The 241358-nt window shown below is 52.0% G+C and overlaps 3 protein-coding genes across 21 annotated transcripts; all 3 read right to left on the minus strand.

The window, feature by feature from the left end:
- Positions 1 to 20639: 20639 nt before the first annotated feature.
- On the minus strand, positions 20640 to 46330 carry AIRE (autoimmune regulator). Its single transcript, XM_067536365.1, has 17 exons — positions 46085 to 46330; positions 45515 to 45887; positions 36715 to 36755; positions 33795 to 33956; positions 32905 to 33079; positions 32373 to 32525; positions 31145 to 31216; positions 30073 to 30186; positions 28719 to 28852; positions 28159 to 28236; positions 27011 to 27126; positions 26440 to 26536; positions 24538 to 24750; positions 24039 to 24160; positions 23471 to 23567; positions 21298 to 21366; positions 20640 to 20720 (listed from the first exon to the last, which is right to left on the minus strand). Exons 1-17 carry the CDS (start codon positions 46328 to 46330, stop codon positions 20640 to 20642), a joined length of 2343 nt encoding a protein of 780 aa, XP_067392466.1.
- A 26098-nt stretch (positions 46331 to 72428) lies between these two features.
- On the minus strand, positions 72429 to 113661 carry PRKAB2 (protein kinase AMP-activated non-catalytic subunit beta 2). Of its 5 annotated transcripts, none has more exons than XM_067536382.1 (8): positions 113254 to 113661; positions 109352 to 109530; positions 107650 to 107816; positions 106677 to 106770; positions 104206 to 104326; positions 77098 to 77231; positions 76527 to 76595; positions 72429 to 75516 (listed from the first exon to the last, which is right to left on the minus strand). In XM_067536382.1, exons 2-8 carry the CDS (start codon positions 109511 to 109513, stop codon positions 75439 to 75441), a joined length of 825 nt encoding a protein of 274 aa, XP_067392483.1. In that variant the 5' UTR covers positions 109514 to 109530; positions 113254 to 113661; the 3' UTR covers positions 72429 to 75438. The 5 variants fall into 5 exon arrangements, with proteins under 5 accessions (XP_067392483.1, XP_067392482.1, XP_067392486.1 ...); XM_067536381.1 differs by lacking the exon at positions 113254 to 113661 and adding an exon at positions 112992 to 113214; XM_067536385.1 differs by lacking the exon at positions 113254 to 113661 and adding an exon at positions 112992 to 113214 and having other exon boundaries at positions 107650 to 107848.
- A 576-nt stretch (positions 113662 to 114237) lies between these two features.
- On the minus strand, positions 114238 to 231930 carry PDE4DIP (phosphodiesterase 4D interacting protein). Of its 15 annotated transcripts, none has more exons than XM_067536373.1 (47): positions 231795 to 231930; positions 216557 to 216777; positions 209713 to 209823; positions 195585 to 195661; positions 188448 to 188571; positions 186798 to 186967; positions 185733 to 185850; positions 173364 to 173483; positions 171341 to 171460; positions 170951 to 171043; positions 170589 to 170801; positions 169134 to 169292; positions 168649 to 168762; positions 168220 to 168357; positions 167133 to 167312; positions 166312 to 166506; positions 165002 to 165148; positions 163190 to 163274; positions 162431 to 162522; positions 161384 to 161500; positions 160534 to 160671; positions 160052 to 160164; positions 159063 to 159190; positions 140708 to 140781; positions 140106 to 140314; positions 137084 to 137471; positions 135961 to 136138; positions 135340 to 135456; positions 134420 to 134852; positions 133642 to 133877; positions 132389 to 132440; positions 131584 to 131813; positions 128621 to 128764; positions 127503 to 127697; positions 125369 to 125599; positions 124903 to 125034; positions 124384 to 124503; positions 123785 to 123932; positions 123420 to 123544; positions 121667 to 121864; positions 121440 to 121523; positions 120406 to 120632; positions 118745 to 118888; positions 117980 to 118118; positions 116467 to 116513; positions 116021 to 116072; positions 114238 to 115034 (listed from the first exon to the last, which is right to left on the minus strand). In XM_067536373.1, the coding sequence occupies exons 2-47, from the start codon at positions 216686 to 216688 to the stop codon at positions 114889 to 114891; spliced, it is 6933 nt and encodes a 2310-aa protein (XP_067392474.1). In that variant the 5' UTR covers positions 216689 to 216777; positions 231795 to 231930; the 3' UTR covers positions 114238 to 114888. The 15 variants fall into 15 exon arrangements, 14 of the variants coding, with proteins under 14 accessions (XP_067392474.1, XP_067392473.1, XP_067392477.1 ...); XM_067536372.1 differs by lacking the exon at positions 231795 to 231930 and adding an exon at positions 222411 to 222472; XM_067536376.1 differs by lacking the exons at positions 188448 to 188571; positions 216557 to 216777; positions 231795 to 231930 and having other exon boundaries at positions 209713 to 209729.
- Positions 231931 to 241358: the final 9428 nt, after the last annotated feature.

Raw genomic sequence — 241358 nt, forward strand, 5'->3', positions numbered from 1 at the left:
CACCACATGCACTGTGCTATCAGCAAACAGCTCTCACGCTAGTTAATATAGAATTAGTTTGTCCGTACAGGTGATCAGAAATGTCTTCTGGACTAAATCCTCCCTCTGACTCAGGATAGTAAGGACTCTCGCTAAAAAATCAGATTTTATTTCACTCTTTATGTGCTATGGTGAGAAAAATTGGGAATCTGTATTCACACATTTGCAGGGGAATCTCCCCATCCAGGAGCACTTCAGCAGCTTATGATAACTTTAGCACAATAAATAACTAAGATCTGAAAAGGAACCTGGCAGGAGGGAGGGAGGGTGGCTGTAAACTCGCAACTAGACCTTAAGGGCAGCCCACTATTAACAGTCTCCCACTTCTCCCTCTTCCCCCTCCTGACCTCCACCTTTTTATCCAGAAGGTGACTGCAGCACTTGCAATAGTCTGATACTTTTGAGTCCTAAAAACATCTATGACCCTGCAAAAGGCAGAAAGAAATAGGGAGTGCTCCAAAAAGAAGGACAAGCCTTTCTGTGGCTAAATAATAAATTGGGCTCATTATGTTACTAGAGGAACAAAGAACATGTAATTTTTCTTTTTTTTTTTAATTAAAAAAAGCTAAGATAATGGCTGTTTACTGCAAGCGATCTCATCTAGGACTACTGCAGAGCAAAATCCTCCAGAAAGTGGAGATGCATTATGTTAGCAGCGTGAGAGTAGACTAAGAAAGAAGGGAAATTGGGTGATCATTAAGTAGTTAAACACCTTAAATTCTCAGGCGACCTTCTATATAATTGGCCACTCTTTCCAGCAGCAAGTGAAGCATCAACAGCATCTTAGATGGAAGGAGGTCTAGCTGGGATCTTATTGACTTTCTATGTCTCTTGAATACAGAGCACCCCCCCAGAGACACTTGGCACCACATGTGGCCCCTGGCTCACTCACATGAGCTCCCCGAAAGTAAAACCAATGGAAACTGACTCCTCCAGCAGTAACTGCACTAAGAGAAGGGAAGAGAAGAGGTCCAGCCAAAATCCCCTGTCCCCTCCACCTGGACCTGATCACACGGCACCCTCAGTAGTACCAAGCTCCATGTGACCCTGTCCCCAGCCATGTGAACTCAAGGGAATGCAAAGCAGAAACCCATAGAGAAGAATCAGCCTGAGAGGTAAGAGAGAGTCCTCTAGCAGCAACCAGAGCAACAGTAGCAAGCCACCTAGGCATGGGGAATATCACCTGACTGACTTTTTGCAGTTCAGAGCCTGAATATTATTTTTAGTGTTCTAATTCACTGTTTGCTCTTGATCTCCTCCCGCAGCCTTCTCATTGCCCCTGTGCTCCCAGCCGCATTCTCCCTTTCCTCCATTCATCACCATCCTATCTTCCTCTCTCTTTTCATCTCCACTTCATTGTCCCTCTTCTCCTTTGACTTTCTCACCCCCTAGATGCTGTTAATGCTCCCCTGCTCCCTTTTCCACACATCCAAATCTATTCTGTTCTACATTACAAAAATCACCACAAAAACAGACAAACATTTAAAAATAAAGGGAAATTAAAATGGCATTTTCCAAACATCCCCTTGATTACTCTCCTTGTATGCGGCATCCCTTTCTCCCATTCTTTGTCAGTCTTGACTATTTAGGCCCAATCCTGCAAATATTTAGACATATGCTTAACTTTATACACTGAGAGTAATCCCACTGAAAACGATGAGGCAATTAAAAATAAGTATGTACATAAGTCTTTCCAGGATCAGACCCTTAGATTGGAAGTTCTTTGGGGCAGGGATTGTCACTTATTATGTATTGTGCCTAATGCAATGGGGCCCTGTATTCAGTTGGACCTTGGCATTATCATAATACAAATAATATGAAAAGTCCCTAAAACAGAAAATATATGGGGCTAATTATTGGACATAATTGATATTAGAAGATTTAATAAATCAGATTTAAAGGTTTCTCATTGTTTTTCTCCTTTACCCCCTTTAAAGACATTTTGCTTTGAGATTAATGAGAATCAAATTCCACTCTGAGGATTTTTTTTTCTTTTTGACTTTAATGTCTTCCACAAGCTAAACATATTTCTAAATAAGGCTGAGTTTTTGCAAGGCCAGAGGAAGCCTTGTGCATCAACACCCTGCAAGTTGGAGTGGCATGAAGCAATATAAAATCATAAAGACTACAGTAAAAACAGTACCCTTGAGAAGTGACTATCCACGGAGAAAAGAACTGCACTTAGACTAAGAAAATGCTCAAGGTTTGAGACCAGGCAGCAGCCCAGCTCAACTAAGCATATAAGAACCAATTATATCAGTGGACATTATTATTTCCTTGTAATTTTACCCAAGATAAGGCAAAGATGCTAAATCAAAAAAATTATACTGCAAAATCTTGTCAGTTGCAAAATATCCTGCATTTGTCAGTTGGTTTAGTTGACTGGGGTCCAAGTGTGTAATGTGAATGTGTACAACCTATTAACTCTCCATATATAGTAGTAATTAGCCTTTTAGAATGATTATTTTGAATCCAATGTTCAATATTTTTGTCCATTTCAGCCCTGAGGGCAAAATATTCCATTTTTCTTGACATTAACAGCCAGTGAAATGTTGGTGCAGTTTTAATTACATATAAAAATTGACTGCCAGTTTCTGGACTGCAAAACCTCAAGCAAAGGGGTTTTCTTGTGTTTTTTATGGTATGTGGCCAGCTGGAATGAAAACAGGGACCAGTTCTTTACAAATGGTCAGTTTCAGGCCCCCCTGTAGAGGGCTAATTCCCAACTCCCTGTAAATTACCTATTACCAGTAGGCGTTATTGTGGCCACTGGCTCATCCTATAGAGAAAATGCTGAGTGACACAAATTGACAAGGGGGGTAACAATAAAAGCCCTTTAAAGAAAACAGTAGAGAAGTTTCATTAACAATAATAATATCTAGTTCTTTTATACCACTTTTTACCTGATCTCAAAGTAGATCTCAAAGTGCATTACAAAAGAGATAAGAAACATTATCCCCAGCTGGCATGAGGCAGTGAAGTGACTTGCTCAAGTTCCCAGAGGAAAATAACTTTTTTGCTAAATGACTGGGAAATTTAGTAGTGACATATGTGTTGCAGTTAACTGTATCTCAATTTGTCAGTGGCCAAATGTGGGGCAGGATACCAAATGAATGGACTCAAGAAAAGTTGTAATTTAGGAGATTAAAATGATGCAAGATTAATTAGGTTACCATGTATAACATTCTCTAAACTATCATGATACAGTGTGTCTCATCTCAGTAATATACAGGAATAAAATTTAGTTCATATCTGTTTCATGAAGGACCCTAGTTACACACAGGATGGAATTCACATCAGATTTGTGAGTGATGAACATAACAATAGGTTTGTGAGGCATGAGGTACATGTGGGCCCAGAATGAAGAATAAAGGGATAGTCGAAAATTGCATATTTCCTACTCAATTTCAGCTGAGACATCCCTTTTTCTCCATTTTTCGAATCTGATGAGCACGTAGAATGATGCTGAGGTTCTTCTTGCTGACTTTATCAAAAGTCCATGGGAGTCAATGAAAATATTTCCACCGACTTGACTGGGCTTTGGCATGAGCAGTTCACACCATTAGTAAAAAGCCAGACCGCAACCCTAAGGAGCCAGACCGAAACCCTATAGAGCCGATACGCAATCCTAAAGAGCCAGGACACAACCTTAAGGAGCCGGTCCACAACCCTAACGAGCTGGGCCCGAACACTAAGTTGGACCCAAACCATAAAGAGATAGGCCATGATCCTAAAGAGCCAGGTGGCAACTCTAAATAGCCGGCCCGAAACCCTAAATAGCAAGGTGGCAACCCTAAAGAGCCATAACCAAAACCTAAAGAACCAACCCGCAACCATAAAGAGCCAGGCTGTAACCCTAAAATTCCGAGCCGCAACAGTAAAAAGCCGGCCCGAAACCCTAAAGCAGGGGTGTCAAACATACGGCCCGTGGGCCGCATTTGGCCCGCGAAGCCTTTTTATGTGGCCCGCGAACTTCTTTGATCCCGGCCGCCAAAAGTTAGGATTGTAGCCGCCGAAAGTGTGCATTGCTACTTTAAGAGAGTTGTGGGGCCAGCATCTTAAAGAAGCAATACCTTTCGCTCCAGCACTCTGCCGCCGAAAAGGCGAACTCGTCCTCATTTTTTTCGGCGGCGGGTATCACTCCCAGAAATTTGTTAAAGTGGCAATGTCAGTGTCCCCTTAGTGAAAGGGCAGCACTGAAATCTACTGATGTTGCGCCGCCAAAAAGGGGAAGAGTGGTTGAAATATTCGGCGGAGAGCATTGTATGGCCCCTTCAAAGTAGAGGTTCTGTGATTTCGGCCCCTCACTTTGAGCGAGTTTGACAACCCTGCCCTAAAGAGTTGGTGCGCAACCCTAAAAAGCCGACCCGCAACCCTACAGAGCCATGGTGCAACACTAAAGAGCCAGGCCTAAACCCTAAAGAGCTGGGCCGCAACCCTAAGTTGGACCCAAACCCTAAAGAGCTAGGCAACAACCCTAAAGAGCCGGACCCAAAACCTAAAGAACCAAACTGCAACCCTAAAGAGCCGGTCCACAACGCTAAAGATTCAAGCCACAATAGTAAAAAGCCAGGCCGCAATCCTAAAGAGCCGATCTGCAACCCTAAAGAGATGCCCTGCAACCTTATAGAGCCGGGTCGCAACTCTAAAGAGCCAGGCCCAAACCCTGAACCGGACACAAACCCTAAAGCGCTGGACTGAAACCGTAAATAGCCATACCAAAGTCCTAAAGAGCCGACTGCAACCCTAAAGAGCCGACCCACAACCATACAGAGCTGGGCCGAAACTCTAAATAGGCGGAATGAAACTCTGAAGAGCAGGGCTGTAACCCTAAAGAGCTGGGCCATAACCCTAAAGAGCTGGACTGCAACCCTAAGGCTCTGGACCAAAAGCCTATAAAGCCGATACGCAACCCTAAAGATCCAGGCCACAACCCTAAAGAGCTGGTCTAAAACCCTAAAGAGCTGGTCCTAAACCCTAAAGAGTTGAGCAGCAACACTAAAGAGCCGGGCTGCAACCCTGAAGAGCCATACCCAAAACCTAAAGAACCAATCCGCAACCATAAAGAGACGGGCTGCAACCCTAAAGTTCTGAGCCGCAACAGTGAAAAGCTGGCCCGCAACCCTAAAGAGATGACCCGAAACCCTAAAGAGCCGTGGCGCAACTCTAAAGAGCCAGGCCTAAACCCTAAAGAGCCGAGCCGCTAACAGTAAAGAGTCTGGCCAAAAGCTTAAAGAGATGACCAGAAACCCTAAAGAGCAGACTCCCAACCCTAAAGAGCCTAGGCCACAACCCTAAGGAGCCGGATGAAACCCTAAAGAGTCGAGCAGTAACCCTAAACAGCCAGGCCGCAACTCTAAAGAGCTGAGCCCGAACCTTAAGTCAGACCCAAACCCTAAAGAGCCAGGCCACGACCCTTAAAGAGTCGGACCCAAAACCTAAAGAACCAAATCGCAACCCTAAAGAGCCGGGTCGCAACCCTAAAGAGCCGGGTCGCAACGTTAAATAGGCAGACCCAAACTCTGAAGAGTTGGGCTGTAACCCTAAAGATCCGAGCCAGAACCCTGAAGATCCAAGCCGCAACCCTAAAGAGCCAGGCCGCAATGCTTAAGAGTCAGACCAAATCCCTAAAGAGCCAGGCCACAACCCCAAAGAGCCAACCTGCAATCCTATAGAGCTGTGGCGCAACACTAGAGTTTAGGCCCAGCTCTCTAAAGAGCCAGACTCAAATGCTAAAGAGCCGGGCTGCAACAGTAATTTGCCAGGCCGCAATCCTAAAGAACAGACCCGCAACCCTAAAGAGGCGGATCAAAACGCTAAAGAACTGAACCACAACCCTAAAGATCCAGGCCGTCACCCTAAAGAGCTGACCTGCAACTCTATAAAGCCGGGCCGTAACCCTAAAGAGCAGACATGCAACCTTAAAGAGCCGGGCCGCAACCCTAAAGATCTGAGCCAGAGCCCTAAAGACTCTGACCCAAACCCTAAAGAGCTGGGCCACAGCCTTTAGAGTCGAGCTGCAACCCTAAAGAGCTGGGCCAGAACCCAAATGAGGCGGCCCGAAACCCTAAAGAGCTGGGCCTCAACCCGGAGGGATTTAACAGAGGGCGTGGCTGAGGGAGAGGCTGTGGGCGATCGATCCCCTGCACTGGGTACTGTGGAATCAAGCTCTCCAATATGCCCCTTAAAGCTCTAATGATGGCAAATCAAATAATCAGCTGGCTGAGCTGATTTGTCAGAAAGAAAGGGAGTCTCACACTCAGGAGAAATGTGTTGATGAGGGTCAATGGCTGACCCCACCTCCTGAGGGGAAGCCTTCGGAGGCATAGGGGGGCCGAGTGTGCCTGAATCCCCTGATACATGCGGCACCTTTAACATCTGATAAATGGGGATGACTCACTATCTGGGTCGATTTTGAACAAGGGTCATTAGGACAGCATATGTTTGTAGATACTGGTGCCACTATTTCATTGATTCATGACCACTTAGTTCCTGCAACGGTCAAGTTGAAGGGAAATCACCAGCAGAGGTTAGAGGGGTTTGAAGGTTCCAGCATAGATATGGCCCTCTCATAGCCAGGGATTTTTGGTTTGGCACATACTGGAGAAGCAGCTATTTTGGGCATCAATTGTATGCTTAAAATGCAGGCTGTTGTTGATTTAGCTAATTGGGTGTTGTGGATTGGATTGAGAATTCCTAGAGTTGTTGCAGCTGCACACAGGGTGGCAACTCTTAAAGCACCAGAGCCACTCTCAGTTACAGCAGAGCAGTATTCCCTGGATGTTGCTAACATAGTACAGGCACACCCACATGCATGGGCCAAGGATTGTGGCTGGGTGGATGCCGGGTGGATGCCTGTGTTCTTATTGTAGGACTTGATCTACCACCCCAGAAGCAATAGAAATACCCAAAGGAGGCTGAGGAAGGATTGTTACCTGTGATTATTGCTCTCTTGCAGCAAGGAGTGCTAGTGGAAATTAACAGCATAAACAACTCCCCCATATGACCAGTCTGTAAAGTGGACGGGAAAACCTGGTGAGTTACAGTAGATTACAGGGCTTTGAATACATGTAAACCCAAGACAGTCCCTGTGGTGGCCAAGTTACCAGAAATGATGGCTGCAATAGGTATGGGAGCAAAATGGTTTTCAGTATTGGATTTATCAAATGCATTCTTTGCAATTCCTCTGCATCCTGACTGCTGGTATAAATTTCCTTTTACCTACAGGGACCGTCAACTCATTTTCACGCATGTTCCGCAAGGGCTGCACTGCTCCCCCATGATTTGTCACATCCATGTTATTAAATTATGGGATAGGTGCACAGCACCGATGAATATTCTCTCTTATGTGGATGACACTCTCATTTGGACTGTAACCCGAGAAGCCCAGCTGCTTTGCTCAATGAAGTAATCTTCCTGATAGAGCAAGCAGGCTTCTGAATTAATTTGGAAAGAGCCCAATTGTGTCAGCAAGAGGTCCAATAGCTGGGTTCAGTGTTGGGACAAGAAGGAATTACTCCTGATCAGCAGAGAGTGGAATTAATTTGTAAACTGCCAGCACCCACTGATGTCTCTGCACGGTGTCCTTAGGTCTTACAGGCTGGCTCCACAACCATGTGGAGAATTTTTCCTTAAAGGCACAGCCACTGTATCAACTACTGAGGAAGGGAGTACCCTGGAAGTGGGGTGCAGAACAGGATCAGGCCCTATTAGAATTGAAGCAAGTGGTAATCTCCACCCCTGCACTAGCATACCCAGTGTGACGGGGCCGACCCTGACGGCTATAGGAAAGTGCAACTGATGTCCCCTGTGGGGTCAGGGTGGAGTACAGACTGGGCCACCGGGGGTCCTCACCCTCTACAGGTGGCAACAGGTACTGCCATTTGGTGTCGGGGGGACACGAGGACAAGGAAATTAAGGGTGTGGAGCACGAGCGTGTAAAGATGGGCCCTTGGCGCAGTTCGAAAGAGGACCAGCTGCAGGTCGTGCAGCCGGCTCGGCGTGTGGGGAAGGGGGGGCTCACGGGGCTGGGACCCAATGGAGAGTGGGGGGGCGGGCAGGGAGCGCTCTCTCGCAGGACCCGCTCGAGGTAAGCCTGAGCAGCGGGGAGCAAGGCTGCCTTCACCTCCTGGAGTACGCACCAGGGAGTTCGGGGGGTGGAGAGCCCCATGCGCTGATCCAGCGCCTGAGGGTCCACCCAGTCCCCCCAGTCATAGTCCAGGAGGTCTCTGATCTTGATGACTCCCGCCAGGACCAGCCTCCGTCGCACCAAGAGGGTCTCCACCACCTGCACACCGAGTTGGGGGTTGTATAGCAGGGGCTCCGCAAGGAGATCCGTCCCCTCGGGGACCAAAGGGGGCCTGGAGGCTGAGACTAGCCTCCAAGTCCAGAGGAGGTCCTCGTAGAAGACCAGCAGCTCGGAGAGGTCTCACAGAAGACCCCTCGGGTGGAGATAAAAGAGCTGCCGATCGTATCGGAGCCCTCGGAGGCGGCAGAGAAAGGCGTGCGCCAAGTGGCTCCACGCCGGACTACTTGCACTGTAAAGGAGTTTCTGCAGGGCCTGGAGGCAGAAGGTGTGGACCTGGCTGCGGATGCAGCACAGGCCCTGCCCTCCCTCCTCCCAGGGGAGACTCAGGATCCCTGCAGAGACCTAGTGCAGTCCTGGCCAAAAGAACTCCAGAACCGTCTTCTGGAGGTAGGCCAGGAAGCTTGGGGTCAGGACCAGGGTGTCCAGAGCATGGACAGGACCAGCTGATTGATCACTAGCGCCCTCCCCCGAAGGGAGAGGCACCGGAGCAGTCCCGTCCATCTCCGCAGCCGTCCAGACACCCTGTCCTCCAAATCCTGCCAGTTCTCTGCCGGGGAAGGATGGGTGGCAGAAAGATAAATGCCCAGATAGAGCAGCGGACCCGCGCTCCACCGGATGGCTTGAAGTGTGGGTGGGAAGGAGCTCGCCCGCCACCCGGCCCCTACCATCAGGCCAGAGCTCTTGGCCCAGTTGACCCGGGCGGAGGAGATAGACAGGTAGATAGACAGGTAGGCCTCCAGCTGCGCCAGGTTCACCCGGGACTTGGACCACAAGGAGCACGTTGTGGGTGTACGCTGACAGGACCAGCCTCAGCTCTGGCTCATCAAGCACCAACCCTGTCAGCCTCCAGCGGAGGAGACAGAGAAAGGGCTCGATGGCCAGGGCGTACAGCTGGCCCGACAGCAGATAGCTTTGACGCAAGCCGTGCTCGAAGCTGATCGGTTTGGTCAGGGTCCAGTTGAGCTTGACCAGGCACTCCGCGGAGGTGTACAGCACCCAGAGAAAACCCACAAAGTGGGGCCCAAAGATGAACGCCCGCAGGGTGCCCACGAGATACCCATGGTCCATCTTGTCGAACACCTTCTCCTGATCCAGGGACAGGAGGTCGAACAACAGACCGTACCTACACCCGAGCTCCAGGAGGTCCCGGACCAGATGGCGGTTGTCAAAGATGGTGCAGCCCGGGACGGTGTAGGTCTGGTCGGGATGGACCACGTCCTGCAGCACGGACCCTAGCCTCAGCGAGATGACTTTGGCCACGATTTTGTAGTCCAGGCGGAGAAGCAAGATGGGATGCCAGTTCCGGAGGTCGCGAAGGTCCCCCTTTTTGGGCAGCAGGGTGAGCACAGCTCACCTGCACAAGAGGGGGAGCACTCCACTGTCCTTGGACTCGGCTCAGACGGTGGCGAGGTCCGGGCCGAGGACGTCCCAGAACACGCGGTAGAATTCCACGGTCAGCCCATCCATGCCCGGGGATTTGTTCGTGGGCATGAAGCGGAGAGCCTCTGAGAACTCAGCCAGAGTGAGACGTAGCTCCAGCCAGTCCCGGTCGCCTGCGCCAACCGTGGGAAGTTCGGTCCAGAGCATCCTGCAGGTGGCAGTGTCAGTTGGATCCGGGGAGAAGAGGCTAGCATAGAAGGCCTGGCCCCTTCCGTGCATCTCCGCTGGATCCGTGAGGGGGGCGCCGTCCTCCGCCAGGAGACAGGTGACGTGCTTCCGGGCCTCCTGTGTTTTCTCCAGGGTGTAGAAGAAGCGGGAACCGTGATCCATTTCCTGAAGGAGATGGATGCGGGATCGAACGAAGGCGCCCCAAGCCTGAAGGTCTTCGAGGGCCCGGAGCTCCTCCTGCTTTTCCCAGCACACTCCGCAGAGGGATGGATCCTCGGGGATGGCAGCAAGACGCCTCTCCAGCGCTAAGACCTCCTGCTCCAGCTGCTCTATCCCTGCATCCCTCCGCTGGCTGGCCCCCCGAGTGTAGTCAAGGCAGAAGAGCTGGGCACGTACCTTCCCCACGTCCCGCCAGCGCCATGCCGAGGGAAAGGTGGGCCTCTGCTCCTGCCAGGCCAGCCAGAACTCCCGGAAGGATGCCACGAAGCCCGTGTCCTTCAGCAGGCTGTTGTTAAAATGCCAGTAGGCCGGCCCTGGCCTCTCTCCAGTGAGAGAGGCCGTCACAGTCACCAGGTGGTGATCCGAGAGATGGTGACGGGAGAGGTAAATGCTGTCCAACTGGGAGTGGCTTGACTGATCTTCCCCCACCCAGACAAAGGTGAAGATGATGACGTCGTCCGGGTGGTGGTCGTGCCAGATGTTCACCAGGGGGTGATGGTCTACGATCTCCCAGAGGACGTCGACGGCTGCCTGGCACTGCTCGGTCCCTATGTGGTCCCCTTCCTCAAGGGTGGTGTTAAAGTCGCCGCCCAGGACCAGGCACTCGCAAGGATTCAGGGTGCCGAGGAAGGCAGACACCTGCTGGAGAAACCGCACCCGCTCTGGGCCCGCAGTCGGGGCATAGACGTTGACGAGGTTCAACGCCAGCCCCTCCATGCGGGTCTGGAGGTGCAGCAGGTGGCCCGGCACGACCTCGGTCACCCCCAGCACCTTGGGCTGCAGGTTGGGGGGAACAGGGTGGCCACTCCGCCCATGCAAGCGGAGAGGTGGCTGAGGAACACCCTGTCCCCAAACTCCAGCCGCCAGCTGGCCTCGGCGGCTGGGTCCGTATGGGTCTCCTGCAGGAACGCCACAGAGTACCCCCCTTCCAAAGGAAACAGAGCATCTGGCTCCTGCGGAGACCCGTCCTACAGCCCCTGGTGTTTAGTGTGCAAACTTAATAGGCATTATGAGGAGGGCTGGGGAGGATCCTCGCGGGCAGGAAAGCTGGCGGTTCCCGTTGGGCCCCGCAGCAGCCCATGGTCAGTCCCGAAGGCCAGCAGGGCATCACGGAAGGCACGGACTCGCTGGTAAGCCGCGGTGTCCTGCTGCCTGGTCCCTTTCCCCTCCTTCATTGTGGCCCTCACGGCCTGGAGGACATGGTGGAAGTCCCCCCAGAGCTGCAGGGCGAGTTGCACCCGGTTCCGGGGCACCATGTGTGTCCTGGAGGAAAGTGCTCATCTCATCACGCAGCACCTCAAGGGGGTCGTCCACAGGCTTGGTGATGTGGCGGTCCCGCGGCTGGGTGGGACAGGCACTGGGGGCGGCTGCAGAGGGAAGACAGCAGCCCCGAGCGAGCTGGGAGAGGTGAAAACAAAGGCCGCTCTCTGGGAACCCTCAAGGGGAAAGGAGATGACTCCAGGGGTGGCAGAGGTACAGGTGGCAGGGGGAAGAGGGGAAGGGTTGGGGTTGGGAGCTGGAAGGGGGTTGGGAGCAGGGAGGGGGGCAGGAGTTGGAGCAAGGGAAGGGTCAGTGCAGTAAGTGGGGAAAGGGTCAGGGCCGGGATCGGGTATGGGGTCTGCAGCCTGGGTGACCGGGCCAGTGGGGCGCAGTACCACCTGATCGGGGCCAGGAGCTAGAGAGGTGGGCAGGGTGGGGGTGACCTCCATGGCGGCAGGCTCAGGAGTCTCAGTGCCCGTGACTCCGGGGCCCTGTGAGGGGGCAGCTGGTCTGGCACCCGCAGGAGGAAGGGAGGGTGGCTGTCCCACGGCAGGGGGCGGGATGTCTGGTGGCCCGAGGCCAGACCGCTTGGCCCCAGCCGTTGCCTCGAGGGCTGCGGCGGCATCAGTGGGGGTGCCGCCACTGGCCGGCTGGGCAGAGGGGCCTGGTGGGGGGTGTGATGCGACCCGTGCCCAGGGTAGCCAACTGATAATGCCAAGGTCAGGGCAGGCTGCAAAAGGAGAGCAGATTCTCTCCACGCTGGTGGGTGACACTGAAGCCCGGATTCCCAACCAGCCACAAACTCCTTCTGATTACCCCACACTGGATATCACGAAGCCAGTCCACAAATGCCCTCAGCCCCCTTCACTGCATTTTAGCTCCAGGCTCCCAAATCAGCACCAGGCCCAGCAAAGAGACCAGTTACTTAAACTCTCTGCTCTTTGCTAAAAAGGTTCCCTCTGACCCCAAGGGGTCAGCCACAGCACCACATCAATATAAGCTTGGATCTTACCTAAAATACCACGCTGTCAGCCAATCCTTTAGTGTCTAAACTAAAGGTTTATTGTAAAAGGAAAGAAATAAACCAAGAGAGAAATGTTAAAGGGTTAAAGTAAATCACAGATATACAAATGATTAAAAGTCCATATACTTCAGGTTTCTGGAAGAAATGTGGATTTGCAGGCTTGTGTAGTTCTCTCTGGTTCACATCCAGTACCTGGATGGGTCCAAGTCCTTCGGTTCAGTTGCAAGATGAATTGGTCCAGAGATAGGTGTAGGTCTGCAGACTGGACAGGAACAAAGACAAAGATGGATCCTGTGGTTTGATCTTATAAACCCCCTCCCCCGGCCATGCGGCCTGTGGGCAGTCACAAGACCCAAAATGGAGTCCATAGTTACATGGGCCAATCCTGATGACTCCTCTGGTGTGCCTGGGGTCCATAGTCACATGGGACAGTCCTGATGTTTCATCAGGTAGGCTGCCTGCAATGGAGTCCAGAGTCACGTAAGCAGGTTCTGGTGACTCAGTGGTGATGCTGGCTTCTCCCCCTGGGCCCCTTGCACCTGGGAATGCCTTAATGGGCCATTATGCAGGCCATTGTTCCGCAGCCTTCCTAACAGTACCTGACATGGCATATCCCACATGGATTATTATGATTCTGCCATACTGATGTCACCCAATATACTAAATGCTCCCCCACTCAAGCCAGCCCGCATGACAGGGGGACCCAGGGAATGGGAGTGGGGCTAGCCGGCTGGGAAGGGAGGGAGGAGAGTTGGCCGAGGGCTGTCCCCAGCAAGGCCCTCCATGCGGGTAGGGTCGTCCGCCCCCGGGCAGGCTGGGGTCAGACCCAGGGCGTTGATCTCCATCAAGGAGGAGAAGTCCTCCCTCCCCCGCCACCATGAGATCCTCCTCAGTGGGAGCCGAGGAGGCATCAGCCTTGGCACCAGCGTGGGGTTGAGAAGGCAAGGGGATGGGGGGGCTGCCAGCAGGGGACCCCTTGAGGAGGGACTCCAGGAGGGAGATGGTGCAGCTCATGTCTGCCGCCATGGCTTCCTCAGCTGGTGCCGCCCGCTGGGCTCTGGCAGGGGGCGTGGCGGAAGGCCTGGCTTCAGCAGCCCCCTTCCTGGTCTTACATGGGCTCCCACCCCCTTCGGTGATGAGGGGAAGGGGGTGCTGGGCGCTGGCCTTACGCTTGCCATGCTTGCCCTGCACGAGCACCCAGCCGTCCGAGGCGGAGGGCTGGGCAGCGGGGGCAGGACCATGGGGCAAGAGCGCAGTGGACAGGGCTTTGGAAAGCAGGGGTGGGACAGTGGGGGAAGGAGAGGCATCCTCCTGGGGTGAGCCCCCTCCAATGCCCGACGGTGGCGGCCCTGGCTCCTTCTCCTCCGCAGGCCCCGCCGGACTGTGCTGGGTGTCAACAGGACCCGCCCACTCATCTGGGCGAGCTGGGGAGGGCACCCCTGGGGCCCGAGCGGAGGTGGCAGCCTATGACGGAGCAGGAAGCGTGGCCACAGGGACCAAACTGCTGGGTGCACCGCTGCTGGCCTGGCTGGCGCCCCCCTGGATCCCGGGGGTCCCAGGCCTCCCACCTAGTCGGGTCAGGGGGCAGTCCCTCCAGACGTGCCCCGTCGCCCGGCAGAGGAAGCACCAGGCCTCCCCCGTGGAATAATGGACCCGGTACTGGGCTTCTTGATGGGGCACCAGAAATGACCCCTCGAGCACCTCCCTGCCATGCGCTGCCAGCGGCAGCTGCAGCTGCCCCTGCTGGCGGAACAAGAGGATGTGACAGAGGGCGGGGTCCTTGCAGCTGAGGGGAAGCGGGCTGATGGTGGAGAGGGGCTTCCCCAGTGTGGAGAGGAAAGCAGAAGGGCGGCATTGGGGAGGAAGGCCGGGATGGAGGTGAGGACTACCCGTACGCTGAGGTCCTCCAGGGGCTCCACGGGGACGTGGACGTCCCCTACCACCAGGCCCGTCTCCACCGCCTCCTGGGCGGCAGCCTCGGATGCCAGGAAGAACACCGCCTTCCCGTACATCTTTGAGGCCGCCACCACTGCCGTGGGCATCATCACCCGCGCCATCATCTTCATGTAGGTTTCCACGTGGGGTGAGGCAGGCACCAGGAGGCACCGGACCCCGTGCTTCCTGGTGAGGGTGGGAAAGGGGCCCTGGCCCCCAGGGATGGTGCTGGAGGCAGTGGTCGGGGCAGGTGACACGGCGGCGAGTGGAGGGCGTATGCCCTGGGCGTGAGGCCACCACCAGAGCTGGTGGAGGGGACAGGGGGGAGGGGATAAAGAGAGGGGAAGAGGGCCCCGCCGTGGGCGGCATCACCATCCGGGCGGAGCTCTTGCTTTTTTTCTCCCCCCCCCGGCCCTTCTTCCCGGCCGAGGGTGCGCCCCCCAGAGCAGGGGGGCAGTATCCGTGGTGGCGACAGAATCCCTGGAGTCCCCCCTCGAGGTGGCCACCGCCGGGGCCATGGGATCGACGCCTGTTGGCCCAGTAGGGGCAGCGAGGCCAGTCGCCACGGACGCGGACGGAGTGTGGGGGTGAGAGGGAGGGGATCCCGGCCCCAGGCACGCCTGCCATCTTGGGAAGGGAAAGGGTGAGGTTGGAGCGGTGGGGGTAAAGGGGCGGAGGATGAAGGGGAGGGGGAGTTGAGAGGGGAGGGGGAAGGGGGGACAATCACTCCTCCCTGCAAGGCTGAAAGCAGGGGAGGAGGGCACTAGCACAAGGGAAAACAGGGGGGCCTAAGCCAAGTGGGGGTACAGGGGTGATGCACTCACCAGCCCGAAGATGGGAATCCAGCCCCTCCGGCTGCATGGGGGGGGGGAGCCAGAGGCTAAACCAATAGAGGGGAGTGCAGTATGCAGGGGGGTCAACTAAAAAGGGGGGGGTCAATTAAAGGGAAGCTATGAGCACTGGGGGGTCAGGAGCATGGGGGCCAGAGGGGAAAAGGTAACAGGGGAGCTGCTGCAGGTAGCGGAAAGGGGAGGGGTGTGGGGCAGGGCTGGGAGGCTCGGGGGCAGACCTCTGAAGCCGGGTGGGGCAGGGAACAAACAAACTCAGGGGCTGGGGTGGAACAAACAAACAAACCAGAAGGGGACCAAAGCAAGAAGTGCAAGGTAAACTAACACAGCAGCAGCAGCAGGAGGAGGAGGAGGAAGCGGCTGGACAAGAGAAAGGTGCCCTTCTGCAGCTGGTGGTGGTGGTAGGGAGGCCTGTCACACACCCGCTCCTTCCCGGCTGGCCAGGGGAGGCAGGAAAGCTAGTGGGGCCCCCAAGAAGCAAAGGCAGCAGCAGTAGAGGCTCCCCAGGTCAGCAGACTCCCCAACAGCAATAGAGGGGTGCTACTATTTGAGTCCAGGGTGGGTGGGTGCCGCTAAAGGCCCCTCCCCCAGCCTAAGGGGAGGCGCCACCGGATCCAGGACTCAACTGATTCCATGGGTCAACAAATGAGAAAACAGGAAGGGGCATGATGGTCAAAGGGTCAAACAGAGGGAACCAGAAGGGGGCACCGAGCAGAGAGCCCCGGACAGCACCCACTGCTTAACAAATCCCTGTTCCCTGGGTAACACAGCCAGGGTTAATTGGGTCACCTGAAGCCAATTAAGGAGCTTGCCACAGCAGGTAAAAGCCTCTGTTTCAAGCAGGTAGGAGTAGTTGAGAGGGAGTTGGGTGAAGGAGCTGCTCTGCTACAAGGTTTGGAGCTAGTATTGTTGCTACCACAGCATCAAGCCACGGGAGTTAGGAGAAGTCCATCCAGGCAGGGCTGGGGGGGACGCAGGCCCCAAAGGAGGACCAGCGCAGCTCAAACAACCAGATGGAGAGACTCAAGCGAGGAAGGGGGAAACCTGCCTACCTGAATCCAGGAAATGGACCATAAGCAGGGGGCTACAGACAAGCGACCCAGGGAAGGTAGTAGCTCATGAACTAAGCCATTTGAAGCTACTCCTCGCAGGGTCCCTGGGTCAGGTCCCAGGGTAGAGGGCAGGACTGGCCCCCCGCTCCCACCTGGCCACACCACTGGCGTAGCCGAAGGAAGTACAGACCCACAGGGCCGAATAGGCCTCCCTCACCACACTGGATAACACTAAACCATTTGTGTTGCAGTTAGCTCATTCCCCAAAGGGAATAGGAGCTATTTTAAGCCAGGAGGGGACTTCTGGTCAAAAGCCAGTGGCATTTGCCTCTCGAGTACTGGAAGGGCCAGAGATCACCTTTACCCCTTGTGAAAAAGAAATGTTGGCATTGGTATGGGCCTTGGGGCACTGGCAATACCTTACTGGTTCTACCCCAATTATTTTGCAAACAGCCCACACTGCTCTTAAGTACATAGTGTCTGGGAAAATTAAAGAAGGGCATGTAACCAGCCTTAGATTCGAAATGTAGAAGTCCAACCATCTAAAGCTTCCAACCAGGCCGCATATGCCCTGATAATTGAGGGTTCTGAGCATAATTGCCCTTTCTCTTTGATAAAGCTGGCCCTTCCTAATGCAAGACCAATAGCATTTACAGGCAAAAGGGAATTATAGAACACCACAATACAATTCCTCTATTATGCCATATGTTTTTGCAGGCCACTGGATAACAGAGACTGAATAACCTTATAGATGTCTCAGTTTCTGCACACTAGAAGATGTCATGTGTGGCAAACAGCCAGCTTCTCCCTAGTGGGTCTCACACTTCAACCCCTTGTAGTGGGCCAGGGAGTCCCCAGTAACCCTGTCTCCCCTTGGAGGTATCTTGCTCCAGCTTCCTTCTGCTGGCTGGGGCCAGGAGTTTTCTCCTTCTGTAGCTGCAGAGAAGCACTGTCTCCTGGCCGGGGGTGGGTTTCTCCTCCAGCTGCTACAAGCCTTCTGGCAGCTTCGTCCTCCTGTGCTTCTCCCCCTCCCTTTAGGGAAGGCAGGGTATAAGTACACCTGGACTAGCCCTTCATTGGTGTCCAGGTGTCTCTAATTGCCCTGCAATCATCTCTCCCCTGCTTGCAGGAACCAGGGTTTTAGGCATTCTTGGGCTCACACTCTGGCCCTGGTATGTCTTTTTGCAGCCCTCTGGCCTGACTTTATCATACATGCTACAGGGGTAAGAATAGCCAAGCAAGCAACTGAAGCTATGCTAGGCCTGTAGGACAGTGGTCAAGCAAGTCAGATAGTACTGAGCCTGCAACATTCCTCTCCTTGGTGGCTATCATAACTTAATAGGCCACCACAACGACTCCTTGATACACACCTCCGACTATGGTTCAAGGCACTCCAGTCGGGGTCCGAATGATTAGTGACTTCTCGTCGGCAGGGTATATTGCAGAGCTCCGCCTCACTCGTATGTGGGGGTCTTTTAGGCCCTAGAGTCGCTTTAGGATCTTCTAGTCCACCAAAGGAGTCCCATTTGCAACCATCATAGAAACGATCTGCAATACATACACGAGCACAATGGGATGCAGGGCTAGATTTAAAATCCCAGTGGCAGTGGGGGACCACCCCAATAGGGTTTCCCACCAACTGTGCTTTGTGGCAGCTTTTGCAGCATCTAGGACTTTGATTCCTTTAGTCCCATCATGTTTGACTATCAAATTTAGTCTTCAATTGTTCCTGAATGTGTGTAAGCAGGGTTATCATGTTTGAATGTATTGGTGGTGTTGTACCAAATCAGTATTGACTCCCAATATCACAGGTTGAACTTATTCTACAAGATTAATATCTACTATTAATAACTGAAACATATTATTTGATACGTCATAAACTACATCACACAATTCCAATACGGCAACATTGCAATAACATTTGTATTGGACAGGATTAACATCTTTTGTATGTAAATTGTATCAGTGGTTCTTCACAAATATATCCCAATTCTGATCCCAACATGTCTTCACGTGTGCAACTTTGTAAACTAACCAATCGAGTTTCATTTCCTTCTTTCAACTAGGACTTGTAGTTTGAGACTGAGAGACAGAGAGATTTGTGCTCCTCTATGTAACATAGTCTATCATATCAAGAACTACCAGTCCCAGAGAAATTGACTTTGGGGGGCTAATTCATGATTTTGCAATGAAAAAGGACAGAAAAATAAAGCTTTAATTGGCCTACTTATAAAATGTTTGCAGTCATATTGGTCCATTAGAATAAAAAAAATCAAGACATTGACAGGATATAATACCTTTATAATGATAAACCAAAAAGTTACAAAATCAAGTGGCGTAGCACTGTGTCAACAGGAATGTGGTTCCTGTCAGCGTAGTGCAGTGAAGACACCACACAGAAGGGAAGTACAGCAGTCGACAGGAGTTACGCAAGCTACTCTGCGTAGCTTGCATAACTCCCGTCAACTGCTGCCAAATCACCCGGTAAATGTAGACCAGGGCTAATTTCATTGTTACAATTAGCATATAAATTGAAAATGTCCTAATGGCATGTTCGTCTGTGTTTCAAGCAAAGATAGTAAAGAAAGAAACTGAGGCTGTAGGAAACCAAATTCCTGAGATTGATATTCTACAGATAAATGTGCTTAAATATGAACATCTGTATTTTAGGGAGTCTGCAAAAATATGAAGACAGATAACAAAAACAATTAAATGTTCAAAACTCAGTGCAGCTGGTTCTATTAAGAAAATCATAGCAGAATGGAATTAAGATGAGGCAGCAGGAAAGGCAGTTATTTCTTATTTCTTCAAATGTAGTCAAAGCTTAAGCTGTCAGTAAGTTTTGGAAGGAAAAACATATCTTCCAATAATTAGGAATATGAGACAGTAACATCCTTGGGTTTCTTGTTTGCTTTTAAAGTATGAAATTTTTATTAAAAACAGGAATTCCCAGACACATATGTTAAGGTTGAGTGTATTTATTAATAATTCAGACTAAAACATATGGTATGGATGGTGTAGTTATCACAAAAACAAGGAATATAAATGCAGGAAACTGAGAGCTGCAGTTAAATTTGAGAATTGCAAAGATGTGAAGGTACACCTGATCTACCTTCATGCTGCCCTAAAGTGATGCCATAAAAAAAATAAAAATCTGTCTTTAAAAATCAGTTTAATCTAATCTGAGACTAAAAGCAAATGCCTTAATCAGATTGATACTTGCATGGTGTCGCTCCAGAAGGAAGCTATGGCTATTAGGGTGCCCTAAAACGACACCATTTTTCCAATACTCTTGTCAATTAGGAGCATTAGGTTGCAAATACACATGGACATGAACTTGTTGGTGAATAGTGTTGCTATGTTCTCCAGGTAGCCCAGCTTCCTGTCCTTGGATCGCTCAGGATTCCCCATGAGACCTCTTTCAGAACCTCCTTCCTCAGCATATTTCCACAGATACAGGGGGCCTTGCAGCAAGTTTCAGCAGCTCAGCTCTCAGGGTCATAATGTTAGGTGTGTGATGACTCCAGGAAAACACTGACTTCTTTGGTGGAAATGCACCATCTCACTACCTTAATCAGTGCCCTCAGCCAGGAGGCCCATCTCAGTGCTGCCCCCTGCTGCGGCCCTGCCTAGCAGGGAGGAGGGAGAAAATTCCCTCTCATCAGCAGTGGGAATTCCCTTCCCTATGTGAGGCCACAGTGAATTTAGGTTTGCATGGGGGTTCAATGGAGTGAGGCCTGGGCAAATGAGTAAATGATGGAAGTGTCCAAAGATACCGAGAGAAGAGACCACTAAAGAAGCACCAAGAGGAGACACACTGAAATAAATTTCCCTTTTGCTTGTGTGTTATTTTCCCAATCATAAAGGGCCAAAAATGAATGTCCCAGTCTAGATGCCTTATATTTCAGATTAAGGGGAGCATACAGATTTATTTTTAATGGAAAATGAGAACAAATCTACATGCTGTACTCAGGAATAAACCAAACTGAAAAAATCCTGCTAGCTCTTAAATGATTTTCGTGTAAGATAAACCCTGATGACATATTAGCAGATAGACTGTGAATGCAGCAGGGAAAGAGAGGGTCCCTGGGAACCAAAAAATCCCAAGGGATGGCATACAATCCTTTTAAAGCCTTAGTGAAGGATTCAGCATCCATGTCCATTTGAGCCCAGCCCAGCATTGTAATAAAGAAGTGGAAGTGGAAGTAAATTAATAGGGTTTCAACATGTGAAAATCCTAGATATATCCCAAGATGTCTGCACCAGGTTTTTACAGATGATTAGTGTCAAGTCCACAGAATGGAGGGCAGCAAATTTGAATGACATGTTCACAAGTACAACTGATACTAGGAGAAAAATCCTTGAGTATCTGACAGTGGACGTGACATATTCTGGAATGCCCACTGCAGGATCCCATCAAAGGAACTCTGGAAGACAAAACAGAGGCAACACAGAGGTAGTATGTATTTAGTGTGCCTTAGGAAAGCAAAGGAAGGGCTGCATGAGGGCAGCAAAAAGATTTTCTCCAAGTGACAGAAGATTAGGAGAAGTGGTTGGCCAGCTATAGGAGACACTTGCTTTCAGTGACCCACTTTCATGGGCACCAATTTCAAATGTATACAAATATAAGGTATCATCAGCCTTGTAAATGAGCGTATTCAGACTCTGACCCTGCCTCAGACTTTACCCTGGTTCCACAGGAGCACTGGCCCCCCCTTTTACAAGCAGGGGTTTCTGATGGCACAGCAAGACTTACAGGAAATACACATTGACACAGATTGCCCAGTCCATGCAGTTACACCAGGACTGTTGAAGGTGTTTCAATATCTCTGCACTTGGACCCAGCTGCCTTTAGGCGTGGATTGGGAAGGGAGATTTGGCTAACAGATGTGAGTGGCGTTCTGGTGAATTCCAGAACCTGTAGGAACTGCTTTGTTCAGACTGTGGACTATTTTCTTTCATAAAATAAAATCAGAGAGTGGAGAAGATGAAATACTGTGTTACCTCCCCCAGGAGAGAGTCCAACTCCTCTTTATTCAGGATTGGTTCATTCCCAGCAGACTCTTCTACCACCTGGAATCCAGAACATGGCCAGACTGCTCAGTTTCCCAGCATGACAGTGAAGTGTTAAACACAATGGGTTTGAGTCTCTGTCACCCTGGCTAGATGGGGATGGGGGGCATTTATTATATTATTTAACATCAATATGTCAAAATCATAATAATTCATATGAAATATGTCATGTCAGGTACTGTTAGAAAGACTATAATGTGCTAAATAAGATGATGATGTTTATGTTCATGTGTTATATGTGTAATGGAAGTTATGGATATGTTTGATATATCTGTATTTCAAGTTGTGCTGTGTCTGGGCGACACCCCAGACAGGATGGCTGCAGCACTTGCCTGCTTAATGGCCCATTAAAAATTCACAGGTACAGGAGGCCCAGGGGAGAAGCCAAGGATATACCTGATGAGTCATCAGGACTTGCTCATGTGACTCTGGATTCCATCTTGTTCCTGTAAAATTTCACAAGCAGCATGGCAAGGGCCAGAGTACATAAAAGGCAGCTGCAGGACATCCATTTTGTCTTTCAGTCTCTATCTTTAGTCTACTGTCTCTCTGGATCAACTCATCTACAACTGAACTGAACTGAAGCTGTGAAACAAAGGACTGAGACCCATCCAGGTACTGGATGTACACCAGAGGGACTATACAAGCCTGCAAACTCCACAATCCTACTAGAAATCTGATATATATGGACTTTCAAATCATTTGTATGTATGTGATTGATTTAATCCTTTATCATTTCTCTTATAGTTTGTTTCTTTCTTTTTATAATAAACCTTTAGTTTTAGTTATTAAGGATTGGCTGGCAGCGTAGTATTTTGGGTAAGATCTAAGCTTATATTGATCTGGTACTGTGGCTGACCCTTTGCGGGTCAGGAGAAACCTTTTTGGTAAAGAGCATAGAGTTTTAAATAACTGATCTCTTTACTGGACCTAGTGGCTGATTGGGAACGAGAGACTAACATGCAGTAAAGGGGGCTATGTATATTTTATTTTGGCTTCTTGATAACCAGTGTGGGGAATCAGAAGCACTGTTTGTGGCTGGTTGGGAGGCCTGACTTCAGTGTCACCCCCCACTGTAGGGAGAATCTGATCTCCTTTTGCAGCCTGCCCTGACCTTGGCATTTTCAGGTGGCTATCCTAGGCACGGACAGGTCACAGTTTTTACCCAGTTACACTGGTTTAGGGTTGAGTAATACCATTGTCATCAATAGAGTTATACCAAAAAAAGCCTGCAGTAACTAAGAGGAGAATCGATTCCAGTCAAGCTTATCTGTTACTGGGATTAAAAAGAAACTGGTTGCTACATGGAGCTAGTTTGGCACCCAGTGAGCAACCGGGAACAAGGTGGTGCTAGCCTCACAAGAACCTAAGCTGGAGCAAAGTTGTGACACTGATGATTGTGCTTTCATAGCTTGGATTAACATGATGAGCCCTTCTGCTCCAGACCGACTGAGGTTCTGGGAGTGAATTCTGGCTAGGTGGCTAGCTATGTCTTCTCTGCAGTCATTGAAATGGTTAGTAAGTGTGGTGGTGGCCATAAAGTGATATACGGAGATGTGTGCTTCTCAGGTAATGGTCTCAAAAGGGCTTTTGAAAATTTGACCTCTAGTCTGTACCAGACTGTACAGGGATATCCCTTAACCAGATGGACTTGGAGCTATGTACTCAGTGCAGTGGAATGCTGACTCTCGTTACTGTTATAATCAGCATGTTATACTGTAGCCCTAGGCATGCGTATAGTGCTTTGCAGAAGATGTGGATCGGCTACAAAGATTAACCTTGTGGTTAAAACATAGGACTGTGAGTCATGTGACCTGGATTCTGTTCCCCCACAGATCTGGTGACACTTGGGTAGAACACAACTTCTCTCTGCATCCATTTCATCATTTGTAAAAGGTGGGGAAACTTACCTACCTCCCAGGGGTATTATGAGTATATTTGTGTTTGTAAAGTGCTTTGAGAGTCTTTGATGGAAGATGAAACAGAAGGGCAGAGTATCTGCTGGAAGAGGTTACTCCCACTGACACTCACATTGCTGAATATCCCTAAAAAAGTCACCTAGGACTTCCCCACTCACCGTGGAAAAGCCTGTGACTGTACTGACCTTCACTGCTCTTAGTGCAGGGTTATCTGAGGTCACTGCTCCTTCCAGGGCACTGGTTCCAGAGCTGCCAGAACAGGACTTGCATAGCAAGATTTCCCTGGAATACAAGATAAAGATTATGGAGCCTAGTCAAAGCATCATCCTGCAGACCGGAAAAATCAAGGAGAGCCTTTGTATGTGTTGATATTTGGGATCAGACAAGCTAAGTGAGGCAGAGGACCCAGCTTTATACATGTGAAGGATTTAAGACAATATAAAGAATTTCGGTGCCATCTTTGACAGCAAGTCAGTAGCCCTCAGCTTCTAAAGACTGGCCAGACCCCATGGTGGAATATAGTGCGCATGTGGGAGGTCGGAACACAAAGTACGAGTGCAAAAGTACCCGAGAACTGAGGAGGAACCAGGGATTTAGAGAGTCAAATGTACTATTGATCTTGCAGAACTGGAAAACAGCCGTGTCCAGGGAACTTAACTACCATCTCAGGTAAAGTAATAGAACAAATATCTGGATGAAATCGGGGTACAGCCGAGTGGGAGATGGCAGTGCCTTTACACTGGGGATTCTCACCTGAGCCGGTCGACTTGGGCAGGGAAGTGGCAGTGTGAGTGGAAGGCCTTGAAGCACTGGGCACAGTAAATCATGTCTCCTCCTCCCCTGCAGACTCCACACCTCTCATCAATTGTCAGTTTCTGTGCAAAGGAGACGGAGGGTTCAGATTTTATTCTCGGTCCCACTTGCTGGCTCAGCCACAGGGTGTGTCTTTTGGGTACATGTGCACTGACTGTTCCTCCCAGTTCCCCCTTATTTAGATGCCATGCCTCCTTTGTCACTATCCCCGCCCCCCACCCCACTCTGCCTTACCGGACACATAAACTGATCCCACTCCTCCCGCTCTGAGCACTGTGCTTGGAGCTCCCTGGAGAATTTTAGGGTACATTTATGCTACCAGGGATAGGCTGAACATGCCTACAGCCAGCTCAGATGTGCTTAAAGTACTCTCTGAATCCGACCTCTGTACACACCAGGGTTTTAAAAAGCCCTCTAGAGTAAGGTGGTTTAAAATCACATGGAAAGCAGAGTAACAAACCAACGGTCTCTCTGGGCCCAGACTCTGCAGCGGCTGGAAGATTGAGGTTGGCATTGCCACTGGCACGAGTGAGGGGGAAGGCGCAGGGGGCAGAGGTTGTTTGAAGTTGAATGAGGCATCGAACCCTGGTGTAGGTTCTTTGATAAGAATCTTCTCCCTGTCTTCAGCTGCCTTCTGTCCATACAGACGCATCTGGGCACAAACAGAAGTGTCATTAGTTAGTCCCTGTGGAGCAGGCACCTCAGGCCCCTGCAGGTAGATCTGTGATGTCAGTTCTGTATAGATGTACCTTGGTCTCCTGAATGTCTATCTTGGGTCAGACCAGTGGTCCCTCTAGCCCAGTATGCTGTCTCTGAGAGTGGCCAGTGAGGGAGTGCACAGCACAGGGTATTTGGAGTGATCCACCCCTGTCTTCTCCCCCCAGCTTCTGGCAGTCATTGGTTTAGGGTTGTCCCAAGCATGGGGTTGCATCCCTGACCACCTTTTGCATCCACCAAATAGCCGTTGATGGACTTACCTTCCATGAACTGATCTCATTCTTTTTTTGAACGCCGTTATACTTTTGACCTTCACAATATCCCCTGGCAACAAGTTCCACAGATTAATTGTATGTTGTATGAAAAAGTACTTCCTCTTGTTTGTATTAAACCTATTAAGGCTATTAATTTCCTCAGGTGACCCCTGTTTTTTGTATTGTGGGAAAGGGTAAATAAACACTTCTCTTCTCATTGTTTCCACACCATTCCTGATTGCAGTATAGACCTCTGTCATCCACCCCTTAATTATCTCTTTTCTAAATTGAACCGTCCTAATCTTTAGTGTCTTCTTATAGGGAAGTCATTCCACACCCTTGATCACCTTGGTGCCCATCTCTGAACCTTTTCCAATTGCACTATAACCTTTTTGAGATGGGGCAGCCAGAACTGGACGCAGTATTCAAGGTGGAGTAACATGGATTTATGTAGTGGCATTATGATATTTTTCTGTTTTATTTTTTCTCTCTTTCCTGGTATTTCCTAGCATTCTGTTAATCTTTTTGAACACTACATTGAGCTGAGATTTTCAGACATCTATCAACAATGACTTTAAGATCTTTCTTGAGTGGTAACAGCTAATGTAGACCCATCACTTTATATGTGTAGTTGGGATTATGTTTTCCAATGTGCATTACTTTGCACTTATCAATGTTGAATTTAATTTGCCATTTTGTTGCCCAGTCATCCAGTTTTGTGAGAGCCCTTTGTAATTCTTCGCAGTCTGCTTTGGAGTTAACTATCTTGAATAATTTTGTGTCATCTGCAAACTTTGCCACCTCACTGCTCACTCCCTTTTCCAAATCGTTTATGAATATGTTGAGCAGCACAGGTCCCAGTACAGATCCATCGGGGACACTGCTGTTTACCTCTCTCCATTGTGAAAACTGATAATTTATTCCTACCCTTTGCTTCCTATCTTTTAACCAGTTACTGATCCAGGAAAGGATCTTCCCTCTTATTCCATGACTACTTAGCTTCCTTAAGAGCCTTTGAGCAGGGACCTGTCAAAGGCTTTCTGAAAATCCCAAGTACCTTGTATTGATTGGATCACCTTTGTCCATGTGCTTGTCAATACCCTCTGAGAATTCTAACATATCCTTACTGGGAAGAGAACCACTCCGACCAACTATGAGCACAGTCTTGCCCACCCTTTCTTGTGTAGGTCTGAGGGGCAGAGGAGGAGGGACATAGGGGGTTCACACATCACATTACATACAAGGCAGGGAAATTCCCACAGCACCTGGAACAGAAGCCTCTCATAGGAGAAGAGCAGCGTGGGGATAATGATGTGGGGAAGGGGGGTTAGAAGTGGCCAAGTTTGGTTTATCAAGGCTCCTAGCTATACCTGTGTCTCAGATGGTGGCTCTGTGGCCCGTTCCTCTTCTATGTGATGGTCCTGCTTCACTTTCCCAGCTGAGCAAGAGATGCACCTCCATGTCCCGCTTCCCAGAGTCAGACAGCAGAGAAATAGAAATGCAAATGTTTAAGGGGAACAAGACAAACCAGAAGGCAAAGCCAACCTCTATTTCCCAGAATGGTGCTTTTGTTTAGAGCCGAATGATCTTTTTTGGAGATGCAAGTCATCGATCACAGTTGTGTAAATGAAAAATGCTGGCTAATGAACAACAATGAACGTTAGTGACACTACACTGACCTACATCAGCTAAGGACCTTCCTCAGGTGTACTCAAGGTCCCTGCCTCTCTAGGAAGATGGAAGCCTTCCTAGATTTAGGACACTATGGTTTTGTTTGTATTTTAAATCTGGTGAAGAAAATCAGGCAAAATAATTTCATCATTTTTTTAGCCTAGCGCTGAGCACTTTGAAAATCCTGCACCTTCCTCCCTGCCCCCAGAGCAACGTGAGCTGGTGAGGTGGTCGCGAAGTAAGAGGTGCATGTGGGAATGCTGTTCTTACCTTGGAATTTCTGTCAGAGGAGGTACGAGGCAGGCCAGGTGGAAAGCTCTGGGGCAGCCGTCACAGCAGATCAGCTCCCCGCCATCCCGGCACACTGCACATTCATCATCGTTCTTCTGACCCAGTGAGACAAATAGCACAAGATGTAACAGAAGGCCAGAACACACAGAAGAGACTCAATAACAACTTCTCCCCCACTGGTGCCCCCATTACAATAGCTCATGGCATCCCAGTGCACTGCAGGACAAACTGGACTTGGTCAGTTACAAAGCATCACGTTCTAGGTCAGTTACAAAGGGTCACCAATAGGTGAATCCTTGCTGTCAGATGTCACAAAACTAATAGCTGGAGCAAAACATTAGCATCCTGGACTTCCAGCAATACCTCTCCCTTATCCCTAGAAGATGACTCTAGACTGCACAGAGCTGAGCACCCAAAGGAGCTGAGTGCTCTAGGGACAGCATGTGTTACAGCTGGCTGGCAGCTGTACAAGCCTGAATGACTTGTGTGTTCCCAGGTACCATCTATGGCACTGCGGAGACATTGTGCCTGGCAGGTTCTCCCTTGCTGGGGGTGTGGCAAGGAGTTGAAGTACAGCCCTGCAGGTAAGCAGTGCTGGGGGAGGGGTGGGGGAAGGACAACAGGCCTCTGGAAAACCTTTCCGACTGCACACTTTCAAAGCGATGGGCTGGAGACCACATGCAAACTGCAGCTCAGCAGCAAGTTCTGGGGCTGGGCAGTGTGGCTGGAAATGGTGGGTGGCTGTTGCACTTTGGAAACTTCTGGGGAATTCCAGCTTGCCAGGGGCAGGAGGCTTTTCTCAAGTGAACGTTTGCCAAGGCAGGCACCAGCCTGAGGAAAGCAGAGACTCCCAGGAGTAATGCGGCATCCCAAGCAAAGGGAGAGGTTCACTCTCATTGGAGCTAGATGGTGTACGCAACAAAGAGGTACGTTGAGGGCAATTCCCTATGCCTCCCTCAGGGCTGACCGCCACAAGAGAACAATGAACACAGGGTGGGGTGAGTGTGGGCCCTGCACAGCGTATGGAGAGCTGGCCCTGGCAGAGGAGGAAATGACACTGGACAGAAACGCTCTATCTGCCTCTGAAAGAGGGGAGGAGAAGCTGGATCCCTCACTAGAGTCTTTACCTGGTGGAGGGTTTGATCCACGGTGTGAACAGGGATGACCTGGGGCTGGCTCTGCGAGTTTATTTTCAGCTCTCCATTCTGCAGAGTGAGCGGGACACAGCAGGATAAAGAGATTAGGCTGAAAATCCTGGGGTGATCAGACTGGCTGTACAGACGCACATCCCAGAAACACATGTCCTGACTCAGAAGGGTGCTAGGTCTAGACTTTAGCGCATCCTGTGTCCTCCTGCAATGGAGTCTGGCTGGAGAAGGTGGGTGCTGACAGCAGAACACTGCTCTGAGAGCACTTTATGGCAGAGCTGGGTCAGAGATTAGGGAAACGTTAGAAAAATCCTTACACCTTTCAAGTTCAGAACAAGTAAAACCTGTGTCCGACAGAGCCCCCAGAGCTGAGCCTAGCAGTGACCCACAAGGCACAAACCAACTCGATATGAAGGAACAGGACAAGACTGAGCTGAGCTGCTTAAGTGGAACCAGTACAGAGTGTGAAACCCCTCACTGCAAAGGGGACTGAAACAGTACAAAGGAGGTTAAAAACAACGTGTTTGCGGAGAGCTTACATATTGGGTGCCTTGGGATCCCTTGGCTCGCACACCGGGCTTCAGGTTTCGGCTTTTATTCTTTCCCCCAAGTTCCTCAAACTTGCTTGGTGCATAAAACTTGCCTCCAACTTTGACACATTTTTTGGTGCCCCCTGGAAGAGAGGATGCCCTGGGTTTATGTAAGTGGTGTGCAGGGTGCACATGCACGTGCAGTTCCTCTATGGCTCAGGGTCAGGGGAAGTGTTCGTTGTTAACCCGTTCAAGCTGAACCGTAAAAGAATTACAGTTTAGAACATGTTTGAAAACCATCTTCTCTGTTTCCCTCCCAGATGCCAAGTTCAGGAGTCAGCACATCCTGTGAAGCAGCAGATGACTCCACAGGCCCAGAAATGCAGAAGGAGTTCAGGTCTCTCTTTAGCTGCTGGCAATGGGATGGACTCTTACCCGGGAAATGAATCCTGAGCCTGAGGCTTGGGAGGTAAATGGCGGATCCAAACTACATGGGCTTTGTTATGAATTATCCACACTGGACGCTTACGTTTTAAGGACCAAATCCTAGCGATAGGTCAGAGAGAAGCACAGTGGGGCAGTGGCAGGTAGCTAAGCACCCTACCAGGTGCAGCCAGTTAATGAGCAGAACAGCAGTCATCAAGCTGGCCCAGCAAGGCGGGGTGCAGGCTACTGTTGCCACTTGCTACTTCACTAGAAGTGCAGTGCTGCAAAAACCTGCCCCCTCTTACCTCCCCACACACAGAGGCAGGGGATAGCGGGAAGGCTGTGTTTATGTTTATATTCTGCGAGTGACTTTTAAAATATTAAAGACCATCTCTACTAGGAGTAGGGGTCTCCCCAGTCAAGGGTTACAGTACCTCTATACTCTCCACCTGAAATGGGACTCTCTCATGGCCATCGACATCCCCCAACATCCAAGCTGCTCCCCAAAGGCTGACCCAATCAGTGCCAGGGTGGGTTACTCTGTTCTTCATCCTCACAGCCACCCATCTTTCTTATTTTCCACCAGTGTTTGCTACTTCCAAGGCCATCTGGTAATCTGGTAATCTCCCCTTCTGCAGGCCCTGCCATCCCCCTACTAGCCCCTCTGCCGGCAAGCAATGAAATCTTGCCCTAGCAACAGTTGCTGGGTGACTTCTAGCTTGACTACAGAGGGGTTCTTTCACTCTGATTAACCTGAACTAAATCTGATCCCTGGAAAGGATTCTGGGGCTGTCCTCTGGATGGGAGAAAACCTGGAATAGAGTTGTCCCACATCATTGTCATGAACACTGTTCTTGAATGCCCTAGATCCTCAGCTTTGTAGTCTCTACCATCCCAAGTTTATAATGTTCTGGCCCGAGAAGATTTGCATATCTACCTGACTCAAACACCTGTTTGATGAGTATTCCTTCTACATCCCCGCAGGTCATGGGTATTTCACTGGATGACACAGTGACAGCCCTCTGGACTGAGGTGGCCATAGTCTGAATGCCTATGGTTTTAAAAAAAAACATGATCAATGAAAAGCGAGGCCTTTGTGCATATGTGCGTCCCAGGGAAAAGGGAGGGCTATGGTTTGAAGTGTGTTAAAAACTGGCAAGGCATTGACTACAACCTGATGACTCCCAGTCAGGAGCTTCCCCAACCCCAATGACTGACATCTCCCTGCAAGGCCCGGCCCAATCTCTGCTAGATCACCAGCCCCTCTCTGGCCCTTTGATCTGGTCCCTTGCCTGGCAGTGCAGTAGAATGCAGACCTCTCTTCCACACTTGCTGAGATCAGCATCTGGGGATGTGGGTTTAAATAGGGATTTGATTTCAAGTGAAAGGAGCCCAGTGGTCTCTGTCTAGTCCCTAGTAAATCAGTGACTGTAATCACAAAACCATCCGACTTCACAAGGGGCAACTGGGAGCCAATGTACTCCAGCTCTCGGGGGTGTGCCAAAGGCTGTGAGGGGGTGCCTGGGCAGAGCTGTGGAAGGAAGGTAAGACAGTTGATGGATGCACTGTTTTGTTTTAAACCATTGTGACTCGTCTTTTAGCATCACAAACACCAAGAATCCTCCCTTCATCTGTTGAATCCCGAAACTCCCCATCTCCTTCCAACAGCATGCTGCCATCTAATCTTCTGAGGCGGCTGTGTGTTTCCAAACTTGTCACCTGCCTCTGGGAGCTGCTGCTTCTGAGACATTGTATTTAAGCTAATGTTGTGGATTGGAGAAGTCAAGCCAGCAGCACTCACAGGGGCCATTGTTCTGCATGGCAATGGATTCTCTTCCAGCCACCTGGCAGATGCCTTCTTGCCCATGCTGATAGGAGGCCCATTGACACCCAGTTCAGGAATGGTTTTAGCCTGTTCATTGCTGCATGGTGCTAACAACAAAGATCTCTCCAAACAGGGCTGGAAAAATGAGGGGAATCTCACTGACGTGATCAGACACATCACTCACCATTTCCTAGAGGGAAACGCTGGATCTCCATGCCTTCTGGTTTCTTTACAGCTTTTGCCTTTGGCAGGATCACTGTGGGGTTACAATATGGGTTAGGGACCAGGATACACATTGGATGTTATTGGAGAGAAGCCTTAATTTGCCCCCTGGGGAGATAATGGAGACCTTCAGAGAAACTGAACCAGTAGGCAGACATCATATGCTGCGGCTGGATGAAATATCTGAAGTGGGCAGCCAGATCGAGCTATTTATGTGCTTAGATTGCACCGACTGGGCTATAAGTTAAACTATTTCAGCAGTAAGGAATCCTTCCTGAAAGTGGCTACATTCCTTCTCTCACATGCAGTCGTGGTGCGCACCTTTGGTGCAAACTGGGCAGCTTTAGAAACTCTGCTGACAGCCAAAGACCATAAATAAACACATTATATTTTATGAATGTATGTAAACTTTAAAGAGGTTCCTAGATTCCCAGGCCAGCAAGGCCCACTGTGATCATCTAATGTGACCACCTGCATAGCACAGGCCAGAGACCTGCCCCACATCATTCCTGGAGCTGAATTTTTAGAAACCATCCCATGTGATTTTTCTTATGTTTTCTTTAACTCTTTATTCTCTTTCCTCTCCTTCCATCTACCACTTTTCCTGCCTGTCTCTCTCTCTCTCCTTTCTATTAGGTTCTCTCCTCTCCTCTGTCTCCATTCTTAAAATTCTGCATCTTCATTCTTTCCTCCTTTCTTTTTCCTCTCCTTCCATCCCTCCTTCTAGTCACCCTTTTTCTCCTCCATTCTTTCCATTTCCTTCTCCGTTTCTGCATTTTCCATCTCAACCTTCTCCTCTCCCCCTACTCCCACCCCCAAAGACTGGCATCACCTTGCAAGGCCCAACCCAGTCTCTGTCTCATCACAAGCCCTGGGCTGAGACTTGGAAGTGCCCCATGACTGGCTGGGCAGCACAGTGCCGACATCTCTTCCACACTCTGCTTAGATAGCTGGTGAGGGGATGGGGACCCACCAGAGGCCAGCAAGAAGCCAGGACAGGAGCTGTTGGAACCAATGAGCTGCTTGAAAGTATAAAACAACACAGCTGGTCTTCCTGGACCTAGAGCCCGGGGCCATTGTGAGTGTAAGAAGAGCCTGGGTCAGGGTGAGCTGTATGGTTGATGGGCTTGGAAGGGCTCCAGCATAGCACAGGACCCAGCATGGGCCAGGTGGGGAGTGAGGAGCTGTACCAGGGTTCGAGTTGCATTTCAGCAGAGGCTGAGTTGGGTGGAGAGATTCCCTTTCCTCTGGAGCTTTCCTCTTCAGCTGCTGTTTGTGCTGTACCAGCATCTTGGGGCTGGAGGGCAGTTTCCTCCCCCGGCGCTGCCTGCTGAGATCCATGTCTGGAAAGGATGACAGCAGAGATTGGGCATCAGGGTAAGGGGTACTCAAACTGCCTGGTGCTTTGTGGTGGCTCTAGATTTCTTTAGTTCCCCAGTTATCTGGTGCAAGTTCAGCCCTTGGTGCTGATCGTTGTTGAGACAATCACTGCTTGCTCTCTTTCCTTCCCACCCCGCACCCGCCGTTCCCTGCACAGTTAATTCCCTGGGCCGATGGCTACCGTTCTGCACTCTTCCTGGGGCTGCAAAGGGAGGATGGAGAGACTCAGAAGCTCTGGGCTCCTAAAGAGGAGCAGGGCGTGCTCTCTGAGGGAACTTCATGGAGCAAAGGCCTGCGGGGTAGAAAGTCATTCTCTTCACAGCCCCTCTGAGTACCTCCTACCTTTGGGAAAGTTGTTGCGAATAGACTGGAGCTTGGCGTATCGCTCCAGGTTGTAATCCTTGAAGAGGACCCTCCAGAAGTCCTGAATGGAGGCTGAATCCCGGCTCAGTAGCCAGGTCAGCATGGCATAGAAGGCCTTGTGAGAGCCCTCCTGCTCCTTCAAACTCAGCGTTTCCTTCAAGAATAAAAAGAGTAGCTTAGTAAAATCTGCAATTCCCAATGGCATCCCTCCCGTTCCCACGGCTGTGTCCCCCACCATCTCCCTGCCAGCTGTGCTGCACACATGCTGTGTAATGTAGCGTCTCGGCAAAGAGGGAGCCATGGTTACAGCAATTGGCACCACCACCCCTGTGCTGCCTGGCTGTGCATGAATGGATGCCTTAGTCACCCACTGAATGACAGCAAAAAGATCACAACCCTGCAACAGTGAGCGGGGGCAGGCCTGATTTCCAGATGGGTACACAGCACTTTCTGAAACTCCTGTCCCTTTAAGGTAACTCTCATTGGGCCCCCAAAATCACTAATTACTTGGCCTATGTGCGTACTCATGTATACGTACATGTGCACATATAGAGCGGTGCAAAATCATTGCACATTCCCAAAGGAACATAGCCATAACCCCGATAATTTCCAAAGACATCTTAAAATGCAACACTCTTCTCCACCCCATACACCACCCAAAAGACATTGACAATCCCTTTTACAGCTACCAACACCTCTGAGCTATCCCTCTTCCAGATTTACAGATCTCCACACTCAAACTGCATCTAGGGCTAGAGGCCTCACTAGAAAATACACTTCCTGTGCCAGAAGCATGTGTGAACACACCTGGAGGCGCTAACATTGGACATGGGCAGGTCATTTAGTATGAGTGCCCACGTTCTTCTCACCTTGAACATCTCCTCTGTGACAACATCATGATCGGCAAGTCCATGAAGCAATGGGAAAACGTCGTCCACTGCCATGGAGATCTCTGTGCGGTATAGCTTCAGCAGTTGCCACAGGTCACTTTCTCCCAAGGGCCTGTCAGTGCTGGACATCCTGCAATGAAGCTGTATTTGCGGGGGTTTCAGCTGGAGTTGGAGGATCTCCCTTACGCAGCAACAATGCTGGGAGAAACTGAACTGCAGTAACCAAGGCACCCCTGCTGCCTGTGCTCTGAGATCAGTCCCTAGGGAAGCCTGGTTCTGGGAATGGTTGAAACAGGGAGAAGAATGTGCACCTTACTCAGGACAGAACTTGCTGTTTCAAGACACTTGCCAAAACTTCCCCTTTAATAGAAACCTGGGTGCTTTGTCAATAATAGGCAGCTCAGCTGCCAATCTCTGGCTAGTGAGTTGAACCCAGGAATCTCATTAAGTTCAGTTATCACACGTTTCTATACTCATGCTAATGTCACTGTGTATGAATTTCTTCTATCTCTGTCATCTCTCTGTCAGCGCCTCGCCTGTCCTTGGGTCAAGACAGCAGAGACTGGATGTGCTATGCCTGACGTGCTGACTTTTTCCCCGCACTGTCCAATAAGGATGTATGGTGGGTATTCCCTTCTGTGTGTGTGTGTGTGCGCGCATGCACATAGACAGGAGACGGGTGGTTGGTAGGGAATCCACCAGACACACTGAAACATATTGGTAGCTAAGTATGGTGTCTGTGAATTCCAGCCTTTGCCCTTTAGCATGAAACACTTCTCTTTATGCAGCACAACTCTTTATATGGTTTGAAATGTGGAGGGAGGAAAAACAAAATACTATTATTGAGGAACCAATTGGGTCCCAAGTATGAGCTTCTGAAGTTTGATTGGAGCTGGGAAGGTGTGTCTAATTAAGCTCATTTGCCCTACATAAGAGTTTGTTGGGGTTTTCCCCCACTGGCTTCACTTAAGCCCTGCAAATTACTTTAAATTGGTGCAAAATAAAATTGCTTAGTTAATTTTAGCCATATATAAAACTCCCGTAGGTGCCTTGGCAGATCTGTAATGCTAGGATGAAATGGTCAATACACATTTTGCCAATTCTCTAACATATAGTGGTCACAGGGGATTCTTTAGTAGTCACAGATAGTGTGTGCAGATTGCTGTATGATTTACTATTTGTGCCAAGTTTGTTTTTTTAACCAGTGTACACTATATAGGAATATTTCTGGCTTATTCAGCTATGGTCACATCTGATTTCTGAGATCTTTAAGGTCCGGCTGCTGCTTATATTAGTTGGGTTGTATTTACAAAACAAAGACAGCTGGATGCTATGTAGTTGCAGGCCTGCGTGCTCAGACTACATATCGACGTTAGCATAATTTTCTTGATTTTCAGTGGCACTAAACTGTTTGGCAGCATCTGAAATTCTGACCTGCTCATAGAGTCAAAATGGATAGGATAGTTTCCTGCTCCTTTTCGATGCAGAACTTGCAAAACCGTAAGCGTGTGCCTGACTTTCCAACCAATTTGCAATCCATGGGACTGCTTGTGGGGGTAAAGTTAGGCACAGTTGTGTTTGCAGGATCATGCTCTTCATTGTGATATTATTATTTTCTACACTTCTGCTGTTTGCAACCAACCTTCAGGTTTGGTTTTTGTCAGTGACCCTATCTAATAATGGAGGAGCTAAACTTAAAATGCATTTGTGTTTCATCCCATGAGCAGGTAGAGTGTGTTTTGTGGCTTGGCTCTGACACAATTGCTTTCTGGACAGACTGCACTCTAACTATTACGTGTGTATTCTTTCATCTTCTCTAACTGGAGTCGGTATCTTTTCTCAAAGTAAAACCCTGAATGCCACTGTCTCCTGCACAAGGGAGCCCCACACCAGCATGTGGTAGGGAGCCTCACCCATGGAGCAGCAGGGCATGGTTTCACATTTAACATATGACAGGCACCAGTCTGCATAGGGGTTCTGTATAATAAGCCATATATTCACACTGGAAAATGAAACTTTTATGCAACTGCTGCCTCAGGGATGCTGTGTACTATGGGAAGCAAACTTTCTACTCCACCACTTAGCAGGAAGGGACCCTTTATTTCAGAATAAATGGAAGATACTGTTCACCATGTACAGTAGGTGAAGGTGGGCTTTCCAGAACAGGCAAAGATTTGGTTAACTATTAAATGAAGGGTGCCTGGTGAAACTTGCAAGCTACAGAATCATTCAGATTTCCAAATCGAATAGTTCTGCTCCTTCACCATTCAGAGATCAAAACTGCTTTCCCTATGAAATATAATCTCTTCCTACAGTGGTCATTAGTGTCAGCTTGCTGTAGCTAATTTTGGTTTTAATATATTAACCTTGATGAGCAAATTCAGAGATTATGGCTCACGCAAGGTAAAAGTAATCCAACTCTCAGTATATTGATGATACTCACACTGGCATCTCTTTATTCTTGTAATTAACTAAGAGTCACCTCAGAATTTATGGACTTTCCAGGGTGCCTGCTTTTTTCATTCAGAAACTTTCCTATGTAATTGTATCACTGGTGTCTTGTCTCTTACTGCTTGCTCCAGCTCTCAGTGAAGTCATTGGAGTCTTGCCATTGACTTCAGTGAAAGTTGGATCAGGCCTGTATTGCACACAGCCAGTTCTCTGACACTAGAAGATGACGGCACAGAAATTCAGTTCTGAGTTGAAAATCTAAGCACTAAACTGACAACCAACATGTAGACCCACAATCTAGCAAGAAAAAGCAACTGTTGCTTACTTAAGGGCTCCAGACTATCACCCTTCTGGGTTGTAGAAACCAGTGTAATTCAGGGCTGAATATACTCAATTGTTTATGACCTCTCTTGCCCCTTTTACAGTTAAAATCTGTTTCTTTGTCAACATTTTTGTTCTTCTCCCATACCCAGCTCTTCCTCACACTGCCTTGTTACTGTAAGGCTGCTCATTATGTCTGTGATGAGTTGCTGGCCTCTTCTGAGGAGTAGAAGATATTGCAGGGTGCAATTCAGTAACCTAAATCTATAAGGTAAATGGTTTTTTGACAAAGTTTGTAGTCCTAAAACATGAACTTTTTGTCTCCCCACCTCACACCTGCTCCACAATCCCTCTAAGCCAGTGGTTCTCAACCTGTAGGCCAATCAGCACACAGTTGTGGTCCATGTGACACTCTCAGGGCCATACAGGCAGTATATATATGTTGAGGAAAGAATCACTCTGCTATACTTTAGAGTTGGATCCAGTGCAGCTTTAATTGTGACACACACACACACATACAAAGTACTTTAGCTAAAGGGAAGCCCATGCAACATGTCTAGATGCTGTTCATTGGTACTTCACCTGGCTACCAGAAACAAAAGGCTTATATAGGGGTTGCTTAGGTTCATTTACATGTGATCATATAGTGGAATTTGATTAACAGTTTATACTTGACAGGAAAGACAATTATATGTATAATGGGGTACACCAGATGTTTTCACAGGAAAGACCAAAGAGTTACTTGATTATATAATGTGGTTATCAGGTACCCTGGCTATCACCCGAAGATGGGTGACTACACAATACATGTTAAAATGCTAATTTGTATGGAGTAACTTCCTGTGGGGCCAGGAAGACAGGGGGGCACGTACCAATACTTATCAGAACAGGAGATGTCGGTTTACAGACATCAAAAGGGCTAGATTTTCCCAAAAGGAGTTTGCATTTAAATGGTGGTCCTGAGACATCATGTGGGATTTTAGCGTCTTTATCTCAGTCTCAGTTTGGGGCATCCTGTCAATGATTTAACCTGAGGGCTTCCATCACAGTTCAGGCTACCCAGTTTCAGGCCAAGCCGTCTATAATCAATTTCAGACCAGGCATTCTATAATCAATTCTATGTAATACCATACACAGTATTTCCTATGTCAGGTAGCCAGGAGGTCAATTTAGACCAAATTTCTTCAAAGCCCCAATTAGTGTTTTCTGAGGCTACCTGGTGCACTATTTTAAGCTGAGACTGAATTTTGTGAATATCCGTCTCAATCTTTTTAATCTTGGTTTACATACATACAACAACTTGAGTTTACTAGGGCACATACTCTGCCTTGGGAGGCTAAAAGAAAATCTAAGGCCATGCGATTTTGGGTAACAACTTGAGACAGTTGGGTGACTTCTTGTAAAGTTAGGACAGCATCCATAGTAACATTTCCCATAGCCTCTATGGTGGAGGAAAGGTTGACTACAGCCTGTTCCAATTCAGCCACTCCTAATGAAGGAAAAAGGGCTCTCACAAACTGGTGAAAGCCAGAGTGGCGAGCTACCCGGGGATTTTCTGACCGTTTATTGCGAGGGGCTAAATTTCGGATCTGTATGTTAGGTAACTCATTGTGGATTTCGAACCCTGGGATGACTTGCCCTATGGTGCACGTTCCTACCCACTTCCAAGGCAAAAGTTTGAAAGCCCATTTCGCGCATAGCCAGAACATTTCTGGGGCCTCTATGGTGGGATATGCATAATGGGTGCTGTTATTGAATCTACATCTTTCGGCTAAATACATAACTAAAGATGGAGTGGACTGTGGGATCTTGGGAGTGTTTTCACAGTGAGAATTACTGGATTGAAGGAATACACCGGTATCCCATATTGTGTAATTAGAACTGCCTTGGATGATGGTATATTCCGTTTGATTAGGGCGACTACAGTGGCTAGGGATTGCATTTCCCAATAAGATTCCATGGTTAGTTCCGGGTTTATAATCTAGAATACTTTGGCAAGACGGGTAATGTCCAATAAAGGTACCGTTGCCATGGGTGTTATTTCGGCGATAGCAAAAGGTTGCTTCGACCCGGGGGGCTGTTTTCCATCTAAGAATATGAATAGGGGCTCTTCCTAATTCTGACAGGTTTTTAGATTGTAACAGGAGGAGGGTGCTATTTTCCTCTAAGGCCCATATGTTTTGTGGTGCAGGTATGGCCATCAGTGGAATATCTTGTTTTGGATGAGCTGGTCCATAAGTACAGATCCAGCAATTACTGTGGTTATTTTGATCAGCAATAGATTGGGATAATTTCACAAGGAGGTTAGAGTCCCAGTCTGACAAGGCAAATTGAAAAGGTTAGTGACCAAATAACTACCACCGATTTCATGTTACCGTCCCAGAGTCTTTTATGGCTTTTCGAGGTCTTAGGTTGTAATTGACGCTTGGGGTGGTCCGATATGGGGCTCTCTTCACGTTTCTCCGAGTTGAGGGTTGCTGACAGGGCTCACTGAGTTGAGGGTTGCTGACAGGGACCGGAATTTGGTTGCCTTTGGGTGGTGGAGTTTTCTTGCAATGCGAAGCGTGAACCCAGTTAGGGTATCCTTGACACCATACAGCAGTGTTAGTGGTTAGTAACACGGGTAAGGGCCCTTCCACCGTGGCTGCAACGCGTTCTGTCGCTGGTGGATTTTTATGTAAACCCAATCTCCTGGTAGGAGGGAATGGCACGGTTCTGTTGCAGGTACTGGAAGGGCTTCTCGGACCTGTGAGTAGATAGACGACGCATTTCATTAATGATTTACAATAGTTCAGAATCGCATCATCAGATAAGTGCAGATCCAATTTTTCCGGATCTGGTGGTCGGGTATGTGGTAATCTCATGGATCTGGCCATGACGATCTCATGTGGGGATAGTCCATGCTTCTGGTTGACAGTGTTTCTAATATACATAAGCGCTATGGGTAGGGCATCTGGCCACTTCAGGCTAGTTTCTGCACATATTTTAGCTAATCTAATTTTCAGATCTGACTTTTTTTCTTTCTACAGCTCCACTAGACTGGGGGTGGTATGCACAGGGCAGGTGTTGTTGAATTCCTAAGGCTTTACATAAGTTCTGAATGACCTGTCCTGTGAAGTGGGTTCCTCTATCGCTGTCCAAAATGAGGGGCAGCCCAAACCTAGGTATGAATTCTCTCAACAGTTTCTTGGCGATGGTTACTGCATCCGCTTGCTTACAAGGATATGTTTCTACCCGTCCTGAAAACATATCAATGATGACTAACACATATTCAAAGTTACAACATTTAGGTATTTGAGTGAAATCCATTTGTAGGTTCACAAAGGGTCCCCATGGAGGGGAATGTGCCAAAGTTTTAGTCTTTTCCCTTTGGCCTATGTTGTGGGCTAGGCAGACAGGGCAGGTACTGCAGTGCTGTTGTGCTATAGAAGGAAAATTTGGGGCAAACCAATCGCGCTTAATTGTTGCAATCATCCCCCCTTTGCCCGTGTGAGCCACAGAGTGAGTCACATGGGCAAGGTAGGGCACAAGAGTTCTAGGCGCTACCAGACGGCCGTCCGGGGAACGCCACAAGGTGTGTGGGTGCAGTTTGCACCCATTTTGTTGCCAGTCCTTTTTTTCCTCTTCTGGGGCCTGGTCTTGAAACATGGTCAAGGCATCGAGGCTAGCTAGGGGTGAGTGATCCAAGGATAGGAAAAGGTTAACAGAGTCAGGTGCTAGGGAGCCGATAAGGGCCGCTTCTCTAGCTGCATGATCTGCCAGGGTGATTCCACGTGTGACATTGTCTCAAGGAGTAAAGTGAGCTTGGCATTTGACTACAGCTAGGGAAGAGGGCAATTGCAGAGCTTGTAATAAAGCATCTACATATTGTCCATTCTGAATAGGACTTCCGGTGGAGGTAAGGAATCCTCGCTGTTTCCAGAGTTGCCCAAAATCATGGACGACCCTAAAGGCATATAGAGAATCGGTGTAAATGGTTACTGACTGTTTATCAGCTAATACACATGCACGAGTGAGGGCTACTAGCTCAGCAACCTGAGCGGACAAAACATGTTGTAGATGGTATGCCTCTAAGACTTGATGCTGAGTACACACTGCATATCCTGCCACTAGGTTACCCAGACTGTTTCTAAGACAAGACCCATCCACAAACAAAATTAGGTTGGGACTAATCCTAGGTTGGGACTAATCAAAGGGACATCCTGGGGATCTAGCCGGGAGGTAAGAAGGTGTTCGGTAACTGCCAGACAATCGTGGGGTTCCCCATCCGAAAGGGTGGGGAGAAGTGAGGCAGGGTTTAGCACGGAACACTGGGTTAAGGTGATGTTAGGAGCTGACAGGAGGAGTCTTTCATATTTAGTGAGTCTAGCGTTAGATAGATGTTGGGTTTTACCCTTTAGAAGTAAAGCAGCCACGGCATGAGGGATGGCTATAGTTAGAGGGCTTCCCAGAACTAGAGTGTCAGCCTTTTCAACCAAAAGGGCCACTGCTGAAACTGAGCGCAGACAGGGGGGTAAGCTGCTGTGACTGGGTCTAACGCGGTGCTGTAATATGCAAGAGGGCGGTTCTTGTCCCCATGGAGCTGAGTTAAGACTCCTTGGGCAAATCCTTCCTTTTCATGGCAATAGAGGGTGAAGGGTTTTTGGTATTCTGGAATCCCAAGGGCGGGGGCCCGAGTTACAGCTTGTTTGAGGGAGACCAGGGCTTGTTCCGCCTCGGTGGACCAGACCAATGGCTCTGTAGCTGTATCTATGGTTAACTCTTGCAAGGGTTTTACAAGTGAGGCATAACCTAGAATCCATTGCCTGCAGTATCCTGTCATTCCCAGAAGGCTTCTCATTTGTCTGCGAGTGGTAGGTTTAGATATTTGTAAGATAGCATTAATTCGGGAGGAAGATAAGTGTCTGTTTCCTGCAGAGATATCATGGCCCAGATAGTGTACTCGAAGGAGACAAAGCTGCAACTTGGATTTAGATGCTTTGTGTTCCTTAAGGGCAAAGGCTGTTAGCAGGGTGATAGAATCCTGTTTGCAGGCATCTAGGGAAGGGGAGGCCAACATGATATCATCTATGTACTGAATTAAGGTGGAACCCCCATCAAAGGTTATGGGGTCCAGATCCCTTTTTAGAATTTGTGAGAAAATAGTAGGGGCCTCTGTGTACCACATAGGGAGCCGATGCCAGCTGTACTGGAGTCCCTGGTAAGTAAAGGCAAACAGAAATCTGCTGTCTGGGTGGATACGGATAGAGAAAAAAGCAGAACAGAGATCAACAAGAGTAAAATAGGTGGCAGTCGCAGGAATGCATGACAGGATGGTAGCAGGGTTGGGGACAATGGGAACTGAGGGTAATACTGCACAAATCGATGTGTCTTTTCCAGGTTTTTTTATTGGAAAGATGGGGGTGTTACAGGGGCTACGAGTGAGAAAAATAATGTTTTGTTCTAAGAGGGAGGTTATTACTGGCTTGATACCCTCTTCTGCTTCCTTAGAAATAGGATACTGCGGGATGCAAGGGAGAGGTTTTGTAGCGTCTAAAGTGACCCGAACGGGTTCAGCACTTAACATGTAACCTACTTCGTTTGGATGGGTTGACCACAATTATGGAGGCACCTGATCCAGCAGTTCCTGTTGCAACAAGGAAGTATTGGATTCGGTGTTTTCCTGGTTAGAATTTTATAGTAATGCTACAAGAGTCTCTTCCCTAGCATCCAGTACATCAAGATAAACACCCTCTGGTGTGCAATAGATTACACAACCTAGTTTACACAACAAATCTTTACCCAACAGGTTAACTGGAACAGAAGGACTAAGCAAAAAAGCGTGTTGCTCTGATATAGGTCCGATAGTGACAGTGAGAGGTCGAGACACTGGGTGGGGAATAGGCTGTCCGCTGATGCCTACGGCGTTTACAGTTTCAGTGGAGACAGGGGCATGAGGGAATTCTGAAGCTTTTAAGGTGGAGCGATGCAAGAAACTAATTGCCCATTGACAAGGCACGTCAGGCTAGGCCCAGACTGCTCCAAGGGAATTAGGGGAGCAATAATGTCACTACCCCTCGCGTTGTCCTATGCGTATTTACCGAGTCTGGGCATATCCTGCGCCCGGACAGGTAGTGCGGGGGGAAAACTTGCTGGATTTCTGGGGCCAAAATGGCCTCTATGGCCTCCGTCTCCTGGCTGGGTTTTTCGGTTAGGACAGTTTGACTTCCAGTGGCCGGACTGCCTGCAATAGTGGCACCGAGTATCGTGGGGCGCTTGCCTTGGCCGCGCATTAGGCTGCCCTTCCCTCTTGTTCCATCCCCTTTCCCAGTTTCTAGTTTTTGGACTCTCTGGTTGTTTCTGCAATTGGTGGATATGACAAGCCATAAGCTTTGTTTCAGTATCTTCCTTTTGTTTTTCTAATCTTTTATGGAAGTGTTGGATTGCTGCTAAAAGTTCCAGTAGGGGTTTTCCCTCCCAGCCTATAATGACACGCTGTATTTCAGTAGAGATTTTAAGTAAAAGACCTTGTACAAAGGTAGCAGAGACCGCTTGTGGCGCGTCCTGTTCAGGATTAGTCATATCCGAGTGTCGTTCAAACACTTGTTTTAACCTTTGAAGGTAATTGGCTGGTTCTTCCCCTTTGTTTTGTTTGCACATATTAATTTTTACCCAGTCTATCTTTTTAGGACAGATTGTAAGTACTGCTCTTACTAGCTGCTCACGGGCGGAGTTTAAAGCGACGTCTCCAACAACATCCTGATTTGGCCACTGAGCTTCCTTTTTAAGTCTTAGGAGGGTTTCTTGGGGCATAATGGTTCACAAGAGTTGATTTACATCAGCCCAGTTAGGATTATAACAATTCATAACAGTGTGTAGTTCTTCCTGAAATTTTACTGGATCCTCCCTGATGTTAGGAAAAGCTCGGGCTAGATTAAGTAGGTCGGTTGGGGACCACGGGGCATGCACGGTTACTAGGCTCGTTCCTTGTCCTGGGAGCTGCTGGAGTGGACATAATTGGGCAGAGGAAGTTTCTTCTGGCATTCTAAAATCGCTTTTTCGTAGATCATATGAATGGGAGTCCGAGGCAGTTTGGGTCTGGTCAGTTTCTGGGGTAGCAGGTTGAGCAGATCTGCTAGTAGCATCAACCCAGGCTGACTGTACTGCTGGGGGTAAGGGTCCCCTTCCCTGATTTGATGGACCTGGCTGGGCTGGTGGAGGCAGCTGAGCCGGGGGGGGGGGGGGGGGGGGCAGAAGGGACTGGAGATCAGAACTCTAATAGCTCTTCAGTAGTTTCCTGGGGATAGGGCGCCTTTTCCATCACAGGATATAAATGACTAGGGCCCGAATAATTTGGGGGAGCACCCAATTTCTCCCGTACTTCTTTCAATTGTAGTTTTAATTGCTCCTGAGAGTCTTTCAAACTTCGAGTTTGAGACTCATACCACCTTTTTGAGGCTTCATCATACCAGTTAAAAAATGCATCCCATTGTGCCTGGGATACTTTGGAACCCTCAGACTCTAAAGTTTTTCTCAAGTGCATTATTTTATCCAGATCAAAGGTTCCCACATCAGGGAATTGCCTGGCCAGGTCATTTTTAGTATAAGAATGCCACTTTGCCAAAAACTTGCAAGTCTGTGGAGAGTAATGCGTATACAGATAATACGCTGGAGTTCCCTTTGTGGGACCTGATGTCTTTCTAGACTGACTTGTTCCCATTATCACTTACACATACGTACACACACAGGAATGGCTTATTAAGGGATTCGCACCGTTTCAGTTCAGCCCACAATACAGCTGAGCAGAAATGAACTCGATGACGATACGCTTATTTAGCGGGACGGGGTAGGGAGAGGAGACAAGACACAGAAGGGGTCCTTCCAAAAGTCACAGGAGTCCACTTGGGACAACGGATCTATTGAAGGCTCATGATTTTGGAAGGGCGATGGGACAGACACTCCACCTGTCCGTTGGGTCACTGGGTTCAGGCAAGTCCCCCTTGCTATTAACTCTCACCAATCACAGCCAACAAGGCTAGCGGTGGAATCAGGGCAGCTAGAACTTTGCCTTAGTCCGAGACCTGATCAACAGCTCATTTAGCTAAGTACAATCATTTGGGTTTCACACATTACATCACCCTTCCCCTTGCTGTGTCTTAGGTGTAATGCTTAAAACTTGCCACAGGGAGGAACCAGTCCTCTACTTATAAACTAAATCCTGCCAAGGGTAGATCCAGCTTTCAACTTGCAGTAACCCTGACAATATCGGGTTGGGAATTTGATTCGCAGCCCGTAGTTAAAACTGGTACTGTCGGGGTGTAGACTCTGTCTATAGCCCGCAGTAAAATCAGGTGGGGAGCGTCCTCCGTCCACAAAAAAACTCACAGGTGAGGTGAGGACCTAATGTCCACAGCCCACAATAAACCAGGTGATCACAGTAAACCAGGTGGGGAAGACCTAATGTCCGCAGCCCACAATAAACCAGGTGATCACAATAAACCAGGTGGGGAAGACCTAATGTCTGCAACCCACAATAAACCAGGTGATATCACTTTCTATTACGTACAGACAAGACAGATAGACACAGACAATTCAAAGCTTACCCTGATCCTTAACAAAGTTTGGATCTCGCTTGGCTGTTCTCGAATAGGAAGCCTACGGACAGCCCTCCTTCAAAAAACCCCAAATAGAGATTTAAAAGGTCTCTTACCTTTGAATGGCGCCAAGAGGTTGAAGGGGAGCGATCCGCGGTCCTTCCTGGGCGAGGCCAGCACTTGGAAATCCGAGTCACAGCACCAAATTGTCGAGGAAAGTATCACTCTGCTATACTGAGGAAGGCCACAGTGCCTTGCTACACCCCTTCTCCAAGTCCAGCTCCCGGTCTCCAGAGCTGGCCTGTGCCCCTTCCCCTAAGCAGGATAACATGTCTGCATTCATGTGGTCCTTACCGGCCCGATATTGGACAGTAAAGGCGAAGGGTTGTAGGGCGAGGTATCGGCGCATGATCCGTTTGTTCATCTCCTTCATTTGATGGATCCAGCGGAGGGGGGCGTGGTCTGTGATTACCACGAATGGCCTGCTGAGGAGGTAATCCTGAAGCGCCTCCAGGGCCCATTTTACCACCAGTGCCTCCTTTTCAATGGTCGCATACTTCCGCTCCCGGGGGAACAGCTTGCCACTGATGTAGAGAATGGGGTGTTCCTCCCCATCAAAGTCTTGTGTGAGGATGGCCCCCAGTCCTACGGCCAAAGCATCGGACTGAACCAGGAAGGGGTGGGTAAAATTGGGGCTGTACAGGACGGGCTTATGGCACAGCGCATTCTACAAGATGTTGAAGGCTCGGTCACATTCCGGGGTCCACTGGAAGCGAAGCGGCTGGTCCTTCCAGAGCAGGTCTGTTAGTGACGCGGCGAGGGTGACATAGGCTGGTACAAATCACCAATAGTAACCGGCCAACCCCAGGAACTGCCTCACTTGTTTCTTGGTGGTAGGCTGGGGTAGTACTGGAGCGCCTGTACCTTCCCGATCAAGGGGCGTAAGGTTCCCCAATGCCACCCGATATGGCATTTTCGGGGGTTCGTGGTTATCCCGGCCTCCCGCAGCGTACTTAGGACCCTGGCCACCTCATTCAGGTGGTCCTCCCAGTGCCGGCTGTATACCACCACGTTGTCGAGGTAGGCCACAGCATAGTGTACATGGGGTCCAAGGAGCCCATCCATCAAGCGCTGGAAGGTCGCGGGGGGCCAGTGGAGCCCGAAGGGCATCCTCACGAATTGGTACAACCTGCTTGGGATCGCAAATGCGGTCTTCTCTCAGGACCGGGCATACAGGGGGATTTACCAATACCCCTTGGTGAGGTCGAGTGTGGTGAAGTATTGTGCCTCCCTGAGTCGGTTGAGTAACTCATTGATCTGCAGCATGGGGTAGGCGTCGAACTTTGAGATGGAGTTGACTAGCCTAAAGTCTATACAAAACCGCCTTGACCCATCTGGTTTTGGTACCAGTACGATGGGGCTACGCCATTCACTGGTCGAGGGTTCAATTACCCCGAGCCTCAACATGGCCTGGACCTCTTCCTCTACAGTGGCCTGTAGATGGCGAGGGGTGATCTAGCGCCAGTACGTACCACCTCGCCGGGGCGTATTTCAATGGTGTGGTAGACCCGGGTGGTCTTCCCCAGGGTTGTGGTAAACGTCGTGGCGAAGGCCTCCAGTAGGTGCTTCACTTGCCGCTTTTGGGTCTTTGAGAGATCGGGCCCCAACTGGGGTTTGCCGTGGTCCTCCCTTTGGGGATCTGTGGGCCCAGGTCTGGATCAGGGGGTAAGGGTCGATCATCAGGCCCTCCAGTGCATGCCACAGTTTCAAGGGATTGATGTGGTAGATCTGCCTCTGCTTTCGCCTGTCTGGTTGCCGGATCTCGAAGTTCACAGGGCCGACCTGACGGATGACCTCGTAGAGCCCCTGCTATTGGGCCAGTAGTTTAGACTCCGCAGATGGTGACAGTACCAGGACCTGGTCACCAGGTTCAAAGGAGTGGGTCCGCGTGTTCCAATTGTAGGTCTGGGCCTGACTGGCTTGTGTGTGCTGCAGCTTCTCATGGGTCAGGACCCCGGCCTGTTGAAGGCGTTCCCGTAGGTCTAAGACGTACTGTAGCAACCCCCGGGTTGGTGAAGGGGCTTGCTCCCACTGTTCCCACATAAGGTCCAGGATCCCACGGGGTTGTCGCCTGTACAATAGCTCAAAGGGGGAGAACTGGGTGGAAGCCTGGGGTACCTCCCTTATGGCCATGAGTAGGGGTGGAATCAACTGGTCCCACTTTTACAGGTCCTCCGGGGGGAACTTCTGCAGCATGCGTTTTAGGGTGCGGTTGAACTGTTCCACCAACCCATCGGTCTGGGAGTGCTAAATTGAGATCTGGAGCTTCTGGATCCTGAGGATGTCGCAGACCTCCCGGAACAGTTGGGAGGTGATATTGGTCCCCTGGTCCGTGAGGAGCAATTTGGGGAACCCCACCCAAGCGAAGACCTTCACGAGCTCCTCCGCCACGATCCGGGCGGTCGCATTCTTCAGAGGGATCGCCTCTGGAAAATGAGTGCCGCAGTCCATTAAGACGAGGAGGTAGCAGTACCCTGCTACACTCTGCTCCAGAGGTCCCACGACGTCGATTGCCACCCTCTTGAAGGGGATGCCAACCAGTGGGAGCGGGATGAGGGGGACCTGCAGCACCCCAGCTGGAGCTGCCCGCTGGCATTCTGGGCAGGAGGCACAGTAGTCCCGGACTTCTTGGTGGACTCTGGGCCAAGAAAATCGGGCCAGCACTCGGACCAAGGTCTTATTGATGCCTAGGTGGCCCGCAGCCGGAATATCGTGGGCAAGTCTTAGTACAGCCCTGCGATGGGGCTGGGGCACCAGCAACTGGGCACGGGGCTTCTGGGTCTAAGCGTCCCGCTCCATTCAGTACAGTCGGTCATGGCGTAGCTCGAAGTGCGGCCATTGGGTTGCTCTTTGGGAGTTGGTGGCCACCCCGTCCACCGCGGCCAGTTGCTCATAGGCGTGGCTGAGGGTGGTGTCTTCCCTCTGGTCCCGACAGAAGTCTTCCCCCAGCCTACACAGGTCAGTCAGGTCCATTCCAGCCAGGGGACCCTCTTCTTCAGGGGGGGTCCCCGTCTCTCTGGGGGGTTCCGGGGCAGGGCCCAAAGGGTCGTCTTCGGGTGGCAGCTCTCCGGGGTCTCCTCAGCTGGGACGCCTTGGCTGCCTGCCCTTTGTAGGACCCTCACGAAGTCTGGCCAGTCCCGGCCCAAGATCACAGGGTAGGGGAGGCGAGGTGCCAGCCCCTCCGGAAGCACCTGGGTGACCTGCCCTATAGTTAGGGGGACCGAAAGTGTGGGATAGAATTTCAGGTCCCCATGGATGCCTCGCAGGCCAACCTGCCCAAGGGCTCGCCCATCCTCTGGGACCAGCCCCCTCAGAATGAAGGTTTGGCCACACCCTGAGTCGACCAGGGCCTCCAGGTGTTGCCCCGCGATGCCGACAGTGACTGTCACTTTTGGGGTCGTCGGCCCCCGGGCTCGCTCCTCTCTGGCGTAGACCAGGCCATAGGGACAGTCCCTTGTCAGACCCTTGTGTTGCAGGCCTCCTTTCTGGCCACATGGAACACAGGGGTTCGTGCTCTTGGGGGGTCTCTTGGGGGTTGTCCAGCCCTGATGATTCAGACAGCAAGGCGCCAAGCTGCTGCTTACACTGCCGTTGCAGCTCCTGCTGCTGGGCCCCCAGGTAGTAGATCAATTGTTCCTGTTGCCTGCCCAATGCTTGCAGTAGCTGCTGCTGTTGCTGAATCTAGGCCACTTGCTGCTGCTGTTGGAGTTCGGTCCACCAATTCAGGAACCTGTCTAGGTCCATGGTCCGGTCCGCCCCTGGCGTTTGGTTACAGATGGATGGTCTTGGTGGGCAGCCCCCTTGTCTCAAGGGGTTAGCTATCTGCATTCTCCAACACATGTAGGTGGGCGGCACGGTTCAGCTGGGGCGTCGCGACCCTTCCTCAGGCCCAGGCTCTGAGGAAGGCCACAGCGCCTCTGCTGTGGGGAATTAGCAGCTGGTTTAGGAGTCTATATCCCTGGCCTGTTCACGCAGTCTGTCGCCCCGGCCCTCAGGCAGGACAGGCAAGCAAGCAGGCTATTGCCCCGGCCCTTAGACAGGGCGGACAAGCAGCAGTGTCCTTGGGTCTGTAGAACCTGGGACGGTAAGCACTCCCTGGGTAGCAAGGGAATGGGGGAGGGGGACACAGGCCCACCCAATTCCACTGCATCCCAGCCCAGGGCCCTGTCAGTGTCAAAGGCGTTTGCCACTTAGTCAGCCGGGCTCCTGCCGCAGAACGCTGACAGTGGGGTTTCGCCCCTGACTCAGCCACTCTCTGACTGTCCCTGGGCCACTTCCTCCTACACAACCCGGGGTACCTGCATCCACATATCTTCCTCTGGGTCACTGGGGGAGGTGGTGAGAGGGTGTCCAGCGAGTCGCTCACTATCGATTGGTGGCAGGTCTGAAAAAACCTGAGGGTCATCGGCAAGCGGTAGCTCCTCCAGTTCGCAAGGCTCCAAGGGTTCCTCCAGTCTGCTAGGGGTGGGCCACGTCATTGGGTCCTCCATGCCAGGCAGCTCCTCCAGGTCACGGCCAGCCTCAGGGGGTTTCTCGCATCCAGCGGGCGGGGGTAGCTTTTCCCAGCTACAAGGGTCCAGCAGCCCTTCTCCTAGTCAACAGGGTCCAGTGACCCCACCCAGTCAACAGGTTTGGGCAGCCCCTTCCAGTCACTCAGGCTTGTCAGGTCCGCCAGGGTTGGAGGCTCTGGTCGGCGGGGCATCTCTGCCGAACAGCCGCGGTGTCTGAGTCAAGCCTAGGCAGCAGCCTCCAGGCAGACACATCTGCCTCCCGCGGTAGCTTCCTCCCAACTGAACTGCTGGCCCTGACTTTTATACTGCCTGCCCTGGTCCTAGCTCCACCCCCCTGCTTCCAGGTGTCTGGGCCTGCAGGGCCTGGTTCTGTCCAGTGGGGGCAGAGTGACCCTTCCTCGGGCCCAGGCTCTGAGGAAGGCCACAGCGCCTTGCTACACCATCGTTAATTGAAAATAGAGGAAAACCTGAAATAAAATTAATTAATTTGGTAAGAAATAGGGTGGCTGCAGTAGACCATAACATTAAGGTGCAAAAGTTAACAAATAAGCATATATTAAAGAAATAAGCTGATGGTTTATAGTTTTAAAATCTGACAATTTTAAATGTGCAATCGATGTTGGCAAATAGCCAAAGACAGCGAGATGGTAGTTTAAGTAGGTTTACCTATGACCGATGTCTTGTTTGTCTAAACTGAGGTTACGTAAATGTCACTCCAAACTGCTGGGAGAGGTCAGTCAGGAGTACTTAGTTCAAAAACATCTGCAGGTCACCATAGATTTAGAAGTTATGATTGGTCTATAAGTATGGACCAATCAGAGAGGGTCTGAAGGTGATTGGAGGATGGGTATGTTAATGCTAGGATTGGAAAATAAGCCAGTCAGAACAGGCCAAAAACTGTATATAAGGCAGAGTGTAGGCAGGCAAAAGTCAGTCAGGTCAGGAGCAGAAGAAGATCAGAGAAACCTAAAATAGCAACTAAAGGCAAGGAAGTAGCAAATGCAGGGTGGCGGCAGCAGCAGTGGTGTTGCTGGGCCGAGCCGAAGGACCCTGACGGAACAGAGGGAGAGAGAAGCCCGTGGAGAGAAGCAAGCCGGCCACAGTACAGGACCTCAGGTAGGAGTAGGGTTAATGAATGTGTGTGCTTGGAGTAACAACGGTGTGTGCTTGTGCTGTGAATGTTACATTTTTCTCTAGGGTTAAAGTTTAACTTATTGAGATTGCTGCAGTGTCCTGCATGTGACTGATCACCCTGTGCAGAACATAATCACCTGCGCCATTCCAATGGTATGACATCCCGGTCCGGGTACTCCAGCTGGTACACCTGTGCTCAGGGATTTGTGGAACCCGGACGTAAGCAATAGGAGGGCTATTCTGGGATCCCTGAGTCTGTTCTTGGGGTAACAGGGCAACATTGCAGATGTTTCTCTCTCCCTGTTTAATGGCCAGCCTTCCTCTGTTCTTTCCTCTCCTTCCCCGCACAAGCACATCCATGTGCTAACACACATTCCCTTTTCCCATCCACAGCCCTTGGGACTAAACTGATCTGGTGAGGCGAGAAAGCGGCAAGCTGTTTCTTGGCCCTTGCAGGCAGGTGGCCTCACTCAGTAGTTTCATACTGAGCTCCAGATGAGCTGCAGTGCTCCTGCTGACAATGCGCCTTTACAAGTGAGATAGTCATGAGCTGAGACTTACCACAGTTGGCTTGCGATGCAGGTGCATCAGGACTTGTTGAAAAGGGTCCCCTACAACTTGGGCCTCAAAATGGAGGAGCTGGATGAGCCAGTCAACAAGCTCTTTGGAATTTTGGCCTTGGTAAACCCTAGCAGAGTGCCTTCCCGGTCCATGGAGGCAAAGAGAAAATATTATGTACCGGCTAAAGGGTTTGAATATCTTTATACCCACCCCATGCTGGGATCCCTGGTTGTCAGAGCTGCCAATGAAAGGGACAGAGAGGGAAAAGTTAGCTCGACCCCTAAACACAGAGATGCCAAGAGACTTGACTTCTTTCATCAAAAATTTTATTTCATGGCCAGTCTCCAGCTACGGATAGTCACTGGACAAGTTCGCAGACTCATCATCCCCTTCCTCAAAGCAAGAGTTTGAGGCCATCTTAGAAGACGGGAGATCGTTGGCAAGGGCATCCCTGCAAGCAGCCTCCCATGCAGCGGACTCAGCAGCCAGGACGATGGCCTTTGCAATATCGATGAGATAAGCGTCCTATTATGGACCTATATGGTTGTGGCCCACTCTTTAAGGTTCCTTTCCGGCTCTTTAGGGTTGCGACCCGTCTCTTTAGGGTTGCGGATCGGCTCTTTATAGATCTGGATCGGCTCTTTAGGATTGCAACTGGGCTCTTTAGTGTTGCAGCTCACCTCCTTATAATTTGTGTGTGGCTCTTTTTATCTTTGTGACCCGGCTCTTTAGTCTTTCGGTCCGTGAATTTATGTACGCAGACCAGCTCTTTAGGGTTGCGGCCTGGCCTTTTAGGGTTGCGGCCTAGCCTTTTAGGGTTGCGGCCTGGCCTTTTAGGCTCGTGGCCCGGCCTTTTAGAGTTTGGGTCTGTCTCTTTGGTGCTGCAGCTCAGATCTTTAGGGTTGCAGCCCGTTTCTTTAGGGTTGCTGTCCGGCTCTTTATGGTTGTGGGCCGCTCTTTAGGATTTGGGTGCAGCTTTTTAGTGTTGCGGCTCGACTCTTTATGGTTGCGGCCCGGCCTTTTAGGGTCGTGGCCCAACTCTTTAGGGTTTGAGTCTGTCTCTTTGGCGTTGCAGCTCGGCTCTTTAGGGTTGTGGCTCATTTTTTAGCATTGCAGGTCGTCTCCTTACTGTTGTGGCCCGCTCTTTAGGGTTGTTTTCCGGCTCTTTAGGGTTGCGACTCGTTTCTTTAGCCTTGCGGACCCGTGTTTGACAAAATGAGCAGTTGACCAGGTCTTGGACTAAGGCAAGTTCCAGCCGCCCTGATTCCACTGCAAGCCTTGTTGGCGATGACCTGTGTGAGTCAATTTGCAAGGGGGGGGGGGCTTGCCTGAACCCAGTGACCCAACGGACAGGCGGAGTGTTTGCAGCCACAAGGCTACCCCCTCCCCTTCTCTGGAGTATGAGCCTCCTTAGATCCGTTGTCCAAAGACACCTTAGCCTCGGTCAGTGGATGGGCCTAGGGTTTGGACTCCTGTGACTTTGAAGGACCCCTTTTGTGTCTTGTCTCATTCCCAAACCCCCTCCCGCTAAATAAGCGTTCCAATATCGAGTTCGTCCTCACCTCGACAGTGGAGATTGCGGGCTGAGAACGAAGCAGTATGGCTCCCTCAATAAGCCATTCCTGCATCTTGTGTGAGTGAAAATGGGAACAGGACAGTCTAAGCAAGCGCCAGTTCCCTCTAAAGGAACCGCAGGCTGTTATATGTCTACACATTATTCTCCCAAAACTTGCAAGTTTCTGGGTAAATGGCATTTTTTCACTAGAGATGATCCCAGCAAACAATTCCCTGAGGCAGGAACCTTTGATCTAGACAAAATAATGTATTTGAGAGGGGCATTGGAGTCACTGGGATCCAAAGTATCCCAGACATTATGGGATGCATTTTTGACTGGTATGATGAAGCTTCAAAAAGGCGTAATAGGTCACAAACTCAGAGTCTTAAAGACCCCCAGGAAAAATTAAACAGCAATTGAAAGAGGTATGGGAGAAATTGGCCTCTCCCCCAAATTCGGGCCCTGGACATCTGTATCCAGCATTAGAAGGGGTACCCCCATCTTCAAGAAACAACTAAGGACCTGCTAGACCGTGGTCCCCGACAGAGCTATCTATTTCAGCAGCGCAGGAGTGTGCCTGCCTGTTGAAGAGCTTGGGACTGGGCTTAGTAGCTGTCTCAAATCAAAGCACATTAGAAATCCACTGTGCATTCACAAAGTATTTTTGTAGTCCCCTGGGAAAAGAAACTGATTGCTAGCAACCAGAGGACTGACGAAAAATCCAAAAATATGTGTAAGGGGGGGCAGGAAAAAAAACAAAAAAACAAAGCCCATCCACAGGGGAGGAATTTAAAATCCTGACCTCTCAGCCATCTATACAAGAGGAGACTCCCTTCTCCTCTGCTTTGCAAAAATTTGGTCCCAATCCGTGGACAAGACAAGCATTAGCAGACAGCCACACAATTTCTAGTTTAGAGGATAAATTGGCCCAGTACCTGGTGGTATATAACCCGTCCAGCCCAAGCAAAAGGGAAACTGAGGTACACCATCTTGTGAAAAAATTCAACCTAAAACCTTAAAGACAGAAGCCATAACAAACCTGACTTGCCTGTAGAACAAACAAACAAACAAAAAAAAAAAACCACAGAAAAATATAGGGGTAATTTGTCTGTTTTGCCTGCAATCAGAAAGGAGATATGTAAAAGAAAGGGGTATTCTAAGCAATAATCTGCTGCCCCCCAAAAGGGGTAGAAAAGTGTTCTTTTTATCTTTCAGAACTGCAGGAAAAGCTGGTACCAGTGAAACAGCTAAAGAATAAAACCATGGATCTACTGTTGCAACAAAGATTTTGTTTTATATTTTGTGTTGTTTGTCTTGTTACTAACATTGTTGTGTATGGTATTGGGTTTTTAAAAAAATAATAATAATCAGGGGAGGCACTGCATAAAGCAGAAAAGAATCAAGAAGCACTGTAACTGTATTTACAAAAACATCGTCTATCAGGTAGCAAAGAGGCGAAATAAAGGGCAATCAAGCTCAATGAATTTGGAAGGAAAAGGGGTCCTGAAAATAGATGTTTTTGTAGTATTACAGCGATTAGGGGATGTAATTTTGAATTTCAAGTGCCTAAACTTAAATATAATCTGTTAAAAGTAAAGTATACTCTTTATTTTGCTGTACTACTTGGAATGAATTTGACTGTTTTACAAAAGTGCTTGTACATCCTAATTTGGAGAACCAGCTGCATTGCCAAACAGGAAGGGCGCAGAGTCATGGTGATTGTGCCTCTGAATGTCAAAATAGGTATTTGCAAGAATTGCCCACCAGCAATCTATGGAGGTAAAATTATGGAAGGGAAGCCCCTTACCAAAATTGGCCACAGGATCCTTTTGGTTATCCTGGATTATGAGTCAGTGAACCTGGAGAGAGGGAAAACCATTGAATACCAGGGGGTGTAGTGCCTGGAACCCCCAACAATGGGTCTGCCTATCCATACCTCCCTCCGTAGAACCATGCAGCAGAACTACCATAGTGGGAACGTGTATTTGGGATGAATTAGAAAATACCACCAGAGTTCTATACAATGGACAATGTGTTTATATATCATCGTGGGAGAAGGTATTCTGGGAGGATGGGAGTATTAGCAAACCCCCTGTAGATAAATGCAAATGCAATGTAAGTGTTCTGTATACCACAAACCTGTCGTGGAAAAAAATCACACTGCTGCATTTTAGAGTTGGAGCGGGTGCAGCTTTAATTATGACACACACACAATCACATAACCATAGCTATGGGGACTACTATAGCCATATTGAAAACTCAGGTGGCTATAGGGAAGTTGTTGGAAAAAGATTCCAATTGAGGTTCGTTTACCCTGCACCGAAAAGAGATCCACGCAATTAGTTGGGCAGTCTCCAAACTTTATTTCTGCAGAGGTCAAACACTTCCCAGCAAGTGGTCAGTGTGAGACCCCCGAAGGCATGCTCTTTTGCATATTTATACAAACATAGACAAAGGAATTACATATGCATAAATTCTTAATGCTTATAGGTACATTCAAAATTATTACTACCATTGCTATTGGCTTACACTTTTCTACTTCTTCTAATTATGAAGGTATGCATAATAGAAAACAAGTTGACAGAAGATTTCAGCTTATCTATCAGGATTGCCTGGTCTATCTCTCAAGGCTATATAACTAGCAGGAACCAGTTGGGGCTATCTCCTTGCTTCTTCTGGGAAACCTTTCTCTGACCCTGGCGCAAGATAAGCACCGTAAGAGCAGAAAAGGAGGGAGTGGGCGATTTCTGCAGAGAGCAGAACACTAAAGAAAACTAAAATGGAGTAACTGTGGTCAAGCAGACAAATATTTTCCTTCAATGTCAAGCAGCATGTCTGGATGCTGGGCAAATGTACTTCACCTGGCTACCAGATACAAAAGACTTATATAGGGGCTGCTTAGGTTCATTTACATGTTGATCATATAGTGGAATTTGATTAACAGTTTATACTTAACAGGAAAGACAATCACAATGCACAGTGGGGCACACCAGACGCCCTCACAGGAATGCCCAATAAGTCACTTGAGTATGCAATGTAGTTTTCAGGGACCCTGGCTAACACACGAAGATGGGTGGTTACACAATACCTGTTCAAATGCTAATTTGTATGGAGTGAGTTTCTATGGGGCCGGTAAGACAAAGGGGGGCAGGTACTGGTACTTATCAAAATAGGTGAAGTCTGTTCACAGACTTCAATAAGGCTTAAGGCTCATAACAGAGAACTTGCCCCTCGGGTGTGGTTCAGAGCCCTCTTGTGGGATTTTAACATCTTTATCCTAATTTCAGTTGAGGCATTCTGTTAATAGTTTGGCCTGGGGCTTCTATTTCAGTTTCAGGCTACAACTTCAGGCCAGGCCTTCTATTAATCAATTTTATGATTAATTATTTGATTCCAAGGGTACAGTACAACTCTCACTGCCAGTCTAACAGAATTTTCAGTGAGCCTTGGGTTAAGTTGGTCTAAAATAGATGATTGCTTGTTACAGGGAGCAAAAGTAACCCAGTTTCTGCAGCAAACAAAGCAAGATTCTGGCAACAGAACTATTCAAATTTCACATTCTAATGAGGAAATGATTAGAATTGCTAAGGCAGAAAAAGAACTTACTGCATATCATTGTTATGAAGTTTTTACTGGATGGTCCCCCACCTCTACAGAGATAATGTCTATTATACTACACCCATTGTTAATTGTTTTAGTGTTAAGTTTTATTTGTTTAATTAGTATGTGTGCAATGTGTTGTTGAATAAAAATAGTGTTGGCCCAATCCTGTTTTCATGAAATAGTAAAAGAACAGAACCACAAACACACCCCCTACGCACCAAGAGGCACTTCAGCCTGATACAAGAAAAAGAGGACTGGCTACGACAAGGGTGCCAATTGCACCCGGACACCTTGTGGTGCTTCCAGGATGGCCGCCTGGTAGCACCCAAGGCCCTTTTATCCTGTCTTGCCCGTATGACCCACTCGGTGGCTCACACGACCAAAGGGGGGATGATCGCAGCAGTTCAACGTGATTGGTCAGAGTGATTGGTTTGCCCCACATTTTTCTTCCATAGCACAACAGCTGTCTTTAGCGGTGTGACCCGTTTCTTTAGCCTTGCGGACTGGCTCTTTAGGATTACGGTCTGTCTCTTTGGCGTTGCAGCTGAGCTCTTTAGGGTTGCGGTCCGTTTCTTTAACGTTGCAGGTTGGCTGGGCTGGAGAGGGGCCGGAGCTGAGCTGGAGCTGAGGCTGGAATTGGGGTTGTGGCTGGGCTGGGGCTGGGCTGGAGCTGGGCTGAGCTGGAGGGGGGCAGGAGCTGAGCTGGAGCAGGGGCTGGGGCTGGAGCTGGGCTGGAGCTGGTATCGTCTGCTCCTGCACTGGAGCTGGGCTGGAGCGGGGCTCTTGTGGGGCTCGGTTGGCGCTGGGCTGGAGCTGGGCTGGTCTGGAGCGGGGCAGGATCTGAGCTGGAGCTTGGGCTGGAACTGGGGTTGTGGCTGACCTGGAGCTGGGCTGGTGCTGGGCTGGGACTGGGCTGGAGCTGGACTGGGGCTGCGCTGGAGCTAGACTGGAGCTGGGGCTGGGTATATGCTGGGGCTGGGCTGGAGCTGGGCCGGGGTTCCAGCTTGGCTGGAGGTGTGCTGTTGCTGGTCTCGACTACAGCTGGGTTTGGGATGGGCTGGTGCTGGGCTTGAGCTGGGATAAGGCTGGGCTGGAGCTACGCTGGAGCTGGGCTTGAGCAGGGCTGGATCTGGGGCTGGAACTGAGCCTTGGCTGGTGCTGGGCTGGAGCTGCGTTGGAGCTGGGCTGGAGCTAGGGCTGGAACTAGGATTGTGGCTGGATGGAAATGGGCTGGAACGGGGTTTGAGCTGGAATAGGATGGAGCTGTCCTGGTGCTGGAACTGAGGCTGGGGCAGCACAAGAGGTGGGCTGGAGCTGGGGCTGGGCTCTAGCTGGGGCTGGGCTGGAGCTCAGCTGGAGCTAGGGCTGGTAATGGGGTTGTGGCTGAGCTGGAGCTGGGCTGGAGCTGGACTGGGGATGGGCTGCGCTGGGGCTGGCTGGAGCTGGGCTGACTGGGGCTGGAGCTGGGGCTGGAACTGAGGCTGGGGCTGGGGCTGGGCTGGGCTGGGGATGGGATGGAGCTGGGGCTGGAGCTGGGCTGGAGCTGGGCTGGGCTGGTCTGGACTGGGGCTGGGCTGGGCTGGGCTGGAGCTGGGGCTCAGCTGGGCTGGGGCTGGAACTGGGGTTGGGGCTGGGCTGGGGCTGAGCTGTGGCTGGGCTGGGGCTGTGCTGGGGCTGGGCTGGGTTGGAGCTGGGCTGGGGTTTGGGCTGGGATGAGCTGAGGCTGGGGCTCAGCTGGAGCTGGGCTGGAGCTGGGGCTGGGCTCGAGCTGGGCTGGAGCTGGGGCTGGGCTGGGGATGGGCTGGAGCTCAGCTTGAGCTGGGGCTGGAACTGTGTTTGTAGCTGGGATGGAGCAGGGCAGGAGCTCAGCTGGAACTTGTGCTGGAACTGTGGTTGTGGCTGACCTGGAGCTGGAGTTGGAGCTGGGGCTGGAACTGGGCTGGGGCTGGGCTGGAGCTGGGGCTGGGCTGTAGGTGAGCTGGGGCTGGGCTGGAGCTGGGTTGGAGCTGTTAGAGCTGGGCTGGGGCTGGGCTGGGGATGGAGCTTGTTTGGATCTTGGCTGGAGCTGGTGTTGGAACTGAGGCTGGGGCTGGCTGGAGCGGCGGTAGTTGTGGCTGATCTGGATCTGGGTTGGAGCTGGGAGCTGGGGTTGGAACTGGGGCTGTGGCTGGGCTGGAGCTGGGGCTGGAGCTGGGGCTGGGGCTGGGCTGGGTCTGGGCTGGTGCTGAGCTGGGAATGGGCTGGGCTGGAGCTGGGTCTGGGCTGGGGCTGGGCTGGAGCTGGGGCTGGGGGTTTGTGGCTGGGATGGAGCGTGGGGGCTCAGCTGGAGCTGGGGCTGAAACTGGGGTTGTTGCTGACCTGGAGCTGGGTTGGAGCTGGTTTGGAGATGGGCTGGAGCTGGGGCTGGGGCTGGGCTGGGGCTGGGCTCGAGCTGGGGCTGGAGCTGGGTTTGTGGCTGGGGCAGGGCTGGAGCTCAGCTGGAGCTGGGCTGGAACTGGGGTTGTGGCTGATCTGGATCTGGTTTGTAGCTGGGCTGGAGCTGGGCTGGAACTCAGGCTGGAGCTGGGCTGGGCTGGGCTGGGGCTGAGCTGGGGCTGGAACTGGCTGGAGCTGGGCTGGAGCTGGGCTAGGGCTGGGAGCTGGAGCTGGGGCAGGAGCTGGGGTTGGGCTGACCTGGGCTGGATGGAGCTGGGGCTGGGCTGGGGCTTGGCTGGAGCTGGGGTTGGAACTGAGGCTGGGGCTGGCTGGAGCTGGGCTGGCTGGGGCTGGGGCTGGAGCTCTGGAGGGCTGGAGCTGGGGCTGGAACTGTGTTGGAGCTGGGCTGGAGCTGGGCTGGGTGGCTGGGCTGGAACTGGGCTGGAACTGGGCTGGGGTTGAGCTGGGTTGGGCTGGAGCTGGGGCTGAACCTGGGGTTGTAGCGGACCCTGAGCTGGGATGGAGCTGAGCTGGAATAGGGCTGGAGCTGGGGTTGGAACTGAGGCTGGGGCTGCGCTGGAGCTGAGCTGGGGTTGGGCTGGAGCTGGGGCTGGGCTGGAGCTGGGGCTGGAGCTGGGGCTGGGGATGGGATGGGGCTGGTGCTGGGGCTGGAGCTGGGGGTGGGCTGGGCTGGGTTGGAGCTGGGCTGGAGCTGGTTTTGTTATTGAGGCTGGGGTTGCGCTGGAGCTGGTGCTGGGCTCGGCTGGAGCTGGTGCTGGTCTCGAGCTGGGGCTGGAGCAGGGGCTGGGGATGGGTTGTGCCTTGGCTGGAGCTCAGCTGGAGCTGGGGCTGGAACTGGGTTTGTGGCTGGGATGGAGCATGGCAGGAGCTCAGCTGGAGCTGGGGCTGGATCTGGGGTTGTGGCTGATCTGGATCTGGGTTTGAGCTGGGCTGGAGCTGGGGCTGGGTATGGGCTGGGGCTGGGCTGGAGCTGGGGACTGGAATTGGGCTGTGGCTGGAACTGGAGCTGGGATGGGGCAGGGCAGGAGCTCAGCTGGACTTGTGCTGGAACTGGGCTGGGCTGGACCTGGAGCTGAGCTGGAGCTGGGGTAGGAACTGAGGCAGGGGCTGCGCTGGAGTCTGGGCTGGATATGAGCTGGGGCTCGGCTAGAGCTGGGGCCGGTCTCCATCTGGGGCTGGAGCAGGGGCTGCGGATTGGCTGGGGCTGGGCTGGAGCTCAGCTGGAGCAGGGGCTGGAACTGGGTTGGGGCTGGGCTGGGGCTGAGCTGGGGATGGGCTGGAGCTGGGGCTGGTACTGGGTTTGTGGCTGGGATGTAGCGAGGCAGGAGCTCAGCTGGAGCTTGGGCTGGAGCTGGGGCAGGGCTCGAGCTGTGGCTGGAGCTGGGGCTGGGCTGGGGCTGGGCTGGAGCTCAGCTTGAGCTGGGGCTGGAACTGTGTTTGTAGCTGGGATGGAGCAGGGCAGGAGCTCAGCTGGAACTTGTGCTGGAACTGTGGTTGTGGCTGACCTGGAGCTGAGTTGGAGCTGGGGTTGGAACTGAGGCTGGGGCTGCGCTGGGGCTGGGCTGTAGGTGAGCTGGGGCTGGTCTAGAGCTGGGTTGGAGCTGGGTTAGAGCTGGGCTGGAGCTGGGCTGGAATAGGTCTGGAGCTTGTTTGGATCTTGGCTGGAGCTGGTGTTGGAACTGAGGCTGGGGCTGCGCTGGAGCGGCGGTAGTTGTGGCTGATCTGGATCTGGGTTTGAGCTGGGCTGGAGCTGGGGTTGGAACTGAGGCTGTGGCTGCGCTGGAGCTGGGGTTGGAACTGAGGCTGGGGCTGCGCTGGAATCTGGGCTGGTGCTGAGCTGGGAATGGGCTAGAGCTGGGTCTGGGCTCGAGCTCGGGCTGGAGCTGGGGCTGGAACTCGGTTTGTGGCTGGGATGGAGCGTGGCAGGAGCTCAGCTGGAGCTGGGGCGCAACTGGGATTGTTTCTGACCTGGAGCTGGGTTGGTACTGGTTTGGAGATGGGCTGGAGCTGGGGCTGGGGATGGGCTGGGGCTGGGCTCGAGCTGGGGCTGGAACTGGGTTTGTGGCTGGGATATAGCAGGGCAGGAGCTCAGCTGGAGCTGGGCCTGGAACTGGGGTTGTGCCTGATCTGGATCTGGTTTGTAGCTGGGATGGAGCTGGGTTTGGAACTCAGGCTGGAGCTGCGCTGGAGCTCGGCTGGGGCTGAGCTGGGGCTGGGCTGGAGCTGGGGCTGGAACTGGGTTTGTGGCTCGGATGTAGCGGGGCTGGCGCTCAGCTGGAGCTGTGGCTGGAACTGGGGTTGTGGCTGACCAGGAGCTGGGTTGCAGCTGGGCTGGAGATGGGCTGCGGGTGGGCTGGAACTGGGTTGGAGCTGGGCTGGGGCTGAGCTGGGGATGGGCTGGAGCTGGGGCTGGGCTCGAGCTTGGGCTGGCGCTGGGGCTGGGGATGTGCTGGGGCTGGGCTGGAGCTAAGCTGGAGCTAGGGCTGGTACTGGGTTTGTGGCTGGGATGTAGCTGGGCAGGAGCTCAGCTGGAGCTTGGGCTGGAACTGGGGTTGTGGCTGACCTGGAACTGGGTTGGAGCTGGGCTGGGGCTGAGCTGGGGATGGGCTTGAGCTGGGGCTGGGCTCGAGCTGGGGCTGGAGCTGGAGCTGGGGATGGGCTGGGGCTGGGGTTGTGGCTGACCTGGAGCTGGGTTGGAGCTGGGCTGGAGAAGCTGGGCTGGACTGGGGCTGGGCTGGAGCTGCTGGAGCTGGGGCTGGAGCTGGGGCTGGGAGCTGGGCTGGGGAGCTGGGCTGGAGCTGCAGCTGGGCTGGGCTGGAACTGGGCTGGGCTGGGCTGGAGCTGGGCTGGAGCTGGGTTGGAGCTGGGCTAGAGCTGGGGTTGGAACTGAGGCTGGGGCTGCGCTGGAGCTGGAGCTGGGCTGGAGATGGGATGGGGCTGGGCTGGGGCTGGAGCTGGGGTAGAGCTGGGGTTGGTGATGCTGGGGCTGAGCTGGGAGCTGTAAAGAGGGCTGAACTGGGGACTGGGCTGGAGCTGGGTCGGATCTGGGCTGGAGCTGGGGTTGGAACTGGGGCTGACCTGGAGCTGGGCTGGAGCTGGAGCTGGAGGGGCTGGCTCGGTTGGGGCTGGAACTGGATGGAGCTGGGCTGGGGCTGAGCTGGGGATGGGCTGGAGTTGGGGCTGGGCTCGAGCTGTGGCTGGAGCTGGGGCTGGGCTGGGGCTGGGCTGGAGCTCAGCTTGAGCTGGGGCTGGAACTGGGGTTGTTGGAGACCTGGAGCTGGGTTGGAGCTAGGGCAGAGCTGGGGTTGGAACTGGGCTGGGGCTGGGCTGGAGCTGTGGTTGTGGCTGGGGTGGAGCTGGGTGAGCTGGAGCTGGGGTTGACCTGGAGCTGGGTTGGAGCTGGGCTGGAGCTGGGCTGGAGCTGTGCTGGAGCTGGGGCTGGAACTGAGGCTGGGGCTGCGCTGACCTGGGCTGGTTGGGCTGGAGCTGGGTGGCTGTGGCTGGGCTGGAGCTGGGGCTGGAACAGGGGCTGGGGCTGGGCTGGAGCTCAGCTGGAGCTGGGGCTGGAACTGGGGTTCTGGCTGACCTGGAGCTGGGTTGCAGCTCGGCTGGGGCTGAGCTGGGGATGGGCTGGAGCTGGGGCTGGGCTCTAGCTGGGGCTGGGCTGGAGCTCAGCTGGAGCTAGGGCTGGTAATGGGTTAGTGGCTGGGATATAGCGGGGCAGGAGCTCAGTTGGAGCTTGGGCTGGAGCTGGGTTGGATCTTGGCTGGAGCTGGGGTTGCAACTGAGGCTGGGGCTGCGCTGGAGCTTGGCTGGAGCTGAGCTGGGGCTGGGCTGGAGATGGGGCTGGGCTGGAGCTGGGTTTGAGCTGGGCTGGAGCGGGTCTTTAGCGGGGCAGGAGCTGGGCTGAAGCGGGGCAGAAGCAGGGCTGGAACGGGTTTCTAGCTTGGATGTGCTGGAGTGGGGCTGGGCTCGAGCTATAGCTGGAGGTAGGCTGGTGTTGGGCTGGAGAGTGTTAGGAGCTCTGCTGTTGCTGGGTCTGGGGCTGCACTGGAGGTGGGCTGGAGCTGGGGCTGGAGCTGGGGTTGGGCTGGAGCTGGGTTGGATCTGGCCTGGAGCTGGGGCTGGAACTGATGCTGGGGCTGAGCTGGAGCTGGGCTGGAGCTGGGTCTGGGGCTGGGCTGGGCTGGAGCTGGGGCTAGAATTGATGCTGGGGCTGGGCTGGAGGTGGGTTTGGAGCTGGGGCTAGAATTGATGCTGGGGCTGGGCTGGAGGTGGGCTGGAGCTGAAATTGGGGCTTGGATCGGCTGGGGCTGGGCTGGAGCGGGGAGAAGCTGGGGTGGGCGGGGCTAGGGCTGGGAAGTACCTGGACTGGGGCTTGTTTGGAGCTGGGCTGGAGCTGTGCTGTTGCTGGGCTCGGCTGCAGATGGGTTTGGGCTGGGGCTGGGTTTGAGCTGGGCTAAGGCTGAGCTGGGGCTGGACTGGAGCAGGGCTGAATCTGGGTAGGAGCTGTGGCTGGAACTGAGGCTGGGCTGCGCTGGAGCTGGGCTGAAGCTAGGGCTGGAACTAAGGATGGGGATGCGCTGGAGCTGAGCTGGAGCTGGAGTTGGAGCTGGTGCTTGGCTCGGGATTGGATCGGCTGGTGCTGGACTGGAGCTGGGCTGGGCTGGAGCGGGGCAGGAGCTCAGCTGGACCTGGAGCTGGACTCGGGCTGCGCTGGAGCTGGACTGGGGCTGGGCTGGGGCTGGGCTGGAGCTGGGGCTGGAGCTGGGCTGGGGATGGGATCGGCTGGAGCTGGACTGGAGCTGGGCTGGAGGTGGACTGGGGCAGGGCTAGATCTGTGCTGGAGCTGGGGCTGCAAATGAGGCTGGGGCTGCGCTGGAGGTGGGGCTCGATCTGTGTCAGGGGTGGGGCTGTGCTGGGGCTGGAGCGGGGTTGGAGCTGGGCTGGAGCTTTGCTGGGCTGGAAAGGGGTAGGAGATCAGCTGGAGCTGGAGCTGGAGCTGGGGCTGGTGCCTGGGCTGGAGCTGGGCTGTGCTGGATCGGGGCAGGAGCTGAGCTGGAGCTGGGGCTGGAACTGAGACTGGGGCTGCGCTGGAGCTGGGCTCGAGCTGGGGCTGGAGCTGAGGCTAGGGCTGGGCTGGAGCTGGAGCTGGAGCTGGAGCTGGAGCTTGAGCTGGAGCTGGAGCTGGAGTTGGGCTGGAGCTCGGCTGTAGCTAGGGCAGGGCTGGGGCTGGGCTGGAGCTGGGTCTGGAGCAGGGGCTGGGGCTCGGCTGGATCTGGGATTGGCTGTAGCTGGGCTGTAGCTTGGCTGGGCTGGAAAGGGGCAGGAGATCAGCTGAAGCTGGGGTAGGAACTGGGATTGTGGCTGGGCAGGAGCTGGGATGGAGCTGGGGCTGGAGCTGGGGCTGGCCTGGGTCTGGACTGGAGCGGGGCTGTAGTTGGGCTGGGGCTTTTCTAGATTTGGGGCTGGGCTGAGCTGGGCTGGGGTTGTGGTGGATAGCTTGCTCCCAAGAGTCAACAGTGATGCTAGGGTATATCTCTTCCATGCAAGCAGCTTCAATCCAGGTTCCTATGCTGTTCGCGTGTGCGCTGCTTTATATTGACAATTGGCGCAGGAAAGTGTTATACAACAGGGGAAGAACCAGAGCTGCTCTGCCAAGGAATCTGAGGCAGAGGATTGGTGAGTACCACCAGAAAAATTTCCTAGAGTCTCACCGGAGGATGCCCGTGAAATCTCAATGTGCATTAACATGCTCCTCGGCCATGCTGCCTAGCTGCATAAGGGAATGTGAAGCACATGGAAATACATGTGCATTTCTATCTCTTGAACTACGTCTAGCATTTACCAAGGCAAAGGACTTCCATGCCTCCCGTTAACAAGCAGCATCAGTCCTGAAAAAAACTTACCAGTGCTCCCCTCTCCTGCATCCTGCATGGCAGAGCTGCAGGGCTGGGACTGGCTGGAACCTTTCGGGGTCGCAAAGAGATCCTGACTCCCCATGTCATCAAATAACCCAGTCCCCAGCTTCGGTTCCTCATCCAACTCCTCATCAATGACTTCTTCATCCGGGTTGACTCTAGTGGCCATTGCTCCCTGGCAAGCACAGCTATCCATGGGTGTCTTGGGGATGGAGGTGGGGGTTACCGCTGAGGAAGGCTTTCAGCTGCTTATAGAAGTGGCAGCTCTTTGGCGCTGCACCAGAGTGACTGTTTGCGTCCCTGGCCTTCTGGTAGCCCTGCAGCAATTCCTTGATTTTTCACTTGGCCCTGCAGCATGTCCTGTTCATAGCCCTTCATGAGAAATCTGGTCATAGGTATAAATGTTCTTTTGGCTAGAGCGGAACTGTGATTGCACCGCCAACTCTCCCCAAAAGCCAATGAGATCCAGAAGCTCCGGTGTGCTCCAAGCAGGATAGCATTTGATGCGTGGAACCACCATGGTCAGCTGGGAAGATGAGATGTGAGCTCTCCACACCAACCAAGCAGGAAGAGAGGCAGGCGGCTGCAGAGCAGCAGAGTTCAAACTGGTGGCCAGAGCAGTCAGGATAGGCATTGTGGGACATGTGCAGAGGCCATTTAGCGTGACATAACCAACTGTGATGTCTAGACTGAGGTTTTGTCGATTTAAACTGGGCAAAAAAACTGCTACACTGTGTGTCGAGGTGGTTTTATTTTGTCAAACAGGGCAGTTTTGTTAGTGGGGTGTGTGAATGCAGTGTGTACATCAGCACTATTTTATCAACCAAAGCAGACTTTGGTCGACAAAACTCTTCAGTATAGACCAGGCCTTAGATATAAGTGGTTGAATAATTTGGGGAAGCTGCTGCAGTTAAAGCTCTGAAGTAGAAGACCGAGTAAGGTCTGAGGCCAAAGCTGCTTTGGAGAATGTATCCAGTGCTTTTAAGGAGCATGAAGTGAAACACACGCCACGCGCACACACAAAACTCATGCCCACCCCACACACAAGATCAATGTGCCCCTTATGGCCCAATTACAGCCAATGGGATCTCTGTTTAGGGGGTGACTCTCTCACAGTCCATAAACAGAAAGCCGCTCTAATCTTGGTAGTGAGTGGGAGTCATCCAGCTGGCAAAGGTGTGTGAGTACATCAGCATCTCGTCACATTTCAGAGAGGGCTAGCAGTTCCTTATCCCTCAGGACTGTTGTTTCCTGTTCAGTACAGTCTCCATTTGACCACACTCCAGGGACACCTGTGCTTCTCTTATTTCAGGTACATGACAAGCCAGCGCTACTCCATCCAGGCAGATTACATGGATGAAGTGGCCTGCCTGGTAGGGGTCAAGCCCAGCCTGCTGTCTCTCTTCTTCATGGATCCAAAGCTTGCCGTGGTGGTTTTCTTCGGCCCCTGCACGCCGTACCAGTTCCACCTGCGAAGGCCAGGGAAGCAGGCCAGAGTCAGGAAAGCCATCCTGACCCAGAGAGAGCGAATTATCAAGTCTCTGAAAACTAGAGTCCTAGGTGATTATACAAAGCCCACTACTTTAAGATTTTTCTCATTGTTGCTTTAGTTGCTGTAACTTTTGCTTATTTTCCTTGGTCCCTTTTTCCCTTCTGACAGGTATCATTTTCAAGCTGTGAATCCAATTAATGGTTTCCCTTTCCTTTATGATCACACTGGACCTCTGTTGTCAGATATCTCAGCAAGGCAAGCCGTGCTCTGTGTAGGGTGAACTTGCTCTAAAGTAGATGCAAAGTCTGCACTAAGGGAACACAAGGCCTGTTAAGCCCATTTCAAGCCGTGTTTTGGAACCCCACAACAAGGGATATAAGAAGGGAGCTCCCCAAGCATTCCCAGTCTCCACACAGCTAGGTCACACAGTGTGGCTGAAGATCAAGAGCCAGGCTCGTGTCACTACGGGCACCTTCACAGTTAGTTGGTGTCCCAAGCAACTGCTGCTCCACATCCTCTACTGCAAGGGGGGGGGGGGGGCCCTGTGGGCTCTCTTGACTTCTAGCTTAGTGTAACCACAGCTTCTGGTTGCTGAGGCTTCCTGTAACAGAGTGGAGGCTCCAAGTCAGCTTCAGGCCTCTGCCGGGGAGAATCAGAAAATGGTTCCCTCTCCATGTAGCTGAGAAAAACAACCACCCACCCCCTCAGCTGCTCTTTTTGGGCCTATGGTTCCCTCTTCCGAGCCACCCAGGCCGGCCAGCTATCCTGCTTCAGTGTGTACTCTTCACGTCACTTCGGGGTGGAACTAGTGCCATGGGTGTCCTGGAGGCAGCAGCGCCATGGCCCTGAAGGAGCAGGAGGACGCTCTTGCAGTCTGGCCTGAGTTAGAGCTATGTAAGGACTCAGAGCCTCTCATATAGAAGAAACAGAGCAAAAGGGAGGGGAAGGGTCTGACTCTACAGATCAAAGAATCTCTGACTAGGAAGGACTTTGGCTCAGGGTAAGTTTGTCCTAGCAGCACACAGCAATTCAACCAAGCTAAAGCAAGCGTCTCACTGTTATTAATTGGTATCAGGCTCTGTTAATTCGTGGTTGTCAGCTTTATTTAATGGGGGCTGTCGGCTTTTCTGAATGCACACCCATTATTCCAGACTGAATGCATAAACTACTCTGTTTCCTTGTGATCCTTGCACGTGAGTGTCGTTCCCAGGGAAGCTTAGCACATGCCAGCTACCCACATGGCTACTAGTTGGCATGCCTACAATGTGTGTCATGTGATGGTCAAGGCTATTAGTTCTAGCTTTTGTGTGCAGTGGCTCATGCAAGCCCTGGTTCATGGCTAGCTGGGACAATGGAGGGATGGTGAGCTTTTTTTGAGCAAACCAAGTGGCTCATCACCATCATCAAACATGCATAGACTACTAAGGACTGTTGCACCAGCCAAAGTGATCTCAGTTGATGGTATCACACCAGATGTTGTGCAGTGCAGGGCTCAATCCTGCCAATCCGCTATGTTCTGTGGCTGCCCCATGGGAGGCAGCAGGTGGGGCAGGCATGCAGCCCTTTGCACAGTGATGGCAAGTTTGAGAGCAAAGGGTGTCTTTGTTTCTCCTGGTACTATGGTTGAAGAACATGCAATGTTGCTTTTGAATATAAAGACAAGCCAGATCATTGTGAGATTTCACCCGAAGTCAAACCACTTGATGCACAGGCTGAGGGTCAAATAAGAACATCTGTGTTTTGTGACCTTTTTGCTTAAAGGAGCTTCCCAGAGAAACATTGACACCTAACTTTGTGGCATTTCTGGTTTCATTCCTCTTCAACTAGCTCTCTTGTCCCAGATTGACACCATCATTCCCACACTTGTACTTTGTACGATTCTTAGGAACATGAGATTTGATGCAATTTAGCCACTCACTTTGCATTGCTACCCACTGCGTATGTGGTGTGGTAAATTTTCCCTAATGACAGAGGAGTGATGCATGGCTGCAGATCACATGCCTGGCTAGAACTGATTGGAATCAACACAGGTGAATGGAGGGCCCTGGAGAGTCCATGGAAGCCCCAACAACTGAACATTAATGTTTAATGACTTGGCCAGGACCATGGGGCCAGGTGTTAACAGCCTGTGTCTGATGTCTACTGCTGTCTGGGGCAAACACATGACAGAACGAAGCTGAGACAGACTCCAGGAGCCTCTGGAACAGTAGGGCAATTGCTTTGGCCAGTACAGATGTTGCCTTAATCGTTGCTTTAGCATCCTAATTGGACTCTTGTGCTGCATTTGACTAATAACTTGCTTGTTTTGGTAAAAGGCTGCCCAGCCAATAGAGACTGGTGCCTCAAGGGGTAACATCTCTAACAGAAGTCTGAACTCATTTGGCTTCACCAGCGAGCCAGGGTGAGGAAACAGGAATGTTGTAGCCTTAAGTCTCAGGGTAATGGGGGCGGGGGGGTTGGAGCTCATCCTTGTAAAAAATGTGACTAGGGCCTAGCGCAGCGCTTCTCAACCGATGGTACACGTACCACCGGTGTTACTTCGAAGAAGGCTGGGTGGTACGCAATCCGTACCGCGCCGCCAAATCCGCCGCCGAAAGTTCCCCCCCCACCCCCCCGCGAAACCCCCCCACCCCACAAAACCCTGCCGCCGAAAAGGGGCAAACAGCGGCAAGGTTTCGGCAGAGGGCATTGTTCCCCCCATGTAACCCTGCCACCGCCGAAAGTCCCCCCCCCCCACCGCCGCAAAACCCCGCCGCCGCCGAAAGCCCCCCCCCCTTTTTTTCCCTGAGTGGTACTCGGGAATAAAAGGTTGAGAACCGCTGGCCTAGTGAATACTAGGGCTACTCCCACAGAGACTGCATAATGGCTGGGGCATCAAATCCCCTGTAAACCCATGACTATATGCTATGTCCCGCTTCAAGGGAGTGGCACCCTCCGTATCAGGGACCTGGGGGAAAAGACTCTGTTAGGAAGAGTCTTAGGCCACCTCTACAGTAAAATGCTTACAAAGCTACACCCGAGCAACATAACCATGCTAACTCAAGCCCCAATGTGGACAGCACCTAGCAGGGAGGTGGACTAATCCCCAGTGATGGAAGAATGCCCCTCCCCCCAGTGCTGTAGTGAGTGGCTACAGTGAAGCATGACAGCAGCACAGCTGTAGCAGGTAAGGTCACCAGCCTGAGTCAGAAAAGAAGTCGGCGTCATTTGACAGAAAGTGTGCGGATATGTCACAGTGGGGAGCGTGTCTGTAAGCTGCCAACCTGAACCAGCTCTTGTTGACGTCTGTCCCCTTGTCACCAGCTCTGTATCCCCTTTTCATCAGCCTTGGAGGGGCAGTTAAGCAGCTTTGCTAGTGCCCCTCTGGTGTAAGCACCAGCTAGCTGGCAGCGGCTTGAGCCACATCCAGTGGAGTTTCATGTGGGTAGGCTTTAGGGAACCGACAAGAGGGGATGCCAGAGGATATCAGCGTGCGTGATTTTTGCCTGTCTTGTTGCTCAGGCTGAGGGGCTTTCTAGGTCTTCAGCGCCATCTGGACACACACAGCAGCAGGGGCCAGGAGCACGTGTTCATCTGTGACTGGCCTGCAAGTTCAGCCCATAAGCCTGATGGCATGCAAACCTTGCCCCACAGAATGGCTCACTGCCATGAACGTTACTTGGGGCATGCACGTGAAGCCCACTCATCTTCACCTCTTCCAGATGAGGCCTGATAGTGGAACATCTACAGGCTGCATATTGCCATTTATTGCCAAGTGCACATCAGGGCATTCACAGCTCAAGACAAAGCTCCTCTTTTGGTGGCTAGCTGCCTGGGGCGAGTTGGAGGCACTGGCGCTGATAGGGCTCACGTCTCACCCCTTTAGAGCGCACTACACCTCTCGGGCATGGCAGAGCATGACTGCTGCCTTGCAGGGCATGCTGCCAAACATATTTTCTCAAGCTCGTCCCAGCAGGATTAGACGAGGGAGGAAGCCTCAGCTATGGGGACAGATTACCTGAGAGCTCAGCATTGCTTGACCTGCACCAGCCCATGCTCAGCCGGGGCTGCTTCCTACCTGCATCTGATGGGCAGCTCCCCCGATCATAAGAATGGCCAGACCCATGGCCCATCTAACCCAGTGTCCTGTCTTCCCACAGTGGCCAATGCCAGGTGCTTCAGTCATGCTCCTAAAGTCAGGCTCCTTTAGAATTTGATCATCCAGTGGCCCCACTGATTGTTTAGCAGGCTTCTTGGTTCTGATGTACTTTAAAAACATTTTGCGGTTAGTTTTTGAGTCTTTGGATAGTTACTCTTCAAATTCTTTTTTTGGCCTTCTTAATTATATTTTTAAACTTGACTTGCCACAGTTTGTGCTCTTTTCTGTTTTCCTCAATAGAATTTCACTTCCATTTCTTAAAGGATGCCTCTAACCACTTCTCTTACTTTGTTGTTTAGCTAGAGTGGCACTTTTTTGGTCCTCATACTCTTTTTTAATTTGAGATATACATTTAATTTGAGCCTCTATTATGGTTTTTAAAAGCTTCCATGCAGTTTGCAAACATTTCACTTTTGGTACTTTACTATATGTTTAGCTAGCTTCCTAATTTTTGTGTAGTTCCCCTTTCTGAAATTAAATGCTACTGAGTGGGCTGTTTTGGTGTCCTATCTCCCCAGGATGTTAAATGTAATTGTATTATGGTCACTATTAGCAAGCAGTTCAGCTGTATTCACCTCTTGAACCAGATCTTGTGCTCCATTTAGGATTAAATGAAGAATTGCCTCTCCTTTTGTGGGTTCCTAGACTAGCTGCTCTAAGAAACAATCATTTATTGTGTCAAGAAACTTCTCTCTGCATCCTGTCCTGAAGTGACATATACCCCAGTCATCATGGGGATAGTTGAAATTCTCCATTATTGTTTTTATAGCCTCTCTAATCGCCTTGAGCATCTCACAGTCACCAGTCACAGTCATCCTGCTCAGGGATCAGTAATATATCCCTACTGTTATATACTTATTATTCAAGCATAGAATTACTATCCAGAGATTCTATGGTACAGTTCAGTTCATTTAAGATTACTACATATATTGCTACTCCACCAGCAAGACCTAGTCTGCCATTCTTACGTATCAGACATGGGCCAAACCACGGCTTGTGAGCTGCAGCTTTTAAAGTTAAAGTGCAGCTAATGGGGCCCCCTATGCCTCCCTCCCACCATTCTCCACCTACCAGACTGGGATAAAGAGCTCAGAGCTTCTGCCCTGCAGCACGGTAGTGGGGCTAGAGGATTCTGCCCAGCAGGGAGTGAGTGCCAGAGAGTCAGTAAGTTTGGCCACCCCTGCTGTATAGCTTGTACCCTGGTATTACCACGTCCCATTGATTATCATTTCACCAAGTTTCTATGATGCCTATTATATCAGTAGCCTCATGGAATACCAGGCACTCAAGGTCACCCATCTTAGTATTGAGAGTTCTAGCATTTGTATATAACCACTTGTAAAAATTGTCACTTTCTAGCTGTCTGCCTTCATGTAAACTTATTGAATGGGACTCCTTTTCATTTGACTGTTTCTCCTCAGATCCTATCTGTACTTTATCATCTTCTGCCTTCTTCTCCTTACTAGGATATAGACTCCCCATTAATAACTCCTTGCCTAAGGACTGTCTCAGAGATCTGTGTGCGCTTCTGCCCTGTCCGCTTTCCCCCAGCCCTTAATTTAAAAACTCCTCTATGACCTGTTTACTTTTACACACCAGCAATGTGGTTCTGTTTTAGTTTAGGTGGAGCCCATCCATCCTGTCTGGACTGCTTTCCCAAAAGGTTTGCAGCAGACTCCGATAGCCCCAGTGTCCAGACTGCCTGGCAGCTTTGGCATGGCCCTCCCACTTTTACAAAGGTTTGGGCACCCCAGGCTGCCCCATTCCAATAGCACAAATAGCCAAGCTGGGTATACCGCTAGGGCCTACATAGAATCTCTCTTCCTTGGTGGACAGCCACAAATGGACATGGACAAGCCCTGCCAACCACCTTTATTAGTCTCAGTTCTCAGGCCAAAGCCTTAGCATGGCTGTACAAGCTACATCAAATCAGAGAGGGATGCTTGCTCCTGCTGTGCCCCATCTACCCTGCTCCAGCAACCCCACAACCAGGTTGGTCCCCCCCCTTCCCAGGGGCAGCAACAAGGAGCTGCCTTTGCTGCAATGCCAACTGCCTGAGTGATAGATCAACTGCAGGCCTGAAGAGCCTCCTGGAGCCAGCTGGAGTTAGAAGCAGCCAGCAGCGAACATAGTTGTGCAGGCAGAGGGCAGCCTATAGCACCTACTAACAGAAGGGGCTGACTGAGGCAGCTGCAGCTAACCTAGCCCTTACACGGCCACTGGCCCTGTGCGCCTGCTGTGGCTGCCCAGGGGAGAACAGAGCCAAGCTGCAGCACAGGCAGGGACAGCAGAACCAGCAGGGCCTCCTGGGGCTTCAGCACCTGCTGCTTCCTGTAGGGCAAGGACTTGCATGTGCCCTCAGCTCCAGGCTGGGTCTTCAGAGCAGGGTCCACCATCCATGGGCAGCATTCAGGGGACAAGACGACCCCCGGCCACGCAGCACAGTGGGATCCACTCACTGCATTCCTTGGCTGCACTCCATCCTGGCTGCCCCGGGCAAGGAAAAAGGGGTCAGTTGCTGCCCCTGCAGGGAGGCTGAGCTCTCCTTTCCCAAGCCAGACAAGCACTGTGCAGCACCAGGAACCCTGGCCCTCCCCACACCACTACCAGCTAGAATGGGGAATGACTCACCAGCCAGCTGAGGGGGGGCTGGAAACATGAGCCTGAGGCCAGCATGTCCTAGTGCACGCCATTTCCTTTAGCCAAGCCCCACAGCCATGCAAACAGGGTGGGCAGCAAAGCGGGGAGGGGACACAGGGCCCAGGGCCCGGGCTTTCCACTGTGAACTCGGCATCACTGTAGTGCTCAGCAGCACTCCCACACTACCCCCTCCTGCTGACAGGCACTCACAGGGGTTACACCAGGGAGCAAATTGCCCCTCTGGCTCTTGGTTTGGACTGAGGCAGCTGGCATCTCTACTGCACATGCTAGCACCAGCCCCAGCTATGCCAGCTGAAGCAGTGTCACTTGCAGGAGTCTCTGCTGTGGACAGCTAATACCTCCTGCCTGGCCTGGTATAGAGGGTAATAAATACTCCCACCAACAATAAATAGAGCCAGTGCCAGCACACCCTGGGGCAGAGGCCCCACGCACCCTTGAAAGGGGAAGGAGATGATGGGGAAGAGACAGGCATCCAGCAGGATTGGCTCAGCCCTGCCTCCTTGCTACCTATAAACAAATATTTCCCACTCTGGTCAGTGAACCCTCGGCCGGACTGCAGCAAGCTGCTGGACCAGCGTCGCCTCCCACACAGGCAGCCAGCTACTCACCTCCAGGCATCTTCCGCCCTTTCCGGCTCAGCAGAGCTGCTGCAAGGGTCTATACCCAGCACGCTGATCTCCCCATCACACAAACCAACACAAAGCAACCCGCCCCCAGGCACTCCAGCAGGGCAGGAGCCAGTGCTCTCCTCGGGACAGGTAAAGTGCAACTAATACAATGGCCACACCCCCTCCCTCCAGGCACCCAAGGAGCTCCCATTTAAACCCGGCAGAGGCTTAGCCCAAAGGGCTTCTGACAGTGCCACTTGCTAAATGTTCCTGGGCCAAGTGAACTGGGGAGGCGGAGATCAGGCATTAGTGCTAACCCCCTCCAGAAAGGAGGGCAGCAAAGCCAGTGAGCCCCCCACCCCTCTCTGCTGCGACCAGCCTGAGGCAAGGGCAGCACCTTGCACTGAGAGCCATGAATGCAGGAGCAAGAGAAGGGACTCAGCGGGGGTCAGGCTGTCCTGGGGTGGAACTAGCCACTACAGTGCAATGGGGCAGGAGATGCCTCCATCCCAACAACAGTGAGATCAGCCCCCAGGCCAAGAACCTGTGTGAGAGAGAGCCCTGGGGGGGACCCAGGAGGACCAGGCCCTAGCACAGCAGCTCCTCCCAGAAAAGCCCCGCCTGGCATTTGGAAAACACGTGAGAGCTGGTCTAAAGGCCATCAGTGATCAAATTCCACTGATGCAGCAGGAGCCTTTCCCTTGCCTTGCACAAGCGATGGAGCAGGCCTGAAGCAGCAGATGGCACCCAGCTCCATGTGGCACTGACATCCCAGGGGGGGTGGGGCTAGTTCTAGGGCTCTCTATCACACCAGCAGTTCCTATCCTGCAGGCCCTGCACTGGCCAGGGAAAGCAGCACTGAGCCATTCTGCTCTAGCCTGAGCCTTGGAAATCCTCACCCGCTGGCCTCACAGAAGTCAAGACCCTCGGCAATCAGGGGCCTGGGCCCACAGCTGGGAGCTGGCTCCTGAGGTGGCCATGCCTGGGTGCCCACTTCTAGGCCCTGCAGAGCACTGGGGGTGGGGGGAGGTTGGGACTAACCCTGGCCTCTGTCGGGGAGAGCCACATCCACCTTCAGCCATGGTCTGCTGAGTTGAGGGGTGGAGGAAGCTATCTGAGCCCTCGCCAGGCCTGCAGAGCTCAGGTGCAGAAACGCCCCTGCACACTGCCAGGAGGGAGGCCTTGGCACAGGGCAGGAAGGGAAAGCGACATGGCTCTACCCCACTGCAACCCTGAGCAACAGCCGGAGGAACTGGACAAAACCCTTCCAGTCAGAGGGGCTGGGGAAGAGCTCCTGGCAGCTCCTCCTCTGCCGTGACTCCCCAGCACAGAGCCAGGCTGGAAGGCAGTCAGGCCATGCCCTGGAATGCAGCGAAGCCAGAGGACCCCATGGGGGAGGCTACGAAAGGGTCAAATCAAATCCCACCAACAGAACACAAAGGGAATAACTCCGACACCCAGCAGCGCCAGCTTGTCCCCTTCCACCCTGCCAGGTTCAAGGCTAGAGCCAAGTGCCAGTTCTCCATACGCCTGTGGTCAGTGTGTGCAGACAGCATGGCATTCCTCGTGTCCTATGTGGCGAGGGACGAGGTCCCCGATCAGATGGGCTTGTACAGGAGAGTGGTGACATACTTCTTCTTGTAACGGTGAGTGGCACTCAGCACCATCACGCCGTCCTGCGAGAGAACACAGCCACATGCTAGCTTGTGCAGTAGACTGCAGACACACCCCAGCCCCAGGATACATCACAGTGCTGTGATACTTCCATGGATGAGTAAGGAGAAGGGAGGGGGAGATAGCTCCCAGCCAAGATCTGAGATGAGGACAGTCACTCAAGGAGAGAACACGGAGCTGTTCCTAGCGCCAGCAGTTGCAGAGACTGCCCTTGTGCTGGCTAGACTGTGGGAAGGCAGAGAAAGGTCACTGCTAGAGGAGCAGAGGAATCAGGAAGCAGCACAGAAAGACAAGCAGACAAGTCCCTGGCAGTAAATTCCAAGCTAGATCATGACTGCCATGCAATGAGGCTATGGACAAGAGGATCTGGGAACAGTGCACTGGGCAAGATGGAAAGCAGCAGCATCTGGCACTAGAGCTGGTCGGAAATTTTCCAACAAAACCTATGGTGATTCAGCACAGTGAGGGTAGCTGAATCCATCACATATTTAACTAAACTTGTCGAAACACAGGCGGGTCTCTCTCCTGCCACCCAGGGGATGCAAAGGCAGAGCACCAGGTTGCTCTGCCTCCCCCAAGCTCCCAAGGATGGGACTGATGAGAACCTGCCCAAAAATTCTGTGTCAGTTCTCCCTAATGGAGTTTATTGGGGAGGAGAATACAGGGTATCAATGGAAGTGACAGAAAAGCAGGGCACCTGCAGGGTGTACTGAGCAGGGAGCATCAGGCAACTGGGCAGTCCCAAAAAAAAGCGGGAGAGGCTGGGGAGGTCAGGAGACAGAGGAGCCCAGGGGAGACTGAGTTGGGCAGGCAGACAGCATGGTTTGAAGCTGCTGCTCTCGCCCCGGAGACATTAGCTGAAAATATTCCACAAGGTGAGCTGGGAGCAGGCAGGGCCTTCCAGCCACGCATCACAACATCCTGCAGCAGCAGGGAGAAGATCATGAAAGCAGCAGCCTCTCCTAGGCCCTTACTGGTGAAGCATGTAGCCAGCGGTGAGACCATCTCTTACCTTAATGGAGAGAGCATAGAGGTGGTTGAGCATGACGTGGTTGGGTTCAGGTAGAAGAGCAGGGTCACACTGGAACAAGAAGGGTCAGTGTATAGAGGCAAATGGAGACTAGGAGCAGCAGTCGGACAGGCTCAGCATGCGGAAACAACTCTCAAACTCCTCCCCCACCCAGGCCATGTTAGGGTGAGCAGGGATCAGTCATTTGAGTGGACATTAGACTACTCTCTGCATTACAGCAATGTTCCACTGACTCTAGAGCAAGGATGTGGCCCAGGCTTGGTACCAGAGGGCAAGGAACCAACATGAAGCAGATTATCCAGAGGTATGGCCTGCCTCAGCCAGCCTGCAGTGAGGGCTGCCTACCTGGATGGAGACAGAGCGATGCATGCAGAGATCCGCCACACCCCGGGGTTGTACAGCTCAGAGGACTGCAGTGGCACATGTTGTTGAACTCTGGGGGCCTCCCCGGCCACCTTCGCTCCTACTGCAGAGCCTCTAAGAGCTCGGCCCAAACTCCCCTGCTCGGCCCACATCCAGCCATGTGCCCCCACAGAAAGAGGCTGTTACTCACAGAGATGTTGGTGTCCTTGTTGAGAATGACTTGGAGGAGGTGGGGAGGAAGGATGGGTGGGGATTTGAAGCGCTCCTCTGGTCGATACACATACATTTCCTGGCCATAGAGTCCTGGCGGGGAGCTAGACAGATCTACAAGAAACCAACGAGATGTGAAGGGAAGTAGCAGGAGCTTCATCCCTTGAGACAAGTTTCAGTTAGTTTGGACAAAGCGCTAGTGAACATCCCAGGGTGCACTAGAGGGACCCAGCAGAGTCTTTCTAGCACTGTCTTCTTTGATTAACCTGGGATTAGCACTGATCTGCAAGCCCAAGAGAGCAGATCTGTGCACTACAATAGCTCAGCTCCGTGGCCTCGGCAACACCTTCTGCAAGCTGTGGATTCCAGGGAGAATGTGTTGGCCAAAATCTTGATTTTGAAAAATACATGAAAGAACAGAGCCACAAACACCGTCCCCGCCCCTTCCTACCAAAAGGAACTTCAGCCTGACACACTGTAACTTTAATCAAGAGCTAAAACCTCAACTCTTATTGTTTTACTCTTTTAAATGTTCACTTACTTTCTATAAGTCTACTTGTTTTAAAACCATTTTATCTGTTATTTTTTATTCACTTTCAATATATTTGTAAGTATAAAAAGCCACACTGTGAAATGTAATATATCTACTTTCAATTGTAAAAGACACTGTCAAAAATGAAATAAGGTTTGCTTTAAAAATAATATGTAAGTTCTTCAGCTAGGAGTTGGCCCTGAGTGATTGAAGTGTGAATGGCTGAGCAATTGAGTTGGGTGTAGACAGGAAGAGTAATTGAACAATTGGTCTGAGTGAGGGATATCCAAACAGACATGAAGAAAACACCAGCCTCACCTAAAACGCTTGAGGAAAGAAGAAAGGAGCAAAGATGATCAAATGGCCAAAGAGGAACCCACCCTGATGACTTTGGAGCCAGCCCATTTCAAAGGACAAAATCTGATCAGGCTTGCAACAATGTGGGTGATTAAGGATCACACCAAAAATGTAGTTGCAGCATGACAATGCAAAACCCATAGACTTACATGGGGTCCTTTCCCTATAAAATGGGACAAGACAATGAAGGCTGGAGGTTCGGGTCTACAACATCACATCAGCCAGGAGTACCGATGCCCATCGGCAGAACCTTGCTCCTCATCCTCATGCTCTAGTCACCTGGCCAGTGACTATCATGAGCACCAAGAGGCTGGTAACTATAACATCTGGAAGATCCCTATGTATGTTTGTCTATCTTGCTGTCTGTGTATGCCTGTCAGTGTGTGTGAGTGTGAATGAAAGCCTCAATTGAAATATGTCTCTGTAATTGTAGTATTGATATAATGTTAGTACTGTTTTCCTAGTGTTTACATTATTATTAATGCTATTTCACTAGGTAAAGCACAATATTAATATTATTACAGTGTTGATACTTTTCTTTTCTTTAATACTATTTACCAAGTTTCTGTGTTCACAATAAATGTGGCTTGTTGCCTTATCCCCTAAAAAGATCCTGTGATATTTGTTATTTGGGTAACAAATGCATCTAGGTGCCATGACCACGGTCAGGGCTTGGCACTTCCTGCCACTGAAGGGGTTATCTGAGAGTCACTGAGAGTCTTATTTCCCACTCCAGCACAAGCCTTTGTGTAAGATGTATCAGCAGCAGGAGGTGGGCTTCTCAAATGACCTACATGATTCGCTGTTGCAGGACTCCCTGATGCATGACTGAACTCCCCAGTCAGCAATTCCAGGTCAACCCAGCACAGTTAGCATCTGGAGAGGTAACCTAGTGATCTTGGCTGAAATGTGAGCAGAAGAAAAGTGGGAGGTTTTCTACACAGATTACCAGTACTATTAGGACAATAAACCCTGATATTCATCCAGACAGCAGCTGATGCGCAATGGCAGCCTCTCTTCCCAGCAGGCTGTAAAATGTATAGATGCCAATTATGCCTTGAATATCTATTGATGATAGATTACAAGCTTCTCTCTGCTTACCTACCCAAGAAGCAATCACTCTATTCTCCTTCCTCTCTAGATCAGGGTTGCCACCAGTCAGCCCCATGCACATTCCAAAAACTGTAGCTTCCTCTTGGAGCAATAGACTTTGGGAATCAGTATGCACATGGCCGAAGGGGGCATCTTGTCAGGGAGATTCAATTAAACTAAAAGTTGAATCACACAATTCCCAGGAAAGGAGAACCCCAATACTTAAAGTCTTCAAGCTACTGTGAACCCCCTAGACAGCAACCACTCATGATTTGCATGTAGAGAGAATTCTCATCTCACTGGAAATTAAGAACCAGAGATGAATGGAGAACACAAATTTAAATCAGCTAGCTATAGCTTGTTACCAAAAAAGTTGATAGCAACTACCCAAGGTGTAACTTGGAATATTAAAAGAAACTAAACATAAGAATGGCCAGCCCAACGGTCCATCCAGCTCTGTCTTCCAACAGTGGCTAAAGGCAAGTGACTCAGAGAGAATAAAAAGAACAGGTAATCACCAAGTGATCCATCCCGTCGGCCATTCCCAGTGTAAGGCTTGAGGTTGTTTTCATCTAACAAGTTGTAGGTCAAAACTCATTTAAATGGCTAACAAAAATACTTGAGCCTCAAGGACAATGGCTAGTGTAAACATCCGATGGCTCAGGAAGCCAGATGCCCTCTTAGTGATTCTAATTCCAATGAGAACAGCACATTTGCTTTTAGAACTTCTGTCTCACCTGCCACCTATCTGTAAGGAGCCCCCCATTCTTCCTCCACCCTACTCCAAGCGTAGCCCTAGGATCCTTGATGTAAGTAGAGTGATAAAGCATCTCTGCATGTATGTAACGACCATTATCACTGTTGTTCTCTCTGGATGGGACAGTGTCTGTATTTGTAAGTGAATAGATAAAGAATTTAAAACGTACTATGTAATCGATAAGAAAGCATTGTGGTAGACGGCTGGCTTCCCTCTAGTGGGTCTCGCGCTTCATCTCTTGTAGTGGGCCAGGGAGTCGCCCATCACCCCGGGGAGGGCGGTAGGGACCTGGGCCCGCCCACTCCTCCGGATCCCAGCCCAGGGGCCCTATGACTAGCAGCTATGAGCTGCTGGCACTGTATTTGCAGCTGCAGTCTTTTTCTCTGGTCTACTTTCCCCCCCTCAGTCCTTCTGGCCTCTCAGCCCTGTTTCCTTGCGCCCAAACTGGGCCTCCTGACCCAGGCCCCTGTGCCTGGGGGAGTGTTTCAGTCCAGCCAGGGGCAGGTTTCCCTCCTCCTGGGCTCAGTACCTCTCTTGGGACTTCTCCGCTCTTCCACACCTCCACTGCACTCCTGTCTGCTCCTTAGCTCCGAATAGCACAGCACACCTACTCCTCCAGCTTGTGCACTATTTCTCTGGACCAGTGGGCTTTTATCCGGCACCTGGCTGGGCCTTAATTGGCCTCAGCTGCTCCTAATTGCCCTCTACTGACTTTGACTAGTCTGCAGGGAATAAAGCCCTGATCATTCTGGGGCTTACATACCTCCCTTCGTGGACTCTCCTACTGCCCTCTGCCCTTGCTAGATCACACATCTCCCCCCCCCCCCTTAACACCACAGGGTTGGGCTACTTGGGACGTGAGGCAGTGCTGGCATGACAGGGCATCAACATTGCCATGTTGGCTTCCGGCCCTATGCTGCACCCGGAAGTTGAAAGGCTGCAGGAAGAGGAACCATCAGGTCACTCGTGTGTTCTTCTCCTTGCTGGTATGCATCCACCGGAGCGGGACATGGTCTGTCACCAGGGTGAATCTTCCCCCCAGTAGATAATATCTGAGGGTTTCTACAGCCCACTTAACTGCCAGACACTCTTTTTCTGACCACCATGTACCTCTGTTCTCTGGGGAGGAGTTTCCTGCTGAGATACAGGATCGGGTGCTCCTCACCATCTATTAGTTGTGTGAGTACAGCCCCTAGCCCTGTCTCCGAGGCATCCGTTTGAAGCATGAACTCCCTCTCAAAATCTGGGGCTATAAGCACTGGGTGGCTACAAAGAGTTGTCCTTAAGTCTATGAATGCTTTTTCAGCCGCCTCGGTCCACTTCACTATATCCAGGTCCCGAGCTTTTATCAGGTCAGTCAAGGGCCCTGCTCTAGTGGCAAAGTGGGGAATAAATCTCCTATAATGCCCCACGATCCCTAAGAATGCCCGGACCTGTTTCTTGCAGACCGGTCAGGGCCAGGCCCAGATGGCCTCCATCTTGTCCCACTAGGGCTTTACCAGGCCTCTCCCTACCACATAGTCCAGGTATTTGGCCTCGGCCAACCCTATTGCACACTTGAGGGGGTTTGCAGTGAGGCCAGCTTTCCAGAGGGAGTCGAGCACCACCTCTACTTTCCCCAGGTGCGTTTCCCAGTCGGGGCTATGGATGACCACATCATCCAGCTAGGCAGCCGCATACTTGGTGTGGAGTCTCAGTAGGTGGTCCATCAACCTCTGGAAGGTTGCGGAGGCCCCGTGGAGTCCGAAGAGGAGGACGGTATATTGAAACAGGCCATCGGGCGTGGGGAAGGCGGTCTTCTCTCTGGTGTCTTTGGCTAAGGGGATCTGCCAATAGCCCTTGGTCAAGTCCAGGGTGGTCAGGTAGCGGGCCTTGCCCAACTGGTCCACTAACTCATCGATACATGGGATTGGGTAGGCATCAAATTTAGATATCTTGTTCAGCTTCCTGAAGTCATAGAAGCGCAGGGTGCTGTCAGGCTTGGGGACTAGGACAATCGGGCTGGACCACTGGCTGTGGGACTCTTCAATCACCCCGAGTTCCAACATCCTTCTTACTTCTGTCCTAATTTCTTCCCTCTTGGCCTCTGGGATCCGATATGGTTTTATCGTCATCTGCACCCCAGGGGTGGTGATGATGTGATAGTGGACCGCCGTCATCCAACCAGGCTGCTTGGAGAATACGTCCTGGTTTCACTGGACCATGTCGATGACTTCCGTCCACTGTTCGGGGGTTAGTTCAGGGGATATTCTCACCTCCCCCTGTGGGCGCCTGCCTGGGGGGGGGTCGCTTCTTGGGCGATCAGGCATGCTTCCCGGTCCCGCCAGGGCTTCAGCAGGTTAACATGGTACAGCTGTACTGGCTTCCGGCAGTCTGGTTGCCTCACCTAGTAGTTCAGGTCTCCGACTGCTTCTACGACTTCATACGGACCTTGCCAACTGGCCAGGAGCTTGCTCTCTGCTGTTGGCACCAGCACCCGGTCTCCTGGCTGAAACCTCCGTGCCTTGGCCTGTCGGTTATATAGGTCCGCTGGGTCTCCTGGGCCTTCTCCAGGTGGTCCCGCACTATGGGAGTCACCTGGGCTATCCGCTTCCGCATCTGCGCCACGAGGTCGATGACGTTCTTCCCTGAGTTGAGTTGCTCCTCCCAGTCCTCTTTGGCTATATCTAATATACCTTGTGGATGGCAACCGTATAATAGCTCGAAGGGAGAGAACCCAGTGGATGCCTGAGGGACCTCCCATATTGCAAACATCAGGTATGGTAACAGGGCATCCCAATCCTTCCCGTCCTGTGCCACTACCTTTCGTATCATGCTCTTGAGGGTGCGATTAAGCCTCTTGACCAGGCAGTCTGTTTGCGGATGATATACTGAGGTCCGCAGGGCCTGGATGCGGAGCAGGGTACAAAGGTCTTTCATTAACCTGGGCATAAAGGGGGTCCCTTGGTCTGTCAAGATTTCCTTGGGGATGCCCACCCTAGCAAAGACCTGGAGTAGTTCCTTCACAATCGCTTTGGAGGTGGGGTTTCTTAATGGAATGGCCTCAGGGTACCATGTGGCATAGTCCAGAATGACAAGCACATTTCGATGGCCCCGCGCCGATTGTTCTAGTGGCCCCACCAGGTCCATAGCCATTCTCTCAAAAGGAACTTCGATGATGGGTAGGGGCACTAATGGGGCTCACAAGTGAGGCCGGGGGCTGTGTAATCGGCACTCTGGGCAGGAGAGGCAGTATCTTTGGACCTCCGCCCATATTCCTGGCCAGTAAAACCTTCTCAAAATTTGGTCCAGGGTCATATCTACTCCTAAGTGCCCCCTGAACAAATGAGTATGGGCCAGCTCCAATGGCACCAAGAGCTGCTCCACCTCCTCCCCCTGTATCTGCACCACACGGTACAGCAGGTCACATCTCAGGATATAGTACGGTCCAGGGCCCTTGGTCCGGCCCTCCACGGGCACGCCATCTATCTCCACTACCTCCTCCCTCACATTTACATATAGTGGGTCATTGGTCTGGTCTTGCCCAAAATTTCCCCGTAGGGGACCTAACTGGCCCTCCTCTAGGGCCTAACCTCACCTTTGTCTCCGGGGCTGCTCCTGCTGGTACTGGGACCTGCCTCTGGGTCCTCATTAGTTTGAGCAGTCTCCTGGCCTGCCGAACGGGTTCACCTACTAGCCAGGGCAGCTTTCTGGGTCCCAGCCAGTATTCGTGTCTCTAGTTTTTTATCCACTCTTCTCTCCCGCCGGGATTTCCGGGGTCTTCCAGGGGGTGAAAATAATTCTGGAGCAAATTCGGCAAAAGCGGGGGCAGGGCTGGCTGCCCGTGCCTTGGTCTCCACCAGGGGTTTGCCATCCACCCCGGGCTCTACTGGGGGGAGTAGGTTCTCGAACCCAGGAAAATCTCTCCCCATCAAGACCGGGTAGAATCATAGAATATTAGAGTTGGAAGGGACCTCAGGAGGTCATCTAGTCCAACCCCCTTCTCAAAGCAGGACTAACATCAGCTATATCATCCCAAGGGACCACCCCTGCTGTCACCCGGGTGATATTCCCCTGGATCTCAATCCACAAGATCAGCTCCCAGACTACTGTACTGGGTGGCACAGAATGGGAAGGAGGCGAACATCCCGCAGTGTTGAAGAAACAGGTCCAAGACTATTTAGCAGGATTAGACATACACAAGTCCATGGGGCCGGATGCAATGCACCCAAGGGTGCTGAGGGAATTGGCTGAGGTGATTTCAGAGCCATTGGCTATTATCTTTGAAAGCTCGTAGCAACAGGGGGAGGTCCCTGAGGACTGGAAAAAAGCAAATATAGTGCCCATCTTCAAAAAAGGGAGGAAAGAGGATCCAGGGAACTACAGAACAGTCAGCCTCACTTCAATCCCTGGAAAAATCATGGAGCAGGTCCTTAAGGAATCCATTTTAAGGCACTTGGAAGAGAGGAAGGTGATCAGGAACAGTCAACACGGATTCACCAAGGGAAAGTTATGCCTGACCAACCTGATTGCTTTCTATGATGAGGTGACTGGCTCTGTGGATGTAGGGAAGGCGGTGGATGTGATATACCTTGACTTTAGCAAAGCTTTTGATACTGTCTCTCACAGTATTCTTATCAGCAAGTTAAAGAAGTATGGGTTGGATGAATGGACTATAAAATGGATAGAGAACTGGCTAGAGCATAGGGCTCAACGAGTAGTGATCAATGGCTCCATGTCTAGCTGGCAACCGGTCACAAGTGGAGTCCCCCAGGGGTCGGTCCTGGGGCCGGTTTTGTTCAACATCTTTATTAATGATCTGGAGGATGGGGTAGATTGCACCCTCAGCAAGTTTGCGGATGACACGAAGATGGGGTGAGTGGTAGATACCCTGCAAGGTAGAGATAGGATACAGAGTGACCTAAACAAACTGGAGGATTGGGCCAAAAGAAATCTAATGAGGTTCAACAAAGAAAAGTGCAGAGTCCTCCACTTAGGAAGGAAGAATCCCATGCACAGCTATAGACTGGGGACCGACGAGCTAGGCAGCAGTTCTGCAGAAAAGGACCTGGGGGGAACAGTGGATAAAAAGCTGGATATGAGTCAGCAGTGTGCCCTGGTTGTTAAGAAGGCTAATAGCATATTGGGCTGCATTAGGAGGAGCATTGCCAGCAGGTCACGGGAAGTGATTATTCCCCTCTATTCGGCATTGATGAGGCCGCATTTAGAATATTGTGTCCAGTTCTGGGCCCCCCACTACAAAAAGGATGTGGACAAGTTGGAGAGAGTCCAGCGGAGGGCAACAAAAATGATTAGGAGGCTGGAGCACAGGACTTATGAGGAGAGGCTGAGGGATTGGGCTTGTTTAGTCTGCAAAAGAGAAGAATGAGGGGGGATTTGATAGCAGCCTTTAACTACCTGAAAAGGGTTTCCAGGGAGGATGGGGGTAGGCTGTTCTCGGTGGTGGCAGATGACAGAACAAGGAGCAACGGTCTCAACTTGCAGGGGTGGGAGGTCTAGGTTGGACATTAGGAAAAAGTTTTTCACTAGGAGGGTGGTGAAGCACTGGAATGGGTTACCTAGAGAGGTGGTGGAATCTCCATCTTTAGAGGTTTTTAAGCTGAGGCTTGACAAAGCCGTGGCTGGGATGAGATAGCTGAGGTTAGTCCTGCTTTGAGCAGGGGGTTGGACTAGATGACCTCCTGAGGTCCCTTCCAACTCTAATATTCTATGATTCATACTGGGACCAAAAGGTAGAAATTCACAGTCCCATGCACACAGGTTATCCCTGTGGGCTTGGCCCGGATCATCTGGTCTCACCCCACCAACTTCCCGGAGACCAGCGTGACCGCACTCCCAGAATCTACCAGGGCCATGGTTTTGATGCCATTCATCCTTCCCTGCCTGGTATACCCATGGGGGGCCACTACAACCCCCACCAGGCCGATCAAACTGCAGCACCCCCTGTGACCTCCCAGACTGCACTGCATGGGTTCATCCCCATTAGGGCATTGGGCTGCTATGTGGCATTGGGCTGCTATGTGGCCCAGTTCCCCGCATCCATAACACCAGTATGACCGGCTAGCTGCCCCCCTCCGTCCTGGGCTATTTGTTCGGCCCTCCCCGTCCTCGCCCCCTGTGTTCGCCGGTCCCCTTCGATCCTCGGGCCGTTCCTCAATGACCCGGCACTCGGGTCCCGTCCTCTTGGGTCTCCCGATAGTCCTGGAACTGGGGTTGGGGGCCAATCTCCAGGCCTGCCATGTCTTTTCCTGGGGGGTCAGGGATAATTCACGGGCCGCCAACTGTCTCTCGACCAGGGTGACCAGCTCGTCATAGGTAGAGAGGTCATTCTGACCCACCCAGGCTTGGAGGCCTGATGGTAACCCCCTCATGTATCAGTCCATCACTAGGACCTCCAACATCTTCTCAGTGCTGAGGGCCTCAGGGCGCAGACACCTCCGAGTTAGGTGGATTAGATCCAACAGCTGGGACTGGTGCGCTTTGTCCTCCTTGTACCGCCATTCATGGAACCTCTTGGCTCACACCACTACCGTCACCCCAGATCGAGCCAAGATTTCAGCTTTCAGCTGGGGGTAGTCCGCAGCAGCTTTCACTGCCATGTCATAATAGGCCTTCTGGGCCTCTCCCCCTAGGAAAGGGGCAAGGACACTGGCCCACTGATCTCGGGGCCAGGCCTCCCGCAGGGCTGTTCTCTCAAAGGCCAGAAGATATGCCTCTATGTCATCTTCCCGCATCATTTTCTGCAGGTAGTTGCTGGCCCGTATAGACCGCACCCCATCTTGGCTGCCACCTCACTCCTCCAGGACTTTCAACTGGCCTACCACCTCCCGGAGTAGGGCCCGGTCCTGGGCAGCCTGGCTCATCAGCAGGTGGTTGGTTTCCTGCTGTAATCATACAGCCTCCTGCTGGGCTGCCGCCTGGACCCGGGTAGCTTCCTGCTGGGCAGCTGTGGCTTCTACTAAGGCTTTCACCGCATCCTCCATCTTGGTAGTGGGATGGGTTGGAACCACACTGGTTTAAACCCAGTGTTTGATAGTATCCCACTACTCACACCATGTGTGGCAGACGGCCGGCTTCCCTCTAGTGAGTCTCGTGCTTCACCTCTCGTAGTGGGCCAGGGAGTCGCCCGTCACCCCAGGGAGGGGGGTAGGGACCTGGGCCTGCCCGCTCCTCCAGATGCCAGCCCAGGGGCCCTATGAGTAGCAGCTATGAGCTGCTGGCATTGTATTCGCAGCTGCAATCTTTTTCCCCTGGTCTACTTTTCCCCACTCAGTCCTTCTGGCCTCTCAACCCTGTTTCCTTGCTGCCCAAACTGGGCCTCCTGACCCAGGCCCCTGTGCCTGGGGGAGTGTTTCAGTCCGGCCAGGGGCAGGTTTTCCCTCCTCCTGGGCTCAGTACCTCTCTTGGGACTCCTCCGCTCTTCCACACCTCCACTGCACTCCTGTCTGCTCCTTAGCTCTGTTCCGGACAGCGCAGCACCTCTTCCAGCTTGTGCACTGTTTCTCTGGAGCAGTGGGCTTTTATCCGGCACCTGGCTGGGCCTTAATTGGCCTCAGCTGCTCCTAATTGCCCTCTAGGGACTTTGACTAGTCTGCAGGGAATAAAGCCCTGATCATTCTGGGGCTTACATACCTCCCTTCGTGGACTCTCCTACTGCCCTCGCTATATCACAGCGTATATAATTGACCACTGTAACACCATGAAGTTGAAGCTGATTTATCAGACTTCCCAGCATCGTGAAAAAACCTCTTCAGTATTGTCTGTGCTGCCTGATTCTTGGAGAAAGAATCCTTCATGCTTTACAATTTGGCGCAGCGAGCAGGGTGCGACTGGGATCCTCTGAGTGCTTCCCACAACCAAGGACAGAGGTGAGTACCTTTTATACTTACCACCTCTGACGTGCACCTTGATCTGGGACTCCCTGAGATACCCCTTTGCATGCTTTTTTTTTTTTTTAAATTAAATGAACCATGCATAAGGCACATAGACAAGAGAACTGAAAGGGATTATGTTTTGGGATTGTAGTTTTGGCCATGTTTTTGGGGTGCAGAGATCGCTTTGGCGAAGGCTGCACTGCCAGGGTTTTCGGGGTGCAGGGATCGCTCTGGCGAAGGCTGCAACGCCAAGTACTGAGCATCAGAGTGTACTTCAGTAGTGTGGAGTACAAGGATGTGGTCAGCTGATTCCCCTGAAACACCATTTAAGTGGGTTTTAGGAAGCTGGGTGACAATGTCATATGAATTGCCCCAGGGTGAGTCAATGATGCCCTCAATGAATTGAAAAAATCATTGAATTTCTAAAAGAAAAGCGTACAAAGGTTCAGAAGGCTATGGTAAAAGATGGATAGACTGGTGTAAGTTTAAAAGACAGCTTACTGTAGTGGTTTGGTCACATGAAAGGAAAGTTCAAAGGATTTGTCTGGTGAAAACAGCAGTTTATCTGCTGGGAGAGAGTTGGTCTCCAGTGTTCGTTCTGTCTGTGGAGCAGGCAGAAAGTACCTCTCAGCTTATGCAGATGGTACATTGTACCAGAGATGGTTCTGGATTCAACTAAAACCCAGGAAGGAAACGTACCTAAGCCTGTGGCTGTTGGGGGAAATAACTTGCCCATGGAAGAAGCTACCCCAATCTCCAAAAGTTTGTCTGGGAACAGCCATGTGGGCTGGGACAAAGGGGAGAAAAAAAAACAGGGTTACTTACCAGTAACTGTTGTTCTTCGAGATGTGTTGCTCATATCCATTCCATTATAGCTGTGCGCACGCTCCGTGCACAGATTCCCGGAACTTTTTTCCCTTAGCATGCCCCGCAGGGTCGGCTCAAGCGCCCCCTGGAGTGCCGCGCTCATGCTGCGGTACATAGGGCGCTGCCGACCCCACAGGCCCTCAGTCCCTTCTTTCTGCCGACTCTGACAGTGGGGACAGAGGGTGGGTGTGGAATGGATATGAGCAACACATTTCGAAGAACAACAGTTACTGGTAAATAACCCTGTTTACTCTCTTCAAGTGATTGCTCATATCCATTCCATTATAGGTGATTAAATAGCCATACCTTGGAGGTGGGTAGGAGTCAGCGTTGAGCCGCCCTTGCCAGCATGGCTCTGCCAAAGCCTGCGTCCTCTTTCGCCTGCTGTACGATGGCATAGTGGGACATGAAGGTGTGGATCGACAACCAGGTCGCTGCTCTGCAGATGTCCTGCAGGGGCACTCTTCCCAGGAAGGCTGCGGATGAGGCCTGGGCCCTGGTTGAGTGTGCTGTCACAGCTCCTGGAAGTGGCACCTTCGCCCGCTCGTAACAGGTCCTGATGCAGGCGGTGATCCAGGTGCAGATGCGCTGGGTGGAGACAGTTGAGCCCTTCATCCGGTCCGCCACTGCCACAAACCGCTGTGTTGATTTCTGGAATGGCCTGGTTCGCTCGATGTAGTAGGCTAGGGCTCGTCTGACATCCAGGGAGTGCCATCTCCGCTCCTCCTCTGAACCGTGCGGTTTAGGAAAAAACACGGGAAGGAAGATATCCTGGTTATAATGAAACTGAGACACCACCTTAGGCAGGAAAGTGGGGTAGGGTCTCAGTCGGACCTTATCTTTATAGAAGACTGTGTAGGGGGGCTCCGAGGTCAATTCTCTTATCTCGGAGACCCTCCTAGCCGATGTAATGGCCACCAGGAAGGCTACCTTCCAAGAGAGGACGAGCAGCGGGCACGTAGCCATGGGCTCGAAGGGGGGTCCTGTCAACATGGTGAGGACGAGGTTCAAATCCTAGGGAGGCACCAGGTCACGGACCTGTGGGTATAGCCTCTCCACCCCCTTGAGGAACCTGACTCCCGCCACCTGACGGCATGGAGACTACGTGGCTGACGGAGGGAGAGAGAGCCTGCTCCATACAGGTCCAGCAGGTCCTGCTGGGCAGCAGAAAACCTTCCACTCAGGTGGTGTACTGGGCCAAGTGGAAGCGTTTTACCTGTTGGGCGGAGTCCTGGGGTATCCCACCGAGCTGTTCACCCATACAGGCGATTTTGGAGTACCTGCTCCATCTAAAGCTCCAGGGGCTAGCACTGGCCTCCCTGAAGGTGCACAGAACAGGGATCATCCTTCCATTGGCTGGTGGAAGGCTGAGATAGCCCCCAGGTGCACCTTCAGGGAGGCCAGTGCTAGCCCTTGGAGCTTTAGAGGTGATGGTTTCCCACTCGGCATAGTAGGGCCGGAGCCTGTGGGCAAAGGGCCGGGAGAGATCCAGGGGCAATGAAGGAGTGTCACTCTCGTGCGCACCATCAAAACCGTTTATTTCCGTTGTTGCCCTTGCTTGGGCCTTGCTGGGGCCCCACCAAGGACCCCTGGCAGTCACGGCGATTGGGTGCCCTAAAACAATCCTGACCCCTCCTGGGTTGAGCAGGTCTGGGGGCTGGCCTGGGAGGAGGCGGTGGTTGTGTCTGGGCCTGAGGCCAAGATTGGTGTCTCGCGGCCTGCGGGGTGTAGAGCCCTAGGAACCTAAGGGTGGCCCGCAAGTCTTTCTGGGCATGGAGCTTCTCATCTGTCTTTATCTTTAGGGGTGCTGCCCTGGCCACCCTGTCGGTCGCGTTGGTTGACAGCATCAACAACAAGTGTTCCCAGGGCAGGGTGGGTACACAGGAAGTCAAAACCCTCTTTGGGGACATAGTATTTCCTTTCCACGGCCCTGGAGGTAGGGGCCATGGAAAAGGTGGTCTGCCAGAGGGCCTTGGCGAGTTTCATGACCCTCTCATGCACCGGGAGGGTGACACGTAATGGCCCTGCGAAGCCAGATGACCCAAAGAGAGGATCTTCCTCCTCAGACATCTCTTTGAGGTCCATGTTGAGGTTATCCGTCACCCCTTTTAGCAGGTCCTGGTAGGCCCTGAAGTCAAAGAGGGGGGCCTTACAGTCCCTAGCTGCCGCCTCATCTGGGGAGGAGGAGGAAGACTGTGGGAGGGGCCCCATGGAGGGACCCTCCTCAGGGTCTGAGCCTTCATCAGAGGGATCACCCTGGTCCAGTTGGGCCAGAGGCGGGGGTGCTCGCTGGGCCATCGAAGAGTGGATGGACGCAGTGCCTTGGCCCATCTGGGTACCCCATGGCCCCCAGTACGGCCAATGCCAGGGGCCTTGGGGCCACGCCGTTGCCTGCATCGGTGCTTGCAGAGGCTGACATGCTTGGGATCCGGAGCCGCTAGACCGGCGTTTGTGGCCCCGGGTTGGTGAGCGGCCCCTAGATGACGATGAGGAGCGCCGGTACCAACATCTCCAATGTCGTCAGGGGGACGAGCTGCTGGAGGAGTTGGATGTATAACTCCCCCTGCGCCTCGATCTTTTGCGGTGATGTTTCCCACCTCGGGAGTGGGAGCGGTGCCGCGTATGTCTCCTCGAAACGGAGCGAGAGCGTAGCCGACTCCGCGGTGCCGGGGCAGGCGGTGCCGGGGCACCCAGTGCAGCGACCTTCACCCATGTCGGAGATGGTGACCGCTCCAGGCTACGCACCAGAGTTGGGAATCGGTGCCGAGCGAGGCTCTGTACCGAGGTACCCAAGCCAGAGCTGCGACCCCTGCGCAAGGCAGAACTGGAGCGGCGGCGCCTTGCGCATTTCCCTCTCGACTGCCCTTCGTGCCGCGGTGTCAAGGAGCTCGACGACTCAGAGTCGGAGCTAGAAGAGAAGCCCACACTCTCGACCCTCCTTGACCGTCTGGGGGGAGACCTCGACTCCTGTCTCCTCCACCCACCGGGGCAACCCATCGCAGGTTTACTCCGAGATGCCGGTCCCAGAACCCTCGGCTGAGGGGGGCACGGAGGCATGGGTAGGCCCATAAGGGCGCGTGCCACCACAAAAGCCTGTCGCGTCGACGGCCCTTGCAGAGGCGCTCCCCCACCCCAAGGAGTCGGGGGAGGCTCCCTGCGAGGAGATGCCAGTGCCGGAGTAACCTCCACAGCATGTGGCTGGGGCATCTCCTGAGTCACTCCCTGCTGTACCGGTCACAGGGAGGAGTCCATGTGTGCGGCCTCGGGCCGCGTCTTCTTCTTTGGCACCGTTGGCTTCGATGCCGGTATCGGTGCCGTCGGGGCGCTCCGCACCGAGGAGACACTCGGTGCCGCCGGCAATCGCGATGGATCCAAGTCCAGCCGGAGCGCGGACTTCATCAGGATAGCCTTCAGCCGGGCATCCCATTCTTTTTGGGTGCATGGCTTGAAGGGCCTGCAGATTTTACATTTCTCTCGTCTGTGCTGCTCTCCGAGGCATCGGAGCAGCAGTCATGAGAATCACTCACGGAGAAAACTTTAGCACACATGGTGCAGGCTTTAAAGCCGGTGGAGCCAGGCATGGCTCTAACGTAGCCCCGAAGGGCACTTTTTTGCTATTTATCTACTAAGGAGTTGTAAATTATCACAATCAACTAACAAAGAAAAGCACTAGAATGCTAAGGGAGGCTACTTGCAATATGCAAGAGACAGACGTTCCAGCAACCGTCACAGGCGGAAAGGAACTGAGGACCCGCAGGGTCGGCAGCGCCCTATATACCACAGCATGAGCACCGCACTCCAGGGGGCGCCTGAGCCAACCCTGCGGGGCTTGATAAGGGAAAAAAGTTCCGGGAATCTGTGCACAGGGCGCGCACACACCTATAATGGAATGGATATGAGCAATCACTCAGAGAGAATTTCAAAGTATTCATCTGGTAAGAATAGCAGTTTATTTGCTGGGGGAGAGCTTGTCTCCAATCTTCTGTCTAAAAAGCAGACAGAGTATGCCTCTCAGCTTATGCTGACTGAGGATGTGCCAATTGTCTCAGTGTTGGTTGTGGACTTAACTGAAACCCAGAAAGAATCTGTTAGGGCTCAGAAAGATGTTTCTTTAGAACAGGCCCTGGATGAAAAGGGTACAGGCAGAATTTCTGTAAAAAAATGGTTTGTTACTTAATGCTCCTGAAGGAATAAAACCTCCTAGAAGCTTTTGTAAGCAGTTTTCTGCAACTGAAGAGTGTGGAAGTGAATTAATTAAGTTAGCACAGGATGAATCCCTGACTGTAGCAAAAAGCAACAATTTATATGTTGAGAGACTTGGTTAAGTTTCTAACTGCCAAAGTTTTTCGCATATGAATGGGTTCACTGACTTTATTTTAGAAAAATCCGGGATGGATATCTTGGAAAAGGCTCCAGATGGAGTGGAAATTGTTAGGAAGCTTAAACAGCCTTGTAACCAAGTGGCTGTGCTTGGTCCATATATTGGGAAGACAATGATGTTGAAACATCATTGTTTCCACGCTAACTCTGTAAGTGACCAGATAATGTCTCAGATTCAGAGGAAAGACTGGACAGCTAGAACTACACAGCAGGACAGATGTAAAGTTGATCTATTGGGAATGCAGGGGGTGGCAGACAAACTCTCACCTCTGAATGCTTTGGGTATACTGTGCGGTCTCTTAGTGGACTCAGGTACATCTGATGCTATGTGGAGTCAAACATGGATAACAGTTAAAAATTTAAAAACTAGTGAACTGGCTAGTGTGTGTGGTAGTGCAAGTTACCTGACTGACAAGTGAGAAAAAAAAATCTACCCATAGCTGTTAGCACAGAGGACACACCTGGCAAGATCACATAAGAGGAACAGAGATTATGCACCAAGAGCAGATCCAACCCACTGTTAAGCTAACTGAACCCTTACAAATGTTTGTAAAAAACTGGATAACATTGTTACCTCCATAGTGAACCTTACAAAGAAAAAGCCTGTTTTAACTAAACAATTTTGCTATTAATATTAAGGCCAATGTTAAGTCTTGTAATTAATTTGTTGCTAATGCCAGAAGCTGTAGAAATGTACCATGTGCCTAATATTTTGTAAAACCCTTAAAACATGTTAAAAACTGTATTAATACAAAAGCAAAAATGAAAAGTTCCTGTGATGCATTCAGCAGTGTCTAGGGACACCTCTTTCTGCATCAATTTTGCGTGGGGGGTGTCACACTGGATGGATTAGGGGGGCCCTTGCGGTGTATTCAGGAGCTCTGATTACTCCTTCCTATACCAATCTCGCATTGGGGTTGTGATGCTGGCTGGATTGGGAGGGGCATTCATTATATTATTTAACATCAATATGTCAAAATCATAATAATTCATATGAGCCCACTGACAAGTACTGTGAGCAAAAATGGGAAGTGTATTCAAAGTAATGCAGGCATCTCTGACCCCAAAAAGACCGATCAGACATTCTTAAAAATGTTGAAGAAAGGTTTCAGCTCCCATCTGCAAACCACCCTTAATTTGGGAGCAAACCCAGGCTCTGAATATGAATCTATCTGCCTGTGGGCTTCTGAATGTGAAGCTAGACAAGCCAAAGATAAGAAAGAAAAACCTGCCCGGATTTCTGTGGTAACAGCAAAAAGTAAAATAACTTGTCAAAACTGTGGGGTGGTAGGCATACCCAGAAAACCTATAGGTGTAAAGCCCAACCCTAGTCAGGGATGGGACCTGGCCAATTGAACCCCCGCAGTACTTTGCCTTTTCAATCCAGTCCTGGCCCCACTCCTACCACACTCTCTTCCCTCTCCCCCCGCTTTGCCATGTTTTATCTGCAGGGGGACTGGACATTGGGCAGCTGGATGGCGCCGGGTAACCAACCTCACCCAGCAGCTCAGCCCACTGCCAACCCCTACTCACACCTGAGCAGGGAAGAAATGGCTAGACTTTTGAACTCCATGACCCATTAGGATTCAGCGGCCCCTTTATCCGTCAGTGCTATGGAGGTGGATATAAATCTTTCGAGACCACATTTGCAAGCATGGATAAGAGGCCAGCCATGCACAATTCTTGTGGACATGGAAGCGTCCATTTCCCTTACTGACCTTCCCCTCCCCATTACTAAACAATACATTACTATTTCAGGGGTAGGAGGCACATGCATCACTGCCTACAGGAGCCACCCCCTTCTTATAGAATTCAATCTATTTTTCTGGACTCAATCTTTTTATGTAGCTCCAAATGCTGAGGAAACTATTTTGGGTATGAATGCCCTCCGCGATCTTGCGGCTACCCTTAATCTTGCTCAGAGCACAGTTACATTTACTGATAAACTCATGCGCACTCACACCATTCCTCTTTGCAGCAACAAGTCTCTTTCTTCTATTGCCACTGCTAAATCTGTGACTCTCACCTGGAATACCTCTAACCCTTTTCAAGAATTATGTTCCAGGTTTCCTTCCGTCTGGGCTGAGGACAAGTTATCTTGCGGCTTGGTGCCTGCTCATCTCTGCCCACCCATCCAGGTTACCAGTCAACTTCCCCCACCTACCAAACAATATCCTCTCAAGCCTGAGGCCTTAAACACGGTAGGTGACGTTATTCATTCTTTACACCGAGGCATACTTGTTCCCTGTTCCTCCCCCACCAACTCTCCTATCTGGCCAGTTAAAAAACCGGATGGCTCCTGGCGCCTTACCATCAATTACCGCAGTGTTAATCAATATGCAAATAAACGTGCCCCCATTGTAGCTGACCCATCAGTCGCCCTTTCGGGCCTTGATCATTCTTACTGCATCTTCACTGTGTTAGACATTGCAAATGGCTTTTGGAGCCTCCCCGTGTATCCAGAGTCACAACACTAGTTTGCATTTACCTTTGTGCCCACCCAGTTCAGCTGGACTCATTTGCCCCAAGGACATCATAATTCTCCCACTCTTTCACCAGGTTATGGCAAAGGCCCTCTCTTCGGTAGACTGGGCTTCTGCCAATTCTACGTGTTTGCAATATGTTGATAATTTATTTCTTGCTTCCTCCACTGTCTTTGACCACTTACATGCCCTTCAAATGCTACTCCAGGCCTCAGCCAATGCAGGCTTAAAGGCCAACTCTCAGAAAGCTCAGATACTGAACCGTAGGTAGAGCGATCTGGGTTACACGGTTTCCCAGGACTCCAAAGGCCTCACTTCAGACCGCCGGATCGCAATTGCTGCAGCCCCACGGCCGACAACAGTTCAGGAATTACGTAAGTTAATGGGCCTCCTTAACTTTTGTACACAATATATCCCATCTTTTTCCACCTTAGCACATCCCCTCAATGACCTTCTTAAATGGGCCCAAGCCTCCTCGGACCCCATTTCTTGGTCACCAGAGCATGACCACTGCTTAACACATCTTAAAACAGCCCTCCTTTCGGCTCCAGCACTCGGGTGCCCCTGCCCGTCAGTACCATTCGAGCTCTGGATCTACGTACAGGATGGCCATGCTACTGCTGTACTCACTCAGAACCACGGCAACAGGCGCCACCCTGTGGCCTACTATTCCACCCGCCTTGATCCAGTAACTCTGGCTTTTAACCACTACCTTCAAGCCAGAGAGGCAGCCTCCTGGGCCGTTACTATTTCCTCACCTTTGGTTTCTGGAGCCCCCCCCATTACAATTTTCATGCCTCATGCAGTTCACAAAATCTTGGACGGGGGCCGCTTCTCAAAGGTCACTTCAGCACAATGGTCCAACTGGGAATGCACCCTTCTAAGCCCCACATTACAATTGCACATTCTAACCTTCTTAATCCTGCTACCTTAATGCCAACAACAGGAGAACCTTATCAGTCTCCTCTGTCTGAAGACACCATTATACAGGACCAACTTGCATCTGAACAACCACTCCCCTCTTCTGATCTTGTTTTGTTTATTGACGGATCCCATGTCACTGGTCAACCTTGTTCCGGCTGGGCAGTTCGCGACCTGTCAGGTACATGCCTTCGTTCGGGTTCCTTGCCACTTTCCTGCTCTGCTCAAGTAGCCGAATTAGTGGCACTAACACAGGCCTGCCTCCTGGCTGAAGGCCAGGCTGTTACCATTTACACAGACAGCTGCTATGCATTTGGGATAGTTCATGACTATCTTGATTCTTGGACTAATAGGGGTTACCTGACTTCATTCGGTACCCCTCTTAATAAGGGGGATACATTAAAGGCTTATTACAAGCAGTTCAAAAACCTTCTAAGCTGGTTGTGGTTAAGATCAAGGCACATACCAGAAACAATGACCCCCTTTCTCTTGCAAATGCAGCTGTAGATGAGGCTGCTAAAAAGGCTGCAACAATTCCACAGGAAAATCTCCAAGTGGCAGCCACCCAAACTCCTGACCTGCCTGACCTGACCATTTCACTACCTTAAATACAAGAACAATGGACTAGAGAGGAAAAATGGACATGGATTGAAAATGCTTGTAAAATTGATAATGCCAACATTTGGGTCACAAAGGATCAGCAATTTGTAGCCCCTAAATCAATTGTGGCTCAACTTTGTGATCTCCATCACCTACCAACCCACCCAAACCCAAAAACTATGCTGTACCACATCAAGGGAAAGTGGTGGTGGCCCAACATGACAGCAGACATACATGACTACTGTCGGCGGTGTCATGTATGTGCTAAATGTAATGAAGGCAAAAAGCTTAAAGTGGCAATGAGACACCAGCCTCGACACCCGGGTCCTATGCAAAAGATTCAAATCAACTTCATAGGCCCCCTACCATGTGTAAGAGGAAAAAAATATTGCCTGGTCATAATTGATCATTTCACCCGATGGATTGAAGCTTTTCCCACCTCTAAAAATGATGCCAGCACAGTGGCCTGCTTACTGGCCAATGAATTCTGCCCTCGATGGGGCTTACCATGTTCAGTGGACTCAGATCAGGGAACCCAATTTACAGGACGAATCCTGAAGGAAGTCTGATCTGCTCTAGGCATTAGACAAAAATTTCACAGTCCATACCACCCTCTGGGCTAATGGAACGAGCCAATCGAATACTGAAAAAGAAAATCACAAAAGCCTTACTTTCACAAGGAACTACCCATGGCTCTCCTCTCGATGAGGGCAACTCCTAATGCCACTACAGGAGTCTCACCCTTTGAACTCATTACTGGAGTGATCATGTCTTTGGGGGAAGGATGTGTAATTCTAGCTCCCCTCCCTCTGGTTTCTGATACTGCATGAGAATACATGAAACATTTAAATGAAGTTTTGCAGCCTTTGAGACTGACTGTCAAAGACAGACAGGAAACCCAGGACTCCCCAGAATCCCCCTCCTGGGTGGACATACAGGAGGGAGATCAGGTCATTGTAAGAACATACAATCCTGGCGTACTCCAACCAAAATATTCGGGTCCGCATATGGTATTGGCCCATACAGATACATCTGTGAAGGTACAAGGAATCCTAACATGGGTTCACAAAACCAGAATTAAGCTGTATAAATAAGTTTATCTAATATGCGTTCTGTGCACTAATTTGGTCTTTTCAGGTGAAAATGTGGTTCCCTCCAATGATCCTTCACCTGGGCCTCAATGCCACATACTCCTGGGACCCACCCGTAGTCCAAATCACCTGCCCGAAGGCTGGCCAATACATGCAACTTCCCAAAGGGGGACACAGTGAGTGGGTAAGAAAACCCGGTGTGTGGCTCACTACCTCACCTTCTGGGAAGGGACCCATCGTAATTCCTGGGCCCATCCACCCCTCAGATTATAACATAGTCTCACCCCTTCTACCCACCCCCGGGAGCAGAATACAACTACCTGCGTGTAAATATGCCGGATACAACTGTACCTGGAACTTCAACCCTAAGGACTGCCCGCCCATCCACACTATAGGGTATCCACCAGGCCCAGCCGAATATGTTCCATTTTCAGAACGTAATACAAGGAAACAACCCTTCAAGGCCCTCCCCCTTGAGAGGACCCACCTCACTTTCTCTATAGCCTTCGACAAGACCATTGATGTCCAGAATATTTACAGTAACTCTACCAGTCTGGGAAACTATACCTGTATTTGTAGATACAGGTTTGAAAACGGTATACAACTTGTTTTTGGAAAAAGAATAATTCTAGGAGCAGGATGGACAGAACTTTCACCTTTGCTATGGGAACCTAGAATGGAGGGACAGTATTGCCAAGAACACTGTTCAAACCCAGTCAGACACCTGGGATGTTCAGATGTAAGATGCTATAACTTGACTACCTGTGGTTATATCCCCTCTACCACCTGCCCTGTGCTCCACTCCACCCCTCCTGATGGTATTATCCATTTGGGATCTAATGAGACACTTCTACATGATGTAATTATGGTTTCTGTTAAAGTTAAATATGATTTGTCTAAGTTTGCTGTACCATTACAAAATGTATATTTCGACCACCCTAATTCTTTACAATGGCTACAAGAACAGAAAGTTACTAGTGCACCAATATACTGTCCGCACCCAGGCAGTAAAAAGACAAAAGCGAGGCATCCTAGGTGACATTGGAGGAATATTTGGAAGCTCAAATTCCATGATAAACTCACTTAATGCCAATGCGGATAGATCTTACAATACCTGGGTTAAAAGCCAGACTACCCAGGCCCTAAAATACACCAGCGCTGGCTTATTATAGTCTTTCGCTGCTATTGAAGCAGCCATGGATAGATTCTATAAAGCAATTAAAAAATCCTCCGATATCATAATTAATGACTATATCCCAATCTAAGGGACGTGCTTGTGATATGTTAGCTTGTGATTTGTTCCATATGTTAAGAGATATGTTAGATATATGCCTTGGTTTTCCCCCACTTCCACACCCTCTCTTCCTCTGCCCTTACAAACTTGGTAAATATATCTGCTCAGTTAATTGTTGCCTCCCCCTTACTCCCTGAAACCTCTTCCACCCCCTTTTGATTTTCTTCTTACATACCTTTTGTTATCCCCACCCATGTTTTTCCTTCCTCTCTCCATTTTAAATCTATCATGTGTGGTCTAACAACACCGCCTATCGGATAGGACTTTCTGGCTTTATGTCTCCCTTCCCCAGTGGTGGCGTGCTCATAACAACTTCGAACTGTTGTACAGAAACTGCTGACTATATCATTTGCTCTTGTTCTACCCTTCGCCCTTGAATACTACTACTTCTGTGGTTGTTACTATCCTTCCTCTCCTAGATGCTGAGACTGCTGTTCAAGTGTCTGCCACGCAGTGGTGTTTTATCACCACTGCATCATATTACAACTACAGTCCACTACAGTGTCCAGCCAACTCCTCCATGCATCTACAGATTACAGACTCCTTCACTCTGGGTGACATTCATTTGCCTGGCCGCATCTTCACTGGAATGACAACACTTCCTTGGTAGTATGGCAATCTATATCCAGACAACATCCCTGTCCAAATAGCAAAGGAGCTGCTGGCTAAAGTGATCCTTGCTGCCTCTGTGTCTGCCACTGTTCATAAGAATACTGCTAAAGGCCGTGTGAAGGTCCAACTCTCCACCCAGATTGTAACCCACTTGGAAGATTCAACTTCTGGCCCGTCGTACAGTCTCATCACCTGGTGGACTATCCTGCAAATATCTGCTGCTGCTGCTTCTCTTCTTGTCCTGTTTTGATCTGTGTGTATGTGCTACTATTTTAAGCACACACTTAACAACTTTACTATGCTCTCTACTCTTGCCTCCACCCCCGTTTTCCTCCCCCCACTCCATAACACCTCCCCCATATACTCCTAAAATAGATCATGAATATCAAAGTATCTAGATAATTGATCATATATTACTTATGGGTTTGATTTGTTAAACAGGAGGGAACTGTAAGGCTTGAGGTTGTTTTCATCTAATAAGTTGTAGTCGAAACTCATTTAAATGGCTAACAAAAATACCTGAACTTCAAGGACAATGGCTAGTGTAAACATCTGGTGGCTCAGGAAGCCAGATGTCCTCTTAGTGATTCTAATTCCAATGAGAACAGTACATTTGCTTTTAGAATTTCTGTCTCACCTGCCACCTAGCTGTAATGACCCACTTCTTCCTCCAGCCTATCCCCAACCCAAGTGGATCCTTGATGTAAGTAGAGTGATTAAAGTGTCTCTGCATGTATGTAACAACCATTATCACTGTTGTTCTCTCCAGATGGGACAGTGTCTGTATTTGTAAGTGAATAAAGAATTTAAAACGTACTATGTAATCAATAAGAAAGCGTATATAATTGACCACTGTAACACCATGAAGTTGAAGCTGATTTATCAGACTTCCCGGCATCATGAATAAACCTCTTCAGTATTGTCTGTGCTGCCTGATTCTTGGAGAAAGAATCCTTCGTGCTTTACACCAGCCTCTGGCAAACAGCAATCCCTGCCCATCTGGCTAATAGTCATTGATGGACCTATCCTCCAGGAACTTATCTAGTTCTTTTTTTTAAAACCCAGATTTGAAGCTTTCACAACATCCTCTGTCAAGGAGTTCCACAGGTTGACTGTGTGTTGTGTGAAGAAATACTTCCTTTTGTTCGTTTTAAACCTGCTGCCTATTCATTTAATTTGGTGACCCCCTAGTTCTCGTGTTATGAGGAGTAAATAATATTTACTTAATTAGTTTCTCCTTACCAGTCATGATTTTATAGACCTCTACCATATCCCCCTATAATTGTCTCTTTTCCAAGCTGAAAAGTCCCAGTCTTATTAATCTCTCCTCATACGGAAGCTGTTCCATATTCAGTTATTTTTGTTGCCCTTTTCTTTACCTTTTCCAATTCTGTTCTTTACTATAGTTTCAACCAATGTGCCTGGTACTAAAGTTAGGCTTACCGGCCTGTAATTGCCAGGATCTCCCCAGAAGCCTTTCTAAAAAATTGGCATCATACTATCTATCCTCCAGTCATGTGGTACAGAAGCCGATTTAAATGATAGGTTACATACCACAGTAGTTCTGCAATTTCACATTTGAGTTCCTTTAGTTCTTCTGGTGACTCATTACCGATTAATTTATCAATTTGTTCCAAACCTCCTCAAATATCACCTCCATCTGGGACTTTTCCTCAGATTTGTCACCTAAATAGAATGGCTCAGGTTGGGGAATGTCTCTCATATCCTCAGCCATGAAGACCAATGCAAAGAATTAATTTAGTTTCTTCGCACTGACCTTATCTTCCTTGAGTGCTCCTTTAGTATCTCGATCATCCAGTGGCTCCACTGGTTGTTTAACTCTCTTCCTGCTTCTGATGTACTCAAAACAAATTTTTGCTGTTACTTTGAGTCTCTGACTAGCTGTCTTCTTTGGCCTTCATAATTATATTTTCACACTTCATTTGCCAAAGTTTACACTCCTTTCTATTTTCCTCAATAGGATTTAACTTCTACTTTTTAAAGGATCCCTTTTTGCCTCCAACTGCTTCTTTTACTTTGTTGTTCAGTCATGGTGGCACTTTTTTGGTCCTCTTACTATGTTTTTTAATTTAGTGTATACATTTAAATTGAACCTCTATTATGGTGTCTTTAAAAAGTTTGGTGCTTAAAGAGGGGAAAATTTCAGTTAATACTCTGGATTAGTACAGAAACATAGTACTTGAAATGACTCAAACAAAGGAGCTTCTGATAAGAAAAAGATTAAGATATTTGCTATACACTGACACTATCTACTGGATACCGACAGAAGCAGAGAAACCAAGAGCTAAAATTGAAACACCACGGCTAGCCAATGTCCAAAAGAAAATAAGAGTTCTGCCCTTGAAAGAAAATAATTGTTTGCTTGACCACAGTTACTCCATTTTGTTGTTTTTTTAGTGTTCTGCTTTCTGTAGAAATCACCCACCCACTCTTCTCCAATATGTCTATGGTGCTTATCTCTGCCAAGGTCAGAGAGAAGGATTAACAGGAGAAATGAGGAGTCAGCTATAAGTAGTTTTTGCTTTCTCTTCAGTCTTGAGAAATAGACTAGACAATGTTGATAGATAAGTTGAAATCTTTTGCCCTTATCTTTTATGTTATGCATATGTTTATAGTTAGAAGAGGTAGAAAGTGTAATGTTAATAGTAATAATAATAATAATCTGAGTGTACCAATAAGCATTAAGAATTTATGCATATGTAATTTCTTTGTTTGTGTTTGTATAAATATGCAAGAGAGCATGCCTTCGGGGTCTCACACTGACCACTTGTTGGGAAGTGTCCGACCTCTGCAGAAATAAAACTTGGAGACTGCCCAAATACCTGCTTAGATCTCTTTTTAATCTGGTGCAGGGTAAACGAACCTCATTTGGAATATTTTTCCAACACCCTCCTGCAATGGACCCCAAAACAGGGCATATAAACCTGAGGCTACTGTGTGAACCCGAAAGCTAGCTGTACACCATAGATAGTCTCTCCCTCCCCCCTCTCCTCGGTTACAGGACAAACCAGTCGACCAAACCCACAAAGAAGCTGTAGAATCCAGAACTGCTACTGATATTTGGATCAGCGGCATGGAAAAGACCCTCCCCCCAATCAACCAAGGTTACCGGACTAAGGACTGGTGAGACTGCATTTCAGGGATTGTATTTCTTTCTGTTCATTAACCAGAGTTACCTTGTTGAGTCCACATTCTTTTTGGTGAGACCTCAAAGTATCTATATTTTGGCTTTTAACTAATGCTAGATGTATATTCTCCTTTATAAACCCCAGCAAACTGGCCTAAGAGACTTAAAACAACTTTAAGCAACTGCTCCTGATATTTTAAACTAGTATCCCTCGTATCAAACAATTCCAATAGCAGAGACCAGTGCATCCTTACTCTTTGGAGAAGTACCAGAAGTGTGATCCTGTACTACAGGGACTATAGAATTGATAACTGAGGATTACCAGTAAATTAAAGAAGAAATCTTGGTGATTTGTGTTGTTTGTTGCTATGGCTGCAGGGGCCCCACACTGGTCTGTGTTACTTGCTTACATTACTGCATGCGTATTTTGTGTTCAGTATATGCCTAAAACATTGCTTGTGTCTACACTTGATTGATAAACTGTTGATTGTATATTTATGTGGTTCTGGGTAAATTAATAAACTGCTGATTGGTTAAAAGCACCAAGTGTCCTGATTAGAGAAACCCTGTCCAAGATCAAATTAGTAAGCAAACGCTCCCTGAACTCAATAAAAAAGGGTTATCCTAATTAAATTCCATTCCAACACTTGCTGTAATGTTTAAATTGGCAAATCTAGTGTATTAGGTTTCAACTTTAAATTTTTTTTAAAAAACTAACTGACATCCCAGCACCATCACACAACTGACACCCCATCCACACTTACAAGGCATAGATCACACAACTAGAGCACTCGTGAGAAGACACACAGACTGCAAGCTCTTCAGAGTGGGGACATTTGTGTGTGCATTACACAGCACTCAAACCCTGCTTTGGATCCTTGGGCAATGGTGCAGTACAACAGTAACCATCACTCATCACAGCTGTGTGCCAGGCACCCAGCTATCAGCTGGAGTTCCAACTCAAGGGGCTCATTCCCCTTCAGTGCAATCAGTGTCATAGGAGCTTTGAGCAAGCCTTGGAGGAAAGGAGCATGTGTCTCAGTCAATGTCAGCACACACTGAGTGCCATGAGAAATTTACCTCGACATGAAGTCTCTGAGCTCTCCAGAGAATCCACCTTTAGAGCATCAAATACCTCGAAGTCAGACTTCTTGACGTGAATCAGATTGTTAATGGTGCCCATTTGGCTGGTGACCACAGGCTGAAATAAAAAGACGACAATCATCTACATCCCCTTCCCAATCACACAGACACACACTCTTCCCAGCCCCCTCCCATCCCCCAACTTCTCTCTCCCACGTGCACAGCCAATCACACATCTCCATTTATCCATTCCCCTGCTACAGTAGCACATATATAATCCATCCGTGTGTCAAGCCAGTGGCAGAGGTAGAGCAGATAAGACAAGAGCCATCCAAGGCTCAAGAGACACCCTGTTGAAGAATGCCCCATTAGACTCCTGTATACAGAAATTTCAAACTCTTACCTGAAAATAGGGGCTAACGGGTATGTCTCAATAGCATTTCCAAGTTGTTCACACCCTTTGGCTTTCCCATTACTCTCAGTCTTGGGCAATCTATCCAACCCTACCCGCACACTTGGCTTTAATAATCCTCTTCTATAGGCTCATCCTCCTACCAGCAGATACCTAGATTGCTATGCTTGTCACACTGTCCCTTTATCAGCTGCAGGCAGCATCTCTGAGTGAGGAGATTAAGGGAATCAGATGCTCTAGTCTGGCTGGTTATACTGAAACTGGCTCAAAGGAATTCTGATCCCCAGCTGCCCCTTTTAACACTGCTGAGGATCCCCAGAAGTTCTAGGTAGGCTTACATGGTCTGAGCATAGAGTTAGGCCACAGAAGGAGTAAACAGGTGGAACTGGTATCTTATTTCCAACCCTTCCTCACCCCACAGTGCCCCCAAAACCCCTTTCTGCTCTCTGCACCTCTGCCCAGGCCATGTTAAAAAAGGTGCCTTAAGTTTAGTTTCAAACCCTAGACCCCTGCATGAGGAAGTCAAGGACACAGGGAGGAATATGTTGTAATGTTAGTCCCAGGAAGCAAGGGGCTGGGACATGGAATCAAGCATGAGTGCAGAGAAGCTCACAACGCTATTCCATTAGCTCCATGCACAGAAACGCTGATGGGGTGTGTCACGCTGTCTGGATAAGGGGGGCCCCTGAGGTGTACTCAGGAGCTCCGATTGCTCCTTTCTACACCAGTCTTGCGTTGGGGGTGTCACGCAGGCTGGCTTGAGTGGGGGGGCATTTAGTATATTGTGTGATATCAGTATGTCAGAATCATAATGCGTGTGAGATACATCATGTCAGGTACCGTTAGAAAGAATATATCGTGCTGAGTAAGATACTAATACTTATGTTCATGTATTATATGCAAAAAGGAAAGTTATGGGTGTATTGCTATTTCTGTGTGTCAATTTGGGCTGGCTGGGACACACCCCAGACAGAGAGGCGGCAAGACTATAGCCTGCTTAATGGCCCATTGAGATACTCACAGATGGGAGGGGGCCCAAGCACACCTGAAGAGTCATCAGGATTGGCCCATGTGACTCCGGACTCCAGTTTGGATCTTGTGACTGTCCACAAGCCGCATGGCCGGGGTAGGGGGTTTAGAAGATCAAACCACAGGATCCATTTTGTCTTTGCTCCTGTCCAGTCTGCAGACACACACCTACCTCTGGATCAATTCATCTTGCAACTGAACTGAAGGACCTAGACCCATCCAGGCACTGGATGTGAACCAGATGGAACTATACAAGCCTACAACTCCACATTTCTTCCAGAAACCTGATGTGTATGGTCTTTTAATCATTTGTGTACATCTGATTGCTCTAATCTTTTAGCATTTCTCTCATGGTTTATTTCTGTCTTTTTACAATAAACCTTTAGTTTTGGTTACTAAAGGATTGGCTGGCAGCGTGGTATTTTAGGTAAGATCCAAACTTATATTGAACTGGTACTGCGGCTGACCCCTTGGGGTCAGAGGGAACCTTTTTAGTAAAGAGCATAGAGTTTTGGTAACTGGTCTCTTTACTGGACCTAGTGCTGATTTGGGAGCCTGGAGCTGAAATGCAGTAAAGGGGGCTGTGGGCATTTGTGAACTGGTTTCTTGATATCCAGTGTGGGGAAATCAGAAGCAGTTCGTGGCTGGTTGGGAGGCCGGGCTTCAGTGTTACCCACCAGCGCTGGAAGAATCTGCTCTCCTTTTGCAGCCTGCCCTGATCTTGGCATTATCAGTTGGCTACCCTGGGCATGGACAGGTCACAGGGTGAAACAGCCTCAACATGTTATCAGGGTACATAGAGGGGCAATCAGTGCTGCACCAACCAAAGCAGAGTGAGGGTCACTGGTGCTGTACAGTCCTAGCCCAGGAAAGGAAATGTGACCGTGGAAGCAGGGAGGAGAGGCTGAACCGGTCTAGGACAGGGTGCGCACATTGCACTGCACTTCTGCAGTGCTAAGGCAGTATACTGAGGCTAAGAAGAGCACTCACTGAGTCCCTGGGGAGAGAAAACAGCTTTGAGAGTTACCTCTGAAGGGTCATGAACCCATTGGCCATCCACAAAAAACTTGTACTGGTGCTCGCCCTCGGGCAGATCCAGAATAGCGACAAAGTCATTGTGGCTGAAAGGAGAGAGAGAACAGGACCCCGTGTGATTACAGAAATGGCCCAGAGGCTGCTCCTCCAGAGGCTCACAGGATACAGCAGCAATCCCAGATAGTTCTGGACCCCGGTGCTGAGTTCAGCTCATATGGTACTGCTTTGGAGAGCACAGAGAGAATTCCTGCAGTGCTGAGAGACTCTCTACATCAAGAGACACATCTCACAACACATTACAGACCAGCCCTATTCCACTCTCACATATGCATCCACTGCACTTGTACAACACCCATCCACATCTGCCCCACACTATCCCTGTACATTCACACACAGCCTGAACCAACACCACCCACATACAAACGTATGCATGGGATGAGGGCTAGTTTGGGGCATAGCTTGGATAATTAAGTAACGTGCCGAAATTTCTAAATTTGACTTTAGAAGTGTTTTGGTTGGACTGGCATGAGCAGTCCCTAATTCCACTGGCAAATATGCTTGGAAGGGTCTATATTTAAGGGCCTGTAGTTCCACGTTGATACTCAAATCACCCGCCCAGACTAGTACAGAACTAGGGAAGTTAGCCTTGGTAACAAAACCATTCTAAGACCTTGAATTAACTGAACCGATTTATTATTTCTTGAACATCTCGAGTCAAGTTCAGGTTTTGACACTGTAGTAGTTCACCATCTTTACTTCACTTTCTGTAATTTTGTTGGCTTTCAAAGCTATTTTGGTTTCACCAGTCCGTACTTCAGTTAAGAAACGCAGACCCAAACAACAGTGAGAAATCTAGTAGAGATAACTCATTAAATAAATTATTTAACCAATGTGTTTTATATAACCCATCTTTCTCAAGTTATTGTGAATTGAACATGCAAAGGCTTCCCAGAGAGAGGAGATACCTTTTGATGAGTGGGATCTTGGCACTCCAGTTATTGAAGGATCCGGAGATGAAGACCTCCTTGCCGCCATCAGCCCAGCGGATGACAGTGGGACGAGCCTGCTGGGCTGGCTTTCCTGATTCCTCCAGATCATGCTGCCACGACACAAACTCCTTTTCCCCGGCAAGCTGCATGAAGGAAACAAGAGCCATCCCCCAGCCTAGGCAAGGTGCAGATACAGCAGGGATCAGGGCTAGCTCTCCAGTCACATTCTTCCCCCACCCCCTAGCCCCTCAGCACACTTCAGACAGGAACATCACAGGTTTTCCAAATTCCACAGTGCACCATAGATTGCACAATTTGTCAACCCACTACCCCACATGCACCTACTCCTGTGCTTTGACTTCCTCTCTGCTTTGCCATCCTCTCCACCGCCCTCACCAAAGTCACCAACAACCTGTGTGTCCAAGTCACAAGACCTCTTTGCCACCGGATGGAGCTAGGCACTTACACTAGGGATGTAAAATATTAGTTTTACAGTTGACAAACGGCGTTAACTGTTTACTGCACGGGGGGAGGCAGCTGTGCACTTGGGGCATGAGTGGGGACGTGGTATTGCAGGGAGGGATGAGGGGGGTGGGCTGGGACACACGATCGCGCATATGCAAAGGAAAGAGCCCTGGTGGCTTAGGGGTTTGGCGTTAACACCAGCTTGATCAGCAGAGAGCCAGGCGGAAGCAGCTGTGGTGCACCCAAGTGAAGGGTCTGGGGGTGGGAGGTTGGTCGAGCATAGGGGGTATCCATGGTCCTGGGGCAGGGCCAGGAGCGCAGCAGGGGGAGGATGGACTTGGGGGGATGGGCAGGGCACAGAGGTGCCTTTTGCCCCCTCCTGCGGGTTGCGGGGTGGCAGACCCCGGATCTGAAGGGCCCGCTCCAGGATGATCAGCAGGCCCCGGGGGCAGCGGCAGCACCCCGGCTCTGGAGTGCCCGCTCCAGGGCAATCGGAAGGGCCAGGGCCCCGCGCAATGTAGGGGCTGAGATGCATTAGGCTACTCCCATCCAGCTCCCAGGCACCCCCCCCCCCCCCCCACAAACCCCTAGGGATGTAAAATATCCTATTAGTTAACCGTTTAAATGATATAATTGTCATAGTTTAAACAGTTGTTTTGTTAAAAGGTATTTTACATCCATAACCTTACAGACCCCTCCCTGCTGTAGTATCCAAATGCCTCCATCCTCAGATTCTTGGGTCTATCACCCCCTTCTCCCTTAGGCTCTGGAGTCCGATATGCAGAATTGCAGCTGCATTACAATGTCATTGCTCCACTTCAGACAATGGAAGAAAGACAATTGACACCAGCTGAGGATGTGACAGAGTCATTTCCTGGTTCTCTGTCCAGGCCAAATGACACAGCCTTTACATTCTCTGGGTCTTCTTCTAAATGAGCTTCTCCTTCTACTCCCCTAGGGACTGGATCTTTCACTACACAGGCTTTGATTAGAGGTGTTCTGTACACACCGCAGCACCTAGGCATTGCTGTAGTAAGGCGTATTGTACACACCGCAGTGTAATTAGGCACTTACCAATCAAAATATAAAAGACAAATGTCATTGACTCAGATCTGCTAGAAAATGAGCTCAGCAGAACTGCCAATATGGTGACCTGCATCATTGGTTGTGATCCTGTAGGGATGGAAAATGGGAAAGAAAGACTAGCCCATACCTTGGAGTCAAGGGTGCTGAAAACATTGGGGTCATCAGTGCTGCCCACCATGATCTTGTGGGGATGCTCCTTGGTGGGATGGGTGCTACTGGCTCCCTCAGAGCGGTGAGATTTGGAGCCATGGCGTTCCCCAGACAACCGATCGCTGGCGGTGTTTCCCATGACAGCTCTGCAGCTGACTGAAGGAGAGAGGAGAAAACACAATGCCCCAGTATCCACTACACACCCATAGATGGGAAGGGAGAAGATCTTTTGGTTTTCCAAACCCTCCCACCCCCACCGTGTCAGAGTAGATTGAAAGCAACCATTTAAATTTTTCAAGCAACAAGACACCTCTGAGTTAATGAATTAGTTGCATGCTAGTTAGTGGGATATCCAGCCAGCATGCTAAAATGGTTTTGCATTAACTAAAAATAATTATGTACCAAAGCCAACAGAGATGTATTTTTAGAGCATCTTTCACTCTGAAGGCTTCCAAAAGGCTTTGCAGACTGCATACAGAAACCCTAGACCCAGAAAGAAAACACAGCCACCTGTGGAGTGAAGGTGGCAGCTGTTTAACAGTCCCCAGCAACACTTCTCCTTATAAATTGTTGCGTAAGGAAGAAGAATCCTGCGCCTAATTGAAATGACAGGGAAAATGTAAGGAGAATGGAATTACTCAAGCTGGAATTTGGCCAGGACACTAGAGCTAACACCTTGGGCATCTGGGAGAAGTTGTACTATTAAAGGATATGGAGGCTGCTACAGCTTGGGCATTTACTAAACATTTTCCAGTCACACCACCACCATCGGTTTCAGGACCAGAGCTGAACCACAGTAAAAGGCTAGGTTTGCTGTGGTAATAATAAATGTAGCTGAAGCACTGAATGGTCACAAGTCTCTATCTCTAGCCAGCTATCTAGATGCAATTTGTTAAGTGGGAAACCTGATTCTGGCCGCAACAACCTCTTCTGCAGGTGGACGTTGGCGGTGTTATTCATTGAGATTAGTTAATTCAAATGACACACACCTACTTGGAAAAAATAACGTAGGAAGACCAGCTATATTGTTCCAAGCAATGAACAAAAACAAAAAAAAGAGAGAGAACACATCTTGTAAGGAACACAGCAGATTCAGCAAGTTACACAGACCTCTTCGGTTCTCCCAGTCATCACACAGATTCCCAGCAGCCAAATACTATAGAATTTTTGTTTGACCTCGTTTTAATTTTACAGTGCCATTCACATGCCTTGAATTCTACTATACTGACAATCACAGACCTGCAAGCAAGTCATGGGGACAGCAAGCAAGGAATATTACTATTGATGTTACTGTAGTGAACAGTTGCCTTTTCCCACAGACTTAAAATCTGCACTATTTGGAGACAGCTTTGCATAAAAGACAAAGTTACACATTGACACTGGAGTTTGAACAGAGTTAAAGAAAATATTTTCCCTTCACTTTTTAAAAACCTTGATTTTTTTTTTTTTTTTTTTTTTTTTTGGGGGGGGGGGGGAGAGGGTGATGAAAACAGCCAACCTACCATGTAGTGTTATAGAAAGTGACAAAGTACAGACCACCTCTGAGGTTATTAGTTTCCTCTTTAAGAGACTTAGCTTAGTCACCATCCTGGGAAAATGAATTTTATTACTTACATGGTTGATAAACAACATTTACATGACTTGGGGTAACAACCAATAACCTATAAACAAGCAGCAGCAAGAGAACAAAGGCCTGTAGTCAAACACAGGTCAAGACAATTCAGGGACGTGCAGTTGTAATAAGATATTGTATACAGAAACAATATGCACTGGCGATGTTCCAACATCCTAACAGCATACTGTTTGGACATTAACTCTCACTCACTTGGGTATTATGAAGCTTTTAAAACCCCAAAAGCCAATCAATTAATTGCAATTTATGGAGAAATTCTAGTCTCTCCAGAATGACTGAAGCAAGACCTCCACCCCAAATTAGATTTTTATTCCAACTTTGCCAAATCTATCTAATCCTATTGGAAATTTCACAGGAATTAATTTATAGCAAGGGAGAATTTTTCAGGAGATATAAGGTCCATGATGGAAATGTTTTATTTTTTTTGACTCAGCAGAGCTCCAAAACAGTTCCGAATAGAAAAGCCATATTTATTCTAACAGTCCATCCCTCTTTTGTCATTAATAGTTTATACATACAACTGCCTCCAGGCTGTTTTGGTAAGGGCTATTTAGTTCTTGAGTGCTATTTTCAGGTATGTATAGTGTAAGGATATTTCTTGGTGTTTTAAACACACACCAGTTTCGGGGATCTAAGAATCACATGTAGCCCTGAGGTGGACATTATAAAGCTCACGCAGAGGACTAGAGCTCTGCACAGGCCTTAGGAGCTCACAGTATGTCCTGAATTCTATTTCCATCTCTTCCTGACTAGTCCTAATACTATTTTACCCTTATATACCACTTTACAAACATTATTTACTTAAATCTCACAACAGTGCCCTGAGGTAGATAAATGAATCTATCTTTTACAGAGCACCAGTTGCTCTATTGGATATAAAGTTTCACTACCATGATTCACAACTGCCAGACAGGGATGACTCAGAAAGCTTAAGGCCAACATTTTCATACCTATCAATTGTGGCCTTGTCTACAGTAGAAAGGGTTTGCTGGTATAACTCTACAGGTACAATTATACTGGCAAGCACTCGCAGTGTAAATAGCTTACCCCAGCAAAAGAGTTCTTTTGCTGCTATAGCTTAGTGGTTCCTCAAATAAAACATGCTAGAACTGCATCTCCCCAAGGCTTTTGGAGGCATAATTATGTCAGCAAAACAAAACAAACCCACCACACCCCTGACTGACATAGCTATGCCAATAAAATTTAAAAGTGTAGACCAGGCCTAACTTTGGGTTCCTAATTTGAAACATGCCTGGATTCTCAGATGCTGAGCCCCTGCAGCTCCCAGAGGCACCTGTGCAGTGCAACACTTCTGAAAGTTAGGCTCAAAGTATTTCAGTTTGAGCCTTCAAAAGTGGTGGAAGGTGGCTGCAGCATTGTCCCATCCCATGCACACAGAGAGAGTGGCAGGGACTCCCGTTACCTAACCCTTTCCCCTCTATAGGCGGGTCGGTGGAGGCTCCACTTGTCCCTTTTATCATGCAGAGGAGCATGTGTTCCCCTTACACACAGAAAGGGTGTTCCCCTGTGTTCCCCTTACACACAGAAAGGGTGGCTGGAACTTCCTTCTGTTTATCTGCTTATCAGGCCCCCATCACACTGTATCTGAGCAGCACAATCATTCAGGAGGCCTGCTGGGTGACCTTGGGCAAGTCACTTCCCCGCTCTCTGCCTCAGTTTACCTATCTGTAAAAGCTACTGACATCTTTCATAAAGTGCTTCAAGGTGATGAAGAGTACTAGGTAAGAGCAAGGAATTATTACTAATGAGCTTCTCCCCCTGCAAGGTGAGGAAAGAGCAACTGAAAGAAGGGCCCCAGATCACACACCCGCTCTGTAGTAGAGCATGGAACTGAACCCGGATCTTATCTCCCAGGTTGGTACTTTATCCACTAGGCCGGCCAACCTCCCTCCCCCAGGCCTGGCAAACAAGTAAGGGGCAGCTCCCCCCGCAGGCTCCATATGCCCCTAAAGAAATAACACACCTGTCTGCAATGTGACACGGGGGGAGGGATCCTCTGTCTCCCCCCAACGCACAGGGGGTGTTCTCCCCCCCCCACACAGGGGGGCTAGCCGGGGGGGGGGCCAAGCCGGGGGGGGGCTGTTCCCTCGCCCACACACACGCGCGGGGGGCCAGACGGGGTCTCGTCTCCTCCGGCACATCAGCTCTCCTCAGCCGCCCACCACCGCCATGAGGGCGTCCAGCCCCAGACTCCGTCCCGTGGATTGCCCCCCCCCCCCCAGTACCTGGCCTCGCCTCCGCCTCCCTCCTCTACAATGGTGGCGGCGAGGCGACTTTGGATGGACGCGGCCCCGTCGTCGTGAGCCGGCCCGGCGCCGACACTCTACGGCCGAGCTGGGAGGGAGACGCTCTGTCCGGCGGTGGGCTCCTCTATGGCCAGGGCTACCACAGGAAACGCTTCTTGGACCGATATCACGGTGTCCACTGGACCCCCTGCCCGCGCTCTCTGGGAACGGACCCTCTATCTACTGCCGGGGGCGTCTCTATGGTAAGGGAGGACAAGGCGCGAGGTACACCCCACCCCACTCCGGGGAGGTCTGGACGTAGCCTTTCGTAGTCGGCGCCGCCATCTTCTTTGAGGGCGATCGGGCTTCAGTCACGTCGCAACAAACCATGGCAGGTGACAGCCATCTTCACTAGGGGGAGGGAAACGCGGGCAGGGGCGGCCATCTTAACCGAGGGCAGCTTGGCTTCGCTCCCATTGAAAAGAACGAGGGCCATTGCGGTTAGGGGAAGATTCAGCGCCCAGCCCCCCCCTGCCCGGCGCGGCCCCGCGCTCAGCTCCCGCTCGGGGTCGGACAGCCTCGGCCCAGGGGGAACCAGCTGGGCCCAGCGTCTGCCACAGGCCGGGCCTAGCAGCGGGAAGGATCCTGCCCAGCCCCGGGTTACTCGAGGGGCTGCCCCCAGGCCTGTCCCCTCGTCCAGCATCGCCCGGGCTCCCCTCCCGCAGGGCCCAGACCCGACCAAGGGCCAAGGAGGCCAGAGATGACAGCAGCCAGTGGGAAAAACACATTTATTGGGGTCTCCCTGGTGTGACACCCCGTGAGAGGAAACCCTGTGTGTCTGCCCCACGCACGGGCTGAGCCGGGCCCGCCTTAGCGCTGTCCTCAGCCCAGGGCCACCTGCCGGCCCACCTCACACTCCTACACCATAGACATCACACATCTCCTCCTCCTCCTCCACGCCCAGCCAGCGTGGACCCAGACATACCCAGCGCACCGGCGGCCCTTCCAGCACTGCTTTACAAAGGGCTCTAGGTCCGGCACCAGCTGCCGCATCCCCACACTGCAAAGCAAGCCCAAAGCTGGGCATCTCTCCCTCCCTGCCGTGCCCCTGGGGCGGGGGGCAGCAGCATTTCAGCTGGGGGTTAGCGGGTCTTGACACTTAGTTTGTGAGTGATTTCAGAGGAATCGGATGTTGCAAACTGCACAAACGAATGGCTGGAGCCTAGCGGGGAAGGGTGGAAGGGCCCTGAGCTCCCTGCTACAGGTTGGTTCTGTGCACAAAGGACCAGCAGGCAAAGCCACGTTGTATCTCCAACAGTCAGAATCAAGGGTTGCAGAACAGAGGGTGCCCTGTGACAGGACAATGGGCCATCTTGGGGCCTGGTGAGAGTGCTGGGACAGTAGCTTTAGATACGTTTAATCGCCTTTAAACTGCTAGGAATCAAAATAGCACATCCCTCTGGCAGTGCGGTGCCAGACAGGGCTTGTGATAGCCCAGGGGCCAAGCCTAATACAGTCTACGGCTAGCTTACATGCAAGTTGGCTCCCGAGCTGCAGGCCAAGGCTGGGCACGGTATTGGGGGCAGCAGTTCTCTCTCAACCTTGCCAGGGAGCCATGCCAGCCAGGCCTGGAGCTCAGGAGCTGGGAAGGTGAATGAAGCAGGGCCGGTTCCATTCCTCCTGCTGCTTTAGGGAGTCTGAGCGGCTCCTCTTCCTTCCTTGCTCCTGGCGGGCTGGGATCACATGGCCTGCATGCTGGGAAGCGCCTGCTGGGATTTCACCTGGAGAGAAAGCACAAGCCAGGTTGAGGGTGGGGAGCAATTGGCCATTAGACGTTTCCCCGTCGCCGTAGGAGGTTGGGAGCCCAGACAACGTGGAGAGTCAAATCACTGCCATTGTCTGAGCAGATGTCACTGGCAACGGGAGGAAGGGGTGCCAGGCTAGACAGAGGGAGGGTGGGAACACGGGCAGCCTCCAGTGCAGCACATGGGACACTCCCGCAGGCTGAATGTGCCTCCCCAAGCAGCCAGTGTTCCACTAGCTCCCCCATATCCAGCTACTCTCCCCCCAGTACAAAATGCTGTCCTGTCCAGACAGCGGGCAGCTCTGCTCCCAGTGGTCAAGGAGCAGCGGCAGCTCCAAGGTCGGGCTGAACTACCTCAGCAGCCACACAGCTATTTGCTCAGCAGGCAGGAAGGTGTCCCCCCCATCCCTACCTGGTGCCCTCTGGAGGAGCACAGCCCCAGGGGTGGGTGTGTGGGGCAGCAGTGACCTCCCCCAGACGCTGCCCATGGCCAGGAGGGGCAGGAACCCAGGAGCCCAACAATCACGAGGCTAGAGGTGGGCAGCAAGGGTGCCGCATGTCATGGCAAGTAGGGACAGCCCCAACCCCACCTGCTAGTCACATGGCACCTCAATCAGCCTCTCCCCAGCCCAGAGTGAAGCCACCCCCCAGTAGCTACTAGGCTCTGGGCCTGCCCACTGCATCTGTCCTGGGGCTACCAATCCCTTCACCATAGGAGCTAGACAAGGTCAGATGCCCTGCACCAACTCAGGGCACCTATATCTAGAAGCAATTTTTGCCACAGCAAACTGCGCAAATGCAGGGCTAATGGGCCCAGCAGACAAGGGTGAAAGTCCCTGCTCCCACCCCACAACCCCGTATGGCACCTGCCCGCCCCGCCAGGAGACCCTGCTCCCTGCCTGCATGCCACGCAGGGGGAGAGGCCACTCTTGGAGGGCTGGGGGTACCAGCCTGGGCCGTTACCTGCACTGGTGGAGGGAGGCAATTTGACAGAGGAGTCCTGGGACTTGTTCTTCTGGAGAGACTCAGGAGAGAGAGAGAGAGAGACGGGGTGAGAGACCCAGTGACACTGTGTGTGTGTGCGGGGGGTATAGAAAGGCAGCAGCAGGCCACTGCACTCCCCTCAGTCTTCACCCCCTGGCTCTACACCCCGCCCTCACTCTATCCCCCCCCCTGCATTGTCTCTGCTTTCTTCCCCATCCCCAAGGCTACAAGTCCCCTCCAGTTTCCCTCCTCCCCTCAGTCTTAGCTCCACTCTGCTGCCCTCCCCAGGGTCAACTCAGAGCTAGGAGCCTCCCTCCTCTCCAGCCCGGCAGCCTCTGCCTTGCCTTGGCGTTGCTGCCCCAGGTGGTGCCTCCCTTGGGAGGGTAGGGGGTCGCTGTGGCTCCCTGGCCCTGGAGATAACTCACCTCCAGGTTTGTCCTCGCTTTCCTCAGCACAGCATGAGTTTGGGTCACTGCAATGAAGATGGGGAGAGGGTCAGGGCGGGCACTGCTCCCTGCTGACCGCGGGGGGGGGAGGGGGGGCGGCACCACGCCCCACGAACTAAACTGCAGGGAGAGCGGAGTCAGTGCAGGACCCCCCAGAGCAGCAAATCCTGGCCAGCTCTGGGGCAGATCAGCTGCAGTGGCCACATGAGCAGACAGCAGCATCGCTAGGCCTGGCCCGCACTGGGCCTTTCTGCCTATTGTGCCCCACCTGCTCAAGCCCCATGGCTGGGGGCTCTAGTGCAGACAGGACCTCAGCAATGCCTCACCTTGCCCTGCTCAGAGCAGGCCAGCAGACCCCTGGCTACCCCAGCACTCCCCGGTGATGGTAACGAGGGGCGGCATGGAGTGCTGACACCTCGGAGAGGCAGAGGGACGATGGGGCCAGCCTGCAGTGCTGGTTCATTAGATTTTGTTTGCATTTGGAGTCAGCATGGACAGTTCTCTGAGAACAGCCACTGCATGTGCAGCGGCAGCCAAAAAAGCCACCAGAGTGTTGGGAACCATTGGGAAGGGGATAGATAATAAGATAGAAAATATCATATTGCCTCTTTATAAATCCATGGCAAGCCCACCTCTTGAATACCATGTGCACATCTGGACGCCCGATCTCAAAAAAGATATATTGGAATTGGAAAAGGTACAGAGAAGGGCAACAAAAATGGTTATGGATATGGAACAGCTTCCGTATGAGGAGGAGATTAACAAGACTGGGACTGTTCATCTTGGCAAAGAGACGACTAAGAGGGGATATGATAGAGGTCTATAAACTCATGACTGGTGTGGAGAAAGTAAATAAGTAAGTGTTATTTACTCCTCTTAACATAAGAACTAGAGGTCATCAAATGGAATTAACAGGCAACAGGTTTACAATGAACAAAAGGAAGTATTTTTTCACACACCGCACAGTCAACCTGTGGAACTCCTTGCCAGAGGATGTTGTGAAGCCAAGACAATAACTGGGTTCAAAAAAGAACTAGATAAGTTCCTGGAGGATAGGTCCATTAATGATAATTAGCCAGAAAGGCAGGGATTGCTGATTGCCAGAGGCTGGGAATGGGAGACGGGATAGATCACTTGACGATACCTGTTCTGTTCATTCCCTCTAAAGCACCTGGCATTGGCCACTGTGGGGCTAGATGGACCATGGGTCTGACCCAGTATGGCTGTTCTTATGTTTGAGCCATGGCCAGTTGCTACAGGAGGGGGTAGAGGTGTGTGGGGGGGCTGATACAAGGAGGCTGGGTGAGCACACGATGCCCCCGACCCACCACTGTAGACTCCCTGGGGAACTGGGTTCTCAACAGCATCAGTGGCTGGTGCTGACATGTAACGGGGGGGAGATGGGGACACTCAGTGCCCACCTTTGCCATGGTGATGCCTACTTCCCTCCCCAGCGCCCGACCAGGCAGGCCCGTCCCACGGGGGCACCTACGATGGCTGACGATGAAGTGCTCCATGTTATCCTTCAGGCGGCGGGTGTCCTGTAGGCGCTCAGCTGCACTTTGCAGCAGATTCTCCTGCTCGGCTAACTTGGCCCTTAGTACCAGGAGCTCTTCCTTCATTGCCTGCTCCTGGGCAGAGACGGCACGGTCAGCAGGGGCCACACGCCTCTGCAAACTACGGCCTGGCTCCTGGACACTCTAAGGCGGTGGAGCTCAGCCCCTCCCCTAGTGCCCAGGCGGGCGGCTGCCAGTGAGCCACGGCTCAGTGTTCCCTGAGCGAGAGGGATTAGCAAGAGCTAACACCGGAGAACAGACCCTGGTACAGGAGTCACATGCAGGGAGCCAATGCGTGAGACAGAGAACTCCCTGAGCTGCTAGTGGTAGCAGGCCCCAAGCCGTGTCTGGGGGCCACTGGAGGACAGCATCCTGCCCTCCTCCACTCCAAGCCAGCCCGCTACCGGCTCTCTCATTGCTTGCATGCGGCCGGCAGTGTGCTAGGCAGGCAGAGCGATAGTTCCCAGGTACCTGGGCGAGGAGAAGAGGCGGGAGAGAGGAAACAATGCCCAGCCCTCCAACAGGAGCACCCCACAGCGGAGGACTCCCGGGGCCTAGGGGCACCCTGTCAAGCAAGGCAGGTTCCTAACCCACGGCTCACAAGCCCTGCCCTGCCCATCCATGGGAGCTCCTCTGCAAGGGGCTGCCTGGGCATCTGAGAGGCATGATCTGTGAGGGGTGCCGAGGAGGCTGCTACTCACCGCAGCCTCATGCTGGGCTGGGCGGGAGGCGGTGGGCAGGGCTGCTCTCCAGAACGTGGTGAGTAGGGAGGCGCACTGCTCCAGGAGCTGGCGCAGGGTGCTGGTGCCGCACAGGAGCTGCCGGATGCTGCCCTGCTCCAGGGCCTGACAGAGGAGAGGAGACGCTGTTGCAGCCACGGCAAATGCGCAGAGCCCTGCTGTGCCTGGCTTGGGCCTCCTGACCCGCTTTCACAGGAGGGCATTGCCTAAAGACAATGGCCCAGTTCCCCGATAGCCTATTGCCTGGCTAGCCCCTGTGAAGGTGAACTAACTCTGAAAGCAGCCCCAGAATTTAAGGAGAGACAAGGCCCAGTAGGTCCCATCTAGCTGTCTTCCCCAGGGCCAATGCCTCCACCCCGCCCCAGAGCCAATGCAGGACAATACATGCCCTCATGCTCCATCCAGCCCAGTGGCAAACCCCCATGAGGCTGACAGACCAGTTGCCAGCTCAGGTGAGAGCCAGGTCAATTCGCCTGTGTATTAGCATAGATCAAAGCAATTGTCAAATATGTGTGTGTATTTGGTGTTTAAACTTCATGAAAACTAACTGGATGTTACTTGCATTGTTTTCACTTCTCTGTGTCCTGTTATAATGTCATAGCAAACGTTTGTGTGAAATGCAAATGAGAGCTTTAACAGAAAAGTGCTAATTTCAAAGCAGGTGATCTTTCTGTGTGATGACTGAAGGTCAAAGACTCAAATGCCTTCCTCACTCTCCATCATCAAAAGAAAAGCCCATGGGGGTAACGACACCGTCAGCTTGTTTTCTGTGAAAAGAAGCTATAAGTATGGATGTTTAAGGAAAGATCCTGCATCTCTGAACTTTTTGGACTCTCACAGAGAAGTGTCCCAGATGCAAGATCCCCAGAGACAATCTGGGTTCCCTGAAAAGACTTTTGGAAAACTGGCAGTTTATTACATCACTGCCACCATTTGGAATGACACACGGTGAGTCACCTGTAGATATAGTCTACCTGTTTAACTTCTAAATAACTCTCATATCCTTTTTGTAGCTAATACACCTTTACACAGTTTACTCTAGCATTGGCTGCCAGTGTTTTCTTTGGTGTAAGATCTAGGGTACCAACTGATCTGGGGTAAGTGACCGGTCTCTTGGGACTGGGGGCAACTTGCTGTGGTGTGAGTTTTGGTTTACGTGACCTTTTATCAAATAGTCCAGTTTGTCTGGTTGGCAAGACAGGCGTGGGAGGCTAAGGGGACTGTCTGTGACTCCATGTAAAACTGGCATAGTGATCCAGGAGTTCACATTTGGCACTGGCTTGGTGACATCTATTTCTAGAACACACCACAAGCTTGGGGTGTCTGCCCCATTTTCTGACAGTCTGCCCCGAGGCTGGCACTCAGTCATGAGCCATTCCGTGTGACAGCCCCAACGCCCCATCCCAGGGCACCCTGCTGAGGCCATCTGGAAGGTGAGGGTCTCCCGTGCACACAGGTGGGGATAGACCCCCATGATCCTTTCCAGCACCCCCCAGCCAGCATTCCCCACGACATCTAGAGGAGCAACCCTGAAACATCTGCCTGCATCTCCCATGATCCTCTCCTTCCCTGACAGAGGGCTCAGAGCAGCCCACCCCTTCCCGATGCCCAGAGAGAATTACCTCGGTGCCATGGGGCTCCAGGCCAGGCACGGCTAGAGCCGGACGCAGGAGAGAGGTCATCTTGTGGGCCAGCATTTTGCCCTCCAGGATCTGCTGCTTCAGGGCACAATAGTCATCCACGTGGCCAGTCACGTGGCACCCGAATTTACTGGCAGACAAACCTCTTGGGGCATCTCCTGCTAGCACTGCGGCACTTCTCCTCACTGGGGGGTCATCCGCGCATGGTTCTGGAATGGAAGCAAAGAGGGGTCCGTGCTGCTGGTGTCCCTGGGTTCAGAGAGCCCGTCAGTCAGCCATCTCCTCCGCAGGGCTGTGGTAGCCCACTGCCAGGCCCAGAACCAAGAGAGGGTTAGTGGCAGCCCCGGGCAGGCAGCTCCATAGCCCCCCACCCCTATGTACCCCCACTGCCACTCTGCACTCAGCTGGTTCTCTGCTGGCATCCCAGAGGCAGGGGCCCAGATCGAGATGCCCCATGAAACATGGACAAAACGCAGTATTCACCCAGGGGGAGGGGCAGTAAAGTGAAACACTTCTGTGCCTTGGTCTTGCAAAAGTGGAGTGTGAAAACCAGACACAGGCTGGGAACGGGAAACATGGGGGCACCCCTTGCAAAACAGGATCTATGGGCTTTTCAGATAAAAGGCTCCCGGAGCCATCTCCCTGGAAGGTGTCACTGCATCAGGACTGGAGGCTCTCTCAGTGGTATTCAACCTGGGGTCCAGGGGCCCCTGGTGCTCTGCAGACTATGTCTGAGATTTCCAAAAGGCTCCGCATCCCCCTTCGAAATCTTCTAGGAGTCGGCACATGAAAAACAATTGGTCTGCCACAGGAATTCCTGGCAGAGGGTCTCTGGCCCATGCCAGGCAGGAGCTTGGACGAGATGCTCACGATGGTTCCTCCCAGCCTGGCCACCTCAGGGTGTGACTGACCAACTCCCTGCCACAGAGAGCTCCAAATGCCCCACGCATGCTACCCATGGGGCCCTCCTCAGCAGTTGCCCCGTTCTGCCTTGGGGGAGGGGGCGCAGCCGTTACCTTTCCTCTGTTGGGCAAGCGGGCCAGGGGTGGCTAGCAAGGCACTCACGCCAACGTCCCGAACTGGAGGAGAAGGGCTGGAGTCTGCATAGACAAGACAAGCAGGGTCCATTTACCAGGCTAATGCCACATGAGCCAGGCGTCAGGGCGCCAGGGGGGCCGGAAGCAGTGTTGGCCACACAGGGAGGGACCATGCAGCGCCCTGGGGCTGGCATGGCCTCTCTTACCTTGGAAGGGCTGCCAGGAGGGCACAGCAAAGAGGGGGGCGGTGCTTCCTTCCGGCTGCTGCCATGCCAGCTGCTGCCTCAGGGCGCTGTTCACCTGGATGCCATGCAGCAGCTCCCTGCGCAGGGCTCGCACCTCTGCCAGGAGGGCGTCCAGGTCGCTGCCGGAAGGCGGTGGACAACACGCATTGCCGCTGCAAGCTGACAACACACACAGCCACTCTAGCGCTAGATGCACCCTCTGCACACCAGCTGGGGAGCGTTGTGGCTGGCATGCTGTGCCCTTGGCCAGCCCAGGCTGCAGATGCAGCCCTCTGGCTCCTCAGTGCCCCAATGGACAGTGAAGGGTAGCCCACAACCACCCCGGCTTGGCACAGTGACACGCTGGGGGCCGTCGGCATGAAAAGGTTGCTCAGGGCACTCTGCACCCAGCCACGTCATGTGGAGCTGGGGAGGTGAGAGACATGGCAGGGACGGGGTTACTAGCCCCCGGCAGGGCTCCAGGAACAGAGATCCCAGTGCGCTGTGGTCCAGCGATGCACGGCCAGGCACCCCTCATTATTCCACAGAACCCCCCGCTCTGTCCTGTAACGGCACCTCACAGAGGCTGGGGGGGGGGGAACGGGATGATGACAATATCCCAGCTGTCTAAAAATCAGTTGTGGGTGCATGAACCTGTCCCTGGCAGGGTCACCAGCATAGGGTTCATGCTAGGACCCCTCGCTGGGCTTGGGACGTGTGTGACATCAGCCATCAGGGCACCCGGCCCTAGCTCCGTCTCAGCTGCCTGCGAATCAGCCCTCAGCACAGCAGCTACTGTAACTTGAAAGGCCAGAGGCTATTTGCCAGGGTGGCTTCTGGCCAGTGTGGGGGAGTGGGTGGGACAAATTCTGGATAATGTAGGCGTGCAGCGGGCAAGACATATCCTGGACAATAGGGGGTGGGACAGATGCTGGACGAAGGAGGGTAGGGCAGGGGGTGGGCAGGACACATCCTGGACAGTGTGGGGGTGGAGTGGACCAGGGCATCTATGGGAGAGGGAAAGTGGTGGTGTGACACACTGCACCCCCCATGTGTAGTGTTTAATGCAAAGCACGTCATGTAAGGTGTTTTTGGAATGCTCATGGCAAACGGAACGGAACAGTATTGTCAGCGCAATAGGGTTGTTGCTGTGTCAGGTGTGTGGCTGTGAGGCTTCGCTATGTAATATTCCCAACTGTGTGTCTCATGGCTTGAGACCGATCTAGGAAAACTCTACAGAACTGAAGAGCAATTTGCATCTCATGAAAGCAGGCATAAAACCCAGCTCTTCCAGGAACAAAGGAGGGCAGGGCAGATTCTGGGCCAGGTGAGCCGGAACAGGTGGGACGCACAGGGTGGATCCAGGACAGTGTGGGTTGGGACAGATTCTGGGATGGGAGGGTCAGTGTGGGGAGGGTGGATCACGGACGAGGTGGGACAGGACGGTGGGGTAGGACAGGGTGTCTATGGGCCAGGGAAAGTCCAGCTCTGCGGCACCCATTGTGCTGTTGCAGTGACAGCTTCCCAGTGCTGGAGATGTCCAGCCACGGCACGAGGCTCCCCGGCCCCCTTAAGAAGTTGAGCTCTGATGGGCTTCCTGAGGTGGCGCAGGGCCTGGGCAACTGCAGGGGCAGCAGCAGGGCCCTGGAAGGAGGGTGCTGGGGCCCTCAGGAGGGCAAAAACAGGCCCTGGCGCAGCCAATCGGCAGGAGTGGCAGCGGAGGTGTGGCACGTACCTGCCGGACCTGTGCAGGAGGAGCCGGAAAGGGTCTGACAAACGCGCAGCTCACCATGCAGGGCCTGGCAGAGCCGCTGGGTCTCCTCACACTGCTGCTGGAGAAGCGGCACTGTGCGCTGCAGCCTGCAGACAGGGCACAGACAGGGTCAAGGGGCTGGCTGGGCTCCCCACCTCACCTCTACCCCCGCCCGCGGGCCCCTGGGATGTCACCGAGCGGGCACGGTGCCATGACACAGACAGGACTCCGTAGGCTGCATGACACCGGCTGCACCCTGCTGGTGCCACAACTCAGGGCTCCGCATGGCAATGGGCCTCCCAGGCTGCACTCACACCCTGGCCCCCATCCAGCCACCCAGGCCCCACCTGTGGTTGTTCTCCTTGAGAACCAGACGCTCCTCCCGCAGCTGGTGGCTGCTCTGCTTCTGCTCCACCAGCAACTCTGTCAGCGTCTGCTGCTCCACCGCAGCCTCCTGCAGTCTGCAGCGCGTAGCCTCGCGCAGCCGCTTCAACTCTGGGGGGACAGTGCCGTTACCCAACACCCCGGGGGGGAGGAGAGCCCCGTTACCTGCCGCCCCAATGGGCACAGCCCAGGGGTAACAGCGAAGGTGGGGAGGGGGCCAGGGCTGGGGAGGCGCCACGTGCCAGGGATGGGCAGGGCTCAGCACCACATGGCAGCGTTTGTAGGGGCAGCTGGTGCCCACTGCAGTAGGACCATGCCCACAGGGATGGCGCCAATCCACAAGCCAGGCCTGCTCCCCACACCACATCTGCAGAGCCATACGAGTCAACAGGCTCAGCCCCTACCAAAGGAGCAAGCCCCAGCTGGGCACTGGGGGGCCCCTGGGAGCAGGCTCTGCCCCAAATGTGGAGACAGAACAGACCTTGGGGTTGGCACTCAGCGTGCCGCCTTAAGGCTGCACCCCCACAGAGGGGCTCGCGCCTGGCTGTCCCACGCCCCCTACCTCTGGAGAGATGAGCGAGTTGCAGCTGCAGGCTGTGGTTCTCCTCCCTCAGGGCTCGGGTCTCGCTGCTCAGCTGTGGTGCGGGCTCCAGCCCCTGGATGTGGATGTTGGTGGGAGACCCTGTGAACGGGAGCAGCCGTGATGCGCAGAGCAACGCCGCCAGTGCTCCCATGCTCTGCACCCAGCTGCCCACTGCTGTGCCTGGAGGCAGGCTGCGGCCAGCCCCCATGGGAGCCCCTAGGACAATCCACCCCCCAGCTGGCTGGCAGCCTGCCCGTGCTGACCCCAGACAGTAGGAGGAGAGAGGATGGCGTGGCAATGGGGAAGAGGGGTTCCTCAGCAAGATCGGGGCCCTGGCAGTGATATCAACCAGGCAACGTTGGCACGTGCAGACCTAGCTCCCCACCTCTGATTTTTGGGTACAGGGGTTATTGGGTCTGCCTGCTCCCCGGCTCCCTGCCCCACACCCTGTTGGCAGAGGGGCTGTTGAACACTCCAGGCAAGCTGCCTGTCCCGTACCGTGCCCCTTGGCAGTGGCAGCGAGGCGGTGCTCCAGCTGCTCCCGCAGCTGGTTGTCAGTGCAGATGGACTCCTCCAGGCGCTGGCGCAAGCTGCGGATCTCTGCCAGGTGGCCTTCCAGTAAATCAGCACCTACACCCGCCCAGGGGAACAGAGAGCTGTGTGGGACCCCAGGGCTCAGCCGGCAGCAAGCCAGGAGGGCACGGCACTTCCTGCCCCATGCATGGCTGCACTGCGCCATGGCCACCTCCCTATGTGGACCTTCCCATCCCTCGCGGTACAAGGAGCAGGACGAGAGGGAAGGGAGATGGTTAGAGACACAATCTGCGGCTGCTACAGGACAGGGCACATGGCCCCTTTCACACCTTCCCCAGGAGCCCCTGCAGACTGTGCTCCCAACAATGGTACAATGCTGCCTTCTCCACCCAGCCCATGGCTCTTCCCCTCCCCACGGCATGGCGCTTACCCGTCAGCTTGTGGCTGGCTGAATACCCTGCCCATCCTGAAGGTAAGTGCCCGTAGAGGGGCCCTGCCTCCGCAAAGGCTGCCCCCGTGGTCCTGTCCAGCTCAGGGGAGCTCTGTGGTGGGCGAGGCTGAGGCGTGAGATGGGGAACATGGAGACAGTGGGAGGAGCTGCCATGTCCGAAGCCGCCAGCTAGTGGCACAGGTTTGACCGGCGGTGCAGCGAGAGGTCCCCCTAGACAGACAGGGTCAGAGGTGGGTCCGGGGCCCACAGGAGAGCAGCACTGCAGAAGGTGCCACTCCAGAGATGAAGGCAGGACCCAGCCCAGAGAGACTGCCCCAGTAGAGGTGCCTGGACAGGGAGTCCTTGAGTGCCCGTGCCCAGCTTGGAGCCACTCACCACTCCACTAAGCACACTCAGGGGCTCCTTCCCCACCTGCCCTGGGCCCTGGCTTGCCAGAACACTCCCAGCCAGACGCCCTGGCGGAGTCCCCCGGTGCTCAGTCTCCCCATTGCTTCAGGACCCCAAACAGACAAGCGTGGGTCAGATCAGCGCGTCTGACACCCCTGTGCTGTCAGCTGGGGCCTGGACACTCAAGTCGGGGAACGGGCGGTGTCCCAGCCCGGGGGCACACTCTTGCTCTTCCTTGCAGGCTCTTTGGTGGCCCACAGGCCATAATCTCATGGCAGCTTCAGCAGCCCAGACTGGTCAGTGCCTCTGCCCAGAGGCCTGTCTCCAGAGCAGCACGCGCTCATGCACGTGAAGGCTGGAGGGAATGATTGCAGCTGTCCATTCTGGCCGGCTCAGTGGCCAGGTCAGAGAGCTCCCCAGCCACCCGTGTCTGGCCCAGCACCCCTAGGACGTGCTGTGCTCACTCATGAACCCCCTTGGGGCCCCGTTCCCAGTACAGCCAGCTGGCATTCGCAGGCAGCTCCCCGTCACACCAGGCTGGGAGCCAGCTCTCCCTGCTGCGAAGCACAGCATCCCACAGCACACGCATGCTGCAAAGCGCCGCAAGCCGGACCATGCCGTGGCACCGACCCACAGGGCTGAGCCAACAAGTGGTCATGCATCAGCAAGGGAAGAAGCAGCAAGACACAAAGGCAGGGGCTTAGGGCCAACGAGCCAGGAGCACATGGGGGCCCAGCACCTTCCCAGCCAGTTGGCAGCAAGGCCAGCATCAACCCATGGCGGGGTGGCACCAACGCATGAGCAATGGGACTGGGTGGCTCGGAAGGGATGGGGGAGGGGGACCCCCGGGTCAGCTCCGATCCAGCCCGGCTCCCTCCAGTGACTTATGTGAAACGAGTTGGGGGGGTCTCAGCCCAGGTCCTAGTGACAGCTGACCCCAGCCGGTCACCCCAGCTCCGTCAGCACCACCTGGCCTCACCCCAGGCCACTTGGCAGAGGAGCCAGCAGCTGAGCTGAGCCCCCCCAGGGCCAGGCTGGGTACACGGGGCTGGAGCTCCTTGGCAGATGCCAGGATCTGGGGCGCCCCTGAGCTCTAGCACCTCCAGGAGGGTTTCCTCACGCCCTGCTGCTCTCCAGCCTGCATCCCATCTCCTCAGCAAGGGCGGGGGGCCAGTCTCCAGGGACCCTCCACCCACTCTGTGGCTGGGGGGATAGGAGCTGAGAGAGGGATCCCCCATCTCATTATTATGGATCTGTAAGGGGGGGGGTCTCTCTCACCTCTTATCCCTGCCTCCTGATCTCTGTCTGCACCATGTGTCTGAGGGGGGCCTTTCTGCGCTCTTATCCCCCCATCTCTCCATGATGCAGGAGGGGACCCCCCCTCCAAGTTCCCAGCGCTGCTCCCCCGGTCCCTCTGCATAAGCAGCGTCTCCCAGCCTACACTGGAGCTGGGAACGACTATTTCTCCGATCTCCTCCCCCATGCTCTGCCGTCCCCTATCCCTCCCCAACCTTGATGTGCTAGTGAGCCCAGCCCAGCAGAGCCTCTCTCCCGCCTCCACCCTTGGGGGGCTCCCTGGGGCTGGGACTGCAGCAAGAGAAGCTGACTGGGTCAGGCCAGGCCAGGACAGACAGACGAGGTCTGGGGGTGCAAGCCAAGCTCTCCCGAAAGCCATGCAGTGCCTCATGCCAGGGGGCGATAGAAGAAACAAGCCGGAGGCACTCACTTTCTCCTAGCTGCTTCTGCAGCATCTGCAGCTCCTGCTGCACCTTGGCCAAGGAGAAGACAGGGGTCCCGCAGCAGCCCAAGAGAGCAGGGGGGGCCGGAGAAGGAGGGCCAAAGGGCAGGAAGGAGGACAGCCCCAGGACACAGGGCGTCAGAGGGACATTCAGTGGCTTGGACAAGGAGTCAGAATGAAATCCTGGAGACCAGAGAGAAAGCAGAGACAGGGAGAGAGATTAGCCAGGTGCGCTGGGCAGCTGGCACTGGGGCTTCCCAGGAAATCCAACCGCCTGGTGAGGCTGCGCCGTGCCTCCCGACTACTGAGGCGAGCCGCGCCGGGCCTCCCCAGGTCATCTTGGCCCCCCAACTGGGGCAAGAAAACTCCACATCCCAGCCCCCCCCCGACACCACACCATGCGCCCATCCAGGCCAATCTCCTAGCGCCTCTCCCAAGCGACGGGCCAGTCCCAGGCCCTCCGGGGCAGGGATGCTGCTTCCACACCGCCCTGCCCACAGAGGGGCGGAAATCCCACACAGGCAAACTCCTGCTTGTTCAGGCAGCGAAGTCCGAGCGCCTGCTCTTGCCACTGGCTCCGGCTCGTCCCCTGCCCCAGCAAGCAGCCTGCTAGCGATTGTCAGGCCCCAGGGAGGCCCAGCCGTGGTGCAGGTTAGAGCCAGACTGGGATGGAACCACAATCGCCCCCCTCGGGGTGACCAGTGCCCCTGGCCACGTTGTCCCTGCCCCATCAGGGCTGGGGAGCCCCAAACCAGCTGCAGGGCACGATTTTACCCCCGAGAGAACACTCCCACCCTGGTCCTGCGGTGATTGCTGGCGCTGTGACAGCCCAGCCCTGGAAGGACACAGCAGCAGGGGACCCTCCAGCGAGATGGCGCCAGGGTAGAATTCTCCACGCATTGCAGGCCAAGCCCTGCTTCCGAAGGGCACCACAGAGCCTGCGCTGATGGAGCCAGCATCCAGCCCTCTGCAAATGAGGGAGTGCTGGAGGGACGTGCTGGGCAGCTCTGGAGTGGCCTCAGGACAGTCCCTCCAGGACTGGCACTGGGCCATTTTTGCTGGGCCTCTCTGAGCTCTGCGAACCCCCACCCTGCTGCGGCCCGTACCTGTGTGTGGCTGGCCGCCGGGCGCGGGATGGCGCTGTGAAGATGGCCCACTGGGGTTGCCTCTCTTGGACTCTGCTAGAGCCTGGTGGGGTGCAGTGGCAGGAGATGATGTGGATGCCAGAGCAGCAGGGTGAGTGACCACATCTAGAGAGAGAGAAAGGGTCACGTTCCAGAGCCGATGGCGCGGTGTAGTCTCACGCGCCAGCAGCATCCCGGGTGGCTGGGTCAATAGCCACAGCAGTGAAGGCAGGAGTAGCCCCTCTGCGGGACCCTCGCCTGGGGGAGGAATCAGTGACCTAAGCTCTCTAGAGAGCAGTGCACAGCGAGGAGATTGGACATAGCAGACTCCTGGGCCGGCCGGCCAGCCTCTCAGCGCTCCACAAACCAGTGCCTTGCTGACCTGAACCCGAGCGGGCTGGGGAAGTGGGGCATTGCCACCCCTGAGACAGACAGGAGATGCACCCGCCTGGCCAGAACCTGCCTCGCAGACACCCACCTGCCCCATGCACAAAGGGGCAACTCCTCATGCTGCCCAGAGCTCCTGCTGGCCCCCAGGAGCAGAGAGACATTAGCCTCCACCCACTAGGCAGCCCGGGCACCAGGCAGGCGCCGATAGAGGCTGCTTGTCGGCTTTCGGGGTGACGCTGGGCAAGCTGCTTGGAATCTCTGGGCCAGATCCAGATCCAGTTATACTGGTGTAAACCTACAGCAAGCCCCTTAGCTCGAGCAGAGTCACTCCAGTTTCACACCGCACCAGTTGACCCAGGCCAGCCACAGGAGTTTGCAGCCTGGGTGTCCTCACTTGTATGCAGAGCCCAGCACAATGGGACCCTGAGCCTGGCCGGGGCTCCAGACCCGACCCACAGTAACAGCAAGGCCTCTGGTGCATGGTGAGGTCGGAGACCAAAGCCCCGGCAAGCTCCCCAAGTGGCTCGTGCTGATGGGTGCAGTTCCCAGGGACCAGGTGAGAAAGCAGGGGGAAGCTCTTTGCCACTCTAGGAGTATTCGTTCATTGATTTCCCTGCAAACCCCCATGCTCTCTCAGCAGTTCCCAGGCCTGGATCAGCCCTTCCTATCCTCTCAGCTCCGGCCTGAGCCTGGCACGCTGTGGGCAGGGGACAGTCAAATGCAGCCGCTTCTCTCCCAGCTTCTCACAGGGGGCTTCTTCCTGGTCCTCACCCATTTCATACAGCCCAGGAATGGCCTGAGCGGGGAGGGGGACTGGCTGTGACATCATCTAAGAGGCCCAGCCAACTGGGAGGCAGCTGTGGGTAATCGGTGTCCCAGCAGCCAAGGGAAGGGCTTATCTAGACGTGCCAGTCGCGGGGTGTAGTTTGTGAAGACGCCTAGTGTACACTGCCTAAGGCCCATTTAATGTGTGCTAGGTACCTTTCGGAGCACGCCAGCAGGGTCTAGGCAGGGCAGTTAGAGCCCAGTGACTTTCACAAGTCACACCCCTCTGGCACACTTTGCCATGCCACGTGGACAAGCCCCGAGAACTCCTCCGCCCCGCCAGCTCTGCAGCCGCGAACGCAGCCCACCCTGCCCCATGTGCTCCCTCTCCTAGCAACACAAGTAACCCTGTAATGCTGAGAACTGGACAAAACTAGTGCGGAGAGAGACAGCTCTCCAGTGCACCGTTTGTCCACTCCGGCCTGCTGCAGGACGGAGCTCCACACCCTCAATATTCAGCACGTTTGCAAAGGCTACTGGAATCTGTCTCACGCCTCTGAGCCAACCTGCAAACGCAGGTGGTCTGACGAGGGTCCAACTGGCCTCCACATGGTGCTAAGTACCTCGAGTTAACTGGCAGCCAATTAATCCATCATCGTCAGGTCCACAATCCACTGAAGACAAGCACGGCAGCCCCCTCCTTTGCCCTCCCCTCCCAGCCAGCTTCCCTCTTGTCGGCGTAGATTTGTCACACAGTCACCCAGGGGAGAAAACCGGCATGTGTATATAGAATAGGATGATGTGGTTGTAAAGTGCAAAGAGTGGCAGGTAACGCTGGGGCAGAAGGGGGCTAGGGAAGAGCTTCACACAGACTCTATGCCAAGCCAGCAGCATCCCAGGAATTCACAGATGTCTTACAGCATCTTGAGATGCACCGATGGGAGGAGCTGGAAGTGTTAGTGAGGCAGGTGCCCCCTGATTCTGAGGACAGGTCTGCACTTCAAACACGGCATCGATGCAGAGAGTCACGATGCTCTGATGCCGATGGGAGAGAGGTCTCCCGTCGGCGCAGTTAGCTCCTGCATCTCGGGGAGGTGGATTATGTTGGCGTGAGATATAGCACTGTCTACACACGGGGCTAGGTCAGCATAACCACGTCACTCGGGCAACGTAGTTACGCCAACATAGGTCTGTGGCGTAGACCTGGCCTGAGTCCATGGTCAGCCCTTCCCAGAAGCACAGAAAGCCCCTAGAGGGAACATCTGAGAGTGTAAATAACATAGGAGAACCCAGAGAACAGGTATTAGGGCAGAGCAAGGGAAACCCCCCAGGCAGAGCCCTCAGCATGGCTCCCCTGGGCTGGCAGCAAGAAAATGCTGGTGTGCTCTACTGCAGTACATACAGCCTCATGAAGGGGTCTAGTTCCTTCTCCACATATCCCCTCGCTCTCAGCAACCAGCACATGCCCAGGAGATCCCTTGGGACCCACAGGCTTTGGGTGAAGGGCTAGCTGTGCTGCAGCTGCCTGCTATTTTGCAGAGGACAGTAGCAGACAGGCTGGCTGGGATGGAAGTGCCAGGGGGAGGCCAGAGTCCAAGAACCATCCCCCATGGGCTGGAAGTGAGCCCTGAGCTCAGCCTGAGATGCTGTGGGGAAGGGGCCAGGCTCTGGGACACAAGAGACCCGTCCCTGTTGTGTGCCCTAGTCAGCCCTGAGCACGTGCAGCCTGCCCCATCCGGCCAGCCCCAGCCTGGGCAGAGTCCCTGGGAAGCAGAAGCACCTGGCTTTACCTGCCAGGTGGCGGGGTGGCTGCTGGCTGCGTTCCTCGTGCAGCTGGCTGTACTCGCTGGTGGCATCCCCGTCAGAGCAGGTCTCCAGGCCGTCAGACAGGAAGGAGGTGCTGCTGCCGGAGCGGGATGACTCAGAGACCATGTGGCTGCTGGACGGGGTCTCGCAGCGCTCCTGCAGTTTGGCCTGAAGGGTCTCAATCATCTCCTCCTCTCGGAGCTCCTTGCTCAGCCTTGGGGGGAGATCACGCGTCAGCCCCACATCCGCACGAGCACACAGTGCAGCTCTCCCACGTTACAGGTGCCCCTGCCCCATCTCTGCAGGGCCCGAAGGCCTTGGCCTCAGGTTGGCCAGCTTCCCACTTACTCTCTAGTAGCTGGGCCCATCCACCCACGTGGGCCCCCTCCTGCACTGATGGGAGTGTTCCTCATTAGAGACCCCCACACCCAGGGGTGAATGTCTTCAGGATGCCCTGTCCCGGCTCCTGGGCACGGCAGGGACCCCAGCACCAAGGGGTGCAAAGGAGACAGCTAAGTGCCACTAGCCGATGTCTCCCTTGGGCTGGGAGTGGGCTTAGCCTGAGCAGAGCGGCTGGCTTACGGGCTAGTACAGGAGGGGCTGCCATGGGCAAGCCCAGAGAAACTCTTGGTCTCTCCCTTGCCAGCAGCCAGCCACAGTCGCCAGCAGGCCTGAGCCCTTTGCTCTGCAAGGCAGCCTGAGCCCCGTGGCGCAGCTCGCCTGGCCCTGCAGCAGGCGCCCTGCAGGAGCCAGCATCCGGGGGCTCCCTGAACTCAGCCATGTCATTACCTGAGAGCCACGGGTCGGTCTCCAGTTCTAGCCTCCACTTCAGAGCGATCCCCTGAAAGCATAAGCCAGAGGGGCCTGCTCAGGGACAGAGGGTGGCACAGCAAGAGCTCCCCTCCAGCCCCGATGCTGGATCACGGCGCCCTCCCTTCTGTGATGCCGAGAGATCACGGTCCCCTGTCCCCCATCGCCAAAAGACCCTTGGACCAAATCACCTCAGGATGCACGGCTGAAATCTGCTCTGGCTCCCGTTCCCCACCTTCCCTCCCAGAGCGCCCTGCCCAGCAGAGCAGGCTGGCAGAGGGGCCAATCCCCCTTGGCACCAGCCCTGGTGTTGGGCGCCGCTCTGGGACAGGAGTCATGGCCGGGGCCTGGCCTGGGCACGGGAAGCAGAGCCCAAGAGACTTGGTGCTCGGGGCTGCTCTGGCCACTCCTGCCATGGGGACAGGGTCACTTCACCCTGCTCTGGCTATACGTGGCTCACATGCCACCCCCGGCAGCTCTGCCCAGGGTCCTGGCTGAACTCCTCTCCTTGAGGTCAGAGGACCCCCTGCCCCTGGCACCTCTGGATTCAGATCCCACTCGGCGCGCACGTTCCCATCTGCTCCAGAGGCTCCTCCCATGCAGGGCGCAGGACAGAGCCTGGCTCCAGAAACAGCCGTCCTGGGAGAAGCAGGCATGCAGGTACGCTGGGCGAGGGGAGCGCTGGCTGTGCCAGTAGGAAGCCCACTTCTGTATGCCCCTATCTCAAGCCAACCCTCAGCGCATGGCAGAGTTGCAGGGCCTCATCCCTGCCCCGCCCTGGCCCCACCCAGCAACAGCCTGACACAGATGGGGCGCTGGAGAGGTACAAAGGGACCCTAGTACATGTTAGGGAATGCTGTTGTCAGCCAACCAGCAGAAGACAGCAATTGCTGGAGGAGGGCAGATGGAGCTAGCACAGTCTCCAGCCATAGGATACACTTACTGCCGCAGAGGAAGCACCAGAAACCCAGCAATGGGCAGGTACTGGATAACCGGCTCTGGGGGGACTTTACTCCCAATTCCCAAGGCAAATAGGGCTACGTCCCTTCTATTATATTATTAAGATTAGCCCCGTAACTGCAGCTGTTCTCATTCCATATAAACATTCATCCTTCCAGGGACCCTCCTAAGTTCTTGGCTGCAATGAGATCTAGTGGTGGGGAGTTCCACCAGCTAATAATGCCCCATGTCCAATGGCTTTCCCCAGATTGGCACATTACTCAGCCACACACTGCTGCTCAGGTAGCTGTTCAGCCTCTCCACCAGCTGGCCCCCCTGGGCCAGGTGCTCCCGAAAACTCTGGCCCATGTAGTAGTCAATGTCAGTGCCTCGGAGAAGCTCCTCGAAGGATTTGACTGTGTCCCGGAGGTGCTGGGCGAGCAGGTGACACACGCCACGCCCTTCCCGCATCTTCTGGCGCAGGTGAGAAAGCTCCCGTGCTTGGGCCTGGATCAGCGAGTCATACTTCCTGCCAGGGTAGGGGACAGGAGGGTTAGCCAGCCGGGGGTGGGGAGGGCAAGGAGTACCACAGGCCTGGCTGCACTGAGACCGTCCCTCTCTAGAGCGAGTGAGCTGCCAGTGGGGGCGCTGGTCTCACCTCGACAGCTGGGGCCTTCATGACCTCTGGTCTGTGCAGCCAATGCGAGCAAAGCGAGGCTGAGCCCAGGGGCTTGTGAACACGCCTGCCCAAACCCTCGGCCTCCCGAGGTCCCTCACCCTGAGACACACGTCCAGGCGGGGGGTTCTGAAGGAACCCTCACCAGCTGCCAGAGGGCACAGGGCCCTGCAGGGTATGGCACAGGGGTGCAGGCTGTGGAGACCAGAGCCAATCGCCCCAAGAAGCTCTCCCTGGTTTTAGCCATCCTGAGTCCATGCCCGACCCTTTCTGGGCCTTTCACCCCATGCTTGCTGGAGGGGAGGATGCCGGTGTTAACCCGCACCCGCCCTGCGTGGGCCAGAGGCTCAGGCCTGTCCCACCTCCACCTCCTCTGGAGCCTGTCTCCTCCCTACCCTGGCCAGATGGCAGAGCGCAGTTCCTCGAGCAACACCCCGCCTGTCCTGGGCCTGGGCAGCTGGGCCTCCAGCAGCGACACCCTGTGGACAAGCCGCTCGAGATCTCTGCTGGCCTGGAGGGCGGGTGGGCAGAATGCCCCCACGCCATCGGACTGCCAGCCCTCGTCCTCATCTGTGGCACTGGGTGCCGGCTTGTGGAGCCGCTCAGCGCCCGAGGCATAGTCGCTGGTGCTGGAGATGGAGCGGGCACGGCGCTGCAGCCTCTGGAGTGCTTTGTTCGAGTTCTGCAGCTGCCCCTTGAGCTCCCGCACATGCTGCTGCAGGACGGCAACGTCCCCAGACTGGCTCCAACACGGCTCCTCCCGCTGCCCTGGCCAGCTCAGCTCCTCCATCAGGCTAGCCTTGCTGAACACGTCCAGCTCTTCACACTCTGGGGAGGGAAAGGAAGGCCTGAGCTCTCGGGGTGCCCAGCCCCAGCCCTGCCCCTGCGGCTGGGGGCTCTCAGCCGCATGTGGGGATGGGAGGGAGGGATTTGAGGGAGTGGCTTTGGCCAGAGGGCTCACAGTCAGCTCCTTGGAGAACAGGAGAGCCACCCACAAGCCTCAGAAATGCTGGGAGGTGGGGGCAGGGATGCTTGGCATCGGGGAGCCCTGGGCAGCCCCAGGCATTGGGCTGGGTCATGTCACTGCCACTGCAGAGTGCCAGGGAGAATCCCAGAGATTTTCCGTGCGTCCCACAAAACGGGCAGTCCATTTTAAAGCAAATGGCTGGCAACCAAGTGGCAAGCGTGTGCCTGTGCTGGTGGGCCACTGTGCACAGGATGGCGCTGGGGACAGAGCTCCAGGGAGCTGGGCCCAAAGGCTACCGTCTCCCCCACACCCTACCCCAGCCCTGCCTCTACCCCACTCGCTCCTTACCGGGGCTGGGGGTCTCTTCCCGGTCAGCCTCATTTTCACTCCTCCCACACGTCTCGTAGCCCAGATCCTGGAGGTCCACCTGCACCTGCTTGTTGTCCTGCTGCACCTCGGGCTCACCTGCCAGGGCACAGAGACAGTGTGGCAGCCTGGGCCCCCAGAGTGTGGGTCAAGGAAGCCTGGCACCCCACAGGGGCTCTGCTGCCTGCCAGGAAACTCCTACTGCAACAGGAGGGGAGCCCTGAACTGGGGAGTCAGACTACGCACCTGTTTGGCATTTGTGCAGTGCCCAGCCCAGGGACTGGGCCCCCATCAGGCGCAGCAGGGCCGCCAGCCTAGGGATAAATAACTACAGCAGATTCCCATAGATCAGGGGCCCTACTTGTTCTCTCTTGGCCCCAGACAGGCCATTGTAGCTCCGCATAGAACAGCTCCATTCCAGACCATGTCTGTGGCTCCGGGGTCTCCCTTTCTCCAGACCCCTGGCCTCAGCCCAGCTCCCTAGGGAGCAGGAGGGACAGGGCCCTGGATGTCTCCATTTCCCGATGCAGAGGGAGAGGGGACCCTGTTGCTGGGACCCCAGCACAGCCCCCTCCTCCAGCACCAGGCACGAGGCCAACTCACTGAGCAGGATCCGATACTGATCCAGCTGCTCCACCTGGGCCTGCACCGTGGCCTCCGACACTACCAGCTTGCCTTCCAGCTCCCGGATGTGCTGCCAGCACTGAACCAGCTCAGAGTGAAGCAGCTGCCCCGGTTCCACCAACTGCTGCCAGCAGCCTGGGGGGCTGCCCTCCGCCTGCTGGGAGGGAAGGAAGGAAGCAGTGACATAGCCCAGCCGGCCAGCCCACTCAGCTGATGCAGCCTCTGAGTCACCTAACTAACCCCAGCTCCAGGCTTCTTCCTCTGTCAGCTGCCCGCCTCACCCATTCCCTCAGGATGCAATTGGGCGGGGGACAGCCCCAAACGCTGTGCAGGCACCCAGCATTCACCTCCTCCCCTACCTGCCCAGGAGGGCTGGGTCTTTGCCAGTCAAAGGGCACCGGCAACAACAGCAAAGGGAGATATCAGAGTGCAGAGGAAGAGCCTGGGGTCCAGAGCCAAAGGCGGGGGCAAAGTCACTGACAACAAGACAGTGGAACAGCGTGCGCAGGCAGGCAGAGGAAGGGTCACAGAGGCCACGCACACACACAGACAGATGGGGAAAGGGCACAGATGAGGCAGACAGAGAGGAAAGGGCACAGTCAGGCAGATGGATGGGGAAGTGGGACAGAGGTGGAAGGGGCACAGATGTGACAGGCAGATGGACAGGGGAAGGAAGACAGACAGATGGGAAGGGGCACAGAGATGGCAGACAGGCAGATGGGTGGCGAAGGGGCACAGAGGCAGCAGTGAGGGGAGGCTACTCTGCAACAGCCTGCTGCCCGGGCAGATGCAGAGGCAGAGCAGGCCCTGTGGCAGGTCTGAACTCTGCAAGCCGCATTGCTGCGTTGCTCTGATTCTTGGGAAAGAGCCTGGCCTGCCCAAGGGGCCTGCATTGCCCTCCCTTTCCCCCACCTCAGCTGGCTAGGGAAGGTGGCATCATGTTCCCATTTACTCCAGTACCCCAGTGCAAGGGAACATGGGGCCGGTTCCATGCCTCTCCTGGCATGGGAAGCCAATAGGCAACCAGAGAAGGCTGCCCTCTTGGTGATGGCCGAACCCCAAGCCCTCGCCCACTCCCGGCCCCACCAGCCAAGGAAATTACCTGGCTCACGCCCCTGGGGGCTTGGGGTGGGCCCAGCTCTATCACCTGAGACCCAAGGCAGGGCCTCTTTGCCATATCCTCCTGGGGCTGCCCCTCCAGGGCCGGGCGCTTCCCCAGTGCCACCCCCACCTCTGCCCGGAGCCGGTTGATCTCCTTGGCCATGCCAATGATGAGCTGGGGGTTGAACTTGCTCTCGCCCTCCCAGCAGCTCAGCACCAGCTGTTCCTTGAGGAGGGCGCCAACCATCTCCGAACTCTGAAGCTTCCTGATCTGGGTGCGCAGGGACCTCCCGGCCCCTGCCTTGTCTTCCCAACCCTCTGACGATGTGGCTTCCCCCATCCGCTCCTTCAGCTCCGCGTTCTCCAGACACAGGCTCAGCGGGGCTTTCCTGCAGGGGACATGAGCGCAGGGTCCATGTGGGGAGCTAGAAACTATCCATCACTGGGGCTTCTCCCCAGCCCTCCTCCAATCCCATCTCTGCGCCCCACAGATCCCCCACCCTACAGACGGCTGGAGATTTCCTCTAGCCATGTGCGGAGACAGAAACCTTCTCCCCAGGCCATTTATCACGCTCTATGCGGCCTTGTGAGGGGCGTTTGGCAGCTGCAGGCCAGTCCAAGTGGCCATTCCCAGCACCCCTGCGAAGATCATTTCCTGGCCAGTCGCTTGACCATGTCCCACCTCCCCCTTTGCACCCTCTATTGGTTCCCCCTTCTCCATCACAAGCAAACCATGGTCCTCCCTTTCACGGCCTCTCCCCACCCACCCCTTTGTCCCATTCGGTATCAACAGGTCGGCGCGCAGCTCAGCTCTGCTCTGCCTGCGGTGCCAGCCTCTGTCGCCCGTTCAACCCATCACGCTTCCCCGGTTCTCCCCTCTCCGCAGCCAGCTCTTGCCTCGTGTTATACATAGCTGGTCAGCCCCGAGGGGCAGGCTCTGGCTCTGTGCTGTGCTTGTCCAGCACTTAGTGCTGGGAGCTGGGCTATGACCACAAGCTAAACAACAGGCGGGGCACCCATGGTGCCCAGGCCAGGAGCTGCAAAATCCCTCCCCCGGCTGCCCGCCAGGTGAAGAATTGGTTTCCCCCCCACCCCCGCATTGCGTCGAGGGCACAGCTGGCTCCTGGTTGCAGAGCAGCCCGGGCCCTGGCCTCTGACACCCTCCTCTGCCCCCACATGCCCAGCTTGCCCCATGGACGGGCCAGGAAGGGAGTGAGGCTGCCATGCGGAGGAGAGCATGGGGCCATGTAAGGGGGCTGCAGTGCTGGCCCCTCGCTGACACTGAGTGTGAGTGCGAGCAAGGGGCAGGCAGGGGGTTGGCTGGCATCTCCCAGCACCTGAGGCAAGGGGGCGGCCGAGGACAAATCAGGGCCCTGAGACTGACAGGCCCCAGGGCCAGTGTGGAGAGGCCAATATGCCAGGTCAGCTTGATTGACAGGGCAGGCCAGCCAATGAGGGAGCCAGGGGGCGGGAGGGGGTCCTGTTCTCCATGTGAGCTGCCTGACTGGGCAGAGCTGGGCTGAGCTGAGGCGGAAGCAGCCGCTGGCTGGTGGGGCCGGAGAAGAGGCTCAGGCAGGGAGCAGAGCCGAGCCGAGCCATGTGGGGAACAGACTGGGAGCGTCCCTGACACCCCAGCAACACTGTGCAGGGTCCCCGGGCCAGGGGGCAGTGTTGGGTGTCTTCCTGTAACCTCACCCATTGCTTCCTTAGTTTTTAATCAGTGGCTGTTTAATAAATGGTGTCTGCTTTGCGCTGTATGCACTGATCAGTGGGTCAGAGAAGTGCCCAGTGCAGAGAGAGCACCCCAGGTTGGCAACACCCAAGCCCCTGCCCTAAGTGACCATGACAAGGTTGGGGATCAAGCCCCCCAGGGATCCTGAGCCCAGCCTTGTCAGGGTTACAGGGACCCTGCTACATGGGACAGTGGGAGGGGAGCCCTTGAGGTCAGGCAGGCATCTGGGTAAAGACAGTGGGAATGAGGACTCAGATCTTTTTGTTCACCAATTCCACCGGGGTAGTGTGAGAGTCAGGAAAGTTCCCCACAACAGTGGTACCATTCCCCCACTTACACAAGGAACCGCCTCCCTCCCCTGGGATGGGGCACAACGAGGCCAGAGCCAGGACTGAGCCCGTGCCCTCTGGGAACCTCTCCAGGATCAGGAGGCAGTAACGCCACCTACGGCCCGGGCCAGTGGGCACCAGTTGTGCAAAGTCACCCTTCCATGTTTCCCTCTTTTCTCCAGCTGCTGCCTGGGAGTTGGGACCTCCGCCCATACTGCCCTGATCTACACCTTGTGTCTCCCCACACCCTCAGGCCCTCCCCGTCTCCCCGGTTAATTCTAATTTATCCCCACCTCAGCTGCCGGGGGGCTCTAGGGAACATCAGCTGGCCCAAGCCCAAATGTCTACACTGCCCCTTCGCCTGCTTCAGCTGGCACGGGCCAGCTGCTGGTGTCTAACTGCAGTGTAGGCATCCCATGGTTAAAGCAGTGAAACCCCTCTAGCATGGATGCATTTATCCCAGGATAAGAGGCTGTCTCGCTTATTTCACTTGGCTGCACCAGAGCACACCACGCCAGCGTGAGCATGGGATAACTCTGGCCATGCTGGGTGGGAGGGTGCCACACTCGCACTGTGCTTCAAGCAGCAAAACATTTCAGTGCAGACACCGCCCAAGTCAGGGCGGTGCGCTGCAGTGACACCCAATGCCAGCGGGCAGGACTATGTCCAAACCGAAGATCCCCTGGGCAAGCTGGGCTGGAAGGAGAAAGCATGAGGGCCTGGAAATCAATTCCTCTATCTCAGGACAGCCCAGCACCAGGGGAGGCCAGTTGGCCGCTGCCTCAGGTTGCAGCTCGAGAGTGGAGTCTCTTCAATGGATGCATTCCAGTTGCTGGTGCAGCCCCAATACACAGTGACATGGACCAATGGATCACCCAGCAGCTGTGCTCCCTCCCTGCCCTGCTGCATCACACGCTCTTCTGACCCGACTCTCATGCCAGAACAGCGTCGGCCTGTCCTACCTGGTGGGAGAGAGCGCGGAGAAGCCGGTTTCCTCCATCAGAGAGCTCAGCTCCCGCAGCTCCCCTTTCACATTCCTATTCTGCTCCAGGAGCTGCTGGTTCTTGGCTCTCACGTGGCACTGCTCTGCCTGCAGGCTGCTCTCCCTCTCCAGTGGAGCCTGGGTGAGGAGATGGGGCTGTGCTGCCTTCTCAGGGAGCCTGTGGCTGGCCTGTAGAGGGAAGTGTGGTGCCATAGGAGAGGTTATTGCACGGGCTAATGTGCAGCAGTCTCTGAGCTGCACACGGCTGGGCTGGAGGGTGCTCAGAGAGCTCATGTGCCAGCAGTGCTGGCAAGGCCACGGTGCTCCTTTAAAGCACTGACCCTGCAACCTGCATCCAAGGCCTTTGGTTCCTGCTGGATTTCTCCACCAGCCCCTGGTTCTCAGCTGGTCCGAGCAGCCAGCCTGACTCCCAGTTGTCCAGCAAGGAGCAAGTCTCAGCTCAGCTGCACAGCTCCAAGGCAATTCGCCCTGGGCCCTCCCAGGAGCTCCCGTGGCCCTGGCTGCCCCACTCCAGCCGAGCTCCAGCAGCACCACAGCAGAGGGTGTGTCTCTCAGGCTCACCTGCTGGCTCACGGCTGTGGCCGGCACCTCTTCCTCGATGCTGTCGGCACTGGCACCCTCTCGCCCAGGCTGACCTAGCAGAGACACCATGCCATGAAGCACTGCGAGCGAGAACCACCCCGGTTCTTCAAGCCTCAAGAGCGTTCCCATGAGCCCAGCCCCTCAGCCTGGGGAATGCCACCAAGCCTCCCATGGCGGCGAGAGCCAAAGTACTGAGACAACCCAGGTGCACCCCAACTGGGACATGGCCCCACTCCTTTTCGGTGCCAGGCGTACCCACAGGGCACTGCAGACCACTCCCTGGCCCCACGGGAGAGCACCCCACTGGGAAAGCCCTCCCAGCCACGACTGCACAGCCGGGCTGCTGTGCCCGAATGACGTGTGGGCCTGGAGCAGCAGACAGTGAGGTTGATTCAGCCCCGCCCAGGAAAATACAGCACCCCCCAGTGCCCAGCCAGCCACAGGCAAGCTAGGCCCAGTTCTCGACTCCCCAAAGACTCAGGGCCACAGGCTCTCTGCTGGAGAAGCCCTGTGACTGTTCCTGCCACTTTCCCAGTAAGCGAGAACGGCGTGCACCCTCCGCCCACACCCCTTGCCACCCAGCTCCCTGCAGCCCCCCCATGTCTGGCACACTTGCAGTATTAGAGGGTGGCTTCTCCTTGCTGCAGGGAGCCCGAGGGAGAAGCCACATGGCTCCCGAGGCCCTGGGGAAGGTGCTAGACAGGCGAAGACTCCAGTGTGGCATGTGCTGCAGACCTGTGGTCACTGCGCAGCCTCCTTACAGTGCAATGACAGAGTAAAACTGCAGGCACCCTAACCGGCCAGAGAGAGGGCTGGTCTGAAAGGGCCTGGGGAAAGGAGGTGATAAATAGGGGAGTGAACAGGACTGTAACCAAAAGACCTTTGCAATAACCCTCTATGGGGCAGAGACCATCCCTTTGGTCAGTGTGTGTACAGGCCTAGCCCCATGGAGCCCTCGTCCAGGGCTGGAGCTATGGCGGTACTACCAAATGACAACAATTGTGTTACAAGCTCTTGGCTCCCTGCTGTCCTGACAACTCATCGCCCAGCCAGAGGCTTCCCTCAGCCTCCGGGAACTCTTCTATCCACAGCACCAAGCCCCACAACCACCTAGGCTCTGCCAGGCTCCGCAGTGCCCTTCACTTGCAGTGCCTGACACTGGTGCCTAGAGCTTGGCCAGACCCAGCAGGACAGGAAGGGAAAAGCCAGAAACAGACAGGTGCTCCCAGGGCAGTGACGGGCCCTTGCTGGGAGTGACCATCTCAGGGAGGTTGGGAGGCAGCCACTGGAAACAGTGACGCTGGGCCCGATCCTCAACTGGTGCAAATCAGCACCCCCACTGCCTTTGACGGAGCAACCCCAGTTCCCACCTGCTGCGTGCGGACCCGGCCCTGCCTGCTTCAATTTCAGCAGCGAAGAGGGAGGTTACATTGCATAGTGAAGCCCCCCTCACACCCTTGCCCTAGCTGGCAGATTAGCGACCCCGGAAGATACCCAACCAACTGCCTGCGCATCAGTGCTGGATGCTGTCCGTCCTCCCCAGCCAGCTCGCCCACATTCAGCACCAACAGGGCTGAGGGAAGAGCGCGGTCCTGCCATGCGGCTGGCAGAGCGCTCTCCCGTGGCCTCTCTCCTCCCGCCGCCGGCTGGCAGAGCAGAGTCCTGTTAGCTCACCCAGAGCTAGGCTGCCTCTGACCTATCCCAGGCCCCCGGCAGCCCCAGCCTCTCATAGGGCATCACTGCCAGGAACCCAAGGTCCTCAGGTTACACAGCGGTGTATTGGGGCTTGCTCCTGGCACCCTTGCTTTTGGGGAGGGGGTGGCAGCTGCTCCCAAGATTGGTTGGGGATGGTTGTGCCCCACAGCTACCTTCCTTTCCTACCGCTCCTGCCCATCCAGCAGAGTCCCTGGCGTCAAGACTGCACCCAAGAGCTGGCCTGGGGGCCGAACACAGCGTGATTCCCAGTCTCTGACGCCTCTGCCCCACTGCCCACCCTGGCTCTTGGGAGACCCCAGACTCTTCTACGAATTGTGGGGAAGGAACAGCAGCCACTTCCAGCCCCAGCCGGTCAGACACGGGACTGTGCCCAGCTTCACACCGCAGAGGGTGCTGGAAGGGGGGAGGCACCTGGGTCTGTCCCACAAGGGGGGCCCAGGGATTTATCTGAGCCTGGTTAGGGACAGGTTAATGGGAGAGACCTTGTGGCCTGGGTGAAGGTTACCTGTGCTGCCCTTGTTGTGCGGGAAGCCCTGCAATGTGGAGTGCCTTGGTGGGCAGCGGGGCAGAGTCACGCCTAATGGCCAGAGCAGGTGTGATAGTTACCTCTGCTGATCATGGTGAGACAAGTGCTCTCCAGCCCTGCCCACCTCCCCTACCCACATCCACAGGGGGCCACCAAGTTTGGGCTCCATCTTTGGTCATTAAAGCAATAGTGGAGATTTCAGAGGAGGGCAACATCTCTCAGCAAGCACCTGGCTAATTGTTCAATGCCACCCATGGAGAGAATCCCTGCCTGGCCTCTGCAACTCAACTTATGCCCTCAAGCATAGGATTTGATTTATTTTAGCTCCTTGTCCATAACCTCATGCAGACTGTAGTCCTTTAAACCCACCCAGGCTCTCTGATTCTGACCTACAGGCAGTGAATTCAGACACTGCGTAAACAGAGCTTTTCTTGGCTTTTCTCTGAACGCAACGCCATTTAAGCAAGAAAACCTGCTTGTTCTTGCACTGTGAGACAGAATGAGAAGACTGTCAAGGGACCAGTCGAGCTTCTAAACTTCCCTTCATGATGTTCAGTATCTCAGTTGAGTCTCCTCCACTCCTCTCCTTTCTCCCCAGCCAGTTATCTTTACAGCCCTTCTTGGGACTGTCACGGTTTCAGTTTTTTTTTTTTCTTACAAGTCTATTGAAGCTGAGCCCACTTCTATCCCTCTTACAAGGTATTCATGCACCCCGTTAATTGCACACTGGACAGGTGCCTCCTCTGACGGCTTCTCCCCCTCCATCCTCAGAGCATCCTCACAATTCAGAGAACATCAGTGGAGCTGAGAGATCCAGTCTATTGTCACTAATATGCATTGCCAGGAACTTACCTTCTGCCATCTAGTGTCATTAGCAAACTCCACCACCGCCACCATTGCTTCCTCTGCCAAATCACTGTACTTCAATGGTTTACGTTCCTTTGCTCCCACTAGAGTTAAGGTGGCAAAAGTTTCCACTAGAGCTCCGTTTACACATACCCATAACTTTCAGCAACAGCGATTCTCCATGCTTGTGGTGAAATCCTGGCTCCACACAACTCAAACTTCCACTGACTTCAACCACACCAAGACTGCCCCATGGGTCTCTGCACTGATTCATCCTCTCCCCATGCCATGCTTTTTAATGTGGGCACAGCCCTTTACAGAGTTTTGAGTGTATGAGTGTAGGTAAAACACACTTTCCTGACTATAAGGCAAATGTAAGAATGGCCATACTGGCTCAGACCAAAGATCCATCGAGCTGAGTATCCGGTCTTCCAACAATGGACAGTGTCAGGTGCTTCAGAGGGAGTGAACAGAACAGGGCAATTTATGGAGTGATCCATCCCATCGGCCAGTCCCAGCTTCTGGCAGGCAAAGCTTTAGGGATTATTTAGGGAAAATTCTAACGGCTCTTCTTTGAATCAGGGCTCCAGCAGACAGTGCTGTCCAGCAGAGGATGGACTTGTCCTGTGTTCTGGATAGGCCAAATATTTCAGTCAGTCTATTTTTAGAAACGGTAGGGAGTTTTTAATACAGAACTCTCTGTGCTCTTTTTATCCTTCCATGCTAAAGCGTGTGACTCAGGACTGCTGCCCTCCACACTCTACCTAGCTTAGACACTTCTTGTTTGGAGGGGTCCATAAAGAACAAGAAGGAATGGGGGTTGACAGAGAGTTTAAGCCTCAGGGTACGTCTACACTGACGGCGGCAAAGTCACCGCCGTCAAATCGGCCTATCTGGATCAACTGAGCTGCCAGTGAAGACCTGATCAGTTGATCCAGAAGCTGATGCAGTAAAACCACCCCCTCAAGTGGCAATGCAGTGAAGACGCCGCACAGAAGGGAGGCACCGCAGTTGATGGGAGTTACACAAGCTACACAGAGTAGCTTGCGTAACTCCCGTCAACTGCTGCCGAATTGCCCGGTAAGTGTAGACCGGGGCATAGACTGGCCTACTCTCTCTGACTTACGGCAGCCTCTCAGCTGGGCTGCTCTGCAGATCAAAACTGTCTGAGATCTCAGCACTCTGCCTTCCCACCCCATCCCCTCTTGCTCCTTGCATACCCCAAGACTGGGGGATGAGAGAGGTGACAGTGAAGGTCCATACACTGGCCCTACACTGGGGGAATCCCCTGGAGGCTTTCCACCCTGCTTTCAGAACTCCCATGTCCCACTGGGACCATATTCTCTCCACTCCATTACACACTCTATATAGGCAGCCCCTATTCTCACTGTTGCTTTCTTGCCATTTCAGATACAAACCCATCTGTCTGCCTGCCCATCCGAGGCCCCTGCTCTTTTTTGGCATTACACTTTTCCCAGTGGCTCATTCCCACTGAGTATGCAGGACTCTCATTCATTTGCCCAAGATGCATTAGTTGCGTGTCTCCAGATTGAGTATTTAAAACGGCCTGCCTGACATTCTAACAGCTTTAAGTACCGGTTGATCTGTGCAACCTCTGCCAGTCCAGTACCACTGCAGATTTCCAGATCATTTCCTGCTTTCCCAGCTCAATAATAAAACCAGCCCCAACACTGATCTCCACAGCACCCCACCAGACACCATCTCCCTGCCCAACCTGTCGCCATTTCTCTCTAGCTGTAGGTTCTATCTGTGCTAGGAGCTGACTCATGCCAGCTATTACAGCTTAGATGTGGTTATTGCCAGCAGGACTGTGCTGGGATTTTCTTTGAGCAATGAGAATGCTCTCTCTCTTGTATCCATATAAATACATCCTGCTGCAGCACACCTGGGCATCTGGGGTCTGTAAACATAAAACTCTACACTGGCATTCTGATGATTCATTCTTCGCAGCCCATGCTGCTTATTGCTCTTGGTTCCATTCATTACCCCTTCCATCTTTACAGATCTTTTTCCTCTTAATATTTGGTCCAACACTTTGCTAGGGATAGAAGTCTAACTTACCAGATGGCAATTGACAGGACTGCTCTTTTTTTCTTTGTTTGGAGACTGGATCTACCATGGCTTTTCTCCGTGATTTTTCAACGAGTTGGCTATGATTCAGTAAACTCACTAGTTAATTTCCCTATTAGTCTAGGATGCAAGTGACTTGGACTCACTAGCATATTCTTCAAGGCATTCCCTACCCGCTCTGCAGCGATCACTAATTATCACAAGGGCTTCCTTTACCTCCCAATGGGCCAAACAAGTTTACATAGTGGGATTTTAAAGAGTAGTTTCCTAGCCCTGACATTTTCCTTCCCCATCTCAGACACTTACTCTGATTTATTTGCCTCCTAGGATATTAGCAAAGCCCTCTTTTAGCTAGCATGGCATTGCACTGCCCCTCTGCAAGCCGTGGAGAATCCCAGCCCAGATTCTCTTTGAAAGCCATATCCTGGAGCAGCCCTTTGCAAAGCTGTGGGAGCACGCCACGTTCCTTGCTCTCTCCTGCATAGGGACGAGCATCTTTCACCTCGGTGCGAGATCTGCCAGATTCCCCGAGTCCCCTTCAGAACAAGTAGGATACAACTCCTGCCATTGCCCGTGGCTTTCTGGATGCCATACTCTCCCCAGGTTTGCTCTCCTGCCCAGCTGCACGCTCGCAGCCCTCCTGCAGCCAGATCTGCAAGGAGCCTCTCACAGTTGGCTCCTGCAAGTGGCAGGGCTCCCTCTGTGGGATGAGCCGGCTGGGCCTGCCTCCCATATGGGCAGATTCCAGACGATCCGCTGGGAGCCTAGCTCCCAGCCCCATACTGAATGGCTCCAATGCAACTGTATTACCAGGGTCTCCCCAGTAATTTCCTCTGGGATCCCCAGCAGGAGGGGGGCATATAGGCCCTGGTTGCATTCTTCCTGTCTCCTGGGCCTTAGGAAAAGGTGAGAGCTCTTCCCCCACCTCAGGACCTCGCAGGCTCACACCCCAGAGTGAATACTCTTGATATCTTCACACGTCATTCCCTTCTGTTCCTCAGCCAATACCAGCCAGCCTTGACGATTTACTGCACTCAAGCTTCCCTGGGTTGCTCCAAAAATTCCTCCTTAGAGACTTCAGTCTTTGGCAAGGCCGCACTGGGGTGATGAATTTCACCATCATCTACAGTAAAGATTCATGCAACAAAATCCATTTAACTGTTGCTTCCCCAGTTTCCACAGCCCTTGGGAACATGGGGTCCCCTACCCAGGCAGCCTTCTGGTTTCCTACCCCTGAGATGGTTGTTTCTGGAGCAGAGCAAAGACGAAATAGCATACTGCAGGGGCTAGCGAGGAGCTAGTTTGGCCCCACTCTTAGAGCAGCCTCGAGGCTGTTGTAACCTGCTCCCCGCTGTCCATGTCCTCCAGGAGCTATTCAGTCGCCAGCAATAGCTGGAGGAATGTGCCGTTCTGGCCACACCCGTCAGCAAGTCACGGGAGAGAGGGGGCTGCAAGAGGCTCCTGACTGAGCTGTTACATTGGTTCTCTGCATGGTAGGTTTTCTTTCTGCTCGCGAGGAAAATCCAGGTAGCCAGTTACACCAGCTTTAGGAGTCTTCTGCACCTCCACAGCACACACCGGAGTCAGGCCCAGAACTCTTCCTGGCTTCCTTCTATGACTGTTTGCTTCCCAGAGCCACAAATGCTCTGACCTCTACTATCATGGTTTAAATAGCCTCCCTGCAGAGCTCACCACCTGACCTGGTAGGCACCAAAATACGGGGCTCCAGACAGCAGGCCGGTATGGTATCAAATTGCTTTGCAAAACCTTGCCTAGCTGAGATCACTCCTGCAGCACCTAACAGAAGAGGACTTAAAGTGCAGCAGCAAAAGGCCTGTTCTGCTCCCATGGATGAAAATGGCAGCAGGAGCTGGCCCAGCTTTTGTGATTTCCCTCATCTTGTGACATTTTCAGACCCTTGGACCACTTTCAGCTGCTGCACATCACCGCAGAACCCGAGGGCAACGGGGTGACACAGATGCACACCTGCTGAGGACCTGGCCCCTTGTTGCTACCGCACTTAGGAAGTTGGCAGTACACCAGGTATGTCCTTCTGTCCCCTGGGATTATTAAATCAAAAGATCCCAGCCCATGGTTATCTCCAGTACGGACTGATCTTTCCATGCCATCCGTGGGCTCACTGTACAGCACGGCTCCTCCTCTCCAGCAACCTAACCTAGCTCTCTTGCACTGCTGGGAGTCAGAGGTTGCCCAATGGCAGGCACTTGCATCATCCCATCCAGCCTTTGAGATGCTGCCAACGCTGACCTCCTCTTACCAAGCCTCACATTTCAGATTGCTCAATTTAAGCTTCCAGAATTAGTATAAAGACATTCACACCAAATATTGCTGCCTTACTCTGAGCCCTATTGAGTTGCAACCCTGCTTTCAGGGAGCGGGGCGGAAGGGGGACAGACAGACAAACACTGATCCTGGTCTCAGAACGTCCTTCAGATTCTAACACTCTGTCACACACGCACCTACAGGCTCACCCATACGCTAGTGGAGTGCTGTATGGTTGGGACTGTGTCTGCTCTCACAATGTAATACATCCATGACTGATATGGAAGCAGCAAACAGAGCTGTTCTAGAACCCCAGATGATAGTAACTGGTGAAATGTGGTATATGCCAGAGGAACAAATCACTCAAAAGGTCTCTTCCGAGGCTAGAAACATGGTCAGGAAATAAACACAAGGAGATTCAGCTCTGAGAAATGAAAAACAAATACAGCTAGGAAAAAACTCAGAAAGGTATCCAATGGCAGGTTATAACAATAGGAACATGAGGATGAGACAGGACAGCAAGCTAGACATGAATTTGCAATGGGCTGCAAAAGAAAGCCAAATGCAACTGGGGGCTGCACGTGCAAAGCAGCAAGGTATGGGGCTGTGTGTGCATGAAGCTAGTCTGTCGTGTTTGAAAGAGAACAGCGTGAGTCATATGAACAGACAATCCCCCGAGAGTCTCCGAGAACCTGAATGAAGAGACAAGGAATGCAGCTAGCAGGGGGCTGGAGAGATGGTCGCCACAGCTGGAGCTGCCTGATGCCCAGCACAATGGGATCTGAACCTGAGGGAAAGGATTCGTGGTAAAAGAAGAGCTAAATACGCACTGCTTGGCTAGGCGACAAAAAAGGGGAACTTGGTAAGTCTGCCAACACCTGAAGGGTGCCAACACCTTGCAGACAGGGAATTACCCAGGCCAGGAGCAGGGGAGGAGCAGCAACCTTTTTTAAACAAGGAAAATGTAAACAGACAGCCCTGCCCCTGAGATCTTGTGGATAAACCATGGGATAGCATTCCAGGGACGGGACAGAAGCCCCATCTCTGCTGGTATTTAAACTGGCCTGGACAAAGTACTGATGTTATGTCACAGGGAAGAACACCAGAGAGGCTCCAGAGGGAGAGTGGCAATAGTTGGATTAACAATAACCTACCAGCTAACAATTAGGTCACATATTTGGTCCCTTCTGGCCTTGGAATCTATGAATCTCTCCATCTTTGCTGTCTCTGGAACCAACTCCCCCATGCCTTGCAGCGGTGTAACCCTGTATGAAGGCTGCCATTCTGACTGGGGAGTGACAGCCCACTCTGGCTGAAAGAAGGGAGCACAAGGGACTCTAAGACAGTCTATACTGCTGTGGGTGGCCAGCGAGAACAGGTAACGCAGACAGACTCTTGTGATAGCACCTTTAACAATGAGCTGCCCTAGTTCAGTTTGTGGGCCAGCTAGTCAATGGATCGGCCATTTATTTGCAGCTACACAGGAATGTTTCAACTCTCCCATCTATCCTTGCAATGGCTTCTGGGATAACCTGTGAACCAGGTCTGAGAGGAGCATCTCCCTTAGACACAGCTAGAGACCTGCATATGCTGCTCACTGCTGCTCTCAGACCACAGCTGGCTGCCAGGAATTCAATTTTTGACGAATCCAAAAAATGGGGAGGGATCAGAGATTGGAGAAAAGCAAATTCTCCACCATCATCCTCCCCCAAGGAAAGAAAAGGGATCCTGGCAATTCTTCTCCTATATCCTACAGTTAAATAATGGAGCATAGGGGGAATCCACGACATCTCACAGCTATCCAAAATGTGAGAAAGCAGGACCATGGATTGGTAAGGCACAGATTTTGCCACACAAAGCTGAGTGCTTTTTTTCCACTGGGCTCAGTGGCTGAAGGGGACGTGGCAGACACACCACATTTGGACTTCATAAGCATGTGATATTCTCTCACATCATCTTTTTCTCAGAATTGAAGTCAGCTTTTATATAAATACTAGCATGTGGACTGAAAGCGGTCAGAAGGGCCATCAGCAAAGGTTAATGACAGGTTATGCAAACCCACAATGGAGAACTGGGGGTGTGGAGGACATGTAGTGGGGTGCTACAGAGATTAGTTTTACCTAGGGCCTTATCTTAATTTATGCTGGGGATGGGGGCATAGACAGCATATAAATGAAATTCAGATGAAACTAAAATGGGAGGAGGGCCAAGAGGGAGACATACTATAGGAAGAAAATACAAGGTTCAGAGGACAGATCACCTAGTGGTTAGGGGACCAGCCCAAGACTGAGAAAACTAGAGTTCAGTCCCTTGCTCTGCAACAGACTTCCTGCATTACCCTGGGCAAGTCACCCAGTTTCTTCCAATTCTCCAGATGTAGAATGGTGCTAACAGCATGACCTGACCTCACAGGGGCTTATGAGGATAAATACATAGTGTGGAGCTCAGATACTATGCTCACAAGGTTTATAAAAATCCTTTACATAGAACTTGGGAAGATGGTTACTTACCTTGTAACAGTTGTTCTTCAAGATGTGCTGCTCACGTCCATTCCATTGTAGGTGTGTGCACGCCCCATGAACAGTTACTGGAAAATTTTTCCCCTTAGCAGATCCCGTAGGGATGGCTTCAGAGTCCAGCACATGGCGCGGTATATGAGGCATTGCCAGCCCTACGACCCTCAGTTCCTTCTTGCTGTCAACTCCGACAGCGGGGGCGGGGGGCAGGTCATGGAATGGACATGAGCAACACATCTCAAAGAACTACAGTTACAAGGTAAGTAACTGTCTTTTCTTCTTCAAGTGATTGCTCGTGTTCATTCCATTGTAGGTGACTCGCAAGCAGTACCTTGGAGCCAGGTTCGGCATTCATAGGTTGGTTGACTGCAACACAACCCTGCCGAATCTGGCGTCTTCCCTAGCCTGTTGTACGATGGCATAGTGGGACATAAAGGTATGAACCGACGACCACATAGCAGCTTTGCGTATGTCCTGCAGAGGCACCCGTGCCAAGAATACTGCAGAAGATGCCTGTGCTCTGGTGGAGTGAGCTGTGATGTTGCCCGGGAGGGGAACTTTGTCTGCTCATAGCAGAAGCGTATGCAGGTGGTTATCTAGGAGATCCATTGTGACAAGATAGGTAAGCCTTTCATCCTCTCGTCCACCGCAATGAACAGCTGCATGGACTTACAGAACGGCTTTGTCCTCTCTAAGCAGAAAGCCAGAGCTCTGCGCATATCCAGAGTGTACAACCTCCTTTCCTCTTAGGAAACGTGTGGCTTTGAGAAAAACACTGGCAGGAAATGTCCTGGTTGGTGTGGAATTGTGAAATCACCTTGGGCAGGAAGGCCAGGTGAGGATGCAGCTGGACCTTATTCTCATAGAAAATTGTATAAGGCAACTCCGAGGTGAGTGCCCTGATTTCAGACACCCTCCTAAGCCAATGTGATAGCTACTAGGAAGGTCACCTTCCATGACCGTAGCAGAAGTGGGCAAGTAGCCACAGGCTCAAATGGCACCCCCGTGAGTCTAGAAAGGACCAAATTCAGGTCCCAGGGGGATACGGGATCCCTGACCTGGGGATAGAGCTTTTCTATGCCCTTCAGAAATCTCGCCACCATAACGTGAGAAAAACTGATCTCCTGTGAATCGGGGGACAAAAGGCTGAGATGGCAGCCAGATGCACTTTTAGCGAGGCAGTAGCTAGACCTTGAAGCTTGAGGTGCAACAGGTAGTCTAGGATCACCTGGATCAGCGCCTGGTGGGACTAATCTGCCGCGCTGCAGCCCAGCAAGTGAACCTCTTCCACTTGGCCAACTATGATGGCCTTGTGGAGGGCTTCTTGCTATTCATCAGTACGGTTTGCACCTGTGACAAGCAAGCATGTTCCTCCAAGCTCAGCCATTCAGCCTCCACACTGTCAGGTAGAGGAACTCCAGGTCCAGGTGCAGAAGGCACCCCTGGTCCTGGGAAAGCAGGTCATGCCACTTTGGCAGTTCCAGGGAAGGGCCAACTGACAGCTCCAGGAGCGTCATGAACCAGTGCTGCCTGGGCCATGTGGGTGCAATAAGGATGACCCGTGCCTTGTCTTTCTTGATCTTTAATAGGACCTTGTGTATTAACAGAATGGGAAGGAAGGCATACAGCAGCCCGCCCAACCAGGGAATGAGGAAGGCGACTGACATGGCCCTCTTGTCCCGCCCCTGAAAGAAGCAGAACTGGCTGCACTTCTTGATGACCTTGGAGGCAAAGAGATCCACTTAGGGAAACCCCCACCTCTGGAAGATCATGTTGGTGACTGATGGGTAGAGAGACCACTCATGAGAAGGTACAAAGGACCTGCTGAGCCAGTCCACTGTGGCATTCTGGATACCAAGGTGAGAGGCCACTAGGTGAAAATCATGGCCTATCATCAGATTCCACAGACCCACTGCCTCCAGACAGAGGGCTGGGGAATGAGCCCTGCCCTGTCTGTTGATGTAGTATATTGTAGCGGTGTTGTCCATCACCTGGATCACCTTGCCATTTAAGAAGGGAAGGAAGGAACACCACGCATGCTAGCCGGATCGCTTGGAGCTCTTTGATGTTTATGTGGAGCCCCTGGTCCTCTTCCGACCAGGTCCCCTGGGTACTGTGACCAGAGCTGAGGTACGCCCCCAACCCCAGGTCTGAAGCACCTGACACTTGAGTCATCGTGGGGGCCCTTGTCTGCAAAGGGCATTCCCTCCATCACCGTCCAAGGGTCTAACCACCACTCTAGGGAGGCCAGGACCTGTGGGGGCACCATGACAACCCTGTCCACAGGGTGTCTGCTCAGGGCATAAACCAAGGCCAGCCATAGCTGAAGCGGTCTGAGCTTCAGGCAGACGTGGCAGAGCAGAGCACATAGGTGCATGCTGTCATATGGCACACCAGCTGCAGGCAGACTCGACCCGGGCCTGTGGCAGGAACACTCTGGCCTGCATTGTCAAGGGCTGCCCCAATAAACTCTGTCCTTTGCACAGGCACCAGAGCAGACTTCTGCTCATTTACCAGCAGGCCCAGCCTGTGACAGGTGGCTCATACGAGGTCCAGACTGGCTTGGGCCTGAGCCCTCGACCTGCCTCTGATTAACCAGTCATCCAGATATGAGTAGATCTGTATCCCTCGATGCCGGAGATATGCAGCCACCACTGCTAGGCACTTTGTGAACACCATCGTGGCTGACGATAAGCCAAACAGGAGAGCTGTAATTGGGTAGTGGGCACCCCCTATCACATACCTGGGAAACCTGTGACCCAAAAAAATCGATATGTGAAAACTTGTGTCCTTCAAATCGAGGGCAGCATACCAATCTCCTGGATCCAGGCAGGGGAGAATAGAGGCCAGGGAAACTGTGCAGAAGTTTTCCCTTCTGATGTACCTGTTTAGGCCGCACAGGTCCAGGATGGGTCTGAAGCCCCCTTTCACCATAGGGAAGAGGAAATCTCAGGAGTAGAAACCTCATCCTCATGTCCAGCGGGACCTCCTCTATGGCTCCCAGGATGAGAAGATTGCGCACCTCTTGCTTATGAGAGGGGTCCCTGAAGAAGGACAGGGAGGGAAGATGCGAGGAGGGGGAGAGGAAAATTGGAGGGTATAGCCTGTTCCAATGGTGCCCAGGCCCCAGCGGTCAAATGTTATATGGGCCCAAGCCAGGAGGAAAGGAGCGAGACGACCTAGGAAAGGTGGGGCTGCAGGATCCAAGTGAGAGGCTGGAATGCTGTCCCCATGAATACCATCAAAATGAGTGACGCTGACTGCCTGAGTGTAGGGAGGTAGGCGGCTGTGCAGTCAAGGAAGGAGGCAGGCCCTACCTACGCCACCGACCATTCTCTCTCTCTCCCCCTTTCTCTCTTCCTGCCCCAAAGCACTGCACCGGGAACCTGGGTTGCTGCTGCTGGCTCTGCTGGGGCTGAAACGACCTCCTGGAAGCCTGAGGTGTGTACAGACCCAACAAGCGCAGAGTTGCCCATGAGTCCTTAAGCCCATGGAGCTTTGCTTCCCTCTGCTCCGAGAAGAGTGCAGCCCTGTCAAATGATAGGTCCTGTATAGACTGCTGCACCCCCTGGGAGAGACCAGACGACTGGAGCCACGAGCAACGGTGCATGGAGATCCACAAGGCCCTAGACCTTGCTGCCGAGTCGGCCATGTCTGAGGCCGCCTGTAAGGCCGCTCTGTCCACTGTCCTGCCCTCCCCCAAAACCGTGGAGAACTCTTGGGCCTGTTCGAGATGGGGCTTCCCTGAAATGTTTGAGGGAGTCCCACAAGTTATAATTATATCTCCTTAACAATGCCTGTTGATTGGAGATAGGGAACTGGAAGCTGGCAGTAGAATAAATTTTTCTCCCAAACAAGTCCAGCTTCTTGCTGTCCTTGTTTTTGGGGATTGAGCCAGGTTGTTCCTGCCTGTCCCTTTCATTTGCCACTAGGGAGCTCGTTCACCCGCCTTGTGCCAAGAATTCAAATCCTTTCACAGGAACTTAATACTTTTTCTCTGCCCGCATCCAGGTCGGGAGCAGGGAGGATGGAGTTTGCCAGACACCCTTGGCCAACTTTAGGACTCCTTCGTGCACTGGCAGGGCAACCCAGGATGGTGCAGTCGCTGCCACTACATTAAAGAGGTCGTCCGTGTGCTCCTGCAGCTCCTCCGCTTCCAGTCTGAGGTTGGAGGCCACCCTTTTTAGGAGCTCCTGGTGTGTCTGGAAGTCGTCCCGGGGAGCCAATAGGTCTGCCACCCATGCCTTGTCTAGGGAGGAAGAGGATGCAGATGTACCCTCCATAGGGTCCAACTCCTCCCCTGACTCGGAGTCATGGGCCTCTGGTGGTGGTGCTGGGGACCCGGATTGCTTCCCTAACAAGAAGAGGGAGTAGAGTCCCCCAAGGTCACCTGTAACCCTCAGGGGGTCCAGTACTGCCAGTGGGGTGGCCATTGACGCTGGGGCCACACTGGAGGGGCCAGGCAAAGACCTTGCCTTTGCACCTCAGGTCGAGGAGACTGGGTGGGGGGAGCCACTAGGTCCTTCCCCCCCCCCAGCATCAACGGACCCTCCTGCCGGTGACCTGCGTCACCTGGAGCTCAACCGTCTCCGCATCTCACAGTACGAAGAGGAGGGCAAGTGGTATCTGCGCCTCCTCTCCTGGCGCTCTCAACTGTTGTCTTGGGGATGGGAAGTATGAATCCAGTGACCAGTGGTGTTGCTGCCTGGACCAACTTGGTGAGGAGGACCGCCCGTAGTAAGAGGAGGAGCAGCATCTGGGCGACTGGGAGCCTCTTGGTACTGAAGCCCACGGTTGGTGGGATTCCTCCCTGGGCGAGTGCTGAGATGCCAGTGACCAGGCTCTGCGCTGCCCATGGGCGGGCAAACTCATCGGTGTCGGTGACTGAGAATGGCATTGGGCTCCTGATGGGGAGCACGTGCTCAACACTGAGCAGAACCTGCGTTGACTCGTTGATGCCACTGCCCTCGGTGCCGGCAATCGTGAGCGATGCTTCGGACTGTCTGGGCTCCTCTGGTACCGGTGCTCCTTCCCCTGAGACTGCCTGGGTGCCAGGGAACGCACCTCAGGAGATCAGCCCCTGGTGGGATTGATCTTTGCTGTGGTGACCCATTTCATGGAGAGGTGCGCTGGGGGTCCAGTGAGGTGTGCAGCCACTGAGTGAGACCCACTGGAGGTTTCCCCCTCAACACCGGCACCCTCATCCTTTCCATCTGGGCTGACGGAGTGTGAGGAACAGGCAGGGCCAACAGGTTGGCTGCCATCTGAAGTGCCTCTGGCATCGACAGCACCGCAAGGTGTAGCGGTCCCCTTCCACTCTCCGAAGTCGGGGGCGCTCTGCAGAGGGGCTCACCAGCCCAGGTGAGCTGCCCTGGAGCTTGACCCCACGTCTTTAGCCTTCCTCCACACAGGGGAGTGGTTGTCTGCCGGACGCTGTTTTCTGGGCTTCTTCCTCTGTTTCAAAGAGGAAGCCAGGTGCCACGATGGAGTCAGTGCCAGTGCAACACTCTGCACCGACCTGGTTCTTGATGCCGAAAGGGAGCGGGACGGCTCCGATGCCGCTCTCAGGGCTGCCTCCATTAACAAGGCCTTCAGATGGATACCTCTGTCCTTTTGAGTTCTCGGATGCAGCACTTGTCCTTTCGAATGGACTCCCCACGGCACTTTAAACAGTCTTTGTGGGGGTCGCTAATCAAGAAGGCCCTCCTGCAGGATTTACAAGGCTTAAAGCCCGGAGATTGGGGCATACCCTGACACAGAGTGGAGGTCCCTAATAGGACTACCTAATCTACTATTACTACAATAACAACTATCTAAACAACTAGTTAACAACCATTGATAAAAACCAAAGGCTACAGCTAAGAGGCACTCGCCAAAGCAAGCAAGAACGCATTCCCAGTAACCATCAGTGGTGGAAAGAAGGAACTGAGGGGGGTGTAGGGCTGGCAGCCCCTCATATACCATGCCATGCACGCGGGACTCCAGGGGGCACCGAAGCCGGCCCTACGAAATCAGCTAAGGAGAAAAATTTTCCGGTAACCGTGCACGGGGCACGCACACGTACCTACAATGGAATGAACAATGGAAAGGACATGAGCAAGCACTCAAAGGAAAACCAAGGTAACATCTGGGGGAAATAGTTTCAAACCCCAGCCCCAGGGTGTGCTGGGAAGCCGGGATGCTGAATGAGGCAAATCAGACAAGTCTGCTGTGTGACAAAACTGCAAAAAGAAAACAATGCAGTGACAGCTCAGGGCTGCCTATGTAAAAGCATCATCACAGCACCTGTCTGTTAGGCCTTGCTGATGCGATTGCATTCTGTTCTCGGCACCACATTACCAGATATTGACAACATGGAGAGAGCAAGTTCAGAGAGGGGTGCCACAGTTAGCAGGGTACTGGATTTACGAGGAGAGATTAAAAGAGCTAAATCTGTATGGGACGGCTAAGGAGAAATGGAACAGCCGAATATCTGAAGGGTGTAAACAGCAGAGAGAGTGCGGGAGGAGACAGTGTGGTGCAGATGGAACTAGGAGTGATGAGATGAAACTCAGGAAGGGAAAATCTAGACTAAATATTCAGAGAAACTTCCTGGCCGTGAAATGTTTTAGGCTGTGAAGCAGCCCTCAGAATAGTGGTGGAAGCACTATAGCTCAGCACAGTCAAGTAGCAGCAAACATGCTTTGGGAAACAGTCCTGAATGGGCATGGAGGAGACAGCCCAGACGCCTCGCTAGGGCTTTTCCGTCCCTGCCTAGAACTCGAGGCTGGAAAGCACACAGCAGTGAAAAGGGTTAAGACACACGAAGTATTTAGTCTCCTTGTGACAGAAGCATTAGAGCTGCTCTATCCCTTCTGAGGCAGTATGCAGTGAACAAGGACACTGAAAGGGAATGGCAGCTCGCCTGCCCTGGCTGCTCTGCCATCCCAGCTTGAGGCCTCGCGTTACTGCTCGCTGTTGAGAAAATGGTCCAGATAAGCACATGTAAGAGATGGAGAGCGGGTAGGTACGTGATGCACTGGCTCATCCCACCAGTGCTTGCAGAGAATATAAGATGTGGTAGACTCTGACATGAGCCATTTCCCCTCTGCCACTCAGAAGCGATGGCCGCTGAAAAGTGCAGTGGGAAATCTCTGCCGGTTTGGCTCTCCCAGCATTTACGGCAGCAGGAATACCTTTATGAAAGAGAAACGGATACCCTGGAATAGTCACTGCACTCAGGAATGGAAATGCCCACTTGCACAAAACAGCATGGATCTGCATACGCCCAGCTGGGTCCTGCAGCCTGGCCTCAAGTGTTCAAAGCAGCCCAAGGAACAAGGGTCTATGCATCACGGACAGGAGGGACATGCACACGCTGAGAACTGGGAGCAGGGTCCTCATATCCCATGCCAACCTGACACAACATGCCCTGCCAGGTCACACTAGGCTTTGTCACCCCCAATCCTGATTAGCCTCGGCATTTTAGCCTTGAGAGGCTGGAAATTCTTTCCTGTTGCTGCACAGAGAAACTTGCCTAAGATCACAAAGCTCACTGGGGCAAAGCTCAGCACAGGAGGAACTACAGTCACATTGCAAGGCTGGCAGAGAGCCTGCTCTCAACCACAGACATGAAGGAGATTTCAGTCAAGGCTTCCATACAGGAGCTGGATTTGGCTGTAGCCTAAAATGGCTTATTTCTTTGTTGGGCCAAGAGTAAAAAATCAGTGATACGGCGACTACAAAAAAAAGGCCCTGGGTGGCCAAGTAACTGGTCACAAAATGACCATTCCCTCCTCTCTGGCTGCCGCTGTCCTTGCAAAGGCCACAGCACTGTCTGCAAGGGGGAACTTGCTTCTCCACAGATACTTTGCTCTCTCTTTACTCTGTCATGCAGCTGTGGAGGCAGCTGTTGTCCTAAGAGCAGGGCTTAACTGGATGGGAAAGAGTTGGAGAAAAATAAAAATACACACATGCATTTGTGAGATGGCACAGAACATTTAAAATCACTTTTAGAGGGAAGGAATCTTTATTTGGCCCATCAGGAGAGGAACGAAGGGGGGAGGAGAAAGATGAAGGGGGATCAACTAAAATGGAATGACTCAAATGTGCAAATACATTTCATAACCTCCACTAAAGGGTGAGAGACAGGCATGTAGACAAGATATGCATGGGTTGCATGGATTGCCATTTCCATAGCAGCTCTAAATGCACCACTCCTATTGTATCATTAGTAAATACCAGATCACCCCTCCCAGAGTCAGTCAGACAGGCTTGCTCTGTTAGTGACCAATTTCCATCCAGGCAGGTGGCACGGTGCAGGCCAGAGCTCAGAAGGCATGCTGGGGTAGGATTCTCACACTCTCCTGTTCCCCACCTCCAGTGGCGCCCAGGGTCTCCAGCCTGCTCAAACGCTCCATGCTTCTGTCAAGAGCCTCTTCCAGTCGTCCGCGGAGTGCTTGGGCCCCCTCCAACTCCACCTGCAGAGTCTGGCCTCTCTCAGAGCTAATTAGACACGTCATACAGAAAGGGAAGAGGGTTAGACAGGCTTCGTGGGCCATCCACATCAGTAAGCTCACAGAGCGGTGCCATCTCACTTCTAACCACTACTTACTCTGAGCACCGGTCATCAGTGCTCCAAAGCCAGGTCCAGTGTGGCCCCTTCCAGAACTAGCTACAGCAATGCAGCCTCAGCGCTGGACCCCAGTACCCGCCCCCCACATGAGTCAGGCGCAGGCTCTCAGCCTCACATGGTAATTCCCCCACACTCACACACCCAATCCCCTGGGAAGTTGGGGTGGGGCAGTGGCTTCCTGGTCATCTCTAGTTATCACTACTGACGTAAGTACAGAGAGAAATTCTACCTGTGAGCTGCTCCCATCACCTGGGATGGCACAGGGTTCTCACAGAGGAGGGGTAGCAACATCAGTCATGCTCTGATGCAGGGGACTGACCTAGACAAACCATCAGAAGCCCCTTCCCACCCAAGCAACTTTAAGGTCAATGATTTAACATTGCGCTGTGCAGCCTCTCTGAGATGTATCAGGAGGCAAGGGAGGGGAGGCCAAGGGGGCATGGAGAAATCAAGGGGAGAAAATCTAAAAGGAATATTAGAGCTCTGGGGTGTGATTAACTCCTGCTAGGCTGGAGTCATATCCTCTGCTTTCGTCAGCCACTCCGCAGCAACAGCCTCTCCCTGCTCACCCCCTGGTCAGCCCTTCTGCAGCACAGACAAGCTTTACAGACATGCCATTGCTTCAACCTTTCCCTTTGAACAAGCCACATGGAGTGAGTGCAGCTTCTCCACCTCGCAGGACTACACAGCAGTGGCAGCCCTCGGAAAGGAGCAGGGAGGGGCCCTCCTACCTGTCTGGGTGAGTATGGAACTTCACCAGACTGCTGTACAGCTGCCTTTCCACTTGCAGAGCTTCATTTAGATGACGCCTCTCTGTCACCAGCCCTTCCAGCAGCAGCAGCAGCTAGAGAGAGCGGAGGCAAAAAGCAGCAGGTATAGAGTCAGGAGCTAAGCTAGGCCTTTCCCCCACCTAGATACAACTGAGAGGCAGAGCCCAGTCAAGAGACTGGAGTGAGTCAGGGCCCCCTCTCCATGCCCCTGACATGACCTCCACCTTTGCGGGGATCAAAGTCTCTGTGCCATAAAGAGGGTCTGAGCCCCTTTTACACCTGTACGTACGCACACACGCACCATCCTTCCCTCCCAGAGCAATAGCATTACAGTATAGAACTGGCAACAGAGAATTAACGGACTGCAGGAACTGGAAACGGGCCTGAGCCTGCATCCCATGAAACATCCCCACTGCGGGAGATCCCACCAGAGCACATACTACCTGTTGCCTTCTGTGCCCTGTAGCCTCCTGTCCTCGTGACTCTGCTGTGGCTACTTTCTCCCGAAGCATCAGGACTTCTTGAGTCAGTCGCTCCATGGCTGGAATTTCTTCAGGGTCAACCAGCTGCATTTGCAGGTCCTTGAAAGCCAAGGAGACCAGAGTTGACTGGAGAAGTGATCAGCAACAGGAAACGCACCTTGAACTTTATACAAATGAGCAGAAGCTGGAATTCTGAAGGTCTCTAGAGACACCACAGATGAGGATCTCTAACAAGAGGAACTCCTATCCCCTCCAAGGCGAGCCAGACAATTCAGAAGGAAACCAGACACAGGAGCCCAAATGCAGGGGGTGCACTGCACCACCCCAGACCAGAGCAAGGCTTACTGTGTGGAATATGGTTGCTTTCTGCTAACAGGAGCCTGGCTCAAGACTCCAGACAGGATGCCAGGTGCCCTGCATGCTCCAGAATGCACAGCAAGGACATTCTGAGTAATGAGATCCCAAATGAGCATCTGGGCAGAATGCAGGGAGACAGCTGTATAATGAGATGGAGCCCTGGGTTCCCAACTCTTCGTGCGTTACAGGAACCATGGAGCCAGTCTCAGGGCACAGGATGCTAAGCCAGAGATGTTACAAGATCTAGACGAGAGACCTAGAAAACAGCTCAGGAGGCTCCTCATGCATCCACCTCATTGCTGACCTCCCTGGAAACACGGCTTCCGGGTTCTGACATTTTACAGTGAAGTAGAAGCTAGCTGGAGGCCATGAGGTGGGGGGAATTGGAGGTTCTTCACTAGCATCCCAGGCAGAGATGATCAGACACAATACAGCAGTACTGTAGCAATCCCACCTTTATAAGGTCCTCTTTGCTCTGGATGTTTCTGGTCAGGGATTCAACATCTGAGGCCTGCACCTGCAGCTCCTCCTCCTGTGCCGTCACCACAGATCGAAGAGCAGAAAGCTCCAACTACAGAGCAGAGACCACGGTCAGTGAAAGCTCCGCAACTCAGACACAGGCCATAAACACTCCATGCAAAAACTGCATCCTACAGCCCCATACCCCTGGGCTGTGGTGCTGGCCAGTCATCAGTGGCCTCCTTCACTTAGTGTGACGCTGCTGCATGCTGTAGGAGGCCTCTGTCAGAGGCTAAAAGACAACATTTCTGAGAAAGGCAGATGAGGGCGAAACTGGGCCCAGGAAGGAAACTTTCCTTCAGTCTTATCAAGGCAACACTGCAACTCCATAACCAGACGCTTTGTTCACCCCTCCATCGAGAGAGGTGACTGTAGAGTTGACTGTCCCATTGTCACAGAGACAAAGGATCAGCATCTATCTGGCAGCTTCATGACAATGACACCACACGGGGACAATCCCTGGTCAATAGCTAGGCATAAAGGTGCTACACCAGAAATCAGAGTGTTGCTGGGAAAAAGCAGAAAGCTAAGCTTGCCTAGCTACTCACAATGTAAAGATTTAGATATTTCCTAACCTGAAACCAAGCTACTTCTGGGGTGGAACACAACAGCAGTTTAGCAGTGCACTTCTCATGACAAGCCATGAAAAAGAAACCTATGTCCAGCCAAAAATGCAAGGGCAAGTAGGAAGGCTGTATGTAATTGCCAGAGCTGGAATCTGACCAGGAAATCAGGGCTAGCACCTGCCACTCCCATGCAGGGGGCTACAGCGTCTCTACTAGAAAACAAACATTAACAGTGTTTCCAGGCCCCATTGTGCTAGCCACTGTACAAACACCTAGTGAGGGACAGTCCCTGTTCCCCACGAGGTGTCCGTGTGAACACAGCAGAGCTGTCTTAAGGCAGGCCAGGCTGCAATTAATTGGTCTAGAGTGAAACAAGCCTCAGGCTTGAGACACTCTGAGTCACTCCACAAACTCACCCTGCTTTCCCTTTCCTTTCTTGCCATTAGCTCCAGTTCCTCTCTGGCATTAATAAGCTCCTTCTCCAGCTCTGCCACTGTCTCCAACAGGCCTGTAAAGTAAAAACATAGCCCAAGAAGTTACACTAATGCAGGGCTTGAAACATTCATCAGACATGCCTTGGTTTTCTAATGGCAAGAGTTAGAAACAGAATCGCTTCTCAAATTAAAGCTCAAATCCTGAACAAGTTGATTCACGCCCCTCCCACCGAGATGGATTTTTCAAGCCCTTTTCTATTGCCTCTGTTACCACAATAATCCTCTAACACCTGTACCTAACTGGAGTCCATTCCCATTCCCTCCCCTCCAGAGTTCAGAATCCAATGGCCCCAGCCCTGGGAAGAGTTCCAAATATCACCCCCAGTATCCACAGATTAACTGTCATGCCCAGTCTAGGACATGACATTCATCAGCCCGGTGATCAGCAAATACCAGTTCCCATCCCACACCAATGTCCTCCACTTAGCACTAGAGTCCAGAACCTGAGAGCAATTCCTGAGCACCAGTCTGCCACCTCAAATCCAAGCCCACAGTCACCCAATGCCCACATTTTTAACCCCAGCCTCATGCCCCTGGGGAAGAACGACTCCAGTCAACACTCCTGGTTTAAGTCCTTTGGCGTATTTGCATGCTGTTTGTCACACGCGACAGAGTTCTCCCCATGGCAAAGGCCCTGGACTACCTTCGTATGGACTGGAGAGAAGCCGCCGCTGTACTGACCTTTCTCCAGCCTGTATTTGCTGTCCTCTCCCTCGGAGATCCTGGCAGTCATGGCGTCCCCACCACTCTCCGGTAATTCCTGAAACTACAAAGCGATTCTGGTTTTCCCTCTTTAGAGATCACCTTGTGCACCCTGCACAGCCCAGACCCACGGCTCACCTCCAGAGCTCAGACCAGGCACAACACACGCTCCTGTACTGGTGTCACACAGATCATTGGCCAAATGGGGTTTTCAGTTACAGGGGAGTGGACCAGAGAAAAGCAAGTATTTGGGGATCCCGGAACAGAGGCATGGACGGAGACAAGCGCAAATGGGCTGAGAGCTTAAATGTGTGAGGAACCAACATGGGAAGTCAGGAAAGGGACTCTAAAGAGAGACGGATCCAGGGCAGCAAAAGGAAAAAGTTCTTGGCCACTGCGTTTGGGTTGTACCACGGGGGACTAAGAAGCAGGAACACCAAAGAGGCTGCAGCAACAAGGCAAGATGATCATAGTCTGGACTAGGATTTAATAGCTGGAATGAAGAGGGAAGGATGAACTGAAGACGCTGTCATGAAAAAATGGCAGGATTTAGCAATGGTCTGGATGGAGGAGGCACAGAGGAATCAAATATACCCCACAGGCTGCATGCATGGGTGACAGAACTGGGCAGGGGGATTTTCCATGAGAGGAAGTAATCTTCCATCAGACACACCCACTCAAACCAAGCATCATGGGGTTGCTGGCAGTGAGTTCTACAGTAAACGCTACAAAGCCATGTCCGAGTTAGCCCTGTTTTCACTCTCTCCAAGCTCTCGGAGGAACTTCTTTGGGCTGAGCAACGCTAGCTAGCTAAGCAGCAGAGATATTTCTACTGTGCAACTCAGCATCAAGAATCTAAAGGATATCGGTGGAGCTCAGCCCAGAGGCATGATTTGGGGATGGTTAAGGAAAGTCTTTCTAGCTCATTTTGAGATATTGAGGAGTGGAGACAAACCACTGATGGCTTATTAGTCCCTTTCAGCCTTCATCTCCATGACTTAAACCCTATGACAATATTTTACACTTTAAACAAAAATTAGACAGATTAGACAAATTTGTTCACCATTAAAGTGGTTCAAACAAAAGAAGTCTGGCTCATGCTCAGTGGCAGAGGGGTTTCTAGGAAAGCTGATTTAAAAATACTTTACAATTGAGGCTGAAACAACAATTAAACTTGAGTACATGGCAACAGGCACTGCTAAGAATTAGCAGGGCTTCAAGTTAGTTCTTCTTGTCCCTCTGGAATGTGGCAATGTCAGGGAGGGGACCATCATGCAGATGGGCTTAGCACTGGGAAGAAGGGCTATTCTTCCTGCTCCCAGCAAGGCTGGACCATGACTTTGCGGGAGGTTGATTTTCCTCCAAACATCCTTCTTGGGACTCCTATACTGCCCGCACAAACAATGTCTGCTCTCAGCTGATTCATGGGGAAGGAGCTGCTGACTGACTGAGAAAAAGCTGTGGCTTTCAGATCAGAATGTTCTGAGTCTCAGCTGGACTCCCCTTAGCAGGGAGGATCTTTCAGGTCTGTTTGCACAGCACCCAGTATAACAGGGTCTGGGTCCATGACTGGACACCTAGGCACTATAGCAATGCAAATAATAAACATCATCAGCAGTCAAGGGCTTCCATGTGATGTATCCAGTGGTCGCTCTCTCCTTCCTCACAGTACATCCTCTCACCCCCCTTCTATTAGCTCTCTGTCTTTGCTCTCTTCCCACATCCCTCTCCTGCTACAGCAATCACTTCTCTCCCATGCAGAGGGCAGAGCAATCCAGTCACAATTCCTACTTGAAAGGGCTGCTTGTCTTTCTGGAGGAGGAGCTTGTCTTCAGCTGCTGGGTTCCTCCCTGACTCCTTCCCCACCAGCCGCTGGCGCAGGAATTGTACCTCGCCGCTCCTTTCTGCCAGAGCCTGCACCATCTTCTCAGCAGCCATCTGACGCAGTGGGAAAGCAAGGGGAGAGAAGAGAAGCAGAGGTGACAAAGAGTTGGTCTCCAGTGGCTACTAGCACAACCCTGGCCCCGACTTCTTGTTCTGGCAACATAAGGAAAGCTTTACGATCACTCAGCTGCTGATTAGGAGCTCTCCTTTCCAACCCTAACCAGGGACTTTGCGGCAGCACACACTACAGTCAATGCTACCGCACTGCCATCACAGCCACCTGCTTTCCCTTACCCAGCCTTTGCTGAAAAACTCGTCAGCACAGCTACTAAACCTTTCACTGGGATGGTGAAAACTCACCCCTGGCATGGGGGCTGTGAAGTGCAGCACTATGGGATGAGCTCTGGAAGAATAGTGGATGAGGACAGAGAAGAGAGGCTGGAGGAGAGAAGGGAGGCAAATGCTGAGGGGAGACAGCTGGGAGCTTGGCTTTTAAAGCCTGTTTTTATAGAGAAATTCAATGCAAAACCCCAAGTGGTATTTAAAACTGACGGATTTCAGTGTACAAAAGGCAGGCAACGCTGAGGATGAGAATCTCATGACAACAGTAACTCCCTCATAGTGTACACAATAGTCCTGGTACTAGTTTGACTGTTAAATACAGCTAATGTACAGTGGCCAGAGCTGCCTGCAAGTTGCCCCTCCACCCTTCTGATTCTGTGCAGGGAAGATGGCTCTACCCAGCTCTGGGGCTTCCCTCTGGTTATCTGGTGTCACCACTGGGGGTGTGCACGTCCAGGGTTCACCTTCCCACGGCTGCTTCTGGTGCTGCTGGCCAGGCAGTGGTGGTATGTGCGCACACAACACCCAACGAACGAGCACAAGCCGGGATCTGCACACATTTCTCTTCCCAATCCCACAATGTGCACATGCAAACCCTGCCCCCAAGCTTGACACCGCAGGCCCATGGGACGCATGGACTAGCGAACGGTGCTCTCAGAATTACTACCATAGAATTTCCCACAGATGACAGGTTGATATTCGTAACCTTACTCGGGATTAACATGAGGAAAGGGGTGTTTTCAATGTTAAGTGGTTCAGAAATGAGAGACTTCTAGCAGCTCCCCCCATGGCATCGACAGAGACTGGAGACCAGTTTCCACACAGCAGACCCATCACATTCACGCTAGTCAGCGGCTGCTCTGAGCACAACTCACGTGGCTTCGCTGCTCCCGGGCACTTACAGCTTGAAGCAGCTCCCGAAGTTCGGTCTCGTGCTCTCCAGCCTGTCTGTTCCTGTCACTCAAGAGATCCTGCAGCATCCTCTCCTTCCGCTGGAGGCGCGCACACAGCTGCTCCGCAATCTCGCTCTGCCCTGGGCCCAGCTTGCAGAGCAAGGCTGCGGTGAGCTCCTAAGTGAAGAGGAGGGAGAAAGGGCTTGACACGTTCCATCTCTTTGGGATGAATGGCTGTGCAGCCTGGGAGCACCCCCACTGATCCCATGCAGTCACCAGCAGAGAATCAATGCACAGGCAGCATTTCTGCCAACGCATTGCGAGGGCCTGCCAGGATGACAGGGAGCAGCTTTCCTGGCTTGTTCCCCTTCTTCCTGCAACACATATGGAAGGGGCTGGGCCATGCATGTCACTCAGAGGCTGATGCTCCTTTATGCTTCTACTCTGTGTGGAGAGCCTGTGCTTCCACTGGGCTGGCATTGCTGGTGCTCTCTCTAATTCAGGACTATGCTAGTTTAGAGATTTTTACATTGCCCCTGACCTGCACCCCCATGCACTGCACCAAGGAGCACAAAGATTTACAAAGGTGACACACTGGGGGATCCCTGAATGGAGCAGAGCAGGGCTGAGTTTGACACCCCTCCCCCCACCAAATGAGGGACATGGGTCTGACCCCCCTCCGAGAAGAGCAGGACGGCACAGTGGTACTGCATGAGTGGCCCAGAGGCCTGACAGTAGTGCTCAGGGACCCCACCCCAAGAGGGACTGGCTGGAGGCACCGCAGCAGGGAGCATGGCCCTTACTTCCACTTCCTTGTTCCTGTCATGCAGAGTGGTCTGCAGCTGCTGTATTACCCCCTCCTGCTCCTTCTGCCAGCAGCTGGATTTGGCTTCCATTTCCTCTTTCAGCCACTGGAGGTTCTGGCAGGTTGCTGACACCTGCTCTAGTTCCAGTGTCTTGGCTTTCAGCAGGCTCTCCATGCTCTAGGGACCACAAAGAAAATCAGGATCACACTGAGGCCCAGGCTGTTTCTTGTGCACTGAAGTAAACAGGATTAAAACGATTTAGTCTCTTCTACCCTTTTGTGCAGACACAAGCAACCAGTAGATTCACTCCCTAAGAAAGCCCCCACCTCAGCTGAGAAATGCCACATGGAGCTGAGCTATTCAGGAATGGTTAGTTTAACCCCGTCCTTCTCCAGGTGTAGGAGGCCATCTGAAAACTGCCTGAGGGATGGGGAGAGATGAGGATGTATGCCAGGTGGTACACTGAGCAAGCACTCACTGGAGAAGAGTCACATGAATAACTAAAGGATTAGCAAACTATGCCTTATAGTGATGGACCCAAGGAGATCAATCTATTTAGCTTAACAAAGAGAAGGTTAAGGGGGGGCTGGATCACAGTCTTTAAGTATCTACATGGGAAACAAACATTTAATAATGGGCCCTTCAACCTAGCAGAGAACGGTGTAACACAATCCAATGGTTGGAAACTGAAGCTACACAAATTCAGCCTGGAAGTAAGGAGTAAATCTTTAGTAGTGAAGCTAATTAACCATTGGATCAATTTACCGAGGATCGTGGTGGATTCTCTCTCACTGACAGTTTTTAAATCAAGATTTTTTCTAACAGCTCTGCTCTAGGAATTATCCTGGGGCCGTTCTCTGACCTGTGTTACACAGGGGGTCAGACTCCAAGATCCCTTCTGGTGGTCTCTTCTGGTGGTCCCTTCTGGCCATGGAATCACTGAAGTGGCCAGAGTGCTAGCATAAGGGTTGGCCCCGTGATGGGCGGAATGCTGCAGTATGCTGAGCCGTGAGCACTAGTGATCACCTACAGCACACGCATACTGCCACAGGGGACACTACACTGGGGAGGGGCTCACACTTACATGAATGGTGGCCTCACTGGTGGACAGGACGCTGTGCAGTCTCTCCAGGTCGTGCTCCTGCTCTCTCACAGAGAGATGGAGCTGTCGCAGCTCTTGCTCCTTCTCTTCCAGGGCACAGAATTTCTCATCTATTGCTCGCTACAGAAAGACATGGTGACTTAGAGGCCACAGAGAAAGATTCCATCGCGTGGGAAAACATCCTGAATTCTCTCTCCATACAGCCCACTTCACATTAGGTGGGACAATTCAGCTCACCCTAGAGGGATGGGGGAACACCACAGCCCTAGGGAAAGGAACAGCACGGGATGCCAGACATGGGCAATGGAGGGTGAAGCACGAGGGATGCTGTGCCTACCCACCCCTACAGGAGCCCAGGGACTGAGCTCAGGGAAAGGACAGGGAGGTTGTGCTGGAATGTCCTGCACTTACCTCCAGAGCAGCATCTTGGTCTTTGATTCGTTGTTGCAACTTCTCCAGCATAGGGTCACTCCCTGCAGGGCTCTTCTCCAAGGTCTGCTGATGCTGTAGAAGTTCCCTGGATTCCTGGAGGGGCCCCATATGCTCACATCAGCACAGACACCAAAGCCAGAGGCATCTTACTGAGCCAGTGCAGGGATTTTGGTGGTCAGAGCAAGGAAAGGCCAAATAACCTCTCAGAGCTCCCCTCACCCAAGGATGGCAGAGTCCATATCAAGTCCGTTATTCCCTCCCCGGTCAGGGCTCACCAGGATCTGCCTCCCTTGGGCTGAGTCATACAGGCATCAAGCACAGCTCCCGGCCTGCGGCTATAGCCAGAGTGCTGCTCTCAGGCTCTCTGAGGGCAGGCCGTGGGGAGCTGCATACGGTCACAGGGTTGCTGGCACCCAAACACCAAGGTGAGGCTAATCCCTGATTTGCATCGTTTTTCTCCTCACCTGCAGAAGCTGTTCTTTGTGAACCAGCCTCTGGCTCAAATGCTGAATGTGCTGCTCCTGGGCCCGGAGCTCACGGCACCTCTTCCCCTCCAGGACCTGGAGCTGCTGAGCCTTGTCCTGCAGCTGTGCTTGTACCTGCTGAACCACACTGCGCAGCTCCTGAAAGGAAACACACTTCTCACGCCTTTGCCTCATGACACCCACTTCTTCGCGAGAAGCCAAAAGGCTAGCAGCAGGCCCTCTCGTAATCAGCCACACCAGAGACAGACACCCTCAGGAGCCACTGCTATTCTGTTGGACAAAGGGCAGGCTGGGCTGCAGGAGATGATACTGGGGATTCAATAGGAAATGTTATAGGCCGCAAGAGCTGTTATCATTCAGATCAGAAAACTGAGAACCTGGCCTCCTTCCACAAGAGGAGGAGTCGCTAACCCTTCAGCAAGCATATGGATGGAGTACGGATGCAGAACATAGCCATGTGGTTCAGCTTATGGAAGCTAGGCTCTGTACATATGTAGCACATGTGTGGATGGAACTAGTGTTTTCACAGCTGCGTGGACAGAGGTCAGTGTGGACAAGTGGCTGAGGATCTCTCAAGTCGGCTCCTATTCCATGCCTCCATCACTATGGAGTTTAATATACATGTCCACATAGAGGCATCAGATTACTTACCTACATGCTGAGCAGGAGGTTTGGACGGCACAGCCACCAAAGCAAACTTTCAAACACTTATTGATGCTTCTTTGAAATTACAGAATGACATTTGGCAATTTTTAACTCTAAATCCTCTCATCTCACCAATGTGACTGCTTGTCACTGAATGCTAGCCACATGACTAATTCGGAGGTTGGAAATTCAGACTGTTTTTAGTTCTATGTATTATTTTGTGCACAATTCAAGAACAGCACAACCACCTCTTAACTTTTCCAGAAAGTTATTATCAGACTGGATCCAATCACATGAAGCTTCAGTAGTGAAGGTGACAAGCAACTGGAATTAGGAATCTGCAGTCAATTCCCTAACTGCACTACTGCGGACTAAAAATTTGTTGGTGACTGCACAACTTCAAAACTGATAATATTTTTCCTGTGCATGTACCAACCTGTTCTAACCACAGGTCAGGTTGAAAGTTTTCAAGTCTACTACTGCTAATCCCCAGAGAAATAGGCGTATAACATCACAAAAAGAAACAGGAGACATTTGTACCAGTCAAAAACATTCCAGTAAGTGACACAACTGCTCCACTGTATTCAGTCTCTGCACTGGCTGTGTGCGTGTACTGTCAATGGCAAGCTAACAGGAAAGAGAGACTGCACAGCATGGTAGCCATTTAAGGCATTCCACTAATACCACCATTATGAAGGTCAGTGGTTTGCTTTCTTCATATGCAAATGCCACTTTAGTGTCATTTACATGTTGCACCAGGCTGCATCCAACAGCCGCAGCATGCCATACCTGATTGTGTTTCCACGTCACCTCCTTCAGCTGCTGTCCCTCCTGCACAGCAGCCTCTAGGAGCTGGGCAGTTCTCCTGGCTTCAGCCAGTTGGCGGTCTCTCTGCCGCTGGGCCCTCTTCAGTGTCTGCACCTCCAGCTGCGTGCAGAAGAGCATGTTCTGCAGATCCAGCAGTGCCATCTGCTGCTGGGAAGAGGATGGACCCTCTGAGGTCTGACGAGAGAGGACAACAGAAACTTGAGTGTTTGAGAGCGAGCTCACAAGAGCTGTACAGAACAATGATGGAGCCCATGGCAGTGAATGTTCTTCTAAAGGCACAGGCCCCTCATCTCTGGGGGATGGAGGGACCCACAGGGACATACCTGCAAGTGTCCAAGCTGACTTCTATGTAACACGTCCCGTAGTTTGGCCATGGTCTCATTCTGCCCTTCAATCACATGGTACAGCTCCTCTGTCTGCAAGATAGAGGGTAAGGTGCCCAACCATTAGCAAGCCCTGTTTTTAAATCGAAAATGTGACTAAAAAAAAAAAAAATCAACTTTTTCGACTGAAAATATGACCAAAAAGGAGTCTTGGACAAACATTGCCTCTACCTGTTTTAAGTGCTTCGCCAGAAACAAATCACAGGAGAAATTAGCTAAAGGATGGGTAAAGGGTTCCCTCTCAATTGCCGCCTACAATAGCATGCTTCCCTGCATACACATTTCCTATACGAGGGCACAGCACCAGCCCTCCCCAGCAGTGCTAGTTACCTCATTCTCTTTGCTATTCAAGGCCTTGTTCAGACTCTGGATTGTACGATCTTGTCTCTGGGATGCTTCCTGGACAGATTTTAATTCAAAATTCATCTCATTCAGCTTTTCCTGCAGCAACTGAACACAGAGAATACAACTGTTTAGTTACCAAGCCCCATACTTCATCCACCTGCCCCTAGGAATCCCTCCACCCTATATTGGGTCTACAGAGCCCAAAGAGTCCTCTTTACTTTCACAGATCAAGACCACTGTGGTTCCCTCTGAAGTATGGCTCTGCTGCTCCTAAGCTGGGTGGAAAGAGTAGCTACAAGGCAATGCTGGGCTTTCCCTTCTTTCACAGGGGTTGAGGCCAACCCCCAATGATGCAGTCTGAGTGAGCAGCTGGAATCCCAGCCTCCGACTCCATGCATCACAACGCCTTGCGCATCCTCCAGGAAAACCCAGCTTATTCTGTCTGACATTGTTCCTACACTCAGCTGCCTACTGACTTTCCCAGTTCCATTTACTCATTTCCCCAACCCCTTCAAAAGAAGGGAAGGAGAGGCTCCAGTTCATGACACTCCTGGGAGACCTGGAACCTCCAAAACGCAAACCACATATCCCAGAGGCCATTTCCTTTCCCTCCAACATCATTGCACCCTGCACCGCTAGAGCACTGCAACTGCATATTTACACTCTTCCTTCCATTCTCCAAGTAGCACCAGCCAGCCAGCCACTCACGCTTGCAATAATTGCCTGGATGTAGGCAACACCATACTTGAGCAAATGCATGGTCCATCTAGCCCAGTATTCTGGCTTCAATACAGTGAAATTCACATATGGAAGTTTTGCAACAGCACAGCTGGAGGAGGAGGAGGATGGTTTATGGGCTGAAACATGAGTGCCAATACGCCTCCTACATTTTCATCCTCGCTAGTATGACTGCAGATTAACATTTTTCTGAGTAATAGAAGATAAATCTTTTCTCAATCCTGCTGAGCAATGTGCTTCCATAACAGCATGTGGAAGTGATTTCTACAGACTAAGTTGCTTAATAAAAGTGTTTATTTTAATGAGTTTTAAATATTGCCTTTTAAACACCTTCTTTTATTATAAGAAGTTAAATATCTGTAACAGCCTTGATAACTTGTCCTGAAATGCTTCCAAATGACCTTCTCTACACCGCTCATAAGGTATATTATCTATCACCTCACCACTTATTTGGCTTCTTTTTGAACTAAATTGTCCTTGTCCTTCTAATTCCACACCCCAATCATTTTCATTGCTGCTTTCTGGACCTTTTCTATTTCTGAGTTATCCTTCCTGAGTGTGACTGGCCAAAACTGAACATAAGTGTTCCATTTATGGACGACTGATTTATACAAGGGCACTATAATAGACTGTGTTTTGCCATCCCTTTCTTAACACAGCTAAACACTGTTTGCTAAGTTTGTGTGGAACTGTTCCCAGTGCTTTCCTGATCGGTTACAGTTAATTTAGAGCACTACCATGGGCATAAATACATCCATATATGCCTTCCCAGGTGTATTACATTTAATCTGCCAGTAGGCTGCCCATTTTATTGTTCAGTTATTTTTTAATTCATGGCCTTTAAAACCATGCCAGGGTGGGCCCCTCTGCACACTGAGCTCCTTCACCCCACACCAAAAGGAGGCCAGCTGCCTCCATGTCAGTTTCCCTCTTTGCCTGCAGAAAGTAGCAAGGGTCCAAGAAGCCAGAGGGGGAGGGAGAGGCAGAGGCTGGCGCAAGGGGATGTGTAAGCATCTTTCCTCCAATGGCTCCTTGGAATCTCCCCAGCATAAAGGAAGGTCCTTCAAATACTGCTTTAGGACCAACATAGGGAAGGAAGCTGCATAGTGTAGCTACAGGGAGGGAAGCACTTCCTAGTCTGGCTGAAGGCCGACTGTGCCTCCTCAGTCTTGGCAACTTTTAGATGCCTCCAATGACACCTCATGGTTATTGCTAACTAAAGCAAACAAGACTTCTCCAGGAGCTGAATGTGCTGCTGGTGAACAAATACCTTGTTGGTGGCATCGAATTGCTGGATTTTGTCCTGCAGTTCAGCAACGTGCAATTCAGACACACGCCCCTCCGCGACAGGGTCACACTGATTCAGCTGCTGATGGTCATCAGGCAGATTCTGGTGAGACAGAAGAGAAGACGTGTGGCCTGAATTCTTGTTTGGTTTCTTTTCAGTGATCAAAGCAGTGGTGGCCCTCCCAATATGCATTTCAAAACATCTGCTCCTTAAAGCCACCTTCTCAACAGCCTGCCATCTGCACCTCCAAACTCACTTGCTACATAACTGGCTGATCCTTCAGGAAGTTCCTCCTCACCTCCCAAGGCTCTGTTCTTGGCCCACTCTTCTCCCTTTATACCCTCTCCCTGAGTGATTTGATCTGTTCATACATCTTCAACTACCATCTCTAAGCTGATGACTCACCCATCTACTTCCCCAACTACAATCCTTGTCTCTCCTGGATGCCTTGCAGTCAGCTTAACGTGGCCAGAACTGAACTTAGCTTCCTTCTGAAACTCCCTTCACCTTCCACATTCTATTGCCTGACAACACCACCTCTTCCTCAGCCCATAATGCAGGATAATTGCTGCCTCCTCCCTCACCGACACACCCAGACAGTGTTCAAGTCCTGACTCTTCTTCCTTCACATCATCATCTTCAGGACCTGACCTTTTCTGTTTGACCTGACAGCAAAAACTCTTGTTCAGGCCCTTACCTCCTATCACTATTACTGTAACCTCCTTCTTGCTGGCCTCCCTAGCAACCACATCATCCTCTTCAGTCCATTCAAAATGCTGCTGCTAAGATCATCTTGCTCACCACAGGACCGGAACGTGTTTCCCACCCTCTTTGAATCACTCAACTGGATCCCTTTCACAACATCCAGCCCAAGCTTCCTGTAATCACCTTTCATGGCTCTCCATAACTTAGCTAACCTCCTCCTGCACTGCCTCCTACCCCTTCCACTCTAGCCACTGATGCCAACTTCAATGCCCTACTTTATCCACAAATATAATATGCCTTCTCCCACAACATGCATGGAATGTCTTCTCTCAAATCATTTGTGAGGCCAACACTTCTCATTCAGGTCCCCCCTTACTTCTGCCACTGGGCCTGAAAAAATTAGCCAAGCCAGACATCAATGTACTTGGAAAGCAAAGAAAAAAACCACACTTTCCTTAGTACAGCTTGCTGTGTATCAGCACCCGTTAGGTAATTACATAATAATGATTGATGTTTCTGCTATCAGCCCTCCTTACAGTCTCTTGCTACTTCCTGTCTAATCAGGCCTGTAAGCTCTTTGGGGCTGGGTTCAGATCCACTCTGTTTATGAGGTGCGAAGTACTCTTTCGGATATCAGCAGCAATTATCGGGGATATGCAGGCCACCGCTAGCTTCACTACTGCCTTCCTGATGAGGACGCAATAAAGAAGATTTGAGAATGCCTCAGATAGTCTTTCTGGAATAGGAGCCAGCAAAGTCAGCTCCAGGCATCCCTGCTCACACAGCTGCTGTGTCACAGTTACAGTTGGGGCTAGCAAATCAAGAACTGCTGACCACTTGGTTCTTCAGTCCTTCTGCTTTTTGTTAAGAGCCTGTCACTCCTCCTTAGTAAGAGATTTAAAACGTTTAAAACAGATCATTTTGGCTGAGCTTTGAGATCTAGTTCTCAGCAGGGATGAGAGAGCGCCTTTGCTTGGTTGAGGGCATATTGAATGTTGTAAATAATGGGGTTGGCAACCACTTCTGAACAAGTGCCCCAGCCAGCTGCTAAAGTTCTAATAAAGCTCTGCACTTGGACATCCCTGCACATTGTTCTACTGGCCTGACCAGAAGGCCCTGAGCACAGACAGAGGCTGCTGCTGCAACAGCTGATAGGAGGCAGACTGTAACTCTTTATAGCAGTGGTCCCCAAACCTTTTACTGGCGCTGCCTTTAATCCTGTCCATGCCCCCCTCCCCCCCTCCCAGCTGGGGCTGGGTCACAGTTGGGGGCCTGTGGACAGGGTTAGGGGCCGAGGCTGGGAGCGGGGTGGTAGCAGCTGGGGCCATGTGGGCCAAGGTGGGCACTTAGGATCTACCATCGTTAGGTCTTCATTACTGGGGACATTACTGTACAAAAATAGGATCTTTGCTCCCCGGAATTTTTCTACATTGACACTTCCTAAGTTCTCCCCACCAGCGCGGCTGCAGCAGAGGCAGTAGCAATAGCAGCATTAGCACAGACTAGCAGCATTAGCACTTGTTTTTCATAACCACCACGTTGTTTAACCCTGCCGAGAGCAGGTTTGCACAGAACAATGGTTAAAACACTGGCAGCCAGTTCATGCTAGCATTCCCATTGTGGCTACTGTCTCAAACTGCAAGGCTGAAAGCGGTTTTGGTGTTTTGCAGAAAATGCAACCAGGCCTAAGAAGTCATCTGCCTCTCAGATGATAATGTTCTGAGACATCATAACTGTGATGAACGAACCTAAAAGGATGCTATTCCAGGGAAGGAATGAAAACAAAAAGCATATCAGCTTCTTAGAGTAACACAGCACCCTTGATTGGCAGACAGATTTTCCTTCATGTTAATGGAATGAGAGTAATAAATGGTTCTTGAAGAGTCGTTTTCATACTTGGGCAAAGAGGGAAAAAAACATTTATACAAAAACTATTTACTTTGGTGGCAGTTATCTGACTTTGCGTTAATGCTAGAAACGGAATCTAGTGTCTGAATAAAAGCTTTCTCCTTCTGCCAGATCCAGCACTGAAATCATTGTGTGCTGGTGATAACATTTTGTTGCCATGATAAGAAATGGAAAGTTCCAAGTTCATCATGAATTCACTTCAGGAACAGACATGTGACAGAGACTGGAGTTTAGCAAAACCTTTGTAAGTAACTCTGAGATGTAACAAAGATAGTAAGACATGAGAGAAAACCAAGCCACCATTTAAATCCTATACCAATTAGTATTTGCTCCACTCTGAAAAATGTGCAATTAAAAAAAAATCTTATTCTTAATACTGTACAAATGTCCCCATTAATGAAAAATGAGCAGTCAAGGATACAGAGAACAAAGGATAGAGCAGAAGCTGCTGCCCTGTCCCTTATTAGTAAGTTTTTCAGTGACGCCCCATATACTGTCAGCAGATCTTCAATCACGAGTTGCATGTGGATTGGCAGGCTCAGCTCTATTTTGTTGCTTGTCAGTTTGTGTTCCTCCAAAGCACAATTTCTAGCTTGTCAGTAAAGTCATGTCAAGACCTGGTGCGGAAAGAGCACGCATCTCTGGAAAACACCAGACTATGTAAAGAATCAGCAGCACTCATTGTATAGGAAATGTATCCAATAGCTACAGTTGCCATAGTAATAAACAAGCATCTTTCTAGTCCCTGAGGCTAGGGGCACATTAGACATCACTAAGACTGCTAATGTGAATGCAATCAGACTGACATGAATATTCCTGAATTGATGCTGACTGAGGCTTTCTATTCACTAACAAAAGAGATAAAGTAGTCACAGGTATAGTCTTCTGGCCACATATTAATCAGGATTTTAAAGCCTGGCAAAACAGAGAAAATCCAGAGCTATATGTGGACTGGGAATCTACAGAGAAGGCAATACACCTGGAATTCCTCTGAAAGCAGAGTCTTCAATTCATAGGCTCTTAGTGGCAAATGCCACTAATCACCTGAACATTTTAAAGGATCAGGAGGGAAACCAAACATCTAGAATGCTAGCCCTAAAATCATCCCCTGAAGCAAACATCTCAAAGACGACATCGTCTGTAGGTAACATACCAGCATACCCGTGTGCTGTGTACGCTTGAGGTCTTATCCATAGAATGAGGATTATAGTTAAGGACTCTGTCTGAGAGGAGGGAAATTCCGGATACATCAGAACAGAGCAGTTATAAAGGCCAAAATAAATTCCTCTTATAACAGAAGAGGCCTCTGGCAGCTTAAAATATTCCCTTTAGTGGCACTTATACATTTAAACCAACATAGAGAGTAACAAGGAAAAATAAAGTAGCAATATTTGCTTGGTAGGAAACTAGAGGCAAATTAAAACTCAGACCCACACAAGTATCCAGCCCTAGGAAAGAGCAGTAGAGAGAGAGAGAGAGGTGTGAAAGCACAAAGCCGCAGAGGGCTCACTTCTTCAAACACAGCAGGAAGACAATACCTGGTAATGGAAAAGAAATGGACTGCAGAGAGGGAGTACAGTTAAAAGGGCTCAGCCACCTATTCCTAACCTGAGTTTGGCATTACTTAGCTATGCACATTATCTCAGCACATCTGAATCCACAGTGGTCTCAGGCCCAGTATTTTGTTAGGTTAATGTTGCACATTGACTTCTACCTGTACCCGAAGTGGCATATAATCTTCACAGAGATCGTCCCACAGCTCCTGCAGGTCAGAAAGCTCCAAGGGAAAGGGCTTTGTGGCTGCACTGAGGAAACCAGAACCAGCATTCACTGAGCCAGGAAGAGCACTTCCATCCACCGGGTCACAGCTAGGCTTGGAACATTGCAGGATGGATTTTACTGGAATAGGTAACCTGCTTCCTCTGGGACTCTGAACAGGCTTGTAGTCAAAAGCTTTGATCAGACTAAGGGCTACCTCCAGTCTGTTCCCATACAGTGACGAGTTTGGAGTGGTACGGTCATTGGAGCAATCGTCACACTTCCCACTCCCTTTTACACCTTTGTCTGCTTCCTCATCCTTTTGTTGTGGAGGGCTGACCTCCACTGTTGTGTCCAAAGATTCAACTGAGGACCCAGGAGACCCCTCCTCCATGCTTTCTTCTTCCACAGGCACTCTGGCACTTGCTGAGTCAGCAGTTCCAGGTTCACATACAGACGATTCCTCATTGCATACACTAGCTGACCACCTGGTGGAAGGCCCACAGGAGATACTCCTGGCCACCTTTCGTGGTACTCTGCAAATCGCTTCATAGTCAGCATCTGCAACCCGTAATGCAGCACAGCCATGGCATCGCCTTGGGCGGTTCCCCACACTCTCCGAAGCATGGCAACTATGCGGTTCTGGGGTATGTTCTTCATGTTCCGTCCAGCATTCAAATCCAGAGTAGGCAAAGTCCTCCTGAAGAAGGGCCATGTATCTGACATCAGGCAGGCCAGAAATGTCCACAGTCCCATCCCCAGCGACTCTGTCATCAGCACCCGAGTCTTCATTATTCCTCCTGTACATGCTGGCAATGCAAAACTTGAGGCGATCCCTCTCCAGCAGCAGCTTCTGCAAACGCTCAATGGAGAGGGCTTCAATGCGAGCGATGACCGTGTCAAACCTGTAGATGCGGTCCAGCATGAACGCACACTTGCTGCAGGCAAATTCAGCTTTGCCATCTCGGCAGAGCTCCCTGCCCAGGACATGGGAGAGCAGCACCTGCAAGTTGAGCTTGGCGGTCGTGTGGAATATCCAGCGTCGCTGGTTGCCACAGAGCTCCCGGGCGCAAATGCGGCAGATCTCCCTCATCTTCCTCTACGGCGCCCATGGGCCAGACTCACACCTAGCTCTGCTGGGGGTAGTCCTGCGAGATGCTCCCCAGGCCCCACCTGCTCGCTCAGTACATATCCTGGGGAACCCCCTACCCCACGGGCTCCCCCCAGGGACCCCTAACTTCTCGGGCTCCCCCCCACTACGGGGGCCCTCCCTCACCGGACAGCCCCCGCCCAGCTGGGCTGGGCTGGGCAGAGCAAGGCCGGCCGCGTGCCGCTAAGGCGGTAGCAGCACCCGACCCGACACGTCCCGCCGGCGCCTATCACTAACTGACTGACTGAAGCGCTCTGATTATAGCTCAGATTTCAAAATGGCTCCGCCGCGCATGCGCGCCCGGCCGGGCACTCTGGGAGTTGTAGTTTCCACCTGCCACCTACTAGCGCATGCGCTCCACCCGAACTACTGTTGCTCACTTCCAGCTAGCCCCGTGGCGTACAGCTTCCCTTCCGCCACCCCCAGTCCTCAGGGGACACGCAGCACAGAACCCCCCAGCCACAGAGGTTACTCAGTGTCACACAGGCAGCCCCCCGCCTTGGGCTATCTATCCCACCCGAGCCATGCATCTGCAAACCAGTGACCCCTCACTGCATCCCCAGCCAACAGCCCTGCAGTGGGGCTCCCTGCCTTACCTCCATGCAGGCAGGGCCAGGCCCAGGCCCACCCGCTGCACCAGCCACCCTCAGCCCCCTGTAACCCACCCCACACTCTCACCTGCCGCTGCACACCAGCCAGGCTGGGCCCCTTCCCACCTGTCTCACAGCACTGGGCATGTCCCCTGTCTCCTGCTACCCGCAGGCACTGCTCGACCCACCTCAGTGCCAGCCCCACGGGCTATCATCGGGCACGATGACCCTCAGCACCCAGCCGTGCCTACCGATGGGCTCCTCACACTGCCCAGCCTCACAGGCGGACAGGAGTCACCCAACGCTCCTATCAGCTGCCTGGCACCAGCTACCACCCATGTCTAACCAGCCCCGGGCCTCTCCTCCCAGGGCTCCAGTCACCCCCTCCGGTGCCATGCAGCACCTAGCTCCAGCTGCCATGTACAAACTGATCCCGCCTGTCCCCTCTGCCGCTATCGCAAAGCACCCACTCTCCCCAATGCTTCCTAGCCAAGTGTGTTGGTCTGACGATGCCAGTGGAAACAGGAGTGATTCACTGCGGCGCAATCTTTCCTCATACCAACTCCAGACAACATGGCCCTATTCCAAACTGGAGAGACCACTCCCAGCGAGGTGGGAGAGGAGTCGTTCAATATCCATAGTCCATTCAACCTTCCTAAGGAGAGGTACTGCCACCAAGAGAGCCAATGAATGCCACTTGTATTACCGTTTATTATTTGCATTACAGTAGCCCCTAGAGGTCAGGGCCCCATTGTGCTAGGTGCAGTACATCTGTACAACAAAGAGACAGACCTGCCCCAAGATGCTCACACTCGAAGTGTAAGGCAACGAACGGACACAGTAAACAAAGGGGAGAGTGTGACCTGGCGATCTCTTGATGCCAACTGGCAGGGGGCCTAGGGATGCACTAGATTCTACAGGGATTCCTGCGTTGGACATATGCATATTAATTCACTAGAGGGTGGCATGTGAGGTCTCTCCCAAGAGCCCATTGGTCATCATACTCACTGCAAAGCGTGTACGGATAATGTTTAAGGAGCTAGGAAACTGTATTGAAAATTATGTTCTTAAAATCTGGGAGTTGAGGCAGGTCACTAGCAGGTGATGAACTTCAGACATGCTTGTTACAGGCAGGAAGTAACAGACGCTTATCTCTGTGCCTGGTCGGGTGTGTATTGTGGGCCTCTCAATGTAGGCCTGTTTACCTACTGAGCCAAATGCTAATCAAGAGATTGTGGAATCTTCAGGAAAGGAAACTTAAAGGAAGACAATGAATTCTGGGGGTATAACTGAGGATGCAGAGAGACACCTTGAATCTCTCACATGGGAGGCAAGCTGACAGTGTGACATCCTATAAAAGGAAGATCACTGCCAGCCTTGGATGTAAAAACGAAGGAAGGGCTTTGCCCTATAAGACATGACAGTAACTAGTTGAATATGTCTACGGTGTAGAATACGTGTTATGATTGTATATGTAACCAGTTGTTTCCAATACTTTTACTTGCTGTCACTTGAATTTCTAGCCTTTGTTAAATAAACACATATCTGTTTTCCCCATAATCATATCTCAGAGCTGTGTGAAGCGGAGCAGTGATCGGAGGTGCACTGCTTCTTTAGGAGCTGCACAGTGGGGAATCCTGCGCATGGCCAGTGGAACAGGGGCTGGACGTTCCAGGGAGATGTTCAAGAGTTGAAGCGTGCCTATCGCAGGGCCTGAACAGGCCTAAAGGGCACTGCTTGTGTTGCGTTGCCCAGAGCTGGTGCAGTTGGGGGGCTGGCACAGACAAGGCCTCCTCACACTAAGGGCAGATGTTAGCGAGGTGCCTCACAGCCCTGGGTGAAAGGGAGCACCAGGCAACCGAGACACAATACTGGTTAACACGAGAAACGCTGGCTGCCTAACCCCTGCTGAGTTTCTTGGAGGCACCGGGGCAGAGTGGAGTTTGACAGAGGGGTTCGGAAGACACTGAGGTAACTAGGGGGATGCTCCTCACAAGCAGAAGGGCCAGCACGGGAGAAAGCACAAAGGAGCCAGTTGAAAATGTTATAAATGGGCAATGGAGACAGGCCTCATGCCTGGAACAAAGGCTGGAAATTGCTCTCTCAATTCTGTGTAAGATGGGGGTGTCGTGATGGGGACCCTGGATTTGCATCTCCAGACTCACACTGAGAAGGCCATGGAACAGCTGGCACTGGCCACTGCAGGGGGGTTTCAGGCTGAACAACTTATTGAAAAGTAGGGGGAAAAAAATTAATAAAAAAAAAAGTTAACCACAGAGTAAGAAATCAGCAATCCCTGAACCCGAGCACGCAGCCATGGAGGAGATGGGAATTCTAGATGAGTGCCGAGCGTTTCCAGCCTTTGGTGTACAGAGAGGAGGAGGAGGGAGAAGCTGCCTCACCCGCTAAGGGAGAAGGCAAGCACAGAGATTCCAACTGGCCGCCCTGGAGGCAGTCACAGATTTTCCCTGGAGACCCATAAACAGGTCAAAGAACTTGTAATCTCTGGGGAAGATCTATGGAGTTGGCAGATCTGTGTGCCAGCTGCCCAAGGCACAGTCTGTGCCCACAGCAGCCGGGGCACCAAGCTGCTCCCAGACTGTGACCAGGCAAGAGCACGGAAGCAGGGCTACAAACAGGAGGTTTTTCCATTTGGTGTTTTTAAGCCGACAAAGGCATTGGGCTGGCAGAGGAGGTGAATCCTGTGCCCTGCTGTAGCTCCCCAGCACAGTGACTGTGCCCCAGGCTCTAAGCTTTCCTACCCCTTGGTTTGCAAAATGCCTCCAAATGTAAACACAGCAAAGTGGAGTGAGATTTATCCACACAACAGGAGCCTGAGCCCGAGCCCCCCCCCCTCGATTATGTCAGGTCCCGGGCCAACTGGAATCAAAGCTCTCACTGCAATGGAGACCTGGAGGCATGGATCTTATCTATCTAGGGTTTTCTATAGCATCCTACTGAGCACACCACCACCACCAACCGCATCAAACATCCACAGGCTCAGCTGAGAAACTACAAGCACCAGAGGATTAGCGAAGAATAATCGTGCTATTAAGAGATAAGAAGAAAGTATGTGTTGTCAAGCTGAGCTCAGTGGTCCTGGGGCCAGCGGTAAGCGATCCCAGGGAAGCAACTTCCCTAACAGCGGTCAAATGGGGACAGGCTATTGGAGCAACAAGGGGCACCAACATTCCCCAGCAAGAACTGGTGTGAGACCATCTGCAACCCGCCTCCACCCAGAACCAGAGTGTGGGAGATCTTACACTGGCCAGGTGCAGGAGCCCAGGCCCAAGAGCAGGGACCTGTTGCCACTAGGATCTTTAGAGAATATGCCCACTTCCTTGCAATCAGCATTTCAGCTGCCATTAAATGGCTGCGCCTCCTGGTATTTTGACACCAGCAGGAATACTTCACACTGAAGAACCATAGGTGAGTTAATTCCTAACATCCGAGTCTTGCGTTTGTGCACTTGCCAAAGGATTTCTGTGTACCATCGTCAAACCCTTTCCAGGATCACAGATCAATCAGGATGGATAGCGTGTAGCCCTCATGGGTATTCTCCACGTTCAAGGCTGTTGAATCTCAATTCAGCTTCAATCTGATATCAAAAGAACCAAGCCCCTTTCCCCCACCCACCACCAACAGAAAGCTACATCACTAACCAGTAATAGCTCTGTGAATATGCCACACCCACAGAGCTAGGTTCATCTTTCCTCCATCCTTGCTCCTTTGGTGTCTCTGTATCCACGAGAGCGCCTGGGCCCTCTTCTTTGACCCTGGGGCTCATGCTCCGTCAACCTTCCCACCCTCTCTGTACCTCACGATGCAGGCAGTGATGTGAAGCTGGCCTAGGCGCCACTGCCCAGCATAAGCCTCCAAGAATGTGGCTTTGAGGTGGCAATATATTCAGAGAGCGCCAGCTGCTGAGTAGTAATCTAGTTTGATCCCTTTGTGGCTCTGAAATCCTTACTGATGCTTGGAGCTGGATTTTCAGAGGCTATTTTAAGACCTCAGCTGAAAACTGCACACACAGGCAATAATCATGGACTAATTCTGTAATTTTTCTCTTTTTCCTTTTGCTTTTCATAACTGTGAACAAGCCACAATGCAGCGAGACAAACATAGATGTATAATGCATTGGAAAATGCAAAAGTATTACAAGCTCATCAGCAGTTCCCTGGGTGGGTTAATTATCAGGATCTTCTGATTGAAACTCAGCAGTTTAAAGATACTGGACTGAAATCTGCCTTCAGTTACACCTGAACAATCTTAGACTGAGGGTAACAGAAGGTAGAGCTGGCCTTGGACCGAATTCCCATATTTTAGGATGAGGCACCTTTTCGTGCCAAGCAGGGGGAAGCTAAAGATTTCATTTGAGGAGCTTCTGAACAATCCTGTTATGTACACTTCACTTCAAGCACTGGAGGAGTGAGAGCTGGTCACATTTGCCAAATTGTTCTGTTTTTCCTTCCACATGTCAGTTTTGACAGGGTTGGTTTTTGAGCATGTGGATCATTTGTTGCCTAAATATGCCCTGCAGTCCTTCAGAAAGGAGGTGTCTTCCGAAATTGGGCCCAGCCTTCCTACCAGGAAGTCTCAGAGTGTTGCTATCTTAGAACTTGCACGGGGTCTGGCTAAGGGGCAGCCCTAGGAGAGTCACCGGTGTGACTTTTGCCACCATGGGTTCCAGGAGGCAGGAATTACTGTAGGAATTACAGCTGTGTGTGTTCAGACAGTGCATCAGAATGCAAGGCAGGAACTGCCTGCCCAAGGCTCCATCTAGTTCAGTCTCGGACAATAGCCAGGACCAGCTGCTTCAGAGGAAGGTGCAAAGAACCATGGGGAGAACAACCGTGAACTCGCTCACCACAGGGGAAGTGCCTCGCTGTGTCAGTTAGAAGCTGGCTTATGTTTCGAAGCAGGAGGGTTTATATCCTTTGGACAGTATGTTTCAGGAGAAGCCTGGACATTCAGATGCTCTGCAAGAACCTCCCCCGTGCGACGCTGTTTAATCGCACTCAGCTCTTGATCTCAGTGAGATCTTGTGGCAGTGACTTGCACAGGTTAACTGTGTGGTCTGCATCCTCATGTAGGATTAATTTGCTGCCTTTGTTTCCCTGGATGTCCCTTCAGTCTTGTATTGCAAGAGGTAAATAGGAGCACCAGTTACCTTCCCACAGGGCCTGGGCTTCTCTCCTTCCCTGCACTCATCACTTGCAGCCATATACCTTACCCCTTCCCAGTATGCTTTGCTGCAGAGACCCACAATTCCCAGTTGCCTTAGGCTTGCGATTCCCAGCATTTCCCCAGAGATGAGGAAAGCAGGGAGCTTCACTTCCCATCACAGGCCCTGAACGAATGCAGCAGTTTGGGTTGACTTCCAGCAGCCTTCCCAGGACCTCATCTTCCTGACACTAGTCTGGGATGGGTTTATGCGGGCTCGGGAGTTTTCCCACACCAGTTTTAAAGGGCCAGTACGCCTCATTGCAATATCCAACTCTAACCTGAGGCCCTATCTCAGGAGGCAGGGCACATCTCTGTCCTCTGCACAGGACACAAGGCCTTGGCTGAAGTACTTGGAGACCTATAAAGAACTGGATGAGTGCTAGGCATTAAATCAGCACAGTCTCCCGCCCCAGGCAAACCCATGGTAACAGCATTAGAAACCTGTTCTACCCCACCGAACAGACAAACTGGGCCAGTTCACCTCTGGTGCCACCCTAGAGGTCAAAGAGAGACACCTGGCCCAGCGCCTCCACCCAGGTCAGCAGGAACTGGTTTTAAATCATTCTCTTAAGAGCGGGAAAGCTCCAGTGTGAATAGGAAATGACTGGGAGAAATGGCCCCCAAACTACAGCTACTCCCCTTAGGAGTTCAAACCAGTCTATTGAATGATTTGCTCATTGCTGCACAAAGCGTGCCCATGGGCCCCAGTGTCAGATTTCTGCCGGCAGAAAATAGATTTGGTTCAGATGAGGCGAGAACAACAATAAACAACACAGTGCCCACCCACTCTTATCATCCCGAGATTGCAAAGCCCTTGACAAAGCAGGCCAATGCCATTACCATCATTCTATAGATGGGGAAACTGAGATATGGGGAGGGGAAATGACTTGCCCGAGGTCACCCAGCAGGCCAGTGGCAGAGCTGGGATTAGAACCCAGGGAATGGCCCAGCTGCATGCATAGCAAGGACATGGTGCAAGACCTCAGCCTATTCCCTGCACAGCTCCCATCTTACCTGCACCTCCATTTCCCTGGGTCCCTCCAGACGCTGCAGCAGGTTCTGCTTCTCTGTGGCCAGCAGCTCAATGAGCTGCTCTCTGGCACTTAGTTCCTGGGTCAGCTCTTCAAGCCGTCTGCCAAGGAGAAAATGGCTTAATGCCCTTGGGAAGATGAGGAGGATCTCAGCTACAGGGCTCCATGCTCAGCGCAGGACCCAAGGCACAGGACACATCACCTTTGCAGAACTGATTCTGGGGCCAGACAGGCCGCTGTTCAGTCTCCAGGGTAAATCAGAGCAGCTTCAGGGCTGCTCTAACTTACAACTGACAGCTCACAGCTGTTCCTGTAATAGTCTGGAGTGAAGTGACCTGATGGCCACACCCCAATGCTGGAGGTGTTGCATTGGGCCACGGGGTGCACAATCATTGTGCTGCGTCTACAGCACCTGAGGAGTCCCTTTTCATGGAAGAATTCACAGCTGGCCAGACCAGCATCTGTGGAATGGCACCAAGAGGGGCAGCATGCCCAAGAATCAGACCCCGAATGCTGGGACCTTTTCTCTCCTCTCCCCTCACCCCCCACCCTCAGAATCCAGAGCCCCTGGTAGTCAGGGACCCAACAGCTGTTCTGCAGCACCAGCACATTCTCACCATCAGTGCCCAACGTTATGATCCAGCTCCCACCACTCACCAACCCCACCTGCCCAGCGGCTTAACCCATCCCAGCCGGCCTGTAGCATGTGCTCTGCAACCACCTGGCTCAGCCAGACACTGCCCCCTACCAGGATCCCCCTAGGGGCTGACTGAGACCCTACGCTGCTGGAGACCACCCCCACCCCCTTCCTGAGACCTGGCTCACCCAGGCAGTGGCTGGTCCCGCTGTCATGCAGCCCAGCGCGGTGCCACCCTCACCCACATTCCAGGGCTTGGTGCGGGGGGTGCAGCAAGCTCCACGCTGGGGTCCTTGAGACACAGATCCCGCTTCTGAACACCACAGCTGGGCTGCTGTGTGCTCACTGAGCAAGGGGATAGCAGCCAGGAAGCAGCAGAGGCAAGTCACTGGCATGACTGTGGCTACCTACTTGTCCTTCTGGGCCAGCACAGCACAGCAATCATCATGCAGAACCTGGGCTCTTTTCTTCTCCTCCTCAGTAATCTGCTTCAGCTGCTCGGTTAGCTCGAGACAGCGCGCCTTCTCAGCCTCTGCCAGGGCTGCCATCTTCTCCGCCTCATTCCTCGCTAACCTGGCCTCCTGGAGACAGAACGCGCCATGAGCGGGCTACTCGGCCCTCCCCCCCCCCCCCGGGGGGCACAGAGCTGCAACCCCATTGGCTTGCCAGTGGAAGGAGAAGTAATAATACCAGGGGACAGTTGCTGCATCCAGTGAGACCAGCCGTGCCTCCTCCTGTAGGCTGCAGGATTTGGGTGCAGGATAGACGGGGGTACGAATAAATTAAAGTTTCCCCTGGGCTTGCCCTGCAACCTGCCCTCTTCAGCCCATCTCTGCAAAGAAGGGCCTCCCTGCTAAATTTGGAGTAACCTGGAACATCGCTACAGGGCCACACGGGGAAGGGCAGGGGCTACTGAGCTCAGGCTGGTGGTGAGGCAATTGCAAACTTCTTCCTGCAAAGCACAGTAACATCCCCCCAGAAAACTCACTCCCTTAGGAGAAAAATCACAAAAATTTAAAAAGTTTAAAATCACTCCCATGTGATTTTCGATGCCTCTACCCATCACTGCAGCCATGATTCTCTGCAGATTCTCTGTCTTCCTCGGCAAAAATTCTTCTCTCTGTTTCTTTATTTTAAAACTTATTTTATTTTATTTTAAAATTTATTTTAAAAGAAATGAAAATAAAGAAAGCCCAGAGTGAATGCAATGGGCAAGTTAAATGCAAACGCCATCGCAGCAAAAGGGAAGGTTCTCCTAGGGCCAGCAACGCTCCCACTGCATGGGTCACAAACATAGCATGGCTCCTAAATCTACATTTAATTTCCTCATGAGGTGGCCTAATTTTCAGACATGCCGAGAGCTCAGCAGCTCCCACTTTCTTCAGTTGCATCTGTGTAATTATTGCATTAAAGAAGGAAGCTGCGTATCTTCACTGGAACTGAGTGATTCATGCCAAGCTTGTGTCCAAGACCCAGGGGAATCTCCCAGAGATGCCAATCGCTGAGCATGTCAAGGGAGATGAGACCAAGGACAATATCGACCTGGGGAAGGGAGGCTACACCAAAGGATGGCAGAGCTGCCCTTCCAATGCAAAGAAAAGGAGGTGAAGTCAGGGCCATGGAGCCCAGCAACCCATTCCTAACACCCTGCACATAGCCACCATGGAGGCCTGGATCCCTCCCCCATGTGCTATGAGCAAAGAGGGAACCAGCTGGAAGGCTCAGAGCTCTGTCTGCTGTAGATATTGAGGAAATAACCAGCGGGACGCTAGCCCCTGTGCGTGGAGGAGGGTAGCTGGGGCCTCAGATCTGTTCCCAGAGTCCTGGGGACCCCAAGCTCCATTCCCCACAAGCAGAGAAGTCACAGGGACCTTGCCACGGGGCCCAGGCCCAGAAGGGCTGAGTCCCATGGGATTTGGACGAGAAACTAGGACTCCAGAATGGCCAGAGGGGGTTCGCCAAGAGAGTGAGCCGGGCCCCACTTGGCCCCTGTCCCCAGGTGGTGCTGGGCTCCTTTCCCATGACGCTGCATGGCCAGGGGTACACGCCTGCCCCACTCACCTCCAGCAGCAGCTGGATCTTGTTCTCCAGGAGCTCAGACACATGCTCCGTCTCCTGCTGCCTCTCCTCATACCGGCGCCGGAGCTGCGCTTCATTGTGACTGGTCAGGTTCTCTGCAGCTGCCCTGCAAGACGAGGTGCCAGCCCGTCAGAGCAAGGGGCAGCCCTGCACCATCCGGTGTGTGGCGAGACTGGAGGTCAGGCTTCCCCCCTCCACAGCTGCCTCAGCTCGCTCCACTTTGGGACTTGTAAGCATCGGAAACGGGGTTCAGACCTGGCTCCACCCAGCCCAGCCCGGCTCTGACAAGCCCCTCCTGGAGCTAGCAGCAAGGGGAGAGCTAGGGCAGACCAGCCAGCAGCTATTCAACCACACCCACTGCTGTACTGAGTGGGGCGAGGGGGCTGCTCGATGACGACAGCCCCCAAAGCAGGGCCACATTAGGGCCCCAGAAACAGCTGCAGCCTGCAGACAGCGCTGCACAGAGCCTGCTGGTCCCCAGCACCCCGAGAGAAGCTAGGGGAGGAGGGGACACTAAGCCAGCTCCCAAAGGAGCGGGGCCTAATTCTCCATGGCACCGGTTTAATGGCGGAGAATCAAGCCCCGTATGCTCACACCTCCTCAGGGTCAGGATCTGAGTCTGGTCTCCCGCTCCTGGCAGCCACACCACATGGACGTCAGGCCCTGTGACCTGTCGGACATGAGCTGCCACCCAGCACAGGCAGGGAAGAGCAAGGAAGCGAGGACACCGAGGCCCCAAGGCAGATGGGCCTCCTGACCGTTGCAAAGCCTAGCCCTGGACGGGGAGGGCTGAAAAAAAGAGAGCAGGGAAATGACCCTAGCATTCTGGAAAGGCACCGGCTAGACTGAGGGGATGCATTTTCCCCTGCTCTGCTGCTATAGATCATAGGGGAAGCCAATTCTGCCCTGTGACAGGCTTTTTCAGACCCAGACCTTTGGGATGACAAGGCCTTGCCACACACTGTCCTCCACAGCTGAGATGCTGATACAGGCTGTGTCACTGTGAGATGCTCCTGGATTCCCAGGTACTGCATGCTGCTGGGCTGTCTCTCCAGCCCTCTTCCCTGCTGCAGCATCCAAGTACCTTCCTCCAGGAGCAGCTGTATTGCCCGTGTTCTCCCTTCCCAAGTCAGGAGGGCTCCCAGGTGCCCGGCCAGTTTCAAGCTTACAAGGAAATAAAGTGTAAGCTCTTTAGGGCAGGGGCCATCTTTTTTGTTCTGTGTTTGTACAGCACCTAGCACCACGGGGCCCTGGTCCGTGACTCCGGTTTTTAGCTGTTACTAAGTTTCCATTCAGTTGCCTGCCAGGAAGGGACAGAATGGAACAAACACTGCCGCTGTCTGATTGCCCCCTTTGCCCACATGCTGCTTGGATCACTTGTCTTCCTGCACTGAGCAGCAGCTGTATGTTCGTGTGCCACCCCCTCCCCATCCTGCTCACAGGGGCTGGACCATCAGCTGTTCTCCCAGGGGACACAGTGCCCAGGAGGTCACACAGGGAGGGGGTGTATTTTAAAAAGGGAAGGTGAATGTCATGCAAGCATCTCCTCATACATTGGTTCTGTTACTACTGTGGGGACTTCTTAAATGCTGGCTTTTATTTTTAAATACAAAAGCTCTGCAAAGTAGTGGGGGTGGGAGAGGGAGTCACGTGCTGAAATGCCCACGAGATCCCGTCTTGTTTGAAAACAGACTGTGCTCCTGTCCTATGTGCAGAGCCTGTGATGTGTCCCCACTAGCAGAGGAATCTCCCTGCCCTGTGAAAAACAGGTGGTGCCTGGTTATTTTTAGTTTACAAACAGCTGCACTTCCTCATGCTGCATCTAGAATGTTAAACAAGATCAACCACTACACCCGCTTCTCCCAGCTTCCATTGGGATGTACCACGCATGTTCAAATCCTCTCCAGTACTGACAACTCCTGGGATTTTGCAGTAAGTCTTGCAATATCTGGGGGGAGGGGGGGCAGTGTCTTCAAGCCCCAGCTCCTGGAGTCAGGTGATTACACAAGACCCTCAGCTTTCAGATAGAAAACAAAGGAAGTTTCATGCCCACTTGGTTGCAGAGAAAAAACACAAAAATGTGGCCTGACACCAGCCTGAAGGCTCAGAAACTAGAAGGCAACGAAAACTGACCCAACACTTCTTGTTATGAAAAGCTCATGATTTCTGAGCTAACAGCATGATTTTTGCGGGGGCAGGGGATGGATATTTCAGTGCTTGGAGCTGACAATACTGCCTCTTTCTGCGCATTCCCCTCGCCCTTCCTGACTGGGGATGGGCTGAGAAAGGGGCCTGCTGGGAGATCTGGGAAACATGCTCTTCCAGAGACACAGAGCACAGAGATCAGTGCAATGCCGCCTGATGCACTGAAAAGCAAACCTCTGTTACACAAACAAACAGCTTGAAACACAAGCCCAGGGGGCTGCTCTTACAGGCACTTAGCCTGAGAGTTATTCCTGGAAAACTGATGGTCCTTGGCCTGTGTTATTCAAAGAGCACGTCCAGCCAGGGGGATAAAAACAGACCTGGAAGTAAAAGAGTTCCCTACTTGATGCTGTGCAAGGAGGGCCTCCATCAGGAGCATGACAGCAGTTCTACTGCTGCCACAGCAGCCCCGCCAGGACAGCTTCCCAGGGCCCCTCACTGGGATGTGCCACCCCTTCCCAGGGGCCTCACTATTATTTTTAATTCCACATGGATACCTGCGCTCTGCAGACTGAGCGACTGACATGCACAAATCTCCCTGTTTGTACCGCAGAGCACAGGCTCCTAGAAAGCAAGGCCTCCATCTCAGAGAACGAGACCAAAACTCTTGCCCGGGAAACTGGCTGAGGAGTGAGCAGGGCCTGGGAAATGCCAGCCAGGTCTGCCTGGAGCCAGGGCACATTCCCTGGACAGTGCTTCCTGCGCCAACAGACCCTGCCTGACCTTAGATGGAGCGAGCAGGGCTCTCAGCCAGCAGCACATCTCCTTCTGCAGGAGCCCTGGGTCAGTGGGGAGACAGTGAAATCCTCCCTTCTCTCCTCACAGCCGAGGAAGAGACCCCATCCCGCCCAGCAACGGGTGAGAGAAGCCAGGAGTGTGTGCCCTTGGACCTCTTCAGTACCAGCCTTGGCTAGTGGGGATTGTCCTTTGGCTCGTAGGCATCTGGTCAAACCAGTAGGACTCTACGTTACAGACTGAGATGGTGAGCAAGGGGTTAAGATGAAGAGTGATGCCTCAAGGGCGGGAGGGGGGTGCCCCAAGGATCAGTCCTGAGCAATTCAACACCAGCTTTGCAGGGGCAGTGAAGACCCCAGACCGAGCTAAATGGAGTCACGCTGGGACAGAGCTGATGCATAGAGGCTAGAAACATAAACTGAAAATCAAAGAGGAGATTTGGCTGGGGAAATGATCAGAACCTGAGAGAGAGATCCTCGAAGGGAAGAGAACTGGCAGAGGGCAGCAAGGGAGACTGAGTTTGTAATGCGATATGGTGTCCAAAAAGCCAGTGCTGGAGACAGCCGTGTCTGTCAGGCCAACGGTTCTCAAACTGGGGGGCAGGCCCCCTAAGGGGGCATGAGATGGATCGTGGGGGAGGCGCCATAGGTGGAGTTTGGGGAGGCATAGGGGGCAATGCCCCCCCAAGATTATGATGATGGAGGAGCCGTCTCCCCCTGCTGGGTGAGGGGCGTAGGGCTGAGAGCGGGGCCAGGCAGCGGTGGGGATCCCAGCACCTCACACGGGCAGCCCCGGGCAGGTGTTTGGGGCAGGGGAGCCCTTCGGAGGGGAGCGGAGGCAGGGGAAGGTTGTTGCGGGTGGCGGGCCCTGCACTGCTGGCAAAGCAGGGGACAGAGCTGGTCCAGCTCCACGCTTCCTCTGCATCCGTCTTCAGTCGGAGCGCTGTCCCAGCAGCCGCCCGTCTCCTGTAACAGCAGTCCCCCCCCCGCCGCTGCCAAGCACATGCTGCACCGCTCTGCAGACTCTCGGAGGCGGCAGCTGTGTCCACACTGCTGCCCGAGGATAATCCCCATGACGAGGTGTGGTTCCCCACCGCCATTTTCCCTGGTGGGTCACCTTAGGCTGCGGAACTGCGGGGAGCTGCTGCTACCCCTGCCCCCCCACATTAAGCAGTCAAACTCTGATTATGATATGTAGGCCCTGTTTTTTTTCTGAAAGTGGGAAAGGTTCAGGGAGGGTAAGGGGGGGGCTGCAATTGTTACACAAAAGTGCAGGCAGAGCAGGTGTGGGTGCCTCACACCTCCCAGCCACGGTGCAGACTGGCCCTAAGAGGGTCAATCTCCAGCCGCGAGTGGCTGTTAAGACTGGGTACAAGGGACGTTACCTGAGAGGGTGATTCTGAATGTTCAAGCCCCAGGAACTGAGCCATTTCCAACTAGACTGCAGGGGAAAGAGCGGGAGACCTCTCCAAACTGGCTGGTGGCTGGCCTAGCTACCCTGGCTCCGGGAACAGTTGAGATCCAGCATGCTCTGCAGTCTAGCCTGAGTATTGCCCATTGTCAGAGCAAAACAATTGCTGCTCATCAGATACTGAGAGAAAATCTCCCTGCTTCTTCCTCGCTGTTCCTACCTAGACGGTATTTCTACATCCCCCTTCTCTGCTTTGCCCGCTCTGCACACTTAGCTCCACCCATCCCCCTTTACAGGTCCGATCCACCAGTCCAGCACATATCATTCCACCTGCCGGCCGAGTTACCATGAACTCTCCCATGAGTGCAGCAGGCCTGGCTCTTACTGCATAGAGCTTTCAGCTCCAGGACAGTAGCTCATCCTGGCTAGCTGCCAAGGACTGCAGAGGGCCGCCATGGAGGTGTGCAAAAAGTGTGGGCAGGGCTTTTGTCCGCTGGGAGACAAAGCCAGGTTAGGAGGGCATCGGGGCCCAGGATCCCTTTCCCTTCCATTGTGCCCTGGGAACTGTCCCAGATGGAGGTGGCATTAGAGGAGGTTTAGAACAAATTGATAAATTAATCGGTAATGAGTCACCACGACCGGATGGTATCTATCCACGAGTTCTGAGGGAACTCAAATGTGAAATTGCAGAACTACTAACTGTGGCATATAACCTGTCATTTCAATCAGCTTCTGGACCAGATGGAGGATAGCTAATGTGACACCAATTTTTTTTAAAAGGCCCCAGAGACGATCCCAGCAATTACGGGCCGGTAAGCCTAACTTTAGTACCAGGCACATTGGTTGAAACTATAGTAAAGAATAGAATTATCAGACCCATCAATGAACACGATTTGCTGGAGAAGAGTCAACATGGTTTTTGTAAAGGGAAATCATGCCTCACTAATCTACTACAATTCTTTGAGGGGCTCAATAAGCATGTGGACAAGGGTGATCCAGTGGATATAATGTACTTAGATTTTTAGAAAGCCTTTGACAAAGTTCCTCACCAAAGACTCTTAAGCAAAGTAAGTGGTCATGGGATAAAAGGGAAGGTCCTCTCCTGGATCAGTAACTGGTTAAAAGATAGGAAACAAAGGGTGGAAATAAACGGTCAGTTTTCAGAATGGAGAGAGGTAAATAGTGGTGTGCCCCAGGGATCTGTACTAGGACCAGTGCTGTTCAACATATTCATAAATGATTTGGGAAAAGGGGTAAACAGTGAGGTGGCAAAATTTGCAGATGATACAAAACTACTCAAGATAGTTAAGTCCAAAGCAAACTGCGAAGTGTTATAAAGGGATCTCACAAAACTGGGTGACTGGGCAACAAAATGGCAGATGTAATTCAATGTTGATAAATGCAAAGTAATGCACATTGGAAAACATAATCCTAACTATACATATAAAATGATGGGGTCTAAATTAGCTGTTAATACTCAAGAAAGAGATTGTGAAGTCAGTGTGGATAATTCTCTGAAACATCCACTCAATGAGCAGCAGCAGCCAAAAAAGGTAACAGACTGTTGGGAACTATTAGGAATAAGGAATAAGAAGACAGAAAATATCATATTGCCTCTGTATACATTCATGGTAGGCCTACATCTTGAATACTGTGTGCAGATCTGGTCACCCCATCTCAAAAAAAATATATTGGAATTGGAAAAGGTACAGAAAAGGGCAACAAAAATGATTATGGGTATGGAACAGCTTCCATATGAGGAGAGATTAACAAGACTGAGACTTTTCAGCTTGGAAAAGAGAGGACTAAGGGGGGATGTGATGGAAGTCTATAAAATCATGACTGGTGTGGAGAAAGTAAATAAGGGAGTGTTATTTACTCCTTCTGATAACACAAGAACTAGGGGTCACCAAATGAAATTAATAGGCAGCTGGTTTAAAACAAAAGGAAGTATTTCTTCACACAATCCACAGTCAACCTATGGAACTCCTTGCCAGAAGATATTGTGAAGGCCAAGACTATAAACAGGATTAAAAAAAGAACTAGATAAATTCATGGAAGATAGATCCATCAATGACTATTAGCCAGATGGGCAGGGATTGCTGTTTGCCAGAAGCTGGGAATAGGCAACAGGGGATGGATCACTTGATGATTATCTGTTCTGTTCATTCCCTCTGAAGCACCTGGCATTGTCCACTGTGGGAAGACAGGACAGTGGGCTGGATGGGCCATTGGTCTCACCCAGTCTGGCCGTTCTTATGCTTCCCCCAGTGGCGGTGGGGCAGTGGAGCCTGGAGGAGCACTATGCTGAGAGTTCGCTGACCAGGTGGCTCAAAGAAAGCAGCAGGGGAGTGTGAGGCTCTGTCCCCACCAGCGTGGGCCCATGCAGGGGGCACTGTTGCTTCTTGCCAAGAACGAGGGTTCAGGCTGCACAGCTGCGTTATTTCTGTTCTCAGCCTGCAGAGCTGGAACCAACAGCAAGCAGAGCCCAGCACTGCCGTGCCTCCCTAGACAGAGGGTGACGACTGGGCCCCGCAGCCACGCCCCGCATCCTTATACAGCAACAGTGCTGCTCAGGGAACAGGACTACGGGGTGGTCTGGCTGCTGCAGAGGGGGAAGGCAGACAGCGAGCTGGAGCTGGGTTTGCTCAGCTCCCTCTCTCAGCATCGCTCTCTCAGGACCTGCACATTTCCAGGGCTACAAGGACTCACCTGCCTCCTGCTAGGCACATTCTCGCAACTGCAGGAGCCATGGACAGCGTCACTTACCAAGTCTTATCTAGGGCCTGCTGCTTCTCCTGGAGCTCTTGCTTCAGACTCTCTACTTCCACTTTCAGCTCGATGTTCTGGGAGGAGGAACAGACAGGCAGTTACCCTCATAGCCCCGGTCCCCTCTGGCCCTGCCACTTGACCGCCAACCCTGACCAGGCGTAGGGGACTCCCACCTTCATCACTTCTTGCGGGTCAGCTGAGCCAGTCACACGTTCCCTCCCCACCCTCCATTACAGCCCTACTCCGTTCCTGCCGTCACCACTCAGTTGGGCCCAGGACAAGTGATCAAAGAGACACAGGCTCTCCAGAGGCTTCGCAAGGCAATGGCCAGGCAAGGCAGGGAATCAGCGCAGAGGCAAAGGGGCTGTCACAGCCAGAGCACTGTCTCAGAGCTGACCCAAGTTGGGGCTCATCAATAAGCCAGAATCATTCCCCTTGGACAACCACCATCCAGAGTGAACTACTACGGGCCGTGATGCAATGCAGAGGCCGAGGCATCTCCGGCGCTGGCCATTAACTAAGCAGCCAGGCAGGAAGAGACAAAACACATCCCTGCAGGCGCCTGGCTTAGTGCCACATCACCCTTCTGTGGGGGTTGGGGAGGTTCAGCGTGCACGGGGCTGCTTGAACCCCGGTTGACACCAGCTGGGCAATAATCTCTGACTACACGTTCCTGGCTCCTGGCCTGCCCTGCCAGCAGCAGCCTCACAGCTGTAAGAACAAAGGCTACGCCTGGAGGATTTCTTCAGAGCCCTCCCTCTGGTCTCCGTAGCACATGGCCGGTCACTCTCCTCTGGAAGGATTCCCAGGCGGCTCAGCTCCCAGGCTAGGAGCAGGCCCCCTGACAGCCCAGACTGTTGTGTGGGGCAGCAGGGCCGCCTGGCATGCTGCTGGGGTGGAGGGGGCAGCTTGGGGATGGGAGGGTGTCGAAGGATTTGTACACCCAGATTCTCCTCTTCTTTTACTGCGGTGTAAATCAGGAGCAGCTCCATTAACGTCAGTGTAGCTACCCCAGCATAAACCCAGGAAACGGGGTTCAGACCCCTATTGGGGACGCTCATCACCACAGTATCAGGCCACCTCAGGCTTAGGCACTGATCCTCTGGAGCAATGGCTCTCAACCTTTCCAGACTGCTGTCCTCGTCAGGAGGCTGATTTGTCTTGTGGACCCCCAAGTTTCTCCTCACTTAAAAACTACTTGCTTACAAAATCAGACATAATACAAAAGTGTCACAGCACACGGGTACTGACAAATTGCTGTCTTTCTCATTTTTACCAAATCATTATAAATTAAATCACTTGGCAAATAAATCTTGTACTTACATGTCAGTGTATAGTATGTAGAGCGGTATAAACAAGTCAGTGTCCGTATTAAATTTTAGTTTGTACTGACTTCGCTCGGGCTTTTTGTGTAGCCTGTTGTAAAAGTAGGCAAATCTCTAGATGAGTTGATGTACCCCCTAGAAGACCTCTGCGTATCCATAGGAGTATACGTAACCCTGGTTGAGAACCACTGCTCTGGAGACTAGGAGAGGGTTATTATCCCCACTCAAAAGACGAAGGGAGGTCAGAGAGAGGGAGCGACTCACGCAAGGTCACAGGTCTGTATAAATCCCAGACTCTGCCCTAGCGCAAGGCCCTTTTCGCAATCTCCCCCTCCGTTGGCTCGTTTAGCCGCTCTGCTGGTGAGCAGAAGTGAGTCACCACAGGCCTGATCCAAAACCCACGGGAGGAGTGGGAGTCAGAATCATAGAGTTGGAAGGGACCTCAGGAGGTCATCTAGTCCAACCCCCTGCTCAAAGCAGGACTAACCAGGACTAACCTCAGCTAAATAATCCCAGCCAGGGCTTGTCAAGCCGCAGTTTGAAAACCTCCAAAGATGGAGATTCCACCACCTCCCCAGTGCTTCACTACCCTTCTAGTGAAAAACTTTTTCCTAATGTCCAACCGAGACCTCCCCAACTGCTCCTTGTTCTGTCGTCTGCCACCACTGAGAACAGCCTAGATCCATCCTCCCTGGAACCCCCTTTCAGGTAGTTAAAGGCCGCTATCAAATCCCCCCTCATTCTTCTCTTCTGCAGACTAAACAAGCCTAGTTCCCTCAGTGTCTCCTCATAAGTCTTGTGCTCCAGCCCCCTAATCATTTTTGTTGCCCTCCGCTGGACTCTCTCCAACTTCTCCACATCCTTTTTGTAGTGGGGCAGGGGGGCCCAAAACTGAACACAATACTTCAAATGCGGCCTCACCAATGCCGAACAGAGGGAAATAATCATTTCCCGCGATCTGCTGGCAATGCTCCTATTAATACAGCCCAATATGCTATTAGCCTTTTTGGCAACCAGGGCACACTGTTGACTCATATTCAGCTTCTTATCCACTGTTACCCCCAGGTCCTTTTCTGCAGAACTGCTGCCTAGTTCATTGGTCCCCAGTCTGTAACTGTGCATGGGATTCTTCCGTCCTCAGTGCAGGACTCTACACTTGTCCTTGCTGAACCTCATCAGATTTCTTTTGGCCCAATCCTTCAGTTTGTTTAGGTCCTTCTGTATCCTATCCCTATCTTCCAGAGTATCTACCATTCCCCCTAGCTTAGTGTCATCTGCAAATTTGCTGAGGGTGCAATCTACCCCATCCTCCAGATCATTAATGAAGATGTTGAACAAAACCGGCCCCAGGACCGACCCCTGGGGCATTCTGCTTGTGACCGGCTGCCAGCTAGACATGGAGCCATTGATCACTACTCGTTGAGCCCTATGCTCTAGCCAGTTCTCTATCCATTTTATAGTCCATTCATCCACCCATACTTCTTTAATTTGCTGATAAGAATACTGTGAGAGACCGTATCAAAAGTTTTGCTAAAGTCAAGGTATATCACGTCCACCGCTTTCCCCACATCCACAAAGCCAGTCACTTCTTCATAGAAAGCAATCAGATTGGCCAGGCATGACTTTCCCTTGGTGAATCCATGTTGACTGTTCCTGATCACCTTCCTCTCTTCTAACTGCCTTAAAATGGATTCCTTGAGGACCTGCTCCATGATTTTTCCAGGGATTGAGGTGAGGTTGATCGGTCTGTGGTTCCCCTGGATCCTCTTTCCTCCCTTTCTTGAAGATAGGCACTATATTTGCTTTTTCCAGTCATCAGGGACCTCCCCCAATTGCCACGAGCTTTCAAAGATAATAGCCAATGGCTCTGAAATCACATCAGCCAGCTCCCTCAGCACCCTAGGGTGCATTTCATCTGGCCCCATGGACTTGTGTATGTCCAATCTTTCTAAATAGTCTTGGATCTGTTCCTTCAGCACTGTGGGATGTTCACCTCCTTCCCATTCTGTGCCGCCCAGTGCAGTAGTCTGGGAGCTGACCTTGTCTATGAAGACAGAGGCAAAAAAGGCATTGAGTACCTCAGCTTTCTCCACATCTTCTGTCACTAGGTTGCCTCCCCCATTCTGTAAGGGGCCCACACTTTCCCTAATCTTCCTCTTGTTGGTAACATACCTGTAGAAACGCTTCTTGTTCCCCTTCACATCCCTTGCTAGCTGCAACTCCAATTGTGCTTTGGCCTTCCTGATTTCATTCCTGCATGTTCGAGCAGTATTTTTATAATCCTCCCTAGTCATCTGACCAAGCTTCCACTTCTTGTAAGCTTCTTTTTTGTGTTTAAGTTCACCAAAGACTTCTTTGTTAAGCCAAGCTGGACACCTACCATATATGCTATTCTTTCTACACATCAGCCTGGCGTCCCGCTCTTTTTGGGTCTGCGGCTTGACGGCCTTGCAGATCTTACACTTTTCTCATCTATGCTGCTCTCTGAGGCATCGGAGGCAGCGATCGTGAGGGTCACTCACTGGAAAGACTTTTGCACACACGGTTCAGGCTTTAAAGCTGGTGGAGCCAGGCATGGCTCTACTGTAGGCCCTAAGGGCACTATCTACTTACTAACTTTCTTTCCTATCACTGTAATCTATCTAACAATCAACTAACAAAGAAACGCATTAGAATGCTAAGGGAGGCCACTTGAGACATGCAAGAGGCAGACGTTCCAGCAACCGTCACAGGCGGAAAGAAGGAACTGAGGGCCCGCGAGGTCAGCAGCACCCTATGTACCACGGCATGAGCGCGGCACTCCAGGGGGCACCTGAGCCAACCCTATGGGGCTTGCTAAGGGAAAAAAGTTCCAGGAATCTGTGCACGGGGCGCGCACACACCTATTTTGGAATGGATATGAGCAATCACTCGAAGAGAGAAGGTTTCTTTAAAATACAGCCAGCTCTCTTGGATTCCTTTCCCCCTCATATTAGCCTCCCAGGGGATCCTGCCCATCAGCTCCCTGAGGGAGTCAAAGTCTGCTTTTCTGAAGTCCATGGTCCATATCCTGCTGTTCTCCTTTCTTCCTTTTGTCAGGATCCTGAACTCAACCATCTCATAGAATCATAGAATATTAGAGTTGGAAGGGACCTCAGGAGGTCATCTAGTCCAACCCCCTGCTCCCCAGGACTAACCTCAGCTATATCATCCCAGCCAGGGCTTTGTCAAGCCTCAGCTTAAAAACCTCTAAAGATGGAGATTCCACCACCTCCCTAGGTAACCCATTCCAGTGCTCATGGTCATTGCTGCCTAAGCTGCCACCCACTTCTACTTCCCCTACCAAATCTTCCCTGTTTGTGAGCAACAGGTCAAGAGAAGCATGGCCCCTACTTGGTTGCTCCAGCACTTGCACCAGGAAGTTGTCTGTAACACTATCCAAAAACTTCCTGGATTGTTTGTGCTCTGTTGTATTGCTCTTCCAGCAGATGTCAGGGTGATTGAAGTCCCCCATGAGAACCAGGTCCTGTAAACTGGAAACGTTCCCCAGTTGACTGAAGAAAGCCTCATCTACCTCGTCCTCCTGGTCTGGTGGTCTATAACAGACACCCACCATGACATCACCCTTATTGTTCTTGCTCCTAAGCTTAACCCAGAGACTCTCAACTGGCTTATCTCCAGTTTCATACTGGAGCTCAGAGCAATCATAGTGCTCTCTTACATACAGTGCAACTCCTCCACCCTTTCGCCCCTGCCTGTCCTTCCTGAACAGTTTATACCCATCCATGACAGTGCTCCAGTCGTGCGAGTTACTCCACTAAGTCTCAGTTATTTCAATCATGTCATAGTTTCTTGACTGTGCCAGGACTTCCAATTCCTCCTGCTTGTTTCCCAGGCTTCTTGCATTTGTGTATAGGCACTTGAGATAACTAGCCGATTGCCCTTCTTTCTCAGTATGAATCAGGAGGCCTCCCCTGCTGCATCTTCCTCCTTCTGCTTCCTTGTGGTGTCCCACTTCCCCACCTTCGGGCTTAAGTCTCTGTCCCCCATCGAACCTAGTTTAAAGCCCTCCTCACTACGTCAGCCAGCCTGTCTGCAAAGATACTCTTCCCTCTCTTCGTTAGGTGAATCCCGTCTCTTCCTAGTAATCCTTCTTCCTGGAACAACATCCCATGATCAAAGAATCCAAAGCCCTCTCTCCGACACCACCTGCGTAACCACACATTTACTTCCGCAATGCGACGGTCCTTTTCCTTCAACAGGAAGGATGGATGAGAACACCACTTGCACTTCAAACTCCTTTATCCTTCTTCCCAGAGCCACATAGTCCGCAGTTATCCACTCAAGATTGTTCTTGGCAGTGTCGTTGGTGCCCACATGGAGAAGTAGGAAAGGGTAGCAGTCTGAGGACTTGGTGAGTCTTGGCAGTCTCTCTGTCACATCCTGAATCCTAGCTCCAGGCAAGCAGCACACTTCTCTAATTTCCTGGTCCGGACGGCAGATGGATGACTCCGTCCCCCTTAGGAGGGAGTCCCCGACCACCATCACCCTTCTCTTCCTCTTGGGAGTGGTGGTCGTGGAATCCCCATCCCTAGGACAATGCATCCCTTGCCTTCTGATCACCAGTGCCTCCTTCTGATCCATTCCCTCAGATGAGGCTTCCAAATCGTTCTCTGCTGTAGTACCTGTGCAGAGAGCCTGAAAACGATTCCTTACCTCTATCTGCATGGTGGGCATGTAGGGTTCTCTTTCTTCGGGAGGTCACATGCTGCCAATTTTCTTCCCCGTTCTTCAGTTTCCCCTGCACTGCCCTCTCTGAATCTTCCTTACACTGTGCCTGCAGTAACAAATCATGTCTTTGATCGAGGAAGACTTCGAGGAGTCCTTCCCGCGCGTCCCGGGTCAGGCCCAGGCATAGTGGAGGCCGTGTTCCATCCCCACGTGCGCACATGGCATCTCAGGCTGCACAAACCAAGAGGAGAGTCTCCACAGCTCACTGGTCAGCCTTTCAAAAGCTGGCCATGCACATTTCCTAAGACTGTTGTGTCACACGTGTCCTGACTGCAAGCCCAGCAGCACGGTAGGTGCATGTAGTTCTGCCTCTGGCTGAAAGATCTGGACTAGCCTGTCTTAACTGAACTTGTGACAACCAGGGGCCAGCCAGCCCAGAGGAGAACAGCGGGTTCAAACCCTAAAGAATAAGCTGCCGAATCAACTGGCTGCATACAGTGTGGTTGTGTGTAAAAATGTCAAGAATGGTCTCTTCGGAAAGCTTGCCATGTTCTGAACTTGACAGCCACTGAGATACACAGACAGCCCGTGGTCACGAATCTATGGATCAGGGTAGATCTCAAACAAGCCATGCTCCTAACCTGTGCTGCGCTGTTCAGTCCCACCTCTCCACAGGCAGGTGGGGAAAGGCTGCGCCCCCAAACAGATCTGACTAGCTCCACATACCTAGAAGCGTGCAACCCAGAAAAAGACAAGTGACGGGCCGCTAATGATCATGGGAAAACACTGGCTCAACTTGACACTGAAGAGAGAACCCCGCTCTTGGAAAGCTAAGAAAGAAGGGAATTTCCCCCACCATGAATCACCATCACTGGCTCTGTGGATGTAGGGAAGGCGGTGGACGTGATATACCTTGACTTTAGCAAAGCTTTTGATACGGTCTCTCACGGTATTCTTATCGGCAAGTTAAAGAAGTATGGGTTGGATGAATGGACTATAAAATGGATAGAGAACTGGCTAGGGCATAGGGCTCAACGAGTAGTGATCAATGGCTCCATGTCCAGCTGGCAACCGGTCACAAGCGGAGTGCCCCAGGGGTCGGTCCTGGGGCCGGTTTTGTTCAACATCTTTATTAATGATCTGGAGGATGGGGTAGATTGCACCCTCAGCAAGTTTGCGGACAACACTAAGCTGGGGGGAGTGGTAGATACCCTGCAAGGTAGGGATAGGATACAGAGTGACCTAAACAAACTGGAGGATTGGGCCAAAAGAAATCTAATGAGGTTCAACAAAGATAAGTGCAGAGTCCTCCACTTAGGAAGGAAGAATCCCATGCACAGCTATAGACTGGGGACTGGGCAGCAGCTCTGCAGAAAGGGACCTGGGGGTAATGGTGGATAAAAAGCTGGATATGAGTCAGCAGTGTGCCCTGGTTGTCAAGAAGGCTAATGGCATATTGGGCTGCATTAGGAGGGGCATTGCCAGCAGGTCACGGGAAGTGATTATTCCCCTCTATTCGGCATTGGTGAGGCCGCATTTAGAATATTGTGTCCAGTTTTGGGCCCCCCACTACAAAAAGGATGTGGACAAGTTGGAGAGAGTGCAGCGGAGGGCAACAAAAATGATTAGGGGGCTGGAGCACAGGACTTATGAGGAGAGGCTGAGGGAACTGGGCTTGTTTAGTCTGCAGAAGAGAAGAGTGAGGGGGATTTGATAGCGGCCTTTAACTACCTGAAAGGGGGTTCCAGGGAGGATGGGGCTAGGCTGTTCTCGGTGGTGGCAGATGACAGAACAAGGAGCAACGGTCTCAAGTTGCAGGGCGGGAGGTCTAGGTTGGACATTAGGAAAAAGTTTTTTACTAGGAGGGTGGTGAAGCACTGGAATAGGTTACCTAGGGAGGTGGTGGAATCTCCATCCTTAGAGGTTTTTAAGCTGAGGCTTGACAAAGCCCTAGTTGGGATGATATAGCTGAGTTTAGTCCTGCTTTGAGCAGGGGGTTGGACTAGATGACCTCCTGAGGTCCCTTCCAACTCTAATATTCTATCATCTGAGAAAAAGGTGTGTGGGTCGAAGAGGAGGGGAAACGGAACCTGAAAACCCAGTTAAAAGGCAAGGGGTTGGAAGTGAAAGGTATCCAGCACCAAGGGACAGACTCGCAGGCAGGAGGCCATCTGAACACTGGATCCCCCCTTAGGGCTTGGGGGCATAGAAAAGGGAGTTGTAACTACTCTAACAGGCTAACACCCGAGGCTGAATCTTTGGTTGTTTTCGGTATAACCTGTCTGTGTTTGCTTCCCCGAATATTCTATCTCTGAGTCCGGGGCTTTGCTATTAAATCAGCCTTTTGTTTATTTTACCCCAAGCCGGGCTCTGGTCTGCAAACCATGTGGAGTGGGTGTGCCACAGTGAGCTGAGATCTGGGGACCGGTTTTACTCCTTTGGTGGGCACTTGTCTGGTAGTTAAGAACTTGGGGCAGAGGGATTTGGGGGGACTTGGGACTGGAAGGGCTGTTAGGGAAGGCAGAGGGAGACCCATGTGGCCGGAGGCCAGCTCCGAGCATCGCAGCACAACACTGAGGCACCCCTGGTTAAAGGGCAAGTGAAGACAGACCCCCTTATTTCTCTGGGCGTTCCCCAAGCCACACAGGAGTCATGCTAGTGTTGGCAAAGCTGGATGCCTAAATTTAGGCCCTAACTAAGTGTCTGACTGAACAGAGGGGCCCAGCTACCCACACATTCCATCAGGTCACTGATGTAAGTGTCTAAATTTAGTCACCGCTGCTCCGGGACACGCTCTGTGCTGTGCCCTACAGTGATGAGACAGGCAATAACAAAGACCCACGTGGACACACAAGATGGCCAGGGGCTGTGGAGGGGGCTTTCTAGTTGGGCTGCAGGGGGAGGGAGATGGGATGAGACCCAACTCCACCTGGGCCAGAGGCGACCACACCCACAGCCCCCCTCTGGCCACGGCTCTGGGGGCACAATCCCAGCCAGACTCCGGTGCATTTACCGGTTACAAGGGAGAAGTGAGGTCTGCTTCCCACAGATTACAGATCACTTTCATAGATGCCTGGGGCCAAATGCAGGGGGATGGGGAAGGTGGTGTAAACTACACTCAGCAAGCCCCTGAGTCTAAATGGGAGTCATGTCTTCACCTGCCCCCCCTCACCAAGTAAGGCCCCTAGACACTCATGTGGACTTAAACTCACATACAGCCTAGGATGTGACTTACACCCCATCCGAAACATTACTGCTGGATTTAGCCCACTGGGTGTACATGAGCAGCCTGGAGTCTCCGTTAGCAACTCACGTGCTGAGGCGCCGGGGGAGAGTACAGTGGCAAGAAAAGCAACTAACAGGAGGGGGTGAGAATGTGTGACTAACCCAGTACTGCCTCTCCGTACCCTTCCCCCTGGCTCTGTGGAGGGCAAGGGACAGGCTCCCTTGGACACTCTCAGCACTAGGGGCATACACAGGGCTAAGGGAGTTTGAGTAGGAGGGTGTCCAACACTTCCTCCCATCTCAATGGGAGACACTTGAGGGAGTTCAACAGTTAACCTTGCCAACAGCATTGTAGTTTGGATTCCCTCCTCCCAGTCTACCCAGCACTGACTGATCGATCAATATTCTCTCTCACACACACACACACACACGCACACACACACTCTCTCTCTCTCTCTCTCCCCCCCCCCCCGTTCCCTCCCCCCTCTCAAGCCATAATGCAACACGACTTTCTTTCTTAGAATTCAGAACAAGAACATACAAGAATCCAAAAACAGAGTGGCACAACCCATCCCACCTTGCTCGAGGCTGCAAACTAATTGCTGCTAGGCTCAAGGTCTCACACTTCCCTGCACAGTTCCCTGCCCTGCAAGCAGGACCAGAAACCTGCCCCACTTCCCTCTGCACGTGCACTCAAAGCGATAGCTTGTAATTCCAGCACAGTCCCCAACATACCATATTGCCAGTCCTAGGCTATGCAGACTCTGTGTTTACTACAAACCAACTCTTGGCACTGGGTCACTGACTCTTGTTGCTGTAGGGAGAGGAGCTGCTCAGAGCAATGTGTTCTTCCCTGCCATTTTAGCCATGGCCTAGCTCTTTACATTAAACGTGATGCCCAGGAGTGACATTTAGCATACCCTGAACTGCTTGGCTGAACACCCCAAGGCAACACTTACTGCCTTGGGAACAGAATGTACCAACTCCAGCTGCCTGCTCTCCAGAGCCGAGAGATTACCGAAAGCTGCTGTCTCCTACCCAACCCTGGACTCCTCCTGGCTTTCAGCTACATACACCAGTCTGCTACCTGCTCAGTGGGGTCTCTTGGGAGGGGCCCTGCTGGGTGGATCAGAGCCAGGCAGGAAATGGCTTTCCTGTTCTGCAGCCGTTTGAGATTTCAAAAACGCTCCTGTTCTGCAGCAGGACAAACCTGAGACCTTTTGAAGTTTTATGATGGGAAAAAGCAGAACAGGCTAGGTTTAAACCCCTGTGCCAAATTAGGCAGAGCCGGGATTTGAACATAGATCTCCCATATTCCAGCTGAGTGCCTTAACCCTGGGGCTACTGTCTAGTCTAGGGTGGGTGGGTATTCCTCCCCCTCACAAAAAAACACCTTTCCTAGCCTGGAGAAACCCTTCCCCATGCACGCTTTCTCCAAACTGGTACGTTCCTGTGAACAGTTAGGGTTTTGACAAATTGCCATTTTCCAACAAGTGTCATTAAAAAATTCCTGACCCGCTCTAGCTGAGATGGGCTTATGTCAAAACCTATTAGGGCAGGATAGAGGCATTGCTGCTGGAGGTGCCCCAGGTAGCGCTAGGTCCCCCACATTTGCTACATCATATTACAGGTCAGAAAATTTAATTTCATGGGAGGCAACTCAAAGGGCTTCCTGGCAGGATCCCATCTGAACAAGGGTGCAGCTTGCCTCCTGAGAGTGGAAGGTGCATTTGTCCAGATGCCTGCATGTGCAATGAGTCTCTGCCCACTCCAAACATCACATGAGCTACTGTCCAAAGGTGAACGTGGACCCATCTTCCTGCCTTTTGGGCAGAGCAATGCGCTGGCACTCAAAGCCCAGATTGCACCGAGTTCTGCTAGCTGCCATGCTGAAAGCTCTGGGTAATGCTCCAGCCAGTGAGTTCCCCAAGAATCTCACATATCCTCCCAGTAACGGATCTCTTTATAACTCCAGCTACTTGGGAACAGCAGACAGTTCCCTGGCCATTGGCTGGCAACGCCTGGGCCATTTTACCTTCACTGCTTTTCATACGTTGGAGGCAGGGAAGGGCTGTCAGCACTTTGCCTGTGTTTCCCACAGTGCAGTGGGTATCTGCTCCTGTGCAGGGGTGCATGTGTATACACATGAAGATAGGGGTGCAAAGGTGTGAGAATGAGGGCACTTACATGCCTCAGTGCAAGGGTGCAATGATTTAAGACAGTTTGTGTGCACAGGGCATGGCTGCATACAGACAGGTAGGAGAGTGTGTGGATGCAGTGTGTGTGTGTCTGTACTTATGCATCTGCACATATTTGAATGCATATACACAATAGATAAGCGTGTGAGTAGACGTACGTCTGTATGTGAATACCACAATTACAGCAGCCAGCCACGGTGCAGGGTGCTCAAGGTTTAGCTTGTGTTCGTTCTCACCCCCTTTTCCAGTTGCTCACAGCTTTCCCAGGCTAATTCCTTTGGGCTAAAGTCTGCCATTCCCAGTCTTTGCCCAAAAGGGAAGGTTTCGGATAGTTACAGTGAAAGTGGGCCACCCGTTTTTGTTTTTTTCTAAGCTATGTAAGCAGGAAAAGATGCCTTCCCCGTATTCCACAGGAGACCATTACACTCACTGAACTCAAATGCTGAACATCTTCAGACTGGTTCCGGGTGAGGAAGGAAAACAACCCAAGCCTGACGAAAATCAGATCAGTTATTTCACGTGTCTGGCTGTCTGAAATCAGTGGTTCTGCCCATGCCCCTTAAACTATTTTCTATCACTTTTTTTGCCGCACCCTTCTCCCAGAGGGCTCTGGACAGTGTGTGAGAACCTGAGTTCACAGAATCTCCTTGGACAGGAAGCCCTTTACTGTATATATACTGTACTATACGGTAGCGCATGGGGGACAGCCTGAAATCAAAGGGGTTGCTGCTGCCATCTGACATAGCCAGGTTCCAGCACACAGAGAGCCTGTCCACGCTCCAGATGTTATGTGTTCACTTAGGTCAGGGGACAACCATGTTGTAACTAAGTCCCTTACCATGGCAGTCGGCCTAGGTGGTCCCTGATAAGTACAGGAAGCCACTTTATTTGCAGTTTTCTGGGGGGGAGGGGGGAGTCACACAGCTGGGCTGTGAGCTTGTACATACAGCACCCAATCGTGACCTCCTTACCTGGGGCAAAATGGGGGTGACCAAAACTAGCCTTATGAAAGGACAGCAAGTTCTAACCTTCACTATGGAGAAACTTTCCTGATGCCAGGGAATATCTGAGACTGCAACATGGCCAAGTTCCCGCTCCTACAGAAACCTTCCTTTCCTACGTTTCTAGCTTCCAGGAGTGTGATTTTCCTTTCCTATGTTTCTATCTTCCAGGAGTGTGATTTTTAGTAATTAATCGAGAGTGCGACTTGCTTTACCAGTTATGCTTCATTTCCCCCTTTCTTGCTGCTCTTGTAATTTAAATGTGACTGGCAGAGGAGGAGTGGGGGGGCCGGATTAGACTAAGTAGACAGCAAGGGGATTAGACTAAGTATGAAATAGAGGGTTAACAAGGTGACCCATACCCTAACACCCAGATCTCTGTGTGTCATCCTCCCAACCCAGTCAGAGATTTGTCTTTGTGCTGCAAGGGGCTGCCAGGGGAGGGGAAGGGAGTCCAGAGAGGTGAAAGGAATGGGTCCCTGTGTGTACCTGCCTCACACACCCGTGTTGTCCCAGTACCTAGCCAAGACTAGTAAAAAGCAGCTGAGGAACGTTTACCCCATAAAGATGGGAGGGGTCACAGAGAAACCATCTGGTGGCTTTTACTCCACTTCTCCCCATGGAGCACTTGGAGGGAGTTTCTTTGGTGGCAAAGACCCTCTCTCCACTCACCCTACCACTCTGATCCCTGGGGGCCAAATCAGATTCAAAAGGCTTCTCTTCCCTGCACCAATAGCTCCTGTTACATAAACAGCTGCTCCTTATTTTTCCTGTTAAAGAGAACCAGGAGGGGACATGGTGGGCCAGGACAGCCCCAGCAACAAAGATAGGGCAGGCCAGCACAGGGGCCTGGGAGCCCTAGCATAGAGTCACTGACTCACACAGCATTTGGTGTTGTTCTTAAAGCCCCAGCTTCTAGAGATACGTGATTAGAGGAGAATCTCAGCTTTTGCTCTTAAAAATAAGTCTCTAGCCCTAGTACTTGTGGAGAAACACGAGCCGCAAATATTCCAACCAGTAGGCAAAAATTTTTTAAATCCCAATTCTTAAAAAAAATCAGGATTAAGCCACAGGGTGGGGGGGGGGAGGGGGGATGACTGGCTCATGATTGGGATGGGCAATGCTGGCAGCATGAACTGCAGGAGGAGCAATGGATGATGGCTCAGGATAGAGGGGGCAGCATAGGCTGATGACAGGCATGGAACTGAGAATCCAGGAGGTGGGGATGGGGGCGGCAAATGGGGACAGACCAGAGTGAGAGAAACAATGGAGCCGTGCACAGAGGCTGGGGGAGGGTACTCCTGGGCCTGATTCCTTTCCCAATCAGGCCCCCACTGCTGTCCAAGAGAGCTGGGGGGCTGGGGGAACAGGCTCTGTGGGGGGAGGGAGCCGAGCCTGGGGGTGGGGGTCCCACCTGGCTCACAGAAGCACCTGAACTCTTAGCCCCATGCCCTGTACTTGGTGGCTCCCCCATCACGAGTTTACGGGGCTTTCTGCAGAAGCCCCAAGAGATTGATGGGGGCGTCGGTGCTCAGTCCCTGACATCTCTAATTGCCACCCCAGGGCTCAAGCGGGGACCCAGCTCTGACACCCTTCCTCCCCGCCGGCCAGCACCCAGAGCCTGCTGCCTGTCCACGCACCATGCGGCCCAGCCCGCCACACTCACCCGCTTGTAGACGTCCTCCCGGCTGGCCTCATGCTTCTGCTGCAGGCGCTCCTCCAGGAAGTAGATGCGCAGCTTGAGGCTGAAGTTCTCCTTCTTCAGGTCATTGAGGTGCTGGGACAGAGTACGGTAGCCGTTAGCCATGGTGGGCGATCCATGGAGGGGGGCATCTCCGCACCTCTCCGCTCACTCTGGGGCCATCACTCCGGGATGGGAGCAAAGCCAAGCCCCGGGGAAGCCGCCCCAGCCTACAAGGACATGGTGAGAGGGCCGGAGCGCTTGCCGTCGGAGCTGTGCGGCTCAGCAGCTCCCACTGGGTGCAGGAGCACAGCTCACTTTCCTTTTTTACCTCCAGGAGGTATTCGTGGAATCCCTGGCAGAGGAACATCCTGTATGGACAGCCACAAGTGGTGTAACCCGATCCAAACCCCGGCCCCAGCAACTCCACGCAGACGATTAGCAGGAGGCTGGGGCCTGGCATTCAGAGGCCCTCCCAGGAAGGGAGAGGGCAGCGCAGAGGGGAGTAGAGAGTGGATACCACACCAATCCGACCAGCACCTGCCCCAGATCCGGCATCTGCCAACTAAATGTCCCAAGGGCTGCTGCTGAGACATAGAAGGGTCTCTCTACCCATCCCCCCAGCCATTCTCGCTCCCCCCCAAGCCTGGCCTCAGCGCACCCAGTGGGAGCCACGGGTAAAGCCCCAGGGCAGTTTTTAATTGGTGTCCTGCTGACCTCACCCATGCATGGTGCATAATGCAAGGAAGGGAAGGAAGAAGAAAAGAGCCATTTACCAGAGTCAGTGAGCAACAGGACGACAGCCTCCCCCCACCCAAGGATAGGCCTGGAGCTCTCAGTGCTGCTGGATAGTACCACAGCTAATTCCCACTGGGCAAGAGCCCGCCGCCCTGGGACTGCCTTCCCTTCCCCCGCTCTCTAGGTGTGGACACAGATCTCAAAGCACAGAACTGAAATGTCACCCAGGGCTTCCACAGAGTTGCACCCGAGCAGGCAAAACCACTACCAAGGGCTCTCCCTGCACACTGGGCCTGGCCGAAGGGCTCTATCAGGCGTAGGGCTGCTCACCTAGGGTTTGCTAGGGCGCAAGAGCTCCGGCTGAGAAGAACCATCCCAGCTGTGGGGATGGGAGGACAGCTGGGGGGGGGGGGGGCAGAAGCCAATCATTTTCCAGTGTGGAAACACTAAACCCCTTAGTACTTCCCGTGGCTGAAAGGCAGATCAAAGCTCCTGTTTTGAGCATCCAGGGTCCAGTGAGGAATGCAATAAGGGCCAGATTTAGCCAAAACACAGGGCAGGAGTTTAAAGTTCAAAGCTTCGAAGTTACAGTCTGTAATTCTTAATCGGCCCCTAACTACGGATGTGAAGGAACCACACTCAGTCACACGCCAGCAAAAACCCCAGTGCAGAGCTCTAGAGAAGTGTAAGGTGCCCAGGGGCTCCGCACAGAATCAGGGCCTTAAATGCTGCCTGAGAGGCCCATGCTCTGCCTCTCCCTCTGATGGATATTTCCTGTGCCCATACAAAAGTATTTTATTCAGATAAGGTGAGAGTCACCCCTCTGCCAGGGGCTGGCCTGAGCTGTCTGCAGAGGGCAGATGATTTGGGGGTTATTTCTCTAATTCAGGTGGCAAAAAGAGGGATTTGTTTTATGGCTGCCTGGGTGTCAAATTGGGTGTTTCCCCTGTACACAAATGAAATGTGACAATACCCTAAGATAGACCCAGCTGATGCAATTCACCTTGTTTGTTAACAACAGCATTTCTTTAAAATGTGCATAGAACCTTCACCACCACAAATCCTGTAGTCTACATGACAATGAGAAATCACAGCTGTCTTTTTTTTTTTTTTTTAAATATATTCAAGTTTCCAGTGCTCATGGTTGCAGAGAAAATATGACCTGAGTAGCCCCTGAAGGGGCACAGAAACCACGAGGCAAATAAAGAAAACTCCATTTTCTTTTTAATGTCATACATTTTAAAGACACTCTCTCAGGATTGGAGTAGGGGCAGACTCAATTTTTGAACAGCTGGGGTTGGCAATAATATGACAACTGCCTGCTCCTCTATTTCCAAGTGATTCCACTCTGACATGGGAATCTGGATTTTCTTTCACCAGGAAGCTTTTTCTGTACCCACCTTTGCTCAAATCTAACAAGTTCCAGGAGGAAAATGGCTGGCTTCCAAAAAACAGATCTCCATCTCCAGGTCTTGGAAAGCCATTGTCAGCAGACATGGCTTTTTCCTTCTCTCACCAAATGAAAATCACAGGCCTGATGCCTACTTATCCTGTTGATGCAACTCTCTGTGCCATAGCTAGGAACTGTAGTGCACGATGCTAGATTTTTAATAGTCTAGCATTGCACCGAATAAAGGCCATCCGGATTTGTTAACCCTGTATTCCAGCAAATAGAACTAGAGGGCAACAGGCTGGTCAGGCAGCTGTGTGTTAGATTTAACATTTTCGTGTGCTCCCTCAGTCCTCGGAGCCTCAGCCGCCCGTGCAGGACCCTAGTGAGGGGACTGCCGTCCCTCAGCTGCCGTCCAAGAACCGCTGAGATCTAAGGCACAGATCAGAGCATCAGTCCTGCAGGAAAGCGTGTGGAGAGTCCCCCGCCTACTGGGGCCCCCATCTCGAGGGGGTCTTTGGGTGCCACCAAAACACATTTGTAATGATGGTAAAGAAACACGTGTCCCATGGGTTGCTGAATGACAGAGTAGTTTAAATTACACTAGAGACACTGATTGTGTGTGGTGGGGATCATCCCCCAACCGTCAGCTGCAACACACCCCCGCGTCCGCACACACAGACGTGTTTCAGTCGCTTGCCAGTAATGGTTCAGAAAATATGGACTTTGGGTGCTAAAGACAAACAGATTCCCAGCAGTTTGTGCCTCCATCTCATTCCGCCAGGGGGCCCTGCTCATGAGTTTTGATCACTAGGGGTTGGTAATATGGCTCTCATTAAGCAAACAGGTTAATCTCTCCCTCTCAAACCCTGGTCCCAGCACAGCATCAGTACCCAGCCCCCAACGTCATAACTGCCCCCTTGAGTCACTGAGAAGGACCAGGGTAACCATCCAGGTAAATAAGGCTGCATCATCCCACAGGTTTGGCCCTGGCTCCCTGGAGCCATCGCTGCCTCTCCTGGGCTGGGACCCTGGGCAGCGCTATAGCGAGTGGGGGTACGGGTGCCTGCAAGAGCCGCACATGATGCAATGCTTTGCTCAGAGCCCGCATACCTGCACTGCTGGTCTCTCCGCAATGCCCACTGCAGGGAGCCACCGTGTCTGGCCCTGCAACTGTGCTTACGCCACAGGACCTGCTCCGCACACAGGCCTGGTGGACACGGAGATGTAGCGCACAACAGGCTGGGGTGGGAATACACCCCATAGTGGCCTGCCGTGCAGTAACATCCCGTATGAGTCTACAGCTGTTTCGAACATGGGGCAGCTGCCCTCAGGATCACGCTGCTGTAATGTCAGCCTCGCAGTTAAACCCCTGGATGGCTCCTGTGCCCAGAACATGAGGGTGGGATTCGATATCTCCATGCATCGGAGCCCTCTGCTTTCCCAGGCCCCACCATGAAGGAGACAACACCCCACAGCTTTGAGCCCATGTGGAGGGGAGGGGAGAGGGTCTCCACCCAGCTAAAGCAGAGGGCAGAGGCTAGGTCTGCTGCTCCTATGGCAGGAGGGGAGAGAAGGGGGAAGTGAGGGAGCAGAGGCTGGTCCAGGGAGGAAGAGCGAGAAGCACGGCAGCCAGGGGCAGGGGGCTGAAGGACCTTCCCATCTTTTGGAAGTTACCAGAGAGACTTTGCATGCCTGCCAGCTGTTCCACCACTGCTACAAACCTGATCTAAGGGCTTTGCAATCATTTGTATGCACCTGATCTGTTCATTTATCACGCCCTTCATTTCTGTTCTCAGTACATCTTTGGTTACTTTCTGACAGATGGGTCAATGACTGATATTTGGGTAAGATCGAGTTTCATGTTGACCTGGAGTAAGCATCAGGTCCTTTGGGATTCGTAGGAACCTCCCTCATAGTGAATGAAGTTTTCACTAGCCCCTCGCTCTATTAGACCTGTTTGTCTGGATAGGAGCCAAGGGCTGGCATGCCAAAAGGGGGCTGAGTTTGGCTTCTGATTAACCAGTGGGGAACTGCAGAAGCTCTTTTGTTACTGTCTTGGTGAATCTAATTATAGGATAAACCACCCGTGTGGGGGCATTGGCTGCCCTAGTTCTTGCAGTCTGCCTTGTGTGTGGCCCACCCAGATATGCGGTGTTACAGGATTTAACCGTGTTTGGGGGTGTCTGCCATGGGAGCCGGAGGAGGGGGATTCCCAGCTCAAGGAAATGTACCTGAGCTAGCGCTCATTGAGCTGGTGTGCTAGAACCAGAACGGAGCCACGGCAGCAAGGACAGTAGGAGGGGCGAGCCACGCCGAGGGCACGTCCGTCAGAAACCCTAGGCACGCACTCGAGACAGCTAGCCACTCCCACAGTTGCAGCTACACTCTGCTTTCACTGCTCAGAAGCACAGACAGACTCTTTGTGGTGGGGCAGAGGCTGGCACCAGGCAGAGGACACCACATCACGGCAGCAGCTGCAGCTATCGCAAAAAGCATCGTGCTTACCTTGTCTGACCTCCTGCCTAACACAGGCCAGAGAACAGCCCCACAATAACTCCTAGGGCAGATCTTTTAGGAAAACAGCCACTCTTGATTTAAAAACTGCCAGTGACAGAGAATCCACCATAACACTTTGTAAATTGTTCTAATGGTTAATTACCCTCCTTGTTAAAAATGTACCCCTTATTTCCAGTCTGAATTTAAACTTCCAGCCATTGGATTGTGTTATACCCTTCTCTGCTAGACTGAAGCATCCATTATCAAATATTTGTTCCCCATGTAGGTACTTACAGACTGTGATCAAGTCACCCCGTCGCCCTGTCTTTGTTAAGCTAAACAGATTAAGCTCTTTGAGTCTATTGCTGTAAGGCAGGTTTTCTAATCTAATTTAATAATTCTCAGGGCTCTTCTCTGCACGCCCTCCAGTTTATCCACATCCTTCCTGAATTGTGGGCACCAGACTTGGACACAGTAATCCAGCAGTAGTCACACAAGTGCCCATATGGAGGCAAAATAACTTCTTTGTTCTTATTTGAGATTCACATTTATGCATCTTAGCTCTTTTGGTCACAGCATGGTACTGGGAGCTCATGTTCAGCTGATTATCCACCACTAACCCCCAAATTTTTTTTTAGAGTCACAGCTTCCCAGGATAGAGTTCCACCAGCTGTAAATATAGCCAGCATTCATTGTGTATACATGTACATTTCACTGTATTAAAATGCATATGGTTTGTTTGCACCCAGCTTACCAAGCAATTCAGATCACTCTGTACCAGTGACCTGCCCTCTTCATAATTTGCCAATTCCCCAATTTTGTGTGTCTTCTGCAAACTTTATCAGTTATGATTTTACATTTTCTTCCAGATCATTGACAAAAATGTTAAATAGCATAGAGCCAAGAACCAAGTCCTGTGGGACTCCACTAGAACCAGATTTGCTCAGTAATGATTCCCCATTTACAATTATTAAATGGGTCCATATCAGTTGTTCCATTATCTTCCTCAGAATCGATGCGAGACTGACAGGCCTATAATTTACTCTTTGTAAATATTGGCACAATAGCAGCTTCTTTCCATGCTTCTAGAACTTCAGTGTTTCAAGACTTTAAATCAACATTAGCGGTCCAAAAAGCTCCTCAACCAGCTCTTTTAAAACTCCTGAATGCAAGCTATCTGGACCTGCTGATTTAAAGATTTCTAACTTGTCTAACTTAGTAGCTGCTGCTTAACATCCTCCTGATACTAGTGGAATGGAAAGTATGTAATCACCCTATGACAGTACATCAATTTTTTCTGCCCCAAATATAGAACAGAAATATTTATTGAATACTTCAGCCATTTCTGTATTATTGATAATTCTACCACTTCCTTTAATAATGGACCAATACTATTGTCAGGACTCTTTTTGTCCCTAATATACTTAAACAATTCCTTCTGCTTGCCATAGAGATCTCCTTGTGTCCTTTTACTTCCCTTATCAATTTCCTACAATTCCTAGTTTATGATTTATATCTGTCCCTATCAACTTCTTTAGTCTGTGTGGCATTGGCGCACAGAGCAGTTCTGTGGGAGTTCTGAAAGGGATGCAACTTCTGCGAGCTAGAGAGTGTACTTTGCTCTGGCCCTCTATCCAAGAGGAGTATGTGCATCAGTGTCCCTCTCAACCTGCTTCTCCCTCAGTAAGGAAATAACCTTCTCCTGTAGCCCAGTCTCTTCTGATTTTTGGAAGCCATGACACTGCTCACTGAGCTGGCATGGACCAAAGGCAAAAGGCTACAGAGTCCAGAGAAGATCAGAGAGTCCCAACTAGTTCATCAAAGCACTCTCCACCCCAAGACTACCTGGCAGGTTGCATGTGGATCCAAGAGGCACTTCAGTGCAAATATAAGCTGCACAGGACTGTGAAGATAAGGCTCAGCATGGTTGGGACTGCTGGGAACCACTATTATATGCTCCAACAATGGAGAAGGACAGAAAGCAACAGGCGCTCAGAGACGCAAGGGGAATTGGGACAGACTTTGATGAGAAAATTGCCCCAGGTCCTAAAACCAATAACCTGAGCTGGCAGACAAAGAGCAAGGAAGAACATCACCCAAACTGTTCTGTTTGCACTGGAACAAAAGGCATGTTATCAAGCCCACACTCAGGCAAAGTTCCCATTGACATCCGTACAAGTTTGGCCTCGGGGTGGGACTTACCTTCTCAAAGTCTCGCAGGGTTTGGGTCTGCAATAGAGAGCCCATCTCCAGTCCACTAAGGACATGAGTCTGCATTACGGGGCTCTGCTCCAGGCCTGGCAGGGTCTGAGCTGGCACCGGGTGACAGGCCATCTCAAAATCTCCCAGCACGGGCGTCTGCCTCAGGGGGTCCTCATCGAAGGTGCCGAGGGGCCACTGCTCCGAGGCATCACGGAGAAAAGCTGGAAAGGGAGCACAGAGGAAAGGCAGTTCAGGTGCATGAAGCGTCTGTTTCATATACACGCAGTGCCAGCAAAACTGGATTACACCTTCAGATAAAAACTGCATCAAGCTGGAGTTAAAGCACATATCAGTCTTTTAATAGTAAATATCCATTATTTGAGGGTAAAAATTACCTTACAGGAATGCGGGAATTTTCCACCAGTAACAATCATTAGAAACTCAGAAAATTCAGAGTCAAGATTAAATTACAAAGAAAGACAAATATATGAAATTATGGAAATACACCAGTAAGGCACTTAAACAACCTTAACTCTGCCCTGGAGTGATCCACAGATTTTAAGGTTAAAAGGGATCATTGTGATCATCCTCCTCCACCCCACCCCCCAGGCCAGAAACCTCACCCAGGGATTCCTGCATCATGGATGTCAGCCTACAAACCTCCTTTGTGATGTCCTTTACGCACCTAGGCTAAGAGCTTGATTTCACAGACCCTCGATCACGCCAGTAGGTGTTTCCAGCATCAGGTTTGTACAACATAAACATAAGGTTGTTTTGGGATCAGAGGGCTTTTTCTGTGGGTTCTGAGAACTTCATAGATTATGGCCATGGCCACCTTAATTCTGTGCAGTCAGAGAACTTGTACAGGGGCCGTGCCACTCCCCTCTCCCCGTCAGTTTTTCATAAGGGCTTTACAAAGACAGTTGTCTGTTGCTGCAGAAGGCTAAAGTTGGGAGTAGCCCCTGTACTGGCACATCCAGTCCTGGTCACTACACTAATCTTTTTATTCTCACCATGAAAGTGCCATAATATCGTGATTTGGGTCTGGGACTTTATTTCTGTAGATACAGTAGCTCAGCATCACCGATACCATTTACAACTGGTGCCTTAGTGAAGAATAGGGAATTACAGCTGTCACGGCACTGCTATTTGACTAATCAGTTCAGCTTTTTTTGTGCCCAGATTTTGCAAGCTGCATAATTAAAAGTAATTTATTGTTATGCTAGAGGATGTTGGTAGCTGCCAGAAAGCAGGTCTTTGATCCATGGACAGTCACAGACCTCACTGAAGCTGATGGGTGTGCTAGCCATCCTCCATTCCAGCTAAATGGGAGAAGCAATTAAGTTTCTTTATAGAGTAAGATAGCTGAACCAATAGACACCACTACCCAAAGCACTAGCCACATGGAAGGCCTAAGCAAGAACTAACTCAAGGAAAAAAAGAGGAGTTTCCCTGGGAACTTGGCAAACGCCAAGGGCTGGGACATTAATTGAATGGCAGTGGTGGATGAGACGCAGAAAGCATTCAGAAAAGCCAGGAAAAAGTCAAAGTGGGAGTCATGCAGCCTCGGGAGGAAGCCAAAATAACTTCTTTTGGGCAGAGTGCTGGCTGGCAGCAGGCTTAGAAGTATCAGAAAGTCACTTCCTGCTGTTCATTGTTTCTAATGTGTTCAGGGAACCAGGACTTGGCATACATTCGTTGTAAATAAAGATTGCATCAAAGAAACACTTGATTTGTATCATCAGTTTCTCCTAAGGGAAACAACCCAGCAAGGCCCCAAATATTGGCTAGCTACTCAGGCTAAAAGGGACAACATTATCTAAATATTTGTGCTCACTCAGGAGTTGAAATGCTTTGTGATGAATAGATAAGCGTCTCAGAGTTTCGGGGTGGTTTCTTAGGGCATCACTCTAGGAGTCAGTTAAGGCTGTTTGCCTTAATCTTCTCTGGATTTCAGGGGCTTGTTTTGTTTATAACTATATTAAAGAACAAAGTTTTCAGACATAGAAAAACATGATATGTTGGGGAAGTGTCAACACGGCTTTTGCAAAGGGAAATCATGCCTCACCAATCTATTAGAATTCTTGGAGAGAGTCAAACAAGCACATGGAGAAGGGTGATCAAGAGGATATAGTGTGCTTGGACTTTCTGAAAGACTTTGGCAAGGTCCCTCAACAAAGTACGCAGTAATAGGATAAGAGGGAAGGTCCGTTCATGGATCAGTAACTGGTCAAAAGATAGGAAAGAAAGTGTAGGAATAAATGGAGAGAGGTAAATAGTGGGGTCCCCCAAGGAACTGGACTGGGACCAGTGCTGTACAATATATTCATAAGTGATCTGGAAAAGAGGGTGATAGTGAGGTGGCAAAGTTTCCAGACAATACAAAATTACTCAAGATAGCTTTGGATTTAAGGGATCTCACAAAACTAGGTAACTGGGGAACAAAATGGCAGATACAATTCAGTGCAAAGTAATGCAAACTGGAAAAAACAATCCTGATTACACATACGAAATGATGGAGTCTAAATTAGCTGTTACTCTTCAAGAAAAATCTTGGCGTCATCGTGGCTAGTTCTCTGAAAACATCTGCTCAATATGCAGTGGCAGTCAAAAAAGCTACCAGAATGCTACAAACCATTAGGAAAGGGATAGTCAAGACAGAAAATATCATAATGCCACTACACAAATCCATGGTGTATGCTCACACTTTGAATTGTGCCTGCATTCCTGGTCACCCCATCTCAAAAAAAGATACATTAGAATTGGAAAAGGTACAGAAAAGATCAACAAAAGCAATTAGGCATCTGGAACAGCTTCCGTATGAGGAGAGCTGCTCATCTTAGAAAAAAGGCTATAAAAATCACTAATGTTATGGAGAAAATGAATAGGGAAGTATTATTTACCATGTCACGTATCACAAGAACTAGGAGGCACCTGATAAAATTAATAGTAGGCAAGCTTAAAAAAAAAATAAATAAATAAAAAAATAAAATACATAAGGAAGTACTTCTTCACACAACACACAGTTAACCTGTGGAACTCATTGCCAGGGGATGTTGCAAAGGCCAAAAGCATTACTGGGTTCAAAAAACTACTGGAGAAGTTCCTGGAGGCTAGGTCCATCATTGGCTATTAGCCAAGATGGGCAGGGGCACAATTCCATGCTCTGAGTGTCTCTAAACCTCGGACTGCCAGATGCTGGGACTGGATGGTAGGCATGGATGTACCCCCGGTAGACCTCTGTAGTCCGAGGGGTACGTGTAGCCTGGTTAATCACAGGGCTAGATGGACCATTGGTCTGATCCAGTATGGCCATCCTGATGTTCTTATGTTACAGTGTTCTTTTAGGGATTTTTTACCCTGAATTCACTGATAGGAACTCTACCTTACCCATAGCTTCCAAGCATTTTGTCTGAAGTGGTCCTGATTTCCTTGGTCATTTGAATTGTCTGACATGTAGGTACAGGAAGCAGATCAGCCTGGGGAGCCCCTGATCTCTACAGTAAAAAGGGAGGCTGCTCTGCAAATCATTGGTAACCAGAGAGCACGGACACCCAGGAAGCATAGGGAGTTGGAATAGTGCTCAACCAGCTTCATATAACCCCTCCCCTGCTTCCTCGGGTTCCACACCCTGACTCCAGCTCCCCTTCTGCATCCCTGAAGTCCACAGGTCCTGCTGCAGACCTCACTGCACAATACAGACTGTACTAAGGTCCCTGGGGCAGCTCCTGTGGAGGTTCAGAAATCTACAAGAAAGGAAATCGGGGCCTGGGCCCGGAGCCAAGGTATGGACCAGGGGAGCTGGGAAACAGAGGAGATGGTTGTGAGACTGGAAGATATGAGGGCATAGAGCAAAAAAACACCCACACCCAAAAACCCACTAGAAACCATTGTTCGAAACACTAAGGAATTGTATGAGCAATCCTGCAGGAAAGCACACTTAGCCAGGGCAGACATTGTCACTTAGACCCATTCAACACATGGGGAATGGGTCAAAATAAATCAAACAACTTGTATTAAAGGCCCCAATCCTGCTGGATCCCTATGGCAGCATAGAATCGAGACAGGAATCCTAAGGTAGCCAACACTCCGGGATTGTCCTGGAGTCTCCAGGAATTAAAGATTAATTTTTAATTAAGATTACCTGATGTGATGAAACCTCCAGAAATACATCCAACCAAAACTGGCAACCCTGGCTAGGCACAGCTCACCTAACCAACTTCTGGTCATTGCAGGAACCCTGGCCACTGTCTCTCCTGTTAATCTCTGCCTGTGGCACACAACAGCTTAGTCTCCTGAGAACTGATGAAAGTTAGTGGGCTCAAGAGAGAGGTAACTGGGTACAATTTAATGGCCTGGGCTATCCAGGAGCTCAGACTAGATGAGCCAATGGGTCCCTTCCAGCCTTTCAATCTATGAAGCTGTGAATCAGTTGCCGGAACAGATGCTATGACGGTGAAAAATGGCATTAAAGGGTTTTTTGGTTTTTGTTTTGAGATTCCTGGGTCACTTTCCCTGTCCCCGAGCCCCTTTTCTAGTCACTGGTTACAGTCAGTGCTGATATTTTCGCACATACATATTAATGGTTTGGAGGCAGTTTGGTTGAACTCCAACACCAATACTAGCCTATTACTCTTAAGTAAACATTACATGATAAGTACATGCTAAAGTTTACCGGGATGCCTATGGAAATGCTATTATTAACTATGTCGCATAACCCCTCTGAAACACAGGGAAAAGGTGGCTAGATGGAGCACACACCTATGTGGGACAGGGCCCAATGGCCATTGTTCTGTAAGAGCTGTTTGGTTGCGGTGTGGTGTGTCTGACAGAACTACGGCTTCCCCTGGTTTTTAATGTATTCATTGGTGGTTGCAATTCTTAATCAGCTTAACAGTTATACACAGAATGCTTTCCTACTGGAAAACACAGATATAGGAAATACGCAACCTGAGTTGCGTAAGAAGGCAGATACTGCTGTCAAGACACTGGTCTCTAGTTGCAGAATGGCTACAATCAGTTCTTTCAGGGTTGGCAGAAAAATCTCTCCTCTGCTCTAGCAATAAGCATGCTCGTTCCCAAGCCAAACAAAGATTTCTTGCCCATGTTCTCTGTCTTATGTACCTGAGCACCTTGCACTCTTTGATGTATTTCCCTGTGGGGGCAGAGCAGGACTAAAATCCCCATTGTACAGATGGGAACCAAGACACTAAATGACATGCCCGGGTCACACAAGTAGTCTTTGGTGGAGCAGGGAATTGTATCCAGGTTCATAAGCCCCATGCTAGCACCTCAAACCACTGATCCTTCCTTGCTCGCCCCTCTCAGAAGGGTTATAATGGGGTGTCAGCTGCAGCCTTCGCTATAGAGAGGCAGAGTCTGTGCATGATCACATGACAACACATTAACAGGAAAAAAAAAAGATCTAAAACCAGCTGGAGGGTAATGGAAGCATGAGTAATGTGTTGGGGCCTATAAATAACTAGCTGCACTAGACACACTAGACTGCTTTGCTGAGGGAATTACAATGTTAGCAGATCAAGGCTACAGAGTACTCAAAACAACATGAATTAGCTGGAATACCAGCGCTGTCCATTGGGGCGGAAGCTGGCTGACTGGCTGCACAGGAAGGGCCAAGGAGAGAGATGACCAGCGGGGTACACCAGGGATTGCTGCGAGATCTCCCGTGCTAGCTAGGACTGGGGACACAGCATGATCCTGACATTTACAAGGGTCCCGCAGTGGGAGGGGGAGGCGTGAAGAACTCCACTGCGGAGCAGGGCCCAGATCAGAGGCACCCACAGTCAGCAGGGCCATGCCCGACCTGGGAGCAGGACAGGGCAATGCACTTTACCTGTCACGTAACTGGCTCTGGACACCATCTCCTTTCTGTCGCTGTCGCAATAATCCCTGCAGAGAAGGACCCATGGGGGCGAGGTCAATAGACAGCACTGCATAGCTGGGACGAGTTCCTGAGGCAGAAAGCTTCCCCTCATTTACTGCCCTAGGACAGAAACCTGTACCCACAGCCACACGCCCGTCCCCATCTCCCCCGTGTCATAGACCCTGATACAGAAACCTTAGCATCACTGTTCAGAGCACCCCACCGCAGTTCTGAGAGACAGTATCCAGAGAGCTGTCTATACAGGGACCTCCAGGCACTCAATACACTCCCCCTCGCCACAGCAGGTGTTCTGCACCCACCTCTCTATCGAGGGCTACTCTCGTGATGTTCCAGTAATCCAACAAGCAACATTTCCCCGTTATTGATTTCTGACTGTTTAGTTTCTCACCAGCACTGGGGGTTCTGGCTGGGCTCAATGACAATAGACTGATCAGCCCCCTTCTTTAGGCCTGCCCCCCATGTGGTGCTAGCTGGGCTTGGCAAAGCTCCAGCACATGGCATAAATAGGATGAATGCCCGAGGAACGAGGCCTATCTGACATCTACTCGAGGCTTTAGGCACTGTGACAGCAATGGCATGATGAACGCAGCAGGAGCTGCAATGTACAAATTAAGAACATTTATCCTGAGAGACTATCACTTCCACTGGGGTTGTCAGACTTTCATGTGCATCTACTGATCGAGGGCAATAAAGGCAGTAGGAAAAGCAACACAAGCACTTCCCAGATAAAGACATCTCAGTACACACGAGAATGACATCTGTTCCCTCCTCTTGCTGTAAACCATTGTTCCACAATGCTGGGACCTGCCAGGTCGCAGGGCTGCAAACAGTTAAAAAGTGTCCTGTGGCCTGCAGAGAGGGTGCTGGTCAGCTGCTGTCTAGGACGGGGGTTCTCACAAGAAATGTTTAGGTGGCCTCAGAGTGTGGCCACCAACTCTTGCTGGTGACCACTCTGACAAATTTTCCCTCTCCCCATTCTCTGCCCAGGAGACTGACGGTGGCCGCAGAAAAATCCCCTGGTGACCACGTATAGCCATGGTGGCCATATTTGAAAAATGCTGGTCCAGGGGGACAAGCTGGCCTAGAGGGACACAAGGTGCCGTCTGCACTGCAGCCCAGGCACACGCGCTCATGCTGGCTTTGGTCTAGCTGACATGGCTAAAAAGGGACCTGCTGAGGTGATTCTAGCGGATACACAGAGGGAGAGCAGCCCTGAGAGGTGATGGTGCTCTTCAGACAGACCAGGAAGAGTCAGATGTGCAGTCTGCCCAATAACCAGGACAGGCACGACAATCAAGGTCCGAGCCAAGCAGATCTGCAATTGAGGATGTCATAAAAAGGAAGAAATTCAGGCCCTGACCCTGCACTGAGTGCAGTGCAGGCAGACGCCTGAGCCCACGCAGTGTCCACTGCAAAATGAGGGCCTTGGTGTGTGTGGCTGGCTCAAACACTCTGGACTGGCTGCAATTCATGGAGATTCCTCCTCCATGAGCTGGCTGAATGCCCAGCACTGCCTAGTTCTGCGCCTGCCGAGCCCATGGCACGACAAGAGCTCTCTGTCTTCAGTTGCTTATAATGTGGTTAAACTGTAACCCGGAGTCTGAAATATGCCACGTCCTGGCTGCACTGCAGCTTCCCATTTATTGCTGGTACGTCTGATTTTCCAATGGATCTGCTGGTTTTGAGAACCAAGCGAGAGGCAGCATTGTTCGTGATCTGCAACCTTTTCCTCAGACACCTCCAACAGCTAGAGGTTTGTTTGGAGCAGGCAACTAGAAACCTGGCAGGGGGACAATCCTGGGATCACAGTGATGCCTTTTACTCTCCAGGAAAGTCTGCCCAGACCTGGCCAAATTATAAGCCATAGAGAAGTGTGTTTGTGCATGTGGCCCTGGGAGTGCGCCCTTATGCCACATCATTTGGGGGGGAGGGACGGGGGGGATGACGACACACACGGTGTCTGTTTGGGGCCAGTCGATCAGTGTAAGGACAGCGAAGGGTGAGGAGGGAAATGGAGATGCCCTCGGGTTAGAGTCACTCTAGATCCATTAGCAGCTCAGATTCCCTCTGCTCTGCTGTGAATGGGGCTGTCTGAGTAGCTGGCAAAGAGAAGAGAAATCGAAGCCCCCCCTTGGGAAGGAAGTGGGGAGGGGAGAGGTCACAGAGGGTGACTGAGGAACGGCTACCAAAGGAGCTGGAGTGGGATTCATCCATCTGTCCTTTCTGCACCACAATGCATGGCATGTTAGCCCCTTCTCGCAGCACGCGCTATGGCAGACCTGGTGTATGGCCCTGCTCAGAGGCTGTGCGAGCAACAACACGGAGGCTTGGTGGCTCAAGGATGCACAGGGCAATTGAGTCCAGGGGAGGTGTGTGTGTCTTGGTGGGCGGAACCCGGGCGCCTGGCTTTGGTACAGAGACAAACAGCACCAGGAGACATTTCTGCAGGAGGAACCCTCCAAGGAAAACACGGCAGACTCCAGGCAGAGTTTCTAATGGTCCCATTGACCTGATGTCCCGAGACACATGTGTGATTCACTAATTTCCTGCCTGTCTGCATATTACTTTAAAAAGCCCTGTGCCTCTGGGGCTGGGTGGGGTCACCGGTGGAGGTCTATAAAGGCTGGAACGGCAGCTGGCTTAGGATTCCTACCTCGAACAATGAGTTATGGGACGCGAAGAACAAGTACATTTGAGGGACTGATTTCTTGGGGACACAGGAATTCACAGCACACAGGGGGAACCCCCAAAAACTTCCAGGGGGCCGGCCCCCCCCCACACACACACACACCCCCGCTTGGAAAAAGGCAAACAGTGCCCATCTTTAAAAAAGAGGGAAGGAGGAGGATCCAGGGAACTACAGACCGGTCAGCCTCACCTCAGTCCCTGGAAAAATCATGGAGCAGGCCCTCAAGGAATCAATTTTGAAGCACTTGGAGGATAGGAAGGTGATCAGGAACAGTCAGCATGGATTCACCATGGGCAAGTCATGCCTGACCAACCTGATTGCCTTCTATGATGAGATGACTGTGGATGTGGGGAAAGCGGTGAACGTGATATACCTTATCAGCAAGTTACAAAAGTATGGGTTGGATGAATGGACTATACAATGGATAGAGAACTGGCTAGATCAACGGGCTCAATGGGTAGTGATCAATGGTTCCATGTCTAGCTGGCAGCCGGCATCAAGTGGAGTGCCCCAGGAGTCGGTGCTGGGATTGGTTTTGTTCAATAGCTTCATTAATGATCTGGAGGATGGGGTGGATTGATCCCTCAGCAAGTTTGCAGATGACACTAAGTTGAGGGGAGTGATAGATATGCTGGAGGGTAGAGATAAGAAACAGAGTGACCTAGACAAATTGGAGGATTGGGCCAAAAGAAATCTGATGAGGTTCAACAAGGACAAGTGCAGAGTCCTCCACTTAGGTTACGGAAGAATCCCCTGCACAGCTACAGACTGGGGACCGACGGGCTAGGCAGCAGTTCTGCAGAAAAGGACCTGGGGGTTACAGTGGACAAAAGAAGCTGGATATGAGTCAACAGTGTGCCCTCATTGCCAAGAAGGCTAACAGCATATTGGACTGCATTAGTAGGAGCACTGCCAGCAGATCGAGGGAAATGATCATTCCCCTCTATTCAGCATTGGTGAGGCCATATTTGGAATGGTGTGTCCAGTTTTGGGCCTCCCACTACAGGAAGTGTGTGAACAAATTGGAGAGTCCAGCGGAGGGCAACAAAAACTATTAGGGAGCTGGAGCACATGATTTACGAGGAGAGGTTGAGAGAACTGGGCTTATTTAGTCTGCAGAAGAGAAATGAGGGGGGATTTGATAGCAGCCTTTAACTACCTGAAAGGGGGGTCCCAGGGAGGACAGAGCTAGGCTGTTCTCAGTGGTGGCAGATGACAGAACAAGGAGCAATGGTCTCCAGTTGCAGTGGGGAGATCTAGGTTGGATATTAGGAAAAACCTTTTCCCTAGGAGGGTGGTGAAGCACTGGAATGGGTTACCTAGGGAGGTGGTGAAATCTCCATCCTTAGAGGTTTTTAAGCTATGGTTTGACAAAGCCCTGGCTGAGATGATTTAGTTGGGGTTGGTCTTGCTTTGAGCAGGGGGTTGGACTAGATGATCTCCTGAGGTCCCTTCCAATCCTAATCTTCTATGATTCTATGAAATCTAGAGGGAATCTGCCGCCTCCATGGGAAGAACTGGGGCGATTCCCCGACCATACCCTACCATGCAATGCAGAGAGCACTCGGACGATGCTGGGAGGTGCGGGGCTGCTGCTCCTCCCAGGAGACTGCAGGGTGGGGGACAGGCATGTCTCAAGCCACTGGGCCTCCCCCCAAGAATGGAGCACACCCTTCATGCAGCCTCGCTCAGCACCTCCACTGCAGAAGGACAGATTGCTGCCCCAGAGCGAGATCTGCGACACAGCCTGGAGACAGTGGCCACCCACCGTCACCTAGCAGGAGGAGCCCGAGGTGGAGGAGGAAGGGTGAGGAGGAAGCCGGTGAGCATGCACATTGCCCCGAAGGCCAGCTGCAGTTGTGGCACCTCTGTAACGAGCTAAAGAGCTAGATTCGTTTCAGAAACAGAGTCTTTTAATGCTGTTACCCAGCAGGCGGGACATGAAGCAGAGCCCATGCCTGCATGCTTGCACCCAGAGACACACCCCACTCCTGCCTTGTTCCCTACCTTCAACTGGTTTAACCTCACAGCCTTAACCTCCCAGCACAGCTTCCCACAGCAGTTAGGCTTGGCTTGTTTTGGAGAGAAGAAAGGAACTTCCATAATGTGGACTCATGAGCCCAGCCGAGACCTGAGCGCCCTTCCTTGCACAGGCTGAGATCCTCTCACATCAGCTCACCATCGACACGTCTGCAAAGCAAAGCAACGCAACACTGCGCTATCGGGTAGTGTCTGAACTGCCCTTTGCACAGGTGTAAGTGATTCTGCGGGATGCATGGCAATGGGGAATCAGGCCCGTTAGGAGGCTGCCCCGCATACCTCCAGAAGTCACAGGACAGCTCTTCTCCTATAGGAGTTAGGAGATATGCAGGTGTGTAGGGAATGCGGCAGGAGCTCTGCTTCCTTTGTCAGATACACATGCAACATGAGCTTCCCCACTTCATGGGCAAATCATGAGCTATGCCAGAGGCACTGCCCCCACAGCGAGGTTACACATTAGAAATCAATGTATTTGCTTATTTACCAATTAAATAAATACACACTCACCCCAACAGAGATGGGAATGGTCCTTACTTTACATAGTACTTGATAAGCACATAGGCAATGAGCCTCCAGAAGGAGGAAAAGCATTACAATTTACTAAGCTAAAGCACATTACTAGGGGAATAAAACAGCAAAAGGTTTTGCCTGGCAGCTGGCAAGAAGGAAGAAATTCAAAATGAAAGTAGCATGAAATTCACCCTCATGTCCAAGTAGCACTAGATCTACGCACCTCCACTCAAGCCAGAACTGACCTGGTGTCAGAGCTTTGTGCTGGGACCCTGCATTAGGGTGAATTGTCGTAGGGGATTTTTTGTTTATCTTTCAGGAAGGTTTCCATCACTTCACTGCTCAGTATCCAGAATCTTAACACACAAGAACCAAAAACAGAGAGAGAAAAAGCAGGCTGCTCCCTAAGGCAGTGTAGCACAACTCACCCACCTTGTTTTCACCTGGCTCTCTGCAGATTGCCTGCTGAAGGCCCAGATCACACGCTTCTCTACAGAGCCCCCTAGATTGCAATCAAGCCCAGGAAATGCCTTACTTTCAAAGTGATAGCCTGAAATTTTAAGCCCATTTTCAATGCACTACAAACTGCACCCTCACTGAACTATTAGATGAATCAAAAAATTAATACCCCATTCCCCCACATGCGCTTTGAAACATTTTATCACACACTCCAAACTGCAACACAAGAACCCATACAGATGTAGAAGACCGAGCACATTTAGCGGAGACCAGTTCTCTTCCATTGTAAGGGAGGCTAACTGGACCTAAGCATCTGCACAAGTTTCCAAAGCTACATTCCTTTCCACATGGGGATGCTCCTGGGGAGTTAACCCAAACATTGGGAGCCTCCTAGAACAAGATTACTCCTGCATTGACCAAAGTATCAAGCTACATCATTAACACACCAGGAAGAAATGAAGGACAAGTCGAGGGATTGCAAGAGTTAATATGTGAGAGCAAAAGATCTTTTTAAAACCGCTTTTTATTCCTATTAGCTCTGCTGAGCCAGTGCAGCTAGGACGGAGGCTCTGTCTTTGTTACAAAAACGGTGCAATGTATACAGATGGAGAGATCTCACTCGCTGTGAGATCCTAGAGGAGACAAGGCCCAGGTGGTTCTTATCTCATGTGCTCAACCTAACTCCTTCATGTGGCATTTATCTCAACCAGCTACATCAAAGTAAGAACTACCAGTGCCTTATCGCCACTAGGATTTTACATGGAGGTTTTCTGGTGCAGAGAAGACCCAGGGTACATCTACACTTCCCATTTGGGGTCCTATTTCCAGCTCAAGGACACACACACGGCTGGGCTCTCATCGAGCTAGCATGCTAAAAATAGAGTGCAGCCACCAGGAGTACACAGCCAGCGTCCCCAATGGGCACGCCCCTGCCATCCCACTGCTCATGCTGCCGCGGCTACACCTTCTTCTAGCACCACAGCTCCAGGAGAGCTGGTGCAAGTATGTCTCCTTGCTGGGCGTGACCTCCCAGCTCACAGTGTAGACGTATCCATAGCCAGAGACGACACAGCAGCGGGGGCAGAGTGAAGGTAAACAGCTTCAGCATGCTCAGTTCAAGCCAAGCAGCAAACCGAGGGGGCAGGAGGGAGGACATGACCCTGCATGCCGCTCCATCCCCACCTGTCGTCTCTGTCCACAGCCTGCATGAGCCAGATTTCATCTCATCTAGTGCACCTGCCAAACAGCTGGTCTCCAAGTGTCCGTCAGACACCCGTGCAAACCCACTGACAGCACCAGGATGCCACAAGGGAGACCATGGGGCTGCACAGATGTACCCAAGTGGCTGCTGTGCCCTGCAGAGCTGCTGCTGAAGGAAGGAAGACTCCCACCCAGCTCGCAGTCTTTGCTGCACTGGGCTTTTCTATCCAACATTTCCCACCTTTACCAACTTCGGGTCAGCTCTGTCCAACGGTCACAGACACGAGTACCCTCGTGGCAACAGGCTGCTGGCACGGTAAGCCCAGTGGGGTGGAGACTGTGGAATCAAAGAATTAATCATAGAATTGATTATAGAAGGCCTGGCCTGAAACTGGGTAGCCTGAACTCTGATGGAAGCCCTCAGGTTAAATCATTGACAGGATGCCCAAACTGAGACTGAAATAAAGATGCTAAAATCCCTGATGTCTCAGGACCACAATTTTAATGCAAACTCCTTTTGTGAACTCTAGCCCTTTTGATGTCTGTAAACCGACATCTCCTGTTTTGATAAGTACCAGTACCTGCCCCCCTTTGTCTTACTGGCCCCATAGAAACTCACTCCATGCAAATTAGCATTTGAACAAGTATTGTGTCACCACCCATCTTCGGGTGTGAGCCAGGGTCCCTGAAAACTACATTGTATACTCAAGTGACTCATTGGGCGTTCCTGTGAGGGTGTCTGGTGTGCCCCACCGTGCATTGATTGTCTTTCCTGTTAAGTATAAACTGTTAATACAATTCCACTATACGATCAACATGTAAATGAACCTAAGCAACTCCTATATAAGTCTTTTGTATCTGGTAGCCAGGTGAAGTACATTTGCCCAGTATCCAGACATGCTGCTTGACTTCCCTATAGCCACCTGGGTTTTCCCTATGGCTATAGTATTCCCCATAGCTATGGTTATGTGATTGTGTGTGTGTCACAATTAAAGCTGCACCCGATCCAACTCTAAAATGTAGCAGTGTGACTTTATTTTTCCTCGACAAGACAATATAGGGAGAGATTCCCGGCCCACCCTGGGCCCTTCACACCACTCCACCAGCGTCCAGGGGCAAAGGAATCCCTCCAGTGCAGGAGCAGCACACGGCTGATTTGAACTCTGGTGCGGGAGCCAGGAGGACAGGGGTTAGTCAGCACAACTGATGCGGCTGGAGTGTTTCCACCCATCTTACGCTCCAGGTGCAATGCAGAGAGTTGGGGGCACACAGAACACCACTGAGAGATCTGCAAAACCAGCTTCCTCATGCTCCACCCCAGCACCTCACCAGCACAAGCCTCCCGCTCAACGCCTCCCCCGTTCTCTTCCTCCCATGGAAAGGCTAGCAAAGAGGGGGCTGGAGGAGCATATTCTGAAAGTTACAATCCAGGCTCCAGAGAGGCAAGGTGGGAAGCCCATTTCACAGCCATACATCCCTCCCCAAGAGCACCCAGACACCAGGGGATTAATCAGGCAATCCTTAGCTTATGGGAAGTTGCAATTGTCTATGGCACTCCAGCTGAGACACAACCAGCCCCAAACCACTGGAGGCAATTAAATACTGAAAACATGGTGCGTCTGTGCTCTTTTCCTCATGCCGCCTTCACTCCTGCAAATCCACCTTCTTAACAACCCTCTCCCCCCTGGCTCCCTTCATGCCTCTTCCCAGGCACCCGCTCCTCCTGGGAACATGTGCCGGATCAGCGCCCACCTCGGAGACTACATCAGTGCAATGCTACGGCTCTCATTGAAACAGCGACAGTTAATGCATTCCTGGGGACTTTACCATGCCCACCTTGCCTGCGCTGGAAAGCTCCCAAAATAGCCAGGCCGGAATAAGAGTGCCTACACAGGCCTTACATGGAAATAACTACTCCATCAATTCCCAAGCGTAGGCAAGAAACTGATCCACAAACACTACACAAGGATCGCTGCACCCACCACCGAAACGCAGCCAAGACACTGAAATGGAACGTGCCAGATGTCGGCCTTCCCAAAGCAGCCAGGTGTTCCTTAGGTCACCCATCCACCAGCTGAGCTGCACTCCCCTCCAGCTACTGACCTGGACCAGCCCAGATCACCAGAGAGAGCCGACAGCCTCACAGTGTGAGGTGTGACATCAGGTCACACAATGCCGCCACCTCAGCCTGATCTCTTGATCGGCCTAGGACTGAAATGGGGGGCATTGGGAGAGCAAAGATGCGTGCCAGCTGCCATGGGGCATGTGCGCCCAGCCTTCCCGCAGCCAGCAATAGGATCAGTCTTCAGAAAGGTCCTGAGAGCTGCTCCGGGCAGCAGCCTGCCTGGGGTTTGTGCAGGCAAGTCACAATTACAGCCCATCTGTGCTAAGTCAGCTTGGGAGGCAAGAGGGAGAAGCCAGACTCAGGCACTTACCTCTTCCATCTTGCAGCCCCTGCACTTGCTCCTGGGGACGGCACTTCACTGACGATCAGAAGCTGCCTAGGGAGAAGGGCCCCAGCATCTCCAGCTAAAAGCAAAGCGTTTCCCCGCAGAGAAGCCAGTCTCCTTCCTGCCTTGTTTGGAGCAGCGATCTGACGTGGCAAGTCTCTAGCAGCACCCCAGGGCACAGGCTGTCCCAGAGCAGCACACCTTGGAGCAGGCAGACTGGAAGAGCTCACGCCGAATCCCAGCTGATGACTGGCTGGCACGGGTTTCTCAGCACAGACTGAGCTGTCAGCCCTGCGGGAGGGGGAGCTCGGGACAGTCAAACAGCTGCACTAGCACGGTGTGTGCTCTGCACTGCTGCCCCCACCCGGGCACAGAGCAACAAGGAGTCCATTGAAGGGGAGCAGAAGCCGAGGTGCCTGGAGCCCATGGTGTAACATGAGCTCCTGGCATGGAGAGCACAGCCTCCAGCCCCACAAGTGCCAGCCTGTGAATGCTGCCGTGCTGAGGAGTGAGACCAGCCTCCTTTCTAAGCCTCCTCTCCACAGACATCACACGCCCAGAAAGAAGAATCCTGGCCCCCTAGGGGGTCACTGCTTGATCTGTCACCCTCCCAGCCTTTGTTTCCCCCGTGCCGTGCTAGGTCTAATTTAGGCTGCCAGTCCCTGAGGCAGGGCGCTGTGACATGCTCCTATCAGAGGTTCCCAGGGTAAATGGAGAGCATTATCCAGAGAAGCCCAGCTAATAGTTACTCCTGTGTCACAGCTCTAGTGGGGGGCCCCTTTCCAATGGGTCCATGTCTCAGCAGCAGTGTCTCGGAGTGGCTGTGCTCCCCCTCCCTGGAATTATCTGAAGGACGGACACAAACCCAGCCACCCACAGAGGGGGAAATGGTGCAAACACACTGAGCGGAGACACAGAAGGCAAGACAGCCAGACGCCGGCTTTGTTATTATAACCCTTCCGCCATTGCAGTCGGCAACAACAAGGACCAGGTGCAATATCTAGGGGGTCCTTTCAACAACACAACACAAAGCCGGCTCAAAACCCCACCCAGAAACATGGGACAATCACACATAGCCCCTTGGGCGCCTCTCGAAGCAACACTTCCCTTCTTGCCAGCACAGAGACCGAGTGTAGGAAACAGACTTAATAAAAAGGGGGAAAATGACCTGGCATTGACTTGGGAAAACACTGCAGGCAGGATTCATACACATAAACCCATGAACAAAACACCCACCCCTGAGTACACTGGGCAGTTTCTTTTTGCCTCAGGTTAAGTCCAGCAACAAGAAGTTCCTTTACTGCGCCCCTGCCCTCACAGCCCCCCCTCACAGGCGCTGTCCTTAGCCAGGGCCGACCCAGCGCCTAGAGGTGCAGCTGTGGAGCTCACCTCCAGTGGTGTACCGAGGGTCTCCGGCGCCTAGGGGCCATGCCTATATTTGCGCCCCCCCCAGACATTACACCCCCCTCCTCAACGCAGGGCAGGAGCGGTCCCAGCGCCACCCCCCAACTGCCCCGGGAAGAGGAAGGGGGTCGGTGCCTGCGGGGGTGGGGACGGGCGGGACGGAGGTGCAAATGCAGGTTTGGCTCTGCCGCCCCACCCTGCACTTACCTGCTGTGCGGTGCCTACCTCTCCTGCTGAAGCCTACAGCCTGGCACTGGCTTGGATGGGGCAACCTCACCCCCGGACTGGGAGGTGGCCGTGGGTCAGCCCTTCGTGACGGGCAAAGGGGTGCAGGAGGATAAGGGGCAGCTGCTCCCGCTTCTGCTCCTGTGGCCCCCCCACATGTTGTGAAGGGCTGCCCAGCCTCCCCCAGGCTGGGGGAGGGGCGCCCCATCCAAGCCGGCGCCCGGGTGTGGGCCAGAGCGGCGGGTAAGTGCACTCTGGGCCGGCCCTTCACGATGGGCGGAGGGCAGGGGGCGCAGGAGGTTCTGCTCTGCACCCCTCAGAGCCTCCTGCACCCCCCGCGTGTCATGAAGGGGCAGCCTGGCGCCCCCCCCCCCCCCAGGCTGGCACCTGGGGGCCTGGCCCCTTCACCCCATACACCACTGCTCACCTCCCATCCTTGGGGGGAGGGGGAAAGAAAGGAGGCACCTTGCTCGCTCCACCATCCGGCCATCCTTCACTAGCCGCTTTGCTCCACACCATCGCCTTCTGCTCCCGCCTGCTTCTCCACCGTGACCTCTGCAGGTCGGTCTCTTGACTTCCAGCCAGCTCGGATTCACAGCGCTCCCTGATTTCAGCTCTTAGTGGGTGACCCTTAGGGCTGAAGCAGGCCAGAGGCAGCGCTGTCCCACAGTAAATGAGTTCAGCTCTCGCCAGCACTTAAAGCAAAAGACCCTTAATGGAGTCTTAATTAGCTCTGTCTCTGAACGGCAGGGGGGGGGAGGGGAGGGGAGGGGGAAGTTAAACCATGCCTGGGAGACCCCCCCCCCCCCACTTCCCAGCAGGAATACCTGCCCCCTCCCCCATCAACCTTCAGAGGGCTCTGGCACCTGAGCCCTTGGCTTAGCCAGTTTAGATGAGAGTGACCCTTCACTCAGAACAGGCTGAGCACAGTTCTGCTGCCCTTTACTCAGACACTGAGGGGAACGACGTTTTGTTACCACTGCATTTAACACTGCAGGGATTTGTAACCTAACGCCAACTAGAGTAGCCCCATCCTGCCGAGCCCCTAAGCAGGCACTTGTGCAAATACAGTCCAGCCCTGACGCCTGTTCTCCCCACAGCCAGCTCAGCAAGTCATTCAGACTCTGCTTACATTATACGGCTGCTTGCTCTGCACCCCAGCCTCCCGGCTGGTGCTTCACTGGCTGCGAAGGTCAGAAGCTTCTGTCCGATTCCATCACCCCCGAAGGCAGCTCGCACTCCGAGTTGGCTGGACTGACTAGCAGGCTGGGGCCGCTGCGCATTTCCATCTCGGGGCTATAAAGTCCGTCTCCCCATGCCTGCACACTCAGGTTCCCTCAGCACCAGGGGCATGGTGGGCAGAAGTGCTGAGTGCTGCCACTCTCCCGGCTCAGATGGGAGCTGTGGATGCCCAGCACCTTGGAGATCAGGCTGCTTCTGTTCTGATAGTGACCCTTAACACAGGGCAGAGGGCCTAGGTTTAGCCAAGTTTGAAAGGTGGGGTGGAAGTGACCTGCCAAAGGTCACGGAGGGTGTCACTGTCAGAGGGCAGATGAGCCCCCCAAGTTCCTGGCCTCCAGCCCCAATAGCTCCAAGCCGTTTCCACTGGGCAGCAGCAGAACGCTAGAGCGCACCACACCGCTGCACTCGTGATCCCACCGGCTTGTCACTGGGTGTAAATCCCGAGGGCCTGGACGTTGGTCACCCAAGATGAGGAAGCCACATGGCTGACTGAGCCCAAATAGCGGCCTGGGGAGCAGGTGCCGTGGGATCTGTCCCACGACAGCTGCACTTGCCTGGAGCATCATGGCCATAGATAAACAAATCTCCCTTACCGCAGCATGGCTGGGCCTAAGAACGTGGTAAGAGAGGCCCAGTGCCAGCAAAGAGGAGTAACAACACTGCTGAAGGGAGGCCAGAAGGCCAGGCTGGGGGAGCCCAGCCAGCAGCTGTGAGGGAAAGAAGCGGATCCAAGCGGGAGGTGGGAACACAGGACAAGGTGCGGTGGATGAGTCACGCTACAGGGAACTGGGGCAGCCACTGGCAGGGCCCAGTTGTAAGGTCTGAGGCCTTGTTTTTTGGGCTAAGCTGTAGCAGCCATATTAGGAGTGACAGCAGACATAATCTAAGTAGCAGGTAGTCACATCTTCACATTCCTGAAGTTATTTCAGGACAATGTAATATTGGGCTGTTAAGAAGGTGCTACTATCCTACCACCACCAGATTAAAAAAAAAAAAAAAAAGATCTTAAAAGGTGTAAAGAAAACTTCATTTAATAGCATTCTGTCTGGCAAGGAATCACTTGGTTGTAAAATCTACAGTTCTTCTTGTTTTGTCTTTGTGGTACCCAATTCTCTATTGTTTATCTGAACGATTTCTATCTGGTTCTTTGATTGTTTCATAACTAGGTATGAAATATTTATATCAATTAAGGTGGTTGGATATGATTGGTCAAAGATTTATTTTGGAATATGATTGGTTAAGGCATAGCTAAGCAGGACTCAAGTTTCACTATAAAAACTGGGGTCCTAGAAGAATAAGAAGGAAAGACCTGAAGGAAGGAGAATCCACCTCCAAAGACACCGCCCAAGATTAGAGCTGCTAGAATCCTCTGCATGACCGTGACATGCAGCAACCAGAATCCAGACAAGACTGACCTTGCCTGGCCAACAGCAAAAGTCCACCTGCCTGAGGCGGATTGGTGAGCATAGCATTGTATACTTAGCATGTGTACTATGTTTGGTAATTGTTAATCAATAAAGGTTACGGTTATTACCATGTAAGACTCTCTCAGAGGTAAAAGGTCCTGCAAACCCACAGTAGCATACACCCAGAGACCTACGAATTGGGAAAGGGCGGTGTAGCCTGGTGGCACAGTCGAGCCAGGGCATTGCGACCCTTCCTCAGGCCCAGGCTCCGAGGAAGGCCACAGCGCCTTTGTATAAGGGAAAGAGCCCCCAGCTTATGAGTCTTTTAGCCACGGCACCAAGCGGGGTAGGCTTTCCTTGCGGTCGGTAGCCCCCTGGCCATCAACAACCCCTGGCCTTCCAACAGGCGGGGCGGGTGAGCAGTCTATTGTCCCGGCCCTTGGGCAGGGCGGGGCAGGCAAAGTAGTCTTTAGCCCCCAACTCTCAAGTGGGGCTGGCAAGCACATGCGATCTATAGCCTCTGGCCCTCAAACAGGGCAGGGCTGGACAGCTGTCAAAATAGTCTAAAGCCCCCCGCCTTATAGTCAGGCAGGGCTGGTAAAGCTCAGGATCCTCTGGTGGCACTCAGAGGAAGCCAAGCACTCCCGGGGTGGGTAGGGAAGAGGGAAAGGGGGACACAGGCTCACCTGATTCCACTGCATCCCAGCCCAGGGCCCTAGCAGTGGCAAAGTGGTTTTCCACTGAGTCAGCGGGGATCAGCCGCAACACGCTGACAGGTTCGACTACAGACTCAGCCACTCCCTGGTCGGCTGTTCCCTGGGCTACTTCCTCCCACCATGTCCCCAGATACCTGTAGCCAGTCCATCTCCCTATGGGTCGCTGGGGTAGATGGCAAGTGGGAGTCCTACAAGTCCCCCACCATCAACCAGCAGCAGGTCTGGAAACTCCTCAAGGTCATCAACAGAAGGCAGCTCCTCCAGGTCCCAGGGGGTCCTCCAGCACACCAGGCTCCAGCAGCCCCAGTGGGTCCCCAACATCAGGCAGCTCCTCCAGGTCAGGGCCAGCCTCAGCGGGTTTCTCCCACTCAGCGGGCTCAGGTAGCTGCTCCCAGTCACTCAGGCCCAGCAACCCGGGCAGGCTTTGGAGGGTCCAGTCGATGAGGTGGTTGCTCTGCACAGCCACAGGGCCCGGGTCAGACCTAGACCACAGCCTCTGGGAAGACACATATGCCTGCAGCAGCTTCACCCTGACTGAGCTGCTGGGCCAGCCTTTTATACTTCCCTCCCAGGCCCTGGCTCCGCCCCTCTGCTTCCAGATTGTTTGGCCTGCAGGGCCCGGTTCTGTCCAGTAGGGACCAGGCTCCAAGGAAGGCCACAGCACCTTGTTACAGGCAGGTACTTCAATTAACCAGGTTACACCTGGAGCCCTACAGCCTGGGAATGGGTGACCTGGAGCCCTACAGTGTGAATTGGGTACAGGTAGGTGCCTTTCCCCTGCAGCCCGAGCCCTATGGATTGGGGTAAAGGTGGAGTGCCCTAGTATGCGGGTAACACAGTGAGGGGCTCCCAAGGAACCATGCTGTTCTGCAACTGGCCCAGGGCAGTGCCCAAGGTCCCAGCCGCAGCTTCAAACACGGGTCCAAGCAAGCAGCTGGGCTGCCATGGGCTGTAGCTTGGGGAACAGGGAAATCACCAGGAGGGGCAGGACTCGGGGGGGAGGCAGCTCAGTTTCTGCAGCAGGACAAGTATGGGACCCCAGACCCTACTGGGGCAATCAGGAGAGGAGCCTGGTCAGTGGCGGGGTAGCAGTGCCCCCTTCCATCAGCAGCCGCCAGGGGACCCTTGGGGGAAGTGGGAGAAGGAGCAGAGCAGCTACAAGGTACAGAGTTTCAATCCAAACCCCAGTGCAGCTGATCTGAGCTTTTCACAGGGGGAGGGCAGTGGGTGGGGCTGGGAGCCATAGAAAGTGGGTTCATGTCACTGGGGTGGGGAGGGACGAGAGAAGTGGGTCACAGAGTCAGCGCAGCTTGGATGGCCAGGGTAGCCAGAGTCCTGTCCGGACAAGCCAGACATCATCACGTATGGCTGCCAACAAACTACTGGGCTGCACCTGTCCAAGCTACCAGACAACCCGGAGCAGCCCCACAACCTGAAAGATTTCTGCCCTCAGATAGAGGCCCGTACTGCCAGTATAGAGGCAGCACAGTGCCAGCCCGGTAGAGCAAGCTCAGCCTCATGCCTGCTATTGAGCCTCTACTCAATAACCAGACTGGCATGTCTATGACTCCAGCTCTGGGCCAGTTATACCTGCCATAGAATTGTAGGACTGGGAGGGATCTCAAGAGTCATCTAGTTCAGTGCCCTGCACTCAAGGCAGGACTATGTAATAACTAGACCATCCCTGGCAGGTGTTTGTCTAACCTGCTCTTAAAAACCTCCAAAGACGGAGTCTTCACAACCACCCTAGGAAATCTGTTCCAGTGCTTAACTACCCTGACAGTTAGGAAGTTTTTCCTTAGTGTTCAACCTAAACCGCCTTTGCTGCAGTTTAAGACCATTGCTTCTTGTCCTATCCTTCGAGGTTAACGAGAACAATTTTTCTTCCTCCTCCGTGTAACAACATTTTATGTACTTAAAAACTGTTATGTCCCACCTCAGTCTTCTCTTCTCCAAACTAAACAAGCCCAATTTTTTTCAATCTTTCCTCACAGGTTATGTTTTCTGGACCTTTTAATCATTTTTGTTGCTCTTCTTGGGACTCTCTAATTTGTCCACATCTTTCCTGAAAAAATGTGGTGCCCAGAACTGGACACAGTACTCCTGCTGAGACCTTATCAGTGCGGAGTAGAGCAGAAAAATTACATCTCATGTCTTGCTTACAACACTGCTGCTAATACATCCCAGAATGATGTTTGCTTTATTTACAACCGTGTGACACTGTTGACTCATAGTTAGCTTGTGATCTACTATGACACCCAGATCCCTTTCCGCAATACTCCTTCCTAGGCAGTCATTTCCCATTTTGTGTGTGTGCAACTGATTGTTCCTTCCTGAGTGAAGTACTTCGCATTTGTCCTTATTGAATTTCATTTTATTTACTTCAGTCCATTTTTCCAGTCTATCCAGATCATTTTGAATTTTAATCCTATCCTTCAAAGCACTGGCAAATCCTCCCAGCTTGGCATCGTCTGCAAACTTTGTAAGTAGGACCCAACCAAATTCACTGTCCATTTTGTTAACTTTCATATCACAGCATTTAAAAAAATCTTGAATTTCACGGCTTCAGATATTTAAATCTTAAATGTCACAGTGTTGTCACAAGGCATGAATATGTATTTAAACATATAAACATGAAAAGCCCTTAAGTCAGCATTTCTCAAACTAGGGGTTCTCACCCAAAAGGGGATCGCCAGGCTATTGTGGGGGGGTCACAGTATTTCCACCCTTATTTCTGCGCTGCCTGCAGAGATGGATAGCCATTATTTAGATCATTCATGAAGATATTGAACAGACCCAGAAACAATCCCTGTGGGACGTGACTCAATATGCCCTCCCAGCTTGATTGTGAACCACCAGTAACTACTCTCTGGGAATGGTTTTCAAAGCCATTATGCACCCATCCCATAATAGCTCCATCTAAGCTGTATTTCCCCAGTTTATTTATGAGAAGGTCATGCGAGACAGTATCAAAAGTCAAGATACACCGCATCTACTGCTTCCCCCCCACATCTACAAGGCTTGTTACTCTGTCAATGAAAGCCATCAGTCTGGTTTTATATGATTTGTTTTTGACAAATCCATGTTAACTGTTACTTATCACCTTATCACTTTATTTTCTTCTAAATGTTTGCAAATTGATTGCTTAATTATTTCCTCCATTATCTTTCTGGGTATTGAAGTTAAGCTGCCTGGTCTGTAATTCCCTGGGTTAGCCTTATTCCCCTTTTTATAGATTGGCACTATATTTGCACTTTTCCAGTATTCTGGAATATCTCCTGTCTTCCATGAAAAAACAACGAGAGTTCTGTGGCACTTTAAAGACTAACAAATTTAATTTTAGCAGGCATAGCAGTGGCTTGTAGAATGTGGTGTTTGGATTGGATTGGATTATGAACAAGAGGCTGCCAAACAACTCTCAAACACCACATTCTACAAGCCACTACTGTCCGATCCCACTGAAGAATACCAAAAGAAACTAAAACATCTACTTAAACTCCCTAAAGAAACACAGGAACAAATTTACACAGACACACCCCCCGAGCCCCGACCAGGATTATTCTATCTACTACCCAAGATCCACAGACCTGGAAATCCTGGATGCCCTATCATCTCAGGCATTGGCACTCTCACTGCAGGACTGTCAGGCTATGTGGACTCTCTCCTCAGGCCCTATGCCACCAGCACTCCTAGCTATCTTCGTGATACCACTGACTTCCTGAGAAAACTACAATCCATCAGTGATCTCCCAGAAAATACCATCCTAGCCACTATGGATGTAGAAGCTCTCTACACCAACATCCCACATAAAGATGGACTTCAAGCCATCAAAAACACTTTCCCCGATGATCATATGTCACACCTCACAGCTGAACTTTGTGACTTTGTCCTGAGCCAAGACTATTTCAGATTTGGAGCCAATCTATACCTCCAAGTCAGTGGCACAGCTATGGGCACCCGCATGGCCCCACAGTATGCCAACATTTTTATGGCTGACCTAGAACAATGCTTCCTCAAAACTCGTTCCCTAACACCTCTTCTTTACCTATGCTACATTGATGACATTTTCATCATCTGGACCCACGGGAAAGAGTCCCTCAAAGATTTTCACCAGGATTTTAATAATTTCCATCCCACTATTAACCTCAGCCTGGACCAGTCCACACAAGAAATCCACTTCCTGGACACTACAATAAAAATAAAGGATCGTCACATTAATACCACCCTATACCGAAAACCAACTGATCGCAGTACGTATCTTCATGCCTCCAGCTTTCACCTTGGACACATTACACGATCCATTGTCTACAGTCAAGCCTTAAGATACAACCGGATTTGCTCCGATCCCTCAGACAGAGACAAACACCTACAGGATCTCTATGAAACATTCCTAAAACTACAATACCCACCTGGAGATGTGAAGAAACAAATTGACAGAGCCAGACGGGTACCCAGAAGTCACCTACTACAGGACAGACCCAACAAAGAAAACAACCGAACCCCACTGGTCAACACCTACAGTCCCCAGCTAAAATCTCTCCAACACATCATTAAAG

This window comes from Emydura macquarii, unplaced genomic scaffold, assembly GCF_026122565.2.
Source record: "Emydura macquarii macquarii isolate MOO-44397 ecotype Brisbane River unplaced genomic scaffold, CSIRO-AGI_Emac_v2 contig_3534, whole genome shotgun sequence".
In the NCBI taxonomy this organism is placed as follows: domain Eukaryota; kingdom Metazoa; phylum Chordata; order Testudines; family Chelidae; genus Emydura; species Emydura macquarii.

What these genes read in the sequence shown, in the direction of transcription:
- AIRE (XM_067536365.1), bottom strand. Translation starts at nt 46,330, where the DNA reads ATGCCCTTCGGGCTCCACTGGCCCCCCGCGACCTTCCAGCGCTTGATG. An exon ending in GATCCCAAGGCACCCAATAT is followed by an intron (nt 28,237 to 28,718) that starts GTAAGCTCTCCG and finishes CTCACTCTGCAG; the next exon opens with AATGGAGAGCTGAAAATAAA. An exon ending in GCCCAAGTCGACCGGCTCAG is followed by an intron (nt 23,568 to 24,038) that starts GTGAGAATCCCC and finishes CTTGTATTCCAG; the next exon opens with GGAAATCTTGCTATGCAAGT.
- PRKAB2 (XM_067536381.1), bottom strand. Translation starts at nt 113,169, where the DNA reads ATGTGCCGGAGGAGACGAGACCCCGTCTGGCCCCCCGCGCGTGTGTGT. An exon ending in TCAGCACCCTTGACTCCAAG is followed by an intron (nt 107,817 to 109,351) that starts GTATGGGCTAGT and finishes TCCTTCATGCAG; the next exon opens with CTTGCCGGGGAAAAGGAGTT. An exon ending in ACAAGGACACCAACATCTCT is followed by an intron (nt 76,596 to 77,097) that starts GTGAGTAACAGC and finishes TTCTTGTTCCAG; the next exon opens with TGTGACCCTGCTCTTCTACC.
- PDE4DIP (XM_067536367.1), bottom strand. Translation starts at nt 178,845, where the DNA reads ATGAGGGAGATCTGCCGCATTTGCGCCCGGGAGCTCTGTGGCAACCAG. An exon ending in AAGACAAGCAGCCCTTTCAA is followed by an intron (nt 163,275 to 165,001) that starts GTAGGAATTGTG and finishes ATCGCTTTGTAG; the next exon opens with TTTCAGGAATTACCGGAGAG. An exon ending in GCTTGCCCAACAGAGGAAAG is followed by an intron (nt 120,633 to 121,439) that starts GTAACGGCTGCG and finishes CTTCCATTCCAG; the next exon opens with AACCATGCGCGGATGACCCC.